The 243,529-nt window shown below is 48.0% G+C and overlaps 2 protein-coding genes across 2 annotated transcripts; both read left to right on the top strand.

Moving 5' to 3' along the window:
* The first annotated feature begins 18,688 nt into the window (after positions 1-18,688).
* APBB3 (amyloid beta precursor protein binding family B member 3) lies at positions 18,689-186,773 on the top strand. The gene is made up of 12 exons (XM_075344434.1): positions 18,689-19,041; positions 74,878-75,053; positions 78,605-78,672; positions 83,948-84,008; positions 85,358-85,498; positions 91,430-91,557; positions 122,156-122,270; positions 130,875-130,962; positions 143,460-143,543; positions 162,589-162,704; positions 171,246-171,428; positions 184,446-186,773. Exons 1-12 carry the CDS (start codon positions 18,993-18,995, stop codon positions 184,671-184,673), a joined length of 1,437 nt encoding a protein of 478 aa, XP_075200549.1. The 5' UTR covers positions 18,689-18,992; the 3' UTR covers positions 184,674-186,773.
* Positions 186,774-211,042: 24,269 nt separating this feature from the next.
* SRA1 (steroid receptor RNA activator 1) lies at positions 211,043-236,127 on the top strand. The gene is made up of 5 exons (XM_075342254.1): positions 211,043-211,141; positions 212,793-212,915; positions 214,803-215,014; positions 227,425-227,533; positions 233,868-236,127. Exons 1-5 carry the CDS (start codon positions 211,117-211,119, stop codon positions 234,065-234,067), a joined length of 669 nt encoding a protein of 222 aa, XP_075198369.1. The 5' UTR covers positions 211,043-211,116; the 3' UTR covers positions 234,068-236,127.
* The last annotated feature ends 7,402 nt before the right edge of the window (positions 236,128-243,529 follow it).

Genomic DNA, 243,529 nt, shown 5'->3' with positions numbered 1-243,529 from the left:
TTTCGGCTGTGTGTGTTTATTTACTGTCACTTACAGATTAATCATGGAAGGTATCTCGGGGAGACGCCTGACATGATTAATCTAGGATTTAGTGGCAGCTATGGGCTGCCAATAACTCCTTATTACCCCGATTTGCCAAAGCACCAGGGCAAATCGGGAAGAGCCGGGTACAGTCCCAGAACTGTCGCATGTAATGTATGCGGCAATTCTGGGCGGCTGCTGGCTGATATTGTTAGGCTGGGGGGCTCCCCATAACGTGGAGCTCCCCATCCTGAGAATACCAGCCTTCAGCCGTATGGCTTTATCTGGCTGGTTTTAAAATTGGGGGGGACCGCACGCCGTTTTTTTTAATTAATTATTTCACTGCACAGTATAGACACGCCCATCGGCTGCTGTGATTGGGTGCAGTGAGACACCTGTCACTCAGCGTGGGGGCGTGTCTCGTTGCAACCAATCATAGGCGCCGGTGGGCGGGGAAAGCAGGGAATACGAAATTGTTTAATGAGCGGCCGGCTTTTTCAAAATAGTAAAAGCCGCCGCAGCAGTGTGAATGCCGTGCAGCGCCGCGCCGTAGATCGGGGATCGGTGAGTATATGAGAGAGGGCTGCTCAATTCAGTTACTCAGGAGTTTAGCGGTCACCGGTGAGTCCTTCACGGGTGACCGCTAATCAGGACGCAACACAGACAGAGCCGCAGCATGACAATGAAGTCGGGTGAAGGTCACCCGAGTTCATTCTGATCGTGCGGCTCTTTCTGTGTCTGCTGTCATCTGCCATTCATCTCTGCTACATGGCTGTCTGTGTCTGCTGTTAGCGGCCATGTAGCAGAGCTGAATGGCAGATGACATAGTAAAAATGCATCCCTACACATTACACACGCTTGGCAAGTCAATAAATTAAAAAAAAAAAAAGGGTGCCCAATGCATACGTCACAGAACACATGATCTAAAAGATCGCACACAAAATTGATCAATTTAACATAGACTACTAACGCACGTGTGACAGCAAATGAACGACCTACGTGCAATCTCATAAGATCCCGTATGCAACCTGGGCGTGTCACATCGCATACGAGATCGCACACCTAATTGTAAGGTGTAAAGCTGGCTTTATTCATGTAGATTGTCTGTTGCTGGAATATGGAGCAGAGTATCTAGTAGTTTAGTTTTTTCGTTAGGGTTGCTTTTTAAATCTAATATATAAAGCTGTGTGTGTTTGTGTGTGTGTGTGTGTGTGTGTGTGTGTGTGTGTGTCCGGGATTGGCATCTGCACCGTCGCAGCTACAGCCACAAAATTTTGCACACTCACATGTCTGGACCCCAAGAGCGTCATAGGCTATGTTGTAAGGTAAAATTTTAACCCCGCGCGTTACAATTTACCAATCAATTTTGCCCCTATCTACATAATGAGGAAAAAGTGAAATGAAAAGTGTTGGGGTCAAATTGACAGCTGCCAGATGTGAACAAGGGGGACTTAAAGAATGAGAGCGATGGCGCCAAAGAGTATATACCGTACAGTTGTTAAGGTGGGGCCCAACATGGGATACTCACCACACTCTGGGATATGAACACACACACAAAATGCACCACACACTACCACGTGCTTGAACACATATACCACCCTCAGCACACATCTCACCACACATACACCAACCTCACCACATAATCGCCCTAAAACACACACAAGTCTGGTATTATCCTTCAAAAATAAAAACCTGATTAATAAGCAGCCAAACTACAAGGACAACAAATGTACCACATAGGAAATACGGCAGCTGTCAGTTAAATGACCTGTCTATTATGTGTATGTGTGAGCTAATATATACTGTCAGGGGGAGGGCTTTCTGTTGCCTGGAGATTTATCAGGCTGCCAATAGCTACCAATCACAGCTCAGCTTCTATTTTGCTACAGTTAATTAATCTGAGCTCTGATTGGTTAATATAGGCAACAAAAGACATTCTCAGTATAACAAAGCTTGTCTGAGGTAATAGGATGTCAGTTAGGGTGTGTTGGTGGAAATGCTGATGTCAGTCACATTATCTCTATGTGAGAGGATATAGAAACTGTCAGTTACAGACTATTTTTACCACAATAATGCCTCATAAGAAAAGGAATTCCTTGGCACGAATGTCAGCTCATGTGAAAAGAAAAGCTGCATTACGAGCTAATGAAAAATGTGAAGACCGAGAAACAAGGCTGACCCACATGAGAACAGCAGCTGCTTCATCAAGAGCCAATGAACTTTCTGAGGAAAGGGAAGCGAGGCTTGCAGACAAGAGAACAAGAGCTGCTTACTCAAGGGCCAATGAACTTTCTGAGGAAAGGGAAGCGAGGCTTTCAGATATGAAAACAAGAGCTGATTCCTCAAGGGCCAATGAAATTTCTGAGGAGAGGGAAGCGAGGCTTGCAGACATGAAAACAAGAGCTGCTTCCTCAAGGGCCAATGAACCTTCTGAGGAGAGGGAAGCGAGGCTTGCAGGTAAGAGAAGAAGAGCAGCTTCCTCAAGGGCCAATGAGTCATCTCAGCAGAGAGAAGGCCGACTTGCCACTAAGAGAATTGCTATTTCTTTCACCATGGCACAGGAAATGGTTGGAGATTTGAAACATGCTGCCTTTTGTTACCAGTCAGACATAAACTATCAGGATCATCCTAAAGTTCAGATAGGAAAAATGGATGTGGTCTGCATGTACTGCAGTGCCCTGAAATGGAAAGATGAACCGCCGAGTTTATACTGTGCAAATGGCAAGATAAAACTTCCACCTCTCCTGTCACCACCAGATCCCCTAAAGTCTCTGATGACAGGTACCAGTACAATATCAAAGCATTTCTTGGACAACATTAGGAAGTACAACTCCTGCTTCCAAATGACATAATTTGGTGCAACAAAAGAAATGTTTACAACAGGATTTATACTGACATTTAAAGTTCAAGGACAGGTTTACCACTCAATTGGGTCACTGCTTCCATTACAAGGACAAGAACCTCAATTTCTTCAACTCTTCTTCATCGGAAATGCAGAAGCAGAGACTTAGCGGAGATGCTCTTCAATTCCTAACACTCTCCTTGATATTGTCACTATTTTGCAGCAGTTCCTTTACTTCAACAATCCATATGTTCAACTTATCAAGACTGTGGGGCACTGCAGCCCGAATGTGGATGCTGCCCCCTGACTGCTGGCCCCCTCCTGTGGAAAAATGGATTATCCCCCTTTAAGAGACCTCTCGACGCTGTCACTCCTCCCAAAAAGCGTCATTGGTGCCTCCCCCCGCAGCTTGCCGCACAGGCTCAAGGGAAATTTTTTCCCAATCTCTCTGAGGACCCGGACCAGTTTGGACTGCCGGAATGACGGACCCGCTCATGGATGCGGTGAGAGATCGCATCGGCAGGGAGGGGAGCGGATGGCTCACAGGGCTGTTACCTGTGGGCAGCTTCCTCCCTGCCGAGGTTCAAGCGAGCGGCGCCGGCGAGCGGAGGTCTAAGAGACATACCCGCCCGCCGGCCCGCTTGAGCCCGCCACAGAATTCAAAAAGGAGCGGGAAGAAATGCTCTTCGCGCTCCCTGCGCTTACCCCCGCCCACCATCCTTAGCCCGGCTGCCGGCGCCATTGTGAGGGACGCTCCTGGGGACAGGGGTACAGCGCAGGCAGACAGCCCCTCTTTACAAGCAGCAGGCAGCTGCGCAGTGTTAAGGGGAGCCGATTCCCGTCCGTTTCCCCTGAGCAGCATTCCCACAAACGTCCCCCCCTTAGTGGCAATGGGAGGCAATAATACATGCCAGAGTTCCTCTGGTTCTAGTGGTGTTTCAGCTGATAGGAGAGGACCGCTAGAGCCGGCACCTCTAGCTCAAAGGGATGTGGGAGAAGGGCCCATAAATGTTCCACAGGTGGATGGACAGTTGGTCCTTTGGCCCCCGCCTGATCAGACACCGCCACCATCACAGTTGAGTCAGCCTTTACTTATTGCCCCACTAGGTTCTGGTTTAGTCTCACAGCTTCATCCCCCCAGTGTAATTGTACCTCACCAATTGGCCCCCTATGTAAGGGGGGAGGGGGCCAGTTCGCCACTTGGCCTGCAGAGTAGCCTTTTACAGATGAGGGCGGGGGTGATTAGCGGAGGGTATCAGAGCATGTCACGTTCACGTGCTGGGACCCCGGCCACGGCTATTGCGGGTGGTGCGGGCAGCCAACGTGGGCGTGCTTCCTCCTCATCATCATCTGACGAGCAGCGCGAGCGTAGGCGCAGCAGGCGGCGTATCAGCAGCCGTCGCCACGGCAGATGTAGGTCTAGGCGGCGTAGCCGGCGTTCCAGGTCCTCGCGCTGGCGCTCCCCCTCTTCCTCAGACGAATCCCCGGAGAGGTCACGGAGAAGACGAAGAACACAACCGCTACGTCTGTGCAGCGTGGGGATGTGGGCCCAACATCCGTGGACCAGTTCCAGGATATGGGAAACACAATGTTTTCGGCGCAAGGTGAGTACCCTTACGTTGGGGTCTGGAGTGGGGTTGGGTCGACCGGGGCTGCGCCGGGGGATCCGGCTCAGTTTAAAAAAGTATTTGTGAACCCCAAATTGTTACAGGTGCCAGAGGGGTCAAAACTTACCCCGCCTGGTCCGGACCTCTACAAAGGTGGCCTTTTTTGTGGTGTCCCTCCCCTGGGTTCCCACCTCGAAGTGCAGGTAAAAGAGCTAATTTGGGCCAACAGCTACGTCGACATCTGGTCATTAATATCGACAGACCAGCATTCGGTTGATCGGGAACGGCGGCCGGGCAAGAAGTTTTATGACCGTAAGCCTAAGGTTGCCAAGACCATAAATAACTGGTTGCAGGCGTTCGCCGTCCTGGGATGTGTTATGGGGCAACGGCACCCGGAAAGGTGCTCAGAATTATTTATTTACATGGATAGCATTTACAGCTCGTACAAGGCCCATGGAGGTTCGGCGTGGTGGAAGTACGATGAGGACTTCCGCCGCCGTTTGGACCTTCAGCCCCACCTGGGGTGGGGAGTCAAAGCCACTGATTCTTGGCTCCGCCTGATGATGGCGCAGAGGGTTATCCAGCCTTTTCCCGGGGGGGCTGCCGTGCCCGGATCCCACACGGGCGCGGTGGCCGTCCGCCGACCGGGAACATGTTGGTTATTCAACGACGAATTCTGTAAATACCACACCCTGTGCAAGTACAAGCACGAGTGCTCGGTGTGCGGGGGGCCTCACACTGCCTCCAAATGCAACAAGCCCGCTCAAAAAGCCCACGGGGCAAAACCCGGGACTCAGGAACACCGTGACCCCAGTGAACGTCACCATGATGGAGCCGTGGCTAAGCAGGTACCCCAATAGAAGGGCTGCAGCTCAAATCAGATTCGGTTTTTCTTTCGGTTTTTTCATACCTTTCATTTTTTATAGGCTCCCCTCGTTATCCCCCAATCTGAAATCAGCAAGGGAAAACCCGGAAGTCATCCGGTCCAAACTGGTTAAGGAAGTGGCCTTAGGGCGTTTCCAAGGTCCGTTTCAGGTCCCACCTTTCAGTAACCTGCGGGTGTCACCCTTGGGGGTGGTTCCCAAAAAGGAACATGGACAATTCCGGCTCATTCATCACCTGTCCTATCCCAAGGGTAGGTCGGTGAATGACGGTATACCTGAGGAAGACTCGTCGGTCCATTATGTGTCTTTCGATAGGGCAGTTGAATTGGTCAGGCTTGCTGGTAGGGGTGCTCTCTTGGCAAAATCCGATATAGAGTCGGCCTTCCGTCTCTTGCCGGTACATCCGGACTGTCATCACCTGTTGGGTGCCATGCTTGACGGTGAGTATTATTTCGACACCTGTCTCCCCATGGGTTGTTCCATTTCCTGCCAGTATTTTGAAATGTTCAGCTCTTTTTTAGAATGGGTAGCCCGCCAGGAGACAGGTTCCGAGGGGATAACTCACTATTTGGACGATTTCTTATTTGTCGGCCCCGCTGACTCTCCGTTGTGCCAATCTGTATTGGAATGTTTTCAGTCCCTGATGGGACGGTTTAGCGTTCCCCTTTCGAAGGAAAAAACCATTGGCCCTGTTACGGTCTTGTCTTTCCTGGGTATAATCATTGACACTGAAGCCATGGAGTTCAGGCTTCCCCCGGAAAAAATCCGAGGCCTGCTTGACCTTATTTCGGCGGTCATTTCCGTGGGAAAAGTCACCTTGGTACAAATGCAGTCACTATTGGGTTCTCTCAATTTTGCTTGCAAGGTCATGCCCATGGGCAGGATTTTCTCAAGGCGCCTGTCATTGGCTACTTGTGGGGTACGGCTCCCACATCATCGAATTCGAATAACAACCCCCCTAAAGAATGACTTGTTTGTGTGGAAAAATTTTTTGGGTACATACAACGGCCGCACTTGCTTTCAAGAGGCGGACCGGACAAACTCGGAGGTAGAGCTTTTCTCGGACGCTGCAGGAGCCGTTGGATTTGGGGTCATCTTTGGCACTCAGTGGTGTGCGGAAAAATGGCCAGAACACTGGGTACAGTGGGCGTGGACCGGGAATCTTACCCTGCTTGAACTTTTCCCTATAGCGGTCGCGGTCGAAATCTGGGGGGAGGCGTTGAGGAACAAGCGGATCATTTTCTGGTGCGATAATGCCAGTGTGGTACATGCCATCAACCACTTGTCCGCCTCTTCCCCACCAGTCATCAGCCTGATCAGATTTTTAGTTTTAAAATGCTTATCAATAAACGTTTGTTTTAAAGCGAAGCATGTTCCTGGTTGTAAAAATAACATGGCGGACGCCCTGTCGCGTTTTCAATTTCAGAGATTCCGGGAGTTGCATCCATCAGCGGAGGTTCAAGGTTTGGTGTGCCCAGCAGGGATGTGGGATGTCCCGCTCAGCTGCTCCCGATGATCCATTCATCAGTGGCCCCGTCGACTTGGAGAGCCTACGGTAAGGCATGGAACGATTGGTGCGAGTCGGTGGGGGAAATTTCGGGTGCGCCTTCGGGCGACACTTTATTACAGCTGACACTGAAGTATTTGGTGTCCCTGCACAACAGGCGGGCATCCGGGGCGGTTACACGCAACCGGCTATCGGGCATAGCGTTTAACTTTAAACTTAGGAACTGGCCAGATGTTACAAAGTCCTTTTTGGTGCATCAAGTTCTGAAGGGTTGGAGGAGAAGCGACATCAGGATTGATTGCAGAAGGCCCATCTCGTTTCGGCTGTTGGCTGAATTAATCAATGGTGCAAAGGTTTTGTGTACTTCCTCATACGAATCCACTCTGTTTGCTGCGGCTTTTGGAACCGCCTTTTTCGGGGCCCTCCGGGTCGGGGAACTTGTACCGAAGGCACGGGGAGACATGGGTGGTTTACGACGGGACGATGTTGTAGTATGTGGCGACGGGTTGCGAGTACGCTTGCGTAAATCTAAGACGGATCAGGAAAGCAGGGAAACATGGTTTCCCCTGTTTTCTATCCCAGGCCCAGTGTCTCCTGGAGTTCTTGCTAGGTCTTTTCTAGCGATCAGAACCGATGGGCCGCAGTTTTTCACACACGAGGACGGTTCCCCCCTATTAGCGGGGCAGTTTTTAAATTTTTTGCGACGCATTTTGCGCCATCTTGGCCTTCCAGCGACTGAATTCGGGACTCATTCTTTCCGTATCGGGGCGGCCACGGAGGCTTCCCGGGCAGGCATGCAAGACTCGGAAATCCAGCGGGTTGGAAGATGGCGTTCCAGGTGCTTCATGAGATACATTCACCCTGAGCTGGTCTTAAGCGCAGGCACTGCATAGCAGGCATTCGACATCGATTAGGTGGTGTAACTGGATCACGCAGGTGTGATTGGGAACTCATGAGTCGCCCTTGCGAGATGTGTTAGCGGGAACACTGCAAGGGTGAAGGTACATGTTCAACTGTTTTGGTCTGTGGTTTGACATTGTTTTCTTTTCAGATACAAGCCGTCCGAGTGTGTGGATCCTAGGTCATTCATTTGTGTACTGGGCAGCTCGGGGAGCGGACTCCCGACCTGGTGGCCGGTCCTTGGGATTGCTTGACATCGATGTTAACTGGAGAGGTATCAGGGGCCTGTCCTGGCCGCAAGTTTTACCGGAAGTGGTCAAGATATCAAGGATGGTCTCATCCCCCGTGGTTTTGGTGATACACGCCGGGGGTAACGACCTGGTTTCGTTTCCGTTGGCTGAGTTACTGACCCTTATGCGGTCAGATATGGACAAATTCCCCTGTTTCTTCCCTCAAATGAAGCTCGTTTGGTCCGAGGTGATTCCGCGGCTGGTTTGGCATGGCGCTAAGGATGGTTTCGCCATGGAACGAACCCGTCGTACGCTGAATCAGCGTATCTCAAAATTTATATGGTTCAAAAACGGGGTGGTCGTCCGCCATCACCAGCTGGAGGGTGATAATACGGCTTACCTGCGGGCGGATGGAGTGCATTTGAATGATAGTGGTCAGGAGTTGTTCTTGGCAGGGATCCGTGAGGGTGTCGTGCAAGCGCTCCAGTCCATGGTGGGTGGAGTCGCAGCTCGTTGATTTGCTGCTCCTTGGCGGAAGGGGTCGGAATTAAGGAAAAATGGAGGTGAAATACCCGCACCGGACGGCCGAGTGGCGGTACTTTTACCAAAACCCCTGGTATATTTGGCTGGTTTAACGCCTGTTTGGAAGAGCTGTGACCATAACTTTATCCCAAAAGATGAGAGCATTGTTTTTCCTTTGACTCTCCAAAGAAAAAAGTTAAATAAAAAGGTTTTGTTTTCGAAGAAAAAATTGTGTCGTGGTGTCTCTTAAAGGGGAGGGGGAGGTTTTGTTGGGGTCCTGGCAGTCTGTGGGGCACTGCAGCCCGAATGTGGATGCTGCCCCCTGACTGCTGGCCCCCTCCTGTGGAAAAATGGATTATCCCCCTTTAAGAGACCTCTCGACGCTGTCACTCCTCCCAAAAAGCGTCATTGGTGCCTCCCCCCGCAGCTTGCCGCACAGGCTCAAGGGAAATTTTTTCCCAATCTCTCTGAGGACCCGGACCAGTTTCCCGCCCACCCTCCCCTCTCTTTTTTAAGGTTTTTGTTTGATGGAAAGGAGATGTGAGTTTTTTCGGTTGTTTGGCATTTTCAAGTCACAGCAGCGGAAGGGGTCGGAATTAAGGAAAAATGGAGGTGAAATACCCGCACCGGACGGCCGAGTGGCGGTACTTTTACCAAAACCCCTGGTATATTTGGCTGGTTTAACGCCTGTTTGGAAGAGCTGTGACCATAACTTTATCCCAAAAGATGAGAGCATTGTTTTTCCTTTGACTCTCCAAAGAAAAAAGTTAAATAAAAAGGTTTTGTTTTCGAAGAAAAAATTGTGTCGTGGTGTCTCTTAAAGGGGAGGGGGAGGTTTTGTTGGGGTCCTGGCAGTCTGCACTTGAATGCATGCCAAATGACGATTACAAGGTTGTCATTTGAGCTGACAAAACACCACAAGGGGAACATCAGCGACGTTTCAATGCTCCTACATTTGATGAGGTAGCCATCTTGATTGTAGGTAATGATTTTCAAAGCCGTGACATTGTGCTTCAGAAAAGGAACAATAGTTTGCAACGAGTAGCAGAAAGTCACAGGTCCTATGATGCTCTGCAATATCCAATCATCTTTTGGCAGGGACAGGATTGCTATCACTTTGGAATACCTCAGACAGATCCTACAACAGGCAACCCTTCCGGAAAAAAAGTGTCTGCCATGGACTTCTATGCATATAGGATCATGACAAGATTTGCATTGGAAAATCACATCTTGAAATGCAAACACCTCTTCCACCAATTTATTGTTGATATGTATGCAAAGATTGAGAGTGAACGTCTTTTATATATCCGACTAACCCGGGCGAAGCCAGGTAGTACAGCTAGTTCTCAATAAAGGTGTCAAATCCCAAAATGGAGTCTTATCTAGTCAGTATGGAGGAGTTGGAATTATCAAATAAATCCAAAAAAGCCAAATTTTAGTCCGAGTTGTACTCCTGTGATTTCCTCTTGTAGGATGATATGAGTGGATTCACTGTATTGGGGAAATTGGTCAAAAAAAAGGAGTCAGATGGTGTTGTTTTTTTAAAAAAACTCCCTCCCAGAGATATATATTTTTTTTAATCTTTTAATGATTTAACCCCTTCATGACTGGCCGATTTTTCGCTTTCCGTTTTTTTTCTTTCGCCATTCTTCTTCTGAGAGACGTAACTTTTTTTTTTATCAGTCAATATGGTCATGTGAGGGCTCATTTTTTGCGTAACGAGCTGTACTTTTAAATGAAACCATAATTTTACCATATAGTGTACTGGAAAACGGCAAAAAAATCCAAATGCAGAAAAATTGCAAAAAAAGTGCGATTGGTTTTGAGATATTTTATTCACTGTGTTCACTATATGGTAAAACTGATGTGTGGGTGTGATGCCTCAGGTCAGTGCGAGTTCATAGACACCAAACATGTATAGGTTTACTTTTATATAAGGGGTTAAAAAAAGTCGGAAGTTTGTCCAAAAAAAATGGTGCACATTTTACGCCATACTACGTGACCTGTAGCGTTCTCATTTTTCTGGATCTATGCCTCAGTGATGGCTTATTTTTTGCGTCTCAAGCTGACATTTTTAACTGTACCATTTTTGCGCAGATGCTACGTTTTGATCTCCTGTTATTGCATTTTGTGCAAAAGCGGCGACAAAAAAACGTCATTTTGGCGTTTAAATTTTTTTTGCCGCTACACCATTTACTGATCAGATTAATTGATTTTATATTTTGATAGATCGGGCGTTTCTGAACGCAGCGATACCAAATGTGTGTATATTTTTATTTTTTTAACCCTTTAATTTTCAATGGGGCAAAAGAGGGGTGATTTGAACTTTTAGGGTTTTTTTTAAATTTTTTAAAACTTTATTTTTACTTTTTTTTTATTTTAGTAGGCCCCCTAGGGGGCTATAGCGAGCAACAATCCGATCGCTCTGCCCTATCTGCTGATCACAACTATACAGCTGTAAACAGCAGATAGCCTCACTTTCTGATTCACTCGGCTCCAGAGTGAAACTGAAAGTAGTTCATGTCTAGCACAGAAGTCATCACATGACCCTGTGCTACCATGACAACCTCAGAAAGTCATGTGATACTTCCAGTATCGGGCGGTAAGTATTACCGATTATAATGGCGCTGTCACATATTGACAGCGCCATTTCAGGGGTTAAACGGCACGAGCAGATAACAATTCTGCTCGTGCCTAGCAGGCACACATCTCAGCTGTGAAAATCAGGTGAGATGTGTGCCGATCGCGGCATGTTGCCGGCGGCAGACCGCGGGCAGTGACATTATGACCGCTAGGACGTAATATTACTGCCCGCGGTCGTTAAGGGGTTAAAGATGTCTTTTGTCATATTTTCCAGTGATTGCGTACTATTATTTGAATATTTAACATATTTGTTAGTTTGAGATGTAGGCTTGCCAGGATATGACATAGGACTCCTAGAGATTTTTTTGGTTCAGATTAGCACTAATTGATCCTCTATTTTCCCATTTTTGGTCCCTATAAGCATCTCTTTCCATTATTATGTCCACTTAGGTTTTGTGGTAGCTTCAAACTGAAATTGGTTCTGAGTTATGCCCATTGTAATTATCGAAATAGACATACAGTGGGTACGGAAAATATTCAGACCCCTTTACATTTTTCACTCTTTGTTTCATTGCAGCGATTTGGTAAATTCAAAAAAGTTGATTTTTTCTCATTAATGTACACTCTGCACCCCATCTTGACAGAAAAAAACCCCAGAAATGTAGAAATTTTTGCAAATTTATTATCAAGAAAACCTGAAATATCACATGGTCATAAGTATTCAGACCCTTTGTTCAGTATTGAGTAGAAGCACCCTTTTGAGCTAATACAGCCATGAGTCTTCTTGGTAAAGATGCAACAAGTTTTTCACACCTAGATTTGGGGATCTTCTTCCATTCTTCCTTGCAGATCTTCTCCAGTTCCGTCAGGTTGGATGGTGAACGTTGGTGGACAGCCATTTTCAGGTCTCTCCAGAGATTCTCAATTGGGTTTAGGTCAGGGCTCTTGCTGGGCCAGTCAAGAATGGCCACATAGTTGTTCTGAAGACATAAGCTGTATGTTTAGAGTCATTGTCTTGTTGGAAGGGGAACCTTCGGCCAAGTCTGAGGTCAAAAGCACTCGGGAAGAGGTTTTCTTTCAGGATATCTCTGTACTTGGCCACATTCATTTTTCCTTGAATTGCAACCAGTCATCCTGTCCCTGCAGCTGAAAAACACCCCCATAGTATGATGCTGCAACCACCATGTTTCACTGTTGGGATTGTATTGGGCAGGTGGTTTTCTCCACACATACCGCTTACAATTATCACCAAAAAGTTCTATCTTCGTCTCATGAGACAAGAAAATCTTAGTTCTCATAGTCTGGGTCCTTCATGTGTTTTCTTGCAAACTCTATGCGGGCTTCCATATGTCCTGCACTAAGGAGACGCTTCTGTTGGGCCACTCAGCTATAAAGGCCCGACTGCTGGAGGGCTGAAGTGGTAGTTGACGTTATGGAACTTTCTCCCATCTCCCTACCGCATCTCTGGAGCTCAGCCACAGTGATCTTGGGGTTCTTCTTTACCTCTCTCACCAAACTTTTTCTCCCACGATTGCTCAGTTTGGCTGGACGGCCAGATATAGGAAACATTATGGTGGTCCCAAACTTCTTCAATTTAAGGATTATGGAGGCCACTGTGTTCTTAGGAACCTTGAGTACTGCAGAAATTCTTTTGTAACCTTGGACAAATCTGTGCCTTGCCACAATTCTGTCTCTGAGGTTCTTGGGCAGTTCCATTGATTATCATTTGGTCTGACATGCACTGTGAGCTGTGAGGTCTTATATAGACAGGTGTGCGCCTTTCCAAATCAAGTCCTATCAGTTTAATTAAACACAGCTGTACTCCAATGAAGGAGAAGAACCATCTCAAGGAGGATCACAAGGAAATGGACAGCATATGACTTAAATATGAGTGTCTGAGCAAAGGATCTGAATACTTATGATCATGTGATATTTCAGTTTTTCTTTTTAAAAATTTTGCAAAAATTTCTACATTTTTGTTTTTTTGCTGTCAAAATGGGGTGCAGAGTATACATTATTGAGAGAAAAAATGAACTTTTTTGAATTCACCAAATTGCCTGCAATGAAACAAAGAGTGAAAAATTTAAAGAGGTCTGAATACTTTCCGTATCCTCTGTATTCCTCAAGTTCAGACAGGGTATTTTGATCTCTCCTGGTGTAGCGCTGTCATCCCTGCACTCCTCCTCCAGCAGGGACACGCGCCACTCACCGCCACGGTCATCTCTCACAAGTATCACAGCACTCCCAACTCTCCTCCTCCCAAAGGGACGCGAGTCACTCACTGTCACAGCCAACACGCACATGTGTCCCGCCGTCTTCCTCCTCTAAATGTGCACTCCCTACTTCCCCCACCCAGGGCCTGTGTATGTGGTGCTGGTCCTCTAGGAGTATTCCTGGAGAGCGCGCGCCACTGCTTCTTTCTTAAAGGACCAGCGCATCACTCCCAGGAAGTGCCTCTCAGCCTATCGCTGAGCGGCGCGGCGTCCATAAGGCCAGCTCTCACTAGGGGAGTTACCTGATCAACGTGGTTCGTTAGCTAGAGTTCCTGTGCCCTAGCCAGCTAGTTGTCAGGTCCCCTTGACAACTATGCCTTACAGTGTAGTATTTGCCTCAGCAACCCCGGTGGCTTACGCCACCCCACAGACTGTGGCTGCCCAATCCGGCCATGCCTCCAACCTCAGCTACCCCAGTGGCTTACGCCATACGAGAGACTGTGCCTGTCCACCCGGACCGTGCCTTCAACCTCAGCTACCCCGGTGGCTTACACCATACAAGAGAATATGCCTGTCCGCCCCGACCGTGCCTCCAACCTCAGCTAACCCGGTGGCTTACGCCACACCAGACTGTGCCTGTCCGCCCTGGCCGGGCCTCCAGCCTCAGCTGCCCAGTGATCCTAGCTATTTCAGTGACTGACTGTTATTACCAGCCGTGCCACATGCCCCAGCCTGTCTGCTCCTGTGTCTGTCCTTGCCATAGTGGTCAGTATCCACAGTCCCGCTCCCTGCCCTGGGAGTAGCACCTGGCGTTCACCTCGCGGCGAGCGCTTAGTCAAGCCCCTCCCACGTAAAAAGGCATCCCAGGGGTCCCCCTCTGGTCCAGTGGGTCCACTCTAGCTCATCACTTTACCACCTCCAGCGACGAACATTACACTGGGGTTCCTCAGATAATATTTCCTCATAGGGAGGGTCCTTTAAAATTGTTTGCCCATAAAATCCCTTTTTTTGTGTATCTACAGCAGGCACAAGGGGGATCTAGGAGGAGCAAGGACCTTGTGTCTGTTCCCTTTTGAGTGACGTCACTACATCATCATCATTATTATTAGTGTGAGTGGTTTTCTGATTATTAAATAATGACAAATTTTGATTTTTTTCAGAACTAGAGCCAGGCAGAGTATTTTGATCCCTCTTAGGTTCATTAACCAATATCGCCTCATTTTTAACCCATTGTTTCTTTTCATGCTGTAAACATGTGGGACACACTGCAGTGACATCTGCATTAGCAGCCGTGGAGCTGCATTACCCTTCAACAATATTTAGTGTTAGATTCTTCATTAGTGCAGGTTTGAGTGGATTTAAATGAGACTCATCTGTTAGTGTCTGCCCATAAAGGCTCTTTTTGTTACTATCGACTACAGGCACAAGGGGGATTTTTATAGAGCAAGGATCGCGCTCCTGTTCTGAATTGAATGACGTCAGCCCATGGTTTTTAATAATATATGCAGTCTGGTGATTCTCCCCGGGGGCGCCCAGTGACTCATTCCTTCTTAGTGCAGGCTTATAAAGTTCTGGCAGGGGTCTTCTATTGTTATCTGCCCCTTAGATCTCTTTCCCCTATTGTGTAGAGCTGGCACACTTTGGATTTGTGCGGAGCTGGAGCTGCACTCCAGCTCTGATCGAAGCGATGCTGTGTGGCTTCTCCTGCAGCAGGTGCCCCCCAGCACCAGCCCACTGGCAAGCAAGATGGAGTCCTCTATGAAAGCATGCCCCCCATGCCTCTCTTCCCCAATTTCCAGGGTAGGCGCAGGACTAGTTTAGTGAAGCTGGAGCCAAGCTCCAGCCTGAGCGATGCTGCCACCGTGTCACTGAAGTTATTGAAGTCCAGCCATATTGCTGTTAGCTTCTGCCAGTCAGTAGCATACCCGGATATTTCTCTCTGCTGTTTTTGTCCTCTACTCTGCACCTATCTGATGTTTGTTGTCAGTAAGCAGGTGGCATATTCTTTAGCAATATTCACCTTCTCTGGTATTTTGTTGTTTGTCACTTTCTACTTCAGCACACCATCCCTGTAGATATGTTGCACTCTGCTATGCCCTCCTGTTCCTTAGGAGGAACATGAAGTGCTCGATGGCCGATCAGGTAGCATAGGCCCGAATTGCCATTGTTTACTTTGTGATCAGAGCTATTCCATCAGGAATGCCGAGTTGGAATCTCTAGTCTGTACAAGAAGCTGCAGGGTCAGTTGCAGTTTTTAGTGTGTTACTTTTACCCCTTTGTGAGTTGTTGTATGAACATAACAGTGGGCTCTTGCGAAAATGCAGAACATAACAGTGGCCCACCCCTATAATTACCCCCTGTACTGGTGCCATTCCAGCGATGTTGGTGCTGGGTCTCTCAAGGTGCACATGACATAGTTATGTGATGTGACCCCCAGCAGCCAATCATAGGTTGCTAATGGCCTGCTGCCTTCTCAATTCTTTTCAGATGTCAGGGGTTTTCTGAAGGAAATGAGAGTGTGGCAGCTCAATAGTGATCACTGCAGGGCTCTTGTGGCAAAATAATGTCATGTGAGCCTTGGGAGACCTGTCGCTGACATCGCTGTTACAGTGACTGTATATCACGTGAGTATTAAGTGTTCTTATTTTACTTTGGACGATAAAGCATTTAAGAAGGGGTTGTTCTAGTGGTGGACAACCCCTTTATAAAGGTATTCAAACATAATTTAAAAGATCAATTTTTTAGCCAACAACTAAAAATGTTCTGGCCGGTGAGCAATCACTTGTACAAAATCATTACCATTTTCTGTTTATTAGGCTATGTGCGCACTAGAAATGTGAAGTTTCTCAAGAAAATTTCTTGAGAAACTTCTGCCAGTGAAAGATTTCCGGACCTGCGGAAAAAATCCGCACCAAATCCGCATGCGGTTTTGCCGCGGATTTGCCGCGGATTTGCCGCGGATTTACCGCGGATTTACCGCAGGTTTGTCCCTGCAATAAATAATAAAGATAATCGATAGACAGATAATGGATAGAGGGAAAGATGGATAGATGAATAGATGAATAGATAGATAGAGGGATAGATAGATAGATGAATAGATGAATAGATAGATAGATAGAGGGATAGATGGATAGATAGATAGATAGATAGATAGAGGGATAGATGGATAGATAGATAGATAGATAGATAGAGGGATAGATGGATAGATAGATAGATAGAGGGATAGATAGATAGAGGGATAGATAGATAGATAGATAGATAGATGAGAAAAACCTATATAATGTTCCACCTCCCTGCATTTTCTCAGCTGGCACCCTTTAGTGACTTTCATGTGGCACTAAAGGGTGCTTAGCCTTGTATTTAGCCATAAAATAAATAAATAATTAAAAAAAAACGACGTGAGGTCCCCCCATTTTTTGTAGCCAGCTAGGGTAAAGCAGACGGCTGCAGCCTGCAGACCACCGCTGGCAGCTTCACCTTGGCTGATAATCCAAAACAGTGGGCACCCCACGCTGTTATTTTAAATTATATAAATAATTTAAAACAAAAAACGTGCGGTCCCCCCCATATTGGATCACCAGCCAAGGTAAAGCGGACAGCTGGGGTCTGATATTCTCAGACTAGGGAGGTCCACTGTTATTGGACACTCCCCAGCCTAAAAATAGCAGGCCGCAGCCGCCCCAGAAGTGGCGCATCCATTAGACGTGCCAATCCTGGCGCTTTGCCCCAGCTCATCCCGCGCCCTGGTGCGTTGGCAAACGGGGTAATATATGGGGTTGATGCCAGATGTGTAATGTCACCTGGCATCAAGCCCTGGGGTTGGTGAGGTCAGGCGTCTATCAGATACCCGACATCACCAACCCAGTCAGTAATAATTAAAAAATAGACAACAAAAAAAGTTTTATTTGAAAAAACACTCCCCAAAACATTCCCTCTTTAACCAATTTATTGAAAAGAGCACAATCAATTCCACGTCCGGCGTAATCCAATAAGGGGGGGGGGGCACGGCGATCCATACCATAGTCGCTGTCCCAGTCAATGAAGAACAGAATGTTCCCCATTGGCTGGGAGAGCAATGCAGTGACCTGAGCTAACATCAATAGGTCAGCTCAGGTCACTGCAGGGGATGACGAGCGCTGCCATCAGGAGCATAGATGAGATCATTACCTTCTGTGATCATCTCCTGTACTGCTGACGTCAGCGCTGTCACTGACTTCTATGCCCGCCGCGTTGTCAGAAGTATCGCGAGAGCCCATGACGTCACCGCTAGTGACAGTCTCGGGCCGCTCGCGAGACGGGCATAGACAGCAGTGACCGCGGTGACGTCAGGAGGCAGGAGATCGTCACAGCAGGTAATGATCTCACCTCCTGACAGCAGCGATCGTCATCCCCGCGGCTGCCAGCACTGCTGTGTGTCAGTGTCTGCCTGCGCTGCAGCGTGACAAGCTGCTGACACTGCGGGCAGACACTGACACCCTGCAGTGCAGGCAGCCGTGGGGCTGGAGCAGGACACAGACTGCACGGGCACCTGGAGGTCGCACGGAAGTGCTTCTGTGCGGCGTCCAGGCAGTGTGACGTCTGTGTTTACTCTGCTCCGCTTCCTCTTCCTGGCATAATGACATCGCTTCCTGCAAAACCGCAGGCAGCGATGAGCATTACCGCAGGTAATTCGCGGCTATTCCGGTGGTATACCGCACATCATTGCTACCTGCGGAATACCCCCGGAATACCGCAGGTACCTGCGGAAATTAATGGACATGCACATTTTCTCAAGAAAGTTTCTCGAGAAATTCTTCTCGCGGAAATTTCTTGAGAAAAATCCGCACAAGTGCGCACAGCTTTTTTTTTTCATAGAAATTGCTGGGAAATGTCTGCACAAAGATTGCAGACATTTCTCAAGAAATTTCCGCGGCAAATCCGCGGGTAAATCCGCGGGTAAAAAGCTCTAGTGCGCACATAGCCTTAAGGGGTTACAATACCCTACATTCCGAGTATATGCGGTGGGGTTACACCGGAACAGACAGCCTGGTGGAATATTCTACTGCAGTCATGATTTTTCCTATCTCCTCCACTTAGAAACGTTCCTGCACTGTTGCACAGTCATTCCATCAGTTAACTCCAGCTTTTAGCGAGAGCTGCCTTGCTAGCCCTGGGGATCCTGCAGGTGAGACTTGAAGCTTCTAAATATAGAACGTTTCCCATGGAAGGACGTCTCTATACATAGGGGAGGGGGTTCATTATTAGGATGTGTATGACTTATTCTGTAAGATATGGCATAAGGCATAGACTGATAATGAAGTGATGGTAAATATTTCATGATTTCCACTCTATAAGAGAGAGCGCAGCTTGAGTGTTACACATTGAAGAACAAGTCCTACAGTACTGGAGCATCATTCATCAGCACTGGACAGCTCCTCCTCCAATGCAACATCCACTAAGCGCTCCCTCCTGCCTCTCCTCCCAGCCTTTCCATTGCATTCCAGCCTTGCCTCTGTCCAGTCCACTGCCTGGCGTTCACACACAAATGGGTGCTGACTTTTCGTCTCTCTTTGCTGGCTGATCTGGGAAGGAGCACGCACACACATGACATCTCACTTTCAGGCTTGATTCTCAACCTTACATTGGGTTATTGTGGAGGTCACACACCCTCAGCCCTTGTGTCCGAATCCTTGGATCACGAAAGATGTTGGGAAAGGATTACATGCTCGCCATCATTATTGTAAATTATGACGGTAAGTTCATTTATTATTACGGGTCTAAGTACAGAGGTTCCTGACATGGCGTGGGATCCATTATTAAAGGTTTGCTGTATCTATGCAGACTTTCATGATGGCTTCCTGATCCATCAGGTAAGCGGCCATACAAAATGCATAAGACTTATTATATGGCGTATGTTGATTGTTTAATACCGTTATCATACTTTCGTGGTGTCACCTCTTTGACTTACTTTTGGTTCATTCTTTATGTAGTGTAGGGTATATCAAATATTTGCTGGTTTGGTTTCTTTATTCATAGGAAATAATGCGTTTCTAAGAATATTTAACCAAAGTTATGATGAAGTTTACAATTTATTTTTACATGTTCGAGAGTCTTAATCATCACTTTCATGAAGAGCTGACTCTTTCCATCACAAAAAGATGCAGCTCTACGAGATGATGGACTGAAATCACTGGGAGACACCTGCCGGAAAGCCAGAACTCCATGCAGTTTGACAGTATAAAACATGGTTTAAGTGAGATTTGAGAACTAATATAATATGGACATTTTAACATAATATGGTTTTACTCTAAGTTAGGGGTCACCAACCAGTAGCTTGTGAGCCACATGTGGTTCATTGGCCCGTGATGTGTGTGTGGCTCATGGCTGTCGTTAAACTTGGTGCATAAGCTCTGAAGACCAGGTTTCCAGATGGTGACTTTTGTGTGGAACACCACATAGAAGAGCAGATCTGGATAGGGATAAGGTAGGAACCTTTAGATCCAGTGTGATTTCTGTGGAAAAGCTTTGACTACCAGTAATGGGGGCTTTCTGTCACTACTGTGAGTGGAACAGGAGCTGGATGTGGCTTGTGACCCTCTTTCAGAGCTGAATGTGGCTCTCAAGGTCAGAAAGGTTGAGTACCTCTGCTGTAAGTGGTCTCTATACATAAAGTACAGTACTATCAGCAGAATACAAGAGGCAGGAGTGGATATATCATTGGTGGCAGAGCTGAACATATCATTGGTGGCTGGGATGGACATATAATTGGTGGCAGAGGTGGATATATTGGAGGCAAGGGTGGACATATTATTAGTGGCAGGGGGATATGTTGGTGGCAGAGGTAGACATATAATTGGTGGCAGGGTGGACATATTGGTGGCAGATGTAAACATATCATTGGTGGCAGGGGCGAACATATCATTGATGGCAATGGTGGACATGTTATTGCTGGCAAAGGTGGAGATATCATTGATAGCAGGGGCGGACATGTCTCTGGTGGTAGAGGCAGACATACCATTGGTGGCAGAGGTGGACATATCAATGGTCGCAAGGGTGGACATATCATTGGTAGCAGAGGTGGAGATATCATTAGTGGCAGGGGCGGACATGTCATTGGTGGCAGAGGTAGACATACCATTGGTGGCAGAGGTGGACATATCATAGTGGCAGAGGCAGAGATATCCTTGGTGCAACCTGAGCAGCCACACAAGGCCCCAAGAGGTAAGAGGCCTATTTCCACCTCCAAAACAGGTGCAATTTTGCATTTTTATGAGCACTTGGGCTGCAAAGGGCCCTTTTCTGTCTGGTAACCGCCAGTGGCCGGTGGCATTGACCATTGACCACCATGGCAGCAAATTGTAACAGCCCCAGTTATCCGAAACAGTGCTTGGATTTTGTGGGAAAGGGGAAAGATGAACATATCTGGGATGTATCTGAATTATAAAAGTATATAAAATTCTTGGGCTCTCCAAGTAGAGGAGCACAGGTGGTTTTTAAAAAGGACATTACACCTATGGTAATATTCACTATTCTATAATCACTATATACTATTTTTTCCTTCAATATTGCTTGTTTGGCTTCTTAGCTCTGCTAGTCTAGAGAGTAGCTTAGCTGAATTTCTATTTGGCAGTCTTAAGGCCGCTTTACACGCTGCGACATCGCTCAAGCGATCTCGTTGGGGTCACGGAATTTGTGACGCACATCCGGCCACATTAGCGATGTCGTTGCGTGTGACACCTATGAACGATTTTGAATCGTCGCAAAAACGGTCAAAATCGCTCATCGGTGACATGCCCCCCTATTCTCGAATATTGCTGCTGCTCAGTGTTCCTGCGGCAGCACACATCGCTATATGTGACACCGCAGGAACGAGGAACCTCACCTTACCTGCGGCCGGCTGCAATAAGGAAGGAAGGAGGTGGGCGGGATGTTACGTCCCGCTCATCTCCGCCCCTCCGCTTCCATTGGACGGCGGTTCGGTGACGCTGCTGTGACATTGCTGTGACGCTGAACGAACCGCCCCCTTAGAAAGGAGGCGGTTCACCAGTCACAGCGACGTCGCAGAGCAGGTAAGTGCGTGTGACGCTGCCGTAGCGATAATGTTCGCTACGGCAGCGATCACACGATATCGCATGTGCGATGGGGGCGGGTGCTTTCGCGCTCGACATCGCTAGCAATTGCTAGCGATGATGTAGCGTGTAAAGCGGCCTTTAGGTGGTGTTAAAAAACGACCTGCTACATAATCAAAAAGTGTCCATTTTCTGCTCTAGTTTATTCTAGCCGCTCCTCTGAGTATTCAGTGTTTTTTTTGTTTTATTTTTAATCCACCATACAGCTCCAGAAATGTGGGTCTTCTTACCTAGTGCTATATTATAAGGTTTTTACAGGACTGTCTGTCATTCATGACACACCGGTGACATATTCTTTGGAATTAGACAAATGTAGACTAGGTAGAATTGATTGCATATCACTAAAGTAATGTAATTAGTGTTTTACGTTGAGTCGCTATTGTAGACCATCCATGTTCTGTTGCGCTGAATGCACTAAAATGCAGTGCTAAATGTAGTGCTGAAGCGTTACATTTGACCCCTGTCCTATAATGGGGTTTACACCCTACTTTGTCTATAAAACATACACACATACAGTCTCTCTTGGATAATTTTCATAGGACCTGTGTAAGAAGGGATATGTCAAGTTGACCATCATTGATCTAGCATGTCACAGGTACTGTGGTTGCGGGGCTTAGTGACTGTCTGTCTGATGTTCCCATATCTAAGGGCAGTGTAGGATGGAGGAGATCACAGGGTTGGTTGATTCACTATGAAGAAACAAGCAGGAAAAATTTTAGGCGGATTCATGAAGCAAGATGGCCTCCTCTGATAGTATAAGGTGCTGCTGATAAGTTTTTGGCTTTGTGATTTTTTTTTTGTTTCTATGGTAACAAATGTTACATCACATGAAAGCCTTATGTGTCTAATATATTTTTTCAAAATTTTGTGTTTGTTGCTTATAGCAACAGTGTTCTACGTAAGAGGGAAAACAAAATGGCGGCGTCTAATGCGATATTCACAGCAACAGAGAGCAGAGAAGTGATAAAATTCTTGTTTCTGCAAAGAAAGTCCACAAAGGATATTCATGGTGATATGTCTCAGACATTGGGGGATCAATGCCCTTCATATTCCACAATTAAGAACTGGGTTGACAAATTTAAAACAGGCCACTTCAGCACCAATGATGAGGAGTGTCCTGGTTGACCAAGAGTGGTCGTTGTTCCAGAGATTGTCGATGCTGTGCACAACCTCATACTGGAGAATCAATGAATTTCAGCTAAAGCAATAGCAGACATTATGGGGATTTCCCATGAACATGTTTGTGTCATTATCCATGAACATTTTGACATGAGGAAACTATCTGCAGAGTGGGTCCCCAAATGTTTAACAACAGATCAGAGAAGCATGCGAGTGAAAACTTCTCGGTCCATTTTTCACCGTTTCTGGACTGATATGAACTTTCTGGATCGACTGGTCACTATGGATGAGACCTTGATTTATTTGTATGATCCTGAAGACAAGGAGCAGTCAAAAGAGTGGAGGCACAGTGGTTCTCCTCGTCCAAAGAAGTTCAGGGTGCAAAAATCAGCCACTAAGATGATGGCGTCTGTGTACTGGGATAAGGAGTTCATGCTGCTAGTGGACTACCTTCAAAAGGGTTCCACCATAAATGCAAGGTATTACATTGAACTTTTGGACCAATTGAATGCAACTCTGAAGGCCAAAAGGCGCTGCAAGTTGTCTAAAGGAATCTTGTTCCTGCAAGTCAACACCTCCGCTCACACTGCACAAGCGACCACGGCAAAACTGGCAGAGCTGAGCATCCAGCTGCTTGACCACCCACCTTATTCACCAGATCTAGGTGCCTCCGACCATCATCAGATTCCAAACCTGAAGAAACACCTCAAGGGTACCAAATTTCACACCATTTCTGATGACATGGCTGTTACAGATGCCTGGTTTGAGGCACAACTGAAATCCTTCTTTTTGCTAGGCTTACAGAACTTTGAATAACAATGTAAGAAGTGTGTTGTCATCAGTGGAGAGTATGTGGAATAAATGTAAAGTTTCATCATCCTATCTTGTTTCTTTCTGGGTAAAGCCAAAGACTTATCAGCAGCCCGTCGTAGAAGTTGCTTGCCTGACAGCATTCCTTATGTGATCTGATTATAGGAGTTGCTTGCCTGAGAGCATTCCTCATGTGAGCATATATAAAGCAGGCCATACATATTAACTGTGTGTCAGACAATTTTTGTAAGGGTACGTGCCCTTGATCAGGACCTGCTGCATCCTGGACATAGCAGGTCCTGACCTGCAGGGCTGCGAGTCTCCTCCAGGAGACCGCAGCTGGTCGTGCCCACAATATGGTTCAGGGCACTGCGGTCTCCTCTCTGTGTTCTCCCTACGGAGGATACTTGCGACTCCGCAGTGAACAATTTACATGCTACGGCTTGGAAAGTCGCATTGCAGGTCAATGTTTCCTGCGGAAAAAACAAGCACATTAGGCATGGGATTTCTAGTAATCCCATCCACTGTGCTTGTCCTGTACATTGCAGCATTTTGGATGCAGCTGAAGCATGCTGCGTCCAAAACATTGTGACCGCTGATCGTGGGCACGCACCCTCAGACAAGCCAACCATCTAATATATATGCAGTCCTCCTGACTGTCCCAATTACACATATCAGGAGAGATATCTGTTTCAAGTGACAAACTCCATTTAGGAGAACACATGCATGCTTGATGTATAGAGGGTTTGGAGAGACCAATGTCAGCTGAACAAGCTTTCAAAGACAGCTATCTAATGTATGGTCATCTTAAAGGGGTTCTGTGAGCAAATGATTTTGATGACATTAGCTGATGTGCAGGACTCAGCAGTGGCGGCTACACATTGAATGGAAGATGATGTGCAGGACTCAGCAGTGGCAGCTACACGTTGGATAGAAGATGATGTGCAGGACTCACCAGTGGCAGCTACACATTTTATAGAAGATGATGTGCAGGACTCCGCAGTGGCAGTTACACATTGGAAGAAGATGATGTTCAGGACTCAGCAGTGGCCGCTACACATTAAATAGAAGCTAGAGTGCAGTACTTGGCAATAGCAGCTACATATTGGATAGAAGATGATGTGCAGGACTCGGCAGTAGCCGCTACACATTGAATTGAAGCTGGTGCATAGTACTCGGCAGTGGCCACTACACATTAAATAGAAGCTGGAGTGAAGTACTCGGCAGTAGCCACTACACAATGGATAGAAGCTGGAGTGAAGTACTCAGCAGTGACCACTTTACATTAGATACAAGCTGACGTGCAGTACTGGGCAGCGACCACAATACATTAGATACAGTTAGGTCCAGAAATATTTGGACAGTGACACAAGTTTTGTTATTTTAGCTGTTTACAAAAACATGTTCAGAAATACAATTATATATATAATATGGGCTGAAAGTGCACACTCCCAGCTGCAATATGAGAGTTTTCACATCCAAATCGGAGAAAGGGTTTAGGAATCATAGCTCTGTAATGCATAGCCTCCTTTTTTTAAAGGGACCAAAAGTAATTGGACAAGGGACTCTAAGGGCTGCAATTAACTCTGAAGGCGTCTCCCTCGTTAACCTGTAATCAGTGAAGTAGTTAAAAGGTCTGGGGTTGATTACAGGTGTGTGGTTTTGCATTTGGAAGCTGTTGCTGTGACCAGACAACATGCGGTCTAAGGAACTCTCAATTGAGGTGAAGCAGAACATCCTGAGGCTGAAAAAAAAGAAAAAATCCATCAGAGAGATAGCAGACATGCTTGGAGTAGCAAAATCAACAGTCGGATACATTCTGAGAAAAAAGGAATTGACTGGTGAGCTTGGGAACTCAAAAAGGCCTGGGCGTCCACGGATGACAACAGTGGTGGATGATCGCCGCATACTTTCTTTGGTGAAGAAGAACCCGTTCACAACATCAACTGAAGTCCAGAACACTCTCAGTGAAGTAGGTGTATCTGTCTCTAAGTCAACAGTAAAGAGAAGACTCCATGAAAGTAAATACAAAGGGTTCACATCTAGATGCAAACCATTCATCAATTCCAAAAATAGACAGGCCAGAGTTAAATTTGCTGAAAAACACCTCATGAAGCCAGCTCAGTTCTGGAAAAGTATTCTATGGACAGATGAAACAGAGATCAACCTGTACCAGAATGATGGGAAGAAAAAAGTTTGGAGAAGAAAGGGAACGGCACATGATCCAAGGCACACCACATCCTCTGTAAAACATGGTGGAGGCAACGTCATGGCATGGGCATGCATGGCTTTCAATGGCACTGGGTCACTTGTGTTTATTGATGAATTCTGAAGTGTACCGGGATATACTTTCAGCCCAGATTCAGCCAAATGCCGCAAAGTTGATCGGACGGCGCTTCATAGTACAGATGGACAATGACCCCAAGCATACAGCCAAAGCTACCCAGGAGTTCATGAGTGCAAAAAAGTGGAACATTCTGCAATGGCCAAGTCAATCACCAGATCTTAACCCAATTGAGCATGCATTTCACTTGCTCAAATCCAGACTTAAGACGGAAAGACCCACAAATAAGCAAGACCTGAAGGCTGCGGCTGTAAAGGCCTGGCAAAGCATTAAGAAGGAGGAAACCCAGCGTTTGGTGATGTCCATGGGTTCCAGACTTAAGGCAGTGATTGCCTCCAAAGGATTCGCAACAAAATATTGAAAATAAAAATATTTTGTTTGGGTTTGGTTTATTTGTCCAATTACTTTTGACCTCCTAAAATGTGGAGTGTTTGTAAAGAAATGTGTACAATTCTTACAATTTCTATCAGATATTTTTGTTCAAACCTTCAAATTAAACGTTACAATCTGCACTTGAATTCTGTTGTAGAGGTTTCATTTCAAATCCAATGTGGTGGCATGCAGAGCCCAACTCGCGAAAATTGTGTCACTGTCCAAATATTTCTGGACCTAACTGTAAAACCTGGTATGCAGTACTTGGCAGTGGCCACTACACATTAGATAAAAGCTGGTGTGTAGTACTCGGCAGCGGCCACTACACATTAGACAGAAGGTGGAGTGCAGTACTGGGCAGCGACCTCTACACATTAGACAGAAGGTGGAGTGCAGTACTCGGCAGCCACCTCTACACATTAGACAGAAGGTGGAGTGCAGTACTCGGCAGCCACCTCTACACAGTAGACAGAAGGTGGAGTGCAGTACTCGGCAGCCACCTCTACACATTAGACAGAAGGTGGAGTGCAGTACTCGGCAGCCACCTCTACACATTAGACAGAAGGTGGAGTGCAGTACTCGGCAGCCACCTCTACACATTAGATAGAAGGTGGAGTGCAGTACTCGGCAGCCACCTCTACACATTAGACAGAAGGTGGAGTGCAGTACTCGGCAGCCACCTCTACACATTAGACAGAAGGTGGAGTGCAGTACTCGGCAGCCACCTCTACACATTAGACAGAAGGTGGAGTGCAGTACTCGGCAGCCACCTCTTCACATTAGACAGAAGGTGGACTGCAGTACTCGGCAGCCACCTCTACACATTAGACAGAAGGTGGAGTGCAGTACTCGGCAGCCACCTCTACACATTAGACAGAAGGTGGAGTGCAGTACTCGGCAGCCACCTCTACACATTAGACAGAAGGTGGAGTGCAGTATTTGGCAGCCACCTCTACACATTAGACAGAAGGTGGAGTGCAGTACTTGGCAGCCACCTTTACACATTAGACAGAAGGTGGAGTGCAGTACTCGGCAGCCACCTCTACACATTAGACAGAAGGTGGAGTGCAGTACTCGGCAGCCACCTCTACACATTAGATAGAAGGTGGAGTGCAGTACTCGGCAGCCACCTCTACACATTAGACAGAAGGTGGAGTGCAGTACTTGGCAGCCACCTCTACACATTAGACAGAAGGTGGAGTGCAGTACTCGGCAGCCACCTCTTCACATTAGACAGAAGGTGGTGTGCAGTACTCGGCAGCCACCTCTACACATTAGACAGAAGGTGGAGTGCAGTACTCGGCAGCCACCTCTACACATTAGACAGAAGGTGGAGTGCAGTACTCGGCAGCCACCTCTACACATTAGACAGAAGGTGGAGTGCAGTACTCGGCAGCCACCTCTACACATTAGACAGAAGGTGGAGTGCAGTACTCGGCAGCCACCTCTACACATTAAACAGAAGGTGGAGTGCAGTACTCGGCAGCCACCTCTACACATTAGACAGAAGGTGGAGTGCAGTACTCGGCAGCCACCTCTACACATTAGACAGAAGGTGGAGTGCAGTACTCGGCAGAGACCTCTACACATTAGACAGAAGGTGGAGTGCAGTACTCGGCAACCACCTCTACACATTAGACAGAAGGTGGAGTGCAGTACTCGGCAGCCACCTCTACACATTAGACAGAAGGTGGAGGGCAGTACTCGGCAGCGACCTCTACACATTAGACAGAAGGTGGAGTGCAGTACTCGGCAGCCACCTCTACACATTAGACAGAAGGTGGAGGGCAGTACTCGGCAGCCACCTCTACACATTAGACAGAAGGTGGAGTGCAGTACTCGGCAGCCACCTCTACACATTAGACAGAAGGTGGAGGGCAGTATTCGGCAGCCACCTCTACACATTAGACAGAAGGTGGAGTGCAGTACTCGGCAGCCACCTCTACACATTAGATAGAAGGTGGAGGGCAGTATTCGGCAGCCACCTCTACACATTAGACAGAAGGTGGAGTGCAGTACTCGGCAGCCACCTTTACACATTAGACAGAAGGTGGAGTGCAGTACTCGGCAGCCACCTCTACACATTAGACAGAAGGTGGAGGACAGTACTCGGCAGCCACCTCTACACATTAGACAGAAGGTGGAGGGCAGTACTCGGCAGCCACCTCTACACATTAGACAGAAGGTGGAGGGCAGTATTCGGCAGCCACCTCTACACATTAGACAGAAGGTGGAGTGCAGTACTCGGCAGCCACCTTTACACATTAGACAGAAGGTGGAGTGCAGTACTCGGCAGCCACCTCTACACATTAGACAGAAGGTGGAGGGCAGTACTCGGCAGCCACCTCTACACATTAGACAGAAGGTGGAGTGCAGTACTCGGCAGTGACTGCTACATATTTAGCATTTGACAGAATAACCCCTTTAAGAAAAAGTTTAATGACTTCTTAAATAAGTCAATACATCATTTATAAGGTTCTTTAATTCAAGAAATCAGGCAAGACTATAAAGCTAATTGTCACCCTCCTGTCCTTTTCTATGGCAGCATAAGGAATCTGACAAGTCCTCATTAAAGCTATTTTGTTTTGAACTCTCATATCCATGGAATATATTGTGCAGTGAACACTGTCCATTCTACATCAGGATTTCAGTGGTGCAATTCAAAGTGTTTTAAAAAAAAAAATCAGGACTAGAAGGGATCAGTAAATCAGCAGAGTGGATAAAGGAGCATTAAATGTTCATCAAATCAACAGCCTCCGATGTCCGCACAGCGCCAGAGATTAGCTTCAGCGGCGTCTGCTCGGGAAGGAAGCTGCAGCGCATGGTGGATTTGTCTGAGGATAGATCTCCCAGGCTTTAGAACGTCTTGTCCTGACTTATACTGCACACAAGATGTTCATGTTGCCGTTATATAGTGGTTTACCCGTATATGTAAGATGCCTCCTGTTACTTGCTGTTTTTCACAGCCTTGACTTTTCATCTGTTCAGTTTGTATCTGGCACTAATGATATGAACGTTCACCGCTCATGGTGAACTTGTTTTGCAGCTTTCGCAGACTCATCCTGGTTAATCTGCCCAGTCATTATCAATCCAGGGAAAATATGGCTGCATAACTAGCTATTGAGGGCTGGTTATCAGCGTGTCTGAGTGTTTTTGTGTCAGCATTACTGGCGAATCATGTTTATGTGTTATGCCGGCGTCACACGGTACGATATATCGGGCTATATGTCGGCGGGGTCACGTCGTACGTGACACACATCCGGCATCGTTTGATATATCGTAGCGCGTGACAGCTACGAGCGACGGTGAACGAGCAAAAATACTCAACCTATCGTTGCTCGTTGACACGTCGCTCATTTTCAAAAAGCCGTTTCTTCTTCTGTGCGCCAGTTGTTCATCGTTCCCGGGGCGTGTGACAACTCGGGAACGATGAACACAGCTTACCTGCGTCCCACCGGCAATGCGGAAGTAAGAAGGTAGGCGGGATGTTTACGTCCCGCTCATCTCCGTCCCTCCGCTTCTATTGGCCGGCCCCTGTGTGACGTCGCTGTGCCGCCGAAGTCCCACCCCTTCAGGAAATGGTTGCTCGCCGCCCACAGCGAGGTCGCCCGGGAGGTAAGTGCGTGTGACAGGGGGTTAACGACTTTGTGCGACACGGGCAACAAATTGCCCGTGACGCACAAACGGCGGGAGCAGGTATGATCGCTTGTGCGATCGCACGATAGATCGTACCGTGTGACGCCGGCATTTCTCTTTAGGTTTTGTTCACACTCGCATTAATGGAAACCTGTCACCAGTGGCATAACTAGAGTTTGATGAACCCCGGTGCAAAGTTTGGACCTGGGTCCGCCCTTCAACGACACTCGGGGTACAGGATAAAGACGCCGACACTCGGGGTACAGGATAATTACACTAGGGTACATGATAGTGTCACTGACACTTAGCTCTTTCCGTCAGCACCCATGTTTCCCAAGATCTGAAATCCCTCTTTCTAATACCACCCAGCTTTTCTATGTTCTGATATTATTATTATTATTATTATTATTATTATTATTATTTATTTATAGAGCACCATTGATTCCATGGTGCTGTACATGAGAAGGGGGTTACATACAAAATACATATACAAGTTACAGTAGACAGACTAGTACAGAGGGAAGATATCCATCTTGTCCTCAGCATGAACCTTCCCCATACTCTGCTATACATCTTTCCCTCAGCACACAGCTTCCCCATGCTCTAATATACATCTTTTCCTCAGCACCCATCTTTTCCATTATATCAGAGCATGGGAAAGCTGGGTGCAATGCTGAGGGAAAGATGTATAGCAGAGCATGGGAAAGCTGGGTGCTGAGGGGAACAGCCTCTTTCCCTCAGCACAAAACTTTCCCATCTCATGCTTTTCACTTTGTCCCCCCTCATACATAGCTCTCCAAATGCTATAATGGCCCCTACATAGCCTTCCATATAGTATAATGGCTCTCACATAACCCTTCATATCTTACAATGCACCCCTATAGTCCTCCATGTATTATAATGCACCCCCATAGTCATCCATGTATTATAATGCACCTCCCATAGTTCTCCATGTATTATAATTCACCCCATAGTCCTCCATATATTATACTGCACCCCATAGTCTCCCATATATTTTACTGCACCTCCATAGTCCTCCATTTATTATACTGCATCCCCCTAGTCTTCCTTATATTATAATGCACCCCCATAGTCCATGTATAAGGTGTCCTTAATGTCTTATCATGCAGCCCACATACTGTTTAGTGCACACCCATAGGCCTCCATATAATATAACGCAGCCCGATAGTCCTGAATGTATTATAATGCACCCCCATAGTCCTCCATATTATAATTTAGCTTCATAGTCCTTGATATTATAGTATACGGCCCTGTACCATTTAATGCACACCATAGGCCTCCATGTATTATAACGCACCCCCATAACTCATGTATAAGGTGTCCTTCATATTGTATTATGCAGTCCCCATATCATTTAATTTCACCCCCATAGGTCACTGTACTCACTGATATAAAAAATAAAATAAACAAGTACTCACCTCTCCTTGTTCCCCCGCTGCTCCAGTCAGAGCGTCATCCCGTCCTGCGCTCTGCATGTCTTAGCACAGATGTCGCACAGTAGTGATGTTACCACTCTCTGTTGCATTGAGACGTCGACAGCAGGCACGGGGAGAATGATGAAGAATGGAACAGAGCGCTCCACTCCACCCTTCATCATTACTTTGTGCAATGACGGGCGAGGGCCCGTGTGCTAGCGGCGGCACCGGGCTCCCTGACTCACTGGCCCCATAGCGGCCGCATGGTCTGCCACTGAACAGCGCAGCTCCTCTCTCAGAAAGAGTAGCCTGTTGCTTCTCTGCAGGATGAGCGCCAGGCCCCTAACCCTGCTGGGCCTGGTTGCAGTCATGATCTCTCCGACCACGGTCGTTATGCCCCTCCCTGTCACCCTGAAAATGCCATTTAATCTGCAGGATCCATGTTATAGAGCGGGGGGAGATGAATAGATTGATATATAGTTTTGTAAGAAAGGAACCAGTATAACCTGTGTTTCTAACATTTAAACCTTTGCTTGTCCAGGAATTTTCTGTCCAGCATTCAGTCCTATCAGTGATTGACAGCTGTCTCTGTATATGTGTGTTACAAATATAGCTGTCAATCACTGATAAGACCGCCACTGGTTCGAAAATCCCAGGAAGAGCAGAAGATTCAATCATTAAAACTCAGGATATGCTAAATCTTTACACACAAAACTCCAGCATGCTAACATGATGCCTGCAGATTGGACTGCATTTTCATGATGACAGATTCCCCTTAAGAATCTTTAAGAATCAATGTTCTCTAATTTTTTCATATCAAATATGCACAATCCATATGCTGACAAAAATACTTGAAACCCTACATAACTAAATAGAGTCAGTAGGGTCTGTAACTGATCCATCATAGTGTTAGGAGTAGTGATGACCGAACCCATAGATATTGGAGTTCACCAAACCAGCACAGGAAAAAAAAAATTGTATTCCACAAGCTAACTTGACCCTAAACAACAAATATCATACAAGTAAATGGGAATGAGACATTTGGGACAGTAAAATGGCTGTAATAAGCGCTAGGGGGCTTCAAATGGAAGTTAAATGGTAGTAAGAGTAGGATACTTATACATACCATGTTTCCCGGAGGATCACGCTGCTCTCAGACTCTCTTCTTGGCCTGCTTATTAACATTCATCAATATTCACGGCTTCCCCGCCCACCCTCTATGCTAGTGTCTGTGATTGGTTGCAAACTTCTACACATGCCCCCACCCTGTGCCATGTCTGTGATTGGTTACAGTCAGTTTGCTGTATAGCAGTGTAAAAAGAAATATATAATTTAAAAAGAATGACGTAGGCTCCCGCTATATTTTGAGAGCTAGTGTGCGTAAAACAACAGCTGCAGGCTCCAGCCCCCATCTGTGAGCTTTACTGTGGCTCAATATCAAAATAGAGGGGAAAAAAGACTTAGGGTACCCCCATTTTTTATATCCAACCACGGTAAATAAGACCGGTGGGGGCTGGTTTTGTCAGGATGGGAGGAGCTATGGATATTGCCCCCAACCAGCAGCTGCCCATTTTTGGCACATCACATTAGATATGACCATGCTGATGCATTACCCGGCTCATCCAGATTGCCCTGGAGCAGTCGGCAATCGGGGTAATATGAGGGGTTAATGACAGTTGTGATTTGTCAGCTGCCATCAAGCCCTGGATTATGAGACCCACCCTCCCATTACTAATCCTGTTAAGTGAAAAGAAATAAAACACAAACACTGAAAAAATCCTTTATTTGAAATAAAATACACACACCCTCTCTTTTACTCCTTTATTAACTCCAACAACAACCTTGCAGATCCGACGTAAGCCATACAAAGTCTCAAAACATTATATACTGTCACAGCGCACAGGTACATTAGAAAAAGACACAACCCGCTGTGGCTTCAGGCACACGCTGACTGAGCAGCAGCTGTGAGTGGTGATGTCACCGAGATTACCTGTGGTCACAGCTAGAGGTTCCCACGGTCCCCCACCTGTGACCACAGGTAAACTCACCTCAGGTGAAAAAAATTGAAAAGTGAAATAAAAGGGTGAAAGAGGGTGTGTGTATTTTATTTCAAATAATGGATTTTTTTAGTGTGTGTGTTTTATTTCTTTTCACTTACAGGATTAGTAATGGGGGTCCCATTGGCATCTATAAGTGATCAGCTGACGCCACTAGCACCAAGAACCGCTGATCGGCGGGCGTGCTGGGTGTCATAATCCCACGGATCTTATATTGATGACCTATCTTTAATATAAGCCATCATTTTAAACTTCTGACAACCCCTTTAAAAAGTTACTAAATTTGATACAAATACATCATCCTCTTTTCCATTTATCATCAATTATGTAATACTTCTTCCTGCTGTACAACAAATTTATGTTCTTTGTTTATTAGAAATGAAGAAAATCACATTGACATGATAGTAGAGCTGTTGTAGAACTAGACAGGCGTATATATGGTTTCTAGGTAATCTTGTCTATTATAATCCTCTTTTATTTTCATTTTATGTCTATTTTTGTCCATCTTTTCTATATGTGCCTGAATAGTGTTTCCTGGAGTAATAAGTTAAAGGTAATCTGTCAGCAAGATATCAAGCCCCAAACTGCTTATACGTGAATGTCGCTCTTTCTAAGACTAATCCAGCAATAACGTTACATGGCCAGTCTACCCCTACATTAGTGACAGTGTTTGTATTGATAAACAAATCGCTATGGTAGATTTAAAGCCTCTGTCACTCCAGCTCTATTCCCCGCCCAGTGTCGTTACATTCTGCAAGACGTCACTGAGCCATGTAAAGTCTAGAGGCACCTGGATTGCAAGGTCAATGGTGCCGAATGCAGAAGTAAAGGCTGGCCAATGAGGACCAGATTGTACTGCACATTAGGGCACGAATTATGAGTTGAATTTGTGTCGCCCGGGGACCAGGGGTACTCAGATCCGGGCCACGGGGTACTTCTGTGGGTATCACGGTGGCGTGACCGGGTCTGTGATCCCAGGCTTCACAGTAAAAAGGGGATTAGGTAAGGGAGATTGTCCGTGACGCCACCCACGGTTGTGGTGAGATTAGAACACCACCGCTGCTTTGGACGGGGATCCCGGGAGTGATGGTATGGAGCAGCTAGATGTTAGTTCTCCCCTCCGTGGGTAGGGGGTTGGTTGTCCCGGGGCCCGGTGAGGTGCAGGGTCGCGGGGGCAGCGCTGTGCCGCGCGGCACGGTGGTACTCACTCAGCCGGTAATGATGATGACACAGTTCTCAGTAAAACACACGGCTGGATGGACGGGTCCCACAGACGGCTGCGGTGTTGCTTCTCCCCTGACCCAGTTTGGTGGTGTAAGTCCTTTCTTTCACCTCCGTGCACACTCCTCCTGCGTTCCGGCTTCCAGCTGGCTCCCCGGTTCAGTACCGGTGGGCCACCGCCCAGCCCCGGCTACCTACGGTTCCACCAACTGTCCCCTGGCTCCCTGCAGACGGCCACTACCGTCTGCCTGACTGTCTGTACGAGGGACCTAGGCTCCAACCTAGGCCCCTGGCTATGTCTGCCTCTCTGCAGACCTCCTCTCTCTTCCTCTGCCTGAACTTGACTGGGCTTGTTTCCTGCCTCAGGCCAGCCAAACTCCTGGGTGGGCATCTCCATCTCCTGACTCCGCCTACCTGGTGTGTCTGTCTGACCCCGAGGAAGAAAGCAGGTCACTTTTGGGATGTCTGCTGTGAACTGCTGGGGGTGGGGGTGTGTGTGTGTTGTTATCTGTGGCCCCTGGCTTGTCCAGGGCGCCACATTCCCCCTTAGCAAAATGCAGACCGTCCGCGGGCTGCCCGTCCATCACCGGTTTTATTTTTCTTTTCACTGCAAAAAGAATAAAACATCAAAACACAAGCATTACCTTGCAAACCTCCCACAACGGGATGCACATTACTTCAACGTTGCAACAAAAATAAACACTTTTAATAATGACAACGGAACGGGTCCTTTCGTCACCCACCCAAACAACCTGGCCCTGATGCTGCCCCTAAGGAAAGGGCAGCACCCCTTGACCCCAGTCCAGAACCAGGCTGCCCAGATAGTTAACGGGATGGGTGCTTCGCTGCCGTTGCGGCCGGGCGGACTGCCGGAGCCGTCGTCATCTCCGTCGCAACCGGGCGGACTGCCAGAGCCGTCGTCATCGGCGGTGCGGCTGGGATGGAAGTCGGGACCAGTGGCAGGGCGGTGACAAAGGTAAGACCTGGACCCTCCCTCACAGACGCTGCGAGCTCCGCTAACGGTGACAGAGGTAACGGGTCGGTTGGGGTGTTGGCCGCGGGCACGGACACTGAGGTTTCAGCGGTGCCGGACGGACGGGACATCTCGTGCAGCGGTGTTCCAGGAACCAAACACTGGCAGAGTCCTGGTGTCCCTGCTTCCACAGCCGCGGTTCACATGCGGCCGGACGCCATCCCGTCCCCCTTAGTCTCTTTTTAGCACTTCCTTCTTCAGGGGGCGGGGCTCCACTTTCGCGCCTTTCTTGCTCGGGGAAGACGCTCGAGCGGGAAATTTTTCAAGCCCAAGATGGCGGCTTTTCAAAATTTTTGGCCGGACACCTCCGGCGGTAACAAGGCGCACCTCTACCAGACGGCAGAGCGGTAAGATCAATGTGTCGCCCGGGGACCAGGGGTACTCAGATCCGGGCCACGAGGTCACTTCTGTGGGTATTACGGTGGCGTGACCCGGTCTGTGATCCCAGGCTCCACAGTAAAAAGGGGATTAGGTAAGGGAGATTGTCCGTGACGCCACCCACGGTTGTGGTGAGATTAGAACACCACCGCTGCTTTGGACGGGGATCCTGGGAGTGATGGTATGGAGCAGCTAGATGTTAGTTCTCCCCTCCGTGGGTAGGGGGTTGGTTGTCCCGGGGCCCGGTGAGGTGCAGGGTCGCGGGGGCAGCGCTGTGCCGCACGGCACGGTGGTACTCATTCAGCCGGTAATGATGATAACAGTTCTCAGTAAAACACACGGCTGGATGGACGGGTCCCACAGACGGCTGCGGTGTTGCTTCTCCCCTGACCAAGTTTGGTGGTGTAAGTCCTTTCTTTCACCTCCGTACACACTCCTCCTGCGTTCCGGTTTCCAGCTGGCTCCCCGGTTCAGTACCGGTGGGCCACCGCCCAGCCCCGGCTAACTATGGTTCCACCAACTGTCCCCCGGCTCCCTGCAGACAGCCACTACCGTCTGCCTGACTTTCTATACGATGGCCCTAGGCTCCAACCTAGGCCCCTGGCTATGTCTGCCTCTCTGCAGACCTCCTCTCTCTTCCTCTGCCTGAACTTGACTGGGCTTGTTTCCTGCCTCAGGCCAGCCAAACTCCTGGGTGGGCGTCTCCATCTCCTGACTCCGCCCACCTGGTGTGTCTGTCTGAGCCCGAGGAAGAAAGCAGGTCACTTTGGGGATGTCTGCTGTGAACTGCTGGGGGTGGGGGTGTGTGTGTGTTGTTATCTGTGTCCCCTGGCTTGTCCAGGGCGCCACAAATTCTCATCACCAGCAATAAGATGTTTGAACTTGTTCCAGAGTCTCTAAATAGTGAGTCAAGCCTACATGTACAGATTGGAAAGCAGATCATTCCTTTTTTAGCAAATTTTGTCTGTAGGCCCATTGGTGCAAACAGAAGTATATATAAATATGAGTATATATAAATATATATGATTATTACAATAATATATTCTTTTATATATTCTGAATCTTCCAAAATACTAAAAAAACACAAGTGTCACAATGCTCTGTGCAGAGCATCTCACAGACCTGGACATGCTCTGCAGCACTTACAGATCTGGCAGTGTATCTATTCCTTTGTGCAGAGCATTTGCCCTTGGAGATGTTCTGTGGCACCGTCCTTGTTAATGAACTAGCAGCTTGGTCACTATGGCCGGTTTCACACATCCGACATTTCACCGCTTTGTCGGATCCGTCACACTCCAGTACAGTGCAATACAGTACTATGGCATTGTGGCAAGCTCTGGTCACATGATGTAATGTGACTGGAGCATGTGACCGGAGCTTGCTGTGATGCCATTGTACTGTATTGCACTGTACTGGTGTGTGACGGATCCGACAAAGCGGCGAAATGCCGGATGTGTGAAACCGGCCTATACTGGAGTCCAGGTTGGTTCTGGGAGGTGCTGGTTACTCAGCTGCTCCATTTTACGGGTAATTGCTCAGGCTTTCTTACTGAGCATGATCCCCCAGAACTCTGCTAGTTGTATTCTCTGGTATTCTGACCCCGGACTGTTATTGGACTTCCCACTACCTGCTCCCTATTCATGTCATGCAATCCTGTCTTTGACCCCGGACCAATATCTGACTACATCTTTGCATGCTCCCTTGTACTACTACGCGCTCCTCTGGTGTTCTGACTCTCGGATTGTGCCCTGACTACGTCTCTGTTTACCCCTTATGATTATACGTGACCTCCTGTTACCAGACTCCTGACTACCCTTCTGTTCATGCGACCCTGTAAGGTTTTGACAAGGGTTACAACATGCTTGTGTTGCAGGCGGGGACCGCTGCTGCTTCTGGGGCTGCTCGGATCCGGGTTTGCTGCTGCGGCTTGAGTTGTGACCGGAACCGGGCTCGCACGGCCGTCCGTCCTCACAACCGTCGGAAGGGGATATTTACAGGGGATTGATGTGTCGGTGACACCACCCATGGATTGCGGGGAGGGATGGAGACACAGCTGCTGCCTGGTGATTGGGCGCCCAAGGCTGATGGAGCAAGGCAGCAAGATGAGATCCCCTACACAGGTAGGGGAGGTGTAGTCCCGGGGCCCTTTTTGGTACACGGAAGTAATGACTGCTGGAGGTGGCGTGCCGGGTTGGACCGGGGATCAATGGTGTACTCACAGTTCAATAATCACACACAAGTCCAGTGATAAACCAAGTTGCCAGTGACCGATCGCCTTTGGTGGGTGTATTCGGGTCCCACACCCGGGTGTAGCAAACAGGGGTCCCTTCCTCCTGCACTCTGTGTTTGTGTCTCCTGTGGGACGACTCCGAATGGAATGGGGAAGTCCACTCCCGGTACTGTGTATGTTTGGGAGCTGTGGCTCGCGAAATCTGACCCTTGGGAGTTCTGTGGGTTCTGACGGACACCCTATCCCCCGCATTGGGCTTCCGTTTCGCTCTCTGGGCTTCCGGAGAACAAGGCCTGAAACACCGTCCTCTGCTGGTTAATTAACAAGGGGACTTGCAACCGTCCTCGTCGTAGGGTCCAGGCACCCCGTCTGAGCATGGCCTCCGGACCGGATTCCCGCTGTCGGCACCAGCGGGCTACAACCCTGCCCCGGTCCACTTAAGGTCTCCCGTGACAGGATCTCCGTCACCTGTGACCCTGTTTACTGTCTGCCACCTAGCCAGGTAGTCCAGGGGCCCCTACCCCTGACTCCACTTCTCTGTCTGCAGTTGACTGCTGTCAGACTTCCCCTCCACTCATTGACTGACTTCAACTTGACTGTCGTGTTCCTGCCCCTGACACATCAGGACTCCTAGGTGGGCGTTCTCATCCGCCTGATCCTGCACACTGGTGTGTCCTTATTATCATGAGGGGGTGTCTAGGCTTTAATGGCTGTGTGTTGTACCTGGGTGTGGGTTTTTGGTGGTATCAAGGAGGGTGGACTACTTATGTGGCTACCTGGATTTGCCAGGGCGTCACACTAGCCTTTCCTATAATTTAAAGGAAAAGTTATTCCCCCAAAAACGTAGTTATTTTAAAGGGGTTGGCCACTACTTTATAAATTGCACTCATGTGAACTAACTGCCATAGATAAGCTCTGATCGTGACCTGCCTCCTGGCACTAAGTTACTTCTCTGTTGGTCCCGGTAGTGTGGAATTAGCCGGCTCCCGCTCCCCAGTGTGGCTAACTGTGGGAGCTTGCTCTCAGGGTTCTCGCTTGGGATTTTCTGGACCGTTTTGGTGGAAAGTCCTATCCCCCTCATTGCGCTAGCACCCCGATTCTGGAGCGGGTTGAGAATGGATCTTGAAGGCTCCGTTTTTGTCGGGTTAATTATCAGGTTGCCTGAAGCTACTCCCTGACCTAGGGTCCACGTACCCCGTCATGCCCTGGTCCCAGCCCTGTGATGGTGCAAGGCCGCCGGCTGTCCTCCTCGACAATACCGTGCCCCTTTGCCACAATCCCCTGTGATCGGGGGTCCAGCTCCTACTAGGCCCAGACCACCGTGTGTCACCTAGTACTTCCAAGGATCCCAGCTCCTGTCCTCCTCTCTCAAGCTCCTAGCTCTCACTGCACTGCTCCTGACACTCCTGATCCCCCCTTAACCAACCTCCCAAGTGGGCGGCCCTATTCCACTCAGGCCATCCACTGGTGTGTCTGGTGGGTGTGGTGCAGAGTGTACCTAGGACTTTGATTGACTGCTGTTGGCAACACCATTAGTTGGGGACCCACAACCAAGGAGGAGGTGGATATTGCACAGAAGGGCATTTTGCGCAATACCCTGTGACAACCTGATAGGCCAGGGCATCACATTTACATGTCCACACATCACACCCCCGGGTATAATCAAATTTTAGAGTGGGTTGGCTCAGGATAGGCAGTGGGGTGGCCATACGAACATGGACTTCCCGGTCACTGAAGCGAGCCACCTGGGGGGGCGGGTTCCTCTTGGAGTAGAAATAGGCACAACACATGCACATCAAAAACTGACCCGTCAGGACCATAGTTCTGGCAAGACATCTCTGGAAAACGTGGACTTTACTGGACCCTGTGGCTTGCAGCGGGAGCTCAGCCAGGGTACATAACTGCGGAGGGGTACACCTTAGCAATAGGACTCTCACTCCTTCTCTTTCAAAACCCCGCTGGTGACACCTTAACGGATCTGGGATTGACCTGAGCCAATCATGGCAGTGACCAGCATAACCGGACTGGTAGCTGAAGTTGTGAGTAAACTACACTCTGAACCCGCAGAGACTGTGTTGGCTCATCCTTACCAGGATGACCAACACAGTGACCAACGGCCATTATAACCCTTATCATCCACCCGGCAGCGGCGGCTATTCCCTGGCCGCATACCACAGGTGGCATCACAACAATCGTTTCCCAATACCCCGCTTCCCCCACCATTTACTGTATGCCTCAGGGCGACGGAACCAGGCAAGGCCGCCCCGTGACAACGCTTGACCCGACCCGAAACGGCCCGGCGATGAGTAGGTTAAACACCTGCCCTGTGGGGCGCTACACTAGCAATCGTGATATTGGGTGTCGGAAATCCTCAGGATGGGTCTCCGCAGCCCCATTTTGAGCGGACCGGCAAACACACACTTTGTTTCTACTTAATTCATTGTCAATGATACTGCTCAAAAAAAGGCAAGTAGAGTGCTCGACTTTCTCCTGCAGTCCATAGCCATTGAATGTAGCGGAGGCCAAGCATGTGTATTTCTATTCCATTAAAGACCGTACTTCAGAGCTTATTCTCAGGGTCCCAGAGCCCCAATATCAGGATTGCTGGTCGCCCAAGCAGGTGGACACTAGTGATGAGCAATTTGTCTCCTAATCAGTGAATAGAGGATAACTTGTTTTTTTGGGGACTAACCCTTTCATGCTGGTACTGTTGCAAGGCAAGAATGTGATTTTTGTTGTTTTTATTTATTTATTTATTTATTTATTTATTTATTTACTAGAAGGTGGCCCGATTCTACGCATCGGGTATTCTAGAATTTACGTATTGTGTAGTTCATGTATGATTTTTGTTATATATATATATATATAGATGTTGTTGTCTGTAGTTACCAAGTGTTTGTGTAGGGCGCTGTACGTGTTCTGGGTGTTGTCTGGGTGTGACGGGGGGTGAGAGCGGTGTTGTATGTGTGTTGCGTGTGTTGCGTTGTTTGTGGAGCGCTGTGTGTGACTCGCCCACCCCAGGGCTATGGGACACCCGGTGCCGGGCCGGACTAGTCCGGGGGGACGTCAGTGGTGGCTGGGCCCGGCTCCGTGGCCCTGGTGGGTGTCAGTAAAATATGTGGCTTATGAATTAAAGTTTGTGTTTGTGACGCCACCTGTGGCATGCGGCTATGAAGCCGCCGCTGCTGTGTGAGGCCTCCGGGATGATGAAGTGGCAGCAATGATGGTACTGCTCCCCACAGGTGGAGCAATGCCCGGGGCACTGTTGGTGCTCGTGAGAGTCTATGAAGTAGTGAAAGTTTAAGCAGCTAAAAATAACAGAGACCACTCCAAGGGTGCAGTTCAAGTTCTTTACTCACAATTCTTGTCGGGGCCCAGGGGCCCTTGGACTGCTGAGACTACTGTCAAGGACCTCCGCCATTTCTGGGTGATTCTGAGAGTAAAAGCCGGTGCCCTTCTCTTTAGTGTCTCTGTCTTCGGCTGTCTTCCTAAGCCTTGCCTTTGATAGGATAAACCTGGCTTGGCCTCCACTACAGCCTCCAGGCTGGGGGGTCACCTGTCGGCTGATTACCCCTTTTCTGGATGTTCTGCTATGGGCTCTGGCCCGGGGAGTCTACAACGTTCCCTGGGCCTCGGTTTTTACTGTTTGGAGATGATTTTGCACTCCTCCGGTTTCTAGGGACCGTCCCCTGTTGCAGCTTGATCCCTCCACCGATGTTCCTGTGGAACAGGCCACCGCAGCTCTACAACTACCCTTGGCACCTCTAGGACTGCCCGTGGCCCTGGGACCCCTTCTGTTCTCTGCGTGGTGTCACCTGGACCTTCTGAGTCCCAGGATCTTCACCAGGAAGCGTCTCTTTCTTTCCTTTCAGCTCCTGACTGACTTGGAGCTTTCTTTCCTTTTTCTTCTCCTCCTTGCCTGCCTCCTGCAGACCTCTTCCTCCTTCCGCACTCTCTCTCAGACTTCTGTTGCTTTCTCTGTGCGGACGCTCTGAGCTCACAGAGCTCCTTTCTCTTTCACAGACAGCTACATGCTGGCTCCTCACTCTCCCACTCTCTGAGGTAAACTGAAACTCTGACCTTCCTCTCTGCTCTACACTCGGCTGGCTCTCCCCACCCCCCGGTTGCTAAGCTACCACCCTATGGGAGCAGGGATGGGTCTTATGTCTCCTCCCAGCATGCAGCATGGAAGGGTTGTCTGCCACTTTCCCTGGTCCCAGTGTGCTCCCAGCAATGGGTGTAGTGTGGATTTACCAGGGGACCGGTGTTCACTCCCTTCCTCACCCAGAATGGGGCATCACACCGCTGATGGGGTGCAATGACCTGTGGCGACGGAAGCCTCAGGGGCGCCACACTCCCCCACAGCGAATCCCAGCACGTCCTCGGGCTGAATAGACAACAAAAACATGTGGAAGAACTGCAAAACATTTTTGTTATACATAACAATAAAACAATTAAACATTTCTTCCCTTTATGGGAGGCGCAGCACTTTAACGTTGCAGACTTTCTTATAAAGAAACATCTAAGTGTGCACTTTCAGTTCATTGCACAGTTTGGGCACTTCCCCCATAATTCTGGTAGGGGGCACAACAGGTGCAACTATATACATTCTTGGCTACAACAAGTCCAGTAGCCTGGCAGTTCGTTTCTTTTTCAATCAACAAAAGTGCAAAAACTCAACCAGCCACTAAGTCCAGTGGCCTGGTTACACAGGACACATACGACATCACATTCACATACACCGGGGCCCACATTCCAGTTCCGTGGCCCGGTACATATAAACATGGGGGGTGACATCTTCAAAAAGTACACAGGGCAGTAAGGCAGGGTAGGGTGTCGTCTTCAAAAAGCACATTAGGGCAGCACAAAAGGGACATCTTCACAAAGAATGAGGGGCTGACAGGGGCTATATACAGTTCAGCATCTTCTTACTTCTTTACATGTAGGGATTCTTCTCCGGCTCCCCACCTGGCAGCAGGTAGACAGCGGTCAGCACAGTCTGCGTCTGCTGGTCTTGGCGGGCCGCGCCTGGCATGGCGGCGGCCTGTATTGGAGTCGCTGCTGTGACCGATTCTTGACGGGCCGCACCTGGCGTGGCTGCGGCCTGGGCTTGGCGGGCCGCATCTGCGGCGTGGATTAACGTCGCCGCTGCGGCGGGATCTTGCTTGTCCGAGCGGGGTATCGCTGCTGGAGCCTGAGCTGGACGGGCCGGGCTTGGCGTCGCTGCTGCGGTGTGGATGGGCGCCGCTCCGGCGGCGAAATCTTGGCGGGCCGCACCTGGCGTGGCTGCGGCCCGGATCGGCGTCGCAGCGCCGGGCGTCTCTCTAGGGACCGCGGGCATGGCAGCGGGGGTTGGGGCACTCGCGCCAGCAGGGGCAGCATGGGACTCACCCAGATCTAGGCTGGAGATGTTCTGCAGCAGGATCGCCATCGCTGGTGTGGGCTCCGGATGGTCGTGAGCGGCACCTCCACACAGGCCTCGCTGCACTGACATCTGCAGACTCCTCATGGCCAGCACCATCTCCTTCCCCCACACGGCTGTCTCCAGTCCGCTCTGCTCCTTCATCCCGTCAGCCATCCTCCCCACCTCAGCCTCCAGCTCAGCGGCGGTCACAGGCCTGATCCAGGTAAGCTCCTCCTGGCCTCCGCTTGCAGGAGCCATTTTCTCTCTCTGCTGGTCTGGCATTTAGACTTGTTCTGCCAGCCGGCCAGCTTTTCTAGGCGCCATTTCTTCTTCTTCCGCCTTCCATGGCGGGCACTGCTTCGCGCTCTTTCTGGGACAAGGGAGCGGGGCTTCTCTTCGCGCCCTTTCTTCTGGCACGCCCCCCTTCTTCCCGTGCTCAGTGGCTTCAATGGCGGCAGTTTCTCACAGTAAAACACAGGCTATTTCATGATTCTTCAGGCGCACAGTAACCGGTGGAACCGGGCACGAAATCCTGTTCACAGCACCAAAAGTTGACTCGCCCACCCCAGGGCTATGGGACACCCGGTGCCGGGCCGGACTAGTCCGGGGGGACGTCAGTGGTGGCTGGGCCCGGCTCCGTGGCCCTGGTGGGTGTCAGTAAAATATGTGGCTTATGAATTAAAGTTTGTGTTCGTGACGCCACCTGTGGCATGCGGCTATGAAGCCGCCACTGCTGTGTGAGGCCTCCGGGATGATGAAGTGGCAGCAATGATGGTACTGCTCCCCACAGGTGGAGCAATGCCCGGGGCACTGTTGGTGCTCGTGAGAGTCTATGAAGTAGTGGAAGTTTAAGCAGCTAAAAATAACAGAGACCACTCCAAGGGTGCAGTTCAAGTTCTTTACTCACAATTCTTGTCGGGGCCCAGGGGCCCTTGGACTGCTGAGACCACTGTCAGGGACCTCCGCCGTTTCTGGGTGATTCTGAGAGTAAAAGCCGGTGCCCTTCTCTTTAGTGTCTCTGTCTTCCTAAGCCTTGCCTTTGATAGGATAAACCTGGCTTGGCCTCCACTACAGCCTCCAGGCTGGGGGGTCACCTGTCGGCTGATTACCCCTTTTCTGGAGGTTCTGCTATGGGCTCTGGCCCGGGGAGTCTACAACGTTCCCTGGGCCTCGGTTTTTACTGTTTGGAGATGATTTTGCACTCCTCCGGTTTCTAGGGACCGTCCCCTGTTGCAGCTTGATCCCTCCACCGATGTTCCTGTGGAACAGGCCACTGCAGCTCTACAACTACCCTTGGCACCTCTAGGACTGCCCGTGGCCCTGGGACCCCTTCTGTTCTCTGCGTGGTGTCACCTGGACCTTCTGAGTCCCAGGATCTTCACCAGGAAGCGTCTCTTTCTTTCCTTTCAGCTCCTGACTGACTTGGAGCTTTCTTTCCTTTTTCTTCTCCTCCTTGCCTGCCTCCTGCAGACCTCTTCCTCCTTCCGCACTCTCTCTCAGAATTCTGTTGCTTTCTCTGTGCGGACGCTCTGAGCTCACAGAGCTCCTTTCTCTTTCACAGCTACATGCTGGCTCCTCACTCTCCCACTCTCTGAGGTAAACTGAAACTCTGACCTTCCTCTCTGCTCTACACTCGGCTGGCTCTCCCCACCCCCCGGTTGCTAAGCTACCACCCTATGGGAGCAGGGATGGGTCTTATGTCTCCTCCCAGCATGCAGCATGGGAGGGTTGTCTGCCACTTTCCCTGGTCCCAGTGTGCTCCCAGCAATGGGTGTAGTGTGGATTTACCAGGGGACCGGTGTTCACTCCCTTCCTCACCCAGAATGGGGCATCACACCGCTGATGGGGTGCAATGACCTGTGGCGACGGAAGCCTCAGGGGCGCCACATGTGTCTGTAGCGTTGTGTGTGTGTTGCGCGGTTTGTGTGTGTGTGGTGTGTTTTGGGGGGAGGTATGTTTTGTGCAATGTGTGTGTTGTGCGGTATGTGCATATATTTGTGTGTGCAGCATTGTCTGTGTGTGTGGGTGTCTGTGTAGGGCAGTTGTTTGTGGTTCCCAGTGTGTGTGTGTGGTGTGTTGTGCAGTGCGCGCGCATGTGTGTGTGTTGGGGGGAGGTGTGCACTTCCCATCGTGCTCCATCCCCCATGCAGCGCACTCCCCATCGTGCTCCATCCCCATGCAGCGCACTCCCCATCATGCTCCATCCCATATGCTGCGCACCCCCCATCGTGCTCCATCTCCCATGCTGCGCACTCCCAAACGTGCTCCATCCGCCATGCTGCGCACTCCCAAACGTGCTCCATCCGCCATACTCCGCACTCCCCATCGTGCTCCATCCCCCATGCAGCGCACTCCCCATCGTGCTCCATCCCCTATGCTGCGCACCCCCCATCGTGCTCCATCTCCCATGCTGCGCACTCCCAAACGTGCTCCATCCGCCATGCTGCGCTTTCCCAAACGTGGTCCATCCGCCATGCTGCGCACTCCCAAACGTGCTCCATCCGCCATACTCCGCACTCCCCATCGTGCTGCATCCCCCATGCTGCGCACTCCCAAACGTGCTCCATCCGCCATGCTGCGCACTCCCAAACGTGCTCCATCCGCCATGCTGCGCACTCCCAAACGTGCTTCATCCGCCATGCTGCGCACTCCCAAACGTGGTCCATCCGCCATGCTGCGCACTCCCAAACGTGCTCCATCCGCCATGCTGCGCACTCCCAAACGTGCTCCATCCGCCATGCTGCGCACTCCCAAACGTGGTCCATCCGCCATGCTGCGCACTCCCAAACGTGCTCCATGCGCCATGCTGCACACTCCAAGACGTGCTCCATCCCCCATGCTGCGCACCCCCCATCGTGCTCCATCCCCCATGCTGCACCAGCATCAGCCTCTCTACCCGCAGCATCAGCCTCTCTGCCCGCAGCATCAGCCTCTCTCCTCCCAGCATCAGCCTCTCTACCCGCAGCATCAGCCTCTCTCATCCCAGCATCAGCCTCTTTGTCCCCAGCATCAGCCTCTCTGTCCCCAGCATCAGCCTCTCTCATCCCAGCATCAGCCTCTCTGATCCCAGCATCAGCCTCTCTCCTCCCAGCATCAGCCTCTCTGTCCCCAGCATCAGCCTCTCTCATCCCAGCATCAGCCTCTCTCCTCCCAGCATCAGCCTCTCTGTCCCCAGCATCAGCCTCTCTCCTCCCAGCATCAGCCTCTCTGTCCCCAGCATCAGCCTCTCTCATCCCAGCATCAGCCTCTCTCATCCCAGCATCAGTCTCTCTCATCCCAGCATCAGCCTCTCTCCTCCCAGCATCAGCCTTTTCTGTCCCCAGCTGATGCCTTTTCGGTCCCCAGCATCAGCCTCTCTCCTCCCAGCCTACCCCAGCCTCAGCCTCCCCCAGCATCAGCCTCTCTTCTCTCAGCCTCCCCATCCCAGCCTTCCCTAGGATCAGCCTCTCTCCTCCCAGCCTCCTCCAGCACGCCGTGCTCCTCTGCCGACACTCACAGATCCGATCGCATACACTCACACACACCCACAGACACCCGATCGCATACACTCAAGCACACACACATTGACGATATTGCACATATGCGCTCATACTCACAACATCCGGAAATACCACATGCTTCTGGCCATGTGATCCTCCGGCAGGTCCTGGAAGCTCACAGCACAATATCGCCGCTGAGAAGCAAGCGATATCCCAGGATGTTGTGAGTATGTGGATGCGATGTGATGTGTGTGTGAGAGTGAGTGTGATCTGATGTGTGTGTGTGTGCTGTTATGTGTGTGCGTGTGTGTATTTTCCGCCGCTGCAGGACCTTGATGCGCTGGTAAGTATGCTACCATGGTTACCAGCGTATCTCGTCCCCCGCTCGCACGGGAGCCCACACCAGCATACGCCGGCCAGCCCCAGCAATGCGAGGGTATGTGTCGGCTGGTTTGGCGGCGTACGCTGATGTGGGCTCCCAGGGGTACAGTACTCACCTGGTAGTCGTGGCTCCGTGACCGTGTCGGTTCGGGGAATGCGGGGGGGGGGGCGGGGCAAGAGCTAGCGTGCATTGCGTGAGGGGGGCGGGGCGTGGACGAGTTGCCAATGCCTGCAGGGTGCCGGGGCGAGAGGCCAATCTGTGGGGGGGCGGAGCCTGGGCGAGCGGCCGGCCAATCCGTGTGGGGGCGCAGCCTGGGCGAGCGGCCAATCCGTGCGGGGGGCGGGGCCATGGCGAGCCCAGCGGCCAATCAGCTTTGTGTCACCGTAAGGACACAATTTTGGAGCAAGACAGACAGACAGACAGACAGACAGACAGAATAAGGCAATTATATATATAGATTTTTTAAATCTTCCAAGTAGTTAAATGTGTCATTTCACGTGGGTGTGTTTTAGAAGAAATGTAATAATTTCAGTACTAAAGGACATAGTTTACCTTTATTAAATCTCAGCATGCCATAACCTTTCAGTGTGTTTTCACTCTAGTCACACTTTTAGAAATATAACACTTATTTTGACGTATTTTGAATGAGTCATGTTAGAATTTAAAGGGATTATGCCACGAACAAAGTTAATTTTAATCATTAGATCTTGGAATGATAATTTCCACACTTGGATGGGTTTAAAAAAAATGTTCCTGTGCTGAGATAATCTTATATATGTGTCCCTGCTATGTACTTTGTAATGGATGTGTCTGACCATACAGGCACATGGTCTGATCATACCACATCTCCTAGGCAGGGGAGGAAGTAAAAGAGTATACAGCACGGGATCACAAATTATTCTTTCTTTGAGGTAAAACATTGTTAAAAGAAACTGGCAGGGAAATGTTTTCCTTCACAGAAAGAATCAGCCATGATCTTGTGCAGTAATGTCTGTATACTTTTTTTGTTTCTTCCCCTGCCTAGGAGATATGGTATGATCAGACCTTGTCCCACTACGGTCAGACACGGCCATTACACAGTACAGAGCAGGGACACATATAAGATTATCTCAGCACAGGAACATTATTTTTAAACACATCAAATTGTGGAAATTATTACTATTAATCCAGGATTTAATCATTAAAATGAACTTTAAAATTAACTTTGCTTATTGGAAAACCCCTTTAAATGGCTGATGTTAATATTTTCATAATCCGTAAGATTGAAAAAAAAAATCATCATGAATTGTTGATCCAGGGAAAGACATAAAAATCTTAAAAAATAAAAAAAATTGTCAATAATACTCTTACATAAGCATCTCAGATCATCTAATATTAAAGTTTTTTGGTTTTTTTGTTCCTTTAACACCTTAACCACCGGTTAATTTTCTGTTTTGTTGGGGTTTTTTTTTCCATTTTCATAAGTCCCTCCCCTTCTTCCAAGAGCGATAACTTTTTTTAGTTTATATAGCCATATAAGGGCTTGGGTTTTTTTGCGGGATGAGTTGTACTTTTGAATGACACCATTTATTCTGCCCCATATTGTACTGGAAAACAGGAAAAAATGTCCTTGTGCTGTGAAATTGCAAAAAAAAAGTGCAATTCCACAACTGTTTTGAGTTTTTTCTATTTACCACGTTCACTATATGGTAAAACTGAACTGGCAGTATGATTTTCCAGGAAAGTACTAGTTAGTAGATACCAAACGTGTTGTTTTATTCTTATTTAGGTGGTGAAAAAAAATTCAGAAATTTGTGTAAAAGAAAAAAAAATAAATAAAAAATTGCCATTTTCAAGACCCATAGCGTTCTCATTTTTTGGGATCTGGTCCTCAGTGACAACTTATTTTTTGCACCTCAAGCTGGCATTTTTAATTGTACCACTTTATCATAGATGTGATGTTTTCATCGCCTCTTATTGCATTTTATTGCAATGTTACGGAGACCAAAAAGTGTAATTCTGGAGTTTTGATTTTTTTTCTCTCGTTACACCCTTTACTAATATTTTTATCAGGCATTTATCAACACAGCGATACCAAATATGTGATGTTGTTTTTTTTTTATTGTTTTCTTTTCACTGGGGCAATTTGAACTTGTTTTGTTATTATTTGTCATATTTTGAAAAACGTTTTTTATATATATATATATATATATATATATATATATATATATACACAGTATATAAATATACTTTTTATTGATTTTCTAGTCCCGAAGACTTGAAGTTAACACAGTCCGATCACTTCTGGTGCTCAGAGCGATGCTTCAGTGTTCACAGGGACTACGCCATAACAGTGATAGAGTTACCAGTTGACCCCCTGCTGTCATAACGACCCATCGGCACCTATTGATTATGTTACAGGGCCGCCTATGGCAGCAGGGAATGACGCACTTCGCCCCAGCACACGTTAAATCCTGCAGTCAGAGATCGCCAGCAAGTAAACAGCCAGATAAGAAGGTTGCGGGAATAATAAGCGTGCACACGCGGGATCTGAAGGAGCTGACGGTGACGTCGCTCATGTAAATTTATGGTATACAAATGCCCACAGGGTGAAGCGATGCCCTGGGGACTAGAGCCTATCGTATTTACATAGGGAACATGTAAGCAATAAAATGTTGTTTTTTTTTAACATTCATAATATACATTATTACAAAACTGGGATGGGTAGGAAGGGGTTATTAGGCCACACATCACCCTGTTTGTAGGTCAGAACGCATATGGGACGTGACAGGTTCCCTTTAAAAATAGAAAGGCAGATTAGACTGTGCCAAAAATAAATCTAAACAAGCCAGCCCAGTTCGGAAAAGCATTTTTTTGACAGATGAAACTAAGATCAACCTGTACCAGAATGATGGAAGAAAAAGTATGGAGAAGGCTTGGAACGGCTCATGATCCAAAGTACATCACATCCTCTGTAACACATGGTGGAGGCAGAGTGATGGCCGGGCGTACATGACTTTCAATGGCCCTGAGTTACTAGTGTTTATTGATGATGTGACTGAAGACAGAAGAACCCGGATGAATTTTGAAGTGTACAGGGCTGTACTTTCTGCTCAGAGTGAACCAAATACAGCAAGGTTGATTGGATGGCGCTTCACAGTAAACATGGACAATGAGCCAAAATATACTGCGAAAGAACCCCAGGAGACTTTTAAGGCAAATAAGTGGAATATTCTGCAATGGCCAAGTCAATCACCAGATCTCAACCCCATCGAGCTGCAATTCACATGCTTAAGACAAAAAGACCCACAAACAAGGAACAACTGATATCACTGCTGTAGTAAAGACCTGGGAAAGCACCACAAAGGAGGAAACCGAGCGTTTGGTGATATCCATGACTTCCAGACTTCAGGTAGTCATTGCCTGCAAAGGAGTCTCTACAAAGTAATAAAAATTAGCATTTTATTTATGATAGTTACTTTATCCAATTAATTTAGAGCCCTTAAAATGAGGAGGCTTTGTACAAAATGGTTGCAATTCTTAAACATTTCAAAAATGTATTTTAAAAAATAGTGTCATGCGGAGCCCAAATCACAAAGATTCGGTCACTGTCCAAATATTTTTCAACCTAAATGAATATGTAAGTCAATAGGCATTATGGTACAAATAGTTTCCTCTTTATGTAACCATAGTGAGCTGATGACCAGTTGGGTTACATGTGCGAAAATAAAAAAAAAGTACAATAAAATATTATAATAAGGTCCTGTCCATAGTAAAAGACTCCTCGTGCGGTAGGTGACTGATGGGATACAGAGAACATGCAGATAATATTTTGCAAAGATGCTTCAAGTTTATGTTTGCCCTATACAATAACAGCCAGGCAATCAGTGGTTAAGATTTGGTTTTCTCTCTATAGCTATAAAGCTCTTTGACTCCCCAATCAGCTTACTCCAGCGAATGTGTGGGCAAACACACAAGTACGCAGCCAATCTATGAAACCGCGTTTTTTTATACAGTAATCCTCCAGATAAGAACCTTTATTTTCTCGATTAAATCCTCCTCGCTGTCAACAACATGGAACAGATTTCTACTTTACTATTATGCTAAAATAAATATATACGATATACATATTCTACTTTTTTTGCCTATGAGCTGGCATCAAACTTTCCTTATATAAAGCAGCATAGTAAGAAAATATTAGAGGGGGATTCCCTAGTTAGCATTACTGGCCACATCGATATACGTTGAGAAACAAGGCTTCTCTCAAATACCATGTATTGGCAATAGTGTCTGTGAGCAGCGCTAATGCGGTTCGCTCATCCCCATCACGTGATCCTCTGACTCTGTGACCTCTGATGTCCGGTGATGTCACATCAACATCCAGTTGACCTGATATCACCAAAACGGGTCCCAGTCTCCATGAGTCATCACAGCCCAATATCACAGCCCAGCATCTTCCCCGCTCTCTACCTCACTGCAGCACGCCCCATCAGGAGCAATGCTGGACTGTGATGTGCGGTGAAACACTGCCCACAGCCCAATCACTCATGGAGACTGGGTCCGCATCGGTGATGTCAGGTCAACTGGATGTTGATGTGACATCACCGGACATCAGAGGTCACGGATCCAGGTGGATGGGAATGAGCAGACCACAATAGCGCTGCTCACAGACACTGTGGCCAACACAAGGTATTTAAGAGAAGCCTTGTTTCTCAATGTTATATTGATGTGGCTTGGTAAACTAAGTAGTGAACCACCTCTTTAATTTTAAGGAGACTTCTTTGAAACTTGAAAAGTCACGGATACACACATGGAACAAAAATATAAATGCAACACTTTTGTTTTTACTCGTATTTTTTCATGAGCTGAACTCAAAATCTCAGGGTTTTTCTAGGTACACAAAAGGCCTTTTTCGCTCAAATATTGTTCACAAATTTGTTTAAATCTGTGTTAGTGATCACTTCTCCTTTGCTGAAAGACTCTGTCCACCTCACAGGTGTGGCATATCAAGATACTGATTAGACAGCATGATTATTGCACAAGTGCACCTTAGGCTGGCCACAATAAAAGAAAAGGCCACTCTAAAATGTGCGGTTATATCACAGAGCACAATGCCACAGGTGTTGCAACTTTTGAGGGAACATGTAATTGGCAAGCTGACTGGAATGTCCACCAGAGCTGTTGCCCGTGAATTGGAAGTTCGTTTCTCTACCATAAGCCGTCTTCAAGACGTTTCAGCGAATTTAGCAGCACATCTAACCGGCCTCACAACCGCATGTGTAACCACACCAGCCCAGGACCTCCACATCCAGCATCTTCTCCTCCAAAATCATCGGAGACCGGCCACCAGGACAGCTGCTACGTCAATTGGTTTTCATAACCAAAGAATTTCTGCACAAACGGTCAGAATCCATCTCAGGGAGACGTCCTCATCGGGGTCTCCACCTGACTGCAGTTCATAGTCGTAACAGACTTGAGTGGGGTAGTGCACGTTAGAGAAGTGTTCTCTTCATAGATAAATCCCGGTTTTCATTGTACAGGGCAGATGCCAGACACCATGTATGGCGTCATGTGGGTGAGAGGTTTGCTAATGTCAACGTTAATCAACCAAATCAAAGTGAAGAAGTATACTTAAAAATTTGACACTGCAGGATCAATTGCTGCCATTTAGATACCAAGTTACCAGAAAGAATAAATAATTAGTATTCAACTAATTACAAAAGACAAGGTACCACTCATTGCCAAGAATGTGTATGAAGGCATCTAGATACTATTGACACAGCAAAAAATATTTCATGTTCAAATTGCTGATCAAAGATACAATACCTAAAGATAACTGATTCTAGTCAAAAACAGTAAAATTGTTACCCATAAGTATGTTATTGCCTATTACCCCAAAGTATGTTATTGCCTATTACCCCAAAGTATGTTATTGCCTATTACCCCAAAGTATGTTCTTGCCTATTACCCAAAAGTATGTTATTGCCTTCTGACCACAAGATATCTAGACAATCAAAACAACAGCACTGATATAGAGACACACTTCACGCAGCAATGTAAAAATAATGGTCAGACAGTTACAACTAACTCACCATGTGTCATATGACCATGACCAAAACAGAATAGAACAATGTCACCCAAATGTTGAGGTCCAAGGGTTGATGTCCTCCAACTAGAGTCTGTCCTGGATCAGCAAGCACTTTCTTAGTGGGGCTAGGAGTTGGCCCTTCACAGGCATACAAAAGAAAGGTTGGCACTCATTAGCCTGCTTAAAATCTTTACCTTTATTTCATCTGTCCATACGAATCGGTGGGGAGGGGAATGCGGGGTGGCCAAAGAACAGGAGTTGACCCTATTCATCCCTGACAGGGTATAATTGGCCACGTGAATTCACAGCTCCCTCTCTAACAAGGACAGTCGACATCTGACACTATGTGTGATGGTCCCTGTACTAGACCCAAATGGCTCCCGATGAGTTTCAACTTTCTAGGATCATCAGGGGAGTAACAATGCAATGACCAGACCGTACTCTACCAAAATCCATTACTAAGATACTGGTCTGTGAGTCTTAACTGTGTGTCAAGTGCATTGATACTCCCCTAATAATCCTGGAAGATCGAATCACATCAGGAGGCTCTTGGGGCTAGTACAGGTACATTCACGCATAGGGTCAGATGTGGCCGGTCCTTGCAAGAGCTGGAGCTGTGGATGCACAGGTCCAGTTATACCTTGACAGGGTTGATTAGGGCTGACTCCTAGCCCCGCCAAGAAAGTGCTTGCTGATACAGGACAGACACTAGTTTGAGGACATCAACACCTGGACCTCAACCTATGGGTTAGATTGTTCTTTGTCTGTTTTGATCATGGTCATGTGACACATGGTGATTTAGTTGTAGCTGTCCGACCATTGTTTTGACATAGCTGTATGAAGTGCGTCTCTATCTCAGTGCTGCTGTTTTCATTGTCTAAATATCTTGTGGCCAGTAGGCAATTAAATTCTTTTGCGCAACCTTTTTTCTGTTTTTGACTAGAATCAATTATGTTTAGGAATTGTATTTTTGAGCAGTAATTTGAACTTACAATATTTTTTGCTGTCTCAATAGTATCTAAACATCTTAGGTGTCTTGTATGGAATACTCGCAGTTGAAGTCTTTTCTCTCTTCTGGGGATGGAGACAAATTTTTGATACTTGCCTTACTCAGTTTGAAAAATTGTTCCTGTTGGAGTTGCAGCCTGCTCACTCTATTTCACTCCTCTATAAATTTATGAATCAGAGAGATGACGCCGACTGTCTCAAATTCATCACAGGATGGAGGGAGGAGCTGGGAGTGGATGTTATGGAGGAAGAATGGAAGCAGGTGTTTTTTCGAACTCACAAATTAAATGGCTTGCTCAGCGCAAGAAAAAAATTACAAGGTTCTTACCCGATCGTATTGCTGCCCGGCGACCCTCCATATGGTCTTTCCCTTAGTATCAGGTGCTGGAGGTGCGGTGTAGATGGAGGTTCCATGCTGCACATTTGGTGGAGTTGTCCTAAAATCCGACCCTTCTGGGATTCAATATTCTCAGTGTATTGTAAGATTAGTGGGAACCAGGTTGACAGTTCTCCACAAATAGTTTTTCTTTCTGTCATTCCGGGCTCTGTAAAGTCCCAGAAGAGCGATCTGTTGAGATTTTGCTTAACTTCAGTTCGGATGGTCATTCCAAGATTGTGGAAGTCCACAAAATGTCCTTCACTGGTGGACTAGGTAGGGTAGATGGCCAGTCTTCAGAGTATGGAGGACCTCACTGCAGAGAGGGATTGGTCGTTTGATAAATTTACTCGAATATGGGGCCTCTGGATCATGTTCCTAGACTCTCTAGAGTTCCGGGAGGTATTTGAAAAGCTGTGAGTGGGAGAGGTGACCTTTCTCCCTTTCCCTCTCCCCTCCCTTTTTTCTTCTTTTCTATATTCTCTTTATGCTCCTTACCCTGACTTACTTTCTATCTTGCTCATTTTCCCCTTTTTTTGTTGTTGTTCTCTCTTTTTTTATTATTTTTTATTATTCTTATTTACTGTTTTTCAGTTATCTTTTTGTTTTATTGAAATGGTGGAAGATATGCTGGTATTTCAGCATTATTATACAGTATGTTTCTCAAGCAATATTTCTTGGAAGGTTTAATCATCTATATATAGAATTGTCTAATTTTGTCTGTCTGTAACGGAAATTCCGCGTCGCTGATTGGTTGCGGGCAGCTGGCGCGACCAATCAGCGACAGGTGCAGTCCGGCTGCGAATTGGAGCGGGATTTGAACCACACTTCACTGATTCATCAGACACCTCCGCACACAGACACCACCGCACACAGACACTGCCGCACACACACCACCGCACAAAGACACCTCCGCACACAGACACCACCGCACAGACACCACCGCACACAGACACCGCCGCACACACACCGCCACACACAGACAACTCCGCAGAAAGACACCTCCGCACACAGACACCACCGCACACAGACTCCGCCGCCCACACACAGCCGTTAGTTATTATTATTATTATTATTACTTATTATTTATTCTTCTGGTATCCCGGTACTTCTAAACGGCAGGAATAGATCCACCAGTGTAAAATTTTTATGTATAGTTTTTCATTTTGATTTGCATGATTTACACACGTATTTATACTTTTAATAATTAATAAGTAAAAGTTGAGTCTTAATATTCACCATGGTGCTTTATTATGTGCTTTAATACAGTGAGGCCCATTTTTGAGTTCAGAATCTTGTAGAATCCTTTAGTGATTATTTACATGATGGCAACTTTGTCAATCGAGTGGCTCTTGGTTGGGTGGGGTAATGGTATGGGCAGGCGTATGAACATGATATGAGGTGAATTTTATTGATGTCATTTTTAATGCACAGAAATGCAGTGATGAGATCCTGAGACCCATTGTTCCGCCATTCATCCACGACCATCAGCTCATGCTACAGCATGAAAATGCATGGCCCCATGTTGCAAGGATCTGTACACAATTCCTGGTAGCTGGAATCATCCCACTTTTTGCATGACCAGCAGACCCTTCCCCTCCCCCAGTACTGTAAAACTGCACATTTTAGAGTGCCATTTTATTGTGGCCTGGCTAAGACACACCTGTGAACAACAACTTTGAACATGTATCCATGTTCAAAAAAGAAGTGACAATAAATAGATTAAAAATTAATTTTTATAGAAATATAAAATTAAAATCATACAAAATATACAAAAAACAGCAAGAGAAGGTGCAAGATGATAAATATAGTACTAAGGGTACCCTTAGTATCTCCCCTACCTGCTGTACCTTTCATACCCGCTGTAACTGCTACACCTGTCATATTAGCCATACCCTCTGAACCAGCCGACCAGCTTGCATCAGCCATCATGTCTGCACCTGAGCCCTTTCCTGCATCCTTAACCCCTGGGGTCAGCAGTTGCTGTGTCGGGATATACCCTGGAGTAGCACCTCATGGCTACTTTCCGGCACAAGCCTATCCTCACCATCAGAGGCTCTAGTGAATACGAGGTAATCGCTTAGTAACGCCCCTCAGGGTGACTCGGTGCTATGGGTCCACACCCTAGCGTAATGTTTGATATGCCCCACCTGTGATGTGGATGGATTATCTTGGCAGAGGAGAAATTCTCACTAACACAGATTTAGGCAAATTTGTGAACAATATTTGTGAGCAGAATTCCTTTTGTGTACATAGAAAAAGTCTTAGATCTCAAAGTTCAGCTCTTGAAAAACGGGAGCAAAAATAAAAGTGTTGTGTGTATATTTTTGCTTGGTGTGTTTTCAAGCGGAACGTATGGAAAAAGATCATTAAGTGATGAATATGTAATGATGAAAAGATGCTTGTGATTCTCACATCCAAGAGATACTGCTGATTCACCAACCTTCCGAGATCAGATTCCCTGACAGAGTTACGTCTTGTGGAACTGTAAAGGGACGAAATATTATTCTTTCTCAGGTACCCCCTTCTTCCTGTGTTTACCACTGGTTCTATCTGTCAATCTCTCAATAAAGCGATCACTGATGCATGCACTTACAGTGAACCAATCATCAGGATTTTCCTATATAACCTAAAGCCAGTGCTATACTGGCACTATCCGGCTGATTCTATACATACTTTTATTTGTCAGCTAGGATGTTTATGTTTTTAAACACAAACAAGTAAACTTTGAAAATCAGCAGCTTTTTGAATGACAGCAGCTGCCGATCAGCTGATATCTGGGGGGGTATTCATAGTTATCCCCTCCCCCTGTTATATATGCTAATTATGTTATAGAATCGATTTACTTTGTGACTAAAAGGACCTGTGCTGATGTCATACCCATTTGACCAGAAGGGGCCAACAGAAAAATGTTGCTTCCTGGTATCAGCTATGTTGGCTAAGGCCTCGCCCCTTCTGGTCACATGGGTATGACAGCAGCATTAGCATAAATAACAGGGGGAGGGGATAATGAATATCAATACCCATCCCAGCTATCAGCTCCTGCAGCTGCTGTCATTCAAAAAGCTGCTGATTTTACAAACTTTACTTGCTTGTGTTTCAAAACCTATGCTTCCTAGCTGACAACTAAACAACTAAGGCTGAGGCCATACGGGGTTATGTGCAATCCTCGCATGACACTCGCCTCATGCTGGCAGCACAGCGGGAGCTGCGTGTCACGCGAGAGTCATGCGACTGTGGTCTGATCGTGCGATCAGACCACAGCTGCAGAGGGGGAGGGGCTGGCACTGGGGAGGGGAGGGCCGTAGTTGCAGAGGGGAGAGCCAGTGCTGCGGAGGGGAGGGATTTATCTCCCTATCTCCTGCGTCGCCGGCTGATGCGAGAATCGCACTGCTCTCTCTTTACACTGGTGTAACGCAAGAGCAGTGCGATATTTCTCTCGCCCCTGTGAGGTAGCGCGGTCGGCTGCGCAGCAGAAGACACGGGATCCAGGCATATAGGTTCACAGCACACGGTGTTTAATGTCCAAACAAAAATCCACAGCAATATACATGTCTCTCCAGCAGAGACTCAGGGAGTTGTGATCACTCCCTCACACCCGGCACACCTGCCCCTCGTTCCTGTTTCCATTTAACCCTTCCTTCAGCCTGTAGGGAAACAGCATTAACCCTAGAGTGGATTTACTTTCTATCATGGAGTGAGCACAACCGGGGCGAGACATACCGGCCGTCATAGATAACCCCGGTCACAGTCTCACATACCCCCCCCCTCAGTTCAAGCGTGCGGGGTTGAACTCCCGCCATCAAACACGGGCCGCGGGACAAGGCATCGGCGTTGACCTGCAACCTACCGGCCCGGTGTTCAACCGTAAACCGGAAGTTCTGCAGAGAAAGGAACCACCGGGTAACCCGGGCATTCCGTTCCTTGGCGGACCTCATCCAGACCAGCGGAGAGTGATCAGTCACCAAGCGAAACTGCCGTCCCAGCAGGTAATAGCGTAGGGACTCCAAGGCCCATTTAATCGCCAGGCACTCCTTCTCCACTACGCTATAATTCCGCTCGGGAGGGGTGAGCTTCCTACTCAAGAAGGTGACGGGGTGTTCCTCCCCCTGAACCACCTGAGACAGCACTGCCCCCAGGCCGTCCCCAGAGGCGTCAGTCTGTACTATGAACTCCTTCCGGAAATCAGGGTTGACCAGAACGGGTTGTCCGCACAGGACCCCCTTCAGGGCCCGGAAGGAGTCCTCGGCCTGCGGAGTCCAGCGCACCATGACGGACTTCTTGCCTTTGAGAAGGTCCGTCAAGGGGGCTGATAGTCCCGCAAAATCTCTTACAAACCTCCTGTAGTACCCCACGATACCCAGGAAGGCCCTAACCTGCTTTGTGGTCAGGGGTCTAGGCCACTTCTGGATCGCCTCAACCTTGTTAATTTGGGGCTTTATCACTCCTTGGCCTATCACGTAGCCCAAGTAGCGGGCTTCCGTGAGTCCCAACGCACATTTCTTGGGATTGGCTGTCAATCCGGCTGTTCGAAGCGCGTCCACCACCGCTTGTACCTGTTCCAAGTGGGTCTGCCAATCGGGGCTGTAAATAATGATGTCATCAAGGTACGCTGATGCATACGCCTGGTGGGGTTCCAGCACTAAGTCCATCAACCTCTGGAACGTGGCCGGAGCGCCATGTAACCCAAAAGGCAAGACAACATAGTGGAAGAGACCCTCCGGCGTAACAAAAGCGGTTTTCTCCTTGGCGGACTCCGTCAGTGGCACCTGCCAGTACCCCTTGGTCAGGTCGAGCGTGGTAAAATATCGCGCCTGTCCCAGCCTATCAATCAGCTCATCCACCCGGGGCATGGGGTAGAGATCGAACTTGGATATTTCGTTCAATCTCCGGAAGTCATTGCAGAACCTTAAGGAGCCATCGGGTTTTGGTATTAGGACAATGGGACTAGCCCATTCACTCCGGGATTTTTCGATGACCCCCAGGCGTAGCATTGTCTTCACTTCTTCTGATATGGCTTGTCTTCGAGCCTCCGGCACGCGGTATGACTTCAGGCGTACCTTCAGGTGGGGCTCGGTGACAATGTCATGTCGTATCAGACTGGTCCTACCCGGCAACTCGGAGAAGACATCGGGGTTCTGCTGAACCAGCCGTCTGGCCTCTCGCCTCTGTTGCTTGGTGAGGGCTTCTCCGATCCTTACTTCCGGTTCGTCCTCTCCGGAGGTCGCTGAAGCCGGGAGTGAACGACCCGAAGAGGAGGGAGATGGGGGAAACTCAACCATCAGGCTTTCCCGTTCCTGCCACGGTTTTAATAGGTTGACATGGTATATTTGTTCAGGTTTCCGCCTACCGGGCTGCAATACTTTATAGTTGACCACCCCGACTTTTTCCTTTATCTCGTAGGGGCCTTGCCACTGAGCCAGGAATTTACTCTCCGCCGTGGGGATTAATACCAACACCCGATCCCCGGGTTTAAAGGTCCGCACGGTGGCTTGTCTATTATAGCGGCCGCTTTGCGCGGCCTGAGCCTCCTGTAAATGCTCCTTCACAATTGGCATGACCGCGCTTATGCGGTTCTGCATTCCTAAAATGTGTTCAATCACCCTTTTATGGGGGGTGGGCTCTTGCTCCCATGTTTCCTTTGCCAGGTCCAACAATCCCCGGGGATGTCGCCCGTATAACAATTCAAAAGGCGAAAACCCCGTGGATGCCTGTGGCACCTCTCGGATGGCAAACATCAAATAGGGAAGCATCATATCCCAGTCCTTCCCGTCTTTGGAGATCACCCTTTTTAGCATGGTTTTCAGGGTTTTATTGAATCGTTCTACTAACCCATCCGTCTGAGGATGATACACAGACGTACGCAACTGCTTGATCTGGAGTAGCCGGCATAGTTCTTTGGTCACTTTAGACATGAATGGGGTCCCCTGATCCGTAAGGATCTCCTTGGGCAAACCCACCCGGCAGAACACAGAAAACAACTCCCGAGCTATAAGCTTCGCCGCAGTATGTCTGAGAGGTATCGCCTCTGGATACCGGGTGGCATAGTCAACGATCACTAGGATGTGTTGGTGCCCTCGAGCAGACTTTACGAGGGGCCCCACCAGATCCATCCCTATCCGTTCAAAAGGGACTTCTATAATGGGTAACGGCACCAACGGACTGCGAAAGTGGACCAGTGGTGCGGTAAGCTGACACTCCGGGCAGGTTTCGCAGAACCGTTTTACCTCCCCAAAGACCCCGGGCCAATAGAACCTTTGCAATATTCGCTCCTGCGTTTTCTTGACCCCTAGGTGGCCACTCATCAGAGGTTTATGAGCCAAGTCGAGGACCCGCCGGCGATACGGCTGGGGCACCACCAACTGCTCCACCCCCACGCCCCGTATTTCATCTACCCGGTAGAGTAAATCCTGTTTAAGAGCGAAATGGGGGTACCTTACCTGGGCACCGGGCAGCTGGGCCACCCCGTCAATTACTAACACCCTATTCCGGGCATGTATTAACGTAGGGTCCTGGAGTTGGGCTGTCCCAAACGCATCCGGGGATGCCTCCAAGTCCGGGATGGGCTCGACCGTCTCAGCCTCTCCTGCCAATACCTCTAGGGGCGACCTATCGGGTTCACATTCTGTCCCTATCATGGGGACCCCTACGGCAGGTGTCCCGGATTCAGGATTGTAGGGCTCAGGCCCCGGACTGACCAATATCGGAGGGGACCTAGGGGTTCCCTTCCATAAAGTCCAAAAATAGGGCAGATCCCGTCCTAGGATCACGTCATAAGGAAGAGTGTTAAGCAGTCCCACCTCATGTTGCACCTGACCGCAAGGTGCTGTGATGGTGACAATCCCCGTGGGATAGTCTCGGCGGTCCCCATGTATGCAAACCACCCCCACGGTACGTCCTGTGGCCTTTACTTTAGCCCTCAAGGTGGATCGCACAAGGGTCACTAAGCTTCCGGAATCCAACAATCCTGTAACCGGACATCCATTCACCTGTATTTGGCACAAGTGGGGCTCAGTCTCTGGGGGAACCAGGTCAGCGGTACACACCACCTGAGCATACATTGAACCCCGCCGGGTAACCCCACAATCCATGGGCTCCGTGGTCAGGGGACACTGGGCTTCCATATGTCCCACCCGCTGGCACCGCCAACATCTAATAGGGAAGGAAACCCCCTTGACAAGTTGTCGTTTAGGGTACATGGCCTTCCGGACCTCAGGAACGGCGGGCGCGGCCTCAGCCAGGATGGTAGCGGACTCCTGTACCGGTGTCGGCGGTGGGTCCTTGGCCCTAGGCTTGGAGGGGCCGGACCGACGGGCGGTACGCAAGGTCTCAGTGTCCCGTATCAAGTCCTGCGTAGCCACATGCCGCTCTACCAGGGACACTAATTGGTCCAGGGTACTCGGGTCACCCTGTCCTACCCACCGTTGAACGGTGACGGGTAAAGTGCGCACAAAACGATCCACTACTACCCTTTCCACCATTTGCGCCGGGCTCAGAGTGTCAGGCTGCAACCACTTTTTTACAAGATGTAATAAGTCATAGGCCTGGGAGCGTACGGGTTTGGCTTCCTCATAGAACCACTGATTTACCCGCTGAGCCCGTACATAGGTATTCACCCCCAACCGAGCCAGTATTTCGGCTTTCAGGGTCACATAGTCAATGGCGTCCTCGGTACCGAGGTCCAGGTACGCTTTTTGGGGTTCCCCCGTCAGATAGGGCGACAATACCTCAGCCCACTGGGGGGTCGGCAGCTTTTCCCGCTCGGCCACCCGCTCAAACACTGCCAGGAACGCTTCCACATCATCCCCCGGGGTCATCTTTTGCAACGCTTGTCTCACCGCTTTCCGGACGCTGCCGTCGTCACCCGGTCCCGGGGTTGTTGCTGCCGGTCCGGCACGGATTGACTTGGCCAGGAGAACCATCTGTTCTTGGTGCCTTTTTTCCTGCAATTTCAAGGATTGCTGGTGCTGTTGCTGCTGTTGCTCCAACGTCCGGAGCAGGTGGGTATTCACCTGTTGTTGCTGTGCATTAGCCTCTTGTTGCTGTGCATTAGCCTGAGCCAAATGCCTTAGTATGTCCTCCATGGCGTCGCTGGGTTTGGGCCGTAGTATAGCTGCTTGAATCCAGGACATGTGCTACCGGATCACCAGAAAAGGAAGTACACCTCACCGGGCTGGCATGCCCGCCGATTCTCCACCATATGTGAGGTAGCGCGGTCGGCTGCGCAGCAGAAGACACGGGATCCAGGCATATAGGTTCACAGCACACGGTGTTTAATGTCCAAACAAAAATCCACAGCAATATACATGTCTCTCCAGCAGAGACTCAGGGAGTTGTGATCACTCCCTCACACCCGGCACACCTGCCCCTCGTTCCTGTTTCCATTTAACCCTTCCTTCAGCCTGTAGGGAAACAGCATTAACCCTAGAGTGGATTTACTTTCTATCATGGAGTGAGCACAACCGGGGCGAGACATACCGGCCGTCATAGATAACCCCGGTCACAGTCTCACACCCCATAGACTTGAATGGGTGCGAGTGAAACAGGATCGCTTTTCACCCGCAGCATGCTGCGACTGTTTCCTCGGTCCGATTAGGGCTGAGAAAACAATCGCTCATGGGAGCGGGCCCATAGCGTAATATTGGTCCGAGTGGAATGCGATTTTTTTTATCGCATTCCACTCTCACCGTTTTTCTCGCCGTGTGTCTTAGGCCTAAAGGTATATATAGAATCAGCCTGATAGTGCCAGTATGGTACTGGCTTTAGGTTATATAGGAAAATCCTGGTGATTGGTGCGCTTTAACACCCCCTCCGTCACAGCCCTCTTGGTACTCCTCTGGAGAAGAACTTTAAAGGAGGCTGTGTCATACTATATACTGTGGATCTCACATTTAAGTCCGCAAAAGAAAATTAAATAATAAAGTAAGTAAATACAAAAAAAGTTTTAAACGATATTTAAAAAAAAAAAAAGTCATTTTTTATTCCTAGTTTTAAAATAAAGGAATAGAAAAAGAATAATAATAACCCTATTTGGTTAGTGGCATACAGAGAAATCATTGGTCCCCTTAGCTGACGTAAAAACTTTCCCCATCCCCCCAAATTTATTTTGTAGTCTTACAAAATAATTTTGCTACTATTGATTCGCCTTAGTGTTTCCATGCACTAAGATAGCTCTTTCATTGCCCCCAACAAAATTACGCCCCAAACATAGTAAAATACCACCAAAGTAAATTCCTGCACAGTATGATAGCACCGCAGTGCCTCCTCCAAAAGTATGATATCCCAACTGTTCTCCCACACAGTATGATCCTCCACAGTGGCAGCAACACATGATGATGGCCCCCACAGTTACCCACACATAGTATGATGACCCTGACACAGTACTCCCATACTCCCCCCACAGCTCTGTACACAACATGATGGCTCTCCATACAGTATAATGGTCCCACAGACAGTATAATGGACTGCATACCCTATCTGACAGTATGATAGCCACCAAAGCCATCCACACAGTATGATGGCTTCCACTCACTATAATGGCTCCTCCCTGTATAATAAGAATGACGCGGAGACACCATTACATGTTTCTCAACACTGGCAGGAAACTAGTCAGGTCTTTCACCGGGAAGGAACAACCACAGGAAGGGCAGTCTCTCCAGTCAAGGAGACCACCTATGCCAAACATGGTATCCATCCACAGACAGCTTTTTCGGGGTATTTGCCCCTCACCAGTGCAGAGTAGCAAACTGGCTAGTGGGAACAATGCCTAGTAGAAGACTACATTTTTAAGGATGGTTGACCTCGGGGAGATCAACATCCAACACCGCGGAGACACCATCACATGTTTCTCAACGCAGTGACATTAGAACAAGGCCCCTGGGAAAAATGCAAAACAAGAATGCCGAGGAGACACCATCATATGTTTCTCAACGCTGGCAGGAAACTAGCCAGGTCTTTCACCGGGAAGGAACAACCACGGGAAGGGCAAATACCCCGAAACAGCTGTCTGTGAATGGATACCATGTTTGGCATAGGTGTCTCCTTGACTGAAGACTGCCCTTCCTGTGGTTGTTCCTTCCCGGTGAAAGACCTGGCTAGTTTCCTGCCAGCGTTGAGAAACATATGATGGTGTCTCCGCGGCATTCTTGTTTTGCATATTTTCCCAGGGGGCCTTGTTCTAATGTCACTGCGTTGAGAAACATGTGATGATGTCTCCGCGGTGTTGGATGTTGATCTCCCCAAGGTCAACCATCCTTACCTATGTAGCCTCCCTGTATAATGACTGCCACACAATATAATTCCCCACACATAGTATAATGGATCCCATACAGTATAATGGACCCCATTTAGACCTCAAAACAGTATAATGGACCCCCACTTAGCCCTCAAAACAGTATAAAGGCCCCCCACAAAGCCCTCCAAGCAGTTTAATGGCCCCCTACAGAACCCTCCACAATGTATAATGACAACACACAGCATGATCACCCAATAAGAACAATTTACTCACTGATTTAAAAAAAAACCCAACAAAACCAAAAAACCTAACATCTTTCTCTTCCCCCGATCTCTGCAGCATGTGTTGTCAAGCTCCGCACAGCGGGCATGATATAGTGACTTCATCGTGCCCGCTATGCTGAGACGTCAGAGCTCAGATGCACAGGGAGAATGATGTTCCATCATTGCTTTCAACTGTATATGCATTATGCTCTGAATGTAAAAGCAGCCCATGCTGTGAACAACTGTAATTGCCAGTATATTGCAGGGTAAAAGATGTTTTCCTATATCTACATTCCCACCAGAGTGTATTTCATTTATATAGTAGTCTGCCTTCAGCCATACTAACTGTATATAGGTTTGGCGCCTGTGACACTAAACACGCTTTTTTACAAAATAAAGGTTTTTTTACGTCACTGAATTTTAAAGGCTATAGTTTTTTTTTTTATTTTTCTACCAACAGAGTCATGTGAGGGCTAGTTTTTTACAGGATGAGCTGGAGTTTTTATTGGTACCATTTTGGGTCACAATTATTTTTGATCACTTTCTACTACTCATTTTTATGAGGCGTATTCTGAGAGCTAGAACTTTTTTATTTTGTCATTGACGGAGCTATGTGACAGCTTGTTTTTTGCTGGACAAGATGATGTTTTCAGCGGTACCATTATTATTATTATTATTATTATTATTATTATATGGCTTTCTTTTATCACGTTTTATTGCACTTTTTTGTTACCGAAATGATGAAAAGAGTTTTTTTGCTACTTTTTTTTTTTTTTTACCTTATGCCCTGAAGGAGTTAACTAGTGTGACAATTTGTACATAGTATTTTTAATGCGGTGTTACCAAATAAGTTTACTTTTTAAATTTTTTTTTTATTTAAATATTTTTTAATTTTTTTTTTGCTCTTTTTGCATTGCTTTACTGATAGCTATGGTGTATTGCATCAGCATTGTAATACACAGTAGCTGTCAGTAAAGCAATGACAGAACCATCTGGGATACTCTTGGCATGATCCCAAAGGCTTTCCGTACCTTGATGATCCGGAGGTCGCCATGACGACCTTGGGTCACCATGGCAACCATTGGGCCCTCGCGATCACATTGCTCAGTTACAGATCGCAAGGGAGAGGGAATGTGATCCATCTTCCAGACCCCTAAATGCTGCAATCGATATTTATTGTGGCATTTATGAGCTTAAACAGCCAGGGATTGCGCGGGCACTGTCTCTGGCTGTGAGAGCCAGGAGTCTCAGGAAAGCAAGGTATGTCCTTGGTCGGGAACTCACTGACAATCAGGACGTATGGAGTACTTCCAATGTTGGGGAGGGGTTAAATACAGATGTGTGAATGACACTTTAGGCCAGGGGTCTCAAACACGTGGCCCCTCAGGCTTCTTCTTGCAGCTCCCAGGCCCGTGGACCCAATGACGCTCGCGTCCGGTGACGGTGCCCACAGTGCCTCATTTCATTTGAATGAACTACTGGTGCAGCTCAAGGCTCTCTGCAGTCTGCAGAACTATACCTAAGGCAGCCAGCAGCCAATCGCAGCAGGCCAACAGCTGACGTAGTGATATGTCGTCAAGCGCTGGACTCTGATAGGCCAGCAGCTGCCATTGGTTTAGGCCTGCAGAGAGCTCTGCGTGGCACCAGCAGTTCATTCAGATGAAATGAAGCGCTGACTACTGTGGGCACGAGCCGCCATCATTACCGGGTCCACAGGTTTGCGGGCCACAAGAAGCAGGGAAGAGTACACCAAGAGATCGGAAGACAGGTGAGAAGATTTTTTTTATGTGTATATGAAGAATGGCATATAAGGAGAATGGGCACATTACTACAGGTTGGGGACCAGAATGGGCAGAATACTACAGGATGCGGACCAGGATATGCACATTACTACAGGATGGGGACCAGGATGGAGCACATTACTACAGGATGGGGGCCAAGATGGAGCACATTACTACAGGATGGGAACCAGGATGGAGCACATTACTACAGGATGGGAACCAGGATGGAGCACATTACTACAGGATGGGGAACAAGATGGAGCACATTACTACAGGATGGGAACCAGGATGGAGCACATTACTACAGGATGGGGACCAGGATGGAGCACATTACTACAGGATGGGAACCAGGATGGAGCACATTACTACAGGATGGGGACCAGGATAGGCACATTACTACAGAATGGGGACCAGGATAGGTACTACAGGATAGGGACAAGGATGGTCACATTACTACAAGGGGACCAGGATGGGCATATTACTACAAGAAGGGGAGCAGGATAACGATTCAAGCTTAAAACCATACCATAACTCAAAAAAAGAGTGAAAAATGAAAAAAAAGTGATCCAAAGGTGTATAGAAAAAAATATATGGTATTACTAAAAATGTCACTTTGTCCTGCCAAGAATGTGCCCCCCCTAATAAAACATTTTTCTATGTGCGACCCATATACCCAGCCAAATTTGAAACCTCTGCTAAAGGCTGATGGGAACAATGCACAGTCAAGTATTGAGGCAGTCACCACCTCTATAAGTGTATTACAAAAAAAACAAACAAAAAAACCCCCAAACTGAGCAGAATCCAGCAAGAGTGAACAGGGGCAATGCTCTATCTATCTATCTATCTATCTATCTATCCCTCTATCTATCCATCTATCTATCTATCTATCTATCTATCTATCTATCTATCCCTCTATCCCTATCTCTTTAGCTCTTTATCTCAGATCAGACATAGCCCATGCTTGCTTGTTCAGTAATCACAGATCTGTCTGTTGTTTCGCACGGCAGGCCTGTGCACAGTGTGATCCTGACATGACGTGCCTTGTAGCTAGGAGACGGTTTTCCAATTTTCTAATAGGGTTTAAGCTGCAGCGTGTCAACATGATTGAGTTTACAAGGGAAGGCAGGCTAACCTTTGTATATTTTTAGCTTCCTTCACTAGATGATCAGATACAGTGACAATTCTCGGAGGAGCGTACAAGGTGGTGCACTTGACTTATCCATATCTTGGTCTGAGCCGTCCTTGTTTCCATCAGAATCCTGAATCTTCTGTATCTTAATAAACCCAGTAGCACTTGTACTGTGACTGGGGAGAAATAATTCAGTTTCATGTAGCTAATATGTTCTCTATTATAGAGAACTTATAGAAAACAAACTATACACTGTAGAGCTGGCTGTCAGTCAAAGTTTCGGGTGCGTGTTTACTGTTGCTGCACCCGTATGACTGAATGCCGGCGGCTGCCGGGAGGAATAAAGTTCATTTTTTCCAAGTTAATGCACTTTCAGTAAACCTGCCGCACCTTCATCACACTTCTAACCTACAATTTAACCCCATTTGTGCAGGTAAATAGCATTATCCAACCTGGCAGGTATCCTTTAAGGCCCCATTCACATGTTAGTTTCCGGTACGTGTGGCATCCGTTTTTTTCAAGGATATCACACTTACTCATTGTAATCTATGGTGAGCCTTACATGTCCGTGTGAACCACACGTCTGTCTGTGAGAAATTCAAGGCAATATATCTGTTTTTTTACTAGAAGCAGGGATGAAAAGGGTCAATAGAAGTCTATGGTTCCATGAAAAACTCGTACAACACATGGATGGCATCTGTGTGACATCCGCGTGCCATCTGTGGGATACGTAACAGAATAAAATGCATTTTAGAAATTAAAGATTTTTATGTGTTAAAGATGTGCAAAAATAATAGATAATACAGTGAACAAAAATATAAATGCAACACTTTTGTTTATGCTCCTATTTCTCATTAGCTGAACTCAAGGATCTAAGACTTTTTCTATCCACACAAAAGGCCTTTTTCTCTCTAATATCATTCACAAATTTGTCTAAATCTGTGTCAGTGACCACTTCTCCTTTGCCAAGATAATCCATCCATCTCACAGGTGGACTTCATGAATATTGCACAGGTGTGCCTTAGCCTGGCCACAGTAAGAAGCTACTCTTAAATGTACAGTTTTATCACACAGCACAATGCCAGAGATGTCACAAGGTTTTAGGGAGCGTGTAATTGGCATGCTGACTGTAGGAATGTCCACCAGAGCTGTTGCCCGTGAATTGAATGTTCATTTCTCAACCATAAGCCATCTCCAAACACGTTTCAGATAATGTGGCAGTACATCCAAGTGGCCTCACAACCGCAGACCACATGTAACCACACAAGCCCAGGACCTCAACATCCAGCATCTTCACCTCCAAGATCACCTGGGACAGAACACCCGGACAGCTGCTGCAACAATTGGTTTGCAAAACCAAAGAAATTCTGCACAAACTGTCATAAACCATCTCAGGGAAGGTCATCTGCTGCTCATTGTCCTCATTGGAGTCTCCACCTTACTGCAGTTCGTTGTCATAACCAACTTGAGTGGGCAAATGCTCAAATTTAATGTTGTCTGGCACATTGAGAGGTTTTCTCTTCATGGATGAATCCCGGTTTTCACTGTACAGGACAGATAGCAGACTAGTAAATGGTGGTCACACCAGATACGGACTGGCTTTCTGACCACCCCAGACCTCCCTAATACTGTAAAACTGCACATTTTAGAGTGGCCTTTTTGTGGCAGGCCAAAGGCGCATCATGCTATCTAATCAGCATATTGATCACAGAAGTGGTGGCTGCGGGCTGGTATTTTTAGGCTGGGAAGGACCCAATAACCATAGCCCTTTCCAGCCTGATATCAGCTCACAGCTGTCTGCATTACCTTTGCTGTTATCATAAATGGGGGGGGGCATAATTTTCTTCATTTAATTATTTATTTATTTAATAGCTGTATAATCTATCTCTTTACGTATTTTCTATCTATTTTTGCACATTTTAAACACAAAACCCGGCCATTAATTTCAGTGCCATGCATTTTTTTCTGGTACGTGTCACACGGACAGTACACACATACACACAGATGGCCACATAGATGGTAAAATGTTATTATATTATATTATTTGAGGGCTCTACTTCTTTTTTTATTGGATAGATAGAGAGATAGGTAAGAGTGATCGCTAGATAGATAGATAGATAGATAGATAGATAGATAGATAGATAGATAGATAGATAGATAGATTTCTCTTTTTAAAAACATAATTTGTCCCCAAGAGCTCATAGCAGAACTCTGAGGGACATATATTTCTTTTTTCTTTACTATAGATATTTTCCACTGTAGATGATGCATCACTAGGAGTTCCAGTTACAGGGGAAACAACCAGAAATATATCACTGACAGAGCTAATCTTAGCGAGCTAGGACCCACCAGGTCTGCTATGTTAGGCAGAGACCCAGTGAACATGAGACCGGAGCTTCTTTTCAGTGCACAATGTTCACTGAGTTCTTTATGCCTGTAGAAGAGAAGACAGATAGCTGTGATAAACCGCTTCTGCCTTCTCAGAAGACACCGCTGCTGGTCTGTACAGCACAGTGTGAGATAATCAGGTCAGTACTCATGCCTCATGCTGCGCAGCACTATACTAATGATGGCAAGGCCTGATCCTTGCCTCACTGCCTGGAACAGAGACCCAAATATGGAACTATCCAGAAGTATCTAGGAAGGATTTATGTTATGTACCTTTCCTCTACTGTCTAGAGACCTTGTGTACACTATTTTCCATTATGGCACAGAATTACATTCTCTCAAACCAGGGTCGGCTTGAAATAGCACCTGTCCTATGAATAGGTGGAAAGCCTAAGGGGTACTTTGCACGCTGCGACATCGCTAGCCGATGCTGCGATGCCGAGCGCGATAGTCCCCGCCCCCGTCACAGCTGCGATATCCTTGTGATAGCTGCCGTAGTGAATATTATCGCTACAGCAGCTTCACATGGACTCGCCTGTCCGGGGACGTCGCTCTGGCCTGCGACCCGCCTCCTTATTAAGGGGGCGGGTCGTGCAGCGTCACAGCGACGTCACACGGCAGGTGGCCAATAGGAGCAGAGGGGCGGAGATGAGCGGGATGTAAACATCCCGCCCACCTCCTTCCTTCCGCATATCCTACGGAAGCCGCGGTGACACCGGTAGGAGATGTTGCTCGCTCCTGCGATTTCACACACAGCGATGTGTGCTGCCGCAGTAGCGAGGAACAACATCGGGCCGTCGCGTCAGCGTAATTATGGATTACGCCGACGCTGCACCAATGATACGATTACGACGCTTTTGCGCTCGTTAATCGTATCATCGAACCTTTACACACTACGATGTCGCATGCGATGCCGGAAGTATGTCATTTTCAATTTGACCCCACCGACATCGCACCTGCGATGTTGTAGTGTGCAAAGCCCGCCTAAGTGTCTGATCTCTGAGGTCAATCCCTGCTCACGAGTATCCTGTGTCCTTCATTTGAATAGAGAAGCAATTAAGTATCTTCTCAACTACTCTATAAAAAGGCTATGGGGCTGTCAGAGATTGTCAGGTATGGAACTGGGTTATCATCATCTGTCCCATAAACTTAGAGAACTGGCAGTGCACATGCTCCACTGCACATTGACCCACAACACAAGACCGCCATCCTTGTTAACGAAACCCCTTGACAATTGCACACTTATCACCAAACTTATGAATGAGATGTATCAATTCTTGGAAAATCCCTTTAGGATGTGCAATCCTCTGCATCAGTCACCTCTGCTGAATAGGGTGATATACAGTCATATGAAAAAGTTTGGGCACCCCTATTAATGTTAACCTTTTTTCTTTATAACAATTTGGGTTTTTGCAACAGCTATTTCAGTTTCATATATCTAATAACTGATGGACTGAGTAATATTTCTGGATTGAAATGAGGTTTATTGTACAAAACAGAAAATGTGCAATCCCCTTTTAAACAAAATTTGACCGGTGCAAAAGTATGGACACCTCAACATAAAAGTGGAATTAATATTTTGTAGATCCTCCTTTTGCAAAAATAACAGCCTCTAGTCGCTTCCTGTAGCTGTTAATGAGTTCCTGGATCCTGGATGAAGCTATATTTGACCATTCCTATTTACTAAACAATTCCAGTTCAGTTAAGTTTGATGGTCGCCGAGCATGGACAGCACACTTCAAATCATCACACAGATTTTCAATGATATTCAGGTCTGGGGACTGGGATGGCCATTCCAGAACATTGTAATTGTTCATCTGCATGAATGCCTGAGTAGATTTGGAGCAGTGTTTTGGATCATTGTCTTGCTGAAATATCCATCCCCTGCGTAACTTCAACTTTGTCACTGATTCTTGCACATTATTGTCAAGAATCTGCTGATACTGAGTTGAATCCATGCGACCCTCAACTTTAACAAGATTCCCGGTGCCGGCATTGGCCACACAGCCCCAAAGCATGATGGAACCTCCACCAAATTTTACTGTGGGTAGCAAGTGCTTTTCTTGGAATGCTGTGTTTTTTTGCCTCCATGCATAACGCCTTTTTGTATGACCAAACAACTCAATCTTTGATTCATCAGTCCACAGGACTTTCTTCCAAAATGTAACTGGCTTGTCCAAATGTGCATTTGCATACCTCAGGCGACTCTGTTTGTGGCATGCTTGCAGAAACGGCTTCTTTCGCATCACTCTCCCATACAGCTTCTCCTTGTGCAACGTGTGCTGTATTGTTGACCAATGCACATTGACACCATCTGCAGCAAGATGATGCTGCAGGTCTTTGGAGGTGGTCTGTGGATTGTCCTTGACTGTTCTCACTATTCTTCTTCTCTGCCTTTCTGATATTTTTCTTGGCCTGCCACTTCTGGGCTTAACAAGAACTGTACCTGTGTTCTTCCATTTCCTTACTATGTTCCTCACAGTGGAAATTGACAGTTTAAATCTCTGAGACAACTTTTTGTATCCTTCCCCTGAACAACTATGTTGGATAATCTTTGTTTTCAGATCATTTGAGAGTTGTTTTGAGGAGCCCATGATGCCACTCTTCATAGGAGATTCAAATAGGAGAACAACTTGCAAGTGGCCACCTTAAATACCTTTTCTCATGATTGGATACACCTGCCTATGAAGTTCAAAGCTCAATGAGGTTACAAAACCAATTTAGTGTTTTAGTAAGTCAGTAAAAAGTAGTTAGGAGTGTTCAAATCAAGAAATTCATAAGGGTGCCCATACTTTTGCACTGGTCAAATTTTGTTTAAATGCGGATTGCACATTTTCTGTTAGTACAATAAACTTCATTTCAATCCAGAAATATTACTCAGTCCATCAGTTATTAGATATATGAAACTGAAATAGCTGTTGCAAAAACCCAAATTGTTATAAAGAAAAAAGTTTAACATTTATAGGGGTGCCCAAACTTTTTCATATGACCGTAAATGCCTGGGCACTGCAGATTTATACTAAGATATTGTAAATCACTGATATTTAAGCACTGTATGTTGCTATTATTTTTACACTGTATGGTGCTATTTACTTTTCTTAAAGGGAACCTGTCAGAAGCTTTGTGCATCCCAAACTAATATCATTTATGTTAGGTTACTATAATGCAGAATGAATCCATACATTCATTATAGCAATCCATGTTTCCGTTTCAGAGAAATCGTTTGTCTAAATTTTATGATAATGAGCCCAAAGTACAGGGGGATTGGCCTTGCACTTACAGCTCCTTGGCCTGCACTTACAGCTCCTTGAAAAAAAACAAGAAAGCCAGCTCACCTCAAAATGGCACGTATTACAAAAATGTGCACTGCACTGAAAATTCCAAACTGTACTATTTAAAATTTGAGAGTTTTGGCAAAAAATTGCAATTTCTTGAGCTATCCCACCATGTCACTGCAGATCTCTTTGGGGTACTCTAAATATAATCTAAAAAGTATTGCATTACTGCTATAGGAATATATGAAAAAAGAGATATTTATTGTATATAAAAAAAGAATATATGAAAAAAGAGATATTTATGTTATGTATTGGTGAATGCATGTAAACCCGGTCACCACAGCAAGGTATATCTCTGTAAACCGGGAACACCTAACTTCAAATACCTCTATCTAGGTTAAAAACATCCATGTCTGGGCAACTAGACTAAAAATTATAACTTGAAATGCCACTATCTGGGTTAGTCTAGCTGCCCAGAAATGGATGTTTTTAACCCAGATAGTGGCATTTCAAGTTAGGTTCCCAGTTTACAGAGAATTACCTTCTCGTGGTGAACGGGCTCACGTGCATTGGCCAATACATAAACTAAATATCTCTTTTTTCATATATTCCTACAGCAGTAACGCAAAGCCAGAGTTCCCTTATACATTGTTGGCTTTTTAGTGTGCAGCTGTATGCATCTTGTAGTTACTATGTTTTTTCAGCTAGCACCTATTCACACTTGTTTGATGTGTGGGTCAGTTGTTTTTAACTATTTATAGGCAGTCTCTACTTTGGCTATTAGTTGTCAATCCTAATGAGAGAGATCCCCATCTATTACTTAGAATGTTCTAATATCTTGTTTGAAAATGGTATTCTCTAAACCAGATAAGTAGTTTATGTATCTCAGCCCCAAGTACCACAACGTGAATATTTACGCTGCTGCTTTATGCGTTGTGTACTTTTGACTGCTCATTAGTTAGTTTTATAACTCTTTCATGCCATCACTGTACTTGTATGACTTTATCAATTGAAGTTGTCTTGTATGTGCCTTTAAAGATAACCTTTGGAGTGACCAAACCCTTGAAGCTGATCCTGACCTTCCTTCAGGATGGAGGACAATCCGTGACTCTTCTGGCACTTATTACTGGCATGTGCCTACGGGGACCACTCAGTGGCAGCACCCAACATACAATTCAGGAATACCTAATACTTTAGGTGCTATTCAGGAAAAGGTATGTTTTCATGTGTACAAATACATTTTTTTACTGTAAAAAGTATTACCATTTACTTAGACACTTAATATTTGATGAATAAAATGTTTTGGCAAAAAGCAATATTCGCATTATTAATCTCTTGTCATCCCCATTCTGACGTTTCTTGGTTTCCCACCGGTCTCCATTTCCTGATGTCCTTACGAAAGTATATGTGACTGCTCCATTCAGTCACTGGTGGTGACATCTCCCCATTGTGATCAGTGATGGACTGTAATGATTTGATAGAATTCATCTAGTCCTATTTGGCAATGGCCGTCAGAGTTTACTGATTTTCCCGAGCAACAGAGACATCATCAATTCCTTCATGATGGATTCTCTCGGATGTTTGGAGGTTTGCGTTAGGAATTCTGCTTTTGCCTTTTGATATGTAACGCTTTTGGCTTTGCAATTTTTTGTGTTAACTTGCCAAATAAACTTGTCATCTGGTCTAGGCATCCATCTGGGATTTACAGACAACAATAATTTAGGAATAACTTAATTTTATTATAATTTTGTAACTGTTTGCTACTAACGCAATAGCCCCAATGATCCACAAACCTTCGGATATATTGTGCACTTTACAGGATTAATTCAAACTTTTAATAGAAATACAGTCCTGCTCATCGTTATTGGCACCTATGAAGTTTAAAGAGGTTTTCCCAAGAACAACGTTAATTTTAAAGTTGATTTTAATCAATAGACCTAGTCTCCCAGTACCTACCTGCACGCAACCTTAGATCCTCACAAGATCTTCTTCTCTGCTCCTCTCTTATTTCCTCTTCCCACAATCGTGTACAAGATTTCTCCCGTGCATCCCCCATACTCTGGAACGCTCTACCTCAGCACATCAGACTCTCCACTACCATGGAAAGCTTCAAGAGGAACCTCAAGACCCACCTCTTCCAACAAGCCTACAACCTACAATAGCCCTCAGCCCAGTAGACCACTGCGCATCCAGCTCTGTCCTCACCTATTGTACCATCACCCATTCCCTGTAGACTGTGAGCCCCCGCGGGCAGGGTCCTCTCTCCTCCTATACCAGTCTGTCTTGTACTGTTAATGATTGTTGTACGTATACCCTCTTTCACTTGTAAAGCGCCATGGAATAAATGGCGCTATAATAATAAATAATAATAATAATAATAATAATAATTTATACAATTGGATGTATTTAAAAAAAATGTTCCTGTGCTGAGATAATCTTATATATGTGCCCTGCTATGTACTGTGTAATGGCCGTGTCTGACCATACAGGAACATTGTCTGATCATATCACATCTCCTCGGCCGGGGAAGAAAAACATAAAGTACACAAACATTACAGCTTGGGATTGCAAATAATTTTTCTATGAGGTAAAATATTTCAAAAAAGGCAGGAAAATGCTTTACCTAAAAAAAAAAAAAAGAATCAGCTATGATCTCGTGATGTAATGTCTGTATACTCTCCTTTCCTTCCTCCCCGGCCCAGGAGCTGTGATATGATCAGACCATGTCCCTGTACGGTCAGACACAGCCATTACACAGTACATAGCAGGGCACATATATAAGATTATCTCAGCACTGGAATGTTTTTTTAAAACATATCCAGTTGTATAAATTGTTATTTTTCTATGATCTATTGATTAGAATCAACTTTCAAATTAACTTTATTTGTGGGAAAACGCCTTTAAGTACATAACGTGGAATCTCCTGAAAAAAATGAATCCAGTGAAACAGCTTTTTTGTATTGAGCAATCGTGTTAAATACAAAAGAGCAAATGATAAACATCAATTTAAAGCAAAAAACAATGGGAGGGAAAAATAGAAAAACCTAAAGCTGCTGTGCATTGGTATTGGCACCTTCATATTAAATTAGTATGGAAACACATTTTCATTCACCTATGGTAAATCACAAATGAGAGTCACCTGTGATAAATTGTCAGTGCCCATGTGACATGAAATAGCCAATGAATGATGACTTCAGTGTTTTAAAAAGCCACATTTGAGGCCCTGTTCCTTTGTCACAATGATGCAGACAAAGGAGCTGTCTGAGGACATCAGAACTGCTATTATTAGCAAACACAAGTTTTCCTAAGGGTATAAGGCCATTTCCAAAGACCTTGGTATCCCAGTTTCAACAGTGCACAATGTTATTAAGAAGTTTGCTAAGCATGGAACCATCCAGAACCTCCCTGGACATTTGCGAAAGAGGAAACATGACGAGATGTCTTTGTAGGTTGGTGCAAATAATGGAAAAAACACCACGTCAAACATCCAAAGACCTGAAGGTCAACCTGTAACAGTCTGGAGTCATGGTTTCAACAAGTACCATACGCCGCACACTAAACCAAGCAGAACTTCATGAGTGAAGGCCAAGTAAGAAACCATTGCTGAAGAAAAGTCATAAAAAGGAATGACTTATCTTTGCTAAATAGTACTTTGACAAACCACAATCCTTCTGGGAAAATGTTCTGTGGACACATGAAATAAAAATGGACCTTCTTGGCAATGCAAAGCAACAGTTTGTTTACAGACTGCGTAATGAAGCTTATAAGGAAAAGAACACCCTACCAACAGTTAAGCATGGTGAAGGATCCATAATGCTGTTGGGTTGCTTTGCTGTGTCTGGTACGGAAGGACTTGCATGTATCACAGGAATCATAAAATCAGAGAATTATCAAGAGATTTTAGAATGACCTGTCCTACCCAGTCTAAGAAAACCTGATTTTAGACAACGATCATGGGTCCTCCAGCAAGACAGTGACCCAAAGGACACATCCAAAAATGAACAGCAATGGTTGAAAAAGAAAAAAATAGACTGTTGTAAAATATCCAGCAAGTCCTGACCTCAATCCCATTGAAAATCTTTTGGGTGAGCAGAAATCTGCCATTGGGGAAAAAGAACCCGGCAAACATTGAAGAGTTTGAACAAACTGCAAAGGGAGAGTGGGAGAAAAGAGACAGCTGAGAAGTGCAAGAAGCTTATAAATGGCTACAAGAAATGTTTGTAGGCTGTCATCAATGCCAAAGGGTGTGCAACCAAATATTAATAAGGGGGGCCTTTATTGCTGCACATACTGTTTATTCTGTTATTTCTTTGAAATTGCAACATGTAAGTTGAAAAACAATGTTTTATTTTTGTATTACTTTGTACCACTAAATAAAAAATCCTGAGGATATAACTTTGGTACATTTCCTTTTATTTCGGAAGATATTGTACAATCTATGAAGGGGTGCCAGTAATGGGGAGCAGCGCTGCAAGTACACCTTGTAGTTTATATGCTTTTTTCACTTGCAGTCTGTTTACTTACAAGGGAACACAACTTAACCATGTGTCTATAGAAAGAACTCTACTGTAGCTGGTATCCATTAATCTATCTTTTCGGAGAAGGAGAGTTGTGGAGAGGTAGGGGCAAGGGAATATTGGTATCCATTATATGAGGTAGAAGGCTTGTAGAAGCTCAGTCTACTACCCACACTACTGATCCGTTATTAGACCCATGTTAATCATACTTTGCATTGACTATCATGGAACATTTTTTCTTATTTCAGAAAGTTCATAGGATGTCAATTGCTAATGATTCTGCTCAGGCTGCAACAGCATCTGCTTCAGACAGACGGTAAGATGTCCTTTTATTGTAACTGTGTAACGTTTAACATTTAGTTTATATACTCACCAAATACTTGAATCATTTAATATATTAATAAATCATAAGCTGAAAATTTTGATTTTTTTTTTTTTTTACTGATAAAGAGGCAGTGGCGTATCTAGAGCTAGATGGGACCAGGGGCAACATTTGGACCTGCCCCCTTCCTCACATATTGGTCAGATGTATGGGCTTTTGTAGTGTTCTAAATCCTATAAGGACATATGAGTTGCTCCCATTTTGTAGTAACGTCCCCCTCGTTCTGAACTAATGTCCCCCATACTGGGCACCTTCCTGGTATATATGTGTCGCCCAACCTGGTATATATGTGGCACCACCTGGTATATATGTCCCTCATGCTTGTGTATATGTCCTCCATCCTGGTATATATGTTTCCCATCCTTGTGTGTATGTCCCCCATCTTGGTGTATATGTTTCCCATCCTACTGTATATGTTGATCAACCTTGACCCATCCTAGTATATATCTCCCCCATCCTGGGCCTATCCTGGTATATTAGTGCCCAGTCCTGGTATATATGTTCACCATTCTGGGCCTATCCTGGTATGTCCCTCATTCTGTTATATATGTTCCCAATCCTCGGCCCAGCCTGGTATATATGTCCCCATCCTGGTATATATGTCCTCATCCTGGTATATTTATTCCCCTTCCTGGTATATATGTCCCCCATCTTGCTATATATGTTGTCCATCCTGGAATATATGTTACCATCCTGGTATAAGTGTCCTCCATTCTGGTATACAAAAATGAGGGAAAAAAAGGCAAATTAGATAATAATTTCTCACAAACCACCAAAACTGGGCTGGACAAAAATTTTGGCACCTTTCCAAAATTGTGAGTAAACCATTTTGTTTCAAACATGTAAAGCTCATTCAAGCTCACCTGTGGCAGGCGTGGCCAATATGAAAACCATACCTGAAACCAGATAAAAAGGGGAGAAGTTGACTCATTTGCATTGTATGTCTGTGTGTGTGTTACATTAAGCATGGAGAACAGAAAGAGAAGGCAACAGTCTGAGGATTTGATAACCAAAATTGTTGAAAAATATCAACAATCTCAAGGTTACAAGGCAATCTCTAGAGATCTTGATGTTCCTTTGCCCACAATGTGCAACATAATCAAGACGTTGTATAACCCATGGCACTGTAGCTAATCTCTTGGGACATGGACGGCAGAGAAAATTTGATGAAAGGTTGCAATGCAGAATAATTCGGATGGTGGATAAGTAGCCCCAATCAACTATCAAAGATATTCAAGATATCTTGCAGGCTCAGGGTGCATCAGTGTCAGAGTTAACTATCCACTGACATTTAAATGAAATTAAACGCTAAGGCAGGCGACCCAGGAGGATCCCACTGCTGACACAGAGACATAAAACAAGTAAAATGCAGTTTGACGAAATGTACATAAGCCAAAATCCTTTTGGGAAAGTGTCCAGTGGACAGATGAGAAGAAGAGACAATTTTTGGTAAAGCAAATCCTTCTATTGTTTACCAAAAATGGAATGAGGCATACAAACAAAAGAACACAGTACCTTCAGTCAAATATGGTGGAGGTTCAAAGATGTTTTGTAGTTGTTTTGCTGCTTCTGGCACTGGGTGCCTTGACTTTTTGCAAGGCATCAAGAAACCTGAAGACTACCAAATAATTTTGAATTGCAATGTACTGCCCATGTTCAGAAAGCTGAGTTTGTGTCCTAGATCATGGACCTTCCAGCAGGACAATTACTCTAAACATATTTCAAGAAGCACCCAGAAATGGATGAAAAGAAAGCACTGGAGAGTTATACAGTAGCCAGCAATGAGTCTGGATCTAAATTCCATTGATCTTAAAATTGCTGTTGGGAGAAGGCACTCCTCAAATATAAGAGACCTGGAGCAGTTTGCAAAAGATGAGTGGTCCAAAATTCCAGTTGAGAGGTGTAAGAAGCTTGATGGTTATAGGATGCGATTAATTGCAGTTATTAATTCCAATGGATGTGCAATCGAATATTAAGTTAATGGTGCCAACAATTTTGTTCGGCCCATTTTTGGAGTTTTGTGTTAAATTATGTCCAATTTACTTTTTTTTTTTTTGAGTTTTTATTTGTGTTGTTCCAATACTCAATGGAAATAAACATGTGTATAACAAAATATGTGTAATTGCAATAATTTTCTAGGAGAAATACTTCATTTCTGGAACAATTTCAACGGTGCCAATATTTTTGGCCATGACTGTATATGTTCCGCATCCTGGTATATATTTTCCCATCCTAAGCACAACCTGGTAAATATGTCCCCCATCTTGGTATATATGATCCTCATTCTGGGCTCATCCTGGTATATGTGTACCCCATCTTGGTATATATGTCTCTCATCCTGGTTTATATGTTTCCCATCCTGAGCCTCTCCTGGTATATTTGTCCGCATCCTGGGCATCCTGGTATATATGTTTCCCATCCTGCTATATATGTTCCTCATCTTGGTATATATGTTCCCCATCCTGGGCCCATCTTTTTTAATTTGTCCCCATCCTGGTATATATTTTCCCAATCCTGATATATATGTTCCCCATGCTGGGTGCATCCTGGTATATATGTCCCCATCTTGGGAATCCTGGTATATATATCCCCCATCCTGATATACATGTCCCCCATCCTGGTACATATGTCCCCATCTTGGGCATCCTGATATATATGTTACCCATCCTGGTATATATGTCTTCCAGCCTGGTATATATGTCCCCCATCCTGGTATATACAGTTGGAAAAAAAGTATTTAGTCAGCTTCCAATTGTTCAAGTTCTCCCACTTAAAAAGATGAGCGAGGCCTGTAATTGACATCATAGGTAGACCACAACTACGAAAGTCAAAATGAGAAAACAAATGCAGAAAATCACATGTCTGATTTGGCAAGATTTCTTTTGCAAATTATGGTGGAAAATAAGTATTTAGTCATCTAAAAACATGCATGATTTCTGGCTCTCACAGACCTGTAACTTCTTCTTTAAGAGGCTACTCTGTCCTCCACTCATTACCTGTAGTAATGGCACCTGTGTTCAATTTGTTATCAGTATAAAAGACACCTGTCCACAACCTCAAACAGTCACACTCCAAACTCCAATATGGTGAAGACTAAAGAGCTATCGAAGGACATCAGAAACAAAGTTGTAACCCTGCACCAGGCTGGGAAGACTGAATCTGCAATAGGCAGGCAGCTTGGTGTGATGAAATCAACTGTGAGAGCAATAATAAGAAAATGGAAGACATACAAGACCACTGATAATCTCCCTCGATCTGGGCCTCCACGCATGATCCTAGCCCGTGGAGTCAAAATGATCACAAGAATGGTGAGCAAAAATCCCAGAACCACACGGGGGAACCTAGTGAATGAACTGCATGGAGCTACCATCAAAGGCTACCATCAGTAACACACTACACCACCAGGGACTCAGATCCTACAGTTACAGATGTGTTCTCCTGCTTAAGCCAGTACATGTTTGGGCCTGTCTGAAGTTTGCTAGAGAGCATTTGCATTATCCAGAAGAGTATTGGGAGAATGTCATATGGTCTGATGAAACCAAAGTAGAACTGTTTGGTAGAAATACAACTTGTCGTGTTTGGCAGAGACAGAATGCTGAGTTGCATCCAAAGAACACCATACCTACTGTGAAGCATGGGGGTGGCAACATCACGCTTTTGGAGCTGTTTATCTGCAAAGGGACCAAGACGACTGATCCGTGTACATGAAAGAATGAATGGGGCCATGTATCGTGAGATTTTGAGTATAAACCTTCTTACATCATCAAGGGCATTGAAGATGAAACGTGGCTGGGTCTTTCAGCATGCTAATGATCCCAAGCACACAGCCAGAGCAATGAATGAGTGGCTTCATAAGAAGCATATGAAGGTTCTGGAGTGGCCTAGCCAGTCTCCAGATCTCAACCTTATTGAAAACCTTTGGAAGGAGTTGAAAGTCTGTGTTGCACAATGACAGGCCCAAAACATCACTGCTGTAGAGGAGATCTGCATAGAGGAATTGGCCAACATACCACCAACAGTGTGTTCCAACATTGTGAAGACTTACAGAAAACGTAGGTTATCCACCTGACGAAGATATTGGACTATATCGAAACGCGTTGTGGTTTATGTGAATTAATAAAAAACATTGAACTTATAGATCCCCGTGGCCTCCATAGCGCTCCATGAGACCGTGTTTCTTTTAATCCTATGACAGAAAACATTTGACCTCTGTCATTGCCAACAAAGGATATAAAACAAAATATTGAGATGAACTTTTGTTATTGACCAAATACTTATATTCCACCATAATCTGGAAAAGAAATGTTGCCAAATCAGACAAGGTGATTTTCTGGCATTGTTTTCTCATTTTGTCTCTCATAGTAGTGGTCACCTATGATGTCAATTACAGGCCTCTCTCATCTTTTTAAGTGGGAGAACTTGCACAATTGGTGGCTGACTAAATACCTTTTTTGCTCACTGTATGTCCCCCTTCTTGGTAAGTATATTCACCATCCCAGGCCCATCCTGGTGTCTATGCCTCCTGTTATACTGCTTTTTGTAACACACACATTTTATATATATATATATATATATATATATATATATATATATATATATATATATATATATATATATATATATATATATATATATATATATATATAAATAATTACGATTCTACTCACTTTCCCTCCGGCATGCGGCGTACTCTTCTCATGCCAGCAACTGGCTTCAGCTTGTAAGCGACGGGCAGCGCATGATGTCACTACCATGTGCCCCCAGTCACAAGCACCGACGTCAGCTGCTGGTCTCTGATTGGCCGGCAGCTGGTATTGCTGTGCAGGGACCCGGTAGGTCTCTGTGCAGAAATACATTTTAGCTGAATGTGGAAGAACATCCAGCTTAAATATGTGCTGGTGCTGGTGGGCTCCCTCCACCCCTGGGCTGGTCAAGGTCATGACCTTTGTGACCGCGATCATTATGCCCCTGGATATAGGCATCTTCCTATTTTTTTTGTAAGATCCTGTTTTTTTCAACGTGGTGACAGGAATCACATCCATTTTTGTTGTGATCTTTAAGTTAAAGTAAAATGACAATATAAATATGTTCAACCATGACAATAATGTTGATATCTCTGAAAATCCTCATTAGCCAAGGAAATCCTGTCTCAGGGTTGTGTACATTGAATTCATGAATACCTGTTTTTGAATAAATGTTTTATTTCTAGGCCTTCTCTTCATTGGCATGATGAAGATTTATTTCGCAATATCAATGAACCAGGTAGCAAGGTAATATTTGAGAAGAATACTTGACTAATATAGACGAAAGTCTCTAATAGTATTATGTAGCATACTGTCCAATATCCTTCCATCCAGAACATAATATATGCACCCTATTTCCTGCACCCTGAACACTTAACACTTATACAGTGTTTCTGAAAATAAACAATTAGAGGTTTAATATTCAATAAGATAGTGGATAACTTACTGATTGCTGGGGAGCCAACCCACTAGAACCTCAAGATCCTGGAAACAAAGCTTTGGATTCCCGAAACGGGGCTCTACCTTGTATGGAGTAGAGGATCACATGCTTAACCTCTGCTCCATTCATTGTCTACAAGATGGATGGATATAGTAGCATGCGGTACTTGTTTTTTTTCCATCAGTCCCATAGACAGGGAATAGAAAAGAGACTGAGTATGCACTTCTCAGTCATATTAAAGAAGGGGCTCTGCAGATTTCAGGATCCAGAGCTCCGTTCTCAGAATTGGTGAGGGTCCGAACGCTGGATAGGGGATAATTTTTGACTCTGAGAATAACGCATTAAGAATCCAGATCATAGTTCTGAAAAGGCATTAACTACATGTAAGGTTGAACGTGGTAATGGTTTAATATCAATATAAATTCTAGTCAATAGAAGAATACGCCTACAAAGTGTACTTAAAGAGACTCTGTCAGCAGGTTTCTGCAATGTAATCTGAAGACAGCATGCTATAAGAGTTAAAACAAAGATTTCAGCCCTACATCTCTTATCTCAGGCTTTTTTTTTTTTGCTCATGGGTGTGTCTCATGGGATTTTAATGCGACTGTTTGGCACATGACAGTCTGTGAGAAGGAACCTCAGGGAGAGGTGCTCTGCCCTGGCAGGAGCTAGGGCGTGAGGAGGCTGTGTGTCTGTGATGTCTCTATGAAGGGATCCTCTGACAGAAGAGAGGGTCTGCTTTGTCTGATCGGGGTCAGTGTATGGAGGGCTGCAATACCCCTGAGAGATTTTTTTAGAGAAGGTAAATGGACTTGAAAACCATGTTTTTTTTCCCTGTAAAGCTGAAGGACGGCTGAGGTTGCATTTGCAACAGCGATTTAGATATGTTATAAATAAGCCAGTTTGGACTTTTAAATGAAATTAGGTCTTGTAGCTACCTCAAACTGCAAGCAAAGTGAATAACCCCATCACACGTAGTGAGTGCTCTATCACAACAGCTTACGAGGGTTGAACTTACTGACATATTCCCTGTATATATTTGCTGTGTATATAGCAAACTGATGTAGGCAGTGTATAGAGATATATTTGTAAATCTTACCCTATTAATATCGATACCCAGGAAAAAATACACTCAAAATATATTTTGTTTTTTCAGGCTTTCGCAGTTCACTGTCTCGGATGGGTGGAAATTCCTGAAGAAGATCTGGCTCCTGGGAAGAGCAGCATTACAGTCAATAACTGTATTCAGCAGCTTGCCCATACTAAGAGTGATGGCAGTGACGTGTCATCCAACGAGGTGAGTGACTATTATGGACATATGTGCTTTCTGTCATATACACAATCACGTTATTGTAGTTGAGGGGGGCATATTCTTCGTTTTTCTAGCATGAGGGAGGCCCAGCTATATTTCCCCTTGAAATGTAGGAGCAATTAGGCGATTGATATCTCTTGATCTCTACATGATTGGATTTAGCAGTAAAGAGGACCTGTCACTTGCCATTAATATGTCATTTTTTCCTGGTGTTCGCCTGAACCTGGGGTGTTATTTTTGGTTTTGGCTCCTCTTTATTCCTGAGATATGAGCCCTTTTTCTTTTTCTCTCTGTATGTAAGTCTGGTCTTGTTATCACAAGTGGCGTGGTCTTGAAATATATGTCCAAGAAGAAGAGAAGTGCAGGATTCAGGAGAACAGTGGCAATTATGCCTCGTAAAACCTGGAGAACAGTGGCAATTATGCCTGGTAAAATTTACTTATGGCAAATGTCAGGTCCTCTTTATAGTGAATTTACCATTAACATTTGACTATGCACAATGTCTGTATAGTCTTCCATGCTACCTGGTGCTCTCAAATGATCCTGCCACTGTTCGTGCCTTCTGGTCCAATATGGCATCTACAGTCTCAGTCTTTCCTATGGAGGGCAAGCCTGAAAGATTACAGCAATAACAAAATTGGTGCTGATGTATCATGGGACAGTGTAACTGGTATGGGTGTATCTTAGCCTTCCTAAGAATAGTATGCATAGGGAAATCTGGGGTTGTGGTGGTCATTTTGTGAAGATGGAAATGGGGGTTAGAAGGCACAAACAACAGTAAGATCAGACATGAGAAGGGCACCTGGTGATTTGTTATAGATACCCTATGTTGATTCCAGTTTTCATTTTGGTGTTGTAGTTAGCTTTATAGTGACAGTGAGCTACTAATAATTTCCGGGTAGGTGTGGGGTTGGACAAGGTCTCGCATGGGCACTTAGTCCTGGCAGTGATAATCTCCTGCTGATTAAACACTCATTGTATTGAAATAACAGCACCCAGCCTAATAAGTGACACATCCCTTAATTCAATGCTTAAACTCCTACTTCATGCTATCCTCAGGTTAAATAGCAAAAACCTGCTAGCCGAGTCCGATTTATAGTTATATTCATTATAACTTGTATTTATTCATTTAATTCACTGCCTTTTTATGCAGTTCATTGGGCTGTCCTACTTGGTGATTGACAGCTAGAGGGCAGTCCTTAGGGATTTACAGCTATTTCTGTACTTACAAATATATAAAAAGCATAACCAAGGAAACAAGAAGAATGTTAAACAAATCCCGAATAATTAAATTATAAACATAATAAAACGGTAATGGTGTTTACCAGCCAAGGTGACAGAGACAAATGTACAAACAGGATGCAGCAGTCCCCCTTAATAAAGTAAGTAACACAGGTGCAAAATACTGATGAAACAACTACTCTAAATCTACCAATTCATAGAAGGGGTGATTGCCTAGTATTGGGGAGCAGTAACACGGCCGTATGACTCGTCTGAGAATCGCATTGCTACGCCCGGAGTGGCCAGTGACTCTCCTGATCCAAGCATCATAGGTGTATTGCAATACATGCTGACATGCTTGGGTCCGGAAAGCCGCTAGCCAGTCCAAGCATTGCGATGTGATCCTCAAACGAGTCATCTGGCCTTGCGACTGCACCGTTAAAATTGCACACAGAGGAAGCTTGCAATAGGGTGCAAGTCACACACATGTAGCGCACAGTGCCAAGCCAACAGCCTATTTTTCGCCCCTACTATACAAGAAAGATGCCCTTGACACCTGTTTTGAAAAATATGACAACGGTTTTTCATAAATTTGTAATTTGACCCAAATATAATATTTTTTGTGTATCTACACCATAAAACTGGTGTAAATACATAAAAAAAGTGGCATGCCCCTACTTGCTGAGGGTTATCAAGAGTGGCATCATTGGTTTTGGGTAGTGCATGTTTGTCTAAAGCGGGCTTTACACGCTACGATATTTCTAGCAATTGCTAGCGATATCGTACACAAAAGCACCCGCCCCCGTCGTGCATGCGATATCGTGTGATCGCTGCCGCAGCGAACATTATCGCTACGGCAGCGTCACACGCACTTACCTGGTCGGCGTCGTCGCTGTGACTGCCGAACAATCCATCCCTCAAGGGGGAGGTGCGTTCGGCTTCATGGCGACGTCACCGCAACGTCACTAAGCGGCCGGCCAATTAAAGCAGAGGGGCAGAGATCAGCGGGACGAACATCCCGCCCACCTTCTTCCTTCCTCATTGCGGGTTTGACGCAGGTAAGGTGAGGTTCCTCGCTCCTGCGGTGTCACACACAGCGATGTGTGCTGCCGCAGGAACGAGGAACAACATTTATTAACAACCATTAACAATTTTTGGTTTTATGACGACCTCTCCATGGTGAACGATTTTCACCACTTTGGAGGACATTTAAGGTCGCTGGTAAGTGTCACACGCTGTGATATCGTTAATGACGCCGGATGTGCGTTACTAGCGACGTGACCCCGGCGATAAAACATTAACGATATCGTAGCATGTAAAGCCCCCTAAAGGCATTGAAAATCATCCATAATGCAAGACTAGGAACAGTTATGTGATATTTCATGCCAGTTTTACTAAATTGCTCTTTTTGGGTGTATTGCATTGTGTGTGTATAGATGTTAGCCTCATTTTTTCAATGCTCAAAAACATCAGTTTTTCAAGCGGAAGACTCTTTGTGAAGCTCTCCTTTTCTCTAGAGTTTTGTATACCTAGGGTGTCTTTTGCTAGTGTTGTTTTGGTTATTTCTTGAGCGTTTTTTTTCTCATTTTTTTTTTTTTGCAAGTTATTTCTTTACTTTTTTTTACATTCTTTTGAACTACATTAACCAATTTAGAAAATGCTAGAGTTTTTATAGTTGAAAGTGTAGGATAAAGATGCCAAGCCACCTCCAAAAAATAATTCTTGCTCAAACTTGGAATGAATTTAAGTTTTCAGTGTTTGAGGAGGATTTTGGAGAGTTTCCACTTGAAAAACTTAGCAAAAGGACTCAGTGTGAACATAGCCTTAGGGTATGTGCAGAGTTTTGTTTCTTTTTTTGTTTCTTTACTAGTTTTTGAACCAGATTGTGTCCAAAATACTCCTCAAAACTGCTTCACAATGTCTTAAAAAATTTGAATTCAAATCTTTGAATTAATTTCTGTGGGAAAACCACTTTTCGGTTCTTATGGTTCTTCGTTTTTCCAAAAAAGGTTTTGAAAAAATGTCAGGTAGAAAAAATAAGTTTGCACATCACTTCGTGAAATTGATCCTGAAGGCAACCTCTCTAGACATTGTCCAATCAAAAGTCTGCAAAGAAAACTTCAGGTGAAAAAGTCTCCCAAAACTCTTCAAAACCATTTAAGGAAACCCTCCAGAAAAAAAAAAACTCATCCAAAATCACGTGCAGATGGAGGTTTTGGAGCAGAAAGTGGCTTAATGCACAAAACATGATTTTCAGGAGTATTCCGCCCCAGAAACTGCCTGAAAGCCAATAAAAATTTTTTAAATAATAAACGTATTTATGTCTATGGAAAAATAATTTACTGTGCATATGTTCTGGCTTTTGTTACTTCCTTTAAACACTTCAGGGTTTGGAAACTCTGGAGCTGTTAAAAGAAGTGACATGTCCATACTTTTGGCGTTTGCTACTTGGAAGATGCTCTGTACTTTACAATAAAATCGTATAAAGTGAATGGGAGAGCTCAGAAGACACATGGAACAACAACAACAGGACATTTTTTTTGAGCATTTTAACATTGTTTTTGCTTTTAAAACAAACCTGCTACTGGTTTCTTCATTATTCAATGAAGTAAAAAAATGACAGTAAAAAGACTTCACAAAGCCATTTGAAAACTTTCCCAAAAACCGCTGTCTGAAACAAGACAAAAACTACACAAAAAAATGCTTCAGGAAGAAAACTCCAGTTTCCTGAAGTGTCTTCAGCTTGAAAAACTCATCGGGTTAGCCTGAATTTAAGACACTGTGTGCACATAGCCACTGATTGAAAACTCGCCAAATCCTACTCAAAACTTGGAGGTTCTGCTCAGTTTTTGCTTTGAAAACCCAGCAAAAAGACAATGTGTGTGCACGTAGGCCAAAACAAGAAAGTTTGCTAAAGTAGCTTCTGCTTGAAAACTCATGGTTTTTACCACCTCAAAAAGACTGTTGACATGCACTCTTAAGGCCCTGTCACACACAGAGATAAACCTGTGGCAGACCTGTGGCAGACCTGTGGCAGACCTGTGGCAGACCTGTGGCAGACCTGTGGCAGACCTGTGGCAGACCTGTGGCAGACCTGTGGCAGACCTGTGGCTGCAGTGAAATTGTGGACAATCAGTGCCAGGTTTGTGGCCGGGTACAAGTGGAACAATATGTCCATGATTTCACTGCAACCACAGATCTGCCAAAGATTTATCTCTGTGTGTGACAGGGCCTTTAAGGCCGCTTTACACGCTGCGACATCACTAGCATCGGCTAGCGATGTCGCGTGTGATAGCACCCGCCCCCATCGGTGGCACGATATGTTGTGATCGCTGCCGTAGCGAACATTATCGCTACGGCAGCGTCACACGCACATACCTGCTCTGCGACGTCGCTGTGACCGGCGAACTGCCTCCCTTCTAAGGGGGCGGTTCGTTCAGCGTCACAGCGACGTCACAGCAGCATCAGTGAACCACTGCCCAATAGAAAAGGAGGGGAGGAGATGAGCAGCTGGAACATACCGCCCACCTCCTTCTTCCTCCTTTTCCGGTGGACGCAGGTAAGGAGATGTTTGTCGTTCCAGCGGCGTCACATGTAGCAATGTGTGCTGCCGCAGAAACGACAAACAACATCATTACCGCATTACATTACATGAAACCGCAGCATTAAAAAAAACTGCACACAAAAACTCAACGAAAAAATGCAAGTAACCCAATTTAAATAATAGGTACAGATATTCTGCATCATTCAAAGCTCATCATGGCAACGTAGCCTTAAAGACCATAAATGTGGACTGACATACAGTATGTAGACTGTCAGTTCTAAGCCAATGTACACAAAGGAACAGCTAATGTATGCATGGGAGTAACGCCTGCCTGGATCCACAGACTCAGACTGGCTGTAATGGACAGGCTAGAGGAAAGCCGCTCACAAAGCAGGACCCCGAGAACCTGAAACCCTTTAACCCCTATACAGGGATTTGGAATTACACAGGACCCTGGGGATCACTACCAGTGGTAGGCTGCAGTCCAATGAGAGTAGTAGCCAGACAGAGTCGAACCGAGAAATGCAAAACAGGGACAGAATCAGGCAGGCAAGGACGTAATCAGAAAACAAAGCAGAGATCAAATCCGGATTGGGCAGCGAGGTACATAAATAGCAGGCAGAAGGGTAGTCAGGAAACAAGCAAAAGTCAGAACACCAGAATCACTAAACAGAACATGACATGACAGGAACCAGGACTACAGAACTATCTCTGGCAGTGGTCAGCAGACAGGAGGGGAAATAAGAGGGGTGTGGTGTCTTCCCATTGGTTGTAGCTGAATAATGGTAACTTCAGCTGGAAGACACATGCCACCTACAGTCAGCCAGTGGAACTGTAGATCCCAAGGAAATCCAGCTCAGTGGATTAGCGGAGCCTGCTTCCACCAGCGCCGCTGGCATCGACTCCTCTCCCATCACCAGCACTATCCACGGTAGGAACACGGCATCGCCTAGTGATCGAAGCAGAAGTCGATAAAGCCGACTCTGGTGGGGACGTAACAATGGGTTGCCTATATTGTCTACTGCATTAGTGTTACAACCTAGAGACTATGATATCATTAGTATTAATAGTAGAGTATTCTTGAATGTTAGATCTAAATCATATTTCCGTGTCTGATTTCTGCATTATTTTTGTTTCTATTTAAATTTTAGGGCCAAAATATGGTTATGATTTTAAAGAACGATACAATGAGCTTGGTGGATCCATTAGATCACAGTTTAATACACTCTCAACCCATCATCAACATACGAGTATGGGGTGTTGGCTGCAATAATGGAAGGTATAAAAGCTATTCTTGTTCATTATCAGATGTACTTCAATACACACACGCACGTGAACAAAATTATTTGTACCCTTCTGTCTCAGAAAGAAAACCTGCAACGGTCACTGAAATAACTTGAAACTGACAAAAGTGCTTTTTAATTTAATGAAAACCAGACATTGCTTTGGTCATTGCTCTGGAACTTTGGTTCAACAGAAAATAAAAATTAAGAAAAACAAATCAAAACAAACTAATGAATATGGCTTGGACAAAAATGATGGTACCCCTTGAAAAGATTGAAAATAATTTGACCATAGGGACATGTTAATCTAAGATGTGTCTTGGAATTAGAATCACAGCTGTCTACAAACTTATCAGCCTATCCATTCAAAGTTTGAAAAGTAGTCACTGTGCTGTTTAGTATCATGGTGTCTACCATGCTGAACATGGACCAAATAAAGCTAAGGATACAGAAAGAAAGAAAGAAAATTATTAACAAATGTAAAAGGTTAAGGCTATAAGACCATCTCCAAACAACTTGATGTTCCTGTTACTACAATTTCACATATTATTCATAAGATTAAGGTCTATGGGATTGTAGCCAACCTTCCTGGATGTGGCCACATGAAGAAAATTGATGACAAATTGTAGTTACAGATAATTTGAATTGTAACCTGCGAAGAGATTAGGGGTGAACTCCAAGATCAAGGTGTAAAGGCCCCGTCACACGCAGCGACATATCTAACGATATATCGCCGGAGTCATGGATTTCGAGACGCACATCCGGCATTGATAGCGACGTTGTTGCGTGTGACAGCAAGGCACGACCGTTAACGATGGAAAATACTCACCTTATTGTCCATCGTTGGCACGTCGTTCCTTTTTAAAGAATCGTTGATTGTTGAGCACGCAGATTGTTCGTCGTTCCCAAGGCAGCACACATCGCTACGTGTGACACCTCGAGAACGACAAACTGCAGCTTACCTGCGGCTGCCGTCAATGCGGAAGGAAGGAGGTGGGCGGGATGTTACGTCCCGTGCATCTCCGCCCCTCCGCTTCTATTGGGCGGCCGCTTAGTGACGCCGCTGTGACGCCGCACGAACCGCCCCCTTAGAAAGGAGGCGGTTTGCCGGCAACAGCGATGTCGCTAGGCAGGTAAGTCCGTGTGACAGCTCCTAACGATATTGTGCGCCACGGGCAGCAATTTGCCCGTGACGCACAAACGACTGGGGAGGGTGCTTTCACCAGCGATATCGCTGCGTGTAACACCCCCTTTAGATCGCACCATCTGTCACTGTCTTGTTGCATTGGACTTCTCTGAAGTGGCCTTCTATGAATCCTGATTTAAATCTTATTGAGCATGTGAGTAAGGAGCTGAAACCTGCAGTCTGGAGAAACCTGCAGTCTGGAGAAACCTGCAGTCTGGAGAAGGTGCCTTCACACCTGAGATAGTCGGAGAAGTTTGCTTATGGCCTAAAACACACTTCCGCAAAAAAAACGTCCGTGTGACACGGTCCGTTTTTCGGGTCCGTGTTCCGTTTTTTTGGGGCGTTTCTCTGGTACGTATGGCATCCGTGTGATGGCGTATGCGAGCCGTGTGTACGTGTAAAATGTCCGTGTTTGTGTGTAAAATGCCCGTGTATATGTACGTGGAATGTCCGTGTGGAATGTCCGTTTGTGTGTTGCACAATGTCGTTGATACATGTCAGCTGACAGCAGACAGAGTTGCGTGATGAGAATGAACTCGGGTGAACTTCACCCGAATTCATTGTCATGCCGCGGCTCTGTCTGTGTGCCGCGTACTGATTAGCGGTCACCTGTGAAGGATTCACCAGTGACCGCTAATCCCCCGAGTGACTGAAGTGAGCAGCCCTCTCTCATACTTACTGCTCCCCGATCACCAGCGCGGCGAGGAACAGCTGTGCAGAGAATACGCGGCAACAAATACTTTGAATATGCCGGCCGCTCATTAATCAATCTCGTATTCCCTGCTTTCCCCACCCACAGACGCCTGTGAGTGGTTGCAGTCAGAGTAGTGTCTATACTGTGCACTAAAATAAATAAATAAATAATTTAAAAAACGGTGTGCGTTCCCCCCCCCATTTTAATACCAGCCAGATAAAGCCACACAGCTGAAGCCTGGTATTCTCAGGATGGGGAGCCCCACGTTATGGGGAGCCCCCCAGCCTAACAATATCAGTCAGCAGCCACCCAGAATTGCTGCATACATTATATGCGACAGTTCTGGGACTGTACCCGGCTCTTCCCGATTTGCCCTGGTGCGTTGGCAAATCGGGGTAATAAGGAGTTTTTGGCAGTCCATAGCTGCCAATAAGTCCTAGATTAATCATGTCAGGCGTCTCCCCGAAATACCTTCCATGATTAATCTGTAAATACAGTAAATAAACAGACACACCCGAACAATCCTTTATTAGAAAAAAAAACACTAACAAATTGCCTTGTTCACCAATTTAATAAGCCCGAAAAAGCCCTCCATGTCCGGCGTACTCCAGGATGGTCCAACGTCGCTTCCAGCTCTGCTGCATGAAGGTGACCGGAGCTGCAGAATACACCGCCGCTCCTGTCAGCTCCACACAGCTAATAAAGGGAATAGCGCGATCAGCTGTATTCAGCGTTCGCCGCAGGCACGGACCCATAGACTAAAGCGGGTCCGTGCCTGCGTGCTGCCGGCCAAAAACGGACATGTCGTCCGTGTAGAAAAGCACACACACGTACTTACCACACGGTCACACGTTCCGTGTGATTTTACGTGTGTGTGCCATCTACCATTAAATAACATGGGTCTCCGTGTGTACGTGTCTCAAGTACGTGCAAATACGTACCGCACACGTACAAATTAAACGGATGTGTGTTGCGGGTCTATGAGGAATGAGCCAAAATATCTGTAGAGCGATGCAGATGTCTCATTGAGAGTCACAAGAATCGTTTGCAGTGACTGCAGAATATTGTGCAACAAAATATTAGGTTAGTTTACCATCATTTTTATCCAGGCCATTCTCAGTAGTGCGTTTTTTTTTTATTTTCCTGTCAAACCACAATTGATAATAAATGTATGTTAATATTGATGTTTGATATTTGATAGTTGATATTTAGTAATTTTAACTTGAAGATTACATTTGTCACTTTATGTTATTTCAGTGATTATTGTGGGTTTTTCTAACTTTAGCAGAAGGAGACCAACAATTTTGTCCCTGTATGTCCATGAAACGGAACTATTGCTTGTATTATTCATAATTGTATAAGGAATGGATAGCATGTAATCTATATGTGATTATTTACTATGCAAATACAGTTACATCCCTATTATCTGGTGTCGTATGGCTTTACACAAGTCCAAAAGCAGGAATCATTTTAGCTCAAATTAGTACAATTACGCTTCATATACTCTTCTATAATCATCTAATAATCCATATTTCATAGTCAAGCCGTTATCCCATTCCACTGATACCAGATTAAAGGAATTTAGTATTTTGCTTTAGTATTTTAATGGATTGACCCTCCACCAAAAAAATAGTTATCCCTTACCAATATACATAGTATATGGGAGCACTTCCTGCTCACTGGCGGTCCAACCACAGGGACTTCAGCCAGTCACATATTGAATGGAGTATGCTCAGCCACTAGAGTCAATGAGAGTGCTGGAAATACCTCAGTACAGTGTTTGTTTTTTTCAGCAGTCCCATAGACAATGAAGTGTGGTGGTTTAACCTGCACACCTCTGCTGCATTCGAGATAAGGCTACAGACCCCTGTCCTCAGAGTGCTACAGACGCCTTCTCGGACTTGGCGGAGGCCTAGTGATAGGAGTAACTTATTTTCTTGAAGAATATCTTTTTAAATTCATCCAGTATAGTATATTAAGATTTAAATACTTTTCATCAGAACGCTCTAACCAACTGGAAACAATGTAATTACGCCCACTGATCCTTGAGTGACATCCAGCGAATAGTGACAGCCAGTGAATGTACTGAGCAGGATGTCACTCAAGGATCAGTGGGCATGATTACAGCACTTCCACTTGGTAGCGTGTTCTGACTATTATCTGCTGCAGTGCCGTCCAGATGACTGGGGCTAAGTGGCTGCATGCCCCCCAGCCCAGAGGACTGGGGCCGAGAGGCTGCAGTGCCGTCCAGATGACTGAGGCTGAGAGGCTGCAGTGCCATCCAGATGACTGAGGCCGAGAGGCTTCAGTGCTGCCCAGATGACTGAGGCCGAGAGGCTTCAGTGCTGCCCAGATGACTGAGGCTCAGAGGCTGCAATGCCGCCTAGATGACTGAGGCCGAGAGGCTTCAGTGCTGCCCAGATGACTGGGGCCGAGAGGCTTCAGTGCTGCCCAGATGACTGGGGCCGAGAGGCTTCAGTGCTGCCCAGATGACTGGGGCCGAGAGGCTTCAGTGCTGCCCAGATGACTGGGGCTAAGAGGCTGCATGCTGCCCAGATCACTGGGGCCGAGAGGCTGCAGTGCCATCCAGATGACTGAGGCTGAGAGGCTGCAATGCCACCCAGATCACTGTGGCCGAGAGGCTGCAGTGCCATCCAGATGACTGAGGCTGAGAGGCTGCAATGCCGCCTAGATGACTGAGGCCGAGAGGCGTCAGTGTTGCCCAGATGACTGGGGCCGAGAGGCTGCGTGCTGCCCAGATGACTGAGGCCGAGAGGCTTCAGTGCTGCCCAGATGACTGAGGCCGAGAGGCTTCAGTGCTGCCCAGATGACTGGGACCGAGAGGCTGCGTGCTGCCCAGATGACTGGGGCCGAGAGGCTGCAGTGCTGCCCAAATGACTGAGGCCGAGAGGCTGCAGTGCCGCCCAGATGACTGGAGCCGAGAGGCGTCAGTGCTGCCCAAATGACTGGGGCCGAGAGGCTGCAGTGCTGCCCAGATGACTGGGGCCGAGAGGCTGCAGTGCTGCCCAAATGACTGAGGCCGAGAGGCTGCAGTGCTGCCCAGATGACTGGAGCCGAGAGGCGTCAGTGCTGCCCAGATGACTGGGGCCGAGAGGCTGCAGTGCTGCCCAAATGACTGAGGCCGAGAGGCTGCAGTGCCGCCCAGATGACTGGGGCCGAGAGGCTGCAGTGCTGCCCAGATGACTGGGGCCGAGAGGCTGCAGTGCTGCCCAGATGACTGGGGCCGAGAGGCTGCAGTGCTGCCCAGATGACTGGGGCCGAGAGGCTGCAGTGCTGCCCAGATGACTGGGGCCGAGAGGCTGCAGTGCTACCCAGATGACTGGGGTCGAGAGGCTGCAGTGCCGCCCAGATGACTGGAGCCGAGAGGCTGCAGTGCTGCCCAGATGACTGGGGTCGAGAGGCTGCAGTGCCGCCCAGATGACTGGGGCCGAGAGGCTGCAGTGCTGCCCAGATGACTGGGACCGAGAGGCTGCGTGCTGCCCAGATGACTGGGGCCGAGAGGCTGCAGTGCTGCCCAAATGACTGAGGCCGAGAGGCTGCAGTGCCGCCCAGATGACTGGAGCCGAGAGGCGTCAGTGCTGCCCAAATGACTGGGGCCGAGAGGCTGCAGTGCTGCCCAGATGACTGGGGCCGAGAGGCTGCAGTGCTGCCCAAATGACTGAGGCCGAGAGGCTGCAGTGCTGCCCAGATGACTGGAGCCGAGAGGCGTCAGTGCTGCCCAGATGACTGGGGCCGAGAGGCTGCAGTGCTGCCCAAATGACTGAGGCCGAGAGGCTGCAGTGCCGCCCAGATGACTGGGGCCGAGAGGCTGCAGTGCTGCCCAGATGACTGGGGCCGAGAGGCTGCAGTGCTGCCCAGATGACTGGGGCCGAGAGGCTGCAGTGCTGCCCAGATGACTGGGGCCGAGAGGCTGCAGTGCTGCCCAGATGACTGGGGTCGAGAGGCTGCAGTGCCGCCCAGATGACTGGAGCCGAGAGGCTGCAGTGCTGCCCAGATGACTGGGGTCGAGAGGCTGCAGTGCCGCCCAGATGACTGGGGCCGAGAGGCTGCAGTGCTGCCCAAATGACTGAGGCCGAGAGGCTGCAGTGCCGCCCAGATGACTGGGGCCGAGAGGCTGCAGTGCTGCCCAGATGACTGGGGCCAAGAGGCGTCAGTGCTGCCCAAATGACTGGGGCCGAGAGGCTTCAGTGCTGCCCAGATGACTGGGGCTAAGAGGCTGCATGCTGCCCAGATCACTGGGGCCGAGAGGCTGCAGTGCCATCCAGATGACTGAGGCTGAGAGGCTGCAATGCCACCCAGATCACTGTGGCCGAGAGGCTGCAGTGCCATCCAGATGACTGAGGCTGAGAGGCTGCAATGCCGCCTAGATGACTGAGGCCGAGAGGCGTCAGTGCTGCCCAGATGACTGGGGCCGAGAGGCTGCGTGCTGCCCAGATGACTGAGGCCGAGAGGCTTCAGTGCTGCCCAGATGACTGAGGCCGAGAGGCTTCAGTGCTGCCCAGATGACTGGGACCGAGAGGCTGCGTGCTGCCCAGATGACTGGGGCCGAGAGGCTGCAGTGCTGCCCAAATGACTGAGGCCGAGAGGCTGCAGTGCCGCCCAGATGACTGGAGCCGAGAGGCGTCAGTGCTGCCCAAATGACTGGGGCCGAGAGGCTGCAGTGCTGCCCAGATGACTGGGGCCGAGAGGCTGCAGTGCTGCCCAAATGACTGAGGCCGAGAGGCTGCAGTGCCGCCCAGATGACTGGGGCCGAGAGGCTGCAGTGCTGCCCAGATGACTGGGGCCGAGAGGCTGCGCGCTGCCCAGATGACTGGGACCGAGAGGCTGCAGTGCTGCCCAGATGACTGAGGCCGAGAGGCTTCAGTGCTGCCTAGATGACTGGGGCCGAGAGGCTGCGTGCTGCCCAGATGACTGGGGCCGAGAGGCTGCAGTGCTGCCCAAATGACTGAGGCCGAGAGGCTGCAGTGCTGCCCAGATGACTGGAGCCGAGAGGCGTCAGTGCTGCCCAGATGACTGGGGCCGAGAGGCTGCAGTGCTGCCCAAATGACTGAGGCCGAGAGGCTGCAGTGCCGCCCAGATGACTGGGGCCGAGAGGCTGCAGTGCTGCCCAGATGACTGGGGCCGAGAGGCTGCAGTGCTGCCCAGATGACTGGGGCCGAGAGGCTGCAGTGCTGCCCAGATGACTGGGGCCGAGAGGCTGCAGTGCTGCCCAGATGACTGGGGCCGAGAGGCTGCAGTGCTGCCCAGATGACTGGGGTCGAGAGGCTGCAGTGCCGCCCAGATGACTGGAGCCGAGAGGCTGCAGTGCTGCCCAGATGACTGGGGTCGAGAGGCTGCAGTGCCGCCCAGATGACTGGGGCCGAGAGGCTGCAGTGCTGCCCAAATGACTGAGGCCGAGAGGCTGCAGTGCCGCCCAGATGACTGGGGCCGAGAGGCTGCAGTGCTGCCCAGATGACTGGGGCCAAAAGGCTGCGCGCTGCCCAGATGACTGGGGCCGAGAGGCTGCAGTGCTGCCCAGATGACTGGGGCCGAGAGGCTGCAGTGCTGCCCAGATGACTGGGGCCGAGAGGCTGCAGTGCTGCCCAGATGACTGGGGCCGAGAGGCTGCAGTGCTGCCCAGATGACTGGGGCCGAGAGGCTGCAGTGCTGCCCAGATGACTGGGGCCGAGAGGCTGCAGTGCTGCCCAGATGACTGGGGTCGAGAGGCTGCAGTGCTGCCCAGATGACTGGGGCCGAGAGGCTTCAGTGCTGCCCAGATGACTGGGGCCGAGAGGCTGCAGTGCTGCCCAGATGACTGGGGCCGAGAGGCTGCAGTGCTGCCCAGATGACTGGGGCCGAGAGGCTTCAGTGCTGCCCAGATGACTGGGGCCGAGAGGCTGCAGTGCTGCCCAGATGACTGGGGCCGAGAGGCTGCAGTGCTGCCCAGATGACTGGGGCCGAGAGGCTGCAGTGCTGCCCAGATGACTGGGGTCAAGAGGCTGCAGTGCTGCCCAGATGATTGGGGCCAAGAGGCTGCAGTGCCGCCCAGATGACTGAGGTCGAGAGGCTGCAGTCCCGCCCAAATGACTGGGGTCGAGAGGCTGCAGTGCCATCCAGATGACTGAGGCCAAGAGGCTTCAGTGCTGCCCAGATGACTGAGGTCGAGAGGCTGCAGTGCCGCTCAGATGACTGGGGCTAAGAGGCTGCAGTGCCGTCCAGATGACTGAGGTTGAGAGGCTGCAGTGCCATCCAGATGACTGAGGCCAAGAGGCTTCAGTGCTGCCCAGATGACTGAGGTCGAGAGGCTGCAGTGCCGCTCAGATGACTGGGGCTAAGAGGCTGCAGTGCCGCTCAGATGACTGGGGCTAAGAGGCTGCAGTGCCGTCCAGATGACTGAGGTTGAGAGGCTGCAGTGCCATCCAGATGACTGAGGCCAAGAGGCTGCAGTGCCATCCAGATGACTGAGGCCAAGAGGCTGCAATGCCATCCAGATGGGGGCTGAGAGGCTGTAAGGAGAATAGAATTTTTCTCCCTACATCTACACATCCCATTAGACAGCCTCATATGGTTGGATAGGCATTTACCTGCAGCTTAGAACCACAGCTTTAGGTGAATGCCTGATCCCATTGTGTGCCCGTATTTTTATCAATTACATGATTCCTTGAAGATTTTACTCACCCATATTTAAAGGGGTTGTCCCCTTTGAGAAAATCTTCATCCCGACGTCCGGGGTTCACTGCGGTGCTGACGTCACGTCAACAGCACGGCAGCCAATTGGTGACCTTAGCGGCTTTGACCTTGCAGACACAACACTCCCTCAGAGCCACTGAACTCACTGATTGGCTGTCACATTACTGATGTGACATTAGTGCCACAAACATCACCGGAGAGTGGGAGCAGCATCAGAAACTCAGCTGAAACCAGGGATGTTGAGCGAAGCATATTGTTTATTTGTTGATTTATTTATTTTAGTAAAGGGAGCCAGTCAAAAATGCTAATAACCTGCAGATTTGGGATTAATCTGGATTCCAATAGCACTTTGAACCTGCCTGGCCACATTGAATGCAATGCTGCTGGGAGAAAATTAACTTTATTCCTCCCTGCAGCCGCCGGCTTTCAGTCATAGAGGCGTGGCTTCGGTCACCGCTCTATGCATAGTGAGTGGTGGCTATAACTGTGTCTCCAGCACTGCTTGATGCTCTAATGCGCCGCTCTAACTCCGGGAACGCCGTTTAGCCGCTGCTCACTATGTACAGAGCGGTGACTGAAGCCATGCTGGCACCACCTCTATGACTGAAAGTTGGAGACTGCCGGGAACAATAAAGTTTATTTCCTCCCGGCAGTGGGGTTCTCAATGTGAGCACAGAGCAACTTCAGACTGCTATTAACCTGCATGTTAATAGCATTCTGTCTGCAGGTTAATAGTGTTTTTTTGACCTAACAGGTTCTCTTTAAAAAAAACTACAGCTGGGGACGAAGAAGATTTTTTGAAAGGAGACAAGTTTAGTTGTATTTAGTTGTAGCACAGTTTAATTCTAAAATATTGGAAATGTTTTATTCCATTTTGAAAGAGCCCTGCACAAGGCATTGATGATAATACGTCTGTGTCTTGTATCTAGGTCAAGGACAATTGATGCAATCCTTCAGACGCGTGCACAGCGTATTCATTTTGCCACATTAAAAATACCAGTATTATAAATGGCACAAGGTCAAACAACTATCATATGTCATGTACATGGTGTCCTCTTATATGCAGTAAGAGCCAATGCGCCCTCTAAGACAGCAGTACCCAGAAGCAACTGCAACCTATAGGTACCTCTTTCCTTGTGGACATAAAGGGAATTTATCACTAGATTTTTTCTAGGTTATATTCTATCTGAGGGCAGCATGATGTATGGGCGGAGACCTTGATTTCAGTGAGGTATCTTCTGCTGGGCTGCTTGCTGCTGTTTTGATAAAATCCCTGTTTTAACTGCTGCAGATCTAGTAGTTCTCAGAATACTCACCCCTGTATAACCCCACCCACACCACTGATTGGCAGCATTCTCTTTACACCTTGCATAGGCAGAAAGCTGCCAATCGATAGTGAGGGGCAGAGATGTACAAAGCTCATGAATATGGATGACTACCTGTCAGTTGATTTGCTAGCCTAGTGATAATCTCCTGCTGATAAAACAATGATTTTATAAAAACTACAGCAAGTAGCCCATTAAGTGACACATAACTGGAATCAGGGTCTCTTTCTCTACATTATGCTGCTCTCAGAAATCTGCACTGTCTGATTCTTTAGTTATTGCTTCTGGTCTCTAACTAGTGGAGAAAATGTGTTGGGACATAGCCTATTAAAGAGGAGAATGGTAGTGCCTAATTTATTCATTCATTCATTCATTCATTCATTCATTTCCATGAGAAACAATGCACATAAAAAGATATTCCAAATTTGTGTTTCATGTGAAATACACATATTTACTAATAAAATCAATTAAGCCCACAGATCCTATATAAAAGGTCTACACCCCTTATAAAGTGCCGTGAAAATGTATTAATTAACTTTTCCACATTTTTTCATGTTACACCTACAAACTTCAATGTGTTTTATTGAGATGGTTTTCTAAATATATTAAAAATAAAAATCTGAAAATTGTGACTTGCATTTGTATTCAGCCCCCTGAGTGAATACTTTGTAGGACGACCTTTCGCTGCAATTACTGCTGCAAGTCTTTTGGGGTATGATTCTTTCAGGTTTACACATCTAGAGGCTGAATCTTTTACCCATTCTTCTTTGCACACTAGCTATATTTCAGTGAGGATGCAGACGTTTGTAAATGGCAATTTTTACATCTTGTCACAGATTCTCAATGGGATTTAGGTCTGGACTGTGACTGGGTCATTCACACATGAATATGCTTTAATCTACTGTAAACCATCCATTGTTTTTTGGCAGTATGTTTAGGGTTGTTATCCTGCTGGAAGGTGAACTTATGTCTAGGTCTCAAGTCTTTTGCAGCCTCTAACAGGTTTTCCTCCAGGATTGCTCTGTATTTAGCGCCATCCATCTTCTCATCAGTTGTGAACAGATTCCTTGCTGAAGAAAAGCATCTCTACAGCATGATGCTGCCACCACCATGTGTGACGGTGGGGATGGTGTTTTCATTGTGATGTGCAGTGTTAGTTTCCAGTCACAAGTAGCATTTTGCATTTAGCCCTTTGGTCTCATCTGACCAGGGCACCTTCTCCCCCACACTAGCTTTGTCGCCTACATGACTTTTTGCAAACTGAAAATGAGACTTCTAATGGCTTGTCTTTCTTCTTGCCACTCTTCCATAAATGGCCTATTTGTAGAGTATATGAATAATAGTTGTCCTATGGCCAAATTCTCCCACCAGAGCCATGGATCTCTGCAGATCCTCTAGACATCATGGGCCTCTTGGCTGTTTCTTGAATTAGTGCTCACATTGAATGGGATGTCAGTTTAGGTGGATGGCCATGTCTTGGTAGATTTACAGTTGTTCCATACGCCAGTGATCTGTGGGATGTTCACAGCTTATCCTATTTTTTTTTTTGATAACCTAACCCTGCTTCATCCTTCTCCCCAACTTTATACCTGACCTGTCTGGTGTGTTCCTTGGTTTTCATGATGCTGTTTGATCTCTAATGTTCTCAAACCTCTGAGGCCTTCACAGAACAGGTCTAGTTATACTGAGAATAAACTATACATAGGTGGACTCAGTTTACTAGTTATGTGAATTCTGGAGGCAATTAGTCAGACAGAATTATATTTTGGGGTGTCAGACTACAGGGGTCTGAATACTATTTAGAAAACCATTTATCATTTATTTTTACACTTCACAAATACTTGCTACTTAGTGTTGGTTTATCACATAAAATCCAATAAAACACATTTAAGTTTGTGGGTGTAACATGAAAAATTCTAGAAACGTTCACAAGGTATGAATACTTTATCAAGGCACAGTACATAATATACAGAAGAAGTGATAGTTTTCAGGCATTTATGGCTTTGACTAATAATTTGCTAATGTGTAATACGTTAATTAAAGCTGCTTTTATTTCTGTTTCTCTTGTCATGTCTTCGCTCTTGAATCACGAAGGGACAGGTAAGCCACTACTTTTCTACCATTCTCCTTCATTGAAATGTGTACTTTTCCCAATGCGATTCTATAAGAGCAGTAGCTGTTCATGATGAAAACCTTTTTCTTTATACCTTTTCTGATTTAAACTTTTTGCTCTTTATAAGGGTAAAAATCTAGAAAGTTGTAGAAACTGAGGCCTGTCACATAGCAGTCACACAATCTGGTGCCACCATGTATTCACTCTGCCCACTAAGAGGAGACATATTGTTAATTTCTATGCAGAGGATCAACCATGGAATCTTATTATGTGTGTGCCATTAAGTGGGGTGTCCAGAAAAAAAAATAAAAAGTTAAAGGGAACCAAACATCAGGATTTTGGTATATAAGGTAAAGCCAGTGCAGTACTGGCACTATCAGGCACAGTCTGTGCATACCATTAGTGCCTGCGCATAGCGCTTATCTCCGGCGCCATGTTTTTGAAGCCCGCATTACCCAGTTTTGTGTCTGAGAGGGCGGCGCATGCGTCCTCGCTTCTTCAGATCTCATTGTGACCGCGGGAGTGCGCATGGTCACAACAGGACTTGAGAACAGCTGATCTTACCCCGATTAGCTGCAGCAGACGATTGGGGTAAGATCAGCTGTGCATATGTGCATAACCCGCCTGGATATTATCTGGAGAAGTGCAAGTGTCAGTCAAAAAGTGGATGAATTTTCAAACTTCATAAACTTGTATTTCACAGCTTACACATCCGAGCTGCCCACTAATGGTATGTACAGACTGTGCCTGATAGTGCCAGTAGTGCGCTGGCTTTACCTTATATACCAAAATCCTGATGTTTGGTTCCCTTTAAGTTAGCAACTCTGCCGACGCTATGTGATTTTGGCAGCTTCACGTCTGGCACTGTGCTTGGCGAAAGATAACACTTGCTGTGTTTCGCGCATGCCATCAATGTTCCTGTGAAGTTGTCTGGATGACTGTCTCATTTTAAAAGCTATTTCCAGCCCCCCACCCTCAGAGAAGTGGGTTGGCTTGGCTAGTCAATGTGCCAATGTCTTGTATTTGCTCATAAGAAAATACCCCTATACATACAATATAAATACTGTTTCTGCTGTCCTGCTTTGTGCTGCCGCGTTATCGGTTAAAAACCAAAAAAAATGAAATTCACTCATGCCCAAACCATTTTTGAGTAGAGATGAGTGGACCCGTGGAAGTTCGGGTTCAGCAGGTTCAGGTTTAGATAACTTCTGTTCTGGACCCAGACTTGATCCGAACCTCATTGGAAGTCACTGTTTGGGCAGTTTGGCTCTCCGCCCACATGCAGCCAGCCATGAACAGATCACTTCTGTGGGAGAGAGGGCACACTACATATTAATTTGTTTTGGACACACTACATCCAATAATCTGTTTTTATGTCGCGGGCGGAGGAGGGGACGCAGCGCTCTCCCACTGCTCAGGTCCGGCTGCCGCTGCTGCTGCGGCCTGCTGCTGCTCGGTGGCTCGAGCGATGGGCCGGATCCCGGGGACTCGAGCGGCGCTCCTCGCCCGTGAGTGAAAGGGGTTTGGTTGATGGGATAGTTTATTGTCCGTGACGCCACCCACGGTTGTGGTGATTGTGTTGACACCACCGCTGCTCTGTATGGGGATCCCGGGAGCGGTGACAGGGAGCAGCAAAGTTGTTGGTTCTCCCCTCCGTGGGTAGGGGGTAGTTGTCCCGGGGCCCAGTGATGAGGTGGGTGATGAGGGATGGCGGGGCCGGTGCAGGGCTTGGTGGGGTGCAGGGACGCGGAGGCAGCGCTGTGCCTCACGGCACTGTGGTACTCACTCAGCCTGAGACGGTGACACAGTTCTCGGTAAAACACACGGCTGGAAAGACGGTTCCCACGGACGGCTGCAGTTGCTTTTCCCCAGTAGTTGACGGTGACGGTCCCTTTTCCTGCACCTGAGATGATGATGGTAGCGATGGGTTCCCACCGGTAACCCGCTCCCCGACTTGGATATGGGCCGGAGGAGCCCTACTTTGCCCGCAGGCGCTGTCCCTGAGAAACTGGTGCCCTGGCGGTGGCGGTGTCTCTCTCTAACGGTTGGACTGTTGCCTTCAATCGGGACTTGGTTGTTGGGAGACCCAGAGGTCCCCTTCACTGACGGATTTGGCAAATTCACGGCGACTCCTAGCCTTGCCGGGATCCGAAAGGCCCCTGCCAATGGTGCTGACTGCTCTTTGTATACCGCTCCGGTACCGCCGGGCCACCACCCGTCCACGGTCCTGTCGGCAACCTCCAAGCAGCCTCTCCTGCAGACAGTCACCGCCGTCTGCTGACCTTGCTGTTCTCAGTCCGGGGCACACACCCGGACCAACTTCAGGCTTTCTAACTGTCACTTTCTCTTCCACCTTTACTCCTCTCTCTTGCTCCTTTTCCACTTCACTTCTACTTCTCACTCTCCCTAAACTTATCTGTTCACTCCTTCTCGTCCCTAGCTTGACTCTTCTCCCTGGTTTTTCCCGCCTCCAGGGCTGTGAACTCCTCGGTGAGCGGAGCCAACCGCCTGGCCCACCCCCTGGTGTGGACATCAGCCCCTGGAGGAAGGCAACAAGGATTTTTGTGTAGCTTTGGTGTACCTATCTGGGGTGTAGGGTGTGGTGGTGTTATGACCTGTGACCCCTGGCTTGCCCAGGGCGTCACATTCCCCCTTAGCAAAATGCAGACCGTCCGCGGGTTGCCCGTCCAACACCGGTTTTATTTTCTGAAAAGATATAAAAGGTAAACATACAAATAAAATAACTTCATCCCACATCGGGAGGTTCATTTCTTAAACGTTACTAACATTTTCAACGGTTGCGGCTGCCGCTCTCTCCCACCCAAGTAACCTGGCCCTGATGCTGCCCCTAAAACCCAGGCAGCACCCCTTGACCCCAGTCCTGAACCAGTTACCCGAGCGGGATCTGTCCTTCCCCTCCAGAGGGTAGCCACCGGTTCCTGTGGTGGCTGGGCCCCAGCCTGCTCCACTGCGGGCCCTCCCTCCAACCTGCCTCTCCGGAGGCGGTAACGGTTAGCTGCAACAACATATTTTATTTACAAGACACTAAGTTTGTGGTTGCCCTGCAAGTTCACGGGCTTGTCCATAGAGAGTTCCCTATGCAGCTAGATGGTCCCCACGGGGACAACGGTGCCGGCAACGACCGGTTTCAATCACGGTTAATCAGGTTACTGTTCGGTAATTATTCTCATTTTCTTCAAAACTTTTCAAACTCAAAACACACATACTTTCTCCCCCCCCCCCCTCTGTTTAAAGAACGGTTTCCCTGTACCTAAGTGGGGGCCTACCTAGGTTGGGACGGGTGGACCTCCGGGGTCCGGTGTCAGTGGGGCTAGGCAGTGGGGCAGAGGGAACAATCAGTTCCTCCTCCCCGCTATCGTGTGGGGCAGGCGGAGGCATAGGGGAGCTGGGTGCAGGTTCATCCCTGGGCGCTGGCACTGGTTCTGGCTCACGGTTGACCGCCTCCATCACTTCTTCATCCACAGGTTGTGGGAACAGTATCACTGGAATAATCACCGCGCCGTTCTGTGTAGGCCAATCTGCTGGGAAGTCACCCATTACAGTGTGGACACCTCTTTTACCTTCTCTGCTGGTGGAGGAACCGATACTTCAGGCGTTGCCCTCAATGCTGGTGGGCACCTTTTCAGATGGTCCCGAGAAACCGTGGCCAAAGTGCCCCCTTGGTCACGACTGATCTAGTAGGCCTTCCAATCCTCCCATCCTGTGGGCTGTATGACGTATGGGGTTTGTTCCCATTGATCATCCAGCTTGTGGGTCTTCCTCTTCCGCTTTAACACCACATCTCCAGGCTGGAAAGGGCCTGCAGACGCCTTCTGATTGAAGCGCCGCTCCTGTTGTTCTCGACTCCGACTTAAATTCTTCTCCACATACTCCTGAATCTGTCGGTACTGCACCCTCCGCCGGGTGTCCCATTCAGCCGTCGAGTGGAGTGTCTCTGGGGCTTCCAGTCCCATTTCCAGGTCCACCGGCAGTCGGCCGGGCTGAGCCCTCATCAGATATGCTGGGGTGCACTTCGTTGAGCTAGACGGGATATTGTTGTACATATCGACCAAGTCAGGCAGCTTCTCCGGCCACAGGTTCCGCTCTTCCAGCGGCAACGTCTTAAGGAGGCCAAGGACCAAATGGTTCATCTTCTCACACATACCGTTGGTCTGGGCATAGTAAGGCGTGGTCCGGATCTTCTTGCAGCCGTACAGCTGACAGAACTCATGGAACACCTCCGCTTCAAAGGCTGGGCCTTGGTCGGTAAGCACCTTCTCAAGGTATCCATGGGGTCGACAGAAGTAAGCTTGGAATGCTCTAGCGGCGGTACGGCCGGTTAGGTCTTTGACCGGGACAACCACCATGAACCGGGAGTAATGATCTACTATGGTCAGAGCGTAAGTGTACCCACTTCGGCTGGGGGTGAGCTTTACATGGTCCAAGGCGACCAGCTCCAGCGGTTGATGTGTAATGATCGGGCGTAGGGGCGCCTTCTGGCTAGCTTCGTCCTTCCTCCTCAACGTACAAGGACCGCACTCTCGACACCAGGCCTCCACAGACTCCCGCATCCCACTCCAATAGAACCGCTCCCTCAACAGCATCTCCAGCTTCTTCCATCCTAAGTGTCCGGCACCATCAGGGTACGCCTGCAGAACAGTGGGTACATCAGCTTGGGGAATAACCAACTGGCGGATCTTCTCATGAGTCTTCGGGTTGATCAGCTCACGGTACAACTTCCCTTGATGTAGATACAGCCGGGTCCGTTCCTTTCACAAGCGTTGGGCTTCAGCTGGGGCGACAGGGTCCATCCCAGCAGCGCCTTGCTCCACCAGGGTCTTGACTAGGCGGACAGCGGGCGCCTGATTTTGAGCTTCCTGCCACTCCTGACTGGGCAGCGGATCCAGGTTCACCCGTTGTTGGTGGACATGTACCTTCTCAGTTGGTGGCTGGTGAAATGCAGGCAACTCGATCTCTTCGAGGTCATCATCCTCGCACCCTCCTTCTGACAAGTGGGGCATCCGAGAGAGTGCATCAGCATTAATGTTGACACGACCGGCCCTGTATTTGATTGTGAAGTCATAGTTGGCTAGTCTGGCCACCCACCGCTGCTCCAACGCACCCAACTTGGCCGTGTCCAGGTGAGTCAACGGATTGTTATCCGTGAAAGCGGTGAATTTTGCTGCTGCCAAGTAGTGGCGGAACCGCTCGGTGATAGCCCATACCAGTGCCAGGAGCTCGAGCTTGAAGGAGCTGTAGTTCTCAGGGTTCCTTTCAGTCGGACGGAGTTTTCGGCTAGCATAGGCAATCACTTTCTCCTTTCCATCCTGGACCTGGGACAGGACTGCCCCCAAACCCACATTGCTGGCGTCTGTGCAGAGGATGAATGGGCAGCCGTAGTCGGGGTACGCTAGGACCTCTTCTCCAGTCAAGGCCGCTTTCAGCTGGCGGAAGGATTCCTCATGCCTGTCCTCCCACACCAGTGGGGCTCCGATAGGTTTACCACCTTTGGTCTGTCCCACGAGGAGGTCTTGCATAGGGGCAGCCATCTTCGTGTACCCCTTGATGAAGCGTCGGTAGTACCCCACCAGACCCAAAAACTGCCTTACTTCCCTCACGGTGGTTGGTCTTGGCCAGTCCTGGATGGCAGTGATCTTCTCAGGGTCGGGGGCGACACCTTCCACACTCACCACATGCCCCAGGTACTGCACTCTGGGTTTCAGCAGGTGACACTTAGAGGGCTTCAACTTCATCCCGTATTTGGCAAGGGATGCGAACACCTCGGCTAGGTGCTCCAGATGGGCTTCATACGTCTGAGAGTACACGATCACATCATCCAGGTATAACAAGACGGTCTCGAAGTTTAGATGTCCCAGACAGCACTCCATCAGCCGTTGGAAGGTTCCAGGGGCATTGCACAGCCCAAACGGCATAGTATTGAATTCACAGAGCCCCATTGGGGCAGTGAAGGCGGTTTTCTCCCGGTCCTCCGGGGCCACTGCCACTTGCCAGTACCCACTGGTGAGGTCAAGGGTAGAGAAGTAATTTGCGGTTCTTAGCGCGGCCAAAGACTCTTCAATACGGGGCAGTGGGTAGGCATCTTTATGCGTTATCTGATTAATCTTCCGGTAGTCCACACACATCCGCATGGTGCCATCCTTCTTCTTGACCAGTACCAACGGAGCGGCCCAGGGACTACAGCTGTCCCGAATAACCCCTGCCTCTTTCATGTTCCTCAACATATCTTTGGCACACTGGTAATGCGCAGGGGGGATAGGCCTGTACCTCTCTTTGATAGGGGGGTGCTCACCGGTGGGGATGTGGTGTTGGACCCCTTTGATCTGCCCAAAGTCTAGTGGATGCTTGCTGAAAACTTGCTCATACTCCCGCACCACCCTGTATACCCCTGCTTTGTGATGTGTAGGGGTATCGTCAGTGCCCACGTGTAGCTGTTGGTGCCACTCATTTACCTCCCCTTGGGGCGGGGGAGTGCTGGTAGTAGGTGGGGAAACTGGGGGAGCGGCCTCGTGGATGGTGTGGGGATCCAGGGTGAGCAGCTTGGCAAGGGTGGCATACCGGGGAAGCCTGACTTCTTCCTCCCCACAGTTCAGTACCCTCACGGGCACTCTCCCCTTCTTTACGTCTACCACCCCTCAGGCAGCCATTACAGTGAGCCAGTGCTCGGAGGGCATGGGCTCCATCATGGCAGGGTAGTCACGCCCCTGAGGCCCTACTGCTGCCCTACACCAAATCATCATCTCACTCCTAGGGGGCACAATCAACGGAGCAACATCCATCACTCTCACTCCACCAATCTCTCCTCCTGTTGAGTTTACATGCTGGCGGTACATCAAGGCTCGGATCTCACGCTGCACAGCTCTCTGTCAGCGGCCAGCTGTTGCAGTAGGGCCAACACATCACCCATACAGTGCTCCATCACATTGGTTCCTAGCACTATCTTCGGGTTATGATCACTGGGTTCATTCATGATCACAATCATACCCTGGTGTTGCAGTTCAGCTTGCCCCACTGTCATAGCCACCTGTTTATACCCCACTTGGGTCAATGGGAGTCCATTAGCAGCAATCAGTGTTATACTAGTATCTGGGGGTGCCAGCTCGTCTGTCCCCCAATACCGCTGGTACAATGTGTATGGTATGGTGGTTACCTGTGATCCAGTGTCCAAGAGAGCCATCACCGGTATGCCGTCCACAGCCACGGGGATGATGGGCCGGGCCCCGATATACCGGTCCCGCCAGTCTGAGGGGCCACGGGGTTCTACTCCTGAGGATTGGCCCGGGGCCCCAGGGGTTGCTCGTTTAACGGGCACTGTCGGAAGTAATGGCCAGGCTTAATGCACTTGTAACAGGTTGGAGGTCTGTTCCGCGAGTTGTTAGCACTTCTCCGCTGCATCCAGGGAACATCCTCAGGGCTGTCAGCAAGCTGTATCTTTGCTGGAGGCTGGGATCTGGTCAAAGGTTGGAGTGCAGCGAGGATCTTGGCGAGGTCTCCGTCCATGCGGCGGACCTGGGCTGCCAGTTCTTCCATCGTGCTGCTTGGGGCTGTAGGTATTGAGGAGGTTGGTAGGGCAGGGGCCACCACGACAGGGGCCGTCTCAATGGGCCACGGGGCTGGCTCCAAGATTTCTGAAGCTGGGGGTTGCAGCGCTTTAATGGCCCGTTCCTTTAACACAGCAAAGTTCACATCAGGGTGTTCCAGGGCCCACAGCCGGAGTTGTTTGCGATCCTCAGGGGACCTCATCCCCTGCACAAATTGCTCTACTAACATCTTGTTGCTGTCTGCCTCATTGATAGTGTCCACCCGCTTTAGTGTGCGGAGGGCGGTTTGCAGACGTAAAGCATAGTCCCGAATGCTATCCACAGACTGTTGCCGGCACTGGTAAAACTGCATCCTCAGCTCAGCTTCGGTACGGGTCTCAAAGGCAGTCTGTAGCTTCTCAAAGATGGTGGCTACAGAGAACCGGTCCCCCTCTGCCCAGGTCTCCGCCTCCTGCTCAGCCGCGCCGGTTAGCTGGCCCAGCACTACCGCTGCACGTTGCTTATCAGTCAGGGGGTACAATTCCAGAAGCGGATTAAGCTTTTTCCGGAAGACCTGTAAAGCATCAGGTTTCCCGTCATGCTGCGGTAGCCAGGTAGCTCCAGGCACATAGGGCAAGGAGAACGGCATCACCTGAGCGAGAGCGGGGACCGCGGCACCTCCTGCCAACACGGCCGGGACCTGGGCAGGCCCATTCCCATCCACGGGTGCCACTGCGGCTGCGACCACTGCTCCTCCAGCGGCTCCGTCGGGCGCAGACATCTTGTTTCCGTCCCCCTTAGCCTCTTTCCGGCCCCTCCTCTATCGGGGCGGGGTTTTGGCCTTCGCGCCTCCGCTACTCGAGAAGACGATCGAGCGGGAACTTTTCGCGCCAAAGATGGCGACTTCCGAAATTTTTCGGCCGGACACCTCCGGCGGTAACAAGGCGCACCTCTACCAGACGGCAGAGCGGTAAGATCCTGTTCGTGACGCCAAGTTGTCGCGGGCGGAGGAGGGGACACAGCGCTCTCCCACTGCTCGGGTCCGGCTGCCGCTGCTGCTGCGGCCTGCTGCTGCTCAGTGGCTCGAGCGATGGGCCGGATCCCGGGAACTCGAGCGGCGCTCCTCACCCGTGAGTGAAAGGGGTTTGGTTGATGGGATAGTTTATTGTCCGTGACGCCACCCACGGTTGTGGTGATTGTGTTGACACCACCGCTGCTCTGTATGGGGATCCCGGGAGCGGTGACAGGGAGCAGCAAAGTTGTTGGTTCTCCCCTCCGTGGGTAGGGGGTAGTTGTCCCGGGGCCCAGTGATGAGGTGGGTGATGAGGGATGGCGGGGCCGGTGCAGGGCTTGGTGGGGTGCAGGGACGCGGGGGCAGCGCTGTGCCTCACGGCACTGTGGTACTCACTCAGCCTGAGACGGTGACACAGTTCTCGGTAAAACACACGGCTGGAAAGACGGTTCCCACAGACGGCTGCAGTTGCTTTTCCCCAGTAGTTGACGGTGACGGTCCCTTTTCCTGCACCTGAGATGATGATGGTAGCGATGGGTTCCCACCGGTAACCCGCTCCCCGACTTAGATATGGGCCGGAGGAGCCCTACTTTGCCCGCAGGCGCTGTCCCTGAGAAACTGGTGCCCTGGCGGTGGCGGTGTCTCTCTCTAACGGTTGGACTGTTGCCTTCAATCGGGACTTGGTTGTTGGGAGACCCAGAGGTCCCCTTCACTGACGGATTTGGCAAATTCACGGCGACTCCTAGCCTTGCCGGGATCCGAAAGGCCCCTGCCAATGGTGCTGACTGCTCTTTGTATACCGCTCCGGTACCGCCGGGCCACCACCCGTCCACGGTCCTTTCGGCAACCTCCAAGCAGCCTCTCCTGCAGACAGTCACCGCCGTCTGCTGACCTTGCTGTTCTCAGTCCGGGGCACACACCCGGACCAACTTCAGGCTTTCTAACTGTCACTTTCTCTTCCACCTTTACTCCTCTCTCTTGCTCCTTTTCCACTTCACTTCTACTTCTCACTCTCCCTAAACTTATCTGTTCACTCCTTCACTTCCCTAGCTTGACTCTTCTCCCTGTTTTTTCCTGCCTCCAGGGCTGTGAACTCCTCGGTGGGTGGAGCCAACCGCCTGGCCCACCCCCTGGTGTGGACATCAGCCCCTGGAGAAAGGCAACAAGGATTTTTGTGTAGCTTTGGTGTACCTATCTGGGGTGTAGGGTGTGGTGGTGTTATGACCTATGACCCCTGGCTTGCCCAGGGCGTCACAGTTACTCCCAGTAAGAGCCATTCAAACCCTGCAAGCGTCTCATACTGGGCTGAGCACCGCGCGTGCCTGAACACAGAGATGTTCGATCAAGTGGCCAGTATACATAAAGCACCCAAACTCCGAACTTGAATGCTGATTTTTTTCTAAAGTCTGTGTTCTGTACAAACCCAAAACTTTAAAGTTCGGGTCTGCTCATCTCTATTCTTGAGTCTAAAAATTGGTAAGTAGAAAGAAGAAATGGCAGTTCCTTGTAGGGATATCAAGAGAGATAGGGGTGCTCTTCAGGTTCCAAAGCCGTACAATGTAATTAAACAAGGCACTCCCGAACTTGAAAGTGATGCAAGTTTATCAAATGTGCATGAAAAAAACATTTTTGGTCCACAACGGACCTTCTTCAGTTGCACATTAGTGGAGTGGACTGGAGGCATAGGATGGCGTGAGGCACACGGGGCCGCCCCATGCAGCGGTGGATACCGCGCCTCACGCCATCCTATGCCTCCAGTCCACTCCACTAATGTGCAACTGAAGAAGGTCCGTTGTGGACCGAAAACATTTTTTTCATGCACATTTAATAAACTTGCATCACTTTCAAGTTCAGGAGTGCCTTGTTTAATTACATTATATAAAAATTGGTAAGTGACCAAACATGTTGGCTCTGTTCGATCAAACAGTTTTCAACAGAAGTTGGGCAGAAAATTGTTTGAAATGGCACAAAATCTTTGTTTAATTCTTGCTGTGATGCTCCCGACCCAGTCCGCACACTTTTTGAAAAGTAGGAGGGATGTAGGTAGGAAGATCATGGCTGAGCTTGGCCAACCAGTTCATCATCATTTATGGCACAAAAATGGCTTTTGATGAAAATGTACTCCAGTCAAGTACGTTTCTTGCAGTGGTATATGCCTGTCTATAAGATGTGCTGAATTCATGAGGAGGCGCACATCTCTTAATGTATTTAGTGCATGTTTCTTGACCACTCTTCATCAAAACTGGCTTAAAAAACACGGAATTCTCAGGGAAGTCCGTGTAAATATCTGGGGTTCGGCCATCCTGATAATAAAAGAAAAAGGCATAAGAGAGAAAATAGGGAATAAAGCAGGAGCATTTTACTTACCAAGTCTAATGTGTGGCTGTAAAGCTACTTCCAGGGCCGCTCATTACCCTCATACATATTCACTGCTTCCCACGCCTACCGCCAGTCCCGGCATCTCTGATTGGCTGCAGTCAAACTGCGCCCATCTCTAACAAGGCTCATATTAGAAATGTATAAAAGTAACATAGTAAGGCACAACATAACTACAGAGTCAGTCAGTCAAATCAAATGGAACATGGGGGCGGTCAGAGGTAATGCTCAGAAAGGGGTGGCCGACGCGTGTCGCCGCAGCAGCGGCTTCATCAGGGCGGGTAACCAATGGGTGTTTTTGTTCTTATGCATGTTTTTAAATAAATTTTAAGATGTTTTTCTTGTGCAATAAATAAAGGTTTTCTTCTATACAATATATTACTGGTGTGCTCCTGACTCATTGTGCGGAATCTTTTCTCTCCTTGTTGCAATTGATTCCTTATTCCGCACCAGTGTGCACCCAATTGATTTTTCTCCAGTATTAGTGGCGCGCTCCGCTCTTTTCCTTTCTGTGTTTTACTGAACACGTACCCATTGCAATTGATTAGGCTGTTCACATGTCCGTATTTTTTTGTTAACCAAGGGTCCGCAAAACATAAATAAACGGATAGGAAACGGTTCTTTTTTGATCCAAGTCATTCATTTGTTGATCGTTTTTCACTGACCGCTAGGAGAAACTTAATAAACCTCCATCAGACTGTTTTGCAAATGAGAAAACCTGATAAACCTCATGGTAAAAACTTTGATTTCTCAGCGGGAGAATGTGGCACCTCTGAGGATCCAGTTGCCACAGAGGTACTGCACCTCAGGCAGAGGTATGGTATTTAATTCCCAGTTAAGGAGGAGGCCATAACTCGTTGCACACAAGCACACACACACACACACAGGCACAGGGGTTTCTGTACAAGCCAGCTTGGAGGTGGGGTTAGCTAGTGGGTGGACACCTAGTGTGTAGGACAGAAAGTGAAACTAAAGGCCCCGTTACACGGGTCGATTTATAGTGCGATATGTCGTTGGGGTCACGGATTCCGTGACGCACACATCTGGCATCGTTCGCGACGTCGTTGTGTGTGACACCTACGAGCGACTCTGAACGATCGCTAATAGGATGAAAATCGTGGATCATTGACACGTCGTTCATTTTTAAAAAATTGTTCGCTTTTGGGGATGCAGCTGACATAATGCTCCGTTTGACACTCTGCCAACGACGAACAACATTCAAACAATCGCCTGGGTCCAACAATATATCGTTGATTGCTGATGCGTCGATTTTGAGATCGTAACATGTGACAGCAAATAAACGACCTATGAGCGATACCGGCAAATTGTAAATACGATCTGGGTGTGTCACGTCGTACATGCGATCGCACGATAAATCGACGCGTGAAACGGGGCCTTAAGGAGAACAAGTCTGGAGGAGAATGGGTTAGGACGTGCAGGAGACAGGTCCAAGGGGACTTGAGCTGAAGAGGCTCACCCTGGGACCAAAAGGAGAGAAAGGGTCCCAGAGCCCACAGGGAGTGCGCCATATCCCCGTGGTCTTGTTCCACATACGACATATTGGAGTGGAGGGACTTGGCCTCAAACGGGTGAATTTCATACTAAATGTCTATTTAATTGAACAATCTAATCACTTTCTAATGTACTTCAATTAAAACTTACCTACTGTTCCCTCTCTAATCTAACTTCCAGTCTACTTGTTGTTTTTTTTGTTTGTTTAACTTCTAATGACATTTTGTTTGAGAATCCCCAGTGCATGCTGGGATACTCACATGAGACATCATCAGGGCCCGGAGTTGTGCTCACTGCCGCAGCTGCTTTTCTGTCCCAGAAATGAAGCACAATCAGTGACATATGTTTCAAGGGCTGGGCTAGTCCCTGCTCTCCCTGCTCACTGCGTTGTCTCCTTACAAATTGCATTGACAGTGCGCTCTCTTGCTGGCTTATCACTTCTCTTTAGAACAGTCAAGGGAGTGCACTGTCACTGTGCATTCAAATGAATATAAAGCAGAGCTCATACTGAGTGAGCATGCATCAGAATTTACAATCAGCACATGCTCAGTAGAGCAGAGACGACCCCAGTCCCTGTAACAGATGTCACTGATGACACTTTGTTTCAGGGAGGGGAAGAGGCTTCAGCAATGACCACAGCTCTGGCCTCCTTGATAACATCCCATTTGAGTTTTGCAGCATGCATTGTTGATTCTCAAACAAAACGTCATCAGAAAATAGAGTCAGAATAGAGAGGGAACATTAGGAAACTTTTTATTGAAGTACATTAGAAAAGTGATTAGATTGTCGAGTTATATAGACATTTAGTATGAAATTCACCTTTGGTTTCAGACCACCCCTTTAAGTTCAGCCAATTGGTTAGGCCCTCCACTGCAGTCACAGTTTTTCAAGTGGCTCCTTGGGAAAGTAAATTGCCCACCCCTGCTGTAGAGGACTGTGATATTCAAGTTGAGCTGGGTGGTGGTGATTTGTTCATCCCTATGTGAAAGAGTAGAACTGCAGAGATGGAACATACTGAAGGAATATGTCTGGAGTTACTGTGTAATTCAAATGAAACGTACGAAAAGAAATGTGCCTGCTATCGTGTGTATATAGTTGCCATCAGCCTTCTCTTCAGTAAAGAGTTTGTGTTTTTCATGAAGTGGTGGTTTCCTTCCGTGAAGTGGTTAACATCTGGTCATGGCCAGCCCAGGTTAACAGCACCATGCGGCCTGCAAGGGTGAAAGTCTACACACCCAGCCAGGGCAACATCTTTCATGTAGCATGCCAGTCAAAAAGGTCCGTGGAGCCTCTGTTAGGAGTCTCAACACAGAAACCAGCCAGATATCCCTCCGGGAAGGACCCAGCCAAGAAGTGTCTCTTTTTAGGAAACCACCATAACCACCATATGAAGTGGCCCTTTTAGTCAATATCCAACTCTTTGACAAGTTTAAAGATATGACAAGGGAATTACCAAGGCCAGGTATCCATCCACAGACAACTGTTTCGGGGTATTGCCCCTCATCAGCGTGGAGTAGGAATCTGGCCAGGTGGGAGCAATGCCTAGTAGACCAACAAGACAAAACAATCACTGATCTCGGGGAGACCAGCCAGAGAAGACACTGCCAGCAGCCAGCGAGGGCGCTCAAGACAGTGAAATCCTAGGTGCATTGCCCCCTGGGAAATATGCAAATCAAAAAGGTCTGTGGAGCCTCTGTTAGGAGTCTCAACACAGAAACCAGCCAGATATCCCTCCGGGAAGGACCCAGCCAAGAAGTGTCTCTTTTTAGGAAACCACCATAACCACCATATGAAGTGGCCCTTTTAGTCAATATCCAACTCTTTGACAAGTTTAAAGATATGACAAGGGAATTACCATCCATGGATACCTGGCCTTGGTAATTCCCTTGTCATATCTTTAAACTTGTCAAAGAGTTGGATATTGACTAAAAAGGCCACTTCATATGGTGGTTATGGTGGTTTCCTAAAAAGAGACACTTCTTGGCTGGGTCTTTCCCGGAGGGATATCTGGCTGGTTTCTGTGTCAAGACTCCTAACAGAGGCTCCACGGATCTTTTTGATTTGCATATTTCCCAGGGGGCAATGCACCTAGGATTTCACTGTCGTGAGCGCCTTTGTTGGCTGCTTGCAGTGTTTTCTCTGGCTGGTCTCCCCGAGATCAGTGATTGTTTTGTCATGTAGCATGCCAGGGCATCCGGAGTAAATCCCTCACCCTTGACTACCACCCTGCACTACAATACAAATATGTAATAGTAAATTTGGATTTCTCACCTCACGTAAGAACATCTAGCTCCCTGTGTGACCATTATGGAACAAGGCATTTATCCTTTTAGTCTGTGCTGCTGCCAAAGCTTCTAAATCCATGGAAAGTTCTTTTTTTATTTTTTTGGTTGGGTTATCTTATGACTCATCAGTGGAAACGACATAAACAACAAAACTAGTTGTACCCAAGGGCAGCTGCTATGAGCTCATTCGTGACACATGCTGAGACAAGCTTTGAGCAAGGGCAGCCAGCCCTCCCTATACAAGTCTCATTTGGCTTTCTACATGTATAACTCACATCCAAGCATCATATTGTATTCATGAGCCGTCTTCCCTCTATACCCAATTAGCAAATAGGGAAGCCAGGGATCTAGGAGCTGTTCTTCAAAAATTGGGCAATTGAAGAGTGGAAATAAATATTGCTGTAAATGCATACACATATATATATATATCCCTGGCTTCCCTATGTGCTATATATATATATATATATATATATATATATATATATATATATATATATATATATATAAAATTAGTGTATGTTGCCACAATTAACTAGGGTAGTGAATGTTGATAGGCCAAACTCTGGAGACTAGTAGTCTAGTGCAATAGTGTTAATGTCTGTACAAAGGGCTGCCACCAGGAATTTCAGGGCCCTATAATGGCAACATTTTTGGACCCCCTTTAGACTCCTCCCAGGCTCCACCCCTCAAACTTTCCACAGTCCTAACACCCAATCTTGGAAAAACTCCACTTCTGCACCACGTCCTCACCAATCACACATTAACAGTTCCCATTGAATACCATACAGTATCACATACATAGCCATCATCTTGTGTTTTGGCCAAATGAGTTTTTGACTGCCACCACAATGAGGTAGACTCTTAGTAGGACCCTACTCTACTCCCTGTACCTAGAGAAATACACGCCTCCCTTGCTTACGCGCCGCAAAATAACTGCACAAACAATCAGTTCTCTTTGATGGACGGGGTGGGCCACTGCTTTATTAACTTTCTATATATATCTTTTCTTTCTCATGAACGTTTATGAACCATCAAAACTCCAAAGCGATGTACCCCACCAGACTCCCGGAGGAACCGTCTGTCCTCGGTCCCGTTACCAAACATAGGAATTAACTGCCAGCTGTGACTCGTACATCAACACTGAAATGAGAAAACCACATCAGTAACCAACATGGGTATAAGAAATTTTAAAAAAAGGCTATGGCCTATGGACCATCAAAGGTCACAGCTATGCACCGAGCACTGACGTTATTTTAAGCCTGCAGCACATATCAGGGACGTTTAATGGCCACCTGCCTATCAAAGGTCGTGCATGTTTGCGAGCGGCCACTGATGGGCCGGCGGCCATCAAACGTCACTGCTATGTGACTGGAACTGCTATCAGTGTGCGGTGCATAGCAGTGACATTTAATGGCCATAACTGCTTAATGCATCATGCTGTGCCGCGGAAGTGGCAATGACTCAGCGTCAGACTGCAGAGACTGTGAGTACACACTGAGGGACAGTGTGAGAGAGAGCAGCGTGGGCTGAATGGACCACATGGAAAATGGGGGGCACAGTATTAAGAAGTGAAGAAACAGTATGAAGAAGGGGGAACAGTATGAAGAGGTAATAACTTGAGGGCACAGTATGAATAAGTGGGAGCATTGGCGAAACAGTATGTATTAGTGGGACCATAGGGGACAGTAATGGATAAGTGGGAGCATAGGGGGATCAGTATGGATAAGTGGGAGCATAGGGGGATCAGTATGGATAAGTGGGAGCATTGGGGGAGCAGTATGGATAAGTAGGAGCATAGGGGGGTCAGTGTAGATAAGTAGGAGCGTAGGGGGGACAGTGTGGATAAGTGGGAGCATAGGGGGAACAGTTTGGAGAAATGGGAGCATAGGGGGACAGTATGGATAAGTTGGAACATAGGGGGGACAGTATGGAGAAGTGGGAGTATAGGGGAAATTGTATGGAGAAGTGGGAGCATAGGGGGATTGGTATAGATAAGTGGGAGCATAGAGGGAGCAGTGTGGATAAGTGGGAGCATAGTAGGGATAGTATGGAGAAGTAGGGAGTGTGGGTGAACAGTGTGGAGATGTAGATCTGTTTTCTGATAACAACCATTGTTAAACAAGGCTCTCATTAAATTTTGTATTCACTAAATGTGTGTATGTGCATGTAATGTAGTGTGATAATATATTCACCTACCGCTGCTCTCTCTGGTGTCCTCTTTTCAGTAATGTTCCTGCGCTACAGACTCTCCGGGACAAGCGGCTCTGCGTGTCCCAGACATGACTTTTTACCTCGGGGAGGGGGGGGCATACACAATTCTTGCACAGGGGTCCTTTGCTCTCAGTGTCCGCCCCTGGATCACGTAGTGCTGGAATGCAGTTAGATTCTTCTTTCTCCTCTGTTATGTCCCATACTGCCTTTTCCGGATTAGAAATCAGACCAAATGAAAGGAAGTTGTCACTGGGCGCCTGATGTTGGATGTCGATTTGGATGAAGGACAGCTGCGTGAGCATGCATCCTGAAGACAAAATTAGTTTGCCACATGCAAACTGAGCTGATAATTTCATTCAGCAGTAATAACAGGGGTCAACACCTTTGATAGTGAAGTTCTGCGATCTGAATTTCAAAAGCAAATGGTTAGGTAATCCTATCACTGACCTGGACAGCTGAAAAGCAAGACAATTTGCATAACAAACACAATAGCAGGGCTGTACTGGTCATCTGTAATTTGCCTATTCTGGGCTGCTCTGGCACTTGGTATCTTCCAATATCTTCAGCAGCCCATGATGGAGAATGGAGGGGGCGAGCTAAGTGCTGGCTCACAGACTACTGCAATGCATGATAGAATTTGTAGTAATAGAGCACAGTAAGCCTGGGGAGGGGAAGTGATGGATGTAAACATCAGAGCTACAGCTTGGAGACACCAAGTGGTGCCATCTGCATGATAAAAGATTTATATTACTATAATAAGAATATGGATGCATTTAGTGGCACATAATAGCAAGACTAATGAATAAAAAATGAAATGAGTTAGGGTAGCTTCTTTAAGGGTACTTGTGTACGATCTGCACATGCTGCATCCTGGACACAGGGTATCTTTAAGCTTGCAGAGACGTGAGTGTTCGCCACGAAAGAACACAGCGTTCTGTGCCCAGGATCACAACATTTGCTGTGATCTCCCTGCTGAGAACACTCTCATCTCTGCAAGCAGAAATTGACATGCTGTTGCTCGGAAGCTGTGCCGCATGTCAGGTTACACTGCGGAAAAAGTATAGTGGGCAGATTTCTCTAAATCCCATCCACTGTGCTTCTACTGTGCAACGCAGATTTTTGGACACAGGGAAACCACACTGCATCCAAAACACTGCTATTCCTGATCATGGTGGGTGCATGTTTCCCTAATAAAACATAGGACCTTCTTCTAAGGACACAAACCCATTATAGTCCATAGGTCTGTACCTCGGGGAGTTCAGTGGCTCTACCAGTGTAGATGACATGAACTCCTGAGCTCAGTGATTTCATCCGGACGTCGCCCACTGTAGTCTAGCGGCCGGTGCAACTGCACAGGCCGCACATAGTTAAGGCCGTATAGGACTATGAGTGCCACATGCAGAAATACACACTCCCTTGACCGTTGTCATTGAGGTTATTAATAGTTGTCTGAGGAGTGTTCTGCTGCTCTGAATGGAATTGGGCAAATCATCAAGATCTGCTCTCGGCAGTTCCCTTTGCAATTGTCTACCAATGATGTCCCAGATGTGCTCAATGGGAGACAAGTCCGGAGACCATGGTAGCACGTTTAAGCCACACAGGCTGCTCACATGTCCTGCTCTTATAATATTATTATGTGTGTCTTCTTTTAGGGACTTTGCATTTGTGGCTAATGACAAAGATACCTGCATGCTGAAGTGCCATGTGTTCCGCTGTGATGTCCCAGCCAAGGCCATTGCCAGCGCCCTCCATGACATGTGCTCCAAGGTAAACAGGAATTCTTATTATTTTTTAGAAAGCACTAAAGGGGTCTTTCAACAGATTTCACAATACAAACAACACATATTATTAAACAGATCTATTCGACCCAATGAGGCTGGTGAACTTACTGTGATCATCTATGTCAGAATGGCTGCATGATCCTGTTTGAAAGTTTTCTTGACTGACATTCAAGTTATTTTTTTTAGTCTAGTTGTAGTTTGATTCATAAAATGCTCATCTTAGTATCGAGATATAGCCAATCTGACATGGATTTTCAAAGTACGCCATCCTCATCTGGTCTCAGGGCTTGTGCACATGGTTTCTTTTTCAGACAGGTGAATTTACCGAGTTTTTGAAGATGCTTCAGCAAACGATGGTGTTTTTTTCTCTAAGCATCTTCTTTTTTTTTTAGCATTGGTTGTCTTTTTCAATGTATTTGAAAGCAGGCCTTTTTTTTCCATTTTTCTATCATTTTGAGGCGTCTTTTTACAGATGTTTTCGAGATATTTTTTAAACGCCATTCATAAATGAAGAAATGTCTGTGTTTTTTTTAAGCAAAATCACTGGCAATACCCTCAAAAAGTTGCCCTAGCCTCTTCCTGGGCGTCATTTGATCTTTCAAATTGACTTGTATTATACAGTACAAAGCGTCTCCTTAACAATAAACACCCGAAGATCACTTCTGTTAACCACTTTGCATCTTTGGAAACTTGAAGAGGTTAACAGATGCTCAACAGACTGAACATATATGTACAGCAAGTCATTCTTACATGGGAAGGCTATGTTTATTCTTTTGACTGTCTAGTCTGTTAAAGCTTTCAGTTCGTGGAATCTGCCTGAAAAAGACATTGTGTGCATTAACTCTTAGGGGTACTTTGCATGCTGCGACAATGCTAGCCGATGCTAGCGATGCTGAGCGCGATAGTACCCGCCTCCGTCGCAGATGCGATATCTTGTGATAGCTGCCGTAGCGAATATTATCGCTACGGCAGCTTCACGCGCACTTACCTGCCCTGCGACGTTGCTCTGGCCGGCGACCCGCCTCCTTCCTAAGGGGGCGGGTCGTGCGGCGTCACAGCGACAGCACACGGCAGGTGGCCTATAGAAGCGGAGGGGCGGAGATGAGCGGGACGTAAACATCCCGCCCACCTCCTTCCTTCCGCATTGGCAGTGAAGGCAGGTAAGGAGATGTTCCTCGCTCCTGCGGCTTCACACACAGCGATGTGTGCTGCCGCAGGAACGAGGAACAACATTGTATCTCCTATTGGTGCGACATTATGAAAATGACCGATGCTACACAGATCACCGATTTACGGCGCTTTTGCGATCGTTTATCGGCGCATCTAGGCTTTACACGTTGCGACGTCGTTACCGGCGCCGGATGTGCGTCACTTTCGATTTGACCCCGACGATGTCGCAACGTGCAAAGTACCCCTTACAGATCCATGTTGCCCTTTCCCAACATGTTGATTTTCCATTTTTGCGCTTTTGTTTTTTCCACCCCTTCTTCCAAGAGCCATAACTTTTTGATTTTTCCATCAATATAGCTATATGAGGGCTTGTTGTTTTGTACTTTTTAATAACATCATCCATTATACCATTCAATGTACTGGAAAATGGTAAAAAAAAATTCAGCAAGATTGCAAAAAAAAAATTTTGCAATTCCTTTTTTTTTTTTTTTTACTGCGTTTATTGTGTTGTAAAAATGACCTTGAAATATGACTTTCCAGGTCAGTACAATCACAGCAAAACTAAACATGTATAGCTTTTTTCTTATTTAAATGGTGAAAAGTAAATAATTTTCTAAAAATATGTTTTGTTTTTCGCCATGTTCCGAGACCTGTATTGTTTTAATTTTTAAGATGATGGAGCTGTGTGAGGTCTTGTTGTTTTTGTGAACTTTTTTTTGGATACAATGCTTTATTTGCTTTTCTGTTTGATTTTTTGTTGTAGATCAGACTCACATATATACCAAATAGGTCTATTTTTCATTTTCTTTATTTTTTAAAGGGAATGTATCGTCAGAAAAAAAAAAATCAATAACTGAAAAAATGTAAAGTAATAATATTTTAATGTTTTGTTTAAATACTATTTTTTTTTTAATTGAGCAAAATATAAAAAAAAAATTAAAAAGTTTGATATTTTCCACTGTTTCCACTGTTAAACACTAGGGGGAGCAGCTTCTGAAATCCTACAGAAATCCCACTGTAGAAAAAACTCAGATTACAGCTGCAGTAAAGTGGGCAGAGTCTGCTCTCCTGTGTGTGATGGCACGCCTCCCCCCTCCTAATCTAAGTGTTTACAATAGATAACAGAGAATGACATGTAGGGACACAGTGCAGGACCATTTTGTTGGTGACCAGAAATGTCTGAAGTGTCACCAAGGACAGCAGGAGTATCACCCAGGACGGGATTAGATACACAGCTCAGCAGACAGTATCACACAGGATAGGATTAGATACACGACTCAGCAGACAGTATCACACAGGATAGGATTAGACACAGCCGTGCAGACAGTATCACACGATAGGATTAGATACAGAGCTGTGCAGACAGTATCACACAGGAGAGGATTAGATACACAGCTCAGCAGACAGTATCACCCAGGACAGGATTAGATACACAGCTCAGCAGACAGTATCACCCAGGACAGGATTTGATACACAGCTCAGCAGACAGTATCACACACGATAGGATTAGATACACGCCTCAGCAGACAGTATCACACAGGATAGGATTAGATACTCAGCCGTGCAGACAGTATCACACGATAGGATTAGATACACAGCTGTGCAGACAGTATCACACAGGATAGGATTAGATACACGGCTCAGCAGACAGTATCAGCCAGGACAGGATTAGATACACAGCTCAGCAGACAGTATCACACAGGATAGGATTAGATACACAGCCGTGCATACAGTATCACACAGGATAGGATTAGATACACAGCCGTGCAGACAGTATCACACAGGATAGGATTAGATACACAGCCGTGCAGACAGTATCACACAGGATAGGATTAGATACACAGCCCTGCAGACAGTATCACACAGGATAGGATTAGATACACAGCCGTGCATACAGTATCACACAGGATAGGATTAGATACACAGCCGTGCATACAGTATCACACAGGAGAGGATTAGATACACAGCCGTGCAGACAATATCACACAGGATAGGATTAGATACACAGTTGTGCAGACAGTATCACACAGGATAGGATTAGATACACAGCCCTGCAGACAATATCACACAGGATAGGATTAGATACACAGCCGTGCATACAGTATCACACAGGATAGGATTAGATACACAGCCGTGCAGACAGTATCACACAGGATAGGATTAGATACACAGTCGTGCAGACAGTATCACACAGGATAGGATTAGATACACAGTTGTGCAGACAGTATCACACAGGATAAAATTAGATACACAGTCGTGCAGACAGTATCACACAGGATAGGATTAGATACACAGCCATGCAGACAGTATCACACAGGATAGGATTAGATACACAGCCGTGCAGACAGTATCACACAGGATAGGATTAGATACACAGCCGTGCAGACAGTATCACACAGGATAGGATTAGATACACAGCCGTGCAGACAGTATCACACAGGATATGATTAGATACACGCCTCAGCAGACAGTATCACACAGGATAGGATTAGATACTCAGCCGTGCAGACAGTATCACACGATAGGATTAGATACACAGCTGTGCAGACAGTATCACACAGGATAGGATTAGATACACGGCTCAGCAGACAGTATCACCCAGGACAGGATTAGATACACAGCTCAGCAGACAGTATCACACAGGATAGGATTAGATACACAGCCGTGCATACAGTATCACACAGGATAGAATTAGATACACAGCCATGCAGACAGTATCACACAGGATAAGATTAGATACACAGCCGTGCAGACAGTATCACACAGGATAGGATTAGATACACAGCCCTGCAGACAGTATCACACAGGATAGGATTAGATACACAGCCGTGCATACAGTATCACACAGGAGAGGATTAGATACACAGCCGTGCAGACAGTATCACACAGGATAGGATTAGATACACAGTTGTGCAGACAGTATCACACAGGATAGGATTAGATACACAGCCCTGCAGACAATATCACACAGGATAGGATTAGATACACAGCCGTGCATACAGTATCACACAGGATAGGATTAGATACACAGCCGTGCAGACAGTATCACACAGGATAGGATTAGATACACAGTCGTGCAGACAGTATCACACAGGATAGGATTAGATACACAGTTGTGCAGACAGTATCACACAGGATAAAATTAGATACACAGTCGTGCAGACAGTATCACACAGGATAGGATTAGATACACAGCCGTGCAGACAGTATCACACAGGATAGGATTAGATACACAGCCGTGCAGACAGTATCACACAGGATAGGATTACATACACAGCCGTGCAGACAGTATCACACAGGATAGGATTAGATACACAGCCGTGCAGACAGTATCACACAGGATAGGATTAGATACACAGCCCTGCAGACAATATCACACAGGATAGGATTAGATACACAGCCGTGCATACAGTATCACACAGGATAGGATTAGATACACGCCGTGCATACAGTATCACACAGGATAGGATTAGATACACAGCCGTGCAGACAGTATCACACAGGATAGGATTAGATACACAGTCGTGCAGACAGTATCACACAGGATAGGATTAGATACACAGTTGTGCAGACAGTATCACACAGGATAGGATTAGATACACAGCCGTGCAGACAGTATCACACAGGATAGGATTATATACACAGCCGTGCAGACAGTATCACACAGGATAGGATTAGATACACAGCCGTGCAGACAGTATCACACAGGTTAGGAGTAGATACACAGCCGTGCAGACAGTATCAACGGTAGCAGCGGCGGTACTCACATGCAGTGGCACACAAACACACACACACAGCAGCGGCGGGCAGAGTGGTGGCTGGGGAGAGCGGAGGGAGGGGGTGTCATCAGAGACGGTAACGGCGGCGGGGGGAGGGGCGGCGGTAGCAGTAGCCGGGGCAGAGCGGGGGCTGGGAAGAGCGAAGGGATGGGGTGTCATAGGAGACAGTAACGGGGGAGGGGAGGGTAGGCGGCCTGTACTCACATATCCCGGCGGTTGACAGGGGTATAGTGGAGCAAACAGCATACACTGTGAGCTCCACAATGATGGCGCTGATCTCTTCCCTCTGCTGTGATCTGGACAGCCCAGGGGGCGCGTCCAGGTCACAGCAGACGCCCACTGTAACGTTAGTGAATGGGGTCGGATCCCGACTACTGTTCTCTATGCACAGGGGCTGCCATAAAGGAGTGAGTAACTGTCGTTACACACACAGCAAATCCAGCATGGCAGCCCCCAGTGCCTCCAGTAAAATTAGAATTAAATAAAAACTAAATAAGCTGCGATTTTCATTTTGTATTAAAAATACTTGATTTCATAATCACTATTTTTAATACAAAAATAAAAAAATGCTATACATTACCTTTAAGGAAGAAAAGAGGGTCAAACTTTTAAATATTTTTTCATATTTTTAAAAATGTATTTTAATGTTTACTGTATTTTTAAGTCTTCTTCATCACCTGAAATTTGAAATCACTTATATTACAGTGCCTTGTGAAAGTATTCGGCTCCCTTGAATTTTTCAACCTTTTCCCACATTTCAGGCTTCAAACAAGGATAAAAAATATATATATAATTTTTATTGATTTTCAAACGCAAACAAATCATTACATAGAAACAAATAATATTAATAATATCAACAATATTAAGATAAAAATGTTAATGAGATGGTGAAGAATCAACAAAAAGTAGGACACAATTGTGAAGTTGAACGAAATGTATTGCTTATTTTAAACTTTTTTAAAAAAAATTAACAGAAAAGTGGGGCGTGCAATATTATTCGTCCCCTTTAAGTTAATACTTTGTAGCGCCACCTTTTGCTGCGATTACAGCTGCAAGTCGCTTGGTGTATGTCTCTATTAGTTTTGCACATTGTGAGACTGAAATTCTTGCCCATTCTTCCTTTGCAAACAGCTGGAGCTGAGTGACGCTGGATGGAGAGCGTTTGTGAACAGGAGTTTTCAGCTCTTTCCACAGATTCTCGATTGGATTCAGGTCGGGACTTTGACTTGGCCATTCTAACACCTGGATACGTTTATTTGTGAACCATTCCATTGTAGATTTTGCTTTATGTTTTGGATGATTGTCTTGTTGGAAGTTAAACATCTCTGTCCCAGTCTGAGGTCTTTTGCAGACTCCAACAGGTTTTCTTCAAGAATGGTCCTGTATTTGGCTTCATCCATCTTCCCATCAATTTTAACCATCTTCCCTGTCCCTGCTGAAGAAAAGCAGGCTTAAACCATGATGCTGCCACCACCATGTTTGACAGTGGGGATGGTGTGTTCAGGGTGGTGAGCTGTGTTACTTTTACGCCAAACATATTGTTTGGCATTGTGCCCAAATAGTTCGATTTTGTTTCATCTGACCAGAGCACCTTCTTCCACATGTTTAGTGTGTCTCCCAGGGGGCTTGTGGCAAACTTTAAACAACACTTTTTATGGATATCTTTGAGAAATGGCTTTCTCCTTGCCACTCTTCCATAAAGGCTAGAGTTGTGCAGTGTACGACTGATTGTTGTCCTATGGACAGACTCTCCCACTTCAGCTGTAGATCTCTGCAGTTCATCCAGAGTGATCATGGGTCTACTGACACATCTCTGATCAGTCTTCTCCTTGTTTGAGATTACATTTTGGATGGACAGCCGGGTCTTGGTAGATTTGCAGTGGTGTGATACTCCTTTCATTTCATTATGATCGCTTGCACAATGCTTCTTGGGATAGGTCCTCTCTCCTCCTATACCAGTCTGTTTTGTACTGTTAATGATTGTTGTATGTATACCCTCTTTCACTTGTAAAGCGCCATGTAATAAATGGCGCTATAATAATAAATAATAATAATAATGTAAGTTTTGGAAATCTTTTTGTAACCAAATCCAGCTTTAAGCTTCTCCACAACAGTATCACGGACCTGGCTGTTGTGTTCCTTGGTCTTCATGATGCTCTCTGCGCTTTAAACAGAACACTGAGACCATCACAGAGCAGGTTCATTTATACAGAGACTTGCTTACATACAGATGGATTATATTTATCATCATCAGTTATTTAAGACAACATTGGATCATTCAAAGATCCTCAATGAACTTCTGGAGTGAGTTTGCCGCACTAAAAGTAAAAGGGACGAATGATATTGCACACCCCAACTTTCAGTTATTTTTTTTTATTTAAAATAAGCAATACATTTCGTTCAACTTCACAATTGTGTCTACTTGTTGATTTTTCACCATAACATTCAAATTTCTATCTTTATGTTTGAAGCTTTAAATGTGGGAAAAGGTTGAAAAATTCAAGGGAGCCGAATACTTTCGCAAGGCACTGTATATACTGAAATTATATAATGAAATACTGTAGAATTACAGTATATAGTAAGACACAGTCCTATGAATGCCAACCACAGGCTGGTCTTCATAGAAGTGCCTTCTTGATAGGCACAGGGGTCTTCAGTCGACTCCCAGCTGTCATGGTAACCCATCAACTCTTTGTAATCACTTTGTAGATGGGGGGCATGAGCACTGTAAATGCCGCTGTCGAGATTGACAGAGGCATTTAGCAGGTCAACCATACTGGTGGGTCCAAACCAGGAGGCACAAAAAGGGACAAACTCGGGAGGCAGGAGCGTAGTCAGGAGATCAGGCAGAGGTCAAAACCGGAGATGGCAGCGAGGTACAGAAACGGCAGGCAGGAGGGTAGTCAGGAAACAAGCAGAAGTCAGAACACCAGAATCACTAAACAGAATAGAGCGGGACAGGAACTAGGAATACAGAACTATCTCTGGCAGTGGTCAGCATACAGGAGGGAGAATAAGAAGGGTGTGGTGACTTCCCATTGGCTATAGCTAAATGATGGTAACTTCAGCTAGAAGACACACGCCACCTACAGTCAGCCAGTGGTACTGCAGGTCCCAGCGAAATCCAGCCCAGTGGATGAGCGGAGCCTTCGCCCACCAGTGCCACTGGCACGACTCTCTCCTATGCCCAGCACTATCCACGGCGGAAACACGGCGTTGCCTAGCGATCGGAGCAGAAGTCGCAGGTGCGGACTCCGGTGGAGACATTACAGACAGCTCCTCATATTCAGGATTGTAGTTCTGGACCTGGGAAGTATGCAAACTGCATGTTGTTTTAATAGGGGTTGATTCACTTTCTCTATATCTCATTAGTGCATATGGAGATCATATGATGTGAAAACCCCTATAATATTAGCTTCTATTGTTATTTATCTTTGTTCATATATTAACAAGCTTAAAGGGATAATTATATTGCAGACATTTATGGTACGTCCACTGGATTTGTCAAAAATGTCTGATAGATAAGGAGTTCATCACCAAATATCCGATATGGGATAACTTCTTTTATGTTGTTGCACAGAAATAACTTCACTGTTAATTTAAACCATGATGTTGTAAATCTGTCATTTATGTCCTTTCAGATCATGTCAGAAAGAGCAGTGGCCAATAATACACTCACCCGGTCTGTCACCTTAGAGACAATCTCTCCGGAAGACTTACCAGTACAAGGTGTGTAACACTGCAATGTACAAACCAAGACAAGTCCAAACAATGCGTTACCCTACAAGGCATGACACGTGGTATGATACATAAGATACCGCTCACTTTACTTTTTTTGTTTTTGTTGGTCCACTCCATCTAAAATAAAAATCAAATCCATTTTGCAAACAATTTAAATTTCAAATACCCTACTTCTTTGCTGGGGGATCGTGGGACCATGCAGTAAATACGGGAGGCGGTAGAGGAGTACTTCAACCTCTGCGCCCGGGGAGACACCACACCCGCGGTAACATGGGAAGCACATAAATGTGTAGTGAGAGGTCTGTTTGTTAAACATGGCGCTGTAATACTATTGTATGTTTTGAGGATTTCGATAGCGTTAGGGCAATGACAGCCAGAGACGAGTTTGTGGTACAAGATGTTTATGATATGTAACCACGGTAGATACACAACGGAAATACACAGTATAACAAACACATGAAAATACCTTTCCGAAACGGAGCGAAGGGGATTCCCGGGGCCACGCACCGGACTCCCCCAGGGAGACCACCAGAGCGAACCCCTATACAGGGACTGTCCGGCAATCAACCCCGGAAGGCCTAAATGCGCCGCAGCCGGGACACAAGGGGCAAGCGGTAAAGTCCAGAAGTGTCCGTACGGGATGAAAGTCCAGAATGGTTATGAACCGGAAGAAACCGGGCAGACGTGCTGACCAACGACGGCAGACGGAGTCCGGGCACAGTTTGAAGAAACTGGGTGTGGTCCAGAGTCGGTCGGTAGATTTTCAGGAGGATCCAAAGGTAATCAAGTAGCAGCAGCAGTAAAGCAGGAGCACACAGCAAGCAGTATACTCAGGCACTGGACTAGGCTTAGAGGCGGCCTTTTAAGCAGCTGGACAGGAAGTAGGGCAACAGAACATAAAACTCCATGTTAACCGAGGGCAAGCTCTTTCAAAAGAGGACTGGAAAACCCGGAAACCTGACATTACTCCCCCCCCAGAAACGGCCTCAGGACGGGTCAGGGCCCGGCTTGTCCGGGTACCGTCGATGAAACTGAGCGATCTTCCGGGGTGCTCAAATGTTACCCACCGGTTCCCAGGAATCGTCCTCGGGGGCGTACCCCTGCCAACGTACCAGATACTGAAGCCGACGACGATGGAGCCGGGAGTCAATAATGTCCTCAACCACGAACTGCTCCTCGCCGTCGACCATCACAGGCGGAGGAGGAGGCACGACACGACCATGAAACGTATTGGGAGAGACGGATTTGAGGAGAGAAACATGAAAGACCGGGTGTACCTTTAGATGGTGCGGTAACCGCAGCCGACAGGCCACAGGGCTCACGATCCCGGTGATCTTGAACGGACCGATGAATTTTTGTCCCAGCTTCTGCGAAGGGACACCCAATCTCAGGTTCTTGGTGGATAACCATACAGAGTCCCCTACCTTATACATGGGTGCCGGTTTCCGGTGAGCGTCTGCCGACCTCTTGTAACGCTCCTGAGCTGTAGCCACAGTGTCCTTCAGAACCTCCAGATTTTGTCGTAGCTCTGTCAATCTGTCCTCCACCGCAGGCACTGAGACCGCAACCGGTGACCTAGGCAAAATAGTCGGATGGTAACCCAAGTTAGCAAAGAAGGGCGTTACCTTAGTGGAGCTGCTCTGAGTGTTGTTATACGAGAACTCCGCCAACGGAAGCATCTTCAACCAATCGTCCTGCAGATGGCTGACATAACAGCGAAGGTATTGTTCCAGGGTTTGATTGGTCCGTTCGGTCTGCCCATTTGTCTGAGGATGGTATGCAGAAGACAAACAGACATCAATCTGGAGTGCCGTACAAAACCCCTTCCAGAACCTAGACGTGAACTGCACGCCCCGGTCAGAGATGATCTCGTCTGGTACCCCATGCAATCGGAATACGTTCTGGATAACCAGATCCACTGTCTCTGAGGCTGAGGGAAGACCGGCACACGGAATAAAGTGAGCAGCTTTAGTCAACCGATCCACCACCACTAAAATGGTATTGTGACCGTCTGAGACGGGCAACTCCACAATAAAATCCATTGAGATAGACCCCCAAGGGCGAGATGGCACGGGTAACGGTTGGAGGAGTCCTGTAGGAGCCACACGAGGGACCTTGCACCGGGCACAAACCACACATGAGTGGACATAGTCCTTTACGTCCTTTAAACAGGTAGGCCACCAGAAAAAACGGTTCAGAAATTCCTGCGTCTTCTGTACCCCCCTATGACCAGCCAACACGGAGTCATGGACCAACTTGAGAACCCGAAGTCTTACGGCCTCCGGGACATAAATGCGTCGCTCTCTCAACCACACACCATTCCGAAGAACAAGAGTTACATCATTCGGGGGGGCAGCAAGAAATACGTCACCATCGTAGGCCAGCTTGATGTCCTTCCACAAGTCCTGGTCCTGGATTACGCCAACGAAATTGGCATCCGATAACACGGTCTGAGACGGGGTTCCAGGCACGGAGTCCACGGCGTGGATTCGGGACAAGGCATCGGCTTTCCCATTACGTGAACCTGGACGGTATGTAACGACAAAATTGAACTGGTTAAGGAATAGGCTCCAACGGGCTTGCCGTGGAGACAGGCACCTGGCAGACTTAAGAAATTCCAGATTACGATGATCTGTGAGTACTATCACTTGCTGCGCGGCTCCCTGTAAGTGGTGTCTCCATTCCTTGAAAGCGGAAATAATCGCTAACAATTCTTTGTCCGCAATGTCATAGTTCCTTTCTGCAGGGGACAACCGGCGGGAAAAGAAAGCACACGGATGTAAGAGACTCTTGTCCCCAGTCCTTTGAGAAAGGATGGCCCCTAATGCGTAGTCGGAAGCGTCGACTTCCACGATAAAGGGAAGTGCGGGATTCGGATGTACCAATATAGGCGCTGAGGTAAAACAGACCTTGAGACGATGGAAGGCTTCCTGGGCCTGGGCGGACCACACAAACTTCTGTCCTTTCTTGGTTAACAGAGTGATGGGACGAACGATCTCTGAAAAATTACGGATAAAACGTCGGTAAAAGTTGGCAAAACCGACAAAGCGTTGTACCTCTTTGATGTTTCCCGGTTCCGGCCAGTCTAGAATTGCTTGTATTTTGCCAGACTCCATGTTCAGTCCCTGAGGAGAGATGACATAACCTAAGAATTGTATCTGTGAGCAATGGAATTCGCATTTCTCCAGTTTGATGTACAGGTGGTTTTCCCTCAGCCGGGTAAGTACGGTCTTGACGTGCTCCTGGTGTTCCTGTAGGGAATCAGAAAAGATTAGGATATCGTCCAGATAAATCACCATGAATTGGTCCATGATATCCCTAAAAATATCGTTAACTAGATGTTGGAAAGCCGCGGGAGCGTTACAAAGTCCAAAAGGCATCACTAGGTACTCAAAATGTCCATACCGACATCGGAACGCGGTCTTCCACTCGTCTCCGGGACGTATGCGGAGTAGATTGTATGCCCCACGGAGGTCCAATTTGGTGAATATTTTTGCCTGTTGGACCCTCTCCAATAGCTCAGGAATCAATGGTAACGGATACCGGTTCCGGATGGTTATTTTATTCAGTTCCCGGTAGTCAATACAGGGTCTTAGAGTCCCCTCTTTCTTTTTCACAAAAAAGATGGGTGCCCCTGCTGGTGAGGTAGACGGACGAATAAATCCCTTAGCTAGACTTTCATCAATGTAGTTTTTTAGTGCTTCTAGCTCAGGTGCCGCCAACGGGTAGACATGACCAAACGGGATCTCCGCCCCTGGGAGTAAGTCTATGGGGCAATCATACGGTCTATGCGGGGGAAGCCGATCGGCTTTTCTTTTGTCGCATATGTCCGCAAAGTCGTTATACACCGGGGGTAGAACAGGTACCTGTACAGTGCCCTCCGCATTCGGTGTTACTGGAACCGGAACAGTTGGACTAATGGTCGGAATACTCTGCGGTGGGAAGGATATTTCCTTAGTTTCCCAATCGATGACCGGATTTGTAGACCGTAGCCACGGAATACCTAAAATAATCGGAAAATGAGGAGAAGAAATTAGCATGAAAACAAGGGTCTCCTGCTGACCTGGCTTCATGACGCATTCTAGCGGTACGGTTTCCCGATCAACTGGTCCAGAGATTAACGGAGATCCGTCTACCGTCTCCATGGTAACCGGTGAGGCTCTTTGCTGAGTCCGGATACCGTGTTTCCTGGCAAAAGAGGAGTCCATGAAATTTCCCCCTGCCCCAGAATCTATCATTGCAGAGGTAGGTATTAGCTGTCCCTCCCACCGGATCTGAATGGGGAGCGAGCAATGGGTATATTTCCCTTCCGAGTCCTTCGGTGAGGTTGACATTACAGTCAAGGGAAATACCGCATCCAAGTGTCCACTTGCCTCAGAGATATCGGACTCTGCGTCCGTGTTGTCACACTCTGCCATGGCTGCCAATACCTTATTTGGGCGATTCGGACGTTTCGGGCAGTCGATCAAAAAATGGTCCGATTGACCGCAATAGAAACACAGACGCTCACGGAGCCGGTGTTCGCGACGTTCATTGGTCTCTCGCTTTTGCAGAGAGTCCACTTGCATAGGAACGTCCTCGGCCTCCCGTGGCGTCCTGAGAGCGGGTTCTCTGGAAGGAAATGCAAAGTTGTTTACACGGTTTACAGCTGCCCATTTTTCCTGTCTACGTTCCGTCAAGCGGGTATCAATACGCACACAGTGCTGGAGAAACAGTTCAAAATCCCCTGGAGATTCAGAACGAGCTAACTCGTCCTTGATGGTACCGGACAAACCCTTTCTGAAGACAGACAATAATGCATTGTTTCCCCAGTCGGTGTCTACCACTAACCTCTTGAACTCAGTGGCGTATTCAACTACAGAACGCTTTCCCTGACGTAAGGAAAGGAGAGCCGATTCAGCGGTAGCACGGCGATTCGGATCATCAAACATCTGCGCCATTGCGGTCAGAAAATCATCTAGGTGATTTAAACGGATGTCCCGGTTCTCTATCATAGGATTAGCCCAAGCCAGTGCTCGTGAGGTTAATAACATAATTATACATAACACTTTGGACCGGTCAGAACGGTAATAATCAGAATGTACATCAAAAAACAGTATACATTGGTTCACAAATCCACGAAACTGACTACGGTCACCATTGAAACGGAATGGGGGTAACCTAGGCATACCGGCAGCTGATACGGACGTAGTGGGGCCGGCTTCCTGAGCCTCCACTCTGACTTGCAAGTCCTGTATAGCCGGACCCAGTACCTGGTGATCATGGCCCAGCTGTGCCTCCATATCTCTAAGTTTAGTCTGCACCACCTCCATCTCCTGCTGCAAGGAGTTAATCATAGAAAAGAGCTGATCTACTCCTCGTGTCTCAGTCATTGCCCCAGCGAAATCCTCTTGTGGCCTGAGTATAATGTAATACTATTGTATGTTTTGAGGATTTCGATAGCGTTAGGGCAATGACAGCCAGAGACGAGTTTGTGGTACAAGATGTTTATGATATGTAACCACGGTAGATACACAACGGAAATACACAGTATAACAAACACATGAAAATACCTTTCCGAAACGGAGCGAAGGGGATTCCCGGGGCCACGCACCGGACTCCCCCAGGGAGACCACCAGAGCGAACCCCTATACAGGGACTGTCCGGCAATCAACCCCGGAAGGCCTAAATGCGCCACAGCCGGGACACAAGGGGCAAGCGGTAAAGTCCAGAAGTGTCCGTACGGGATGAAAGTCCAGAATGGTTATGAACCGGAAGAAACCGGGCAGACGTGCTGACCAACGACGGCAGACGGAGTCCGGGCACAGTTTGAAGAAACCGGGTGTGGTCCAGAGTCGGTCGGTAGATTTTCAGGAGGATCCAAAGGTAATCAAGTAGCAGCAGCAGTAAAGCAGGAGCACACAGCAAGCAGTATACTCAGGCACTGGACTAGGCTTAGAGGCGGCCTTTTAAGCAGCTGGACAGGAAGTAGGGCAACAGAACATAAAACTCCATGTTAACCGAGGGCAAGCTCTTTCAAAAGAGGACTGGAAAACCCGGAAACCTGACAGGCGCTCGGTTGAAACGGGAGAGAAACGCGGAAATCGAGTCGCTATTGGCAGACATACACGCGTTGGAGAGGATTCACAAAGACCGACTAGATGATGAGACCAAAACCCTTCTCTTTCAGAAAAGAGAAAAGTTGAAATCGCTACTTTCCAACAAAGCTAAAGCCTCACTAGCAAGATGCCGAAGGCATTTTTATGAATTCGGAAACAAAAATAGCAGGACTCTAGCAAGGGCGTTGCAGATGCAAAGGTTGAAGGGGTTTATACCACATATACGGAAACAATCTGGGGAGGGAGCCTCACTTCCGGCTGACATTGCTGCTGCATTTAGGGACTTTTACTCAGCCCTGTATTCGATTGACAACAACTCGACAGAGGACGATAGGGAGACAGCCAGGGAAAGAATCCAGGATTATTTAAGATCCTCAGGACTCCCGAGGCTTAAACCGGAAGATGTAAAGGCACTGGAGGCACCGATTTCTGAGGCGGAGCTAGCTGCGGCCCTTAAGAATTCCCCTTTGGGATGGGCTCCCGGTGGCCTATTACAAGAAGCTAGGTCCTATATTGACCCCCCATTTTCTAGCAGCCTTCAACAACATCCCATCGTGTCCATCCCCACCTTTACCAAGAGATGCCCTTGCTGCTACCATTGTGGTTATTCCTAAAGAGGGGAGGGATTCCTCCACTTGTGTCAACTATCGCCCGATCTCCCTGCTCAATGTGGACCTAAAGTTGTTTGCTAAGATTCTGGCCGAGCGACTGTCCCCACTGCTAGGGGGTATAGTCCATTCTGACCAGGCCGGGTTCATGCTGGGCAGGGAGGCTAGGGATAACACCACGAGGGCCATAAACCTGATTCATAGGGCCAGGTCTGATGGTGGATCTCTCATGTTGTTGTCGACAGACGCCGAGAAGGCGTTCGACCGGGTCAGCTGGACGTTCCTGGATGGTGTCCTTGCTTTCCTAGGGCTGGGGGGAAACATGCTAAGTTGGATAGGTTCTCTATATAGTGCACCATCGGCTCGTGTTCGGGTTAATGGAGTGCTTTCAGAGAGTTTTCCGATTACCAATGGCACCCGGCAGGGTTGTCCGCTTTCCCCAATGATATTCATACTCACATTAGAGTCCCTACTGCGACACATTCGGATGAACACTAGCATTAAGGGACCGGAGATCGGGGGAGCGACTCATAAGATAGCAGCCTTTGCGGATGATCTATTATTTTTTATCGCTGACCCAGCCGAATCACTCCCAGTGCTAATGCAGGAATTTAATCGTTACTCCCTCCTCTCCAACTTCAAGGTCAACTTGTCTAAATCGGAGGCTCTGGGCGTTAACCTCCCCGCGGAGGTAGTTTTGCAGCTGCGGGGAGCCTCTGATATTCAGTGGGCTCCTCAGTACCTGCGATACTTGGGACTTAAATTGTCGGCCGACGTGAGCTCCCTTTTCCAGTTGAACTTTACCCCTCTGCTCCAAAAAATTAAAGAAGACTGTAAACCTGGTCAAAAGGCACTTTCACGTGGTTCGGACGGGCCGCGATTTTTAAGATGAACATTTTTCCGAGACTCTTGTACCTCCTTCAGACCCTACCCATAGGGATCCCCAGGCCATTCTTTAGAGAAGTTTCCTCTCTACAAACGAAGTTCCTATGGGCAAACAAGCGGGCGAGACTGGCACGGTCGTTGTTGTGTAGACCTAGGGCTCGGGGGGGCTGGGTCTCCCGGACCTCAAGACGTATTACATTGCCACACACATGGCCAGGGTGGTGGACTGGTGTCGCCATTCTAAAGCCAAGGCTTGGGTTCAGGTGGAGCAGAGCTTTACTGACATGCCATTGGCGGGGCTTCCCTGGGCACTTCCCCCTGTGGGCACAGAACTCAAATCCCATCCTACGATTGGTGCTACGCTATCTTGTTGTTCCCAGGAGGTGGTCCGGAGAGCCCTACTGCCCTTGCCCTCTCCCCTTTCTCCGATCATTGGCGGCCCGAATTTTTCGCCGGGTCTCTCTGACCCGATGTTTCGCCTCTGGATCTCGCGGAATAGATTCTGCGCTCAACACATCGGAGTTGGGGGCATTGGCCAACAATAGAGGAACTTCGGAGCTTCCGGGTCCCTGGACCCCTGGGCCCATGGCATTCCTTACAACTGCGACACTTTCTCGTTACTCTACCGGTCCATAGTCAGTTTGACAGACCCCTCCCCGACTTTGAGAAGCTGTGTATGGAAAGGGGGTCTCTCCGACACTCCCTGGCCATTTCACACTCCATGCTATGCAACTCTACAGACCTGTCCCCACAGGGGTTTCTCTTGCATTGGGAGTCAGACCTGGGCCTCACCCTCTCGACTTCGCAAAGAAATAAAGTGCTGTTACTCGCCCACAAAACATCAGTTAGCTCCAAACTCCAAGAGGCCAACTATAAATGTATCTCTCGATGGTATAGGGTCCCGACGAAACTCCACAGGATGTTCCCAGGTGTAGACTCCAGTTGTTGGAGATGTGGGACTGGGGAAGGTGACTTCCTGCACATATTCTGGGCATGCCCGGAGTTGCAGCGGTTTTGGGAAAGGTGCGGGGGGTGATCGGGCATGTGGTTGGACACGTGCAGACCCTGGGCCCGGAGCTCTTCTTGCTTCAACTGCCCGACTCCTCTGTCCGTGCTTATAAGGGGTCTCTATTAAGCTTCCTGGTGATAGCCACCAGGACGTGCATCCCCCTGAGATGGAGATCCCCCACTCCGCCGACACTATCAATGTGGGCGAACAGGGTGAATGAATTGCTGCATATGGAGGACCTGACGGCGTCTCTCCACGACAGACAGGAGGCTTTTCACAGGACTTGGTTTCCCTGCATCGAATTTAAATTCTCCAAGGAATACGGTACCTGGATCCCCCCTGACTGAGGGGGTCTTCTTCTGCCGTTAGACAGTGGTGTTCTGAGATGATGGATCTCTGCCTAGTGGCTGTTTGTTCCCTTATGTTCTGCTCTTTACCCCCCCCTTCCTCCCCCCCTTTTTGTGTGCTCCCTCCTATTCGTCTATGGTCTACTTTCTTCTGCTCTCTTGCTTCTTTCTCTCTCTCTCCTTAATTCTCTACAGAATCTCTATACTTGAAAATTCCCAGGTAAACATGGAGGAGTCAAAGTGTGGTAGTTATCAGTTACAGTTAGCCTGATGGGTGACAATGTACAATGGTCGTAAATTGTTATGCTACTGTTCTGGATTGATGTATTCCCATGTTTTTCGGTTAAATAAAGAATTATAAAAAAAAAAAATTCAAATACCTTAGGGTCTGTGCCCAAGATCTGGATGTGCTGCGTTCTATACGCAGAGTGTCTTCTCTTAAAAAATTATTTTCGGAATTGAGCTTCATTACAAATTTTGCACTGTTGGGCTTTTAAAGAATCTTAATTTCTCTGCACATTCACCCTTAAGCCGGTGTCACACGATACGATATATCGGGCGATATGTCAACAGGTCCACGTCGTAAGTGACGCACATCCAGCATCGTTTGATATATCATAGCGTGTGACAGCTACGAGCGATGGTGAACAAGCAAAAATACTCACCTTATCGTTGCTCGTTGACATGTCACTCATTTTCAAAATCGTACCCAGGGCAGCACACATCGCTGCGTGTAACACCCCGGGAACAACGAACACAGCTTACCTGCATCCCGCCGGCTATGCAGAAGGAAGGAGGTGGGCAGGATGTTTACGTCCCGCTCATCTCCGCCCCTCCGCTTCTATTGGCCGGCCGCTGTGTGACGTTGCTGTGACGCCGAACGTCCCTCACCCTTCAGGAAGTTGATGTTCGCCGCCCACAGCGACGTCGTCCGGGAGGTAAGTAATGTGAGGGGGGGTAAATGACTTTGTGCACCACGGGCAACTAATTGCTCGTGACGCACAAATGACGGGGGCGGGTGCAATCGCTCATGCGATCGCACGACATATCAGCGCGTGTGATGCCGGCTTTAGACTATCTTCATACAGGGCATTTTTGCCCCTTTTTGAATTTTCTGTTTTATTTTATTGAAATACATGCTAATAAAAATTAGCTTTTTATAGTACCTGCAAAACCTATGAAATTCCAGAAATTTCATGCACACACACACTTGCTTTTTTTTTGCTTCTGACTGAAATGGAAAACTGCAGTATTTTTGCTGCGTAGTTAAAAGAAGCAGCATGTCAATTGTTTCAGCTTTTTTGCTGCTTTTTCACCATTGAAAGCAATGAAAATAAAAAAAATGCAGCTGTTTTTTTGCTGCTTTTTTGGGGAAACCTTTTGGTGTTAACCTAGTCACATGACATAATGTCACAAAAGGTCCTGAAGCAGTCTTATCATCAGGATATAAACACTGGGGCCCCTAGAAGAATGGGGGCTGTGATGGTGGAATATGGGAGGTTGTGTATAATTTTGTGTAGGTTCGTATTTTAGGCGTGGTGCTCTGTCCATTCTGTGTATTCCCTGTGTGTACATTGTCTTATTTGCAGGTTAATCACCCCCTGCCTGGCTTTTGTCCCTAAATATGGAGGAGGGAGGCCTGGGATCCACCTAAACTCTCTGCTTACCTGGGGGATTATTCATTCTAGCTGAGAAAGGCAAGAGAGAAATAGTAAGATTGATCCTTTGAGGGAGAAGCTAACACCCTAGAGAGACTGTGAGAAACCTCGATTTCACTGGAAAAGGACTACTGGAGGATTGTGACTGATCCCTGGGACATTTATCCCATTACTGAACTATTTTACCCTCTGTGTGGTGGATTATTTTATGGACCGTCTGATTTTTCTTGAAATAAATATTCTTTGGATTGTTCATCCATCTCCCGCTCTGTTGATTGTGTGATATCGGACAAGGACCCCATGACAAAAGCCATATGAAACTACCTGCTCTCTCTTCCCCTTAATGCCAGTCCTGCATACCAGCCTGTGTCCTGTTCAATTGTTTTCGATTCCTGCAATGAAGAAACCTTTGATTACATCATGTCACAAGAGTGTGAAGTGATCAAAGGTCCCTAAATAATCTTAACCTTGGAATACAACTGCTGGGGTTCCTAAAGGCCACTTTACATGCAGCGACATCGCTAGCGATGTCGCTGCCAATCACAACCGCCCCCGTCGTTTGTGCATCACGGGCAAATCGCTGCCCGTGGCGCACAATATCGCTAGTACCCGTCACATGGAATTACCTTCCCTGTGACGTCGCTGTGGCCGGCGAACAGCCTCTTTTCTAAGGGGGCGGTTTGTGCGGCGTCACAGTGATGTCACACAGCAGGCATCCAATAGAAGCAGAGGGGCGGAGAGCAGCCGCATGAAAGACACACCCACCTCATTGCCGGAGGACACAGGTACTGTGCTGTTCGTCATTCCTGGGGTGTCACACGTAGCTATGTGTGCTGCCTCAGGAACGACGAACAACCTGCGTCCAAAAGCAGCAACGATATTTGGGATTAGAACGACGTGTCAACGATCAACGATTAGGTGAGTATTTTTGATCATTAGCAGTTGCTCGTACGTGTCACACGCAACAGCGTCGTTACAACGAGGCTGGATGTGCGTCACGAATTCCATGACCCCAACGACATCTCGTTAGCGATGTCTTTGCGTGTAAAGCGGACTTTAGAGAGAAATTGCGTAGTTGATTCCCCCTAATTCTGCCCCTAACTGTAACTAGGGTTTATTTTTGGAGTAGGGCTTATATTTCAAGCATACTCCAAAAATCCTATAAAATCATGCTAGGGCTTATTTTAGGGTAGGGTTTATTTTCAGGCAAACACAGTCAAAGAGAGAACATTTGTTCATCAGGAGAAATCATTGTTTTTGGCAGCACATTGCCGTGTGTACACATGACCTCTGCTGCCAAGAAAAATGGCTTTCTTTTCTTACTGAACAATCTACTGTATTGCCTTGTGCAAAGGAAATGAAGTCTGCCTCTAGGCTTATAAATGACCGCCGATCAGTAGTCGATTAATGCAGTAAGTTGGGTGGTGTAAACCCACTTGTAGGCTGCTCGGAACCGTATTGGGAGACCAGACAGGCTCCCTTAAGAGGAAATGTTAGCGCCATAGTAGCACTTATTTAATTGTGTTTTTCCAGCATTTTTGTGAATTTCTAAAGAATGTTTGTTTATCTGCAATATAAACATAAAATAAAAATATTGCAATACATTGCACCAAGCATGTGGCTGGATTAATCTTCAAAGTGTCAATGGATAAACTAAATTGATAATACACTTTCTTCTCATTGTTTCTCCCTTGTGGCAACTGGAAAGTAGCCCGAAAATTAACGCGACATTTTTTTAAAATAAACAAAACATTTTGTCTTATCTGTCTGCACATTATATTGTAATGGAAGCCAGAACAGAGAAACGCGTAGTAGATGATTTGTAATTCTGTGTTGTACCTTCTGTAATGATGGTCATTTGAGGTCTCTCGTTGTTCTAGTTGATATTCTGGATACCGTGCGGGAGTCCATCCAGAAATATGAAGTGCTGTACCTCGGCAGCCTGCCCGTCTCTAAACCAATGGGTGAGTTATGGCTGACACAGCTTTTCTTTTCCACCACAGTGGTTAGGATATTACAATTGAGGCTGACATTTTATTTTGTTAATAAGGATATATGCCATGTATAAGATCTTCGGTGCATGAAGTGGAGATAATAGCTATTGGTTTTAAGTTGTGCTTAGACAGTTTTAGGCAGGTGTGGGAAAAAATGCTGTAAAGCAAGAATGCATTAAAAAATAGATTACCAAATTGCAAAGTGAATGAACAACAGAAAAGCCTAAAGAGGTGGTGCACTACTTATTTCTTTTTCGCTCCTAATTGGGAGACCCAGACAATTGGGTGTATAGCTATTGCCTCTGGAGGCCACACAAAGTATTACACTTAAAAGTGTAAGGCCCCTCCCCTTCTGGCTATACACCCCCAGTGGGATCACTGGCTCACCAGTTTTGTGCTTTGTGCGAAGGAGGCAACACATCCACGCATAGCTCCACTTTTTAGTCAGCAGCAGCTGCTGACTATGTCGGATGGAAGAAAAGAGGACACATATAGTGTCCCCAGCATGCTCCCTTCTCACCCCACTGTATGTCGGAGGTGTTTGTAAGGTTGAGGTACCCATTGCGGGTACGGCGGCAGGAGCCCACATGCTGATTCCTTCCCCATCCCTTTTTACAGGGCTCTGGGTGAAGTGGGATTTACCGGTCTCCAGGCACTGAGACCGTGCTCCATCTGCAGCCCCTGGAGAAGATGCTGGATGGAGCGGAGTACATCAGGGACATGGCCCTGCTTCCTCAAGGTACTCTGTGTCCCCGTGCATTTGGCGCTCACACCGCAGCATGCTGGGTGTTGTAGTGCGCCGGGGGACATCAGCGCTGCGGCGCCTGTGCCATGGCCTCATTCAGCTTCGCTGAAGCAGGCTCACTTATGGGAATTGGTCGCGCCGGCCGCTGGGACTGCGGCGCGGCTGGCACTTGTAGTGCGCCGGGGACTTCAGCGCGGCCTGCGCTTTTACGGCGGCCGCGCTGATAACTAGAGTCCCCGGCTTTTGCGGCCTGCTTCCGTTCGTTCCCGCCCCCAGACCTGCCAGTCAGGAGAGGGGCGGGACGCTGGCCACTTCTAGGCATCGGTCGCGCCGGCCGCTGGGACTGCGGCGCGGCTGGCACTTGTGGTGCGCCGGGGACTTCAGCGCGGCCCGCGCTTTTACGGCGGCCGCGCTGATAACTAGAGTCCCCGGCTTTTGCGGCCTGCTTCCGTTCGTTCCCGCCCCCAGACCTGCCAGTCAGGAGAGGGGCGGGACGCTGGCCACTTCTAGGAATCGGTCGCGCCGGCCGCTGGGACTGCGGCGCGGCTGGCACTTGTGGTGCGCCGGGGACTTCAGCGCGGCCCGCGCTTTTACGGCGGCCGCGCTGTTAACTCGAGTCCCCGGCTTCTGGGCCTAGTCTCCCTTCGTTACCGCCCACAGCCCTGACAGTCAGGGTAGGGGCGTGACGCTGCATAGCACAGCAGCGCTGAGAGCTGGAGTATGTTTTGCATACTCCACCCCTCTCACTGTGTGCACTGTGAATCCGGATTCCCGCACTTTCTCAGGCACGCCCACGGCTTCCTTCTCTACAAGGACGCCGGCAGCCATTAGTGTCAGTTTCTGTACGATACAGAGACAAGTGTGGAAGACCCTGGCATTCTGATAGTCACACAATCGCTGCAACAGGCGTTAAGCAGCACCTGTGGTGCTAACCCCACTAGTGCAGAAGTGCACTTATAGATATGCTTGTACTATATACATTGCACTGTTTGGTCGCACGTTGTATATACCCTCCTGGATTATGCGGAGGACTTATCAGCATATTCTCTGTGTAAAACAAAGGTGCAGAACCACATGTTTTTCTATACAGCTGGTACAGCATGTACGGCTATACGGCCGGCAGGTTACATAGACTCCCATTGTATGCACTAATGGCCAGGGGATGAGGACGGTGTCTGCAGTATTTACTGACAGTTTTTCTGAGACTATGGCTATGATACTAGAAGCCTAGCAGTCCGGACATGTCTCTCACAATATGGGCACTGTTGAATCATTGATCCATGGCCCCCCTCAGTGTGAACAACTAACAGCTCCGGGAATGTCACACGCATCCCAGAGTCACGGCTCTGCACGGACGTCAGTCCCAGACAGCCTAAGCGGGCTCACTATGAGCGGCCTCGGTTTCATCAGGGTCCTAGCAGAAGGACTCGCTGTGTAATGAGGCGGAAGTAGCGGCTCAGGATTCTGATCCTGAGACCGCTCTCAATCTGGATACACCTGATCGTGACGCCATAGTAAATAATCTTATAGCGTCCATCTATAGAATGTGGGTTATTTCTCACAGCTCCTCCAGTGGAGGAGTCAGCTTCACGTATTTTTCTGGACCACTCTGCCTTCAGAGAGGCAGTCCAGGAACACCACGCTTATCCAGATATGCGCTTCTCCAAACGGCTTAGGATACACGTTATCCCTGTCCCCTGACTTGGTCAGGGACTGGACCCAGTGTCTCAAGCGGCATCCTCCAATCTCCAGGCTTGTAGCTAGATCCATAGTTGCAGTGGGAGATGGAACTGCTGTTGGCTCCGGCATTCTCTCCCTTGGGGCACTCCAAGCTATTTCAGCTTGTCTTACACAGATTGACACGGTTACACGTACATCTGTGCCGCAGGTGGCATCCTTAACCTCTCAAATGTCTGCATTTGCTTCTTACGCGATTCAGATTGTCCTGGACTCTGCGAACCGTGCGGCGGTAGCCTCCGCTACTCCGTGTTTTTAAGCAGAGCCTGGTCTGCTCGTTAAGTGAATGGAAGGCAGATTCTGCTTCCAAAAAAGGTTGCCTACCAGTTGCCTTTTTCTGCTGACCGACTGTTTGGTGAATGTAACCATTAAACAGTCCAGGGGTAAGGATTCATCCTTTCCTCAGCCCGGACACAACAAACCCCAACAGAGCAAGAGGCAGTCGGGGTTTTCGGCCTTTTCGAGGCTCGGGCAGATCCCATTTTTCCTCGTCCAATGTGGACTCAAAAGGATCAGAGGAGCTCAGGTTCTTAGCGGGCTCAGTCACGCCCAAAAAATCGACAGTCTGAAAACCCGCTTCCAAGGCGGCTTCCTCATGACTTGCGGCCTCGGTCGGTAGCAGGCTCTCCCGCCTTGGCGATATTTAGCTGCCATAGGTCAATGACCATTGAGTGTGAGACATTCTGTCTCACGGGTACAGGATAGAGCTCACTTCTCGTCCTCCAACTCGATTCTTCAGAATTTCTCCACCTCCCGGCCGAGCCGCTGCTCTTCTGCAAACAGGGTGCACTCTATAGGCAGAAAGAGTGATGACCCCCGTTCCTCTTCAGGAACAAGGTCACGGTTTTTACCCCAAATTCTTTGCGGTACCTATAACAACGGGCCGTTCCATCCCGTTCTGGATCTAAAAATGCTCAGCAAGCTCGTGGACACCAGGCGGTTCCGGATGGAATCACTCCGCCTCAAGGTCCCAAGGATATTTCCTAGCATCATTAGGCATCAAGGATGCTTATCCACACGTGCCGATTGATCCAGAGCACTAGCGTGTCTACGCTTCGTTATAGGAGACGAACACCTTCTGTTCGTAGCTCTACCTTCCGGCTAGCGACAGTCCCACTGGTCTTCGCCAAGGTCAGGGCAGCAGTAGTCACAGTCCTGCACTCTCAGAGTCACTCTGTGATCCCGTATTTAGACGATCTACTTGTCAAGGCACTCTCTTGGGAAACATGCCAACACTGCCCGAACGTTGCGCTGGAGACTCTCTAAAGTTTTGGGTGGATCATCAACTTTTCAAAGTCAGATCCGACCCCGACCCTATCGATAACATATCTAGGCATAGAGTTTCTTACTCTCTCAGCGATAGTGAAGCTTCCGCTAGACAAACAGCATTCACTACGGGCTGCAAGCTCTTCTTTAAGAACCAGTCGCACACATTGAGACGCCTCATGCACTTCCTACGTAAGATGGTAGCAATGGAGGCAGTTCCTTTCGCGCAGTTTTACTGCGTCCACTACAATGGGACATTCTCCGCCAATGGGACGAGGAGTCGACGTCCCTCAACAGAGTCGTCGTTCTTTCTCAGGCGGCCAAGGAATCTCTACGGTGGTGGCTTCTTCCCACCTCTTGGTTAAAAAAGAAGGTCCTTCCTATCCCCATCCTGGGCGATAGTTACGACAGACGCGAGTCTATCAGGGTGGGGAGCAGTTTCTCTCCACTACAGCGCTCAGGGTACGTGGACTCAGCAAGAGTCCACCCTTCAGATCAATGTTCTTGAACACAGAGCAGTGTATCTTGCCCTACAAACCTTCCAACAGCGGCTGGAAAGCAAGCATATCCGACTTCAGTCGGACAGCTCCACAGCGGTGGCATACATCAACCACCAAGGAAGAACGCGCAACCGGCAAGCCTTCCAGGAAGTCCGGCAGGTTCTGATGTGGGTGGAAGACACGGCATCCACCATATCCACAATTCACATCCCAAGTGTGGAAACTAGGAAGCTGACTTCCTAAGTCGCTGAGGTGTGGCCGAAAGAGGATGGTCTCCTCACCCGGACGGGTTTCAGGAGATCTGGCGCCGCTGACAGAGGCCGGACGTCGATCTAATGGCGTCACGGCACAACAACAATGTGCCAGCTTCATGGCACGGTTTCACAATCATCGAGCTCTGGCGGCAAACGCCTTAGTTCAGCATTGGTCGCAGTTCCAGCTACCTTAGGTGCCACCTCTGGCATTGTTGCCCAGAGTACTGCGCTAGATCAAGACCGACTGCGGCCGCGCCATCCTCGTCGCTACAGATTGGCCGAGGATGTTGTGGTACTCGGTTCTGTGGTGCCTCACGGTAGGCTAACCGGGGGCACTACCAGACCAATCAGACTGGCTGTCTCAAGGGCCATTCTTCCATTTGAACAGGACGTGGAAGATATTCTTATCTCGGTGCTCGGCGCAGGGTGTTTCTCCCTGGCCGGTTGCATCGTCTATGTTTCCTTCCTTCCTGCAATCTAGGTAGGAAAATGGGTTGTCGCTCAGTTCCCTTTAGGGACAAGTCTCAGCGCTATCTGTATTTTTCAGAAACGACGACTTCCTCAGGTACGCACGTTCCTACGGGGAGTTTGTCTTCTCAGCACTCCGTACAAGCGGCCGTTAGAGCCCTGAGATCTGAACAAGGTTCTAATTGCTCTCCAGATGCCGCCTTTCGAGCCTTTGAAAGATGTCTCCCTTCCCGCTTTTCACGGGAAGTGGCCTTCTAGTAACGGTCTCGTCTCTTAGGACAGTGTCCGAGCTAGCAACGCTCTCATACAAACTCCCTTCCTGGTCCTTCACCAGGACAGGGTAGTTCTGCGTCCGGTTCCGGAATTTCTCCCTAAGGTGGTATCCCACTTTCATATCAATCAGGATATCACCTCACCTTCTTTGTGTCCTCGTCCAGTCCACCAATTTCAGAAAGATTTGCATCTGTTGGTTCTGGTGAGAGCACTCAGGTTCTACTTCCCGCATGGCGCTCCTGCGCCACCCGGATGCACTCTTTGTCCTTGTCGCTGGTCGGCGTAAACAGTCGCAAGCTTCCAAATCCACCCTTGCTCGGGGGATCGAGGAACCAATTCTTGAAACCTACAGTTCTACTGGGCTTCTGGTTCTCTCAAGGCCGAAGGCCCATTCTATCAGAGCCGTGGGTGCATCCTGGACATTACGGCACCAGGCTACGGCTCAGCAGGTGTGTCAGGCACCTACCTGATTGGGTCTGCATACTTTTACCAAGCATTTTCAGGTGCATACCTACGCTTCGGCAGACGCCAGCCTAGGTAGATAAGTCCTTCAGGCGGCAATTGCCCACCTGTAGGAAAGGGCTGTTTGACGGCCCTATCACGAGGTATTCTTTTACCCACCCAGGGACTGCTTTTGGACGTCCCAATTGTCTGGGTCTCCCAATTAGGAGCGAAAAAGAAGAAGGGAATTTTGTTTACTTACCGTAAATTCCTTTTCTTCTAGCTCCAATTGGGAGACCCAGCACCCGCCCTGTTTTCTCTGGGTTTTTCTGTTTTTTTCGAATACACATGTTGTTCATGTGGTATGGTTCAGTTCTCCGATGTTTCCTCGGATTAAATTGGTCTTTAAACCAGTTATTGGCTTTCCTCCTTCTTGCTTTGGCACTAAAACTGGTGAGCCAGTGATCCCACTGGGGGTGTATAGCCAGAAGGGGAGGGGCCTTACACTTTTAAGTGTAATACTTTGTGTGGCCTCCAGAGGCAATAGCTATACACCCAATTGTCTGGGTCTCCCAATTGGAGCTAGAAGAAAAGGAATTTACGGTAAGTAAACAAAATTCCCTTCTTTTCCAAGCCACATTGATATAATGTTGAGAAACAAGGCTTCTCTCAAATACCTTGTGTTGGCAATAGTGCCTGTGAGCAGCGCTATTGCAGTTTGCTCACCCCCTTCTCGTTACCCCTGGGCTCAGTGACATCTAATGTACGGTGATGTCACGTCAACTTCCAGTTGACCTGACACCACCGAGGCAGGCCCCAGTCTTCCTGAGTGATTAGGCTGTGGGCAGCGTTTCACCACTCATCACAGCCCAGCATCATAGCCCAGTATCTCCCTGCTCTCTCCTTCACTGCAGAGTGGCGCAAGCAGGAGCGATGCTAGACTGTGACGAGTGGTGAAACACTGCCTAAAGCCTAGTCACACAGAGAGACTAGGGCAGCCGCCGTGATGTCAGGTCAACTGGAAGTTGGCGTGACATCACCGGACATCAGAGATCACGGAACCTGGGGGGTCATAGGAAGGGGATGAGTAGACCACAATAGCGCTGCTCACAGACACTATTGCCAACACAAGGTATTTGAGAGAAACCTTGTTTCTCAACCTTATATTGATGTGGCTTGGAAAAATAAGTAGTGAACCACCTCTTGACATCATATCAATATTTAGTGTGACTGCCCTTTGCCTTCAAAATAGTATCAAAGCATGAATTCTTTTAGTTATACTTAGACACAGTTTTTGAGAAGTTCAGCAAGAAGATTGTTCCAAACATCTTAGGGGCACTTTGCACACTACGACATCGCAAGCCGATGCTTGCGATACCGAGCGCGATAGTCCTCGCCCCCGTCGCAGCTGCGATATCATGGTGATAGCTGGCGTAGCGAACATTATCGCTACAGCAGCTTCACATGCACTCACCTGCCCTGCGACGTCGCTCCTTATTAAGGGGGCGGGTCGTGCGGCGTCATAGCGACATCACGCGGCAGGCAGCCAACAGAAGCCCACCTCCTTCCTTCCGCATAGCTGGCGTGAGCTGCAGGACGCAGGTAGGAGATGTTCCTCGCTTCTGCGGCTTCACACACAGCGATGTGTGATGCTGCTGGAACAAGGAACAACATCGTAACATCGGTCATTTCCAAATTATGGAAATGACCGACGCTACACCGATGATACGATTACGACGATTTTGCGCTCGTTAATCGTATCAAAAAGGCTTTACACACTACGATATCACCTGTGACGCCGGATGTGCGTCAGTTTCAATTTGACCCCACCGACATCGCACCTGCAATGTCGTAGTGTGCAAAGTGCCCCTTAGAGAATCAACTACAAATTTTCTGCAGATGTAGGCTTGTGCAAATCCTTCTCACTCGAAGATGTTGAGACCAAGGCTCTGTGAGGGCTTCAAGGACACCAGTTTGTGGAATTGATTCCTTGCTCTTATTGGAATGTGCAAATATAGTGCAGTCAAAATAAAAGCAACAAATCCATAAGGGAATGCATATGGAAACAAAGAAGAAAAAAAAAATTGGGAATTCCAAAATGTATATTAAATGGAATTTGTCACCACATTTGACCTATCTAAACTATTAACATGAGCATATAAGTTACCTTGTATTCCTTTATGTAAAGGAGCTCTTCTAGGCTATGTGGAGGATGCTGCCTGGAAGATAACCAGAGCTTATTTTATATCACACATTTGAAAAAAGCACACATCTCAGACATTATTCAGAAAATCAGAAATAGCATAAAGAACCAGAGAAACCAGGAGCTTTTACAAGGCAATAAAAAAGATTTTTATTCTTACAAAAATGACATATAGTATAGGACAAACCTGAAAGGGTTAAAAGTGCTATAGAAGGGAAAACACCCAAAGGCATGTGGGCCAGAGGAGCACGATCATAAACCACAATAACAAGGGTGCTAGTACAGGGCTGAATTAGTACATAAATCAAATGTACATGTATAACATATCATAAGAAAAAGCCCTATACAAACCGCTTACCCATTAGCGAAGATCGTCACTCATGTGCCCCACTACCAGCAATAGCCATCCAACGCGCGTTTCACGTCGCACATATCAGCTTCCTCAGGGCCCGGACAGGGGTGACAGACTTTGTGCGACACGGGCAGCAAATTGCCCGTGACGCACAAACGATGGGGGCGGGTGCGATTGCACATGCGATCGCATGATAAATCGACGCGTGTAACAGGGCCTTTAGTGCTATGAGACCAAGAAGGAGCAGGATAGAAGGCTGCTCCAGATAACATGGTCTCCACAATCACCTGACCTTAACTCAATAGAGATGATTGTGGATGAGTTGGACCATAAAGTGAAGACAAAGCCGCCAACAAGTGCTCAGCAGCACTTCTGGGAACTCCTTCAAAAATGTTGAAAAGCCATTCCATTCTGATGAAGCTGGCTGCTTGACAGAATTTCAAGGGGCTGGGGGCTAACACTGTCATCGAAGTAAAAAGATGAGGACTTAGAGACAATTAATGTTTTATACCTATTCTCGCTTGTTTCACATGTGCTTCTTTACTCCCCATTTCCATGTGTGCATTTGTGGTCTTGATGCCTACAATGTGCACACTCCAATAAGAACAAGGAAAACCATTGCGTGAACAGGTGTCCAAACTTTTGACTTGTAATATATATATATATACATATGTATATATATATATATATATATATATATATATATATATATTTCTATTGAACACATCACCATTTTACAAAGTAGATATATTTCTAAAGGTGCTATTAACATGAATTTCCCACCAGATGTCGGTGACAACCCATTCAATCCACACAGAATGAGAAGACAGACCATAGATGTCCATAAATTTAGTGATACGTAATAATGAAAAATGACAGAAGGGAAAAGAATTGAACACACTGAAATTTATTTAATACTTCGTAGAGAAGCCTTTGTTGGTGATGACAGCTTTAAGATGCCTACTGTATGGAGAAACTAGTCACATTCATTGCTAAGGTGTGATTGTAGTCCGTTCTTCCATACAAACACTCTGAAAGTCCCATGGGCTCCTTCTATGAACTGTTATCTTTAGTTCCTTCCATAAATTTTCTATTGGATTCAGGTCAAGTGATTGGCTGGACCATTCTAGCAGCTTTAATTTCTTTATCTTCTGTGTGTTTGGGATGATTGTCTTGCTGAAATATCCACCCTCATTTCATCTTCATCATCCTGGTAAATGGTAGGAGATTTTTATCAACAATGTCTCGGTATATTTGTCCATTCATCCTTTTTTCAGTATGAAGTTTGCCCATTCCATATGCTGGAAAACAGACCCACACCATGATGTTCCCACCTCCAAATTTCACTGTTAGCATGATGTTTGGGGGTGATGTGCAGTGCCTTTTGAGCTTAAACATGGTGTGTATAATGGCATCCAAAGAGTAACATATTGGCCTCATCTTACCAGACTTTGTTCTCCCAGTATTTCACAGGATTGTCTAAATGATATTGAGCAAACTTTAAACACGCTTTCACATGCTTTTTGTTCAGCAATAAAGTCTTGTGTGGTGAGTGTGCATATAGACTATGGAGGTTGAGTGCATTACTTATTTTCTTTGCAACAATTGTAGCTGCTGATTCCAGGTTTTTCCGTAGCTCTCCACATTCTTGGCTCTTGGACAACTCTTCTGATAACTCTTTTCATTCCTTTGTCTGAAATCTTGTGGGGAGCACCTGGTTATGGCTGGTTTATGATGAAATCATGATCTTTTCACCTCTGGATTATGGCCCCAACAGTGCTCACTGGACCCTTCATTAGCTTAGAAATTGTTCTGTAATCACAGCAATCAGTATGCTTTGCAACAATAAGGTTGCGAAGGTCTTGCGACAGCTCACTGGTTTTACCCATTATGAGACGTTTCTTGTGTGTGACCTTGCTAATGAGACATTTTTACAGGCCATCATTTGAACCAGTTGATATTTTTCACTATGTGGCAGGATTGCTTTCTAATTACTGATACATTTCAGCTGGTGTCATGACTTTCTATGGCTTTTCGCACCTCTCTTTCTTCATGTGTTCCATACTTTTTCCCTGTGTCATTTCTTATTGTTATACATCACTAAATTTCTGGACATCTATGGTTTAAATTTTTTGCCTGTGTGGATTGAATGGGTTGTTACCATAATCTGGTAAAAAATTAATGTCAATACTGTCACACAGGCATCTCGCACACCTTCACTGTGCCGCCCTGCTCACTACATTCACCACTCTGCCTTTACAGCTTCAGATCATCTTCCTGTGCTGCCTTAAGCTCACTGTCAGCTATGGTGCTAGAGAATCTTCGCCTGGCTAAACAGAGGCATGGCCGATTTCTGCAGGAATTTGACTCCACTGTGTCTTGCAGAGATTTGGTTTCCTGGCCAATCTCATGCTAGCAGGACCTAAATCAAGCAGCTCCCCCCACTACTCTTTGCCTGATTGTTGGTTCCCAGTTCCTTGTCTATGAATCTTGTGGGTGCATGTTTGTTCTGCCTCTCCAGTTATTGACCCGGGACATATAACCATCCAATCTGACCTCTCAGCTCCTGATCTTAGCTTTGTACTCTGATCCCATGCTGCTTGCCCTGACCATGGATTGACTGACTATGCCTCTATTTCTTGTACCTCGATAACGAGCCTCTGACCTTCAGGTCAGGTGCAATAGTTCTGGGGACTGCCCTGGAATGGTACCTGGTATCTGCTGGCAGCCCAGCCTATCCTCACCATTAGAGACCTTAGTAAAGACCCTGTAGATACTTCACCTTGCCTCTCCAGGGTAAGCCTGGCCCGTGGCGCTGTGGGTCCACACCCACCATTGTGACAAACAGCACCTTTAGAAATATATTTATTTAGAAAATCGGTGATGTCTTCTATACTTTTTATATATATTGTAAGCGTTTGCCTGTGATGGGGTCACGCCATTGGCTGCATCTCAGAGGTAGCACAGGAACACAAATCCCTTTAAAAGTCCAGCAGTTTATTAAAAAAACAACACCATAAACCGCTCCTCAAAACATAAATACAGACAAATTTCAGGTCCGTTATAGTCCCGCGGTAGACCCGCACAGTTCTGATACACTTTATGTGAATGGAGCTCTCTCAGCCTCCACTCAGTCACTTCCAGTCCGCTAACACCATAGATGTTTCTGTGCCTCTCTCACTGAGTCCAACAGCCCTGTTACCTCTCGCTGGCCGTTTCCCCAGGAACACGGATTTCTAATCCGTCTTTGTTGTGGTCTGCCCCCTCAGGTTTGGATACTTCCCAGTATCCTGAGTGGAGCTCCCTACGCCTTCACTCACTCACATGTGAGCCAACTCTCTGCTCCTTCAGGTGGGTTTCTTCCAGAGGTTTCAGACCTCCCTGAGAATAGCAGCCCCTTTTCCCTCAGAGGCTGTTCCTCATGCAGTGCTTCTCATACACTGCTCCACACTCACTGACTCTATGTTCCAAACAAGCTAATTAAGACCTGTCAGACACACGCATAGGAAGGGGTATGTGGATGACCAGTCCCACCCATCTCTTAGCCATCCGTAATCCTGGCCCATTCAATACTATAGGAAGATGTGGTACTACATGTACCAGAAAGAACTCCCAGGATCACACCACTTCCGTGGCACATACCTGTCATTCACCATATAACTGGTTGCCTTGTCACAATATATACATAAATGTATATATACAGTCAGGGCCAGAAATATTTGGACAGTGACACAAGTTTTGTTATTTTAGCTGTTTACAAAAACATGTTCAGAAATACAATTATATATATAATATGGGCTGAAAGTGCACACTCCCAGCTGCAATATGAGAGTTTTCACATCCAAATCGGAGAAAGGGTTTAGGAATCATAGCTCTGTAATGCATAGCCTCCTCTTTTTCAAGGGACCAAAAGTAATTGGACAAGGGACTCTAAGGGCTGCAATTAACTCTGAAGGCGTCTCCCTCATTAACCTGTAATCAATAAAGTAGTTAAAAGGTCTGGGGTTGATTACAGGTGTGTGGTTTTGCATTTGGAAGCTGTTGCTGTGACCAGACAACATGCGGTCTAAGGAACTCTCAATTGAGGTGAAGCAGAACATCCTGAGGCTGAAAAAAAAGAAAAAATCCATCAGAGAGATAGCAGACATGCTTGGAGTAGCAAAATCAACAGTCGGGTACATTCTGAGAAAAAAGGAATTGACTGGTGAGCTTGGGAACTCAAAAAGGCCTGGGCGTCCACGGATGATAACAGTGGTGGATGATCGCCGCATACTTTCTTTGGTGAAGAAGAACCCGTTCACAACATCAACTGAAGTCCAGAACACTCTCAGTGAAGTAGGTGTATCTGTCTCTAAGTCAACAGTAAAGAGAAGACTCCATGAAAGTAAATACAAAGGGTTCACATCTAGATGCAAACCATTCATCAATTCCAAAAATAGACAGGCCAGAGTTAAATTTGCTGAAAAACACCTCATGAAGCCAGCTCAGTTCTGGAAAAGTATTCTATGGACAGATGAGACAAAGATCAACCTGTACCAGAATGATGGGAAGAAAAAAGTTTGGAGAAGAAAGGGAACAGCACATGATCCAAGGCACACCACATCCTCTGTAAAACATGGTGGAGGCAACGTGATGGCATGGGCATGCATGGCTTTCAATGGCACTGGGTCACTTGTGTTTATTGATGACATAACAGCAGACAAGAGTAGCCGGATGAATTCTGAAGTGTACCGGGATATACTTTCAGCCCAGATTCAGCCAAATGCCGCAAAGTTGATCGGACGGCGCTTCATAGTACAGATGGACAATGACCCCAAGCATACAGCCAAAGCTACCCAGGAGTTCATGAGTGCAAAAAAGTGGAACATTCTGCAATGGCCAAGTCAATCACCAGATCTTAACCCAATTGAGCATGCATTTCACTTGCTCAAGTCCAGACTTAAGACGGAAAGACCCACAAACAAGCAAGACCTGAAGGCTGCGGCTGTAAAGGCCTGGCAAAGCATTAAGAAGGAGGAAACCCAGCGTTTGGTGATGTCCATGGGTTCCAGACTTAAGGCAGTGATTGCCTCCAAAGGATTCGCAACAAAATATTGAAAATAAAAATATTTTGTTTGGGTTTGATTTATTTGTCCAATTACTTTTGACCTCCTAAAATGTGGAGTGTTTGTAAAGAAATGTGTACAATTCCTACAAATTCTATCAGATATTTTTGTTCAAACCTTCAAATTAAACGTTACAATCTGCACTTGAATTCTGTTGTAGAGGTTTCATTTCAAATCCAATGTGGTGGCATGCAGAGCCCAACTCGCGAAAATTGTGTCACTGTCCAAATATTTCTGGACCTAACTGTACATATGTTCACTTCTCAGTTATTGCAAATTATAGCTAACCTAGAAAGTGATGGACACAGCAGAGTCCTGTACAAGGTGCAGTTCTTGGTAAGAATTCCTCTGTACATACGAAATACAGTCTGATTTATACCGAATCCTACAAAAAAAATGAGTGTATATGAGGAATACTGTAGTAAAATAGGGGGTAAAACCTGTGTGTAAGAAACCCAAAATAAAATGTTATCTGCCAATAGTATTTGTTATTTCTGCACAGTCTTCTGCTTCAGGGCTTGTGAAATCCTACATTAGGCTATGTGCGCACTAGAAATGTGAATTTTCTCAAGAAAATTTCTTGAGAAACTTCTGGGAGTGGAAGATTTCCGCACCTGCGGAAAAATCCGCGGCAAAAACGCATGCGGATTTGCCGCGGATTTACCGCGGATTTACCGCGGATTTACCGCAGGTTTGTCCCTGCAATAAATAATAAAGATAATCGATAGACAGATAATGGATAGAGGGAAAGATGGATAGATGAATAGATAGATAGATAGAGGGATAGATAGATAGATGAATAGATGAATAGATAGATAGATAGAGGGATAGATGGATAGATGAATAGATAGATAGATAGATAGATAGATAGAGGGATAGATGGATAGATAGATAGATAGAGGGATAGATGGATAGATAGATAGATAGATAGATAGATAGAGGGATAGATGGATAGATAGATAGAGGGATAGATAGATAGATAGATAGATAGATAGATGAGAAAAACCTATATAATGTTCCACCTCCCTGCATTTTCTAAGCTGGCACCCTTTAGTGACTTTCATGTGGCACTAAAGGGTGCTTAGCCTTGTATTTAGCCATAAAATAAATAAATAATTAAAACAAAAACGACGTGAGGTCCCCCCATATTTTGTAGCCAGCTTGGGTAAAGCAGACGGCTGCAGCCTGCAGACCACCGCTGGCAGCTTCACCTTGGCTGATAATCCAAAACAGTGGGCACCCCACGCTGTTATTTTAAATTATATAAATAATTTAAAACAAAAAACGTGCGGTCCCCCCCATATTGGATCACCAGCCAAGGTAAAGCGGACAGCTGGGGTCTGATATTCTCAGACTAGGGAGGTCCACTGTTATTGGATACTCCCCAGCCTAAAAATAGCAGGCCGCAGCCGCCCCAGAAGTGGCGCATCCATTAGACGTGCCAATCCTGGCGCTTTGCCCCAGCTCATCCCGCGCCCTGGTGCGTTGGCAAACGGGGTAATATATGGGGTTGATGCCAGATGTGTAATGTCACCTGGCATCAAGCCCTGGGGTTGGTGAGGTCAGGCGTCTATCAGATACCCGACATCACTAACCCAGTCAGTAGTAATTAAAAAATAGACAACAAAAAAAGTTTTATTTGAAAAAACACTCCCCACATAGCCTCTTTAACCAATTTATTGAAAAGAACAATCAATCCACGTCCGGCGTAATCCAATAGGGGGGGGGGGGTCCCACGGCGATCCATACCATAGTCGCTGTCCCAGTCAATGAAGAACAGAATGTTCCCCATTGGCTGGGAGAGCAATGCAGTGACCTGAGCTAACATCAATAGGTCAGCTCAGGTCACTGCAGGGGATGACGAGCGCTGCCATCAGGAGCATAGATGAGATCATTACCTTCTGTGATCATCTCCTGTACTGCTGACGTCAGCGCTGTCACTGACTGCGTTGTCAGAAGTATCGCGAGAGCCCGTGACGTCACCGCTAGTGACAGTCTCGGGCCGCTCGTGAGACGGGCATAGACAGCGCTGACGTCAGGAGGCAGGAGATCGTCACAGCAGGTAATGATCTCACCTCCTGACAGCAGCGATCGTCATCCCCGCGGCTCCCAACACTGCAGGATGTCACTGTCTGCCTGCGCTGCCGCGTGACAGGCTGCTGACACTGCGGGCAGACACTGACACCCTGCAGTGCAGTGTCAGTGTCTGCCTGTGTCAGTGTCTGCCTGCGCTGCAGCGTGACAGGCTGCTGACACTGCGGGCACACACTGACACCCTGCAGTGCAGGCAGCCGCGATGCTGGAGCAGGACACAGACTGGCACCTGGAGGTCGCACGGAAGTGCTTCTGTGCGGCGTCCAGGGATTGTGACGTCTGCTCCGCTTCCTCTTCCTGGCATAATGACATCGCTTCCTGCAAAACCGCAGGCAGCGATGATCATTCCCGCAGGTAAATCGCGGCTATTCCGGTGGTATACCGCACATCATTGCTACCTGCGGAATACCCCCGGAATACCCCCGGTACCTGCGGAAATTAATGGACATGCACATTTTCTCAAGAAAGTTTCTCGAGAAAATTTTCTCAAGAAATTTTCTTGAGAAAAATCCGCACAGTGCGCACAACTATTTTTTTTTCTCATTGAATTTCATGGGAAATGTCTGCACAAAGATTGCAGACATTTCTCAAGAAATTTCCGGGGCAAATCCGCGGGTAAATCCGCAGGTAAAAAGCTCTAGTGCGCACATAGCCTTATACTGCACTTCTGTTGAATATACTGTACCTTGTCAGCGACGTCGCTGTGACCGCCGAACAATCCCTCCTTCAAGGGGGAGGTGCGTTCGGCGTCACAGCGACGTAACAGCGACGTCACTAAGCGGCCGACCAGTAGAAGCGGAGGGGCGGAGATGAGCAGGAGGTAACATCCTGCCCACCTCCTTCCTTCCTCATAGCCGGTGGACGCAGGTAAGGAGATGTTTGTCGTTCCTGCGGTGTCACACATAGCGATGTGTGATGCCGCAGGAACGACAAACAACATCGTACCTGCAGAAGCAACAATATTAAGGAAAGGAGCGATGTGTCAACGATCACCGTTTTTGGACGATTTTGCGATCATTGATCGTCGCTTCTTGGTGTCACACGCTGCGATGTCGCTACTGGCGCCGGATGTGCGTCACTAACGACGTGACCCCGACGATATACCGGATGTCGGAGCGTGTAAAGTGACTCGCCCACCCCAGGGCTTTAGGACACCCGGTGCCGGGCCGGACTAGTCCGGGGGTAGTCAGCGGTGGCAGGGCCCGGCTCCGTGACCCTGGCGGGGTCAACTAATATGACAACTGCTGGGGATGGTGATTATAACTAAGTTTATGGAAGTATATTCGTGACGCCACCTGTGGATTGCGGCTATGGAGCCGCCGCTGCTGGATAGGGCCTCCGGGGCTGATGTAATGGCAGCTGGGATGGTTCTGCTCCCCACAGGTGGAGCGGTAACCCGGGGCAACCGTTGGTGCTTGTAAGAGTCTATGATGGTTTTGTGAATGGTGCGGTGCAGGGCCGACAGGGCAGTGAAAGGAACAGACACAAACAGGAGTCTCTTTACCTTCTTTTCTTTTACTTGGCAACAGTTTAGTCCTGGGAGACCGTCACAGGTGGTAAGGGTGATCCGGCCGTCCTGGAAATACCTGGGGTGATCTCCTTGGCCAGTCGAGTAGTGAGGCCTAGTCCCTGCTCTTTCTCTGCTTCTATAGGACCCTGCAATCCTGGCCCTCTTGCTGCTGGGACTTGTGGTACGTCCCTTTCCCCGTGTGGTAGGCTGCGCAGGCCCTCTCTGGTGCTTCTCTGCTGGAGTCCACACCGGGCCCCTGTGATGCAGCTGGACCTTCGGGTTCTTTATGGGGCCAGGGGACCTGCAGCCCTCCTGCCCATCGGATTCGGCTACCGGGGATGGGTTTTACACCCTGGCAACCACAGACTCCGACGTCTGATGTTTTGTTGCGTGCTCTTCTGAGGCGAACAGGTTCTGACCTGTCCTCCTCTAGCGTCTTTTCTCCGTGCCTCGCTATGGCTCCTGCTTTCCTGGGTTGATCTAACCTAGCCCCAGCTCACAAGACCGTACTACTCAGCTCCTCTCTCCTTGAACTTTCCTCACAGACTACCTAACTCCTCCCTCAGGTCAGAGCTTAAGGAAGTGCTCCCTGGAACTCCAGGTTTAGAGAAACGGTGTTGGATGCTGGTACTTATGTCGCGGGCGGAGGAGGGGACGCCGCGCTCTCCCACTGCTCGGGTCCGGCCGCTGCTGCTGCGGTTGCTGCTGCTCGGTGGTGGCTCGAGCAGTGGGCCGGATCCCGGAGACTCGAGCGGCGCTCCTCGCCCGTGAGTGAAAAGGGTGGGGATTGGATTGTGGGGATTTGATTATTGTCCGTGACGCCACCCACGGTTGTGGTGATATTGGTGACACCACCGCTGCTCTGGACGGGGATCCCGGGAGTGATGACTGGGAGCAGCTTTGATGTTAGTTCTCACCTCCGTGGGTAGGGGGTAGGTTGTCCCGGGGCCCGGTGATGGGGTAGGGATGGATGGCAGGCGGGTTACGGGGCCTGGTGAGGTGCAGAGTCGCGGGGGCAGCGCTGTGCCGCACGGAATGGGGGTACTCACTCAGCCAATGATGAGGACACAGTTCTCGGTAAAACACACGGCTGGATGGACGGGTCCCACAGACGGCTGCGGTGTTGTTTCTCCCGGCAGGTTGATGGTGACTGCCTTTCCCTGCACCTATGTAGTGTAACGGTTTCAATGGGTTCCCACCGGTAACCCGCTCCCCGGCTTGGATGTGGGCCGGAGGAGTCCCTTTTGCCCGCAGGCTCTGGCCCTGGGAACGGTAGCCTTGGCGGTGGCTGTGTTTCCCTCTCTCGGTTGGACTGTTGCCTTCTGTCGGGACTTGGCTGCTGGGAAACCCAGGAGGTTCCCTTCACTAACGAATTTGGCAAATTCATGGCGACTCCTAGCCTTGCCGGGGTCCGTAAGCCCCTGCCAGATGGTGCTGGCTTCTCTTTGCGTACCGGTCCGGTACTGCCGGGCCACCGCCCGTCCACAGTCTTTACGGTAAACTCCGATAGGCCACTCCTGCAGACGGTCACCACCGTCTGCCAACCTTGCTGATCCGTTCAGGCCACACGCCTGGACCAACTTCAGGCTGCTTAACTGCCACTTTACTCCTCTCTCAACTCTACTCCTAACTGATCTCTCTCCACTCCTCAACTCATCTCTCTCCACTCCTCAACTCATCTGCCTTACTTTTCCCGCCTCCAGGACTGTGAACTCCTCGGTGGGTGGGGCCAACCGCCTGGCTCCACCCTCTGGTGTGGACATCAGCCCCTGGAGGAAGGCAACAAGGGTTTTGTCTGACTTCGGTGTGCCTGACCGGGAGTGTGGGGTGTGTTGGTGTTGTTCTCTGTGGCCCCTGGCTTGTCCAGGGCGCCACACTTACTGGCCAATAGACTTCCCCAATTACCTCCAGGCTCAGCATTAACCCTTTGGAGGGGCAACACTAGCGTGGCAACCAGATGCTGGGGCGCCACAAAAGCACCCTTAACACTTTGGTGAATGGAGTCCTACAGGTAAGTTTAACCTATCTACTGGGACCAACTCTGAAATATCTATTTTAATCTTGCAGGAATGGATGTCTTAAATAATACAATAGAGGACATGATCAGTACCACGCTCAGGGAACAGTGGACAGAAGCTGTCATTGAAGTGACGGATACAGTGCTGGCCGTACATCACAGAGAGGTAACTCAACAATTGTTATCCTAACTAAAGATACACAAGACAGGCCAATAATACAGTATGTGTCACATGCTCATCAGAACAAGTAAGTTCTCAAACCTATCCATATCACAGGGAACATGTCCTGCCCGAACAATTGGGCGATTGCAGCCAGGTACACTTCACTATAAAATGCTGCAGTATATCAGAGAACATAAACTTTGATATGCTGGCCATGGACGTAGGCCGGTTTCACACTTGCGTTGTTTTGACGGGAACGGGTTCCGTCACAAATGCAGTACAGCTCATTTATTTACAGTGGAAGCGCGACGCCATGCTATTGTGTGCTTCATACACTACCCGCATGTGTCCACATGGTGTCCAGTTCCCGTCAAAACAACGCAAGTGTGAAACCGCCCTAAGTGTCTTGGCTGACTAGTCTCAGCAGGTCTTCAGCTAGCTTCTTACCACCACAATTCCTTTGACTAAAGGGTGCTTTACACGCTGCGACATCGCTAGTGATTGCTAGCGATGTCGTGAGCAATAGCACCCGCCCCCGTCGTTCGTGCGACATGTGGTGATCGCTGCCGTAGCGAACAATATCGCTACGACAGCATCACACGCACATACCTGTTCAGCAACGTTGCTGTTGCTGCCGAACAATCCCTCCTTCAAGGGGGAGGTGCTTTCGGCGTCACAGCGACGTCACAGCGGCGTCACAAAACGGCCGCCCAATAGAAGAGGAGGGGAGGAGATGAGTGGCCGGAACATGCCGCCTACCTCCTTCCTTCCTCCTTTCCGATGGACGCAGGTAGGATGATGTTCGTCGTTCCTGCGTTGTCACACATAGCGATGTGTGGTGCCGCAGGAACAACGAACAACCTGCGGAATGAAACACAAACAACATTATGATTTGGAGCGACGTGTCAATGATCAACGATTTTTGCCATTTTTGCGATCGTTGATTGTCGCTCCTAGCTGTCACACGCTGCGATGTCGCTAATGACGCCGGATGTGCGTCATAAGCACCGTGACCCCGATCATACATCGTTTTCGATGTCGCAGCGTGTAAAGCACCCTTAAGAGGCCACACATAAGAGAAGAGACCAGTGATCTGACAGCTGGCTTTGGACTGGCCTCAGACTAGGCAATCGAGAAACTTAACGGCTATTCCAAGTATATTTACACTGAAACACCAAAGCACTTCAGTGTAAAACACACCTGGCCGCAATCATGCATCAGGTGTCTGTGGTTCAGGCATCAAAAATCTGATGACAAGTTCCCTTTAAAGGAGCTTTAACGCTTTAGCGTGAAATGGCATATATACGTCAGTGCTTGGGTCAGCCTATGTGTAGGAGACTCCAGAGCTGAGCTGCTTTCTTCATACTCAGCAGATGCTTGCTATGTCCTATAACCGGAATTTGTCTCCAACAGCAGCAAGCAGAGATGAGATTCAATTTCTTGTGTTAACCATTTACATACTGCTGATAGCGGCATTTAAATGGAGAAGTTGCTGTTGTGAGCACATCAGTCCCATAGTGATTGATGGATGGATTACTATGGCAGCTGAGGTCTACTGAAGGCAAAGACGATTTAGATTCTATACTCCAATACAGTGTGTCATCAGTCAAGAGGGGTGGGAGCCAGCACTGTTTTAAAAATGGCGTGCGAAAAATTAAAAGTGTAAATTCACAAATAATTCCAACTGTACCACAATGCAAAAGTGAGATTTTTAGCAAAAAATTGATCAACCTTTTGAGTCACCACTGCCACGTCACAGCAAATCTCAATAGGGGGGTCCTACTCTATATTTAATATTTCCATTGTGCCATGCGGCCTCAAAAATTCATTAAAAGTAGAACCATATTAAAGCAACAGATTTACCTATAACATTTCAGAAACCACTTGCATGTTTGCCAGGAGAGGCAACCACGAATAATGGTAGCCCAGGTCCCAGCATGTGCAGCGAACGCCACACACACCATGACAATGTCAGAACTAGCCCTCACAGTGCCAGACCAGGGTCCATGAATAAAGGCGGAACAGGCCCAAGTAAATGGTGCTTAATTACAAAGCCTGTAGCACATTGAAAATATAAATATAGAATAGGACCCCCCTATAGATATTTGCCTTGACGTTGGCAGGGGCGGCTGGGAGCATCTGTGTACCTTGCTCCATGTTCTGTTATGTATTGTGTTGTCATGCTTGGTAAAATATTCAGTCCCCTCTCTATATCAGTGTTTTTCTTGGATCCCAGTAACACCAGAGTACTGATATAGTGGGGAAGAGCCTGTTTAGGCTCAGTATTTTTCCATGTCAGGCGTGCTGGTATTTATTAGGGTTTTTACGGCTGCAAACAGTGCTCTTTCCTATCCTTTCCTATAAAGATAGTTTGGGCCTCATCTTTGCTGAATCAGTTCTCTTGCTACGTATTGTGTTTTCCTATATCACCGTAATCTTTACATGTGGGGGGCTATCTATATCTTTGGGGACTACTCTGAGGCAGATTAGCTTTTCTACATTTCTCTCTGTTAAAGTATTTAGTTCTCCAGCTGTGTCGAGACAACTAGGTCATTGTAGGCTCGTCCCACGGCTACTTCTAGTTGTGTGTCAGTATTAGGTCTGCAGTCCAATAAGTTTCCAGCCACTTTGGTTATTTTCTGGGTTCTGAGTTATTGCTCTTTTTCTGATCCTCCTCGGTCACTGGATCATAACAGCCAGCCATATACAGAGCACTTTCAAGTGAGGGAGGGCAGGGTTTTTTCATTTTTTTGTTTTGTACACACTACATCTGATAACCCAGTTTTTATCCCCCAGTGAGAACCATTAAAACTGCAAGCGGCTCACACTGGGATGAGCACCGAGCGTACCTGAGCACACCGATGCTCGCTTGATTAGTTTGCATACATAAAGCACTTGAACTCCAAACGAGAACACTGATTTTATTTGTAAAGTCCGTGTTTGGTACAAACATACCAAAGTACCATGCATATGATAACAGGGACGGGAAACCCTGAGTCTAGGGGAGGGGAAGATTGTGATCTCTGACCAAACCTTCCGCTGGCCCCTGCCTCCCCTGACCACCCTACATAGGTTCCAAACCTATGCGCCGAGTAGAATACCTAGCCCTGGCTAGATCCTAATCTGGGCCCTAGGTAGAGAGCAGATGGACTGAGCGCTTACTCACCCCAACGAATCTCTCCAGAACACATATGGGAAAGTATATGAACAACTTAAAAGCGCTGTGGACTTAATAGCGCTATATAAATTAATAAAATTATTATTAATTATCTCCAGGATGACTCTAGGAGAGGTACAGCAACAAACAGCAAAGTTTCTTCAGATGAATACAAGCCGACTGCTTACATCCAAGGCCTTTATAGGAATATAAGTATCATCAGCAAACACCAAGGGGAAAAGGGTATTTAAGGACACAAGGGGAAGTGATAATGATTAACAGCTGAAGGGTGAGGATATCCACAGGGTTGTAAAAGAAAAGGAATCAACCCCAAGCATAGAAGATATATAGGATACCATTGACAACACAGCAAAAAGAATAGAATGTCAGAGAGCAGTTTGTCTAGCCAAATGCTGCAAATGTCTACAGCGACACCACAGGACTGTTTGTCAACCATAACACACCTGTGACAGTAATATATATATAATATATATATATAATATATACATATTTATATATTATATATATATATATATATATATATATATATACATACACACACATACACATACATACATTAGAAGGCAAGCAGCCACACAATAAAGGTAGGAAAAGGAAAACATGATACACCTTCCTACATAGCACACTCAATTCATATGGAGACAAGGAGAACAGACAGAGTGTAATGCAAAATAACACAATTTATTAGGACACAGGACTGGCACAGAAGGAGATGAGCGGCAACATCAAAGGCATGTGTGTGACAAAAATGTATGAAAGATTATACAACATACAGTATGATATCACTTAGCAACCATGGTAATATAAACATGGAATGCTGTGGAGATGGCAAAATAAGTATATATATAGCCAATATACATACACAATAACAGCCAGATACAACGATAAGTGGAAATAATGGTATAAGCACAAAATGAGTGCCCCACATTAATCATGTATCGGACATAGCCAAAGCCATCAGCACAACACCCATGGTAAGGTATCACATAGCAATTGCAAGAGATGAAACATGAGTGCTGATGGGGAATTTATGATGAGGCAGATATATAATAAATGCCAATACGCATAAGTAAAGCAGGAGTCATAGACTGTAATGTGAATACAATAATCCCACACTGCGTATACATCAAACATAACCCATAGTAGCACTAAATAATGATGCTGTTATAGGAATACAAGTTGCAATTGCATCACATAAACCAGGTCGCAATAACAATGATCATGGGTCAGACATTAAATAAAGAGCAATGGGCGCAGGATCTAGAATGGAAAAGGCATACCCATAGACACACACAGCCTGTGAGTGGCAGCAAAGAGGTCCCCCTAGAGACCCCGACGCATACGTTTCACGATCCAATAAGTGTGATCATTTCATCAGGGGGATAACCACGCTGTGAGTAAGACATGCTTTTAAACATGGCGCAGGACCTCCCTGATCACTCCCCCACTGACGTCAGCACAGACCGCATCACAAGAAGTCCCGGGCTCCAGAGTCTCCAGCAATCAACGCCCATCAGAACAGTATGCGCATGCGCGGGAATGAGGACGCGTCACTCACATCCCGCGCATGCGCAGAGGCGATTAAAGATGCCGAGGAGACCGGAAAGTATACCCGGAGGTGCAGCTGTCAGGCGCAGAGGGGAGGGACCAGGGAGGGAACATAAGACAGAGGTGAAATAGATTGCACGGACATAGAATACAATACAGATGATCTTTAATCTTGAATATAAATCCAGATCCGTGATCCCAGTCATATGAAATATAAGTGAGTGCCATGCAGAGGTGTTCAGCGCTCCTAAAGAAGTGCCAGGAGAAATTTGTTACTGAAATTAAAAACAAAAAAGTATATAATTAAAAACGAGGCACTTAAAACCAGGGAGACAGGAGAAAGACAGCGCATTATCACAAAAATGGTGCAAAGCTGAGATGTTCATTTAACCCCCTAGGGGACAGTGTTCCCAAGGTGTAAATCCAGCGAGTTTCACGTTGGGCTAGAATTTTACGTACATTCCCTCCCCTTGCGCCCCCATGGATAACATCAATACCCCTAACAAGTAGGGATCTAGGGTCACACGCATGGAAGGCACGAAAATGACGTGGAAGGGTCTTTAGGCTGGAAGTATCATTATTCCCCCTAGGCCACTCACCTAATGTCAGATGTTCCCGTTCGGTCCTCTGTTCTCCCCATGCTTGGCTTACAGATGTAATTGCAAAATGCGAGAAGCCGCTCATGGCCTCCTGCCGCACCACTGCACTATTCAGTTACCTCCATTAAAGACGCATATGCAACTGACTTTATTAGCGGCTTTATGGCTGGTGCCCTGCATGCATCACGTTTTTTATTTTTAGCTGCATACAGTTACCTTATCAGATCAATTATTTCACCTTTCTTTGGGGGGGTGGGGGGGTGGAAGTAGTTCCTTTAATGGAAAGTGTGGAAAGTGCTTAGAATGGTGCAGTATTGGATTCATGGAAATGAGTCAGCACTCAGCAGGCCAGAGAAGTGCCTAATATAATATACTTATCCTTCTTCCAAAGTCAGCACCATTAGAAAAATTAAATGGGAATCTTTTCAAGAATGTGGTGGAGGCTTAATGGTGATGCAGCAGGAGGACTGCAGAATAGAGGAATTACTAATGAACGTTCGGTCCAGTGTAGGTCATTTACCAATGCAGGAAAATAAATGTAGCTAATAATTGCTTCCTACAAGCACTATGCATTATGTGCCTATATTTACTTGGCTGCTTTTTATGTAAGCACTGGTACCTGGAACACGAGAAGCAGCTATTTCTAAAGGTGGCTTTACACGCTCGACATCGCTAATGCGAAGTCGTTGGGGTCACGGAATCTGTGACGCACATCCGGCCGCATTAGCGATGCCGTTGCGTGTGACACCTATGAGCGATTTTGCATCGTCGCAAAAACGTGCAAAATCGCTCATCGGTGACATGGGGGTCCATTCTCAAATATAGTTACTGCAACAGTAACGAAGTTGTTCCTCGTTCCTGCGGCAGCACACATCGCTCCGTGTGACACCGCAGGAACGAGGAAGCTCTCCTTACCTGCCTCCCGGCCGCTATGCGGAAGGAAGGAGGTGGGCGGGATGTTCCTCCCGCTCATCTCCGCCCCTCCGCTTCTATTGGGCGGCGGTTCAGTGACGCAGCTGTGACGTCGCTGTGACGCCGCACGGACCGCCCCCTTAGAAAGGAGGCGGTTCGCCGGTCACAGCGACATCGCCCGTCAGGTAAGTACGTGTGACGGGTCTGGGCGATGTTGTGCGGCACGGGCAGCGATTTGCCCGTGTCGCACAACAGATGGGGGCGGGTACCCACGGTTGCGATATCGGTACCGATATCGCAGCGTGTAAAGCGGGCTTTAGACTAGGACTCCGTAATGTCATTCACAAGTCTGTATAAATCGCAGGATTATCAGATGGCACCACAACTGTAATATTTTCCCATGCAATTGCAATGTTTAAAGGGTTTATGACAGGTTTTTTATTTCACTTGGGAAAAAAGTCCTAGTTATTTAGTGATTTTACTTCACTGTATTGGGCACAGTGAATTCTACTTGGTACATGAATAGGTGGGTGGCTGTCTTAGGGGTGCTTCACACACAGCGAGATTTGCTAGCGAGATCACTGCTGAGTCACGGTTTTTGTGACGCAGCAGTGACCTCATTAGCGATCTCGCTGTGTGTGACACTGAGCAGCGATCTGGCCCCTGCTGTGAAATCGCTGCTCGTTACACACAGTGCTGGTTCATTTTTTGGACGTTGCTCTCCCACTGTGAAGCACACATCGCTGTGTTTGACAGCGAGAGAGCAACGATCTGAATGTGCAGGGAGCCGGCTTCTGGCAGCCTGCGGTAAGCTGTAACCAAGGTAAATATCGGGTAACCAAGCGAAGCGCTTTGCTTGGTTACCCGATATTTACCTTGGTTAGCGTCTGCCGCTCTGAGGCTGCCAGTGCCGTCTCCCTGCTCTCTGCACACGTAGCCGGAGTATACATAGGGTAAATAAGCAAAGCGTGTGTACTCTGGCTAGGAGTGCAGGGAGCCAGCGCTAAGCGGTGTGCGCTGGTAACCAAGGTAAATATCGGGTAACCAAGCGAAGTGCTTTGCTTGGTTACCCGATATTTACCTTAGTTACCAAGCGCAGCATCGCTTCCACGCTCGCTGCTGGCTGGGGGCTGGTCACTGGTCGCTAGTGAGATCTGCCTGATTGACAGCTCACCAGCGACCATGTAGCGATGCACCAGCGATCCTGACCAGGTCAGATCGCTGGTGGGATCGCTGGAGCGTCGCTAAAGTGTGACGGTACCCTTAAAGATCTACAGGAGGCAACAATACTGAAGAATGGCAGGGGTGCAATTAGTGAGCCCTTTATCCTAGCTATGCCAAGGTATGTGTAGGCCCTTTATGCTCAGGATCTTTATCCTAACTTTATAAACCCTATATTCTAGCTATGCCCAGGTATGTACAGAAAATCAAAAAGGTCCGTGGAGCCTCTTTTAGGACTCTCGACACGGAAAATAGCCATATATCCCTCCGGGAAGGACCTAGCCAAGGAGTTGCTCTTTTTAGGAGACCACCACAACCACCATATTGAGTGGCCCTTTTAGTCGATATCCATCTCTTGACGAGTTTTAAGATATGACAAGGGAAATACCAAGGCCAGGTATCCATCCACAGACAGCTGTTTCGGGGTATTGCCCCTCATCAGTGTGGTGTAGGATTCTGGCCATGTGGGAGCAATGCCTAGTAGACCAACAAGACAAAACAATCACTGATTTCGGGGAGACCAGCCAGAGAAAACACTGCCGGCAGCCAACAAAGGCGCTCAACACAGTGAAATCCTAGGTGCATTACCGCCTGGGACATATGCAAATCAAAAAGGTCTGTGGAGCCTCTGTTAGGAGTTTTAATATGGAAAATAGCCAGATATCCCTCCGGAAAGGACCTAGCCAAGGAGTGGCTCTTTTTAGGAGACCACCACAACCACTATGTTAAGTGGCCCTTTTAGTCAATATCCAACTCTTGACGAGTTTAAAGATATGACAAGGGAAATACCAAGGCCAGGTATCCATCCACAGACAGCTGTTTCGGGGTATTGCCCCTCATCAGTGTGGAGTAGGATTCTGGCAGTATACAATGAGGCAGTATGTCTCAAAATAACATCTATGGGCTCAGTGTTCAACATTTTTTGCTAATATCTGATTGTTATGCTGTTTATATACAGTGGTTCAAAAGTTACCAACTTTCTAGGATGACATTGATTAGATTAATGTCAGTCACTATGGCGGTAATTCTCATCTTTTTACAAAATATCACAGTTTTTCTACTTGTTTTCTACCCTGCGTTTTATAGGCTGCAGAAGAGGAACCTGTCTGGCAGTGTCAAGTCCGCTATGTGACATTTATGGGAATTGGAAAAGACCCGCACACATTTGCGTTAATTATGGATACCGGCAAACAGTGTTTCCAGTGCACGGTGTTTTGGTGTGAACCGGACGCTGGTCATGTATCTGAGGCGGTACAGGCTGCATGTATGGTGAGTGCTATACCTGCTTCAAAGATTAATGTGCCATTCACCACAACTTATATCATGTGTGTTCCTGGATACAAACAAGGGGATGACATGGTTCTGCTCTGTATTACAGGTAATCTGACAGCAGGATTTACCCCTTTGAGGTATTAGGAGCACTTTATGAGCTGCCTATACAATTTTTAATGATCGATATGTTAAACATAAATGCTACATGAATGTGTTTAAAAACACTATTATATCCTCCTTCACTGCGGAAAGCAGATCAGTCAGTGACCGCTGCCAGTGTTTGCTACATGACTCACAGAATCAGGCTCACAGCAGCGTGACTAACATCCCAGTGTTCCGGGAGAGCAGAGCAGGAGCAGAGAGGAGACAAGGAAAAAAACCTCTTCTTTCCTCCCTGCACATGCTGAGATATCAGTCATGCTGTTGTGGGTGTGATCCCAGCCTCATGTATTAATGACTGAGAGCGGTCGCGATTTAGTCCGCATCCTGCAGACAGGAGGGGCAGGGAGATATAATGTCGCGGGCGGAGGAGGGGACGCTGCGCTCTCCCACTGCTCGGGTCCGGCTGCCGCTTCTGCTGCGGCCGCTGCTGCTGCTCGGTGGTGGCTCGAGCGGTGGGCCGGATCCCGGGGACTCGAGCGGCGCTCCTCGCCCGTGAGTGAAAAGGGGGGTGATTGGTTGTGGGGGTTTTGATTATGGATATTGTCCGTGACGCCACCCACGGTTGTGGTGATTTTGGTGACACCACCGCTGCTCTAAACGGGGATCCCGGGAGCAGTGACTGGGAGCATCTTGGATGTTAGTTCTCCCATCCATGGGTAGGGGGTTGGTTGTCCCGGGGCCCGGTGATGGGGTAGGGATGGATGGCAGGCGGGCTACGGGGCCTGGCGAGGTGCAGGGTCGCACGGCACGGTGGTACTCACTCAGCCCAATGATTCACACAGAGTCTCTGCTGAAACAAACGGCTGGATGGACGGGTCCCACAGGCGGCTGCGGTGTTTTTCCCCTGACCACAGGTTGGTAAAGTAAGTCCTTTCCTGCACCTTCCGTACGCTCCTCCTGCGCTCCGGTTTTCAGCTGGCTCCCCGATTCAGTAGCGGTGGGCCACCGTCCAGCCCCGGCTACCTACGGTTCCACCAACTGTCTGCCCGGCTCCCTGCAGACGGCCAGTACCGTCTGCCTCACTCTCTGCTGCACGAGGGCCCTAGGCTCCAACCTAGGCCCCAGTCTGCGTCTGCCTCTCTGCAGACCTCCTCTCTCTTCCTCTCCTAGACTTGTCTGGGCTTGTTTCTTGCCTCAGGCCAGCTAAACTCCTGGGTGGGCGTCTTCATCTCCTAACTCCGCCCACCTGGTGTGTCTGTCTGAGCCCGAGGAAGGAATCAGGTCACACTGGGGATGTCTGCTGTGAAACTGCTGGGAGTGGGGGGGTGTTGGTGTTGTTCTCTGTGGCCCCTGGATTGTCCAGGGCGCCACATTCCCCCTTAGTTAAATGCAGACCGTCCGCGGGCTGCCCGTCCATCATCGTTTTATTTTCACCAACTGAAAAATATAAAAAAAACGGTAACAGACATACAATTATAATAACTTCTTCCCACATCGGGAGGTACTCTTACTTAAAAGTTACGGTTGCAAACGGTTACGGCTTCCGCTCTCTCCCACCCAAGCAACCTGGCCCTGATGCTGCCCCTAAGCAAACAGGCAGCACCCCTTGACCCCAGTCCAGCACAAGTTGCCCGAGCGGGTTCTGTCCTTTTCAGGGGACCCACGTCCATGGGGAGCCCCTGAAACCCCCAGAGGATTGCCACCGGTTCCGGTGGTGGCTGGGCCCCAGCCTGCTCCACTGCGGGCCCTTCCTCCAATCTGCCTCTCCGGAAGCGGTTACGGTGAAAGCCACAACAAAACATTTTTATTTACATGCCACAAGTTTGTGGTTGCCTTGCAAGTGCTCAGGCTCGTTCATAAGTAGTTTCTTATGTAACTTTTTGAACGGTCCCCATGGGGACAATGGTGCCGGCAACAACCGGTTTCAATCAGCAGTAAATCAGATGACTTCATCGTAGATTATTTACTTATCATTCTTTTTCATTCGTTAAACAGCACTCTGTTGGTCCCAACGGGGACAACTTTTAGGCGGAGGGCCGCCGACTTTTACTGCTCAACAGTCCATTCTCAATCACGAGGCTCTAGTGCCACCTTCACATGGTGCACCGCTGTGGACCCCGATGAAAGCTCGCTGCGGGTGATCTTCTTCCATATTCATGCGGGCATGCACATCCGCTCTACACCCCTCTCGGGCATCGATCTCCCTGCGCAGCTGCCGTTGCCGCCGCTCCCAGTATGGAGCACTTTTTGCTTGCTCCGGTTCAGCGTGTGTGGGGGACGGACCCAGCCAGAGTCCCTCCGTGTCGGCTACGACCGGTACCTTCAGTAATAAGGGATCCCGCTGTGACATGGCCTGCTCTGCCTCCTGGCAGCTGCATCCCCGCCGTGCCTTCGGTGCATCTTTGCTGACGGCCTCAGCCTTCGGCTTCTTCCATGGAAGCGGATCAGGGCGGTCACGAGCTTCTGCTGCAGGTCGGTCCGCCGGGGCGGATTGGCAGGGTACCGCTACCGGTGGTGGTGGTGGTAGCGGGCCTAGTGGCAGGGCAGCAGCAGCCAACACGGGTAGCGGGGGAGGTAGCAGGGCGAGCGGGTATGGACCGGGTCCCTCAGCCGCGATGACCAACCCACTAGGGGTACAGGGGCGTGGGTCACTTACCCTCCCATCCAAGACTCCCTCCACCTCGCGTCTCCGTATGGCCGCCACCACTTCCGCCATGTCAGCCTCCCACTCCTCCAGGAGGAGCTGCATGCGGACCTGCAGACGGCTGCTTAGCTGGACGGTCCGGACTTCCACCCATGCTGCGGTGCCAGGCGCGGGGACCACAGTGTTGTCGGTCGGACTCAGCATCCTTAGCAGCGGCCTCTTCCAGGAACCAGTAAATGGCCGCAGGGTCCTGGCGTCCCTGCTTCCATAGCCGCGCTCACATGCGGCCAGCCACCATTTCGTCCCCCTTAGCCTCTTTCCGGCTCCTCCTCTATCGGGGCGGGGTTTAGGCCTTCGCGCCTCCACTACTCGAGAAGACGCTTGAGCGGGAACTCTTCGCGCCCAAAATGGCGGCTTTTCAAATTTTCCGGCCGGACACCTCCGGCGGTCACACAAGGCGCACTTCCAACAATCGGTAGAACGGTAGGATCCTGTTCGTGACGCCAAGTTGTCGCGGGCGGAGGAGGGGACGCTGCGCTCTCCCACTGCTCGGGTCCGGCTGCCGCTGCTGCTGCGGCCGCTGCTGCTGCTCGGTGGTGGCTCAAGCGGTGGGCCGGATCCCGGGGACTCGAGCGGCGCTCCTCGCCCGTGAGGGAAAAGGGGGGTGATTGGTTGTGGGGGTTTTGATTATGGATATTGTCCGTGACGCCACCCACGGTTGTGGTGATTTTGGTGACACCACCGCTGCTCTAAACGGGGATCCCGGGAGCGGTGACTGGGAGCAGCTTGGTTGTTAGTTCTCCCCTCCGTGGGTAGGGGGTTGGTTGTCCCGGGGCCCGGTTGTAACGGGGTGCCAGGGGTGCCTCCGGCCTTGTAGTCGTGGCCCTTGCTGTCAGGCTTACCCCTGGTTCCGCCGTTACTTTGGGGACAGGAGATGTTGTGGTGGGGCAGAGTGTGGTGGTGCAGGTGTTGTCCGGCGCACAAACACTCTTCAGGCATGGTTCGATGCAAATAACAAACATTCTTTATTCTTCACAAGTCTCCACACGAGGCAGTAAAAGGTGATGTTACGCTTTCTTTAGCTGGGGGAAAGCCTGTCCTTGCGTCCCCTCCAGTGGTGATGTGCCTGGCTACTCCGCTTCACCCGGCTCCCACTTCTGGCTACCCACAGCCCGGACCCACACCGGACTGCTTCACTCTATGAGGTTCCGCCCCCGCTCCTCTCCGGCATCCCTGTTCTTCAGCTCCCACACTCTGCCCCGGCTCCGCTGCTCCGCTCCCGTCCCCGAGACAACTGTCCTCCTGTTCTGTACTTTCCTCCACACCACTTTCTCTTCCCTCCCCTTGTTTCTGCCGGCTCCTCCTCCCCACTGTGGTGACAGCCGTCCCACCCGGCCACTAGGGGGTACCCTAACACAATATACATTCATATAAAACATTTTTCTTAATAACATTTCCGGGTTAACTGTACTCCTTTGTAAGGGGTCTGCCCACCCCCTACATACCTCCCCTCTTAAAGCCTGAGCCTCCCGGCAAGGCTCCAATCTAAAATCACATTTTAAAACAAGGCAAAGTCATGTTTAATGAAACTGCGAACCTGTCCACAGGAGGGTACCCGCAAGAGGGGGCACCAGTCCAGCGCCCGGAGTTCCTCCTGGAAGCTCCCGGTCTTGGTCGTGCCCGGAGGCTTGGCAGCGCTCCCGGTCTTAGGTGGTAAACGGCAGGAACACAAAAACTTCTTCTCAGCGACGCAGAGGAGCCCCTGGCTCAGTCCAGCAGCAGGCTCTCTCCGGGCTCAACAACTGTAACGGTTTCAACCAACACACCTTCTTCCGGCTCGGAACAACGCCGGTGTCTAACACAAAAAACAGGCCCGCCATCTTCCGGTCTTGGTGCTCATTCCGGATGGTAGGCCCGTTGCCACTCAGCTCTCTGGGCTTGCACATACTCGGACAAGGACTGCCCGGGCAACCGGCGCAGCCTCCGGAAAGGCTCGTAGCTGATGGGTTGCTCCGCTGTTTCAGCCTCCGGCTTTGGCTCCTCAGTCCCCGACGGGGGTGATGGGGTCGCTGCGCGGGACGGCGGCGGGCTGCCCATAACAATAACCGGATGGGTGGTGATGTTCTGGTTAATCGCCAGCACCGGCGGGGTTCCCTTCTCCGGATCAGTACTCTGCCCGGGCATGACTGACGGAGCTACAGCCAAGGTACTTCGTGGGTGGGAGGTTTCGGCCAATACCGGTCTTCGCTGTGCTCGTCGCCGGTTCTGACATTCCTCCCATTCCACTTCTTGCTGCCATTGAGCAGCCTCCTGTGCGGTGGGCATTCGGGTCACCCCAACCGCAAAAAGACCTCTGCAGCCCACTTCCCTCAGGAACCGTACCTTCTCTCCTTGGTACAAAGTATGTAGTCGCTGTGGGAGGCCTTCCGTGTCTAGGTTGACTCTATTGTAGAAATAGTCGTCACCGGTCTCTCCGTCCCGGATGAAGCCGTACCCCTCCTTCTGGTTGAATTTCACCACCACTCCGGTGGTGTACTGGTGCTCAAACTCCTCGCCCCTGGGACCCGCCATCATCTCCCGGGCGACGGTCTCGGCGAGCAGCCGCTCCTGTACTGGGTCCAGCTCAGGTGACGGGGATCTTCGTGTCGGTAGTGGTGACGGCTGAACTGGGTCCCAGTAGAAGCCCCACTCGTCTTTCTCCAGTTTCCGGGCGTGTATTTCCTCCGGAGCCAGAGCTTGACCAAGTGTCGCAGATCCCACCGCGACTGGCGAGGGTATCTCCGGGCAGGGGTATGGGGCTCCCAGCATCCGACTCCCCGACGGTAGCTGGGCGGTGTAGGTCGCCCGGACCTCTGTGGTGGTCGCTCCAGTCACGGCGTCCCACGTGGTCACCCAAGTCACTTTTGTGGCTCTTCCCGGTCCTCCGGGTACAGCCGGCAGATGAGCGGGGAATCCCTCCGCAGACGCAAACGGCTTCGGGTAGCTCTTCTCCAGGCCAGGCGCAGGGTGTAGTCCCTCGGCGTTTTCCATCTTGCTTGGGGAACAAGGCTCAGATAAAGGCGTCAGGGTCGGTGGAGAAGCTGGAGGAAATGGAGGCGGGCTTACTTTTCCCGCTCTTGGGCATACTCCACCCCCAGTCTCACACTTCAGGTCAGCCCCTCCGCGGCGGTACTTCTTTCTTCTTACAACACCGCCCACTCCACATATCTTCGTACGTGCCCTGGGACCGGCACCTCCCCTCTTTGGGCAGAGTACTCCGAACTTCTTTTTCGGCACCGGCCAGCCCCAGGCTCTTCTTTTGGCGCCAACTTTTCGCGCGCTTTCTGCATCTTCACAGACGACGGCCATCTTGCCGCCATCTTGTGCCCGGTCCAACGCTGCAGGCACTGCTTCTGTTTCCCACCATGGGATCGGGAATCTTCTCCAATAGTCCGGATCTTGGGCCCTAGGCACCACTTGGTCTCCTTCTTCTTGGAGCGGGACCCCTTGCATAAGATCCGGATCCTGCCGACTACGCCACATGTAACGGGGTGCCAGGGGTGCCTCCGGCCTTGTAGTCGTGGCCCTTGCTGTCAGGCTTACCCCTGGTTCCGCCGTTACTTTGGGGACAGGAGATGTTGTGGTGGGGCAGAGTGTGGTGGTGCAGGTGTTGTCCGGCGCACAATCACTCTTCAGGCATGGTTCGATGCAAATAACAAACATTCTTTATTCTTCACAAGTCTCCACACGAGGCAGTAAAAGGTGATGTTACGCTTTCTTTAGCTGGGGGAAAGCCTGTCCTTGCGTCCCCTCCAGTGGGGATGTGCCTGGCTACTCCGCTTCACCCGGCTCCCACTTCTGGCTACCCACAGCCCGGACCCACACCGGACTGCTTCACTCTATGAGGTTCCGCCCCCGCTCCTCTCCGGCTTCCCTGTTCTTCAGCTCCCACACTCTGCCCCGGCTCTGCTGCTCCGCTCCCGTCCCCGAGACAACTGTCCTCCTGTTCTGTACTTTCCTCCACACCACTTTCTCTTCCCTCCCCTTGTTTCTGCCGGCTCCACCTCCCCACTGTGGTGACAGCCGTCCCACCCGGCCACTAGGGGGTACCCTAACACAATATACATTCATATAAAACATTTTTATTAATAACATTTCCGGGTTAACTGTACTCCTTTGTAAGGGGTCTGCCCACCCCCTACACGGTGATGGGGTAGGGATGGATGGCAGGCGGGCTACGGGGCCTGGCGAGGTGCAGGGTCGCAGGGGCAGCGCTGTGCCGCACGGCACGGTGGTACTCACTCAGCCCAATGATGCACACAGAGTCTCTGCTGAAACAAACGGCTGGATGGACGGGTCCCACAGGCGGCTGCGGTGTTTTTCCCCTGACCCCAGGTTGGTAATGTAAGTCCTTTCCTGTACCTTCCGTACGCTCCTCCTGCGCTCCGGTTTTTAGCTGGCTCCCCGATTCAGTACCGGTGGGCCACCGCCCAGCCCCGGCTACCTACGGTTCCACCAACTGTCTGCCCGGCTCCCTGCAGATGGCCACTACCGTCTGCCTCACTCTCTGCTGCACGAGGGCCCTAGGCTCCAACCTAGGCCCCAGTCTGCGTCTGCCTCTCTGCAGACCTCCTCTCTCTTCCTCTCCTAGACTTGTCTGGGCTTGTTTCTTGCCTCAGGCCAGCTAAACTCCTGGGTGGGCGTCTCCATCTCCTGACTCCGCCCACCTGGTGTGTCTGTCTGAGCCCGAGGAAGGAATCAGGTCACACTGGGGATGTCTGCTGTGAAACTGCTGGGGGTGGGGGTGTGTTGGTGTTGTTTTCTGTGGCCCCTGGCTTGTCCAGGGCGCCACAATAACATTGTTTTTAAATTCTAATAACTCTTAGGGGGGAAATCCTGCTGATATGTTTAGCCTTTACCCTTTACCTTTTCACCTTCTATAAATGGTTAAGACTTAAACAGGTCCAAGGATGGGTAGCTTGAATTTTGATATAACTGTGATGTCACATGAACTTATATTTTGTCACCAGATGCCAGATCATCTATCTTAAAGGGTCTGTCCACTATCTGTAAAAACCCCTTCTGTAATATAATATTGTGACGCCCTGGCCTATCAGGTCGTCACAAGGGTGCAGTGCAATCTGCCCTTCTGCATGGTACCCGCTCCTCCTTGGTTACGGGTCCTGTCAATTTGGTGTTGCTACCATCAGGTATACCTAAATCCTGAGGAACACTCTGCACCACACCCACCAACCACCCATTGGGCAGCCTGAGGGGAATAGGGCCACCCAGATGGAGGGATGGAAGAGGGAGGGCAGAGATGTCAGTTGAGTAGTAGTTGAGCAGGGAGACAGCGGTAATAGGACAGGTCACGCTGTGGAGCTGGACTCCTGTACCTGTCCCAGGTGCCAGACGTTGGCCTGGCCAGAAGGAGCTGGAACCCTAGTCGCAGGGGGTAGTGACAGGGGGCATGGTGCTGCTACAGAGAGCAGGCCGGCTGCCTTGTGCTACAACCGGGCAGGGGCCAGGACACGACGGGTTACGCGGACCCTAGGCTGGGAAGAAGCCCAGTAATTCACACGACGGGAACGGAGTCTTCAGGAACCGTTCCCCTCCCGCTCCAGAATCGGGGCACTAGCGCAACAAGGGGGATAGGACTTCCCACAACTGTCCAGAAAATCCCAAGCGTGAATCCTGAGAGCAAGCTCACCCTGCTAGCCACGTAGGTGAGCGGGACCGGAGTAGTTTTAAGCGAAAGGGATCCATACGAAGTGCACACAGTGCCAACGGACAAGGCTTTCAGACCAACCAGCAAAACCAAAGGGGCACGGACCCAGCGTGCTCGACCAACGGAGACGGAGCATTCAAGAGTTTGGTTTACCTGGTGTCAGCATCAGTGACTTTGGACTGTGTGAGTTCCCGATATCCCTTCACCTCCGATGGGTTCCCCACTCCATCCATCACCGAGTCCCGGGGCACCACTCCCCCTGCCCACGGAGGGGTTAACATCTCGAGCTGCCACTCCATTGTTCCTGGGCTCTCTCCCCCAACCGGCAGCAGTGGTCCCTCACGTTACCACACACCGTGGGTGGTGTCACGAACAGTATCCCATTCACCACCCAAAACATTCCCCCTTTTTATTCCGGGTAGCCGCGCGACCCCGCCTCGGATCCGGAGACCAATCGAGCCACTGTGGATCCGGGTCCGAGCAGTCCGTCGGCTGTCGCGGGGGTGGCACAATATCCACTCTTTTAAAATTAAAACACCATATACTCACCTTCCACACCAACGCAATTCCAGAGATGTTGTCAACCAGTCACTTCGTGCTCCTACTGCCAATCAGCAGTCCCTAATGGGCTACTGACCTCTTAGTACTTCCACTTGTCTAAGGTTCATCTGATGGCGTGGAGCTCAGACAAATGGAAGAAATGATAATACAGAAACCCAACAGCAGCAGCTAATTGTTGTGCCACATCAGCCCTGCAGCCAATGTCATGCAAACAATTTAATTTTAAAAAGGGTTGACCAGTTAGTAGACAACCGTTTTGATAGTCCACTTGATTAAGAAAGCCAGGTTAGAAATCACAACTCACAGACTGAGTGAGTAAATGAGGCGGAATCCTTTCACTCCTATGAGAGTTCTAAAAATACCTAACCATACTTACTCAGTTATTTAACCATGGGCCTCCCCCAGCCTGAGAATACTAGCCCCCAACTGTCTGCTTTATTTTGGCTGAGTATCAAAATTGGGGGTTACTCCAATTCTTTTTTTTTTTAATTATTTAAATAATTAAAAAAACAAAAAAAGTTTAGCTACCTTGTATTTTGATACACAGCAAAGATAAAGCCCCCAGCTGCGGGCTGCAGACTCCAGCTGTCTGCTTTATTTGCCCTAGGTATCAAAATATGGAGCACTGCACATCATTTTTTCCAATCATTTATATGTTTTTACACTCCACTTTGAGGACCCAGACAGCTAGTGTGAGGGCAACCAATCACAGATGCCAGCACAGAGGGTGGAGCTGTAATGTGACTGTAACCAATAACAGACACTATCACAGAGGGTGGGGGAAGCAGAGGGTTTAATAAGCAGACCCAGAAACAGTGTGACAGCCACGTGAAAACTCCATAAGGGTAAGTTCACACAGTGCTTTTTTCGCGGCGTTTTTGCGCGTTTTTCGGGTGCGTTTTTGGCCTCAAAACTGTATGACTTTGCTTCCCCAGCAAAGTCTATGAGTTTTCATTTTTGCTGTCCGCACACAACTTTTTTTTAAGCTGCGTTTTTGAGCTTAAAAAAATAAATGGACATGTCAATTCTTTCCTGCGTTTTTCTGCATTTTCCCCCCATGCAATGCATTGGAAAAACGCAGAAAAACGCAGAGATCAAAAACGCAGTAAAACGCAGCCAAAAACGCACCAAATCGCGACAAAAACGCATGCCTTTTTTGCCGCGTTTTTGCCGCCGGTGCGTTTTTTGTGCGTTTTTAGCGGCCAAAAACGCACAAACGCAGCGTTAAAAAAACGCAGCATGTGCACATAGACTTAAGTATAACTGTCCCTCTTTAATCCCCATTTTGCTTTATTTTGCAGCCCCCTAGCCCTTCATCCGCGCAACCAAACCCAAACAGTAAAACTGACTTAGGGTAAGTTCACACAGTGCGTTTTTCGCGGCATTTTTGCGCGTTTTTCGGGTGCGTTTTTGCCCAGAAAACTGCATGACTTTGCTTCCCCCAGCAAAGTCTATGAGTTTTCATTTTTGCTGTCTGCACACAGCGTTTTTTTTCAGCTGCGTTTTTGTGGTGACCACAAAAACGCAGCATGTCAATTATTCCCACATTTTTCACCACGTTTTTCATCCATTGAGTGCAATGGGATGTTGAAAGATGCAATGAGAAACGCAAATTGTTATTATAGCTGCGTTTTGGTGCATTTCTAAGACCAAAAACGCAGCTATAAACGCAGGAGGTGGGTAGTAATGTGACATGTACAGGAAGAGGATTCTTTCTGTCAGTAAATACAGAAGGGTGAATCCTCCCGGTACCGTCATCGCCACTTCCACCTCCAGTCCTGTGCATGTATGCTGCTGTGCGGCACCATGGCTGGGCGGGAGGTGGAGGCAGCTGAGAAATCAAAAGTGAACAGTAGAAAAAAAAAAAGTCATACTCACCTGTCTGCAGACTCCCGGTGCCATGCCCGCTCCCATCCCCTCTCACGCTACCGCCGCTCCAGCTGTGTGCAGACGGCCGGGACACCTCCGATAGATGCAGGACCTAGCGATGGATCACCTGATGCAGTCACCTGACGCATCAGCTGATCGTAAGTCTCGGGGTGACGCCAGCGCCCGGCCGGCTTAACCTATCAGCGGATGCCGTCAGGAGACTTCATCCCTGATTACCGGCAGCTCCTGCAGCGATCGGACGGGATCAAACTCCGCTCCAGGAGCTGCCGGTAATCAGTACATAAGTGAGTATTTTTTTTTTTTGCACCGATGCATCATCTGATTGTATAAACGGCTTTTATGCAATCAGCTGATGTGTGATGTGGTTCAGGCACTTGAACCTGACACATCATCTGCTCGCTTTGCCTTCCAGTAAACCGATCAGATGATATTGGATCCAGATTGGACGGCGCGGGACCCTTGACCCAGGATTACTGCGGAGGGGGTTCTTTATTTCAATAAAGATGGAGTCACTAATTGTGTTGTGTTTTATTTCTAATAAAAATATTTTTCTGTGTTGTGTTTTTTTTTATCTTTACTAAAAATTCATGGTGGCCATGTCTAATATTGGCGTGACACCATGAATTTCGGGCTTAGGGCCAGCTGATAATATAAAGCTAGCACTAACCCCATTATTACCCAGTGAGCCACCGTCACCAGGGCAGCTGGAGGAGTTGGATACAGAGCCAGAAGATGGCGCTTCTATGAAAGCGCCATTTTCTGGGGTGGCTGCGGACTGCAATTCACAGTGGAGGTGCCCAGAAAGCATGGGCACCCTGCAGTGTGGATTCCAATCCACAGCTGCCTAGTTGTACCCGGCTGGACACAAAAAATTTTTTTTTTTCATTTTTTTTTTTAATTATTTCATGAAATTCATGAAATAATTAAATAAAAAAGGGCTTCCCTATATTTTTGGTTCCCAGCCGGGTACAAATAGGCAGCTGGGGGTTGGGGGCAGCCCGTACCTGCCTGCTGTACCCGGCTAGCATAAAAAAATATGGCGAAGCCCAGGTAATTTTTTTGTTTGGGGGGGCAAAGAAATCCTGCATACAGTCCTGGAAGGAGGATGCTGAGCCTTGTAGTTCGACAGCTGCTGTCTGCTCTCCTGCATACACTATTGGATGGAGGATGCTGAGCCTTGTAGTTCTGCAGCTGCTGTCTGCTCTCCTGCATACACTATTGGATGCAGCTTGCTGAGCCTTGTAGTTCTGCAGCTGCTGTCTGCTCTCCTGCATCCACTAGTGGATGGAGTATGCTGAGCCTTGTAGGTCTGCACCCCCTGACTCTCCCTCCAGCATACAGTCCTGGATGGAGCATGCTGAGCCTTGTAGTTCTGCAGCTGTCTGCTCTCCTGCATACACTAGTGGAGAATGAAGAACATATGGAAGAAGGAAATGACATCAGACCTTTTTTTTTTTTTGAACAATCTTTAATGGCAATGTTCACTGATAAAAAAAACGCAGCAAAACGCAGCCAAAAACGCACGCGTTTTTTCATGCGTTTTTAAAGACGCTGCGTTTCTGTGCGTTTTTAGCGCTAAAAAACGCACAAAAACGCAGCGTCAAAAAAACGCAGTGTGTGCACTTAGCCTTACCTGAGAAGTTCGTGTTCGGGGTCCATTCATGGACACTAGGTGTCTGGTATGGACTCTGAACTTTACAATTCAGGTTTGCCAATTACTAATCTTGATGATTTGCATGGTAAAGTGCATTACGCGAGCCAGCACATTCCTAAAGCAACCATTAATAACTTAATTGATAGCCGCCAAGGTGTATAAGTTCAGGGATATTTGCAGGTGGCGCTCATACTTTATACTGTATAAACAGATATTTTGAAATCTTTGCTTCCTTTTTTTTCATAATTTCTATTGCATTAACATGTTTATTAATCCTGTGATTTTCTTAATTCCACAACGTTTTCTTCCTTGTGCTGCAATATCAATGTTGAGGCTTACAGTATAATACAGGCTGTAAATCGGTAAAAGCCTCAATATAAAATGCTAATTAATGTTATGTGTCACAATATATATATGGTGCATATTCATATTAATCAAGATGTTTGTGTTGAATAGGTCCAGTATCAAAAGTGTGTGGTAGCCTCATCATCAAGGATGAAGTCAAAAGTGGGACCCGGAAAATCTCTCCTGAAAATAAAGAGGACTACATCTGTAGACTCCCCAATCTCACCATTCAGCTCAGCAGGTCACACCCTTCAGAAAAATGGGGGGGCGAATAAAAAAAGAGGAGTCATGGCTTTCTTTGAAGCATTTAAGCAGAGGCATGTTAGACATACTCCTTAGAATGCATTAGTTACGCCTTTTTTTAGCTACTTGCCTGTTTTCTAGATATTTTAGAATGTTTCTTGGTTTCTGTAATTTCTGATTGAATATATACATTTATTATATCTACTTGACTACAAGCAAATTCAGGTGCTGAAAATCTGTATGCTTAATTACTAATGTTATGGTACAATAGAAATGAGCCACGAGTATAAACAAGACTGTGTCTTATGTAGAGCAAGTGGGGACAAAAAATGAAAATGAGCGTATTTTCGGACATTGTCCTCACCATGTGTGCAATGGACCACATGCGAACAGCACGTGGATCAAAGTTAGCCTATGGTCTTTTGCACATTGGCCATTTTTTCAGACCTCAGGTCCACCAGGAAATATATTAGAGAATGAGTTAATCTGGACTAATAAATAGACCCGACGAGTGCATGAAAATAATTGCAACTCTTGCACCTGCCTGCTCTGCGGATGACCACATGCAGCTGCACATGGTGCCAGTCATGTCAGGAGTTTGTGGAGATAACTGGTCTAGAACGTTCAGTGCTTATCTGAATTCATCCTTCTTAAGGCATTTCCACCCTACTTTCTACATGTTGATTGAAAATACCTTTCCAAACATATATCACTTACTGCCTAGTAGCCATGAATACCTTAAAAAAGTCCAGACTACAACCAAGATCTCCCCCCACGCACCAAGAACCGATATATGTACATTTTTTCACCCTGATCTGAGCAGAGGGACCAATTCCTTCTGCGTATCAGTCAATTTTGGGTCAGAATCTTCATCACACATGCTGCAGCATCTATCCTTTTTAGAGAGGTACCTGAAAGTGACCTTGAGACCATGCATGGACAGAAAAACTTGAGGGCAAAATATACTGTGCATGAGCCAGTCATTTACAGTGTGGCAGAGATCTCGAACAGAGTGTGGATGATCTCATGAACATCATCAACATCAGTCAAGGAAGAGAGGATGACTAAAGGCTACTTTACACACTGCGATATCGGTCCCGATATCGCTAGTGTGGGTACCCGCCCCCATCTGTTGCGCGACACGGGCATATCGCTGCCCGTGTCGCACAACAGCCGTCACACATACATACCTGTCCGGCGACGTCGCTGTGACGGGCGAACCTCCTCCTTTCTAAGGGGGCGGTCCATGCGGCGTCACAGCGACGTCACTGAACCGCCGCCCAATAGCAGCGGAGGGGCGGAGCTGAGCGGGACGTAACATCCCGCCCACCTCCTTCCTTCCTCATAGCGGCTGGGAGGCAGGTAAGGAAAGCTTCCTCGTTCCTGCGGCGTCACACGCAGCGATGTGTGCTGCCGCAGGAACGAGGAACAACCTCGTTACTGCTGCAGTAACGAGATTTGAGAATGGACCCCCATGTCGCCGATTAGCGATTTTGCACGTTTTTGCAACGATGCAAAATCGCTTATCGGTGTCACACGCAACGGCATCGCTAATGCAGCCGGATGTGCGTCACGAATTCCGTGACCCCAACGACTCCGCATTAGCGATGTCGCAGCGTGTAAAGCCCGCTTAAGTGGGATCTCAACATGGAGCTTGCATGATCGATTGCTATGAACTGGTTGGCATATGTTGGGGGAGTTTTAAACAATACTTTTGATAACATATGCCTTACTAAAGGGTATACCTCCCAACTGTCCAAGGAGCAAAAAAGAGGTACCGTCAAGATTTCAGGCCACGTTTTTACCACACTACCTAGCCACACTCATTTACCTTTTTTTCTTTCCTGGTTATATAAAGAAAGTGACAAATGAATTCAGTTAAACCAATGAATATTATAAAAACATTTTACCTTTTCATCCCAGTTACCGTATTTTTCGTTTTATGAGATGCACCGGATTAAGACGTACCCCAAATATAGAGATAAAAAAGGTTAAAAAAGTAAATGGGATCCATCTTATACTCTGGTGGTGTCTTAGCGTAGGTCGGCGACAGCAGTGATGGAGCGGGGTCACAGGAGGTGGGTGGTGCTGGAGTAGGTCAATGCTGGCCGCTGTGTGGCCGGCCGTGCTGGCTGTGGGGCAGTGCTGGCTGTGTGGAGCAAGGCAGTGCGGGGGTGAGATGCTCTGTTGGCGGTGCGATCATCAAATAATGCCTCCAGGAGTCGTCGCCTGCACAGATGGAGCTTTCGGCTGAATGACAACCCGTGAGCTCCATCTGCACACGGGCCAACTCCTGGCGGCATTATTTGAAGATCGCACCGCCGACAGAGCATCTCACCTCCACACTGCCTTGCTCCACACAGCGCCCACTGTAGCCAGCACAGCGCCACACCGCCAACAGAGCATCTCACCCGCCGCAGCCAGCACAGCCCCGCACCGCCGACAGAGCATCTCACCCGCCGCAGCCAGCACAGCGCCGCACCTTTGACAGAGCATCTCACCTCCTGCAGCCAGCACAGCCCCGCACCACCGACAGAGCATCTCAGCCGCCGCACCGACCTGCTCTACACTGCAGCCAGCACAGCGCCCATTCTCCACCTCCGGCTACTTTCGGATTATAAGACACACCCCTCATTTTTCTCCCAAATTTTTGGGAGGAAACGTGCGTTTTATAATCCGAAAAATACGGTAGTTTTTTTTCTCTATTTTGAAGTTCATTTCATGAAAAATTGGATAGTGTCATTCAAAATTACAATTTGTTCCAGAAAAACAAGCCTTCATACAGCTATGTCAATGGAAAAGTAAAAAAGTTATGGCTCTTGGAAGAAGTGGAGGAAAATATGCAATCCATGAAAAAAAAAAAAAAAAATTGGCTCAGAGGTGAGGAGTGAAAGGGATTGACGAGGCTTGAGACAAATGTCTGAAGGCATTCCATGTGCAGAATTTTACGCTGTCACGATTCCCTGGTATTGGAGGTGTGAGCGAGTAATCTCACGTGATATCACGTCTGTGATTTGATAACATTGTCTCGTGTGGCTTCTCTCAATTTATTTTTAGTGAATGCACCTAGTCAGCATGTGACCAACTTGAAATTTGGGACATAGCCTTCACCATCCAGGACATCTCTCGCAATTCGGGACTGTCCAGCTGGATCCGGGAAGGTTGGGTGGTATGTGCTGCTTGGGTCTATGGTATATAAATTTGGAAAGACCTTTTCAAACCAGAGTGTATGGAAGGAAACGTTTACAAGGGTAAAACCTGGAGAAATCTTTCCTTCTCGACATTGCCCCTCATAGCAACACACCCTTTTTATGTTCCTATAGACAAAAGTAGAGGAGAAAATTGACATGCATAAGCCTTGCCATCCTTTAATATGACTGTCATGTAGAGCCTAGAACTGTTCTAGAAGGTTTGATTGTCTATGGCCAATGTCAACTTTGCCCAATAAACAAGTCAATGTACCGCCATTCTGTAGTCCGATGATATTTAGAGAAGGAACTAGTAACATAAAGTGCCTCAATCTCAGTAGTGAAAAGATGGATGGTATCTAATAAATATATAATGAGTCAAGTGAATGAGTCAAGTCCAGTACTTGCTGTGCCAGGTAACGGTGGCATCCAAATATCTGCCGAGTTGTACGTTTTCCCTACCTGGTGTAAAAAGCTGATGTGAGGTAAGCATGTGTTAATGGGACTATGTAGTGGTATAGATAATGTAACTGTCCATCCTGATCAATGTGTATGGTACAGATCTGCACTGTAAAATATGCTTTAACTGTAAATAAATACACCACTAGTTTCTCAGTGGACTTGTTCTTAATAAATTTTGGGGCATTGGAAAAAAATTGTTTGTGATTATTTTTTCACACTTTCAAATAGGATTTTTTAAGTAAAGCTGTTATCATGGATACATTTATGATATGTCATCATTATCTGATTGTTGGGGTTGCTACACCCAGCACTGCCGCTGATCAGCGTTTCCCAGTGTCGGGTACTGCACATATGCCATCTCTTGGCATCAATCTCTTTCTATCCACATATCCAGCTTCAGTGCACCATAAGATCACCCTCATGTACAATAAGCTAGAATACAGAGGGATGCTAAAGGGAATCTGTCAGCAGGTTTTTGCTACCCCATCTAATAGCAGCATGATGTAAAAAAGATACCCTGAATATAGCAATGTATCACTAAGGCTGCTTTCACACTACGTTTTTTTAACATGCGTCATGAACTTTTTTTAACGCAAAAACGGATCCAGTGCAAATACGTTTTCATTTCAATGCATTTGCAATGGACTCGCGTCAACATGCGTTCACATGCATTTGCGTGCGTTATAGTGAGGATCCAGCGACTTGCAGTTTAACTTTTTTCAAAAACGCTACTTGTAGTGTTTTTGAGCTGCGTCCAAATACTGTTTTTCACTGGATCCTGACTATACTGCACGCAAACGCATGTGAACGCTGGCATGCTGATAGACCGGATCCTGCTTGCTCTACTGAGCATGCCCAGAAACCAGCCTGGCGTGATCAGTCTCTCTCTCCCTCTCCCTCTCTCTCTCCCCCTCTCTCTCCTCTCTCTCCCCCGCTTGAGAGCGGCGGACACTCGTAACCAAGGTAAATATCGGGTAACCAAGCAAAGCGCTTCGCTTAGTTACCCGATGTTTACCTTGGAAAATAAATGAGAAAATCAGCTCACCGAGTTGCTGTAATCCGCTGTATATGTGGATCCGCGCACGGAAGGCTAGGCTGCCAGTCTCACATTCAGGATGAAAAAAAGTCCAGCGCAGTCCTCAAGTTGCAATTAAAAAAAATTTTTTCTTTTATTTGATAAATCCGTTAAAAATAAGTGGTGTACAAAGCAGTCAGCTAGAAGAGTATAGGGGACATAGAGAGGAACCCCACAGAACTACGCGTTTCGACACAGTCTTAATCATGTTCTGAAAAGGAAAGAGTATCGATTTCCTATAAGGTGTAACACAGATGTTTACCTTGGTTACATGTGCAGGGAGCAGGTAGCCTGGCTTCTAGCAGCTGCGGACGCTCGTAACCAAGGTAAATATTGGGTAACCAAGAAAAGCGCTTCGCTTAGTTACCCGGTTTTTACCTTGGTTACGTGTGCAGGGAGCAGGCAGCCCGGCTCCTAGCAGCTGCGGACGCTCGTAACCAAGGTAAATATTGGGTATCCAAGCAAAGCACTTTGCTTAGTTACCCGATGTTTACCTTGGTTACCAGCGTCCGCAGCTGTTAGATGCTGGCTCCCAGTCTATCATGTTCAGTTCCCCTCACTCCCGATCACATGACTCCAATGCTCGCCCACAAACTTCAAGTGACAGGATCCTGCAAAATAACACATGCGTTTGCATGCGTTTTTCTTTGTAAAAATAGGATCCACTTTTACAGCAAAAAAAGTTCATGACGCATGTTAAAAAAACGTAGTGTGAAAGCAGCCTTAGCTTACTGGGTACAATAGTTGAGACATAGAGTTTTTAGATTTGGCAGTGCAGCAGAGCTCAGAAAGTTAACTCACCCACATCAGACTCTCTATGAACAAAGTTTATAAACAGTGAGATGCTAATCAGAAGGGGAGGGGGTGTGGTCAGACTAGTGTAATCTGGACAATGATAATCCAGGTGATAAAACCTTCACTATAAGTAAACAACAACACAGCTGGGTAATAGATGACATAGTTGAACTCTGGGTCTCAGCCTCTATTTCCTCCTGTCTTTAGATAACATGGCAAAAACCTGCTGACAAATTCCCTTAAAAAAGGTTCTCCAAGAATATAAAATATTAGAAAAGAAATATTGTCATAAATTTATACCAATATTTCTTTAATTAACAATTTGTCACCTGTGCCTGCACTGCCCTGCTGCATTCTGTGCCCGACTGTGCCTGCACCACCCTGCTGTGGTTTGTGCCCGCCTGTGCCTGCACCGCCCTACTGTGGTCTGTGCCTGCACCACCCTGCTGTCTCTGTGCCCACCTGTGCCTGCGCCTTCCTGCTGTGATTTGTGCACCGCCCTGCTTCGGTCTGTGTCCGTTTGTGCCTGGACCGCCCTGCTGTGGTCTGTGCCTTCCTGTCCCTGCACCACCTCCTGTGGTCCGTTCCCGCCAGTGCTTGCATCACCCTGATATGGTCCGTGCCCACCAGTGCCAGCACCGCAATGTTGTGGTCCGTGCACTCTTGTGCCTGCACCGCCCTGCTGCGGTCTGCTCCCGCCTGTGCCTGCACCGCCCTACTGCTGTCCATCTTTGCCTGTTCCTGCACCTCCCTGTTGCGCTCTGTGCCCGTCTGTGTTGCAGCTGCTGCTCAAGTGTTGGAATCTGCTACTGTTGTAATCTGGTGTTCTGCCACCGGAGTCTGGTCACCTGTCTTAGTCTGGTATCCTGTCTGAAGTCCGGCTAACCTTGGAGGCGGCGTATTCAGGTACCTGTGTATTCCGGGACTGGCATATCCAGTTACCGGCCTCTCCTGAGACCCCAGCCTTGTTCGCGTGTTCTGTACCTGAAGCTCTGCTGCGGTCTGTGCTTATTGTGCCAGTACCTCCCTGCTGCAGTCTATGCCCGATGTCTGGAGCCTAACCCGATGTCTGGTGTCTGATGGCCTCTGCCCGATGTCTGCAGCCTTGCCCGATGTTCTGTGTCAGCTGACCTCTGTCTGATGTCTGGAGCCTTGCCTGATTACCTCCAGTGTCTTTTGTCCCGTGTTCCTGTCCATCTCCGTGGCCGGGACCAACCAGTATACCTGATCCGTCCTGCATGTGTTCCTGGGATCAGCCAGAAACCCTGACCCGCCTTGCCTGAGTTCCTAGTCCATTCCTGTGTCCTGGGACCATCCTGATCCTATACTGTACTGTGTTCCTATGCTGGTCCTGTCTGACCTCGCTTGTCCTCCTGTCCTGCGATCACCTAGCCCTGGCTCAGCTGCCACAGTCCTTGGACACCGCCCTTCCCTTGTCTGGGTCGGTCTGGGTTCCCCTGTGGTCCAGTGGGTCCACCTCACCCTTGGGATGCGCCATCCCTGTGCTCACCGTGTCATCCCTGGCGGCGAGCGTAACAATTACTACAGTACATCAAAATGGCCACTGTTTTATTACACCAACAAAAAAATGTGTCCTACAATATTAATCAGATAGCTGCATGCGAGCTGAAGTTTCACCACCTCCCTACATTTTTAGTAAGATGTGCTCCATGTTGATAGTCTCAGTTAATACTGGAGGTAAGCAGATGCTGCTCACACTGCTGTCCACTCTACCTTTCTGATCTAATACTGGAGATACCAGGAGGCTGCAGTAAGAAGAGACTGCTCACACTGCGGTTCATCATGTCTTCTAATCTAATACTGGAGATACCAGGAGTGCTATGTAAGAACATGCCATTCACACTGCTGTCCACCCTATCTATCTGATTGAGTACTGAAGATTCCAGGGGTGCTGAATTAAGAAAAGGCTGCTCACACTGCTGTCCACCCTGCATTTGTGATCTAATACTTGGCACGCTCCCGGTGTCCCAGCAGCGCTCCTTACCTACTGAGCCGGTTTCACCATCCAGGCACCGCTCCGTACCCACTGATCCGGTCGCACCTGCATTGCACCGCTCCGTGCTCACTGATCCAGTCTCGCCATCGCACCACCGCTCCTTGCTCACTGGTCCAGTCCATGCGTCCACCGGTCACGCCTGCCGCTCCTGCTCTTGCTCCCCTGAGTCCTGTTCCAGGTCTCAGGAGTCTGACTTTGACTGATGCCTCTGTATAGGACCGGGCCGCGCCCACTCACCTGGTCTTATAGGCCCAGCACTGCTGCAACAGGAAATGACCTGAGGCTGTGCTGGGTATATAAGACTGGCCTTTCCATGTGGGCGGGGCCTGATCATCGCTTGTGTTTCTTTGCTTTGTCTTGTGAGCTAGGTGCTCAGGTCCTTTTGTTCCTGTTTCCTGTATTAATGCCTTAAAGTACGCTGGGACCCTAGTGACCTGGTCCTGTCTTTGCTTCCTGATACCTGCACCTGTTCCTGTACTGTCCTATGGGACTCCATGACCCTGGTGACCTGGTTCTTCCCGTTCCTGCCACGCTAGTGCTCCAGCTAACGTGTACCCTGGCCTCCAGGTGGGGTGCTCGGTCCAGTGGATCCCCCTCCTGGGCCTACCAATCCTCTCCGGCCCTCACAATACTGCTATTAACAAAAGTGCTAAGATAAAAAGCAGCTGTAGATACTGCTGTCCACCCTGTCTGTCTGCTCTAATACTAGTGGATCCCAGGGTTGAGGAGGTGAGAAGAGGCTGTTAACACTGCTGTTCTCCCTGTCTATATGATGTGATGAAGACAAGAAGGTTGCAAAGAAAATTGATATAGTGCAAACAAAACGTAGAAGAATGATGTACAAAACTGAAATTTTATGATCTTGAAAGAACACCATTAAAAGTTAAAAACATTTAAAAATTGCAAAACTGTCCATTTAACCAGGTTAATGGATAGCATAAAATAATAATAATAAACCCCTCTAAAAAATATGCAATAAGCAATAATAAACAATGTGAGACTACATAAAAATGTAAGAGAGCATGTTAGAATAAAGAATTATGATGAGGACAAAAGTAACAAATATGTTAGTACATTCCTAAATCACAAGAGTTGGAAATAAGTATAAAAGGGTGTGGCATAAAATAGTGCAAACTATAGAAACATGCCAGCGTGTCACACGGTGTTTGGCTCTAAACTCACCAAGTGTCATGGCATCATCTGACGCTGTTCACACTGCAGAGTCTGATACTCCACACACTGCCTTCTTTGGTGCTTCTTAGGCTAGGTTCACACTTCCGTTGTTTTGCATCAGTCACAATCTGTCTCCTTGAGGAATTACGGTATCCTGCAAAATATTTTGCAGGAATCCAGTTTTTCCTCTTAGACTTCTATTAGCGACGGTTTGCGACGGATGGCCTTGCGTTGCATCCGCTGTGACGGATCAGTCGTTTAGTGACTGACCGTCTGGCGGGAGTAACGCTGAATGTACCGTTTTTTGGACCGGCAAAAAAACGGACTCCGCAGGTGTCCGTCACAATCCATCACAAGCTATAATGAATGTCTATGGTGCTGGATTCTGTCGTAATCCGTCACACGACGGAATCCAGTGCTGGTTTTCGTCATGCTCTACTGAGCATGCCCAGCATGTTTAGCACACCCAGTGGGCTGTCCCAGACGCAAACAGATCACGACGGATATGTCAAAGAACGGATGCACAACGGATGTAACGGACGCGACGGATTAGTTTTTTCACAGGATTCCTGTGAACGGAATCCTGTGAAATTACACATCCGTTGCGTCAGTTGACATCTCAAAAACAACGGATCCGTCATTGCGTCGCAACAACGACCCTGACGGAAGCAAAACAACGGAAGTGTGAACCTAGCCTTAGTTACACAGACAGGTTCGGGCGTCCACCAGCTGTGTTGTCATTGTTGATCATACTTGCAGGAGTTAATTTCTGCTAGACTGCTGGTTACCTCTTGGATCACATGTTGTGGGAGACCTATGACAGTCACTCCAAGCCTTTTTAAGATGGAAGAGCCTGTCTTCCTATGCCGACTGTAGCTTTAGCTACACCAGTCTGTGTGTTGTTGCATCTCAGTCACGCTGCTGATTGTCTTGCTTTGTGTGTGGCGATCACCTGTCCTCTCGTTGTTTCCTCCCTGCTATAATGTTTCTCCTTATCACTGTTTGCCTAATACCGGAGTGTGAGCATGCTTTGTAATTGAGTTTGGGTTTACCCTTTTTATCCTTATCTGTGGGTTCAAACACTCCTGTCCTGGCCCTCCCCTGGGGTAAGGGAGAGTGGGTATTAGATCAGGGCTGTTCAGGAACAGGGCAAGGAAGGCGGCTCAAACATCATCACCATTAGACATATCTCTGGCATCAGGGACAGCTAGGGCCCCCCCTAGCCTGGGGGCCAGTTTAGAAGTCACAGTCCCCTGTTATCCCATCAGACCCCATGATACATCGATTTCCCTACACTCCTGAAGCGATACACAGGGAACACTCTTTCCAGGCTCATTATTTGCTTATTGTGAGTGTCTAATTTGATATTTTTCATCACTAACATGTTTCTATTGTAACGCTAGTCACTATCTTACGGGGTCGCATGGGGGGAATGGGTAGTCAGGAAAGCCGGAGTCTGGTAACAGGAGGTCACATATAGTTGTCGCGGGCGGGGAGGGGACGCTGCGCTCACCACGCTCGGGTCCGGCACTGCTGCTTCGCTTGCTGCTCGGTGGCTCGAGCGGTGGGCCGGATCCGGGGACTCGAGCGGCGCTCCTCGCCCGTGAGTGAAAAGGGGAATGGTTTTGGGGATTTATTGTCCGTGACGCCACCCACGGTTGTGGTGAGGTTGTGACACCACCGCTGCTCTGGACGGGGATTCCGGGAGCGATGACAGGGAGCAGCTTGGATGTTGTTTTTCCCCTCCGTGGGTAAGGGGTTGGTTGTCCCGGGGCCCGGTGAGGGAGGAATGGCAGGCGGGTTACGAGGCCTGGTGAGGTGCAGGGTTGCGGGGGCAGCGCGGTGCCGCACGGCACGGTGGTACTCACTCAGCCAATGATGAATGCATTGTCTCCGGTAAAACAAATGGCTGGATGGACGGGTCCCACAGACGGCTGCGGTGGTTCTTCTCCCGGTAAGTTGGCGGTGACTGCCTTTCCCTGCACCTGTGTTATGTTCTCGGTTCTGGTGGCTTCCCACCGGTAATCCGCTCCCCAGCTTGGATGAAGGCTGAGGGAGCCCCTTTTGCCCGCAGGCTCTGGCCCTGGGAACTGTAGCCTTGGCGATGACTGTATTTCCCTTCACGGTTTGAGCGGATGCCTTCAATCGGGTCTTGACTGCTGGAAAACCCCGGAGGTTCCCTTCGCTAACGGATTTGACCGGTTTTACGGTGACTCCAAGCCTGGTCGGGGTCCATAGGCCCTGCCGAATGGTGCTGGCTTCTCTTTGCTCCCCGATCCGGTACCGGCGGGCCACCGCCTGTCCCCGGTCCTTACGGTTCACGTCAATCAGCCCCTCCTGCAGACGGTCACCACCATCTGCCAACCTTGCTGTATGTGCCCAGGCCACGCACCCGGACATGGTCAGTCTGCTCCACTACCACTTCACTCTCCTTCCCCTCAAACTCAACTCTCCACTCTCCTCCACTACTCCGACTTCCTTTTCCCGCCTCCAGGACTGTGAACTCCTCGGTGGGTGGGGCCAACCGCCTGGCTCCACCCCCTGGTGTGGACATCAGCCCCTGGAGGGAGGCAACAAGGATTTTTGTCTGACTTCGGTGTGCCTAGCCGGGGTGTGTTGTTGCAGTACCTGTGACGTCCTGGCTTGTCCAGGGCACCACATTCCCCCTTAGTAAAATGCAGACCGTCCGTGGGCTGCCCGTCCATCACCGGTTTTATTTTTTTATGAACTGCAAAAGATAGAAAAAACGGTAAAACATGTAAAAATCACAAACATTTTACAATGGTACGGCTTCCGCTCTTATCCCACCCAAACAACCTGGCCCTGATGCTGCCCCTAAGAAGTGGGCAGCACCCCTTGCCCCAGTCCAGAACCAAGTTGCCCGAGCGGGTACGGTCTCTTTCAGGGGACCCGCGTCCATGGGGACCCCTGAACTCCCGGAGGATCGCCATCGGTTATGGTAGTGGCGGGCCTGGGCGATCCCTTTCCTCCAGGCCCATCCTCGCAAATCAGCCTCTCCGGAGGCGGTAACGGTATCAAGCCAAATATTTTTATTTACATCCCACAAGTTTGTGGTTGCCCTGCAAGTTCTCGGGCTTGTCCGTAAGCAGTTCCTTACGCAACGGTTGCAGAAAGTCCCTACGGGGACTAGTTGCCGGCAACGGCCGGTTCAATCACGGTTCCAATCAGATAACTTCTTCTGGTGATTCAATCTTATCATTCAAACTTGTATCTATACACTCAACACAGTACTGATGGTCCCAACGGGGAAAACTTGCAGCGGGTCATCGCCGCAATCACGGCTCACTTTCGTCCTCCTCACCCAGCCCTGGGTGGAAGAACACATGTACCAGCCCCTCCAGCGCATAACAGGCGCGACGAGGAAGGGCCGCCCGGTATCCATTATTCCCGCTCCGGGGGATGTAAGTGGCCTCCGTGCCATACAGGGCGACGACTCCCTTGTCCTCCTCCGAAACAGGCTCTGTGTCAGGTCCGGAGTCACTATCATCTGTCCCTGCGCCAGGCGGGTTGCCGCCAGCTGCCGCAGTCTCCGGGCTCACCACTCTTTTGGCTACCGTTACGAGGGGGTGTATGTCAGACGGACCAGCAGCAGCGGGGTGCACGGGCAGGAAAGACGGAGGCGGCATGGGGGCCAGGGGTAGACCGGGTCCCTCAGACGCAACGGCCGGTCCCTCGGGGACACAGGGGCGTGGGTCACTCACCAGCTCCTCCATCATGGCCTCCATTCCGTACACCCGGGTGACCGCAGCCACCTCCTCCACCTCCGCGGTCCACTGCTCCATCAGCAGACATATCTGACTCCGGTAGCGCCGGCAGATCCCCGCCGTTCGGGCCCTGAGCCACGCCGCTGTTCCGGGCACCGGCTCCGTAACCTCTGCGTAGCTGGACGGGGCGGACATGTTGGTAGCGGTACTTTCCAGGAACCAGCAGATCACAGAGTCCTGGCGTCCCTGCCTTTCACAGCCGCGGCTCACATGCGGCCAGACGCCATCCGTCCCCCTTTGTCTTTTTCCGGCTTCTCCTCTACAGGGGCGGGATTTCGGCTTTCGCGCCTCCACTGCTCGAGGAGACGCTCGAGCGGGGACTTTTCGCGCCCAAAATGGCGGCTTCTCAAAATTTTCAGCCGGACACCTCCGGCGGTCACAAGGCGCACCTCTACCAAACGGCAGAGCGGTAAGATCCTGTTCGTGACGCCAAGTTGTCGCGGGCGGGGAGGGGACGCTGCACTCACCACGCTCGGGTCCGGCACTGCTGCTGCCTCGCTTGCTGCTCGGTGGCTCGAGCGGTGGGCCGGATCCGGGGACTCGAGCGGCGCTCCTCGCCCGTGAGTGAAAAGGGGGATGGTTTTGGGGATTTATTGTCCGTGACGCCACCCACGGTTGTGGTGAGGTTGTGACACCACCGCTGCTCTGGACGGGGATGCCGGGAGCGATGACAGGGAGCAGCTTGGATGTTGTTTTTCCCCTCCGTGGGTAGGGGGGTTGGTTGTCCCGGGGCCCGGTGAGGGATGAATGGGCAGGCGGGTTACAGGGCCTGGTGAGGTGCGGGGGCAGCGCGGTGCCGCACGGCACGGTGGTACTCAATCAGCCAATGATGAATGCAAAGTCTCCGGTAAAACAAACGGCTGGATGGACGGGTCCCACAGACGGCTGCGGTGGTTCTTCTCCTGGTAGGTTGGCGGTGACTGCCTTTCCCTGCACCTGTGTTATGTTCTCGGTTCTGGTGGCTTCCCACCGGTAACCCGCTCCCCAGCTTGGATGGAGGCTGAGAGAGCCCCTTTTGTCCGCAGGCTCTGGCCCTGGGAACTGTAGCCTTGGCGGTGACTGTATTTCCCTTCACGGTTTGAGCGGTTGCCTTCAATCGGGTCTTGACTGCTGGAAAACCCCGGAGGTTCCCTTCGCTAACGGATTTGACCGGTTTTACGGCGACTCCAAGCCTGGTCGGGGTCCGTAGGCCCTGCCGAATGGTGCTGGCTTCTGTTCGCTCCCCGATCAGGTACCGGCGGGCCACCGTCCGTCCCCGGTCCTTACGGTTCACGTCAATCAGCCCCTCCTGCAGACGGTCACCACCGTCTGCCAACCTTGCTGTATGTGCCCGGGCCACGCACCCGGACACGGTCAGTCTGCTCCACTACCACTTCACTCTCCTTCCCCTCAAACTCAACTCTCCACTCTCCTCCACTACTCCGACTTCCTTTTCCCGCCTCCAGGACTGTGAACTCCTCGGTGGGTGGGGCCAACCGCCTGGCTCCACTCCCTGGTGTGGACATCATCCCCTGGAGGGAGGCAACAAGGATTTTTGTCTGACTTCGGTGTGCCTAGCCGGGGTGTGGGGTGTGTTGTTGCAGTACCTGTGACGTCCTGGCTTGTCCAGGGCGCCACATATTCATAAGGGGTAATCAGGGGTGTGGTTAGGTCAGAATCTGAGGGTCAATATACAGTTAGGTCCAGAAATATTTGGACAGTGACACAATTTTCGCGAGTTGGGCTCTGCATGCCACCACATTGGATTTGAAATGAAACCTCCACAACAGACTTCAAGTGCAGATTGTAACGTTTAATTTGAAGGTTTGAACAAAAATATCTGATAGAAATTGTAGGAATTGTACACATTTCTTTACAAACACTCCACATTTTAGGAGGTCAAAAGTAATTGGACAAATAAACCAAACCCAAACAAAATACTTTTATTTTCAATATTTTGTTGCGAATCCTTTGGAGGCAATCACTGCCTTAAGTCTGGAACCCATGGACATCACCAAACGCTGGGTTTCCTCCTTCTTAATGCTTTGCCAGGCCTTTACAGCCGCAGCCTTCAGGTCTTGCTTGTTTGTGGGTCTTTCCGTCTTAAGTCTGGATTTGAGCAAGTGAAATGCATGCTCAATTGGGTTAAGATCTGGTGATTGACTTGGCCATTGCAGAATGTTCCACTTTTTTGCACTCATGAACTCCTGGGTAGCTTTGGCTGTATGCTTGGGGTCATTGTCCATCTGTACTATGAAGCGCCGTCCGATCAACTTTGCGGCATTTGGCTGAATCTGGGCTGAAAGTATATCCCGGTACACTTCAGAATTAATCCGGCTACTCTTGTCTGCTGTTATGTCATCAATAAACACAAGTGACCCAGTGCCATTGAAAGCCATGCATGCCCATGCCATCACGTTGCCTCCACCATGTTTTACAGAGGATGTGGTGTGCCTTGGATCATGTGCCGTTCCCTTTCTTCTCCAAACTTTTTTCTTCCCATCATTCTGGTACAGGTTGATCTTTGTCTCATCTGTCCATAGAATACTTTTCCAGAACTGAGCTGGCTTCATGAGGTGTTTTTCAGCAAATTTAACTCTGGCCTGTCTATTTTTGGAATTGATGAATGGTTTGCATCTAGATGTGAACCCTTTGTATTTACTTTCATGGAGTCTTCTCTTTACTGTTGACTTAGAGACAGATACACCTACTTCACTGAGAGTGTTCTGGACTTCAGTTGATGTTGTGAACGGGTTCTTCTTCACCAAAGAAAGTATGCGGCGATCATCCACCACTGTTGTCATCCGTGGACGCCCAGGCCTTTTTGAGTTCCCAAGCTCACCAGTCAATTCCTTTTTTCTCAGAATGTATCCGACTGTTGATTTTGCTACTCCAAGCATGTCTGCTATCTCTCTGATGGATTTTTTCTTTTTTTTCAGCCTCAGGATGTTCTGCTTCACCTCAATTGAGAGTTCCTTAGACCGCATGTTGTCTGGTCACAGCAACAGCTTCCAAATGCAAAACCACACACCTGTAATCAACCCCAGACCTTTTAACTACTTCATTGATTACAGGTTAACGAGGGAGACGCCTTCAGAGTTAATTGCAGCCCTTAGAGTCCCTTGTCCAATTACTTTTGGTCCCTTTAAAAAGAGGAGGCTATGCATTACAGAGCTATGATTCCTAAACCCTATCTCCGATTTGGATGTGAAAACTCTCATATTGCAGCTGGGAGTGTGCACTTTCAGCCCATATTATATATATAATTGTATTTCTGAACATGTTTTTGTAAACAGCTAAAATAACAAAACTTGTGTCACTGTCCAAATATTTCTGGACCTAACTGTACCAGGGGAGCAAGTAAAGATGTGGTCAAGTAACGGTCCGGGTCAAAGGCAGGAGAACACGACAGGAATAGGGAGCGGGCAGAGAGAAGTCCAATAACAGTCCAGGGTCAGAAATACCAAATTCAGAACACAAGACACAAGCAAACACACTAGCAACAGTAACAGAGCAGTTCTGGGGGAGCAGGCTCAGTAAAGAAATGCTTTTAAAGCTAAAGCAATTACCCGGAAGATGGAAATGCTGTGTAACCAGTGACTCGCCCACCCCAGGGCTGTGGGACACCCGGTGCCGGGCCGGACTTGTCTGGTGATGGTCAGTGGTGGCGGGGCCCGGCTCTGTGGCCCTGGTGGGTGTCAGTTGAATATGTGGCTTAGTGAATAAAGTTTGTGTTCGTGACGCCACCTGTGGTATGCGGCTATTAAGCCGCCGCTGCTGTGTGAGGCCACCGGGATGATGTTATGGCAGCAATGGTGGTACTGCTCCCCACAGGTGGAGCAATGCCCGGTAACACAGTTGGTGCTTGTGAATGTCAATGCAGCTGAAATAACAGAGACCACTTCAAGGGTGCAGTTCAAGTTCTTTACTCACACTTCTTGTCACAGCGCTGTAGGGACCCTTGGACTGCTGGGACCACTGTCAGGGACCTCCGCCGTTTCTGGGTGATTCTGAGAGTGAAAGCCGGTACCCTTCTCTTAGTGTCTCTTTCTTCTGCTGTCTTCCTTAGCCTTGCCTTTAGTAGGATAAACCTGGCTTGGCCTCCACTACAGCCTCCAGGCTGGGGGGTCACCTGTCGGCTGATTACCCCTGTTCTGGAAGTTCTGCTATGGGTTCTGGCCCGGGAAGTTTACAACCTTCCCTGGGCCTCGGTTTTTACTGTTTGGAGATGATTGCACTCCTCCAGTCTCTAGGGACCGTCCCCTGTCGCAGCTTGATCCCTCCACTGATGTTATTGTGGAACAGGCCACCGTAGCTCTAAACTGCCCCGACAGCTATACAGACTACCCGTGGCCCTGCGACTCCTTCTGTCTCCCACGTGGTGTCACCTGGACCTCTGGGTCCCAGGATCTTCACCAGGAAGCGTCTCCTTCTGTTTCTCTGCTCCTGTCTGACTTGGAGCTTTCTTTCCTTCTTTCTTTCTTTCTTTCTTTCCTCCTTGCCTGCCTCCAGCAGGCCTCCTCCTCCCTCCTTTCTCTCGTTCTTCTTCTCCAACTACATGCTGGCTCCTCACTCTCTCACTCTCTGAGGTAAACTGCAACTAACTTGACCTTACTCTCTGTGTCTGCACTCTTGTGGCTCCTCCCACCTCCCCAGTTGCTCTGTTCTACCCTATAGGAGCAGGGATGGGTCTTACGGCCCCTCCCAGCATGCAGCATGGGAGTGCTTTCTGCCACTATCCCTGGTCCCAGTGTGTTCCTAGCAATGGGTGTAGTGTGGATTTACCAGGGGACCGGTGTTCACTCCTTTCCTCACCCAGAATGGGGTATCACACCGCTGATGGGGTGCAATGACCTGTGGCGACGGAAGCCTCAGGGGCGCCACACCAGCACCTCCCAGAATCAACCTGGACTCCAGTATAGTCTCCAAGCTGCTAGTTCATTATCAAAGATGGTGCCGTAGAGCATCTCCAAAGGCAAGATGCTCTGCACAAAGGAATAGAGACACTGCCAGATCTGTAAGCACTGCAGAGAATCTCCAAGTCTGTGAGATGCCTCTGCACAGAGAATCGTGACATCTAAAGTGCTGAATCCACCCCTTGCAGGAGAATACCCCCAGAGACGCCCTCTCTTTCCAGGGGTCTGCTACATTTACTTTCAAGAAATTATTCACTAGGAACACCACAAGGTATGAACTAATACTAGAGATCCCAGGGATGCTGAGGTAAGAAGAGGCTGCTCACACTGTTGTCCAAACTGTCTGAATGCTGAGCTTCTACTGTGAGCAAGACATGCTTGACAGTACGTGGTTATCTTAGCCACCATTTTAATGTGCTATAGCGATCAACCTAGACAAAACAGGCGTGATTTCTTAATAAAATGTAGTAAAAAAATAATTTTTAGCAATTTTATTTTTCTATTCCCAGTGAACCCCTTTAATCGCAATATACAATATATAATTAAAATGTCATGTACAGCACTCATTGAATAAAATCAGATCTTTCATTATTTGAAATAGTTAATGGTTACTTTTCGTTTTTTTGTTGGATGTACTTTTTCCCCCCATGTTCAGCTTATGTCGCAGTGTGAATGTTCTGTACTTAAGGCTGTTATTACTGGTTACTGAAAGCCATTAGGTAAAGTTCATTCAGTCTGTGCTGGCTAAACCCCTGCATCATTTAATCTGGCCGTTTACCAGATAAATTATGGAGAGCAAAAAGGGCACTTAATTTAATTACTGCAGAGCAGAATAATTCAGACAATCCAAATTACATAGAAAAAAACTGATGATGACTTTCATCAAAAATAACATTACTTTTATCATGCGACGAGTGACCAGTGTGTGAAGACCTCAATACATGCAAACATTTAATAATAACAAACCCTTGAATAAAATCTTATACATTGTGTTGCTCTGTAATGTCTTTATTGTCTGTACGTCTACGTTTAATTGTATGTGCTGTGGAATATGTTGGCGCTATATAAATAAAAAATATTTTTATTATATACAGGTACATCTCAATAAATTAATATATCATCAAAAAGTTAATTTATTTCAGTAATTTAATACAAAAAGGGAAACGCATATATTATACAGAGTGATCTATTTCAAGTGTTTATTTCTGTTAATATTGATGATTATGGCATACAGCCAATGAAAACCCAAAAGTCATTATCTCAGAAAATTAGAATAATTACCACGAAACACCTGCAAAGGCTTCTTAATCGTTTAAAATGGTCCCTTAGTCTGGTTCAGTAGTCTATACAATCATTGGGAAGACTGTTGACTTGACAGATATCCAGAAGGCAGTCATTGACACACTCCACAAGGAGGGTAAGCAACAAAAGGTCATTGCTAAAGAAGATGGCTGTTCACAAAGTGCTGTATCTAAGCATATTAAAGGTAAGTTGAGTGGAAGGAGAAAGTGTGGTAGAAAAAGGTGCACAAGCAACTGGGATAACCACAGTCTTGATAAGATTGTTAAGAAAAAGCCATTCGAAATTTTGGAGGAGATTCAGAAGGAGTGGACAAGTGTCAAGCCACTCATGACCAATAGACAATAGCAGAAGCGTCTTACCTGGGCCAAGGAGAAAAAGAATTGGACTGTTGCTCAGTGGCCCCAAGGTGTTGTTTTCAGATGATAGTAAATTTTGCATTTCATTTGGAAATCAAGGTCCTAGAGTTTAGAGGAAGAGTGGAGAGGCCACAATCCAAGCTGCTGGAGGTCTAGTGTGAAGTTCCCACAATCAGTGATGATTTGGGGAGCCATGTCATCTGCTGGTGTAGGTCCACTGTGTTTTATCAAGACTAAAGTCAGCGCAGACATCTACATAACAGGACATTTTAGAGCGCTTCATGCTTCCCTTTGCCGACAAGCTTTTTGGAGATGGAAATTTCAATTTCAGCAGGACTTGTCACCTGTCCACACTGCCAAAAGTATCAATACCTGGTTTAATAACCACAGTATTATTGTGCTTGATTGGCCAGCAAACTTATCTGACCTAAACCCTATAGAGAATCTATGAGGTATTGTCAAGAGGAAGATGAGAGACACCAGACCCAATAATGCAGACGAACTGAAGGCTGCTATCAAAGCAACCTGGGCTTCCATAACACCTCAGCAGTGCCACTGGCTGATCACCTCCATGCCACACCACATTGATGCATTAATTCATGCAAAAGAAGCCCCAACCAAGTATTGAGGCATTTACTGTACAGACTTTTCAGTAAGCGCCAACATTTCTGAGTGTAAAATCATTTTTTCAGTTGGTCTTATATAATATTCTAATTTTTTTAGATGACTTTTGGGTTTTCATTTGCTGTAAACCATAATCATCAACATTAACAGAAATAAACGCGTGAAATAGATCCCTCTGTGTGTAATGACTCTATATAATATATGCGTTTCACTTTTGTATTGACTTACTGAAAAAAAAAAATATTCTAATATATTGAGAGGCACTTGTATCTCCTAAAGCAGTTATCTGGCGTCACTCAATTCAGTATTAGATGGCGGCGAGCATTAATGGTGTCACAACTGCACATACCGGCTGGGAAGTGGCACATTAAGCAGGTGCACTTTACCTGCCGTTCTCATCAGAATAGGACAGGCACACCTGTGTATTATTCTTGTGTATTTGTATGTAAGTACAAACATGACATTAACAGTGCTGCTCACATCCTGACACAGAAGTGAGCAATCTTTTTAGTCTGTGTTCACACATTGCCGTGGGGGGTTTTTACTGCAATTTTTGAAAATTGTGGCAAGACATTTTAACTATTGTTAACTATCCACATAAACCCTACAGCAATAAGCACAGACCCTAAACACAGACAACACTAAACCCGTATGTAGGAAATACCTGTGCAAACTCTCAGCTCCGTTATAAGACTGGCAAGTGTGAGTGTAGGGGCTGAACCATAAGTGTGGCTTTATTAGGATCCTCCACTAATCATTCATTTGTGGCTTGTAAACACACCTGATGCATATTTTTTGCTGGACATACGTACATTATTTGATAGACATTAGCATGGAGCTAAGGCCAATCTGATCTCACCCACCACTAATGACATATAGCAGCATAAAACAGTTTGTTCTGCACCAGTGTCCTTGAGCCCCACAGTGACAGTGTTGTCCACATTAGGCTAGTTTCATACTTGTGTGGCGCCCTGGACAAACCAGGGGCCACAGGTAACAACACCAACACACCCCACACTCCCGGTCAGGTACACCAAAGTCAGACAAAAACCCTTGTTGCCTTCCTCCAGGGGCTGATGTCCACACCAGGGGGTGTGCCAGGCGGTTGGCCTCGCCCACCGAGGAGTTCACAGTCCTGGAGGCGGAAAAAGCAGGAAGATCAGTTGAGGAGTGAGGAGAGGAGAGTGGTAAAAGAGCAGCCTGAAGTTGGTCCGGGTGTGTGGCCCGGACGGATCAGCAAGGTTGGCAGACGGTGGTGACCGTCTGCAGGAGTGGCCTATTAGAGCTAGCCGTAAGGACCATGGACAGGCGGTGGCCCGGCGGTACCGGACCGGTACGCAAAGAGAATCCAGCACCATCCGGCAGGGGCTTACGGACCCCGGCAAGGCTAGGAGTCGCCGTGAATTTGCCAAATCCGTTAGCGAAGGGAACCTCCTGGGTTTCCCAGCAGCCAAGTCCTGACAGAAGGCAACCGTCCAACCGTTAAAGGGAAACACAGTCACTGCCAAGGCTAAAGTTCCCAGGGCCAGAGCCTGCGGGCAAAAGGGGCTCCTTCAGCCCATATCCAAGCTGGGGGAGCGGGTTACCGGTGGGAACCCATTGGAACTGTACACACTTTACACAGGTGCAGGGAAAGGCAGTCACCATCAACCTGCCGGGAGAAAACAACACCGCAGCCGTCTGTGGGACCCGTCCATCCAGCCGTGTGTTTTACCGAGAACTGTGTCCTCATCATTGGCTGAGTGAGTACCACCGTGCCACGCGGCACAGCGCTGCCCCCGCGACCCTGCACCACGCCAGGCCCCGTAACCCGCCTGCCATCCATCCATACCCCATCACCGGGCCCTGGGACAACCAACCCCCTACCCACGGAGGGGAGAACTAAAATCCAGGCTGCTCCCTGTCATCGCTCCCAGGATCCCCGTCCAGAGCAGCGGTGGTGTCACCAATATCACCACAACCGTGGGTGGCGTCACGGACAATAACCAAATCCCCACAATCAATCCCACCCTTTTCACTCACGGGCGAGGAACGCCGCTCGAGTCCCCGGGATCCGGCCCACCGCTCGAGCCACCACCGAGCAGCAGCCGCAGCAGCAGCGGCCGGACCCGAGCAGTGGGAGAGCGCAGCGTCCCCTCCTCCGCCCGCGACACTTGCGTTGAACGGCATCCGTTGCATTGCGTTGTGTAACGGATGCGTTGCATATAATGGCGCAACAGATCGTACAAAACAACGGAAAGCTTTTTTTTTTTTTCTTCTTTACAGTTTTACCGGCAACAGACTATTATGAACGATCAGCTGATCACCTGGCAGCTGGGCACTCAGCTGAGTGCTCTCACTTGCCGGCGGCCGAGCGCTCAACTGATCGCTCTCACATGCCGGCGGCCGGGCGCTCAGCTGAGAGCTCTCACATGCCGGCGGCCGGGCGCTCAGCTGAGAGCTCTCACATGCCGGCGGCTGGACGCTCAGCTGAGAGCTCTCACATGCCGGCGGCCGGGCACTCAGCTGAGCGCTCTCACATGCCGGCGGCCGGGCGCTCAGTTGAGAGCTCTCACATGCCGGCGGCCGGGCGCTCAGCTGATCGCTCTCACATGCCGGCGGCCGGGCGCTCAGCTGAGAGCTCTCACATGCCGGCGGCCGGGCGCTCAGCTGAGCTCTCTCACATGCCGGCGGCTGGGCGCTCAGCTGAGAGCTCTCACATGCCGGTGGCCGGGCGCTCAGCTGAGAGCTCTCACATGCCGGGTGCTCAGCTGAACGTTCGGCCACCGAGAAACAAAATAAAGTTACTGTGATTTAAAAAAAAAAAAAATGAGCATGCGCAGTGAAAAATAAAGGTTTCCGCCGCTCAAAAAAACATTACATGCTGCGTTCCTTCCGCCCGACGCAGCGTCAAAATAACGACGCTGCGTCGTCCAGCGGATGCAACGCTGACACTTGCGTTACAGTGCGTCGTCCATACAAGTCTATGGAGAATAACGCAGTGCGTTAACGGACTGCGCTATTCTCCATAGTGACGGACTCCGCTGAACGCAAGTGTGAAAGTACCCTAACCGGTTGCAAGTTTTCACAGGTATTCCCACCTGTCTCACCCACAAAAGGATCAGCTGCACTAGGCCTTTGGGCCTCGGATGTGGGTTCCTCTTGGGCAGGTGAAACTAATATCAGGAGACATATTTATGGCGTTCTTTGCAGCATACTTTATTTACTTTATCTCTTCAGTTTTTCATCTAGTCATGATTACTGGATTGTGGCGTGAGTCTGCCACCTGCTGGTCCTTCCATAACAGTTCTCTTTTAATCCTGTGACTCTTTTTTCATGTGTATTTTCACAAATATTAATAAAATGTATAAAGATGTCTGTGAACTGCCGTTGTACAGATTATTCTTTCATTTTGCATAACTATTAATATGTATCTAACACAGCCCATAATAATCTGAAAGTATCCCTATAAAGACTGCCTTAAGGGTGCTTTACACGCTGCGATATTGGTACCGAGATCGCTAGCGAGCGTACCCGCCCCCATCGGTTGTGCGTCACGGGCACATCACTGCCCGTGGTGCACAACATCACTAGGAACAGTCACACTACTTACCTGCCTAGCGACGTCGCTGTGACTGGCGAACGGCCTCCTTCCTAAGGGGGGCGGTTAGTTCGGCGTCATAGCGACGTCACACAGCGGCCGCCCAATAGAAGCGGAGGGGCGGAGATGAGCGGGACGTAACATCCCGCCCACCTCCTTCCTTCCTCATTGCCGGTGGACGCAGGTAAGGAGATGTTTGTCGTTCCTGCGGTGTTACACATAGCGATGTGTGCTGCCTCAGGAACGACGAACAACATCGTACCAGCAGCAGCAACGATATTAAGGAAATGAACGACGTGTCAACGAGCAACGATTTTTCACGTTTTTGCCCTCGTTGATCGTCGCTCCTTGGTGTCACATGCTGCGATGTCGCTAACGGCGCCGGATGTGCGTCACTAACACCATGACCCCGATGATAAATCATTAGCGATGTCGCAGAGTGTAAATGGCCCTTTAACTTCCCTGCGGCATCGCTCTGGCCGGCAAACCGCCTCCTTTCTAAGGGGGCGATTCGTGCGGCGTCACAGCAACGTCACACGGCAGCCGTCCAATAGCAGAGGAGGGGCGGAGATGAGCGGCCGGAACATGCCGCCCACCTCCTTCCTTCCTGCCGGTGGACGCAGGTAAGGAGATGTTCCTTGCTCCTGCGGTGTCACACATAGCGATGTGTGCTGCCGCATATGGGAATACGGCTGCACGATCCGGGTACGGGATCTCTCTCTCTTTCTCTCTCTCTTTCTCTCTCTCTCCTCTCTCTCTCTCGCTCCCGATGCCTCACAGCTACAAGGACCACTCTGACAAGTGACTTTCTTCTTTTTTTCAACACCCGTGAAAAACCATACATCCCGAAAAATGAGAACTCTACGGGTCTCGGAAAATGACACAAAAAGTGTGCCACTTTTTTCAGACACACTTCTGATTTTTTTAACCCCTTAGATAAAAGTAAACCTATACATGTTTGTTGTCTATGAACTCGTACCAATTTGAGGCATCACACCGACACATCAGTTTTACCATATAGTGAACATGGGGAATAAAATATCCCAAAACAATCATGTAATCGCACTATTTTTGCAATTTTTCTACAGTTTGATTTTTTTGTCTTTTTCCAGTACACTATATGGTAAAACGCATGATTTAATTTAAATGTACAACACGTCCCACAAAAAACAAGCCCTCACATGGCAAGATTGAAGGCATGAGAGAGGGGTGTTAGATACTGCGCCAAAAGATCACTGGAACAGATGTTTAGATTAATGTATCTTTATTTCATCCAGGTCTACGTGTTTCAGGAGCCACTGCCCCCTTCCTCAGGACCGTGAGGAAAGACAAACATCAAATCTCTTTGATGTTTGTCTTTCCTGACGGTCCTGAGGAAGGGGGCAGTGGCTCCTGAAACACGTAGACCTGGATGAAATAAAGATACATTAATCTAAACATCTGTTCCAGTGATCTTTTGGCGCAGTATCTAACACCCCTCTCTCATGCTCTCTGTTATCTGCCTTTTTGGGTGTCTGCATCCTTTGATCAGATTCTACATGCGACTACAGTTGTTGTGACTTTCACAACGGAATCTGGTGAGTAGTTTCACCCTCCTCCCACCCCTTATATACTGGGGTAAGACCCTATATGTGCTTTTTTTCCACAGCTTTCTTGTATGGCAAGATTGAAGAAAAACTGTCCGCCATTATCAGCTTTACCTGTGTTTGATGTTGTACAATCTCTGCACCTATTATGTAAATTAGGTTCAAAGTTTTAATAAAAGGCCAAAAAACTGCAGCAGAAAGTACATTAGTTTTAGTGCACTTTTGGTTTAAAAAATATTATGTATCAACAGGACCTTAGGCTACTTTCACACATCCGGTTTTTGCTCTGCGGCACAATACGGCGTTCTGCAGAAAAACCGCAACCGGCTTTTGTAACGCCGGTTGCGGGGTTTTTTGCATAGACTTACATTAGTGCCGTATTGTGCCGCAGGGGCTTGCGTTCGGTCCGGTTTTTGCCGCATGCGGCAGATTTAGCCGATGCCGCGGCCGGATCGAACGTTCCCTGCAACGTTTTTTGCTCCGGCAAAAAACACCGCATCGCGCCGCATCCGGCCGCTGCGGCGCATTTTTCAATGCATACCTATGGAGGCCGGATGCGGCGCGATGCAGAAAAAACGCATCCGCTCGCCGCATGCGGTTTTTTCCACTGCGCATGCTCAGTAGCATGCCGCAACCGGAAAAAAACGGACGGGCCGCATGTAAAAACTTATGCAAAGGATGCGGTGTTTTCGCCGCATCCGTTGCATAGTTTTCACAGCCGGATTGAGCCGCAGTGCTCACACCGGATGTGTGAAAGTAGCCTTAGGGTACTTTCACACATCCGGATTTTTGCTCTGCGGCACAATACGGCGTTCTGCAGAAAAACCGCAACCGGCTTTTGTAACGCCGATTGCGGTTTTTTTTTGCATTGACTTACATTAGTACCGCATTGTGCCGTAGGGGCTTGCGTTCGGTCCGGTTTTTGCCGCATGCGGCAGATTTAGCTGATGCGGCGGCCGGATCGAACGTACCCTGCAACGTTTTTTGCTCCGGCAAAAAACACCGCATCGCGCCGCATCCGGCCGCTGCGGCGCATTTTTCAATGCATCCCTATGGAGGCCGGATGCGGCGCGATGCGGAAAAAACCGCATCCGGTCGCCGCATGCGGTATTTTCCACTGCGCATGCTCAGTAGCATGCCGCAACCGGAAAAAACCGGACCGGCCGCATGTAAAAACTGATGCAAAGGATGCGGTGTTTTCACCGCATCCGTTGCATAGTTTTCACAGCCGGATTGAGCCGCAGGGCTCAAACCGGATGTGTGAAAGTAGCCTTAGGGAAAAAAACGCACAAAAAATACAAATGAAGAGCAAAGTGGATTTCCCATTGATATTAACAGGAAGAGTTTTCAAGGTGTTTTGATGTGGTTTAAAAAAAATGGATTCACTTATACTAAAAAATCAAAAGCTGTGTGTGACCACAGCCATCTACAGCCTGTATAATCAGGGGAGTGCGGTATCTGCCTGTGACGGTTTCCATGGTAACACACACTATGTCCTAGCATTATCAGTGCTGCCATCTGCCATGTTGTCTGCACCGCAGCCCTATACAGCAGCAAGTGTCACCATGGAGAATGAGCTGTGTCTGTTGCATGGGTGAACAATAAAGTTTTGTGGGGAAAAAAAAAAGGGAAAAAAAAAACCGGCCACGAAGCAGCAGTGACAGCGTGGGATTTCCTGGCTGGCAGCGGAGAGGAGCAGAGATGGCTGAGCACTATGTGAAGCCGGGTAAGGACTGGGCACAGGTGACAGGTGACGCTGGTGGGCCGGGAGATGGCAGCAGTGCATGAGACTAGCACATGGCACTTATATCACTGGGGGCAATGTATGCACAACTTTCCCCATACAGTTGTGTGTGATCCCTCCATACACCAGCACCCTCATAATTATGGGCAGGTTCTCAATTTGTGGATATAATACATGGGACCCCCTGACTTATACCAGTGCGGCTGCAGACAATGTAATGGTGGGCGCATACAGCGAGCGTATGAGACGTGGACCCCCACTATATGTAATAGAGTCAGGGACTGTCATGGGAGCCCGACCCTCAAGGTGCAAGGGGGCTAAAGACGGGGTTATCAGGGCCGCTGACCTACCCGGGCTCTGGTGCCCACGTAGTGCTTTCACCCGGGCTCTGGTGCCCACGTAGTGCTTTCACCCGGGCTCTGGTGCCCACGTAGTGCTTTCACCCGGGCTCTGGTGCCCACGTAGTGCTTTCACCCGGGCTCTGGTGCCTATGTAGTGCTTTCACCCGGGCTCTGGTGCCTACATAGTGCTTTCACCCGGGCTCTGGTGCCCACGTGTTGCTTTCAGCCAGGCTCTGGTGCCCACGTGTTGCTTTCACCCAGGCTCTGGTGCCCACGTAGTGCTTTCACCCGGGCTCTGGTGCCCACGTAGTGCTTTCACCCGGGCTCTGGTGCCCACGTAGTGCTTTCACCCGGGCTCTGGTTCCCACGTGGTGCTTTCACCCGGGCTCTGGTGCCCACGTGGTGCTTTCACCCGGGCTCTGGTGCCCACGTAATGCTTTCACCTGGGCTCTGGTGCCCACGTGGTGCTTTCACCTGGGCTCTGGTGCCCACGTGGTGCTTTCACCCGGGCTCTGGTGCCCACGTGGTGCTTTCACCCTTGCTCTGGTGCCCACGTAGTGCTTTCCCCCAGGCTCTGGTGCCCACGTAGTGCTTTCACCCGGGCTCTGGTGCCCACGTAGTGCTTTCACCCGGGCTCTGGTGCCCACGTAGTGCTTTCACCCGGGCTTTGGTGCCCACGTAGTGCTTTTACTTAATTATAATAATTATTAATAATAATATTATGATTCAGCCCTAGGGCTGGTGTCAATCGATTAGTAAGACCTGGTCCACTGGCCAGATCAGTATTGCGTGGCCACCATACAAGACCAGCCTCTCTTAACAGCCTGGTGCAGTATCCTGTGTGTCACACTGCAACAGTCACACAGTGCCCCCCCCACGCTTCCCTAGTGGGTGCTGCAGCTCCCCCCCCCCCCCACGCTTCCCTAGTGGATGCAGACTTCTCCAGTTGGTGTGGCAGCCCCCCCCAGTATCCACAGTGTACATATCACACCTTCAGACATACACATTTTTCCTTTGGGTGTCAGTAGCAGTCCTACTCTCTCAATTTCCAGTCAGCACGAATGCTCCCCTCCATTCCCCAGCCTCACGTATCCTAAGCCCACACATAGATTTCCATTTGGCTCAGCAGCCCCTAGTCTCCTCAGGGGGCGCAGCATTGTATTCTGGAGGCTCACAGAATCTGTTGTGCCGTGTTGTTTTCGTTGTGAGCTGTACACAGCAGATTGCTGTGTTCCACTTTGTAAATTTGCCAATAAATTGATGATTTTGATTTTTTCATTTCTTTCTAACAGGCAACCTAGAGAGAGGCTGGAACGACCCTCCCCAGTTCTCTTATGGATTACAGACCGCCGGAGGGGGTAAACGTACCCCCCTGAACAAGAGGGTGCCGGCTCCATTACAGGGCTCTCCAGCAGGTAGGACACCGGGGCGCTGCCACGTACTGACTGGATTACTGACTCGGATCTTGATCCTGGAGCTGAATCATGACTCATTGTGTGTGACTAAGGCTGCTGGGTTATTGGGACATCGGGAGAAGCAGCCCGGGTCAGTGACACAGCCGGCCATGGGTGACAGTGTAGAAGAACAGCAGAATGACAAGTGACAGACAATTCTGTCCCATCTTTAGAGAGGTTGTTTTGCTTTTATCCTATTTCCATAGATGCCGCATTGCCTATACCCAGGGTTTGTTCTGGTGTATTGTTAATCTTTACGGAAAGGGAAAGTGAAACGAGATAGAATACTGGTAACTGAGTACGAGGTGAACCTGGTCCTGTGCAGACTTTTATTTTCTTTGAGAGGGAATTCCCAGAAACATAAAGAAAGCACTTGAAGGGTGGGACAGGGAAAGTGACTAAAAAAAACTGCAGTAATGTGTTTTTTTGTTTTATTCTTTATTTTTTTTAACTTGTGCCCGAAACGGATTTAATGAGATTTTCCAGTATATTGTATCCAAAATGCTGTAAAATACCTGCCTGGGTTGAGCACCGGCTTCCCACATTTGCTCACATCTCATTTTTTTGACTACACGACTAGAGGGCATATCACCACAGTAGTCAACAGCTGAGCCCAGTGATCGGTTCCTACAGTGATGTCCGCTATCAAAGTGACATCACCACAGTATTCAACAACTGAGCCCAGTGATCGGTTCCTACAGTGATGTCCGCTATCAAAGTAACACCACCACTGGAGTCAACAACTGAGCCCAGTGATCGGTTCTTATGGTGATGTCCGCTATCAAAGTGACATCACCACAGTAGTCAACAACTGAGCCCAGTGATCAGTTCCTACAGTGATGCCCGCTATCAAAGTGACATCACTAATGGAGCAACAACTGAGCCCAGTGATTGGTTCTTACATTTATGCCCGCTATCAAAGTGACATCACCAATGGAGCAACAACTGAGCCCAGTGATCGGTTCCTACAGTGATATCCGATATCAAAGTGATATAACTGCTGGAGCACCAACTGAGCCCAGTGATCGGTTCCTACAGTGATGTCCGCTATCAAAGTGACATCACCAATGGAGCAACAACTGAGCCCAGTGATCGGTTTCTATGGTGAAGTCTGCTATCAAAGTGACCACCAATGGAGCACCAACTGAGCCCAGTGATCGGTTTCTATGGTGATGTCCGCTATCAAAGTGACATCACCAATGGAGCAACAACTGAGCCCAGTGATCGGTTTCTATGGTGATGTCCGCTATCAAAGTGACCTCACCAATGGAGCAACAACTGAGCCCAGTGATCGCTTCTTTTGGTTTTTGGCCAGTGCAACACTAAACAAAAAAGCAATCAAAACATCACATATATCTTAAAATGGTATCAATAAAGATGTCCGTTCAGAATGCAACAAATAAAACCTCACGCAGACTGAAAATTGAAAATGTTATGGGACTTGGATAATTGTGACAAAACTCAAATTTTGTTTCACCACCTAAATAATAGAAACCCAAAACTATGCACATTTAGTATCGCCAGAATCATATTGCCAGGTCATATTTATGGTATAATGATCACTGTAAATAAAAAACACAAATATGCCACACTTGGAATTTTTTTCCTTGCTTTTCAGTACATCACATGATAGAAGTGGTCTTCAATTTTTTTCAATTACATTTACATTATTTAATTAGCTCATTGGATATAATTGTGGTACTACAATTTCCCAGTAGGGAGGCAGGTTGCCTAAGAACATTTAATTCTTTAAATAATAACATATATATTTTGGTGAATGGATCAGAATTTTATGCCATTAGTTTGTATGGAATAATATTTTCCTAATTCTCTATTTCTTCCTTTCAGCTCCTCCGGCTCCTTCACTTTCATCTTCCACCCCGCCAGCGATGCCTCCACCTTCTTCCAGTAATATTGGGCCTCCGCCTCTAGGACAAGTGAATAGAACGGAAAACTCCAAGCAGTGCTCCACTCCAGCAGAAGACGGGGGTGCTGTTGATATTAAGGACATTTTGACCCCATTGAATCAAACCCTGGAAGACTGCAAAGATTCCGTTAAGGTGACTAAAGCTGTAAAAGTTGAATTTTCATTCCAAATTTGAAAGTTTTATTTATGCGTTGTTAGTTGATCATAAAACTCAAAGTGCCCGATTCATCAAAGCTTTTTCACCAGTTCTGGCATCAAAAGCTTTGAAAAATCACAAAGTTTTGGCGCAATTTAAAATGTCACCATGTTTGGTGTACTCTCACCATTTTCACAACAAATCTAACAGTGGTTGGAGCTGAGGTTGGATGCTGTTATGGCATATTCATGACGAGCGTCGGCATTTTCTACACCACAAATCTTACTCCAGCAGGGACTGGAATAGGATCTATGGTGACGCGCACACAGAGGTGTACGTCACGTGTTAGACACTCCTGATTCATAGAGGCGTACACCCCTTGTTCACAAATAAGAATCGTCTGACTCCAGCATATCTCCTTATCTAAGCAGGTGTGAACAAACCTGGTCTTGATGCATTGGACCCAAAATGTATTGGGAGGGGTATAATACCCACATTTATTTGTTTATATGTGGAGCTTTCAGTAAGTTTGTGACAGCATAAAAGCCCTATTCACATTATATAGCTGTCGGACGAACGACTGTTCAGGAGGCCTACATATTTGACTGTCAGGTTATTGTGGTTGGCAAGATTGGCCAATTTTTGTCTGTCTCTTAAAGGGAACCTGTCACCACTTTTTCGGCCTATAAGCTGCGGCCACCATTACTGAGCTCTTATATACAGCATTCTAACATGCTGTATATAAGAGCCCAGGCTGTACTGTATAACATAAAAATCACTTCTTTGTCGCTCCATTGGGAGACCCAGACAATTGGGTGTATAGCTTCTGCCTCCGGAGGCCACACAAAGTATTACACTTTAAAAAGTGTAACCCCTCCCCTCTGCCTGTACACCCTCCAGTGCATCACGGGCTCCTCAGTTTTATGCTTTGTGTTGAAGGAGGCACACATTCACTCAAGCTCCCATTTTAGTCAGCAGCAGCTGCTGATTGTATCGGATGGAAGAAAAGAGGGCCCCCAACAGGGCCCCCGGCATGCTCCCTTCTCACCCCACTAAGTCGGCGGTGCTGTTAAGGTTGAGGTACCCATTGCGGGTACAAAGGCTGGAGCCACATGCCGTTTTTCCTTCCCCATCCCTTAGAGGCTCTGGGAGAAGTGGGATCCTAACCGGTCACCATTCACTGGGACCGGGCTCCCTCCGCAGCCCCTGGGGGAATCTGCCAGACAGGAGACTGGGTATCATCAGGGACAGGCCCTGCATCTAAAAGGTACTCTGTGTCCCCTTGGGGACGGTGCCTGGAGCACCTGTGTTACAGACGCTGCAGCGGCTGCTGTTTTTTTGTGACGACCAGGACTACCGCGCCGACCGCGCCTGTTTGCCGGCCGCGTTATTAAATTTAGTCCCCGGCTTCTGCGGCCTAGTACCATAACTCCCGCCCCCGGGCCTGCCAGTCAGGGGTAAGGGCGGGACGGTCGACTGGACGTCGGCACTGAGGGCTGGAGCATACTTAGGTGTCCTCCTCCCCCCTCACTGAGCACTGTGGGGCACCAGATTCCCGCACTTTATTAGTCACCGCCCACGGCTCCCTCCTCCCCTGAGAGCTCTGGCAGACATTTTTACAATCACTTCTGCCGGTGGAGGATTTCAGAACGAGCTCTGCAGCTCTGGGAGGCCCAGGCAGGGAATCTGGTGGACACACAACCGCTTTGGGCGGTCGGTAAGCCACACCGGTTAACCGGTGCTGGCCCCCCTAGGGTGCCGAAGTGTATATATATATATATATATCTTTGTATATATTTCTCTGTTCGGCCGCATGGTTTTGCTTTTGGCTATATACCCTCACTGATCACTCTCAGAGGAGACAACAGCATGTCGTCCGCAAAGAGCAAGGGTGCCAAGGCACAGGCTTATTTTGCAACCTGTACCTCTTGTGCGGCTCTGTTACCTGCAGGTTCCACCTACCCTCACTGTGTGCAATGCTCGGCCCCTGTGGCACTCACTCAGCCGGAGCCTCGGGCACTGGGGGGGCCCTCGCCTCAGGTAGAACCGCCGGCTTCCACTGTCCAGGTGGCAGGGACAGAATTTGCAGTTTTGGCTGAGAAACTCTCTGAGTCGCTTTCACAATCCATGGCTCAGTCTATGGACAGATGGTCTGCTAAGATACTAGAAGCCTTGCAGTCCAGATCGGTAACACAGGCCCCGGGCACTGTGAGTTCATCGCCCCCAGGCCCCTCTCGGTCGGCGCAGCAGAGTGCTCCTGGGGTGACACCTAGGTCCCACGGGGAGGACTCCGACACGGACCGCAGTCCCAGACCGGCTAAGCGGGCTCGCTGGGAACCTTCCCCGACTTCATCACGCTGTTCGGGGTCTCAGCATGAGGACTCTCTGGAGGATGAAGCGGAGGTCGCAGCTCAGGGCTCTGATCCTGACGTTGCTCTCAATCTGGATACACCTGAAGGGGACGCCATAGTAAATGACCTTATAGCGTCCATCAACCAGGTGCTAGATCTTTCTCCCCCAACTCCACCTATAGAGGAGTCGGCTTCGCAGCAGGAGAAACACCAGTTTAGGTTTCCCAAACGTACACGGAGTGCGTTTTTCGATCACTCTAACTTCAGAGATGCTGTCCAGAAGCACAGAGCATTTCCGGACAAGCGCTTTACTAAGCACCTTAATGACACACGTTACCCCTGACGTAGTTAAGGGTTGGGCTCAGTGTCCCAAGGTGGATCCTCCAGTCTCCAGACTGGCGGCTAGATCCGTAGTATCAGTGGCTCAAGGATGCCACTGACAGGCAAATAGATCTCCTGATGAAATCCATCTATGAAGCCATAGGCGCGTCTTTTGCTCCGGCCTTTGCAGCAGTGTGGGCACTCCAAGCTATCTCAGCTTGTCTGTCTGAGATTAATGCGGTCACACGTACCTCTGCTCCGCAAGTTGTGTCTTTGACTTCTCAGGCATCGGCCTTTTCGTCCTACGCCATGAACGCCGTCCTGGACTCTGCGAGCCGTACAGTGGTAGCGTCCGCCAACTCGGTGGCAGTCCGCAGGGCCATGTGGCTACGCGAATGGAAGGCAGACTCTGCTTCCAAGAAGTTCTTAACCGGTTTGCCATTTTCTGGCGACCGTTTGTTTGGCGAGCAATTGGATGAAATTATTAAACAATCCAAGGGAAAGGACTCGTCCTTACCCCAGTCCAAACCAAACAAACCTCAGCAACGAAAAATTCAATCGAGGTTTCGGTCCTTTCGGCCCTCAGCCAGGTCCCAATCTTCCACGTCCAACAGGTCAGAGAAGGGCCAGAGGAACTCTTCTGCATGGCGGTCTAAGTCACGTCCTCCAAAGACCGCCGGAGGAACCGCCTCCAAGGCGGCCTCCTCATGACTTTCGGCCTCCCCAAACCGCATCCTCGGTCGGTGGCAGGCTCTCCCGCTTTTGCGACGCCTGGTGGCCACATGTCCAAGACCGATGGGTGAGAGACATTCTGTCTCACGGTTACAGGATAGAGCTCAGCTCTCGTCCTCCGACTCGTTTCTTCAGAACATCTCCGCCCCCCGAGCGAGCCGATGCACTTTTTCAGGCGGTGAACACTCTGAAGGCAGAAGGAGTTGTGATCCCCGTTCCCCTTCAAGAACGTGGTCGCGGTTTTTACTCCAACTTGTTCGTGGTGCCAAAAAAGGACGGATCATTCCGTCCCGTTCTGGACCTCAAACTGCTCAACAGACACGTGAGAACCAGACGGTTCCGGATGGAATCTCTCCGCTCTGTCATCTCCTCGATGTCCCAAGGAGATTGCCTAGCATCAATCGACATCAGGGATGCTTATCTCCATGTGCCGATTGCACCAGAGCATCAACGATTCCTGCGTTTCGCCATCGGGGACGAACACCTTCAGTTCGTGGCACTGCCTTTCGTCCTGGCGACAGCCCCACGGGTCTTCACCAAGGTCATGGCATCCGTGGTGGCGGTCCTACACTCTCAGGGCCACTCGGTGATCCCTTACTTAGACGATCTCCTAGTCAAGGCACCCTCCCGGGTGGCATGTCAACACAGCCTGACCATTGCTCTGGAGACTCTCCAGAGGTTCGGGTGGATCATCAATTTCCCAAAGTCAAAATTGACACCGACCCAATCACTGACTTACCTCGGGATGGAGTTTCATACTCTCTCAGCAATAGTGAAGCTTCCGCTGGACAAACAGCGTTCGCTGCAGACAGGGGTGCACTCTCTCCTTCGGGCCCAGTCACACCCCTTGAGGCGCCTCATGCACTTCCTAGGGAAGATGGTGGCAGCAATGGAGGCAGTTCCCTTTGCGCAGTTTCATCTGCGTCCACTTCAATGGGACATTCTCCGCAAATGGGACAGGAGGTCGACTTCCCTCGACAGGAACGTCTCTCTTTCCCTTGCAACCAAGACGTCTCTTCAGTGGTGGCTCCTTCCCAATTCTCTATCGCAGGGAAAATCCTTCCTACCCCCAACCTGGGCTGTGGTCACCACGGACGCGAGCCTGTCAGGATGGGGAGCAGTTTTTCTCCACCACAGGGCTCAGGGAACCTGGACTCCGGTAGAGTCTTCCCTTCAAATCAATGTTCTAGAGATAAGGGCAGTGTATCTAGCCCTATTGGCTTTCCATCGGTGGCTGGAGGGCAGACAGATCCGTATCCAGTCGGACAACGCCACTGCCGTCGCGTACATCAACCACCAGGGCGGCATGCGCAGTCGTCATGCCTTCCAGGAAGTCCGGCGGATTCTGCAGTGGGTGGAAGCCACAGCCTCCACCATCTCCGCAGTTCACATCCCGGGCGTAGAAAACTGGGAAGCAGATTTTCTCAGTCGTCAGGGCATGGACGCGGGGGAATGGTCTCTTCACCCAGACGTGTTTCGAGAGATCTGTCGCCGCTGGGGAATGCCGGACGTCGATCTCATGGCGTCACGGCACAACAACAAAGTCCCGGCATTCATGGCTCGGTCTCAAGATCACAGAGCTCTGGCGGCGGACGCGTTAGTTCAGGATTGGTCGCAGTTTCGACTGCCTTATGTGTTTCCTCCTCTGGCGATGCTGCCCAGAGTGTTACGCAAGATCAGGTCCGACTGCCGTCGCGCCATTCTCGTCGCTCCAGACTGGCCGAGGCGGTCGTGGTACCCGGATCTGTGGCATCTCACGGTGGGTCAACCGTGGGCGCTTCCAGACCGCCCAGACTTGCTGTCACAAGGGCCGTTTTTCCATCTGAATTCTGTGGCCCTCAACCTGACTGTGTGGCCATTGAGTCCTGACTCCTAGCGTCTTCAGGGTTATCTCAGGATGTCATTGCCACCATGAGACAGGCCAGGAAACCAACGTCCGCCAAGATCTATTACAGGTCTTGGCAAATCTTCTTATCCTGGTGCTCTGATAATGGTTTTACTCCATGGCCGTTTGCCTTACCCACTTTTCTTTCATTCCTTCAATCCGGAATGGACAAGGGTTTGTCACTCGGCTCTCTCAAGGGACAAGTATCGGCGCTCTCTGTATTTTTTCCAAAGCGCCTAGCTAGGCTTCCGCAGGTCCGCACGTTCCTGCAGGGAGTTTGCCACATAGTCCCACCTTACAAGCGTCCGCTGGAACCCTGGGACCTTAACAGGGTGCTAACGGCTCTTCAGAAACCACCTTTCGAGCCGCTGCGGGATGTCTCTTTATCACGTCTTTCGCAGAAGGTGGTATTTCTAGTGGCAGTTACATCACTCTGGAGAGTGTCTGAGCTTGCAGCGCTGTCATGCAAAGCCCCATTCCTGGTGTTTCACCAGGATAAGGTGGTTCTGCGTCCTGTCCCGGAATTTCTCCCTAAGGTGGTATCTTTTTTTCATCTCAATCAGGATATCTCCTTACCTTCATTTTGCCCTAATCCAATTCACCAATGTGAAAAGGATTTGCACTCCTTAGATCTGGTGAGAGCACTCCGACTCTACGTGTCTCGCACGGCGCCCCTGCGTCGTTCAGATGCGCTCTTTGTCCTTGTCGCTGGCCAGCGTAGGGGTTCGCAGGCTTCCAAGTCAACCTTGGCTCGGTGGATCAAGGAACCGATTCTCGAAGCCTACCGTTCTTCTGGGCTTCCGCTTCCTTCAGGGCTGAAAGCCCATTCTACCAGAGCCGTGGGTGCGTCCTGGGCATTGCGGCACCGGGCTACGGCTCAGCAGGTGTGTCAGGCGGCTACGTGGTCTAGTCTGCACACTTTCACGAAACACTATCAAGTGCATACCTATGCTTCGGCAGACGCCAGTCTAGGTAGGCGAGTCCTTCAGGCGGCGGTTGCCCACCTGTAAGAGGGGGCCGTTTCGGCTCTTTTTATCGAGGTATTTTACCCACCCAGGGACTGCTTTTGGACGTCCCAATTGTCTGGGTCTCCCAATGGAGCGACAAAGAAGAAGGGAATTTTGTTTACTTACCGTAAATTCCTTTTCTTCTAGCTCCTATTGGGAGACCCAGCACCCGCCCCTGTGCCCTTCGGGCTGGTTGTTCTTTTGTGTACACATGTTGTTCATGTTGAATTGTTCTTTTGGTTCATGGTTTCAGTTCTCCGAACATCCTTCGGATTGAATTTACCCTAGACCAATTTATACGTTTTCTCCTTCCTGCTTTTGCACCAAAACTGAGGAGCCCGTGATGCACGGGAGGGTGTATAGGCAGAGGGGAGGGGTTACACTTTTTAAAGTGTGATACTTTGTGTGGCCTCCGGAGGCAGAAGCTATACACCCAATTGTCTGGGTCTCCCAATAGGAGCTAGAAGAAAAGGAATTTACGGTAAGTAAACAAAATTCTCTTCTTTCTGTTATACAGCACAGCTTGGGTTCTTATGTACAGCATATTAGAATGCTGTATATAAGAGCCCGGTGGTGGTGGCCGCAGCTTATAGGCCAAAAAAAGTTGTCACGGGTTCCCTTTAACCCCTTCACAACCTTTGACGGATCTTTTCGTCATGGAGCCTGTGAAGTTAGTCACCGCCCCCTGCCGCGGGCAGGTCGCCGCGATCCGCGCACATATCAGCTGTTTTCAACAGCTGACATGTGTGCCTGCATGTTACGAGTGGAATCGCATTCCACCCGTAACATTAACCCCTTACATCTCGCTGCCAAAGTCTGGCAGTGAGATGTATATACGCGCGGTCATGATTTTCACTTACCGCCGCCCCCACCGGAAGTCACATGAGTGATCACGTGACTTTCGGTGGTTGCCATGGTAGCACAGGGTCATGTGATGACACCTGCAGCTATGACGAGTCACTTTCGTTTTCACTCGGCCCGGAGGCCACTGAAGCAGGAAGTGACCGCGTATCTGCTGTTTACAGCTGTATAGCTGTGATCAGCAGATAGATCAGAGTGATCGGATTGCTGATCGCTATAGCCCCCTAGGGGGGCTAGTCAAATTAAAAAAAAGTTTTTTAAAAAATTAAAAAAAAACCTTAACCCCTTCAGCCCCCGGGCACTTTCCGTTTTTGTGTTTTTGTTTTTTGCTCCCCTTCTTCCGAGAAGCGTAACTTTTTTATTTTTCTGTTAATCTTGCCATATGAGGGCTTGTTTTTTGCGGGACGAGTTGTACTTTTAAATGAATCCATAAGTTTTTACCATATAGTGTACTGGAAAACGGCAAAAAAATTCCAAGTGCGGAAAAATTGCAAAATAAGTGTGATCGTACAATAGTTTTTGGGATATTTTTTTCACTGTTTTCACTATATGGTAAAACTGAGGTATCTATGTGATGCCTCAGGTCGGTGCGAGTTTGTAGACACCAAACATGTATAGGTTTACTTGTATCAAAGGGGTTAAAAAAAATTCACAAGCTTGTCCAAAAAACGTGGCGCACGTTTTGCGCCATTTTCCAAAACACGTAGCGTTCTCATTTTTCAGGATCTGAGGCTCAGTGATGGCTTATTTTTTGCGACTCGAGCTGACGTTTTTAACGGTACCATTTTTGCGAAGATTCTACGTTTTGATCGCCTGTTATTGCATTTTGCGCAAAATTTGCGGCGACCAAAAAACGTAATTTTGGCATTTGGAATTTTTTTGCCGCTACGCCGTTTACTGATCAGATTCCTTGATTTTATATTTTGATAGATCGGGCATTTCTGAACGCGGCAATACCAAATATGTGTGTATTTTTTATTTTTTTAACCCTTTAATTTTCAATGGGGTGAAAGGGGGGTGATTTAAACTTTTAGGTTTTTTTATTTTTTTAATTTTTTAAAACTTTTCTTTTTACTTTTTTTTTTTTTTTTTTATTTTACTAGTCCCCCTAGGGGGCTATAGCGATCAGCAATCCGATCGCTTTGCACTATATGCAGATCTCAGCTACAGAGCTGAGAACTGCAGATTTGCTGCTTCACTTTCAATGCCGGCTATATTCCGGCATTGAGAGGAAGTGACTCATGTTAGCTACAGGTGTCATCACATGACCCTGTGCTACCATGGCAACCGCCGAAAGTCACGTGATCATGTCACGTGACTTCCGGCGGGGGCGGGGTAAGTGATTGTCATGGCGGCGCCCATATACATATCGCTGCCAGATTTTGGCAGCGAAATGTAAGGGGTTAATGGCCGCGGGTGGAAGCGATTCCACCCGCGGCTAGCAGGCACACATGTTAGCTGTTGATAACAGCTGTTATGTGCGCGGATCGCTGCCGCCTGCCGGCGGCAGGGGGCGGAACTTACCGGCATACGATCCATGACGTACCCAGTACGTCATGGGTCGTTAAGGGGTTGAAGTTCAAATCACCCCCCTTTTCACCCCATTGAAAATTAAAGGGTTAAAAAAAAATAAATAAACACATATTTGGTATCGCTGCGTTCAGAAATGCCCATCTATCAAAATATAAAATCAATTAATCTGATTGGTAAACGGCGTATTTGCAAAAATATTCTAAACGCCAAAATTAAGTTTTTTGGTCGCCGCAAGTTTTACACAAAATGCAATAACAGGCGATCAAAACGTAGCATCCGCGCAAAAATGGTACCATTAAAAACGTCAACTTGAGACGCAAAAAATAAGCAGTCACTGAGCCATAGATCCCAAAAAATAAGAACGCTACGGGTTTCGGAAAATGGCGCAAAACGTACGCCACTTTTATTGGGCAAGCTTGTGAATTTTGTTAACCCCCTTTAGATACAAGTAAACCTATACATGTTTGGTGTCTACAAACTCGCACCGACCTCAGACATCACAATGACACACCAGTTTCACCATATAGTGAACACTGAATAAAACATCCCAAAATCTATTGTGCCATCACACTTTTTTTGCAGTTTTTCCACACTTGGAATTTTTTTTGCTGTTTTCCAGTACACTATATGGTAAAACGTATGGTTTCATTTAAAAGTACAACTCGTCCCGCAAAAAACAAGCCCTCATATGGCAAGAGTGACGGAAAAATAAAAAAGTTACGGCTCTCGGAAGAAAAGGAGCAAAAACGGAAAGTGCCCGGGGGCTGAAGGGGTTAAGATGGCACTCAAGTACTAATTATTTTTTTTTCTATTTTTGGAATTGATGTTTAAAGGGAACCTGACAGGTCCTCCCTGCATCCAGAACCATCAGCAGTTGCTTCTACCTATCTAAATTCCCTGACTAATCGCCCTTTTTTTTTCTTTTTTATGTGTGTATGTATGTATATGTATATGTATGTATGTATGTATATATATATATATATATATATATATATATATATATATATATATATATATATATATATATATATATATATATATATATATATATATATATATATATATATATAACCTTACAGACAAACAGATCTTTAAAAAAAAGTATTTCTAAAGTCCGTTTATGATATCCTAATGAGACCGGCGGCTAGACAATGGAGCGTCAGTTTCCCCAGGTGGCCCATAGAAAATCCCATAGACTTTTGCTAGCTTCAGGACAGACATTCAGATTTTGATGCAGTTTTCAAGAAAAAAAATGCGTCAAAAACCACAGCATGTGCACAGGGCCTAAGGGTGTCTGTAGACAAGCTGATAAAAAATAAAAAAAATTGCTCTGATTTTCATGCAGAAAAGTGGAATGATTTTTTTTTTCCTCACTTTTGCATCACAGACAGAGAGATCATAGTAAGTGTGTTACACACATTTTCCTATATCAGTGAACAGTGTTATTCTGATGGCGTGACAGGTCTCTCCCAATATGCCCACTCAACTGAAGGGGTTAACCATCACGCTGCTGTATGATGTATAAGACTGGAAACTTTTTTTTTTTTTTAAATATGGTGATTTATTTCTACGCATTTCGGAGCAATAGCTCCTTCTTCAGGATAAATTATTATTATTATTATTATTATTATTGCGCCATTAATTCCATAGCGCTTTACAAGTGAGAAAGGATATACATAAAAACAAGTACAACAATCAGTAACAGTACAAGGCACAGACTGGTACAGGAGGAAAGAGGACCCTGCCCGCGAGGGCTCACAGTCTACAGGCAATGGCTGATGGTACAATAGGTGAGGACAGAGCTGGTTGCGCAGTGGTGTACTGTACTGAGGGTTATTGTAGGTTGTAGGCTTGTCGTAAGAGGTGGGTCTTCAGGTTCCTCTTGAAGCTTTCCACGGTAGGGAAGAGTCTGATATGCTGAGAGTATGGGGGAGGCACGGGAGAAATCTTGTATGCGATTGTGGGAAGAGGTGATAAGACAGGAGTAGAGAAGAGGATCTGAGGTTGCGTGCAGGTAGGTACCAGGAACTAGGTCACAGATGTAAGGAGGAGACAGGTTGTGGATGGCTTTGTAGGTCATTCTTAATGTTTTGAACTGGAGTCTTTGGGCGATGGGAAGCCAGTGAAGGGATTGGCAGAGTGGCAAGGCTGGGGAATAGCGAGGGGAGCTGGAAATCACAGGTGTTGAAGAGATGTAATCCTGAAGAAGGAGCTATTGCTCCGAAACGCTTAGAGATAAATAACAATATTTTCTGAAGACGTTTCCAATCTGATACATCATACAGCAGTGTGGGGTTTAACCCTCATCACATGCTACTTCCTTTGAATATTCAGCGACGGGGACTGTAGCAGCTGAGGATCTCTCTACATGCCTTTTACAGAGGTGTTACTGTCACAACCACCCCAGGTGAGCAACCTCTTATCTCATCTCCTACTTGATCTCCACCCGGGTAAGATCTGATTTGCACCGTTTTTGTCTCTCCAGTTCTCCTACTCAGGCAGAGAACTGTCAGTCACTGGCAGCGGGAGGGGAGAAGCTGCCTGGGACCCCGCCTGTCCTGCCAGTCTCCTGCGCAGCTCTTTACTGTGCAGCTTTGAAATTGTTTCTCTGAAATGCTGCAGCGTTTCAGAGTTCAATATATATGGGTGAAATCACACATCCAGCACCTGAACTAATAGGACCTTTGCATTAGGTAGCATTTATCAGCTATCGGGTTCCCTTTAAAGGGGATCTGTCACCAAGTTTTTGCTCCCCTATCTGAGAGCAGCATAATGTAGAGACACAGACCCTGATTCCAGCGCTGTGTCACTGACTGAGCTGTTTGCTGTCATTTTGATAAAATGTATGTTTTCTCTGCTGCAGATCTAGCAGTTATACAGAGCTCATGAATATGCTGGACTACCTGCAGCACGCCAAGTAGTCATCTAATGATAACATCACTGTTTCATCAGCAGGAGATTATCAAAGCTACACTAATCTGGCCAGTAAGTGACACCTCACTGGAATCAGGATCTCAGCCCTTATGTTATGCTGCTCTCGGATTAGGTGCCAAAAACGTGGTGACAAATTCCCTTTAAGGGCACTGGGATCGACTACATTCACCGATCTCTCTCCGTTAGTATACGAAGAGCTAAAGATTCTATTTAGTAATTCTGCTTCCTCTTGATCCTCATTGACAAACTGTTATTTTTACCATTATGTAGGGTAGTCTCCTGTGTGGACCCTGGTTTTTTTTTTTTAGCATATATATGAATTTCTTGAGATTTGTCTCGCTTTCTTTGGTTACCTGTTGTTCATTTTCTACTTTAGCCCTTTTGATTTCTTTTCCCAGGGTCTTATCAGCTCTTTCCAATTCTTAAATTCTAGAGCCGACCCCTCAGATTTATGGTAAATGCCCTTTCGCGTAGCCTTCCTAATCAGAGGGGTAAGCCATGTGGGGTGTAATTGATTTCATCCATTTTTGCTACCTGCAGGGATATATATTTGTATCCTGACCAATGTAGAGGTAATTGCTCCTATTATCATTTGTATAATTATCTGCTCTCCGTCAATGTCGTGAAGTGCAGCCTTCAACTTAGGAAAATTGGCGTTTTTAAAATGAAATCTGATGGTCCTTTCCTACCAACAATGTTTTATTTGTTTTTTGTTTGTTTTTTTTTTTTTCATTTGCTATTGTTACCGTTTTTTTCTTCTGACCCTTAATGATTTTGGATTAGCCTCAGGTGCTTACCGACATTAGACGGAGGTTGGCTGTGTTAGAAGAAATGTGGAATAGTGGAAAGCTGTCCATATCGGTACGTAAGAGGATGGGCTTGTTGGTGACGGGTAAGTACAATCTCTCTCTTATTCTTTTATATTCCCTGAATTATTTTGCTCACATGGATTCATATAAGCAGCATTCATTATATACCGTATTTTTCGTATTATAAGACGCACTTTTCCTCCCAAAAATTTGAGAGGAAAATGAGGGGTGAGGCTTAAAATCCGAAATGTAGCTTACCGGGTGCTGCCGGCGCTGGTCAGTACCACGCTGTTGTGTGCATCGGGCAGCACCACTCTGCTTGGCTCTGCTGGGCGCGCGGCTGCTCTGTTCTGCTGGGCGCGCGGCTGCTCTGTTCTGCTGGGCGCGCGGCTGCTCTGTTCTGCTGGGCGCGTGGCTGCTCTGTTCTGCTGGGCGCCCGGCTGCTCTGTTCTGCTGGGCGCCCGGCTGCTCTGTTCTGCTGGGCGCCCGGCTGCTCTGTTCTGCTGGGCGCCCGGCTGCTCTGTTCTGCTGGGCGCCCGGCTGCTCTGTTCTGCTGGGCGCCCGGCTGCTCTGTTATGCTCGGCGCCCGGCTGCTCTGTTATGCTCGGCGCCCGGCTGCTCTGTTATGCTCGGCGCCCGGCTGCTCTGTTATGCTCGGCGCCCGGCTGCTCTGTTATGCTCGGCGCCCGGCTGCTCTGTTCTGCTCGGCGCGCGGCTGCTCTGTGCCGCAGGCAGTCATTCTGAAGATGTCGGCGGTCAGGGATTCAAATAATGGCACCTAGAGTCAGCGCCTGCGCAGACAGAGCTCTCAGCTCAAGCTCTCATCTACGCACGCGCCGACTCCGACCGGCATTATTTGAAGCCCTCACCGTAGACCGCCGATATCTTCAGAATGGCCAGTGACTCACCGCCCCCCGCACACAGCAGAGCGGCGTCACCAGCCCCGCACCGAGCAGAGACCGCAGTGAGTATCTGGGCCTCCCTCTGTACCATTGCCAACATCCCCATACTCCAGTACCGCCTCTGCCTTCTGTGACTCCCGCTCCGCTGCTGCCCCCTCGCCCTGGTAAGACACCACCAGAAAACGGACCCCATATTTTTTTTCATATATTATAATCCGGTGCGTCTCATAAAACAAAATTTTCTTCATCGTTCCTTATGGGAGACCCAGACCATGGGTGTATAGCTTCTGCCTCCGGAAGACACACAAAGTACTACACTAAAAAGTGTAGCTCCTCCCTCCTAGCATATACACCCCCTGTATAACCAAATATAGCCAGTTCAATGCTTTGTGTTCAGGAGGTCACACATCCACACATGCATCTCATCTGATTTTTGATTTTAAAGAATCGGAAGAAAAGCGGGTCCACTGGACCCCCGGCATGTCCCTTCTCACCCCACTGTGTCGGCGGTGCTGTTAAGGTTGATTGCAAGGCTGGAGCCTTACATGCCGCGCTCCTTCACCATCCCTCGGGCTCTGGTTTGAAGTGGGAGCCAGCACGGTTCTCACTGCTTTGCAGGAGACCGGTCTCCATCCGCAGCCCTTTCAGGACCCTGCCGGACGGAGCACTCATCCCTCAGGGACCTGGCCCTGCGTCTCACAAGCTAAGTATTGAGACGTTATTGTCAGGGGGGTCCCTTGCACTTTAATGTTGGGGAGAGTGTGTTATGTAGCATTTGTGACATTTCCGGCCGGTTCTCCGGTTTTCACCAGAGAACCGCGCCGAGGGTGCCTGCGCGCCGGCCGCATTGTAAAATTTAGGCCCCGGCTTCGGCTGCGGCCTACTTTCGTTTTCACTGCCCCTGCATGTCAGTCATGCAGAGGGACAGTGTGGCGCCGCCCACCGGCCGTTCAGCACAGGGGAGGACACTCCTCTCTGAGGAGATGTTCCCCTCCCCTGTATATCTCCTTGGCCCTCCGGTTCCCGCTCTTGGACTAGGCCCCGCCCCCCCCTCCTCACTCCGGCGCCATTTTATCAGCGTTCTCACACTGATCGGCGCTGGCTGCTGCATCTCTGCAACCTGTCTGGGGGTCCGAGCTGTGGGATCCGGAGGGCACACAAAACGGTCTGGTAAGCCACAACCTCTGGTTGTGGACTTTCTTATACACTCTCTGGGGGTCATTCTGAAGGAGTGTGTTCTTTACTGTAGAGCCCCCACCTCAGCAGCATGTCTCACACTAGGAGCAAGGCTGCAAGGCTGTACTCAATATGCACTGCATGTAAGCTCGTACTGCCTGAACCGAGCACATATCCACATCGTGATGCCTGCTCTAACATGGTGGTGCCTCAGCCTGGAGTCTCCCCAGTGGTCCCTCCGGCTGCTCCGGCCCCGGTGGCTGAACCCCCGGCTTGGGTAGAATTGTTTTCTAAGTCCATCTCCCAGTCCTTCGTCGACTCCATGGGACAGCTGTCCCGGACTCTGCTGACCATGCATCAGCCCCCTTCTCAGGGCGCCCCTGCTGCTTCGGCTCGCTCTATTCGGGTGGCTTGTCAATCTGCCCAAGTCCACTGTGACCCCCGACCCAAAAGCTCACGTACCTAGGGATGCAATTCGAGACTCTGCCGGCACTTGTCAAGCTGCCCTTCGTCAAACAGCAGTCCCTCCATCTGGCGGTGCGCTCTCTGTTGAGGCCCCGCCGTCATTCCATCAGGCACTTAATGCAGGTGCTGGGTCAGATGGTGGCGTCAATGGAAGCAGTTCCCTTTGCCCAGTTCCATCTGCGTCCTCTGCAGCTGGACATTCTCCGCTGTTGGGACAAGCGGATTTACTCCTTGCACAGGTTAGTGGCTCTGTCGCCACAGACCCGGGGCTCCCTTCAGTGGTGGCTTCGGCCCCTCTCTCTCTCTGTCTCAGGGACGCTCCTTCCTGGCCCCGTCCTGGGTGATCCTCACCACGGATGCCAGTCTATCCGGCTGGGGAGCAGTATATCTCCACCACCGAGCTCAGGGCACTTGGACTCCGTCCGAATCAGCCCTCTCGATCAATGTGCTGGAAATCAGAGCTGTGTTCTTAGCTCTCGTAGCCTTTCACCACCTGTTGGCGGGCAAGCACATTCGAGTCCAGTCAGACAACGCGACAGCAGTTGCCTACATCAATCACCAGGGCGGGACTCGCAGCCGCCTGGCAATGTTGGAGGTTCAACGCATCCTTCAGTGGACGGAGGACTCCAAGTCCACCATATCCGCAGTCCACATCCCAGGCGTAGAAAACTGGGAGGCAGATTATCTCAGCCGTCAAGCCGTGGACAACGGCGAGTGGGCTCTGCATCCGGCAGTGTTCCGGTCGATCTGCCGCAAGTGGGGCACTCCGGAAGTGGATCGAATGGCATCCCGGCACAACAACAAGATCCCGGTTTACGTGGCTCGCTCCCACGATCCTCAGGCCTTTGCAGCGGACGCGCTGGTTCAGGATTGGTCCCAGTTCCGTCTGTCTTACGTGTTTCCCCCTCTAGCTCTCTTGCCCAGAGTCCTGCGCAAGATCAGAATGGAGGGCCGTCGGGTCATACTCATTGCTCCAGACTGGCCCAGGCGAGCTTGGTACCCAGACCTGCTCCGTCTGTCCGTAGAGGTGCCGTGGCATCTTCCGAACCGTCCAGACCTTCTCTCACAAGGTCCGTTTTTCCGCCAGAATTCTGCAGCTCTCAGATTGACGGCGTGGCTCTTGAGTCCTGGATCCTGACGGCTTCCAGCATTCCTCCAAAAGTCATCTCCACTATGACTCAGGCTCGGAAGTCTTCCTCGGCCAAAATTTACCACAGGACTTGGAGAATTTTCCTGTCCTGGTGTCGTTCTTCCGGCCATGCCCCTTGGCCTTTTTCCCTGCCGACCCTTCTGTCCTTCCTGCAGTCTGGTCTGCAGCTAGGACTATCCCTCAATTCCCTCAAGGGACAGGTCTCGGCTCTGTCAGTGTTGTTCCAGCGGCGTATCGCCCGACTGGCTCAGGTGCGCTCCTTCATGCAGGGCGCATCTCACATCATTCCGCCTTATCGGCGGCCTCTGGATCCCTGGGACCTTAATCTGGTCCTCACAGCCTTGCAGAAACCCCCTTTTGAGCCACTTAGGGAGGTTTCTTTGTCTCGTCTTTCACAGAAAGTGGTCTTTCTAGTGGCCATAACTTCCCTCAGGAGAGTCTCTGATTTGGCTGCGCTCTCTTCGGAGTCACCTTTTTTGGTTTTTCATCAAGACAAGGTGGTTCTCCGTCCGACTCCGGACTTTCTTCCTAAGGTGGTATCTCCTTTCCACCTTAACCAGGACATTTCCCTGCCTTCCTTTTGTCCGGCTCCTGTTCATCGCTTTGAAAAAGCGTTGCATACTCTGGATCTGGTGCGGGCGCTCCGGATCTATGTGTCTCGCACCGCTGCTCTTAGGCGGTGCACCTCTCTTTTTGTGCTGACCACTGGTCGGCGTAAGGGCCTCTCGGCTTCTAAGCCGACCCTAGCTCGTTGGATTAGGTCGGTCATTTCCGATGCCTACCAGTGTACTCAAGTGCCTCCCCCGCCGGGGATCAAGGCACACTCGACCAGAGCTGTCGGTGCCTCTTGGGCTTTCAGGCACCAGGCTACGGCTCAGCAGGTCTGTCAGGCTGCCACTTGGTCCAGTCTGCATATCTTTTCGAAGCACTACCAAGTGCATGCTCATGCTTCGGCAGATGCGAGCTTGGGCAGACGCATCCTTCAGGCGGCTGTCGCCCATTTGTGAAGTTAGGTTCGCCTACTTCTCAGTTTTCTGTTTATTCCCACCCATGGACTGCTTTGAGACGTCCCATGGTCTGGGTCTCCCATAAGGAACGATGAAGAAAAAGAGAATTTTGTTTACTTACCATAAATTCTTTTTCTTATAGTTCCGACATGGGAGACCCAGCACCCTCCCTGTTGCCTGTTGGCAGTTTTCTTGTTCCGTGTGTTTTCACCGGCTGTTGTTGTAGACAGAGGTTCCGGTTGTTCCGGGTTTTGCTCTATCTCTACTTGTGGGTGGATGTCCTCCTTCAGCTTTTGCACTAAACTGGCTATATTTGGTTATCCAGGGGGTGTATATGCTAGGAGGGAGGAGCTACACTTTTTAGTGTAGTACTTTGTGTGTCCTCCGGAGGCAGAAGCTATACACCCATGGTCTGGGTCTCCCATGTCGGAACTATAAGAAAAAGAATTTACGGTAAGTAAACAAAATTCTCTTTTTTTTTTGTTGCTTTCACAAGGGTAAGATGGGAAAATGGACTCCCAAATCTGTTGCAAATATGTATGTGTGGGTATATATGTGTATATGTGTGTTCAAATAACACCTCCCCCCTTTCGCCCCATTGAAAATTAAAGGGTTAAAAAAATAAAAAATATACACATTTGGTATCACCACGTTCAGAAATGCCCAATCTATCAAAATATAAAATCAATTAATCTGATTGATTAAACAGCGGTAAAAAAATTCCAAACGCCAAAATTAAATTTTTTTTATTTTTTTTTTGTCGCCGCAGATTTTGTGCAAAATGCAATAACAGGCGATCAAAACGTAGCATCTGCGCAAAAATGGTACCATTAGAAACGACAGCTCGAGAAGCAAAAAATAAGCAGTCATTGAGCCCCAGATTCAGATAAATGAGAACGCTACGGGTTTTAGAAAATGGCGCAAAATGTATGCCACTTTTTTTTGTGCAAACTTGTGAATTTTTTTAACCCCTTAGATACAAGTAAACCTATTCATGTTTGGTGTAAACAAACTTACACTGACCTGAGGCATCACATAGATACATCAGTTTTACCATACAGTGAACATGGTGACTAAAATATCCCAAAAACTATTGTGCGATCACACTTTTTTTTGCACTTTTCCACACTTGAAATTGTTTTGCAATTTTCCAGTACACTATATGGTAAAACCTATGGTTTCATTTAAAACTACAACTCGTCCCGCAAAAAACAAGCCCTCATATGGCAAGATTGACGGAAAAATAAAAAAGTTTACGGCTCTCGGAAGAAAGAGAGGAAAAAAAACGCAAAATGCCAGGGGGCTTAGGGGGTTAAAATTAATGTTCTCAGCATGACACACATCATCCTGTGTAAGCAGATGCAATAATGGATGATATTTAATGTACACAGAACAATCATACGAACAGTCGTTCTAAGCACATAGAATTTGTTTGCACTGTCTAATACAGATCAATAAAAGGCCGCCATACGGTTTGTATATCGCCAGTCTGTGGTTGTTTAATGGCCACGGTTGACATTTAGCTGCAGGCTTCACAAACTCGAAGTATCTGCTCATGCACTGAAAGCACAAGGAGACGCAGCTAGGAAAACTTACGTGATTTCCCACCTCGTTATAAGTCTTTGGAGTAGAAATGAGTAGAAATGACTCCGCCACCTATTCCAGCATTCTGTGTATTGATAGATGTGGATCAATTCATATTTTCATCCCATTTCAGAGCTGAAAATCCAGAATTGGGATTCCGCTGATGAAATTCATCGATCGCTCATGGTTGACCATGTCAATGAAGTTAGCCAATGGATGGTGGGAGTAAAGCGATTAATTGCTGAAGCTAGAAACCTACCTCAGGAACCTCCACCTACTAAAGATGAGACTCTCACAGAAGCCACCACAGATGCTGACCACCAGGACGGTTAGGAGGACTTTACCTTGGTGCTGTTGAACTTTGCTATGCAGTCAGATTGGTCAACTGATCTTCACCAGTCTAATGTTTTTTAGGATTTTTGTAGTTATTTTTTTTCCCTGTGGAGTAAAGAACACTAACTTGTATCCAAGTCCTGAACAAACTGGAGCCTATTAGAATAACGTCTTTTAAAAGGGTTGTCTGAGGTTAGAATCCATGGTTGTCTTTCCCAAAAACAGTACAACAGGTTGTGCATGGAGGTGCATCTTGTCCCCATTCTTCAATGGAGCTGAGCTGTAATTTCTGGCGCATCCCGCAGACTGGTACTGTGAAATAAAGCAGCCACGTTTTCTAATCCTGTACAATTCCTGTAAGGCCCTGTGCGCACGAGAAAATGAAATTTTCTTAAGAAAATTCCGCACCCTCTGAAAGATTACCGCACCTGTGTTTTTTTACTGCAGCAAACCGCACCCAAAAACCGCATGCGGATTTGCAGCGTTGTTGCCGCAAATTTTCCGCAGGTTGTTCCCTGCGTTTTTTTACCATTATCTATATCAAAAACCGCGGGTACCTGCGGAAGAGAAGTGACATGCTCATTCTTTTTGCTGCAGAAATTCTTTTTTTTTACCATAGGTTTTGCTGGGGAATGACTGCAGAAAGGTTATGAACATTTTATGCAGCAAATCCGCGACAAAAACCGCAGCATGCGCACAGGGCCTAAAAGTAGCTTTGACTTTGAACATAAAGGAACTGTCACATGCAGCAATATTGCTGGCGAGTGTACCCGCCCCCGTCGTTTGTGTGTCACGGGCAAATTGCTGCCTGTGGCGCACAATATCGTTAGTCTCCGTCACATGGACTTACCTGCCTAGCGACGTCGCTGTGGCCGGCGAACAGTCTCCTTTCTAAGGGGGCGGTTCGTGCGGCATCACGAAGCGGCCGCCCAATAGAAGCGGAGGGGCGGCGATGAGCGGTCATAACATCCCGCCCACCTCCTTCCACATCGCCGCAGGTAAGCTGTAGTTTATCGTTCCTGAGGTGTCACACATAGTGATGTGTGCTGCCTCAGCAACGACGAACAACCTGCGTCCTCAACAATCTAAAGATTTTTTTTTTTTTTTGAAAATGAACGATGTGTCAACAAGTTAACGGTCGATCGTAGCTGTCACACGCAACGACATCGCTAACGATGCCGGATGTGCGTCACGGAATCCGTGACCCCGGCGATATATCGTCAGATACGCCGTTGCGTGTAACGGGGCTTTAAGAGTATAAATTCTAGTACTTGCTGACGACACTTGGTTCTCAGCGGCTCATCTTGGGGGTGGTGGAAGGTTTGTATATTTTACTTTTGGGGATCAAATTTTTTTGCAGTATTCACATTAAAAGGTGCCAAAAGTGGAAATGTACTACATTTTTTTTACAGGAACATTTAATCCAAAGTGACTGCCTTGTTGAGCACCTTAATATATTGCCTCTTTGTTGCTGTGGACTCCCGGACAATACATTTACTTTCTGAGCTCTTAATGACAATGAAGAAAATAATCTGAAATATTGTGTAAGAGTGCATCACTTGAGTAATTTTTCACAAAACAATACATAAAAGATTTTAGTGTGGAAACCAAGGGACCATAGTTGGTGCGAATCGATTTGAAGGACCCGGCCCATGGGCCACTTCAGTATTCTTTGGTCGCTGGATTGGAGTCATGAGAGCCACCTCTTACCATCTGCATCCATGACTCTTTTCATTAGCTTGCCCGGCTTGACGTCACATGTGCATCACACAACAACAAATGAACCAGGGATGACATCATGTAGGAGGTGAGTCTCAGAACCCTTTGTCCATAGGCCACAGATTACTGACATGACCAATGGACCAGGTCGCGTTCATCAATTTGCACCAACTCTACAGTGTTTTTCACAAAATTGGTCTTGAAGGCGATCATCCTGAAAACTATTTCATAGTCCTAGATATTGTGATGCATTTTTGGAATTAATTTTATATTCCATTTTGGCATATCAGACTGTTTTCTTGGAGTCTCTGGATACTTTTCAATAAACTTGGTTACAATTTTTTTTGTTTGTACTTGCGTATTTTATTTGAAACCTTTTGATATGTGACACATACAACAGTAGAATATAAGTGGGCACCAAGAACAAAAAAAAAATACTTGAGTGGTGTAACTTACAGGAGTTGTCCTCCAAGAGTTGACCTCTTCTTAAATACAATGTTCTCAAATGAAAAATAACACCTACTCGCTGGGCGCACCAGTGATGTTTCAGCAATGTTGGTGCTGGGTCTTCCAAGCTTTCCATCTCATAACAATCAATGGCCAATAATGGGTTGCAGTTTTCACACTTCCTTCCATTGTCTGAGGATCATCTGAAAGAAGTGTGAATGAGGCAGCCCATTAGCGACCACTGATTGACTGCAGTGCCCATAAGGTATAACTGTGATGTGAGCCTCAGGAGATCCAAGGTTGACCTTACTGGAATTATGTCTGTCAAGGTGTGCAGAATTTTTAAGCAGCTTGTTTGTTTTTTTGAGACAAAATGGGTCAAAAAGGGATTTAACTGACACTGAAAGTCAAAAATTGTTGTTACAGACTTATGGAGTACTCTTGAATTGCTAAGCTATCAAATATTTTGTTGCCCATAGTCAACAAGGTCACAAGAAACATGTTTAGAAAAAAAACCTGCGCACATTAACTGCCAAAGATTTGAGAAGAATCAAACATGAAGCAACCAGAAACCCATTACCCTTTAAAATTTAACTTGTTTTATCTTTTCAGGGTGAAAATGCACTCAAAATCAACTCCCAAACCTGCTCCCAGTTTTTACAAGACAGTTTATTCAAGCAGTGGTACCGGAAACAGTCTTTGCAGGACAATGTTCCATCACATGCCTTGAAGTTCTCCACTGCTTGACAGATGCATAGTAAAATGCTTGAAGAAAGTGTCTTTAAAAATCAGCAGTACATTTTGGGAGTTGACTTTGATCCCATCTTCAACCTGAAAATGTCTAACTAGCTCATCTTAGCCTGCTTTCACACATACGTTTTTTGCCGTCAAGCACAATCCGGCGAATAGCAGATAAAACTGATCCGGTGCCGGATGCGTTTTTATCCTCATTGAATTGTATTCGCGCCGGATTGTACCTGATGCCCTTACGTTTCATTCGGCGTGCGTCGGATTCGGCGAAATTTCTGTGTCCGGCTGCCGGAAAGGACGCACAAGGGAATGTTTTTTGTCAGCGGCAAAAAAAAATAGCACCGTGCCGGATCTGGCGTCATGTGGCGTGTTGTAAAATTGCCTATGGGTGCCGGAACTGTTGTAATGCGACAAAAAACGCATTCCACCGACGGATCCGTTTTTGTTTTTTTTTTTTAAATTGAGCATGCTCAGATGTGTAAATTCCTTTCTGGTTAGAAAATCTCTGTCTGTCGATGTCTGTCTCGATGTCGGTCTCTCTCTCTCTCTCACTCTCACTCTCTCACGGTCTCTCTCGGTGTCTCTCTCGGTCTCTCTCTCGCTTGGTCTCTCTCTCGGTCTCTCTCTCTCGGTCTCTCTCTCTCGGTCTCTCTCTTTCACCCCCTCTCTCATACTCACCGATTACCGGCGTGCCGCTGCACAGTTGTCACAAAGCTCCAGCGGCTTCTCCTGCTTTGAAAATGCTGGCTGCTCATTATTCCATCTCGTATTCTCGGCTTCCCCCGCCCACCGGTGCCTATGATGGGTTGCAGTCAGACGCACCCTCACGCTGAGTGAAAGCTGTCTCACTGCAACCAATCACAGCCACCAGTGGGCGGGTCTATATCGTGCAGTACAATAAATAAACAATTAAAATAAAAACAAACGATGTGTGGCCCCACCCAATTTTGATACCAGATAAAGTAAAGCCACATGGCTGAGGGCTGGTATTCTCAGGATGGGGAGCCCCACGTTATGGGGAGCCTCCCAGCCTAAAAATATCAGAAACAGCCCCCGGAAATGCAGCATCCATTAGATGCTACAGTCCCAGGACTCTACCCGGCTCATCACGAATTGCACTGGTGCGGTGGCAATCTGGGTAATAAGGGGTTAATGGCAGCCCATAGCTGCCACTAATTCCTAGCTTAGTGATGGCAGGTGTCTATGAGACAACCCCTCATCACTAAAATGTAGTGAAAATAAATAAACACAAACACTGAAAAATCCATACTTGAAATTAAAGACAAAAAAAACACCCTCTTTCACCACTTTATTAAAATCCCCAAATACCCCTCCAGGTCCGACATAATCCACATGAGGTCCCACGACGCTTTCAGCTCTGCTACATCAGAAGCTGACAGGAGCGGCATTAGAACACCGCCGCTCGCTGTGAGCACCACAGAGCAACTGAAGTGAGTCGCGCTGTCAGCGGTGATGTCATTCAGGTTACCCGTGGCCACAGTTGGATTCTCGGGACTAACTGCTACAACGGATCCGGTTTTTTACTGGATCCGTTGCATCAGTTTTATCACAATCTGCGCCAAATCCATTGCATCAGGCACACACCGGATTGTGTCTGACGGTAAAAAACGGATGTCTGAAAGTAGCCTAAAGTGACACCAGCCCATAGCAGTATCCCACCTTCACCTTGCTGGTATCTGAGTAAAAATGGAGTTCTGTACCCGTCATTGATCCATACATGGCCACATCTATCTGGTCCGTCAAGAGTCCTTGTCATCACATCAGTCCAAAAATCTTTTGAAAAATCTGTCTTCAGATATTTCTTGGCCCAGTCTTAATGTTTTTCTGTGGCTAGTTCAGTGGTGGTCGGTTCAGCCTTCCTTACCTCAGCCGTGTCTCTCAGCACCAAACACCTCGTACTTCTGGGCCTCCAGAGAGGTTAAAGATCTAGATTATATATCGAAGAAAAAAGAAGAAAGAAACCGGGCACAATCTCCAGCCAGTAATCAACGCAGAAAAACACCTGCCATGATAGACAGGGGGATTTTTCCCACTAGCATGGAGCTGCCAAACGGGGTGCAGCGCATAGCAAGGCTAAGAAGCAGTACAAAACAATAAGGTAAGAACGGAGGGCACTCACTGGAAATAGGCAGTAGAAAACTTGTATTTATTTGTTACATAGAGCAGGCATAAAAAGGACTTGTCAAAGCGCCAGTTGCCAGTGTGAAACAGCTGTCGTCCGCGTGTGGTCAGTCCCTCTCCCCTCTGTCCTTTTTATGCCTGCTCTATGTAACAAATTATTACTAGTTTTCTAATGCCTATTTACGGTGAGTGCCCTCTGTTCTTACCTTATTGTGTTGAATATCTAGATTATGACAGCACTAGAGGATAATGGGTTACTGGTCACTTCATATTTGATTCTTCTAAATCTTTGGCACTTAAAGCGAATCTGTCACCACTTTGAATTTTTTAAACTGTTAATATACAGCTTATAGAGTGCTGAAAATATCCATACCTTTATGTCCCATATCAGATGCCTTGTTGTGGAAAAATCATTTTTTCCCTCACCCTATGACAGCACCACGAGAGAGGATCCGCCCATCCAGGACAGGAAACCTTCAGGTTAAAAAGGGACGGTCCTCTCGCCGCTTCAGTTTGGTTTCCTGTCCTGGACGGATACCTCAGGTTGCGGCCCTGGAGGGCCGTGGATCTTCTAGCAACTCTTACCCGGTCCCGACGGGCGGTTCTGGCGGCGGCACGGGTCCTGCCTCGCTCCGTTCGGGTGCCTGGAGGCGCCATGGCGGACCCCGGCGGTTGCGTCCATGAGCGGGTGCTGCGCATCAGGTGGCAGGTAAGTAACGCAGCCGGCCGGTCCTTCCAGGGCGGTGGGGCTGCTCGCGGCCGCATGTGCTGCACGCCGCCGCCATCTTGGCGTGTTTTGCGTGCGTGCGTTGCGCATGCGCGGCAGCCGCACCTGACATGCGCTGACGTCGGCGGTGACGTCAGACCCAGGAAGTGGGTCCGGAGGCGCGGAAGGGGACGAACTCCAGTGCTCCAGCGCTCAGTTTAAAAACGGAGCTCTGAGCTGGAGGAACGTGCTACAGTCCTCCTGCATAACGGAGGTGTTTGTTGCCATAGCAAAGGCCTTAGGAATATGGACAAGGATGGGCACCGTGAGAAGGACCGGCACTCGGTGCGTGAGTCCTCCTCCCCTCCTGCTAGCAAGAAGGTGGTGAAACCACCGAAGCTTTGCAGGAGCGACTCTGATGCCAGCTTATCCAGCAAGCGTGGCACCCGGGCCACTAAACAGACCCGAGATGCATCTAACGGCAAAGGCGCCTCCAGAGGGAAGACTTTGATGAAAGCTCCTTCCCCAGAACCGGTACCGACCCTTCATCTCCTATGGGTGAGTGATCTTCGGGCATGTGTACCTGTTGTTCATTGTTTTCCTGGTGTTGTGTCTCCCCTCCGTCCCTGTCTATTATAGGTTAAAAAAACACGGAAGTGTACGGCCAAATCGAATAACAGGGAATGCGCCTTCTTTAACCGGGAACTGGATGTGATGTTTAAGGGTCTGGAGCATAGGAAGCGCAGGACCTTCCCGGTAGGGGACAATATACAGGCGTTGATCTCCAGGGAATGGAAGAAACCGGATAAGCGGGGTTCTCTTCCGGGCGGCTTCAAGCGCAAGTATCCCTTTGAGGACGCTACCTGTTCCCATTGGGATAGGGCACCCAAATTGGATGTTACAGTGGCTAAAGCATCAAAGACGTTTTCCATTCCCTTCGAGGACATGGGATCCTTAAAGGACCCTATGGATCGGAAGGCGGATGTCTTCTTTATAACCGCATGGGAGTCCTCAGCAGGTGCTCTCCGGCCTGCCATTGCAGCTACATGTATGGCACGGTCTCTGGCGATGTGGTTGTCCGAACTAGAGGAGAAGCTGAGAGCCAAGGTTCCTCGGGACGAGATTATTTTTTCTCTGCCCATGCTGCAGGGAGCTGCGGCTTTCATCTCGGATGCGTCGGCAGATTCCACTTGACTAGCTGCTAAGACTAGATCGGTTCCTTAAGAGAGGCTATAGTAGGAAATGGGTTCGCAAAGGGCACAGGAGAGCCTTTAATACCACGAGGGAACAGCTACTGTATTCTAGCCGCGAATCGACCAAAGTGGAACAACCGGTTCGGCTCATTACCACTTACAGTAACCACTGGAGAGATCTTCGGTTGATCCTTGACAGACACTGGCAAGTGTTGATGATGGATCCCATTCTGAAAAGGTGTTTGCCTGATCATCCCTTGGTTACAGCAAGAAGATCGAAAAACCTGAGGGACTTATTAGTGCACAGTTCATATCAGGGTTCCAAAAAAGCATGGAAAACCCCTCTCTCTCCTGGCTTCTTCCCATGTGGGATGTGCAAAGGTTGTTTAAACATGGTCAAGTCTAAAACCTTCATGGGCAATAGAGAACCAAGGGAGTATATTATCAGACAACACCTGACATGTTCATCCAAGAATGTAGTCTATCAGGCTACCTGTGGCTGTGGTAAATTCTACGTCGGCCTCACAAGTAGAGAACTTAAAATCCGCACACGTGAACATGTGCGTGACATTGAAAAATCCAAAACTGCTCTGGAGAATGAACATCTTAAAACTCTACCTAGGCACTATAGAAAATTCCATAATTCAAACCCTGTATCACTCTAAATCAGGGCGATAGATCAAATCAAAGAAGACCCCAGGGGGGGAGATCTTAATACAATCCTGGGTAGACTGGAAAGTAAATGGATCTACCTGTTGGACACTGTGGCACCCAAGGGGCTTAATGAGCACTTTGGCTTTGGTTCCTTCTTGTAAGTTGAACGAGGATTCAAAGATATGTCTTATATCTTATTTTAGTCTGTTTTATTTTAATTTTAACTTTTTAATATAGTTGCTTAGTGTTTATTTAACAGTGTTATGGATCTTGGATATATGGCCTTGGACTTTCATCTTCCAGCATCTGTGACCTTGGGGATAACTACTATGATAGATGTCTGATTTACTAATTAATATGTGCACTTTTTCCTAGAGCTTGGAAATACGTTGATACTCAAAGTATAATGCATGATGGGATGTCTATAAACTTGGTGGACCTTCAGGACACTGGACCTACGGATTTTGAATATGAATATGAACTTCCTCACCTAGCATGGAAGATTTTCTCCTCCTTGTTGAATTTATTTATTTTATTTTTTTTTTTTATTTATAAATTGGCTTAGCGCAGGACCATTGGGATTACGAGTGTCTCGTCCCCATTGCGATGTCTCGGTGGCCGGACTTGTCGGAACTCAGATGTCCGGCACGCTTGGTCATGCGTGATGTCGCGGTGGGGCGGAGGATTGATTCCTGTCCCCATGGTTACCGTGCTATTAAGCCCTCTGGTAAATGTTGGAAGGGGGTTTTCTTTGTCGCTCCATTGGGAGACCCAGACAATTGGGGTGTATAGCTTCTGCCTCCGGAGGCCACACAAAGTATTACACTTAAAAGTGTAAAGCCCCTCCCCTTCTGCCTATACACCCCCCGTGCCTCACGGGCTCCTCAGTTTTTATGCTTTGTGCGAAGGAGGCACACATGCACGCACAGTTCCTTTTGCACAGTTTCATCTGCGTCCACTTCAATGGGACATTCTCCGCAAGTGGGACAGGAAGTCGACGTCCCTCGACAGGAACGTCTCCCTTTCTCAGGCAGCCAAAGCCTCCCTTCGGTGGTGGCTTCTTCCCACTTCATTGTCGAAGGGGAAATCCTTCCTACCCCCATCCTGGGCGGTGGTCACGACGGACGCGAGTCTGTCAGGGTGGGGAGCGGTCTTTCTCCACCACAGAGCTCAGGGTACCTGGACTCAGACAGAGTCCTCCCTGCAGATCAATGTTCTGGAGATAAGGGCAGTATTTCTTGCCCTAAAGGCGTTCCAGCCGTGGCTGAAAGGCAAACAGATCCGAATTCAGTCGGACAACTCCACAGCGGTGGCATACATCAACCACCAAGGCGGAACACGCAGTCGGCAAGCCTTTCAGGAAGTCCGGCGGATTCTGCTGTGGGTGGAAGCCACAGCATCCACCATATCCGCAGTTCACATCCCGGGCGTAGAAAACTGGGAAGCAGACTTTCTCAGTCGCCAGGGCATGGACGCAGGGGAATGGTCCCTTCACCCGGACGTGTTTCAGGAGATCTGTTGCCGCTGGGGGATGCCGGACGTCGACCTAATGGCGTCCCGGCACAACCACAAGGTCCCGGCATTCATGGCACGGTCTCAAGATCACAGAGCTCTGGCGGCAGACGCATTAGTGCAGGATTGGTCGCAGTTTCAACTGCCTTATGTGTTTCCTCCTCTGGCACTGTTGCCCAGAGTGTTACGCAAGATCAGGTCCGATTGCCGCCGCGCCATTCTCATCGCTCCAGACTGGCCGAGAAGGTCGTGGTACCCGGATCTGTGGCACCTCACGGTGGGTCAACCGTGGGCACTACCAGACCGACCAGACTTGCTGTCTCAAGGGCCGTTTTTCCA

The sequence above is a fragment of the Anomaloglossus baeobatrachus genome, chromosome 4, assembly GCF_048569485.1.
Source record: "Anomaloglossus baeobatrachus isolate aAnoBae1 chromosome 4, aAnoBae1.hap1, whole genome shotgun sequence".
Taxonomy (NCBI): Eukaryota; Metazoa; Chordata; class Amphibia; order Anura; family Aromobatidae; genus Anomaloglossus; species Anomaloglossus baeobatrachus.
The sequence above is the reverse complement of the archived record's forward strand: the minus strand, read 5'-3'. Positions and strand labels throughout refer to the sequence as shown.

What these genes read in the sequence shown, in the direction of transcription:
- APBB3 (XM_075344434.1), top strand. Translation starts at nt 18,993, where the DNA reads ATGTTGGGAAAGGATTACATGCTCGCCATCATTATTGTAAATTATGAC. An exon ending in GCCCGTCTCTAAACCAATGG is followed by an intron (nt 143,544 to 162,588) that starts GTGAGTTATGGC and finishes TTAATCTTGCAG; the next exon opens with GAATGGATGTCTTAAATAAT. An exon ending in TGGCCGTACATCACAGAGAG is followed by an intron (nt 162,705 to 171,245) that starts GTAACTCAACAA and finishes TGCGTTTTATAG; the next exon opens with GCTGCAGAAGAGGAACCTGT.
- SRA1 (XM_075342254.1), top strand. Translation starts at nt 211,117, where the DNA reads ATGGCTGAGCACTATGTGAAGCCGG. An exon ending in ATTACAGGGCTCTCCAGCAG is followed by an intron (nt 212,916 to 214,802) that starts GTAGGACACCGG and finishes TCTTCCTTTCAG; the next exon opens with CTCCTCCGGCTCCTTCACTT. An exon ending in ACTGCAAAGATTCCGTTAAG is followed by an intron (nt 215,015 to 227,424) that starts GTGACTAAAGCT and finishes ATTTTGGATTAG; the next exon opens with CCTCAGGTGCTTACCGACAT.